The sequence below is a fragment of the Diplotaxodon limnothrissa genome, linkage group LG12, assembly GCF_057381915.1.
Source record: "Diplotaxodon limnothrissa isolate DT_005_m linkage group LG12, D_limnothrissa_male_GT1.1, whole genome shotgun sequence".
NCBI lineage: Eukaryota > Metazoa > Chordata > Actinopteri > Cichliformes > Cichlidae > Diplotaxodon > Diplotaxodon limnothrissa.
In genome coordinates this window covers 27,031,547-27,319,904 of record NC_140607.1, presented here as the reverse complement: position 1 = coordinate 27,319,904, position 288,358 = coordinate 27,031,547, and the positions used below count along the sequence as shown (strand labels likewise).

At 40.6% G+C, this 288,358-nt stretch overlaps 13 protein-coding genes across 17 annotated transcripts; 9 read left to right on the top strand and 4 right to left on the bottom strand.

Moving 5' to 3' along the window:
• Positions 1–2,246: 2,246 nt before the first annotated feature.
• Positions 2,247–6,403, top strand: LOC146621459 (sesquipedalian-1-like). Its single transcript, XM_085368463.1, has 3 exons — positions 2,247–2,302; positions 2,762–2,873; positions 5,223–6,403. The coding sequence occupies exon 3, from the start codon at positions 5,255–5,257 to the stop codon at positions 6,149–6,151; it is 897 nt and encodes a 298-aa protein (XP_085224589.1). The 5' UTR covers positions 2,247–2,302; positions 2,762–2,873; positions 5,223–5,254; the 3' UTR covers positions 6,152–6,403.
• Positions 6,404–16,757: 10,354 nt separating this feature from the next.
• Positions 16,758–89,148, top strand: sh2b3 (SH2B adaptor protein 3). 3 transcript variants are annotated; one of them, XM_085367409.1, is made up of 8 exons: positions 16,758–17,031; positions 36,513–37,646; positions 74,433–74,534; positions 75,489–75,577; positions 82,712–82,809; positions 83,299–83,513; positions 83,748–83,925; positions 84,213–89,148. In XM_085367409.1, the coding sequence occupies exons 2-8, from the start codon at positions 36,540–36,542 to the stop codon at positions 84,593–84,595; spliced, it is 2,172 nt and encodes a 723-aa protein (XP_085223535.1). In that variant the 5' UTR covers positions 16,758–17,031; positions 36,513–36,539; the 3' UTR covers positions 84,596–89,148. The 3 variants fall into 3 exon arrangements, with proteins under 3 accessions (XP_085223535.1, XP_085223537.1, XP_085223536.1); XM_085367411.1 differs by having other exon boundaries at positions 16,758–17,035; XM_085367410.1 differs by lacking the exon at positions 16,758–17,031 and adding an exon at positions 33,130–33,187.
• A 5,519-nt stretch (positions 89,149–94,667) lies between these two features.
• atxn2 (ataxin 2) lies at positions 94,668–115,134 on the bottom strand. 2 transcript variants are annotated; one of them, XM_085367407.1, is made up of 26 exons: positions 114,622–115,134; positions 112,858–112,888; positions 112,406–112,465; positions 111,964–112,035; positions 111,207–111,357; positions 110,353–110,367; positions 108,470–108,594; positions 108,226–108,317; positions 107,857–108,045; positions 106,960–107,132; positions 106,379–106,627; positions 105,194–105,382; positions 104,714–104,893; positions 104,454–104,558; positions 104,195–104,265; positions 103,703–104,067; positions 103,398–103,461; positions 103,135–103,281; positions 102,474–102,491; positions 101,770–101,836; positions 100,667–100,860; positions 99,298–99,424; positions 99,035–99,223; positions 98,702–98,919; positions 96,765–96,942; positions 94,668–95,441 (listed from the first exon to the last, which is right to left on the bottom strand). In XM_085367407.1, exons 1-26 carry the CDS (start codon positions 114,732–114,734, stop codon positions 95,413–95,415), a joined length of 3,411 nt encoding a protein of 1,136 aa, XP_085223533.1. In that variant the 5' UTR covers positions 114,735–115,134; the 3' UTR covers positions 94,668–95,412. The 2 variants fall into 2 exon arrangements, with proteins under 2 accessions (XP_085223533.1, XP_085223534.1); XM_085367408.1 differs by lacking the exon at positions 94,668–95,441 and adding an exon at positions 96,580–96,689.
• Positions 115,135–119,303: 4,169 nt separating this feature from the next.
• mapkapk5 (MAPK activated protein kinase 5) lies at positions 119,304–133,205 on the top strand. The gene is made up of 14 exons (XM_085367406.1): positions 119,304–120,228; positions 122,013–122,086; positions 127,419–127,494; positions 128,259–128,356; positions 128,471–128,579; positions 128,791–128,880; positions 129,336–129,431; positions 129,546–129,626; positions 129,719–129,906; positions 130,724–130,844; positions 130,987–131,117; positions 131,279–131,394; positions 132,677–132,781; positions 133,071–133,205. The coding sequence occupies exons 1-14, from the start codon at positions 120,193–120,195 to the stop codon at positions 133,163–133,165; spliced, it is 1,416 nt and encodes a 471-aa protein (XP_085223532.1). The 5' UTR covers positions 119,304–120,192; the 3' UTR covers positions 133,166–133,205.
• A 5,651-nt stretch (positions 133,206–138,856) lies between these two features.
• ostf1 (osteoclast stimulating factor 1) lies at positions 138,857–150,575 on the bottom strand. The gene is made up of 10 exons (XM_085368462.1): positions 150,437–150,575; positions 146,947–146,993; positions 143,803–143,853; positions 143,456–143,519; positions 143,258–143,311; positions 142,909–143,016; positions 142,596–142,645; positions 142,248–142,326; positions 141,496–141,594; positions 138,857–138,977 (listed from the first exon to the last, which is right to left on the bottom strand). The coding sequence occupies exons 1-10, from the start codon at positions 150,468–150,470 to the stop codon at positions 138,919–138,921; spliced, it is 645 nt and encodes a 214-aa protein (XP_085224588.1). The 5' UTR covers positions 150,471–150,575; the 3' UTR covers positions 138,857–138,918.
• A 531-nt stretch (positions 150,576–151,106) lies between these two features.
• nmrk1 (nicotinamide riboside kinase 1) lies at positions 151,107–159,393 on the top strand. Its single transcript, XM_085368461.1, has 8 exons — positions 151,107–151,180; positions 156,739–156,829; positions 156,910–156,958; positions 157,774–157,942; positions 158,300–158,371; positions 158,499–158,605; positions 158,736–158,819; positions 159,168–159,393. The coding sequence occupies exons 1-8, from the start codon at positions 151,152–151,154 to the stop codon at positions 159,176–159,178; spliced, it is 612 nt and encodes a 203-aa protein (XP_085224587.1). The 5' UTR covers positions 151,107–151,151; the 3' UTR covers positions 159,179–159,393.
• Positions 159,394–173,863: 14,470 nt separating this feature from the next.
• On the top strand, positions 173,864–183,159 carry LOC146621453 (gamma-glutamyl hydrolase). Its single transcript, XM_085368460.1, has 9 exons — positions 173,864–174,461; positions 174,604–174,718; positions 175,108–175,158; positions 175,248–175,332; positions 175,783–175,921; positions 179,711–179,817; positions 180,195–180,288; positions 180,377–180,514; positions 182,835–183,159. The coding sequence occupies exons 1-9, from the start codon at positions 174,344–174,346 to the stop codon at positions 182,951–182,953; spliced, it is 966 nt and encodes a 321-aa protein (XP_085224586.1). The 5' UTR covers positions 173,864–174,343; the 3' UTR covers positions 182,954–183,159.
• Positions 183,160–183,889: 730 nt separating this feature from the next.
• On the top strand, positions 183,890–205,125 carry rnf122 (ring finger protein 122). Its single transcript, XM_085368459.1, has 6 exons — positions 183,890–184,249; positions 190,655–190,811; positions 202,451–202,496; positions 202,586–202,627; positions 202,743–202,825; positions 204,599–205,125. Exons 1-6 carry the CDS (start codon positions 184,225–184,227, stop codon positions 204,711–204,713), a joined length of 468 nt encoding a protein of 155 aa, XP_085224585.1. The 5' UTR covers positions 183,890–184,224; the 3' UTR covers positions 204,714–205,125.
• A 5,194-nt stretch (positions 205,126–210,319) lies between these two features.
• Positions 210,320–216,697, top strand: csgalnact1b (chondroitin sulfate N-acetylgalactosaminyltransferase 1b). The gene is made up of 9 exons (XM_085368458.1): positions 210,320–210,682; positions 210,756–210,856; positions 210,960–211,138; positions 211,286–211,502; positions 211,973–212,074; positions 212,540–212,721; positions 215,574–215,668; positions 215,750–215,831; positions 216,429–216,697. Exons 1-9 carry the CDS (start codon positions 210,320–210,322, stop codon positions 216,695–216,697), a joined length of 1,590 nt encoding a protein of 529 aa, XP_085224584.1.
• Positions 216,698–220,042: 3,345 nt separating this feature from the next.
• On the top strand, positions 220,043–226,301 carry plpp1b (phospholipid phosphatase 1b). Its single transcript, XM_085368457.1, has 6 exons — positions 220,043–220,245; positions 222,586–222,737; positions 222,838–223,118; positions 225,149–225,206; positions 225,300–225,476; positions 225,564–226,301. The coding sequence occupies exons 1-6, from the start codon at positions 220,188–220,190 to the stop codon at positions 225,687–225,689; spliced, it is 852 nt and encodes a 283-aa protein (XP_085224583.1). The 5' UTR covers positions 220,043–220,187; the 3' UTR covers positions 225,690–226,301.
• A 5,666-nt stretch (positions 226,302–231,967) lies between these two features.
• Positions 231,968–236,299, bottom strand: LOC146621449 (ATP synthase F(1) complex subunit alpha, mitochondrial-like). Its single transcript, XM_085368456.1, has 11 exons — positions 236,149–236,299; positions 235,609–235,684; positions 234,968–235,137; positions 234,615–234,788; positions 234,037–234,203; positions 233,631–233,931; positions 233,299–233,523; positions 233,107–233,214; positions 232,846–232,990; positions 232,610–232,760; positions 231,968–232,527 (listed from the first exon to the last, which is right to left on the bottom strand). Exons 1-11 carry the CDS (start codon positions 236,206–236,208, stop codon positions 232,449–232,451), a joined length of 1,656 nt encoding a protein of 551 aa, XP_085224582.1. The 5' UTR covers positions 236,209–236,299; the 3' UTR covers positions 231,968–232,448.
• A 1,487-nt stretch (positions 236,300–237,786) lies between these two features.
• ark2cb (arkadia (RNF111) C-terminal like ring finger ubiquitin ligase 2Cb) lies at positions 237,787–249,522 on the top strand. Of its 2 annotated transcripts, none has more exons than XM_085367405.1 (8): positions 237,787–237,963; positions 241,597–241,927; positions 242,099–242,227; positions 242,912–243,041; positions 243,225–243,329; positions 243,666–243,761; positions 245,299–245,402; positions 247,338–249,522. In XM_085367405.1, the coding sequence occupies exons 1-8, from the start codon at positions 237,903–237,905 to the stop codon at positions 247,453–247,455; spliced, it is 1,074 nt and encodes a 357-aa protein (XP_085223531.1). In that variant the 5' UTR covers positions 237,787–237,902; the 3' UTR covers positions 247,456–249,522. The 2 variants fall into 2 exon arrangements, with proteins under 2 accessions (XP_085223531.1, XP_085223530.1); XM_085367404.1 differs by having other exon boundaries at positions 242,096–242,227.
• Positions 249,523–254,861: 5,339 nt separating this feature from the next.
• On the bottom strand, positions 254,862–287,645 carry loxhd1b (lipoxygenase homology PLAT domains 1b). The gene is given in 45 exon segments (XM_085368546.1): positions 254,862–255,342; positions 255,419–255,574; positions 255,812–255,944; positions 256,079–256,249; positions 257,982–258,167; positions 258,524–258,701; positions 261,996–262,113; positions 262,627–262,754; positions 262,853–263,038; positions 263,239–263,447; positions 264,804–264,930; positions 265,031–265,240; positions 265,322–265,476; positions 265,965–266,127; positions 266,907–267,023; positions 267,108–267,289; positions 269,177–269,341; positions 269,438–269,566; positions 269,661–269,765; positions 269,867–270,012; positions 270,174–270,307; positions 272,590–272,741; positions 273,792–274,110; positions 274,225–274,385; positions 275,328–275,520; positions 276,224–276,420; positions 276,499–276,575; positions 276,871–277,031; positions 277,156–277,310; positions 277,409–277,544; positions 277,764–277,850; positions 277,954–278,114; positions 278,790–278,925; positions 279,010–279,150; positions 280,377–280,486; positions 280,805–280,928; positions 282,703–282,851; positions 282,977–283,075; positions 283,215–283,399; positions 283,491–283,571; positions 283,818–283,829; positions 283,998–284,112; positions 285,674–285,912; positions 285,914–286,001; positions 287,558–287,645. Coding segments are annotated over 45 exon segments (6,945 nt in total).
• Between the last annotated feature and the right edge of the window lie 713 nt (positions 287,646–288,358).

Sequence of the window (288,358 nt, the reverse complement as noted above, 5' to 3'; positions counted from 1 at the left end):
ATTGAAGATTAGTGTGATGAGATAGCAGGCTGGCAGTGCTAAAGGCCATCAGCTGTCTCCCGAAGATATTCAGAATATCGTATTCATTAGAATAATTCAGATGAATTCATGGTGGCTTGTCATGGTCATACAAAAACAGACCGCAGCCAGCAGCTCAGTGCCATAAAAGTGACAGGGTTACAGGAACGGGGCAGCGGTGGCCTAGAGGACAGAGGGGAACATCATAAGTTCAAATGCATGAACTGGAAAGCTCTGCTAAGAATGTGCATGAGAAAAAGATATCTTTAACTCTGCCTTTTGGAGTGCCCTCAAGCAGGGCTCTCCATGAAAGGACTGCAACAGAGCTGGGCAGCTGTTTGCAGCCCAAGTGAATGGGAATCAGGCCGTGACAATAAAAAACTACTTGCATTTAATCCCGGGGTGCCTTATGTTGTAATTATAGTAAATGTGCAAATTTTCACAAAGCAGAACAAACTAAAGATGCTCGTGGTGCTATGACACTATAATGAATGTGTTACTGATATATAACAAAGCTATGATTATTTAGTTACAATATTAAAAATTTAGGAACCAATAGCCCTACTGATTGGAGAATGTTAAATATATTTTGAATCCTGAGGCAGTAATTACCATAATATGTGATTATTTTACTTGAAATATGATTAGCAAAATATGTTATTCAGACACTTGTTAAAGTATATTAGATTTACAGAGAAAGAGTGAAAACACAAGAAGTGAGGCTGGTGTTTGTATTTTCCATTTAGTCCACGTCAGACCACATCAAGAGACCAGATAATGTCTAGAGTAAAAACAGCTACTCTTAGGACCACATGAATCCCGAAAAGCTACTGACTGTTTAAAACAATGTTTCAGATTAATGCAATACCATGCAAAAGTCTTAAGTCACCAATTTCTTTATGTTTTGCAGTGAAAATGGGAAACACTTGCAGTGATTAATTAAAATATGTGCAAGCATACATGAAAATCCAGTAAATAAGGGAGAAAAAAAAACCCTACAAATTTCAACAAGCTTGAAAATTGACGTCTAATATGATCAATTTTGCTGTGCATCATAGCCTGAACTCGGTTAGAAAGGCTTTCTTGTTATTTCTTCAGGAATAGTTAACCAGGTTTCTTAAAGGAGTCTTTTGGATGTTGGGTGTCTTTTGTCCGTCAAGATCACTGCATCAATATTACTGAAGCAAATTTGGATTCATCACTCCACAAGTCCTGTTGCCATTGCTTTTCAGTCCAGTTCTTGTGAAATGTGGCATACCTCAGCCTTTTCTCCCTGCTTAAGAAAGGGTTCATGTCAGCCATCCTTCCACTGAGACCATTTCCAAACATTAGCTGGATCATCTGAAGGGATCTCTCAGGATCCTGTTGCTAGATTTTTTTCTTAAGGATATCACTTATAGAGAGTTTTTTTAGGCCTGTCAGATCATCTTTTGTTCTCCGTTCGTCCAATTTCCTCCATTTTTTAAGGCCACACTGCACAAAGTGCTGAGGTATTCCAAGTTTCAGGCTAATAGATTTTTGGGAATCACGTTGTTAGTACCAAATACTATTTGAAGCCTTTCAAACTGTGTTATTGTTGGTATTTCAGGTAGATATAATTAATGAAATGGGAACAAATTGTATCTTTTTACAACAGGCTGCTGGTAACAAAGTGCCTAAAGAGATACATTTTAAAACCGGTTCTTTGCCAAGTTGTTTGTGATGTAGACACAACACTGGTTAATTCCTTGAGTTAGGTGCCTTTTTCATGCTTGAATGATTCATAGCTCAGTGTTAAGTTGCCCAATAAACAAAAATAATGTCTATGAAAATGGTCAGGCATAAAGACATAAAGAGGAACTTTGAAAGACCTTAGGAAATCCAGGTGAATTATTGTTCAATACATTTTCTTTTTAAATACAAACTCTATTTAAACCCTAAATATAAAGGAATGACAGGTGACTCGAGACTTTTGCACAGACCTGTATATTCAGCAATGCTCCATCCGTGCAGGTGGAGAAGACAGCAGCCACCTTTCCAAGGGCACAGACAGACGCGCCTGTTTTATATTACTGCTTATCCGGATGACGGCTGTTTCACGAGAGCTAAAGTGAAGTGATCACCCCGCCCTGTCAAGCTGGCAGGGTTAGGCACAACGCGCGCTCTGTTAGTGTGTCACGTGACCGGGGGAAAAGAAGAAAAAAGAAAGAGGCGAGGAAGAGAGAAAGGGAAAAGCAAAAAAAGAAAAAAAAAACTGTGGGACTATCGGCTTGGAAGAAGAGGGAGGTTTTCTGTTTACGCGCAGGTAATGAATACTAACACTTAGCTGGTTATTATAATATTGTCCTAACTTGTGAGAGTCCACCTCTAGCAGCTCGTCTGCAGTCTGCCGGCTGGATAGACGTTGGATGCATGTTTGTTTCCACGAAAGAGGCTAAAGGCGTGAAGCTAGTTGGCACTGAGAGATGTGCCTTCAAGCACGCTCGTTCGTGTTGCTCTCGCTGTGTTACTGAAGGCCAGCACGAATTCCTGTAAAGTGCTGATGTGTCAAATGCTTGTGACCAGTCAGCCCTCCTTGATGGTGAATCACTCGCTCCAAAAAAAGCACGAAGCGGTGGAAAAAACTTGCGGCTAATAATCCTCTTAACGTCTAAAACGAGCGAGGACGCTGAACTGGCCGCTTCCTCTTGGATTCTGTCGTTTATGCGGCTTCCTGAGTGTAAAATAAACGTGAAATAAAACTCGTTACTTTGGTCTTTTTTAGTATTTAGTCGAGAAGGGCGAAGAAGTCAGAAGAAGTGGGAGACTGTTCAGTTAAGAGCTCCAGATGTGATGGGAGGACGGACGTGGATGTCGGCTGGATATGAGACAAGCACGTAAGTGAGGGATGGGTTTTGTTTGGACGGTCAGTAAGCAAGACATGTTTTTATTTTCTTTTTAGTCTAATTTCAGCTGTTTTAAACTCTTACTTATACTTTTTCCTTACTTGCATATTAATTTTTCAGGAGTAGATTTAAGAAGTTAAGAATCTGTGTTACAAACACTTTTGTTATTCCTTTCTTTTTTTAAATGGTCTGGAGCATTGGCTGTCGAGGCTTTCCGAATGTCTCTCAAAGTTTTTCTTTGGCTCTTTTTCACTCATTTTCAGGGAAGTCTTTTACTTGTTTGTTAGGTCACTTAACACTAACCTATGAGTCATTAAAGCATAAAAAAGGCACCTGACTCAAAGGATGAACCAGGGTTCTGTCTACAACTTGTCTGACAACTTGGCAAAGAACCAATTTTAAATTGTGTCGTCAGGAAATTTGTTACTAGCAGGCTGTTGCAAAGACACCTAATTTGTTCCCATTTCCTCATATGAATCTGTGAAAAATGCCAAAGATAACAGTCTGAAAGGCACACAAATGACATGCTTGCACCAAAGGTTGATTCCAAAAGAGCTAGTAGCTGAAAGCATGGTATACAGTGTGTCCCTAAAGCACATGAGGAAACTGGACAAGAGGAGGAAAAAAGAAGAAGAGGCAGGTTTAAAAAAAAAAAAAAAAAAACTACGGCAGATGAACAGTATCTAAAAATGATGAACAGTGCTCCAAAGAAACAGAAAAGAAATCTGACACAAGATCTGAGGGATGCATCTGGCTCTTTAGTTGATCCATCTATTCTTCCATGAAGCCTTATCAGAAATGGCCTCAGTGGAAGAATGGCAGTCAATAAGCCATTTTTTTAAGGAAGGGAAACACAAAAGGCAAAGGAATGCCAAATTACAGAAGAACTGAAAATCAGTGGAAACGGGTCTGATGGAAGCAATTATTAGTGATTACTGAAACAATGATCTTAACAAAGAACACAACAAAAGGCAGCCAACATCCAGAGAGGAGCTCTGAATGTCTTCGACACTGTATAAGCTGTATTTCCTGTCATGTTTGCATGTTTCAGTAAATCACTGCAACTGTTTACCATTGTCCTTGCAAAATATATATAGACATGTGGGGTGACTAGAGACCTTTGGAAAGTACTTATATCTCAGTTAACTATTTAACTATAAACTAAGTTTATTATAGTTTTAATGAACTATAATAAACTTAGTGCATACTCAATGAACCTGAAGCTTTTTAATTGGTTTCTCCTGTTTTTATTCTGATGTTGGGAAGAAAATAAGAAACATGAGTTATAGCATGTGCAAAGGTGAATTTGTCTGATGGGGTATTGATGCCCATTTTGGGAAAACTATCGACGTGGGGTTTCCCCTGTATCCTAAGGCAGTACACATCTAGTTTAAATCTTAAAAAGGAAAAGAAAAGAAAAAACATTTGTAGAATTTCAAGGACTAGAAAATGAAGGAATCTCGAGCACTCGGAGGAGCCTTGCTTGACCATCAAGGAGCTACAGAGAATACACCAACGTGGACATCCTGCTCCACCACCTTCCTACGCTCCACTGTCTTCCTTTTTCCAGCCCGATCTTCCACCACATCTTCCTCAATGACTTCCACTGCCTCCCAGACAAGTTTCCCTTCCAGCTTACTCTCATGGTCCTCAGATAATAGCTTCATTACCAAAAAGCGAAAGCTATAATACAAACAAGCTATTAACTACCATCAAAATAATAAAGTGCCTTACTTCTGTTTCCTAACAAGAGTAAAATTGGATTAGCAGGAGGTAATCTGAGCCCCAGTTTACAGTTGAACATGTGATTAAACAGCATGTAACGCACTAATCTGTCCATGCTGTGCAAGTTAGACCTTCAATTTGTCTTGCACCTGCAGGGGGTTGCAGTATTTATGTGTGCTACAGCGCTCTGTTGGTGTTATGACAGGCAAAACAAAGTAAATGGACAGTGTTTACATTGGCAGGATGTCTCAGCGGGGAGAAGAAGAACAGGAATAGGTTGAAGTCCACTTTGCAAGCATGTGCCCTTTCTAAAGTTCCCAAGAGTGCAAAATTCAGTCACTCGTTTTTAACTCCTGCCCCACGGCTCTGACCTTTTCTGAAAGGAGAAATGCAAATAGACTGTTATTGAAGAACTTATTATAACTACTTTACAGTGTCAGTGAACCACAATTTAGTATGGTACTGTGATAAAGTTTTTTTTTTTCTTTCAGCAAACATAGATAAGCACAAGTTAAAGTTGGCAGGAAGTACACTGTGCAGGTTCTTGTTGTACCTTTTGAGTATGAGCTGATAAATTTAACCTTGTGATGACCTCTGACTTTGTAATATTCTTAGGTAAATAAATCTGAAACGGAGGAGGGGAGAAGATGAAGCTGAACGAGCGCAGCATGGCGCACTACGCCACCTGTGATTCACCACCAGACAAGACGGGCTTCCTGTTCAAAAAGGGGGAGCGCAACACTGCTTATCACCGCCGTTGGTTTGTCCTGAAGGGTAACATGCTCTTCTACTTCGAAGAGCGCGACAGCCGAGAGCCCATTGGCGTCATCGTTCTTGAAGGATGCACCGTGGAGCTGTGTGAGTCGACCGAGGAGTTCGCCTTTGCCATCAAGTTTGATTGCGCCAAAGCTCGTGTGTACAAGATGGCTGCTGAGAACCAAGCAGCCATGGAGTCCTGGGTGAAAGCGCTGTCAAGGGCCAGCTTTGACTACATGAGGCTGGTGGTGAAAGAGCTGGAGAGGCAGCTGGAGGAGATCCAGGAGGCTGCCGGAGGCAGCTTTGTTGGGGCTGGAGTTGGAAACCTGCAGGGCAGGCCCAAGTCCTCAAAGCGAAACCATATGGGACGGTCCAGGTCTGGAGCATCTTCTTCTTCATCTTCCTCGTCCTCCATATCATCGTCATCATCAAGTGTCCCTCCCATGTCAGCCTCCTTCTCTGCCCAGAAGAACCAACAGGATGAGCTGCAGCTCATCTCTGGGCCCTCCAAGGAGAATGGTGTTGCATGGAGTAAACCACCAGCTGCCTTGGCTAACGGCTTTGTGGAGGGAGCTTCATCCTGTGCGGTATGGGAAAGCTCCGGGGACCCTGCAAATGTCACTGGATACGGAGCTGATGGAGCGAGGGCTCCGCCTGTGCCTCCCCGGAGAAAAGGTGCTTCTCTGGAAAGCCCCGTATGCCCTGGAACCGGCTGCTTCTCCAAACTCCATGACTGGTACGGCAAAGAGGTGGAGGAACTGAGAGTGCAGTGGCTTCAGAGCCAGTAAGCTTACTGAGGTAGATCGCCTCTTTTTCCACAGTATATCATTCCTTCCTGATCATTCTGCAGTGCTTCACCTATCTGAACCCAACAATAGAGTGAAGTGACTGAATGGAGACTTAACTGCAGTCTTAACTAATGGCAAATGAAAGAAAAAAAGCATTTGAGATTATTTTAAAATCCTGTCAGAGGGGAAAAACTGCCATAAATGTTAACACTATCCTTTGTATAAGCCAAAAAACATAAAATATGCTCTTTGTCCACAAACCGAGTTATATTTGCCAATTGCAATTTTAAAATCATAATTCTTGTATTACAATCATCAGTTTTTCAAAAATGATGCAATGAGTTTAGCCTTGATTGATCCTTTATTAGATACAAATAAAATAATGCAGCTTTATATTTGCTGTGACCTTTTTCCCTTAATAAGAACCATGACGTTTCTCATTCCTTCCTTATCATTCTGCAGAGATTGTACATGCAAATTACTTTGCTAATCATGTGGACATTGCAAAAAACAACAGGTAACTGATAAGGTCACAACAGGAAAGTCTTTTTATAAGGAAAAGGAAAAGCATGAGGTGATTTCTGTTGTGTAATAACAATCTGGAGACGTTGCACAAGACAAATCCACAGAGTTTGAAGTTGTTATGTCACATTAACCACGCTATAGTGCAAAGACAATTCTGCAGCTTTATGATTGAAGTCCCAGTTTTGTGCTGTCCAGCTTTCACCCCTTTTGGTGATGCAACTTTTCAAAGCTGCTGGACTGTTTTTGAATCGTGTTCAACCTAATGACTTGGGGTCCAGGACAGTTTTCATATTTCAAGTTATATATTCAGGATTTTCTGTTTTGGTCAAACTCCCGTAACGCTGAGATAATTCACTATAGTAAGGTGCAGGTGTATGTACTGTGTATGGCCATCGCCAGTATTTTTATTGATCTGGGTGACCTGGCCCTTCAAATCTTTAAATAACGAGGGTGAGAAGTGCCACAGTCTACTTGAGGTCCAATATTACCTCAGATATTTCGTTGTCATTCTTGAAACAGGCAAAATTCCTCTAACCACAACAATATAAGGCACAAAAAATGTGTTTTCATTTCATTACTAGGCTACTTATTTCCATATTATGCACTAATGATTAAAGAGGTCATGTCCTCTATAGTAGTTGGGATCAATGCATATAACTTTGATACAGTAATCACTTCTGCAGATATTGACTGACTCTGTCTGCTTCAAACTTCCTTTTACTGAAAGCTTTTATGAATGTCTTTAATATTCTGTTCATTTCCACATTTTTATGCTTTCTGTTTAATTTGTTTCTGCGAAGCACTTTGTATCTTTGTTTAAAAAAGTGCTGCATAAATAAACTTTATTATACATATTACAGTTTCTCTGAATTTCTTTAGGATATTTTTGTCTAAACATTTAACCGTTTTCACCTAATTAGACATAATTTGTAAATGTGAGTCAGTCTGTTTTCGCACACAGTTGCACATTTTGTTTGCTTGTGCGTGTCAGCCATTTTGCTAGGCACGCTCTTTAACATAAGTATCTGATCAGTCAATTGCATGGCAGCAACTCAAAGCATTTAGTCACGTAGACATGGTCAAGGCAACCTCATGAAGTTCAAACTGAGCATGGTTGATCTGGGATTTCCCCCACACTATCTTTAGGGTTTAAAGAGGCTGGTGAGAAAAAGGATGCGTCCAGTGAGCAGCAGGTCTTTGGGCAGAAATTCCTTGCTCATTTCAGAGTTCACAGGAGAATGGGAAGGCAACAGGAATTCAATAAACCACTTTTTACATCCAAGGTACCCAGAAAAGAATATCTGAATGCAGAACACATCTAACCCTAAAGCAGATGGGTTACAGCAGCAGAAGACCATGCCGAGTGCCACTCCTGACAACTAAGAATAGGTGATAACTAACTATGATAGCTGTAATAACTATCAGACTAATTCACCTAAGTTGGAAAATTAAAAAATTAATTTCTAGTGCAACATTCAGATCATGGTCAAAATTAAGCACTGATCAGCCTGATTAGCACATCAGGCTGATGAGTAATGGTGTGGGACATATTTGCTTAGGCCAAGCAAAGCAAATATGAGGATCATTTACATCCCACAGCCTATCTGAGTATTGTTGCCGACCATTCCTTGATGATCAAATCTTCTGAGGGCTCCTTCCAGCAGGATATCACGCCAGTTGGTAAAGCTTTAATCATCTCAAACTAGTTTTTGATCACAACAAGTTGTTCACTGTACAGTCACCAGATCCCAGTCCAGTAGAGTTCCTTGTGATGTGGTGGAGCGGGACACTTGTGTCATGGATGTGCCACCAAAAAATCTGCAGCAATTGTGTGGTTGACAGAATTAACAATGCTATACTGAATTTTTTCATTTGAGGAGATCGACTAATAGAAGCCTAGTACAGCAGCAGCCTTTATTGCTGCTCCTCCTGCTGCTTGTTTTCAGCAGAACCCAAGCTAATTGTATTATATTGTAATTACCAGGAAGAAAAGCAAAACTTGAGTCTCATCTCTACAGTTATAACTCATATCATTGCTTTTCTGTACCCCTGTTTATAGCTTGTCTTTCTCACTCATATCTTTCCCAAGGCCTCTGAAAATATCCATCAGTAATTCTCCCTGTTTTAGACCTTTATGTTCACTGCCTGATTATCAAAGTTGACCAAATGTTATTCATTATGTTCAGATTTATGCCTAATGAGCAAAATTAAAATAATATAAAAGTATTCAAGCGAGTTTGAACCTGTTTAAATCCTCCATCCTCCACAGCCTGTCCAATATCCTCCAGGTTACAGAAACTATATGAAGGTCACTCACCTTCATATGGTTCATATGATTCGCTCATATTCTAACAATATTGTTGTCTATGTTTAATTCTGCACAGATTTTTTTTCGTAGATGGAACAAACGGTTTTAAGGAATTTTATTAACAGCCCTTTGGGGTACGAGGTGTTGATTTGCAAAGCGGTTTACATGCAGGTCAGGTAGCAGGCCCCCTTAGCACAGTTCTGCTCATCGGAAATAATCCTAAAAGCAGCCAGAGGCAGCAAACTAAAGTCAACCCCTTTTAACATTTTGGGAGAATCTGAATTACAGTCTGGTGAATCGTAGACAGGTCTGTGTGAGTCAGCACTGGCGCTGAAATATGGAAATAGTCTCATGATCAGATCTCATGTGTGCAGAAAAAGGGGCCCATTTAACCTGTTTTTTAAACAATCATCGGAAAGGGTTTTGAGGGATCTTCTCTATATTTTGTGTATTTTCTGTGGCAGTGTGAGAGCTGAGACATGAAGGTCAAAGCAGCAGAATCACTACACTTTCGGTACCATCACTGCTTTCTCGCCTGTGCCTGTAGCATTGTGACCTGGTCGCTGAAGCTGCTTTCCTTCCTTTCGAGACTCCAAAACCTTTACTCATTTTCACCAGGAGTTTTGTCAAAACTTCAATTAAGAAGCACTGAACTTTTCCAGGTAAGTCGCCACCTTTATTTCCCCCCACAGGCGTGCTTTGCTTCCCGTGTAGAACTTTTGTGCATTGTGGGTGAATTACAATTCACAGTTCAGCACCTGAAGCTTTAATAGGAATTCTGTCTACTGCTCCACCTTTAGTGGCATGACTTTTACAAAAATGCAGGCAAGTAGAGCAGACTAAAGCAAACCACATTGTGATTTTCAACTGGACTCTCTTACCTTCATCTCTCCTGTTCCACTCTGCTTGCACAGCTTCATCTTTTGGCAGTCTCACCTGGCTGTGTCAAAACTTCTTCCTTTGAGCTGCCTGTGAGCATGTCAAATGCATAAAAAGACTCCATTCAAAACCTTACTTGAATAAAATTATGTAAATGTCACCGGCAACATGTATTTAAAATATCATCAATACTCTATCACCACTCTGCAGCACAAAAATATCTTACCTGTCAGTCTTTCGGTGCTTTAATCTATAGAAATGTACCGTATTCTGTACAAAATATGTATTATTTCCCTTTGAGGTATAATTCAGAGGAAGTATAGCCTAAATTCACACAAAATGGGAAAACTAAAGTATTTGTACTCCAGTCACAAGCTTGTATTTTACTGCCTCGCTGTGCATATTACTGCAGATCTGCAGAGTGCCTTATGTCTTGATTATCAGAACAGAAACCATATAAATATGAGAGCTAAAAAGCACAGCAGAATTAAAATGCTCAGGTATGATGTGGCATAGTTAACTATAAGTTATGTACAGGTAATTGATAAACTCATAAACATAAGGTAGAGTAATAAACAAACTGATCACTGGACTTCAGAGTTCCCTCTCTTAATTAATCTGAATGTTCTGTGTGAAGTCCTTCCAGACTTCTGCTCATGAATATCATTAATGCATGCCACCCATCCACATCCCCCATGCAACTGCCACCTGAGAGAACGTTGTTATGATACATGAAGAGATGTGTTTTGCTGCGATCTGGTGTCTGTCTCAAACTTTAACTGGTCAAGAAACTACTTACTTTGCTTGTTGTGACTGCACACTCAGTGAGGTGCAGCTAGCCTTGGGCTCAATGCCTTATTTGCAGAGCTTCTGCGACACGTTAGTCTTGCAGGGTTGCAAGTGTTGCTTACTGCCTGCTCTATTTACCTGCACCTCCTGACCTATTAGTGCCTTCATGAACTGAATACTACCATGTAAGTAGTAAGACATTTAGGACGACAGTGGATTAGATGATTATTTTTACTGTTTGTCTCTTTTTTTCTCTTCCAGAAATGGAGAAGCACATTTTATATAACTGTATGTCTGGTGTCTGATGCGCTCAGTTTCTCACTTGCAAAAGGATTAAGAAATTCTTTAATGGTGCATGTTTGACATTTTCAATACAGAAGAGAGACGTCTCTTTCGTTGGGTTGCCATTAGCTCTGCAGCACATAAAAAAGACACACACAGAAACACACACACATGCATTTTTCTTGAAGTTCATTTCACTTTTCTCCTAATTTAGTTTCGAGGGCGAGCTTCTTGTTTCAGTGTTTTTTAGTTGTATTTGAATATGCATGTATATCATATCAAGACATTAAGGGAAATGCACCTGACTATTATCTTTTCTAGTTTTTGAAATTTTAATTGCAAAGGTTTTACACCTAGTTTGGTTTTTAGTTTTTATTGCCACTTCCTAGCTTTTATATCAGTCTTGGTACAGTATGAGTCTGAATGCATACAGTCATATTAAATAGCTATACAGACACAGACTGCACACATCTCTCCTGCATCTTTGTGAGCTCTTCTGCTCACTAGAGGAGATCTAAACAGTAACACATAAACACATATTCACACTTTGTCTCACCAGCTGCATTTCTAAATTGCAGTGAAATTAAATCATTCTTTAAAGATCTATTTCTGCTTTTCAGAGAATAGATGTGTGAGGTTCTTCAAAACCTGCAAACTGCCAGAGCATTTCCCGGTGGCCTGAAGGTCATTTTCGGCCTGCAGCGAACCGTCAGTGAACATGCATTGAACTTGAGCAGCAAAGTCACAGCAAACACAAGAGAGCTGACGGACCTCTCAGGCGTGACTCTGCAGGGTTCATGGTGAGCACCGAAAAGGGGAAGTGCATGTGGGCTTGCTCTTTCTTTCTGTAAAGCCTTTACATGCTTCTAGTGGAGTCAATCGGCATAATGCTGACTCCTCTAGAAGAAACATGGAGCACAGAAGGAGAGATTGGAAAAGAGGGAATGAAAAACATGAGCATGAAAACGCATAGTTAGCCTTTTTTTGTACTCTTGTAGCTCATGCTCAATTTCAGTACGTTCAAGGTTGCATTGTAGATTTATTGCATGACGTATGAAAACTTTTCTGTGTCTGTCCTTGTGGCAGCAGAGCTGATTCTGCTGTCTGTGCAGTGATGCAGAGGGCCTTCAGTATTGCCCATGATGGATAACAGTTTGTTTAACTTCAAGTGTTTTCCCACTTTGCAGGAAATCCCAGAGTAAGACTCACTAATTACTTTATTGAGTCTGCTCCAATGCTGCTCCCAGAGCACAACATACCGTTCTCACCACGGCAGACTGGTAGAAAATCTCTAGATAAGGGGAACTCACACAAAAATGTGTGTGGTGCTCTTGGTTTATATAAATATTTATTATTAAACTTTGGATGTTAAAACTGAGAGACTTTTCAAATTTAAAATTGCTGACACGGAAATTCTAGCATATCCAGTCATGGAGCTGTTCACATTATGTGTGCGTTGTGTTATATTCACAATTACATTATTACACTTGCAGCCATTAGCATATATCTACAACCACAATAGCTGACTTTTGCTCTTTTTTTTGGTTTCTTAATTTTGTCATGAAGTCTCATCTCCATTCAAATCACTTTTTGGTTACACGGTTCAGTTCCGTTAGTTTTCATTAGTGCATAACACCATTATCACTGATACATGAATGACTTGCGCAGAAAAGGGGTAGGAGTGATACAGTGTGATTTTATGTTTGTTTGTTTGTTTGTTTGTTTTTCAAATTGCAAAATGTAATATTGAGACAGCTTTCATTTTTAGCACGTATCATTAAAAGTCTAGTTGGATGGGTACATTTTTTCACAACTCCAAAAGTTTGTTACTGTAATCGCAGACTGAAGGAATATGTGACTGTGCCAAATTAACACTGTCATGCAGTCTGATGCCTCGACTCTGCTGGCTGGGTTCTCTGCGGGTGCTTTGGCTTCCTCCTTCAGTACAAAGGCATGTTAGATTAAATTGTGATTCTGAAATGTCAGTAAGTGTGGCTACGTCTGAATCGATGGACTAGTGACCTGTCCAAGGTATATCCTGCCTTTGCTCAGTGACAGAAGGGATAGACTCGAGGAAATGTAAGTTTATTGTGTAAATATCCAGTGATTTTTAACCGATTTCCCTTTATGATACCGTAAAAAAGACGTTTTCTATAAACAGGCACACGCTCCTCATGCACTGCAGGCCGTCTGCCATTAGATGTCGCTGTTTAACAATTTTAGATATGTATTTCACAAATAGCTTCAAACTTTATACTCATACCTGGCAATATAATTTAACGTTTTTACCATCAAACAAGAAATAAACAACGGATTTCGGGTCTCTAGAGAAGTAAAAAGCAAAAACAAAACAGAAAAACACAACAATCCATTGTAGGTCAAGATAAAATATGTCTTCGTTTGTTTTTATTTCCCCTGTCTTATGTGTTAGAGAGAAAGAGAAAATATTAACGTCACATTTAAGTGATCTCCTTACTTTAAAGTATAGCATAGTACAGATCTACTGAGTTAAAGCCACAGCAAACAACATTACACACCTGAACATCTGTTTTGTTAATTTTTTTTTTTTTTAAATGATCTGCATCCATAAATAAAGTACCAAAATAAAGGTGCAATAACTAAAAGACTTCACCTAAGAAACTAGACACCTTTTGCAGTAACCTGCCCAGGATGGTATTCAATAGGAGCTACTTCCTCCCTGATAATTTCAACATAAAAGTACACTCTTAAAGCTAAACACTGGTGACTCAGAAAGTGTTTTTTCATCTATGTATATCACACTTCTGTCATAAAATCTGTCCTTATGACAGTTTTAGAAGATTATTAAAGGATACATTTACAGCTGTGGATACATCTCATTGAGTGAAATCAGCTGAGACACAATACAGTGTTTGTGTGCATAAAAATGGGTCAGTGGTGGCAAACATATAAGCATGTTTGCACAGGAAATAGGTTGCTGACACTGCTGGGCCAGAGTGATTATAGACCGCCCAGCTGTCCCAAACATCCTGTGTTTGTTGTGAGCTCATTTAACTTCATATTTTTTGTGAATACAGGATGACAATAAATTAAATGACATGCGTGTTTTCAGGCAGATTGTGCCTTGTTTCAATATTTGGTGCATATTCCTAAATAGGTTCATATTTGATTGTATCATGTCGAGCACAGTGCCAGTGAAAAGTGGCTGTAAGTAATTTAGTTGGTGTGCACTGAGCTGTACAATTAAGAGACTGATTTCATGCTGTTTTATGCTTGTCTTGCGCCACATGCATGTCACAGGAAAATATCTGACAGCTGCAGTTTGCAAATAGAATTAGATGAGCACATTCAGTTACTGTATTTTTAATAAATTCTGCATTTAAACAGAGCATTTGCTAAATGCAGTCAGCTGTTTAATACTTGCCACGTGTATAATTAATAATAACACGATCTAAGGTGACGATAAATAATTACTATAATGTGAACAGGGGCCATGTTGCATGCAAAGTGAGGATATTGATAGCAAAAAGACAACTGAAAACTAAAAGTAGGCGTGATAGAATTTCAGTTGACTCAAATAAAAATGAAACCTTGACTCTGAAAACCAATAAAAACAAAGTAAAGCACTCTCATAAAACACACTAACAATAAATAAATACATAAATCAAACAGGAAATGTCCCAAGTTTTCATCTGTGTAATTTTGGTCAAATTTGTCAACAAGCCCCACATTTCTTCATGATTTCATGTTAACTGCCATCACAATGTGACGTTTGTTTTGTAATAGTCTACTTACTAGAAACAGCCAACATATTATAAGAATTAAAAAGACTGAATCTGAAACTAATGAAAAATGAAGTAAAAGTGAACTGTGGAAACAAACTGAAAGGAAAATATAAAGGAAAGTTCATTAGAAATACAAAACAGAAGAAAAAAGTAAGGTGTGGTTTATGTTGATTTCATGTATCACTATTTCATCACAGAGGGTCCTGTTCTCATCTTGTACTAGAGATCTTAAACAGCACTGTATGGGGTTTATTTGCAAGACTCCACAAAGATCGCCTGGTTATCTCTGCTCTTTGCCTGAATTTAAACATAGGACTTTAAATGTCAGCTCACAGGACATTGTTACCTTGGCTGTACCTTTTACCCACAGCAAACTATGGAAGAACTACATTTGAATACTTTCCTGCACACAGATGGAACAAGCTAAAAAAAAAAAAAAAAAACTATGAAGTTATCTGATTCCATTGGAGCATTTTAAAATGTTATATTTGTGTATCTGCAACTACTCTTGTACTTTTTCTTTTTCCTTCTGTCTTCTCATTTACAACAAGTCCCTTTAGGGTTGCTTTGGCAACCCCTAAAGGGACCTCTTGTACATAGCTTTTTTCATTTCTGAGCGTGTATACTGTGTCATTGTGACTTTGTGCTCTTAAACTGTATGCCCTTTGTTGAAAAGAAGATCTCAATCTCAATGGCCATCTATTTGAATAAAACAATTTAATTCTACTCTTTCTTTTGGCTGCTTCCTTTAGGGGTCACCACAGTGGATGGTCTGGCTCCAGCTGACCCTATCCATAGGATTCACACCATCTGCACTGTTCTCCTTCACTACATCCATGAGCCTCCTCTGTGAGCAACATCTTTTGTCCAGTATATCCAGTCTCTCTCTTCTACACAAGTCCAGACCATCTCACTAACTTTGTCCTAAAACCGCTCAAGCCGTCCCTCTGATGTACTCATTTCTAATCCCGTCTAACTTGGCCACTCCCAACAAACATGTAAACATCTTCCACTCTGCCCCCTCCAGCTCAGCCTCCTGTCTTTTTGTTTGTGCCACCATCTCTAAACCATAGATCATAGCAGGTCTCACCAACATCCTGTAAACCTTCCCTTTCACTCTTGCTGTAATTATCTCAAATCACATCCGACACTCGTCTCTGGGCCTGCACTCTCTTCTTCACTTCTCTTGTGCACTGTCCGTTGCTTTCGATGGTTGACCCCAGGTATTTAAAGTCATGCACCTTCACTACCTCTACTCCTTGCAGCTTTACAGTACACACACGCGTATTCTGTCTCATTTGCACTGACTCTCCATTTGCCCTTTTGGTTGGACATTTCCCGTGTGCCTGCGTGGGCCTCCTCCTCTACTCCACCTTCCTCTCACAGTCCAAAGACATGCATTATAGACTTATTGGTCATTCTAATTTCGCCATGTAAGGCAGAAAAGGTGACTTGTAAATGTACGGTTAAAAAATTGTTTTTACAGAGCAGTAAGACAAGAAAAGTACATTACATTTCACTTTGAATTTTTATTTTCATTTAGGTTTAATTTCAGTTCCTTTCCTGTGTGGATCTGCTCATTTCAGTTTAGTTTTTATTGTTGGAAAATGTTCTGTTTCAGTTCAGTTTTTATTAGTTTCAGTGTTACTTTTGGTGTTTATTTTTTAATTGGGGTGGCATTTGTCAGTCTATTACAATGCAAACACTTCTCATCATGTAGACATTGCAGTCTCAATGAACATGAAAAAAGCAAACGCTAAAACTAAGCACATTACCTTGGTGGTTTTTATTCTAATGAGCTTTGTAAGCATACAGTTTGTTTGTCTTTATAAAAGAAACTCATTTTTAATTCTTATTTAATTTAAGTAAAATATTTTCCACGCAATATTTTACTTTTGTTTTAGTCTACTGTAATAACGGTGTTACAATTCGGATATTGCCTCCTTAAGATAGAAAGTCTTATTTTGAAAATACAAATGCGGAAGTAAGTTTAATCGCGAAAGCTCACTGGACCGCCACACTTTTTTTTTCTTTTTTTTTTTGACGGAAACGAGGGCTAACCATTTTTTTCCGCGGCAAGTTCGTGGCTGAAAGTTTTCTTCCTCTCTCTTTTTTCCCCCCTTTTGCGGAGGACCAGTCGCATGCAGTCACAATGAGGGAGAAAGCGAAGGACTTTTTATCGCACGGCTTCTCCTCCGGTGTCCACTTCACGTTGCTCTTCACTGACGTCGTTTAGACTTACTTTAATGCACAACACATTTCCGTTATGCGAAGTCCAACTTGTTGGTTAGTCGTCGTGCTGCGGTGGGTGCCCATCCGAGATAACGGAGAACGTGAGTATGTTGTGGCAGTAACTTTCACCCCCCCCTCCCTCTCCCACACTCTCTTCTTAGCATTGCTAAACTTTTCTTTCTTTCTTTCTTTTTCTTTCTTTATTAAATGTAGCCGCTTGGCGACTAATCCCAAAATATGCAGCAGCCATGTGAACATTTTTTCTTCAAGGTCGGAAAAAAGAAATGTAAAAAACCAAAACGTGGTTGTGTATAGTTTAAAGGGTCTGCAGGAGTAGCTTCCCGAGTTGGTTGCATGCAGGCGGTGCTGGCGCAGATTTTCCTTTAATTTTTTTCCCTTTTGCCCCTAAAGTGTTTTTTTTTCTTTTAACTAGAAATTAACTTGGTCCTGTCAAACCACAGAACAGCTTCTTCTGTCTCAGCGAGCACAGCTGTCACAATATACACACATGGAAATGTGCAGTTGGCAAGTTTGTAACTAACTCGAGTGAATTTATGTCACTCAAAAAATTGTTTAAGGCTTTGGCGCAAATTTACTCAGCAGTGGTCGCCATGGTGATGACGCAATACTAATCCCACTGACCCTTGATTTTAGGGATTCGTGTCAGGTATTTAAATACAGAGACAGGCACTGATAAAGTACGCTTTTAAAAAATACCGTGTTAAAAACGTGCATCTGAAATTTAGTTTGCGCCTATTCATGACTGCTGGATGGAGATTAGAAACTAGTGGGGAGAAGCCACTTGGTTTGAGAGTCCAGTGCTGTGTGAGTGTGTGTCTGTGTGTGTGAGAGAGAGTAAATCAAAGTACTCATTTTGGTGTGTGTGTGTGTTGGAAGGAATTCAGGTCTATTTCTGGCTCATGGCTGTTTGTGTGTGTGTGTGTGTGTGTGTGTGTGTGTGTGTGTGTGTGTGTGTGTCTTTGTTTGCACCGATTCCAGCTTTTAGAGCTTTGAAATGAAGGTACTTTTGGGAAGGTGAAGGCGTGTTGTGCCTTTAGTTGTGATGGTTCAGTTCAAGGTGTGTGAATGTGGAGTGCTTTATGTGGCAACGTTGGTCTGTGTGTGTACTACAGGAGCATGATCCTTCAAAGTAAAAGCTTCACTAGCTGTGGTGGTTGCTGAAATCCTCTGACCAAAAAATGTGTAGTAAAGAGCAGATGGAAAACTACATTCTAAGATGCTTTTTGGAAAATATTGGGGTTATGGTTCAGATGAAAACAAAAAACACCAGAGGCTGCTAAACATGTTAATACCAATGTATTAACACTCAATTGGGGTTTGTTTTGTTGTGATATAACTTGGGGAGTACCACATCAAGGCTTAAATGCATTTTTTATTTAAAACATTTTCATGACCACCAGATATGTTTTGCCATCCTTAATCGCCATCAAATGGGTAAAATAGCATAAAGACATGCTGACTTCAGTAAAATTAGAAGGCCCATTACATGCACCACTGTTTGGGTCACAATATAATTACAACATTATATTGGAGGTAATAATGAGCTGTCATTCACGTTAACATTTTCTTTGCATAATTCTGCCTCTTCTACATTTTTCGGTGGTTACGTTATTTTACTTTTGCCCGTGTGTGATCTGTGTGATATTAACAGGTGCTGAAGCTTACCTGCAGGGTACATATTTACCTTGTGAGGTCTGCATACTTTGACGACTGAGTCATTTCGATGCAACAGTCACACCTTGAGCCACAGAGGCAAAAAATATCCCTCTTGGGTGGTAAAGTAACACGGCTTTGTATATAGTTTCTTTGGCTGATAATTTTAACTCTGTCGAGCCAACCTGACGTGGTTTATGCCAGACAGGCCTGCAAAGCCAGGAGAATATTTAACGGTGCATTGGGTTAAGGGAGCGCTATTCAGTCACCATAACTTACAGTGTGGGATAAAGAGCGATGGTGAGCGATGTAGGTGCAGCCATGGCTACGTCTTCTGTGCAGAAATTAATGAATTAGAAAGGCGAAAGAGAGACAGCAAGGACTTTAGTTCCTGCTTCCAGCATGAAGAGAATGTAATGTAGGCCATACCAGCTGGAAAACAGTGAACCATATCAGACACAAACTAAAATGACCGAACTGATTGCATCAGAAGGTGAAACTGTATTGAGTCATGAAATATTCCTTTTTTTGTAGTTTAACCACAAGTTAACTCTTTTGTCTGTTGTGATAGTATCTTTTGTTTGAAAATACATCCTAAAAAATTCTTCAGTCTTGGTCGTCATTGTTATAAGCTGGTGAAAACCCTCCACAGACTAAAGCCTATCTGTAATCTTTTTACAGGTTTGCAGCACTTCCAGATTCCTGTTTGGCTTGTGTAGTCTCAAGTGAAACTGTTATTTCTCAGAAAAAAACCCTTTTACTTCCCCACAGATTTTCTTGATTTCTGATGCATGGATGCATTGGTTCTGTCTTCACTTCTCTTTTGCTCTTTGTGGTATGGCTAAAGTGGGGGTGTCACACTTATAGGCCACATGCAACCCAATTTGATCTCAAGTGGGCTATGCCCGTAAAACCGTATCAATGCAAAGGAAGAAAGGTAAGAAAAAACTGAATATACAATTACAAGTATATTCTAACAGAGACATGCCATTAAAAATGAGCTCGAGTTGAACATTATGCCTGACCTTTGGCATTCATGTAGTGCATTTGCTCTCATTGCAATTTACTAATCAGAGTGGAGCTATAGAAGGAACAAAACCTTCACATGTGGTGTTGTTGTAACTAAACAGCATTAGTGTTTTATGACTTTTATTAATCCGACAGCCTGGTTAGATCTTAAAATCCTTTTGGCTTTCTGTACATTTTCATTCCTGTGCGATCCAGGATTAGCAGTGCATTTTGTTTTCAGTTTTCACACTTTGCAAAGCCATGCAGTGGCTCCTGGTGGTGCATGTTTAACACCCGTGGACTAAAGAGGCGGTGTGGTGTACGCACGTAAGCATTCAAACATAAAAATAAATAATAAACCTGAATTCTGTGGCTCATCCTAGCAATTCTGCCATCATTTTTTCACCACCAGAGTATCTTGGAGTCTCTCTAGAGAGGAGCATGACTCTTTTCAGCATGATTATAACAAGATTTTTTCCAACTTGATATGATTACTTGGTTGGGGATTTTATGCAATACAGCACATTAATATCCTGGAAGCTGTGAAAGAAAGGAGTGCAGCTTAATCGTGATCATTTTTACTTTTTTTGTTTTTTGAACCAGTTGTGCATCCAGAAACAAGTGAGAGGAGTGAACTCTGAAGCTTTGGCTATCAGATGCGGATCAGACACTGTCATGGTTCGATGTCTTGAACTGAGATGTTATCAGAGTCAGCTTTTCCGCTTCCCCCAGGGGTTCTAAGAAATCCACTGATGAGACCACGAGAGAGGTCTGACCCACAGTGGCCTCAGTGGGGAAGAGGGAGGAGGCGGCAAAAGAGAGAGGAGAGCCATGGGAGATAATTTGGCAGGGAGCTGGGAGTTGACTGAGAAATAAAGAAGAAACAAATTAGGACCAAAAAAAGGGGAAGGAAAGAAGGCTATTTTATGGTCATAACAGACTTTCTACAATAACCCGGACATTATTGAGCTGTTGGTGTGTGTTTATGTGATATGACTTGCACAGCTTTTGGCATCTGAGTCCTAAAATTTTAGCTTTAACTGTGGATTCTCACCACAGACACACACAAACATATACATATAAGGCGTTCACTAGGGTTAAGTACTTGCCTGTGTGTGAACACGTTTGTGCAAGTGTTAGAGAGGGGATACGCATGCGTGCCTGTGTTTTTTCCAAAACAGCAATAATTAGAGAGTGTGTGTGTGGGTGTGTGTTTTACTCCAATGCACCCTTGTTCTTGTTGTTGGAAGAATGTTGATTATAGTCTTGATTTAGCTGCAGCAGCATAAGGATCTCACTTAAAAGCATGTGTGCGCTTGCAGGCTCGGCATTTGCTGGACATTGATGGATATGTGTGTGTGGGTGGTTGCACACAGTGAAGGTGTATGATGGGGTCAAGAGTTTGTTTTGTTTTCAAGTTGTCCAAAGAAACACTGCCCGTCATGACAAGTTTTTCCAGATTCCTTGGCTGCGTGGTGCAGAGCTGGAGTTGTTCGCTGCATTTAAACTGTGCTATTCTTTTGTTGTTGTTTAATTTTTTTACAAAAATGCTAAGTACTTCATGGTTGTAGTATTGCAAATGTGAGAATTTTCTGCCCTTGCATGTCAGACAGAGCTGTGTTTTTCTATTTAGCAGAAATACGAGTCGTGTCTCAGCTGAAGTGAAAGTAGGATTACATTTCTCACACAAAATGTCCAGTTTGCAGCAAGTCCCATCACAAGCACATAATTTGCTATCAGTGCAGAAAAACAGGATTCTTGGGAAATGTCTTTGTGCCAAAAAGAGGCACTTTGTAAGGCCTAACACAGAAACTCTGTTCGCTCCTTATAAGCCCCAACGTAGAAAGGTTTAGACTAGCCTTCCGGGAAGTCAGATGCCTGCAGATGATTCACTGCTGATCTGAGTGAATGATGGAGTCAATTATGTCTCAGCCAAATCCCGACAACAACTCAACACAGTGATGGAGTATTGCACCTCTTAAATATTGGCAAAGTGAATCAGAACAATCATGTGACTCATTCATAAAGTGCTTGTGGATTTCAGACAGACATGTATGTGGAGTTTTGAGTCGTGAATGTGTGAATCGACTGAATTGTTTTGATTTGACTCAGTTTTAGTGGTGAGTAGCTGAGTCAAGGATTGTGTCATCAACTTTTCTGAAACTAAGCTTTTGATCCCTTACCTTCCAGTAAGAAGTTGAGGTCGAGCTTTCGGTGACAGTCGAGCTGAGAAGCTGTTTTTAAATTCAACAGTGAACTGATTTTTGTGTTTAACGGTAAAAAAAAAACACTCTCATTTGTTCTTGGCCAACAATTTCTAAGCTAATTAGACCAAAATTTGAATATCTCTTGATAATGTGGGGATATTTTGTACCCAAAAGGTCAGAGGTAAAGTTTTGGCTCGGTTTTCGACCTGTGTGAGTAGGGGCTCAGTTCTTCAGTGATCTGTTTGGATTGCAGGCAGCCATTTTTGTTGTGAGTGAGTCTGGCCACTGGTCTTTGTAATTATTCATACATCTGTTTATTTATTGATTGGCAGTTTTGGTTCTCTATTGGAGCTGAGTGTCAAAAGTAATATCCATATGAATGTCAGCAGAACATTGCTTTGTAACAAGATGATCAACCCACCTGTCAGTGTTTTTTGATATTGTGACTCATTTGTGTAGCTTTAGGGAAAATAATAATTAAATATTAAAAGTCAGGAGTGTATCATTTATCCTGTGATGACGCAGAAATGCAACAGATTTGTGACACATCAGTGGTGGATATTCTCTTGTTCCCTTCTATGTTTGCATTAGTCTGCATCACAGAGCTGGAGAAATCAAGAGGGGATAAAAACAGTGGTCAAGACTTGTCTTTTGTACTGGGTACACTGTTTCTTGCTATACACTACATATGGGCAAATTGCTATTACTTAAGGGGGGGGGGGGGGGGGGGGGCTCAGGCCTCTGCATTCCGACAACAATAACACAATGCTGCTATTCTTAAGACACAGAAATAAAGTCCAGCCACTTTCTGCCTATTTCCTGTGGTGGGAACTGAGACAGGGAGGCAGGTTGGGAAAGTAGGAAAAGCAAAGGCTGGGTCTATGATGATAAGAAGGAATTCAGACTGTGTGCAGGAGTAATCCACGTTGAGCACTGGAAAACAAAACTGGGGTTTTAGCTTAAATGAAACAGTTAATATGATGATATTATGTATCCTGACTAATACACATCCTTCCAGCTGTCCGACATCCTACCAATGACTAATACAAAACATCTTTACACAATCTGCAGTCTGTCATTATCCTGACCCTGGCATGTGAAGGAAATACTAAACTATAGGGCTCGTGTAGCAACAGGCAAAAGAAAAAAGAGAGAGGCAAGTTATGACTTTGCTTTGATTGTGTGGATTTGACATGTGAGGAGGGAATGAAGTCAGCAGCAAATGACAGGCATCACAGACAGTACAGGCCTCAAAGCTGACAAAACACAACACACAATGAGGTCTGTGTTACAGGCAAACACTTCATTACAATCAGGTCCGGTAAAGGTCTGATTTGGTGTAACAATTCTCAGAAACAGCGGTTTTAGATTACAGCTTTAGGTTTTGTTAGTTTTTTTCTTTCAAAAGAAGACTGATAAAAATTATTTTTGCCAGAGGCCTGATCATGTGATTTCTGATTGGGTCACAGATAAAAACTAAACTCCTCATTTGCGACTAGTATGATTAAAGCAGGCTCCACACGGGCAGACGTTTGACTGATTTTGGTCTCGGTTTCACAACTGTTACACCCCCTGCTTTCACTCCACATCTAACGCGGAGATTTTTTTTTTACAAGATATTTCCTTCTGATTCTCCTGGAGCATCAGTGTGAGGTATTTTAGCTTTTGGAAGACTGATCAGTTTATTCTAGGCCCCATCACCATTTCTTGTGGCCTCTAGTAAGTACATTTAAACCACTTGAAAGCCACAGTGGGTATGTTATCTGTTCAGCACTGTAGTGGTATTTGAAAAATTCATATCGCGCTTGACATTATAAAGAGTATATCAGTACAGCCGACGTACTGGCCAACACTGAAGCACGTGGAATTGGGTTTACATTTAGTGCTATTTAATCGTTCCTATTTTTTCAGCATTTTTGAGTCTTTATAAGGACATAAATTTAAAACACACCGATAAAGAAATCTTCAGGTCTGAAGAAACACGTTTTCAGAATTTCAAGCCAAAATCAAATTTTTGAGCATAAATTTAAGCATCTGTCTGTTGAGATATAAAAGATGAGATATAAAAACTGCACCAATTTGATGATGATGATACAAAATAAAAGAAACAAGCACTGGCAATCCTGGATGTTTGACCTTATTTCTGATAATTCAATGAAGGAAACCTGAAAAAGTGCATTTTTGGGAAACTTGAAGGACTTCTATCACCATGTGGGATAGATGGCTGGTCAACATATTTTCTAATATAGGAATATTTTAACACTTTCAATCTTATGGCATGGCAAGTCCAGATTTGCAGATCTTTGTAGTGTGATTTCAGTCTCAGTTTCAGTACTGTTACACCCCTGCTCTTACTCCGTAGCTTCTTTGTGAGTAATATGGCTACATCCGAATTGTTTTCCTTTGACATGTGTTAGACAAAAGGTTTCCTGCTCATTCTCACAGAGCAACAAGTTAGTGTTTGGAACAGGGATTACAGAGCCAAAGCTTATCCATGTCTTTGTGATATCCAGATTAAACTTGTATAACAACACCACTGGGCTCTGGCTGTGCCTAGTAGTTGCAATCGCCGCCTCCCCTCGTGTTATACCTTTGAATCAGCTGATGCTTTCCTCGGGCTATGGGAAGTTAAGCCCAAAGTTATCTCATGTTTCAGTGCTACTTCCTCCTTTACAATATGTTCTTCAATTATGTAAGCTGTGTGCGTCTCGCTTTCTGCTCTATGTATTATCAAAGCTCTTTCACATCTCACTTCACACAAACAGGAACAGTAAGCCTCAGCCAATCCCAACCCTGCGACTGTATGTCTTTTTCATGTCGGCCTCTGCTTTTATGCACCTGATCAATCGGCCTCAACGCAGCTCGTTGCGGGTAGCTGATGTCAGGCCGTGCCACTTTGGCGTGATGCAGAGCAGCTTGTTGCATTCAAGTATAAAACATGAAGTGAAAGGAATGGAAAAAAGGTCACATGGTGTCGGTTTGTGTTAACTGGTATGTTGCCTATCAGTACAGCAGGCAGTTGTGCTTGTCAAAACAATATTGAATGGTGGCTGTATTAGAGCGAATTCCTGGACCCTTTTCTCTTGAAAACAGACTTGGATAGTAGTGGTATGTGGATTTTTATTCATGTCGGCTTTTTTGTTTTTTATGGATGTTGTTGATCAAACTTGGTGGGACATTTATTAACTTTATGTACACTTACAGCCATGAAGCAGACTCTTCACAGGCATGGCGATATTTTTTCTTAGTTTACCGATCAAACTAGAGAAGTTATGAAAGTATAAATTTGCTAGTTCGTATCGTAGACTGTACATAAAAGATCAGAATCAGAATACTTTATTGATCCCTAAGGGAAATTATTTTTTGTTACAGTGCTCCATTATAAACAAACATTAACAAAGACTGGATGGAGGCAGCCACTGAAGCAGTACCTATTAATTTCTTGATTCCTCGTTTTAAAGTATTTAGTTTAGGTTATTGGTTACTGCCAGTTTGTCTTGTCACTAACTTAACAGCTAACAGTAGAAAACTTGGTTAGTTGTATCTAAAATCTGAAAGTACTAAAAAAAAGATAAAATTGAACTTTCACTCAGTGGTGCCCACATGTTCTAAAAAAATTAACTTAATATGCTCAAAAAGGCATGGTTGAGAGGATTTGAATGAAGACTAATTAGTAGACAGCTACTGGTTATAATGGTCTCTGTTGGTATACTTGTCAATCAAGGCAGTCAAAATCTAAATGGTTTTATTCATCCACTCTACAGTTATTAAAGAGAAATAAGCTATAGAGACCAAAGCAGTTTCTGTATCAGGCTGCTAACGTGATTGCTGCTGCTTAAAATGGGATTGTAATGACCGTTTATTCTCGCCGTTCTCACTCTCCCATCTATAGCAACAGTGTTAAAACATAGCAAAAATAAGTAATCATAATACTAAGATCGCTAGTGACGACGTGTCTCAGTGGAGTGATGGCAAAAAAACAATTAGCGATTTCACATCTTTTCAGTTTCATATTGTGACTCGGTTTATTTTTATCTCAGAAGCCGATAAAAGCCGACCCATTTCCTCCCATTAATATCATGTTGATAAGAGCTAAAATTACCAGCTGTTCTTCAGCGGGAACATTTTGTAGCTAATTTGGCTTTTTGTGTGCTCTCGTATATCTGACCAAATGATCATGTCACAAGCTTTCGGTGCTGAATTATGATCTGACTTACAGTTTTTCTCTCAACAGTTTTAGCTTAGCTGATGTGATCATATGATTTTTTGTGTGCATGTGGATAAAAAAAAACCCATGCAACTCTAAGCTGAAGGTCCAGTGCATAAATCTGCACCTCCAAGGTGCATCGTGCAGGCTATGATGAACCTTAGCTGTGTCACAAATGATCTCGGTTTTGCTTTGTTCTTGTGGAGAGAGGATGCTTGAATTGCACTTAATTATATATTTATTTAATGACACTGTCTGCGCCATTTCTCTGAAAAGAAGATCATATGCCAAATTAGCATCAGCCACTTTCGCATATCATCCACCCTCTTAGTCTAAGTTAGAAATATCCTATAGCTGAAATCACAACTTAGCTGTTGTTTTTAAACTTCTTTAAAACTTGTAGGGTTGTGCAGGAGTTTGTAATGGCTTAGAAGTAAATGAGTTTAGTGGGATGCTTTTTATACATCATATATTTCATACTCTTTAGGTTATCTGAGGAGCTGTTTTGGGGAATTATAATTATTAAAATACATTATGTAGTGGCGAAGAGACGAAAACGTGCGTAAGCATGCCTAGTTATTTTTTGATAGTTATTTTTGGTTATTCTCCTTCTCAGGAGTTGGCTCACAACCGATCATTAACAGATGGTTATAAGCTAACATTATGCTGGCTAATGTTAGGCTTAGGTGTCCTAAAAATGACACTTTCCCTTTGATAAATAGATTGATTATATGATAGTTTATTCGCTAAGTGTCCAAGTCCAATGACCTTAGCTCCATTCCAAATAGGGCTGGGTGTCGTCACTGATTTCTAGAATTGATTCAATTCCGATTAACAAGGTCCCGAATCGATTCGATCCACGATTCGATTCAGTTCGATTTGATTTGAATCGGGGAAATTTTGCCTCAGACAGTCAGAAATATTATAATTCTGATCACGTATCAGTACATTTCCATATTTTTATATCTATAAAAAGAAAGCTGACACTTGCGAGACTTTATCAAAGGTCTAAGCATCACAGCAGATGCCTTTGTGTCAAAGTAACTGAGGATAAAACACAGAAAAACATGAAGGCGATTTTCCAGGCCTGGGCTTTTATAAAAAATATTCTGCAGTACATCAAAAACAGAAGGAAACCGTTAATCAGCATATGAACATTACCTGATGCTGTTGAAGCATGAAGCAGAGCAAACTTACAGAGGGTTTATCAGAGACACAGCTAAGCGTTTTCAGTCAATATTGTTTGGAGAGAGATCAAACCTGCAGCTTCAGAATCAGCGCAAAAACGACATAAACACAAAGCGCGCACCCGCCGAAACATCAGAATCAGCGAGCTGTCGGGTTTCGGCCCCGACCGTGTCCGTGCCATTGGGTGAGAAAGGCGACATTTCGCTGATTCTGATCTGTCGGCGGGTCAGCGCTTTGTGTTTGCATCTTTGTGAAGAATCCGTGTACCTGCTCTCATTTACTGTTTTAGCTGTTTGGTGGTTGTTGAAATTTTGTGAGGTTTAACCTGAGATTCTGGCGTTTCGGGCAAAATAAATTTATATAAAAAAATTGATTCAGGATTTTAATGAATCGATATCACGTTATCCAAGCTAGAATCGATTTTAATCGATAAATCAATAATCAAAACTCACCCCTAATTCCAAAGACTGGTGTTGCTAATAGCGGCAAAAACAGGATCAATAACAAAACAGGATACAGTTGATGGCAGTCTGCAATCTACTGACATCTAGTGGTGAGATTTTACACACTGTACCTTTAAATTTAACATATTAGGTCATTATTAAGTAATCAGTGTAGTGTATGTATCAGAGTAGATAAATCGAACATTTATAAAATAATTTAGAGGTTATTCTAAAATATCATGATGTGTATTGTGTACTGCGATTTAGCCTTAAAATACGAAAGCAGAAAAGTTCCCAGAACCACTTGTTTTTTTTTTTTCACTTGCAGCTTTCACCACAAATGTGTATTCATCATGCTCACAGTTAAATATTTTAAGTAACACTTGTACTTGATATTCTGGTTCTCTCCTCACGTAAGGCAGCACGTTGGTGTGCATGTGAGTGTACATGCACGGCGTCTTTGCATGTGTGCACTGTTTGCTGCTTGCCAGGGCAGGGCTTCCTGTTGCTGTGATTGCTGCCCAGGCAGAGCAGAGCAGTGATCCTTTGGTCTCCTTTCCTCTTGTGCTCTGCCACCTGGACCTTCATCCACAAACCTGGCGCCGTCTCCTCTCCTCTCAGCTTTCTCCTGCTTGTTATTCTCACTTCCTGCCTGGCCTCTCATTATCCGCCCATCTGTCTTTCTCTCTGTCCTTGTGACTGTTGTTCCTCCTCCTCTTCCTTTTCTCACTGCTTTATTGCCTTCTCCCCCCTCTTACAATCACTTACTGTGCCCCTGCTTTATAAGTTTATCCGTATCTCTGATTCATTCAATGATTCAGGGAGTGAAAATTCAGAGGTAATAAAATCTGTTTTTGACCCGAGTTCCTTGGATGCACATGTTGCTGTGTTGTTTTTTTTATTTTTTGGCTTTAGGTTTTTGTGTGTGTGATTTATATAAATTTTCCACTGCAGTTTTTACAGGAAACGCCGAGTGTTTGATGTCTCTGTGAGCCTCTATGCCATGCATATTAATTGAGTCATAAGCAATAGATTGGATCCGGCTGATGTCGGTAATAAGGCTCGGGCTATATAAAGGTCGGACGGATGTGGTTCGCTGTAAATTGCATTTTACTTAATGAGCGTGACAGTTAGGACTGCATCCTATTTTTTGCAATAATGTACAACTAATCAGCACATAGAGGTGTACATGTACACACATTCCCAGACCAGTTGCTCACACATCTGTATGTTTGTGTGTTTTAGAGCAAGAGCAAACAGTTTAGCTCATCGCCCAACAATCTGATATCTATTCATGTTTAAGTGTGTCTGAAAAAACATGGAGGTAGTGTCTGTGATGTCATGTCTGGAGGGTCTGGCGGGAGTGCAGTGTTGGAGCTGATGTGTAGCAGTCAAGTAGTAACTAATGTTTATTGCGCCTGTGGTTGCATCTTCTTCCTGTCTTTGTGCAAAAAGGAGTTCAATTCCACTTCTGCTGTCGTTAGTTTCTCATATTTATCTTTTTATTCTTATAGTTTACAATTTCTTCACAGCTTGCTCTTTAGGGAAAGTTCGCTTGATTTCCACTGTGAATTCAGTGAATTTGGAATTTTTTATAAACATTTTTTATTTTAAAATGATTTGCTGATTAGTAGAGCTATAATCATAGAGTTGGCTAGTTGATTATTTAGGCGATATTGTTTACATGACTATAGGTTTTGACAAGCCCCGGCCACACATGCCTAATGACTGGTGATCCCCTGAAAACCACAGGTCACTCTGGAAAATGTGTATTCCTCAGTTGAATGGCAAGTGATTGCTGGTGATTGCTGCCTGTGTGGTACTGCAAGGCAAGGCAAGGCAAGGCAAGTTTATTTGTATAGCACAATTCAACAACAAGGTGATTCAAAGTGCTTTACAGAGACATTAGAAACAAAAACAAATAAAAAGCACTGCGCTGAAAACCTGCTTGAAACCAAGCTGCTTGCCAGCAGATTGTTGTGGGTGTCCATAGTTTGCATGGAAGATGCTGACTTGTTTGCGAACATGTTTGCCAAGTGATGTTAAAACTGTGAGGAGTGTGATGTAAATTGAGAACAAGACCGGTTGCCTTCAAAATCAAACTTGGATCAAGTTGGCATCATGCAAACTATGGGCGACTGTAGAAATCTGCAGCCAAAACTATCACATTGAGGTTTTTGGTATAGCATCCTCTTTGTGACCAGTTTCACCTAGAAACAGCCACCTGTTGGGGAATACATATATTTCCTTTAGTGACTGGAGGTTGCTGACCCCTTACTTTCATAAGGAGAAAAGTGCAACACCAATAGCCTTCCTGGACCAGTTTAATGGTAGTTTAGTAGCTGGAAAAGAAGACTACATTATGAAAAATGCTATGCTTTGAAACATCCAAATGTAATCTCCATAAATCTGCAAAGTCTTGTCTATTTTTCCTGAGTCTGGTGTGCTTTTTCCAGTTGTTTACAGTGGCAAAAACAGCTGTAGCAACATAACAAGGTGCTAGTCATCTTTTCCACGCTGTGCACCTCTTCCTAGCTTAACCAGCTGTCCAGTAACAGTGGAAAGACGGTCGAGCAACACACTGACCGAATGTCACAACAAGTGTGGAACAGCAATGAAGGACAAGTTAATGCTGCTGCTCTCTGAGTATTTATGCCTGCACCTGTTCAGTAACCAGTGTCAGAGCTGCTGAGGCTGTGCCTTTTTGGTACTATCAAGGACTGAGCTGAGTATTGTCAGGAGTGCTGAGTACTTTTAGCATGAAAAAACCCAACAACTCCGAGATGTACAGAATCTGCTGAAATTAAATTGATACTGTTTCAGAGAACTCATTGGCATATAGTCATCTTGTCGTTGTTAGGATCTTCCAATACTGTCATTTTTCAGTATGCAAGGTCTGATAATTTTACATTGGCAAACTTGAGTTAAACCACTTAAAACTCCAAGCCATTAAGTAAATTTTAAAAACATAAATTAGATAATTGAGCTATTTGACGTTTACCAACATCAAATGTTTTACATTTAAGCTAAAATTATTTTAATTATGCTTTTTTTGCCATGTGACTCCGGTGACAAAACATTTCAGCTTCGGTTGGCAGCGGGACTCAAAAATTCTCCCTTATACAAACTCACAGGAGCCTCGAGATCAGTTTATTGGTTAAGTAAACTTGTTTTTAAAACCCTTTAAAATCTTATTTTACGAGGTAGTTTAGCACTTGTCAGACTTGTAACATTTTCCCACCCAGTCTGCATTTCGGTTATGCATCCAGCATCTAGTGGCCATTAGAGGTGCTGCAGCGCTCTCGAACCAGACCCCTACTTCCTAATTTGAATGCATGACCTGAAAACTCAGGTCACTTCAACACTTTCATGGATGTGTGTGTCCGTTGCATCAAACGAGCTGTTCCCTAATGGGGACAACAGGGTAACTCAGTGGTGTGTGAGAGCTGATACCAGGCCTGTGAGATATAAATAGCAGTCTACATCCACCAGCAGCATAGATTATTATCTATGAGTTGTAGTGTTATATAAGCCGCGGTCTTGGGAGATTTTATTTTCTTGGTTTTGCTCCAAAAAAAGCTTTTTCTTTTCTTTTTGAGAGGAGCCATGTGGTGTTAATGTTTGTGCAAACAAAAAAATATTGAGCAAAAGATCATGTTGTCTCTGTTCCCTGCAGACCACATCCAGGACGCTGTTTACTGTAAATCATACTGCTAGCACTTCCATTTAGTGGGAATAAAATGCCGCAATATAACACATGAATTTCCCCAGTAAGTCCTGAGTCATGAGGTTACTCACGCTAACAAGATCGATTCATGTCTGTGTTTCACACATCCTGTTTCCTTCCGTCTTGATTAAAATCAGACTCTTTTATGTCCACTTCTGGAGCGTGTACATCATGAGTATTAGGGATAGATGAGAGCTGTGTGACTCATTGTGGTGTCTTGCAACCTGACCTGGTGTGTGGTTAACTTTATAGGACAAGGTCAGGATACAGTTTTTATATTCACTGACCAACTACAAGCTAATTTAGATAATAGATAATTACTGCCTAAGTTATTGTGGAGGTGATTCAAGATGGCTGCTGAGTGGTTAGGCTTGCTTCTAGAAGGACTTTGCCTCATGTCACATGCTCAGAAGAGATTGTTTTATATTTGTCTAAATGTCAGCAAGTGTGACTAGCTGCTGCGTTTTGACACTTGTTTGACATTTTGCATTTGTCCATTAAAGACTTGTGTGGTATGCGTCACTACCTGTTTGCTCTTTTAAACAGCAGTGGTTGACTTGCTGCATCAGTAGTTTCACAGTAGCATTTGTTTGGTTAGATCATTTTTCTCTTTTTTTCTTCTTGCCAAAAAAATCTGACGTTGATCTCGACACAGTGCAGCAGTTCCTCAGGTTGTTTTGTGGTGTCGATGGGGGAGAAAAAAGCGGTGCCAAATTTCTGTAAAGCCCACGAGAGAGACGAAGAAAGCAATCAGTGTGCCATCGCGAGCGTGCGTGTGCTTCGCAGAAGAAGAATGCGGGCATTGTAGGGGAGGAGAAGGAGCTTGAGGGAGTGATGAGTAAGGTGAGGAAGGAAAAAAGGCAGGAGTGCACAAATGTTTTCCAGTTGCAATTTCGTGTGTTTGGATTGGCTTTTTTTTCTGCCGTCTCCTGCCGAATGCTGTCTAGGAAAGCAATAATACAATAACAAAACACTGAGCTGAGGTTAGAGGTCCCGGATAAGAACAGAGAAAGGAGACACAAACACTGTGTTAGCCTTTTTGTTTCCCCTCACAGTTTGAATATGGCTCTTCGTCAAGGTAAAAAGTCAAGGAAGTTTGAGTCCAAACACATCTGGAGATCCTCAGAGGACAGAGAGGATGAAAAGAAAGGGAAAACCCTGGGAACGGAGGCGGCCAAGACCCCAATGGATACGGCGAGAGGAAGTGTGTGTCTGTGTTTTTGTGTGCATGTGTGTGTGTATGTTCTCTAGGCAGTGCTGAGTCATCGCTGGGCTGGCCAGGCAGATAGAACCAAGCTTCTGGGAGGCCAGCTGAAGGGGCAAAGTGAGGCATGCACTGAGCATGCTCTGAAAAAGTACAGGAAGGGGATTAGTTGTTGTGATAGGACACATCCAGGAACTTTAGTGACGCAATATTTCACGATGCCAACTTTTCACTGCCTCATTGACGTACGTGTCCCCTTGATATGTTTGATGGTGCTAATGAAAAAACGGCACGCTTATTTTAAGATGTGACCTCACGACTTTTACAAGTCTTCATCTCAGAAGGTTGTCGCTCAGGACACAGAGAGAAATTAGATAACAAGACGCGTTGCTCCATGTTTTGGCCCGACCACAGCGCGACCCCCCCATCCCCCCACCCCCTGTTTCTTGTGGTTGTCTGTGATCTGTTGGACCACAGTCTGTGACAACCCCCCCCACCAGACACAGAGACACAACAGCCCACACGCACCCATATGCAAAAGCACTCTCACACTTCCTGTATGCCGATTAGACTCTTCTCTGCAGCACTGGAGGAAGATGGTATGTACTGTAGGCACATGTTGAAGTTAGAAGGTTAAACTCCTGTTCATGATACTGCAGTTTACGTCTTATAGTCTAACTGTTCATCTGTTGCTCAACACTTTATTATGGAAAGACATGCAGGGCAGAAAAAGAAGCAGCTTATATATAATGCATGTTGACTTCTTTGCTAAAGGCACCTTGAGGTGTTGCTTTTGGTTTGTGTTATGGTGAATATTCTACCTGTGTTCACCGCTTTACTGTGCAGCACATAAGAAGAAATCTGACTAGTTGTTGTATGCTAGTTACAGTCTGTTAGTTACACCATGTGTCTGCAGTGTTTACACATGCAAAGTGGCAGTTTTAAGATGAAGCTTAAATTCACCTCTGTATGTATGTCTGTGTATGTGACTGTATTTCTTCCAGTGGTGGGTTTGAGTGTCTTATATCCAAGCACAAACTTCCAGTTATAAAATTAAGCCAATGTAGAAGTGCCAAGAACTGCAGATGGCAACTAATGGCTATTTGAAGTAGGTGCCAAAAGTGAATCAGTCACCATAGACTCTCGTGGTAAAATGCCCACATTTAGTTAGTGCAGAAATGAAACATTTTGACAGTTTAGCACAAAAATCAGTTATGGTCTCTACAGATGTTTTCCCCCCTTCAGAAGTTTCTTTTTTCCTGTTTCCTGGCTAAATCGTATTAAGACTTAAAGTTCGGCATCATTGTGGGCGTCTTCTGTCCATTCGATGGAGTCAGGAAACATTCTGTTTTAGTTAACACCTTGCTAAGTAAGCTTGCACCAGCACCAGGTGATAATGCCACAGCTCTGCCTTCTTGTTCCAATATGGCCACGTCTGGATCGAAACAAAAACTTAAGATGAACACGCACAAAGTACCAAAATGGGTGCTCCAAAAGTCCACACAGCTGATATCACAGTAGCTACATCCTTTTTTTTTTTTAAATATCCTATCTATGGCTCTTCCTGTCTGCTTCAGAATTTAATATGTCAGCGTTTTAGGACTAAAAAGACTCTAAATGTCCAGTCATATTTGTCTTCTTTCATTTCCAGAAGACCCAAATCTGCTTCTTTATTCTACCAAAAATGGGACTCTTTCATTGCCGTCATTGGCTGTCTCTAAACGTCACTTGAATCTTGCTATATCTGAACAGAAGTCGTGTCCAGTTATTCCAGCTACCAGTCATGCCTGGGCTACTCACTTCCAAGTCAACACACTTTTATGTCATCCTTATGCTACATGCCCAAAAATGTGTTCTCCCTGATCCCCTATGCCTATTTGTTTAGTATACTCAAGGTCAAAAAGGGATAAACACACACACACACACACACACACACACACACACACACACACACACACACACACACACAGCAAATGGGCGTTTAAAAAGAAAGAAAAGAGAAGGGCTTGTTGAATACTTAGGAATACATCCTTCCTTTATTCTGATGAACTGTGTGGTTAAAGCTGTTAACCACGGAGTTCTTTTAAATTACAACAGTACTAGTTTTTTAACGGTGGTGGACAGGTTGAAACACGTGTGCACTGTACAGAGAAGCTGCGTGTTAACTTCTTCGTGCACCAAATGATGCAGTACCTACAGTTGATAATGTAGTTGTGGGCCCTGATGAGTAAAATGGTAGATGGCTTTTGATAGTTTCAATTTAGTGATTATTATAAGAAAAGCCACAAGTTTAAACAGAGAAAGCCCTGTGGGATTAGACTAATCAGCAAACACTGAAGCACTGTGCATTAACAGAAGCAAGGAAGTGAAACAGTGCACGCAAAAAAAAGTAGCAGAGCCCTACTGTAGGAGGCCAAGCCTTCCAAGGCAACCCGAACACATCAAGTTCAGTGCAGTATATTACCACATGTCACATCTTTACTGTCTCACTCATAAAATGAGGTTGCGTGTGTGAATGTTTAAGGTTGGATGATTAATCAGTTTAAAATTTTAAGATTTTGCCACATTCATTAAGTCCAAACTCAGTCGGTGTTTACTTCAGTTTGAGCAAAGATTATGAAAAGCGCGGCTTTGGTCAACAAGAGCTGTCCAACAGAAGCTAAAAACTTTTAAAATCTTTCAGGAGGTTTATTAGATGTTGTCTGCAGCTGTTTTTCTCTCCATATCTTTGAGAGTCTCTCACTAAACCTGGTTTCGGCAGCATATGACTGAAATGCCCTTTGGTTGACTGCTACGACTTTCTGTCTATTAAGTCAGCTTCTGCCTGGGCCCCTTGTTGCCCCCCCCACCCACACCTGCAGATGTTGTGGTGGAGGCTAGCCGGCAGAAGTGGTTACCCTTGCGAGACAGGTTATAGGGTCAAAAACGCTCATTAATATGCGCCTCGCTCTCTACCGGATGAGCCTGTCCCCCTCCACCAACGCCACTGATTTATTTATTTTTCGTGTTAATTGTACTTAAAGAAATCCCCTTTAAGTATAATAAATAAATAAATAAACACTTTTGTTTTCACTACACTTATGATGTTTGTTAAGTTAATGAATAATCATGTTGTTTGTGTATCGTGTTTTAAAACGTGAGTGATACACTGGGGGGGAAAAAACGGAAGGACCATTAAAATAGGTCACGTGTAAGTACACAAACACACGGATGAAAATACAGGCTGATTGAGAGATTTTCTAACCGTACTTCCTCAGTCAGGGCCTCATTCACCTTCTGTCTGACTGACTAATTACTGTTTCCATTCATAAAATACTTGAGTTGCCATCATCCATATCAGTGGAGGTTAGAACGCAGTTTCTCCTTTCTCTCTGCTCGCCTCTGCTGTAGGAAACAATTTCCTGAAATTTACTTAAAATGTGTACACTCGCTGCGTTTTCTCCCATTAACTGAATGGTAACCGATTGTCCTTTGAAAAGGTCTCTGGTGGAAGCACATCATGGCTTGGGGTGATTTCTTTAAAAGCTTATTTACAGACTTCCGGATTTGGCTGAAAGAGAAATGTGTGACTTCTGAGTTTTCAGGGTTCTAGGATACTCTGGTTGATTGCCAGAGATTTTTTGCAGGCCCATGTAATCCAATTTGTGCGGTTACAGATCAAGCTCAGATGAAATCAGAGTTTTGAATGTTCTTTCTTAGTGTTTGAACTGTTTTTAAACTTTGAAGCAATTCAAAATGTGCTGTAACTGTTGTGCCATTTCCCATGTTTAGTGCTGCATGTCTTGCACAACCCTCCACATTATCCTGATCTAATTGCATTCCTATATCTTGCTCTCGTTATTTGCTCCTCTGGCTTTTTTCGTTCTTTTCTTCCATGCTTCATCCATTCATTTCTCTTACCCGCCTTCTTTTTCTGTTCCGCAGTGATTCTCATCCACTCTGGTTACTGCAATGAATGGTAACACTATCCATCCAGCCAACACCACAACAGCAGCAGGCCAAGGTGTGGCAGTTGCCCAAAAAGGCTGGACGGAATTCTGCGAGCTGCATGCCATCGCCGCAGCCCAGGAGCTGGCCCGGCACTACCGGAGTTTTGCAAGAGAGCGACCACACCATGATGTGCTTCCACCAGAGACCTTTTCAAAGCAATTTACTGACCTCTTCCAGCAACACTTCTGCTGCGAGGTCGACAAAGACGGCACGCCACTGGGTCAGAACACAAGCTCTGCCGCCTCCGGTAGCGCTCCCTCATCGTCTCCAGTGGTCCTTCGTCCTCAGCCTGTAATCACTCGAGTGCGGACTTTGCCTCGGGTGCAGGACTATCGGGAGACTGGCAGACCAAATGGAGGAGCTGCTCCACTGACTGCGTCACCGAAAGTGGAGCCGGTGGTGTTGAGCCGGGAGCAGGAGCTGCCACTGAGATGCGCTGCGGGAAACTCCTTTTCAGGATCTCGCACAATTGGCAGCGGGACACTGGTGATTCATAGCCATAGCAACGAGGAGATCTCTGGCATAGATCATCGCCAGGTATCTGAACGGTACTCTTCTGACTCTTTAACCTCGAACCCTGAAAACTCAGAAGTCACACATTTCTCTTTCAGCCAAATCCGGAAGTCTGTAAATAAGCTTTTAAAGAAATCACCCCAAGCCAGTCCGCGCTCATCCCGGGACCTTACCCCTAGGAACCCCACCACCACCAACAGTAATCTTCCAAATAATGGTGACAGAGTGGGTGCAGTTTCCTCCATCAGCGAAGAGGTGTCATCCTCTTCTTCCCACTCCTCCGAAGCCACACCCACAGCTGCTTCACACCGTCCTGGAATGAAGGAGCTGATCATGGCTCCTTTCAATAGGTTTCGTAGTAAAAGGCAGAGGCGATCCGAGGCGAGCGGCTGCTGTAAAGAGGGCCAGTTGAGGTACTTTCTGGTGGACGAAACTGTTTCAGACTCACAGCCCCGCTGGCAGCGTTGCCACCTGCTGGTCAGGAGGATCAGAGACATTCAAGGAGGAAGAGGAGCAGGGGAAAGTTACCAGTTAGAGCTCTATGATCCTCCAAAGGTAAAAACACAAGCTTTGGCACACTTTATATTCATCGTACACGCGATTCACTAAACTCTAACAGCTCAGCTGTGGTTTCACATGATAATATGTGGGCATTTCTTTGAAAACAGTTCACAGCAGGTGAAAAGTATTCATTTTTATTTTTAAATAGCTTTCTGTACAAAATTTGACTCCTGGGGTTTCTATCTGAAACAGCTTCATGACTTTTGCTTACAAAGAGAAAGATAGAGAAAGATTTGTCTTGACATCCTTATCAGTGGACTGGTGTTTCATGTAGGTTTAGCTGATCTCACAATCGTTTACCGTGGTCTTTCTTTATCTGCCACATTGCAGAGAAATCATACAGATTAAATCATTAATGCTGCTATGTGTAAGTATTTTATTTTGAAAGCTCCACTACTGGTAACCAGCTAGCCCCGGCCTAGCCCCATCTCACGTGTACACAACTACTCATGTGATCACGAGTTAAACTAAATATGCGAAAGAAGTATCATTTATATCATGAATTGTAAAACGCTTGCATGATCTTCTGGCCTGATTGCTCGCCTCTAGTTGCATGCATGAAGTGTAAGAATGGTACCGATGGCACTATTCTCAATTTTTTCAAGTTTATTTAGTCAGGCTAGTATGAATATCTTTATCTGCCTTTATTATAATTTGGAAAAGACAAAAGAGTATGAGTTGTTAGTAAAATAATTCTTTAGTTGCGCACTTTTTATAGTGTTCTTTTGGTCTCTATTGGACATAAAAGTCATCAAAGTGTGTGAGGAGTGTTTAAGTCAAGAGGTTACAGAAATACTGTTTAGCTTGTCAGGCAACTAAATATATAAAATTATGCCATGATGTTGCAAATTAAAGGAGATTGCAAATCATTTACTTTCTTTCTCGGAACACCAGACTAGAGTTTTTTTGCCTGAAAAGTCACGGTGTAACCCCTCCTGTCACCTCATATCCTCCTATATTCAAACAAATAGAATTTAGCTATGCTAGTCTGCAGCTTTTGTTAACTGTGTATGGAAAGAGACTAGTCATGCACTACAAGTGCATCCTCAGTACTTTATAGATTTGAGCGAGAAAGAAAGAAAACAAAAAATGTATTTTCAGAAATGTTGAAGAAGTCAATTCAAAATATTGTCTACTGATCTACACACATCACGATTTATCTTCTTGATGCTTAGTTTGATTGCAACAAGCAGATGTTCATGAAAACCACTGATCGTTTTCTGTTGCTGCTGTTCTCAGTACAGGAGAGCTTTGCAGAGTTTCACTGGATTGTGTCTGCCGCTTTTGCAGATGTGCATGTGTTGTTTTTTTGTTTTTTTTAAAATAACCTCTTCTCAGAACTGCTCACACTGTGACATGTTACAGCTGACAGGTTTGTCATCTTGTGTTTCATATCTATGCATGGTAGGTCACTAGATCTGTTTGTGTCAATAGGATGGAAACCCACATTTGCCTTTAAAGGGCTGGGTAAAGTTTGCCAAGCAGTGTCACATACTCTTAAGTTAACGCACACACAAAAACAAGCGCACACACATTAAGGCACAAAGTCATTTCCTGTTTCCAGCTGTTTAGTTGCAGGGGTTTCCCCCCCTCCTTCAAATCATCTCTTTTCTCTGCCTGTGTTTGTTTTTGTTTGCATAAATGGTATTTTTACTGCCTCTAAGAAGCTCCTTTTAGTGAATAGTTTGCCACATGACAAAACAAGACGAAAACTGTGATGACATTTAGCTTTGCCTCAAAAAAAAAACGTCTTGTCTTACTGGCGGTTTGCATTTCACCTTTACTTCTGGTGATTCAGTGGCATCTAGAGGGAGTGTTTTGATGATAAACACAAAGCTTTTTTGTTAACCAAACTGAAAACACAAACTGAAAAGATATTAGTCATATACTCACAGCTTAGTTTAAAGGAGGGCATGAGCTTCAGGTTCACTCATGCTTTCCATGCACAATAGGGTCATCACAGTTCATAGATGATTTGTTTCACACTGGTACCCTTTAAAGATTATCCTAACTGGTTTACCCTTTAACCTAGTTAAAGAAGTGGAAATTAAGTTGCTAGTCATATGAGATAGATTTAATCAGTCCGTACTTCATTGACTATTGTTACTTATCCCTTTATTAATATACAAACATATACAGGGCATTTCTATAGCTCAGAAATATAGCTCAATATTTTCTCGCTGTGACATTTTCACTCGATTACATCAACAAATCTGCAACATTCATGTCTTCTTTTAATCCTTGGTGAGTAGATACACCTCCCACACTGTTTCCTGTTTGCTTGGGGTTTTCTGCAGCCAGTCACAACTTTTCTCCTTACACGAAGCAACCATGACATTAAAGCCGATGATCTAACATTAGTTAACTTACCCAAATGCCAGTAAAACAGCTCTGACCCTGTCAGGGTTGTGCAATGACCTGATACCTGCAGGGTTGGATTGAGCTTGTTCACAATAATCCCACAGATGGTTGGTCAGATTGGAGTCTGGGGTCTGAACAGTTTTGGTTTGAATATAGTAGAGAGTTTTAGTAAATAATTAAAAATAATGCTTATATAGCTTCAAAAATTATTTACGTTTTATCAAAGTACAGTTCAGATTAACTGTTAGGTCTATGACATCACTAACCGAACTGTAGCTGCAGCAAGTGGCAGGTAGATGTAAACAAGCAAGGTGGAAACTTAGATGGATAACAACCCTCAAACCAGCAGTACTTTGAACTGTATGCGATCCATATGTTGGCTGCAACAGAGTAAACTGGCATATAACCACTGAAGAGGAGTAGTAGGTAGCCATGTTCAGCACATGCATGTTCATGTTAACCTGCAAGTAAAGAAAGAAGAAGGCTGCTGCTAGCACTGCAAACATTAGTGCCTCACATAGCAAACTAATCTGATAATGTGCGTGAAAGTGACACATGTCAACAAGCTTTCTGACTTTTGGATTAGTCAACTATTATTATTTATTAGTAGTAGTATTTCTTCCCATTTTATCAACCAGTAAATAAGTTGCCAGTATTATCCCTTCTGTATTGTACAGTGTATTTCCAGGGGTGTTGGTCTGCCACGATGTGTAGGTGGGTGGTGATGGATGATAGGACTAAGATGATTAGTTTTATTCACTAAAGTTGTCAGTGGTTTAAATGCAATGCCTGACTGGTGTATTACTTCTTAATTAACACTTGTTAATGCCAAGTGGCAATTGTAACTTGGAAACATGACATCAGTTGTTGCTGTAAGCTCTTCGCAGCACAGCAGGATGTATTTCTTTCTTTCTTTTTCTCTTTCTCTTTTTCTCTCTCTCCTCGCATGCTTAGCTCCCCCCACAAGGCCTCATGGCATTAAACCCTGCAATATTTCCAGATGGGGCCAGCTGTGAGGCTGCATGTAGTTGCACACTTAGCCCCTAAACCAGTGATCAGAGCAGGTCGAATGCTGTCCTGGGCCCTGCCATCTATAAGGTGGCAGGGCCCAGTAAGCAGAGTTTAGTCTCTTTAGGGTGTGTGCAAGTGTGCATTCAGACACACATAAAGGTCCATGAGAGAGACATTGCATGCATGTGCATGTGTCTGAAGGCGTATGTGTGTCTGTAGAGTTTTATATTTAGCAGCCCTCGAGTCCTCAGCCGCTTACAGCCCTAACCATGTGTGTGAGGTAATTCAGTTGATTTCAGAGCCAAAGTCGTGCATGTGTGCACGTGCTTGCGTGTTTATTTAGAATGGGAAGACATTGGCAGGATTTGCCTGGCTGTTTGCAATTTTGCTTTAATGCACTGGTGCTCTGAATACGCTCTCTCTTAATGTGTGTGTGTGCGTGCGTGCGTGTGTGTGTGTGTGTGTGTGTGTGTGCATGTGTGATCTTGGAAGGCAGATAGATAAGGGCCTGAGAATGACCTTAAAAGGAAGGAGAGCTGTGGACTAGCATTCTCACATTTAATGTACACATGAAAAACTTGTGCATTAATTGCCGTAACAGTTATTTAAACACACCAAGCTGGAATGCGTTGAGGTTGCTATTAGTACAGTTTCCCTATTCTGAATGAAAATTGGGGTTTTTCACATCTGTAGGCAATGTGTCAGTGTGTGAGCATGCACGCCTGCACACATCACACATATCTTAGCTGCACAGAACATAATAATCCTTGAGCAAAGTACGCATGCATTTTTATTTATATCTTTATGTGTGAGAAACAGAAGTAATATCAGTGAGCTCATTTAGCACAAAGGCGCAAGCTGCATGGAAACTGATAATGAGTTTGCGTGAGAAAGCAGCAGGCAACAGCACAGTTGTCAGTTGCTTAGTATTAGCCTGAAAAGGCAATAAACCAGTAAGATGATACCCCGTAAGATTTTATGCAACACATTAGGTTGTCTGTGAGTATTGTTGTTTTAGTAGGTTGACTTTAAAAGCAAAAACATGCTAAAGGCAACAGTCAGCTAGGTTACTTCTGGGAAAGATGCAGTCACTTTTCAGCCAAGTCCTAACAAATGTCTGTTTTGTCCTATAATTATATTTAAAACTGAGGGCAGTTTCACTTCTGCATAATCTGAAGTGTTAGCCCATATTTAGGCCTGAAATAGATTTTAAGCATGCAGCTGCTATAGGTACTGTGTGGAAGATTAAAGCCTCGATTACACCGTGAGTACTCCATCCGTGTCCGTGTCTGCAGCATGGAGTATAATCAAGGAAAAGTGAGATCCCAGAAGTGCAGTTTTAAGGAACTGATCTGTGAATGCAGTTTATCTGATGGCAACACAATAAAGAACATTTTGTATCACATCATTTTATATCTCTGTACAGCTGTGGGAGTTTCCTCGGTGATTGCAAAGTGAATATATTATACTGTTTTAATATTCTACAGAAAAATAATGTCAAATATTGGTCATAAATTGCACACATTTATAGTAGAGTTGAAACACTTTACTGGGTTTCATATTAAAATTGATGAGTAACATAGAATGTGCATTTTTAGTGTTTAAAAAAAGGGCAACAAGAGAGATAATATATCTCTATATCTTTATCCTTCCATCATCAGCAGCTTGTCAAAATTAATAACTTGGTTTCATGTTTAAAGTATATCACAGCATCTGATCTCCTTCTTCAGATGGTTATCATACTGTGAAAATGTTATAACCTGTCATCCTCTAACCTAACAGTGCACTAAAATTACGATAGCATTCTAGTTAAGGAACTTAACGCAACTTTCTGTTGCTGCTTTCTCCTGCTTAGTTTGCTTGCTTTGGTCAAATTAGTAGCAATAGAATAATTGCTTTCATTTTTTAGGCTTGCAAGCTGCTGCTTGCTGAACCACCACTGTCTGTGTGAACTATGTGAGTCACTGATGTCTCATCTAATGTGCACTCAAGTCCTGCCCAGTGTGTACTGGGATAGACTCCAGCACCCCCGCAATGTTAGTTGGATGAACTGCAGTTCTTCAAATGGCCACTTGAGGCATGCTCCAAAAAGCAAGATGTCCAACCATCGATTATTAACTGCCTTGAACAAATAACAATTCTGGTTTCTGTGGATGGCTTCCCCCTTTCTAAAGACCTCTATAGGGTTGAATTTTTATGTGTGACTCGTCCAACATGAGACCGGAATAGGGGGCGTGGCTACTTGGAATCCTAGGTGTGCAAACAAATTACTAACAGAGTGGCTTGAAAAGGCAGAGTTAAAATGACACCATAGTGGCTACGTCCAATTTTTACACTGCTGCCAATTTAGAGTCAGTTAGCCTATTAGCCTTGTCTTAGGTCCATAGGAATAAGTCAAGTCTTTTATTTGTGAGGGTACACATAGCTGTGAAATTTTCTATAGTGTAAAAAAACAAAGTTAAGACAATGTAACCCTTGATATATTGCAGAAGTGAAAATTGTTATGTCAGCTGAAAAGAGAAGCAGTCTCCAAATTCTCATTTCGCCTCGGTATTCAACGCTGGAACTTCATGTTACAAGTTAATTTAAATTATTTATTGTGATGAAGTGTTTTATTGTGAGGTTTTGTGTGTATGTTTGACATAATTCGTTTAGCTTTTCTTTGCTTTGATTGTTTCTGTACCGCTAAGGCTGTTTATTCAATAGCGATTCCTACTTTTCCTTTTATCTGATGTTCAGTAGTCAAGGTTACAGACAAGGTTTGTGTCTTGCCAGGAAAATCGTGGCTCTGTCTTCCAGAGAGAGTTCCCACAGACTGCTACAGTCTGATATGTTTCCTCAGACCTCCTGTAGACTTCATCTTAATCATACGCCTCTCATCTCATCCCATCTCATCTCAGCTGCGCATATGTGCGTGCTTGTCCATTCGCATGTGTTTGTTCCAGCTCTTCTAATCTTTCCCACATGCTCTTGTTTCATGCTTGTGTGTACACGTGCATGCATGATGTATATTGTTGATTTTCGAGCAGGTCCTTCGCTGTCTTAGTGTGTTTGTATATTCGCACACATACTTTTATGTGTGTGAGCATGTATCGTACAAGCTTCTTTTTTGCCTCCCATTTAATATGTCATGCTTTATCATGAAGCTGCAGCAAAAAGTCTGAAGTAGAACTTTCAAAAATGGATCTTCTGAGTCAAACATGGATTTTTTCCACAACGATCAACAGAATCAAATGCTTTCTTATATGCATTAGATGCTGTTTTCTTTGAGTGAACATTCACTGCTTTTTTTCCCTCTGCACTTTCTTACTGACAGTAAGGGAGGAGTTTGCAGCATCAGTGGAAAATAGTTTTCAAAGAGACTCTGGTGTCCATCTGTTCTGTGTTACTTGTTGTAATTCAGTCTCTCATATGGCAACATGCAGCGTTAATTTGGCTTGGCTCGTTGCATACCACAACTAAAGCCCTAAACACATGGGCCCCAGTCAGCTGTCCGAGAAACAGAATGAAACCAGGCGAGAGAGACGCAGGAAACACAACAGGAGGAGACATGAGAAAGACAGACTGACGGTTAGGCTGAAATCAAAAAAATATCAGAATTTATCAAAGTTAATTTTCCCTCGTGAAAAGTCTTCTCTAGTTTTGCCCATTTTATCCATATCGAATCATTTAAAAATGCATGTTTTCTCACATTGAGACATGCATATTTTTAAAAGTTTGCCTCTGTGGTTTCTGCTGCTAAGCCGGCACAATCAAAGTGAATCAAATTTTATTTGTGCTGTTCCAAGCTTTTGCAAATGGCATTTCAAAGGCTCAACATCAGTGCGTTTTTCCATAAATAATGTCCTACTTCGTGAGGATCACATGCACAGTGCTGAGGCTTTACTGGAACTACAATATTTCTCTGCTACAAACCCTTTTTTTATGTTTCTAGTATGCGGATGACATCGGATGACTACTTGTTTACACTAATTTAGAAACAAAGTCGATTTCAGCTTTCTCAGAAAATGCAAACCAGACTTAAGAGCATCAGTAAAGAAATAGATTGATTACATGATCTAGAAAAATCTTTAGGTTTTATGTATTCTAGTAAACTGAATAAGTTTGGGTTTGGGAGTTTGGGCAAAAAAAGACTGCCTGTAAGACAATACCCAGCTGATTGTATAACAATAATGTTTTTCCATTGTCTGGCCAAACATTTAGTCAGTCGATTCTCAAATCAAATAGCAGATTAATCAATAATGGAAATATTACCCTAGCAAAGTGAAATGCAATATGTCTTTTCTTCCAAGAGAAGCACAATGATCAGTCTGTCACCATTCACAACAGTATTTAGAACAGCAGAGATTGTCTCTCTTCAGAAATAGTTTCCTTCTTACTCAGAACTGTCTTCATATCTCACCCACAAAGTTGTATCTTTTCTGCTTTCCAGGGATCGAGTTTCATGAAATCTTCAAATGATGCCTTCAAGTAACTGAGTCATGTAATATGTGTGGGTGCGCTTGCATTTTTGACTATTCACCAAAGGTGCGCTTACCACATGTATTTAGGTGCAAACTTTCAGGTAACGAATCCATTTGGTGGATCGAGACAGATGAAACAGACTCGAGACTAAACGTTCATGTTCGTGTTTGTGACGTTAAAGGCAACAAGGTTTGAAGAGGACAAAGGTTCTTCTCACATGCCTCAACTCGTCCTCGCTTCCTCTAATTTTACATCATCTGATCTCATCCAGCCCACAGGGATCTGAGGGATGTTTTGAAAGAAAGAAATTAGGATAGTTAGAGCTCTGCAAAGACCTTAAACATCTAGCCAGTTGGCTTTGAGCATGTGTGGTTGGTTGGAATAATAAATGTTTTGAAATGTAATGGCCGCCCATAGTGACTGTGAAGTGAAGGAAAAACTGTTTTGCTGGATGAGTTTTTTGATGTCTTTCTTTTCTTTAATAAGAGTTGTATGTGGCGCTACTGTCGATTTGATTGGAGGGTTATATAGAGATTAGAGCAGGATTTTTAAAATGGCTTAAAGTCAAAGTGGGGGGAAAAAAGATAGTCATAAGTTTTCGGCTTACATTACATTCTGTCTGTGACCATTCGGGTAGATGATTGATGGCTGGCCTTTGTGCGGGTGAGAGTGTGAAAGACAGCAAACCCACACATTCTCAGGTTACTAAGTGAATAATGCCATGAAGTTGTGGTCAAAGGTTTATATACCCACATCATGGGCATGAATGTCGTGGTAATTTTTGGGCTCTTAATGATTTATCCCCATCCAAAGTTGTGTTTCTTAATGTTTACAGGCCTCCCAAATACTGCACAGACTTTTTTAATGACCTCAGTGAACTGCTGTCTGTGATCTGTGTTGATTTTGACTGTGTAATTATTGCTGGGGATTTTAACATTCATGTGGACAACCCTCAGGACAAAGGGACTAAAGACCTGAGTAACACTCTGGGCAACTTTGGGCTGACTCAGCATGTAACAGAGGCCACACATAATAGAGGACACACTCTTGACCTACTGATCTCCAAAGGCCTGAGCATTTCAAAGGTTACTGTGTCTGATGTGGGCCTGTCTGATCATTACTGTGTTTTCTTTGAAAGTAAAATCTCAGCCCACACAAATATATCAACAACAGTGATCACAAAACGGTGTATAACTGAACACAGTAGTGCAATTTTTAACCAGGTCTTCCCATTAACACCTGACCTGCCCAGAGGGTCAGTCAATGAGCTCGTCAATAGCTTCAATGCTAACATGTTAAATGTAATGGACACTATTGCTCCCATTAAGGTGAAGGTTATCTCTGGAAGGAAAAAGTCTCCATGGAGAAACTCCACACTGGTGAAAAATGAAAAAAGAGAGTGTAGGAAAGCTGAGCGCAGATGGAGAAAAACAAACCTCCAGGTTCATTATGACATTTATAAAGAGAAACTTCACAATTATAATTTACAACTGAGGAATGCAAGGAGGTCCTACTTCTCTGACATCATCACTAAAAACAGCCATAATGCTCGGGTCTTATTTTCTACAGTTGACAGGCTAACAAACCCTCCTGTGTCAGTGGCAGCTGAACTTCATTCGACCATGGCCTGCAATGACTTTGCCAAATTCTTCACTGAAAAAATCCAAAAAATTAGACAAGCAATTGGTACATCAACAGCAGATCCAGGATATGTACTGTGTCCACCAAAAAACTGTTTAAACACCATGAAACAGTTTCAACCTATTAACAGCAAAGACCTGAAGGACATCTTAGGTCAACTGAACTCCTCCTCCTGCTGTTTAGATGTCCTGCCAACAAGTTTTTTCAAAAAGGTCTCAAAGAGTTTAGAGTCAGACCTGTTACAGATCGTCAACTTTTCTTTATTATCAGGTGTGTTTCCAGAATCACTAAAAACTGCTGTAATCAAACCTATACTGAAAAAGGACAATCTTGACAAGACACAAATGAACAACTACAGGCCGATCTCAAATCTCCCGTTTTTAAGTAAGATCATTGAAAAAGCAGTTTCTCAACAGCTCAGTTACTTCTTAAAACAGAATAATTGCTACGATGCCTTCCAGTCAGGTTTTAGACAGAACCACAGCACTGAAACCGCTCTGACCAAAGTGTTTAATGACATATGTCTGAATACAGACAGTGGAAAAATGTCAGTCCTAGTTTTACTGGATCTCAGTGCAGCATTTGATACAGTTGACCACAACATATTACTCAAACGACTGGAGAACTGGACAGGTCTTTCAGGAACTGTACTAAACTGGTTCAAAACATACGTAGAAAACAGGAAATACTTTGTATCAATAGGTAACTTCACATCTGAGCAGACAAGTATCACATGTGGAGTTCCCCAAGGTTCCATCTTGGGACCCCTTCTGTTTAACATCTACATGCTCCCACTGGCACAGATTATAAACAACAACAAAATAAACTATCACAGCTATGCAGATGACACACAAATATATATCACAATGTCACCAGGAGACCGAGGCCCTGTACAGGCTCTTGGTAAATGCATTGAGGAAATCAATGACTGGTTGTGCCACAATTTTCTCCAGCTAAACAAAAACAAAACTGAGGTAATAGTCTTTGGCGCCAAAGAAAAACGATTACAGGTCACCAGAGAACTTCAATCTATACATCTAAAAACCACAAACCAGGCGAGAAATTTGGGTGTAGTGATGGATGCAGACCTAAACTTAGAAAAACACATTAAGACAATAACAAAGTCAGCTTACTATCACCTCAAGAATATATCAAGGATAAAAGATCTGATGTCTCAACAGGACCTGGAAAAACTAGTCCATGCATTCATCTTTAGTAGGCTTGATTACTGTAACAGCATCTTTACAGGTCTACCTAAAAAAATCAGTCAGACAACTACAGCTCATTCAGAACTCTGCTGCTCGAGTCCTCACTAAGACCAAAAAAGTGGACCACATCAGTCCAGCTCTGAGGTCCTTACACTGGCTGCCTGTCCGTCAGAGGATAGACTTTAAAGTTCTGATGCTGGCCTATAAAGCTCTGAATGGTTTAGGACCAAAATACATCAATGACCTCCTGACCCAGTATGAACCATCCAGATCCCTCAGGTCATCTGGATCCGGTCTTTTATCAGTTCCCAGAGTCAGAACCAGACACGTAGAAGCTGCATTCAGCTTTTATGCTCCTTATATCTGGAACAAACTCCCAGAAAGCCTCAGATCAGCTGAAACACTCAGTTTATTTAAATCCAGGTTGAAGACTCACCTGTTCTCAGCTGCATTTGAATAAAGCACCAAATCCACACTTTAAGCTTAAATTTCAAAACTTACATTTAACTACTGATTTTATCTACTGTTCTGATTTTATCTGTTTTGATTTTATATACTGTTGTTTGTTTGTTTGTTTGTTAATTAGTTAGTTAGTTTATTTGCTTGTTTTAATCAATTTTAAATCATGCTTTTTATTTGTTCTTGTTTCTAATGTCTCTGTAAAGCACTTTGAATCACCTTGTTGTTGAATTGTGCTATACAAATAAACTTGCCTTGCCTTGCCTTATGCGATCTATTCTTTTTTGCTTGGACAGCATCAATAACAGCTCTAAAAAACAAACATTGGGTGCACAAGTTTGAAATTATTTTACTAAAAGGAGGATGCCACTATAGCTCAATTGAGTGCACTGGAGACTTCTAAACCAAAGGCTAGAATCTGTATTGCTGGCTAAACGATTGGTGCCATTCCCCACATTGTCTCCCTACTTATCCGTGCACTGTCATGTCAAACAAAGGCTAAAATGTCCAACTGTTAATATTTAAAAAAAAATGTATAAAATAAAGTAGAGTTGAAAAAAATACCCAGGTAGCCTGCCCAAAAGTTATTTGTGATGGAAAACTGGATTTCTATTGCTTTTTTCCCTCTGGCAGTATTCAAAGATTCTTTATTTTGATTGATTTGCTGCAGTTGTATTTACTTTCGATGTCCCATTTTTTTGCTGGCTTTCTTGTTTGATCTTTGCCAGTCTCTAACACTACATTTTGTGTTTTGTGTAACAGTTTTCCATTGTTCATGTACCAAGCCAGCAGCCAACACTCCAACAAAATCCAACTTCATGAAGTTTTCAACTTTCATTAATTACTGAAACTGCTTTAGAGGCGAGTCAGTTGATTTTCGTGTTGAATTTGAGTCATATGTTTATTTTTTTAATCATTTGTATTCAAACGGGAAGAAAGTAAATGTTAAAATATCCGCCCAAAGCACAGCTCTACATAATTCAACAGGCTAAAGCCTGCACAAGGGCTGAATACTTCTACTTCAGCTCTTGCTGACCAAATGAAGTCTTGCTGGTTATCCCTACCTAAAAACAAACATTTCACAAAGCACCTGGACTTAACATCAGATGCATTAAAAGCAGCTGACAGAGGCTGGAAGCTTCAGCAAGTTATGTGGATCGGTTATTATATGACATCACCTGGAAGTCCTGTGTGGAGCTTATTGAAATCAGTTTCTTGTGGAGTTTCAAAGAGTTGGATTTAAAGGTTTGCTGGCAAGGTGAGGTGCTGAATTATGGCTGAGTTCACTAGTGTTGAAAGTAAAGTCATGGGAAAGTGCAGTGAAGTGCTTGGACAAAACTAGTCACAAAATTGCCTCTGTATGTTGTCACAGTGGGAGCCGAAGTGGCAGTGCTATGAAGTGATACAGCAGGAGCATGAATTAGTGAGCATAATAAGCACGAAAGATTTCAAGTACATAGCCTGGTGATTAGAAAGTGAAAAGTGAGCACGGGGCGCTTGCTACTGTCAGTGTTAGTCATTCTTTACCAGAATGTCTCATTAGGCCATTTTCTCTGTGTGGTTAAACATAAGAGCTCCATTTGCCGGTGCTGGATTTCAGACAATTCCCCGTCCAGAGTCTTTTTTTAAATATATAATTTTAGATTTTGCGTCTTAATTAAAAAGTCTTCACAGACCAGTCTTGCATGAAAGTAGGCTTGAGGGATTAAGACTGAGTAGAAAACCAGTGTTCAGTAAGAACTGGCAGTAATGACTCCTGTCAGGAGCACATGAGGACTCATAGAAATCTTGCCAAGTACAAGCCCACAAATTTCCAAGAAAAGCACTTGGTGTTGATATATCTCAAGGCTTCAAAGGAGTAAAACCTCTCATAGGTTCTAGACTACAGACAATAGATCACTGGCAAATGTTCCTCTTCTTCAACTTGCCTCAACCGATCTAGATATGGGCAGAAAAAACAAAGGCACTTTTTAACCTTTAATTCTTTTTCCTCTGCATTGATGTCCTGTGATATGAATTATGTACAGATTTGTGATGGAAACACTCTTTAAGTTTATGTACCGGATCCATCTCAGTTGACGTGTTTATATGAACCTGTCTACCCACGCACTTCACAGCAGGAAGGAACAGCTGATCCTGTTTCCAGGGATGGCCATGACTTTCAAATATATTAGTCATTAAATTATGAAAACAAAAATGGGATCGCTTATGCAAGTATTTTTCATTTTAAATTAGCAACTTTTCATCTTCTGCCAATGCTTTGGATGATGTAAGGCGTTTCTTCTGCCAGAAAGTGGCAGTAATGCACTTACACGCTGTTTGAAAACCAATATTAAACAACCAAAATAGAGGACGGATGTGTTACTACCTACCAGGCGGCAGGTAAAGCAAGTGTGCTGCAGTGAGATTAGTACAAACAGAAGAAAGAAACAGCTCAAAAAGCCCTTAAGGGAAAAAAATTAACGAAATCGAGGCGCAGTGTACACAGCTGCAAGCAAAATTAGCACGTTTCACATCATTTTACTGCTATTTGTGGAAGAATAGTCAAATAGTTCCTGACTACTAACAATCAAATAGCATCTTTGCTTTAATTTCATATTTCTTGTACAGATGGATTACATATTAATGGGAATCCTGAACCCTTGCGAGGAGATGCTGGCATAGTTTAAGGAAGGCTAAATCAATACAGAGTTGTTCTGAAATATTTCTAGAAAGCCCTCGTTCAAAGGGCCAAAGAGTCACTGAATGGTTTGAGTACTGTGTGCATGACAATTGTGCTATGACCTTTGTAGTCCGCTTTGAGAGATTAGGCCTGTATTCTGACACTGCCTTCCACCTTCATCACCAAACCACCAAATGAGGGAATAGCTTACAAACATCGCTCCATCAGACTTTAGACTAGAAGAATCTCCGGCCCATAACTTTATTATGGTCATTTCTCCTTTAATTTGTCATTCAGCTTTAGTTATATGGAACGAGCACCGGCTATGTTTTCATTCGAGCGTTGCACTTTCAATAACATTTTAAGAAAATCTCCTGAAAACAATGCAGATGAATGTTTCCATCCACTGTTATGAGGAGTTGGTTTGTTAAACAGCTGGCTGCACTAATTCTCCAGCTGCCTGCCATTAAATTACAACAAGATGATATAATTAACAGGGAAATAGTTTAAGCCCACAAGCCATGGCAAACAATATGAACTCCTTCACCAAACTTTTGCATTAGTGTTTGTTTTGCATATTGATTTAAGGAGCATTGTGATGGCCTCATCTGTCCACACAGATCAGATGTTTCCATCTGCAGCTCGTTTTCATGTATTCAGTGCAGAACAGCCTTCAGTGAACATCTGAGTTATGTTTCAGTGTTTCCATAACTTTGTCATTAACAGTATCCGTAGGAGAGGATGAATGGAAACCCAGAAAAATAACTATGTAAGACCTGCGCAGAAAAATAGCCAGGAACTATTAGGAAATTTGCCTAATTATTCAGACAGGTTTCAAGAAAAAAAGGCAAAAATATGCCTCCTAAAACCACAAAACCAAACACATTTGTGCCTTTGGATGCTTGTCAAATAATAACCACATAATTTTCTGTAATTTTTTCCCACTATTCCTTGGTCTTTGGTAGAGGTCACCCATTACCATGAAGCCATTAAGCTGCAATCTAGAAAGTCCAGCTTGAGTCTAACAGACTTGTCTACCATCTGACTTGTGCAATGCATTTTACTAATGCATAGCAGTTATTCCTCCACATAGTTTTGCAGCATTTTTAAAAAGCCCAGAGTGAATATCTGCAATTAGAAAAGAAGCCAGCTAAGCAGCACAGACACTGGACTGACTCCTTTGAGGAGGATGTAGGCAAGTAGAAGTTGTAAAAGATCTCATGGCAGGTCAAGATTTTACTTCCAATAAGTTTTCCGGCATAACGGAATTCGCTTTCACCGGGAACTCTTGTTTCTCCTGTCAGCGTAAAATATGCAGCCTGTCAGGGGGATTCTTAATCTCACGAGTTATATTTCCTGGTTGAATAAAAGTTAACCTCACGAGCAGCTTGTAGGTTGTACCTGCAAAGAAAACAATCAGCGCTACCTTTCATAGCCTGCTCACTCTGTGACTGGAAAGGTTTAATAGTAAAATGATGCCATTTTAAATACTTGAATTAATCTTCTTTTTTTTTTATTGAGGCTTAAAAAGTTGCTTTTTAATACCTAAAAGAACACTGTAAAGCAGAAGCAGCTGAGCTGAGATATGGTGAAAACAAGAAAAAGTTCATGGCAGCAGGCAGCTTGTCACATCATTTTTATTTCTTTTTTCTTTTTTTTTGTTTGCATTAAGTCTAAAGGAGCCCAACATATTTCTCATGCAGAGTGGAAAAGTTCTCTCTCTCCTCTCTCACAGTGCTGAAAATGCACGTGTTTGCCTGTGTGTATTTCAGTGTGACAAAAATGTAGAGAAACATCTAAAGGAAGTAGAGTGGTTAGAGTCATGTGGTCAAGATGTTTGTCAGATCTCTTGCTGTGTCTTTCTAGTTCTGTCTTCTTCTGCACAAGGTCCTCTCATGCTGCGTTTATATGTCTTTGCTTGCGTCAAAGAAAACTGCATATGTGTGACTCATGAAATGGCTACTATTTATTTGTTCATGCATTTTAAATGTGTTTTCCCCCCCTCGTGTTGTAAGCTCTTTGTTGGCCTCTGTTTTGTGTGTGTGTGTGTGCAACCTACAACCACAGTGCCAGCGCACATGACCTTGCTGAGTGGCGTGTGGAAAGCCCCCAAGCTGTGCAGCACCCTCACCCATCAGTTTTTTTTTGGCCTTTATTCATCTTCTTCATCAGATCCCATGCAGACCTGAACACACTTTCACACCTGCACACTTTCACAATCACCTGCAAAGGCTATTGTATTACCAAGAACAATTATGTCACGGTTTGAGTAAGCAAAATCGCAGCGATATTAGGCATGTGCATTTATCGAAGGTGGTTTGTTGTCACGGAAACGAACTGCATAGCAGTCGACAGAGGATGAAGTTCGTGTATAGTTGTTTTGCAAAATCAACTGGAAATGTTTAATGCAGCATGAGCATGAGCTGCAGACTAAGCACTGGCAGAAAGGGTTGCACAAAGACAAGGCTGACCCCTTTTGTTTGGCCTTCCTCCACCCAAAATCATAATGCTGAACTCCTCAGACAGGAATTCAAAGGTCACATATTGCATGCTCTGTGATTTCCTTTAATTTTCTTTAGTGCAGTGCACTCAGCAGAGCACATCCCTCAACCGACACCATGTTTGTGTACTGCTTTAGCCGTGGCAATGCTATGCTCTAACCTGTACCCCCTACTTTTATAGTGCTGGGATTTTTCTACATCTTTACATAAAGGCACAATTGGAGCAGGTTTTTCCATGGTTGCCCTTTTCTTTTCTTTTTTTAGATCCACACAGTTGAAATGATTATGCAAAACTTTATTAAAATTTAGTTCAGCAAATATTGGAAACCATTATGTGTGAAAAATAAATATTATGACCTTAAAGAAGGACTTTCTTAGTCACAGGACTCTTTTGCATTATTTTTAGCTCAATGTATGCAATGATTTGGGGAATTAATCTGTTTCTGTCTGCTATATTTATTTTGCACTTTTCTAATAATACCAGTTTTTGATCATTCACTTATCTGATTCCCACAAGGTCATTGTGAGAATCTGACATTTGCTAATTGTTCAGGTTGGCTGTGCTCTAAAATTGTTTCTCATTTACAAATTTTCTCAAGGCTGCAGACAAACTTCCTGTTCTTTATATGTGGCTATTGAGGGCTTTTTGTTAGTTTTTCTCTTTCAGTGTGAAAATCTTATCATTTTCCATATTTGGTTTTACTGTAGAACACTTTTGTGCAAACTCTGCAAAAAAAAAAATTGCACACACATTTTTTTTTCTTCCAGCACCTTCAGACATGTAAAGCAGTGGTTCACAGATGGACCAGATGTGCCTTGGTGGTATTATGGCAATAATAGATTATTACTGCATTATATTAGATTACTGAATCAGTATATTGCATGCACCCATTTGCCTTTTAGGAATTATAAGATGCATCACGGGCCTCTGATTGGTAAATAAGGGAGATCATGAATCACTTTATTTTGTGTAGCCAAACACCAATGCAGACACTCACCACTAGGGCTGTGCGATATGACGATATATACCGGATGACAAAATTAAAACGTCTATCGTTTCATATTATACAGCATCTTTTGTTTCGTGGTGTCGCAAAATACCCTGTTTATGGCAATATTTTTTCATCTTTTGGATGGTAACCACGTGGATGCAGACACAGAGAATACCAGTGAGGATGAGGCAGAACAAGGTAGCTCCAAACAGGAGGACCAGTCAAAAAAAATCAAGGACCTTGTTCCTAAACGAGGGTCTACCTCTGTAGCATGGACATGGTTTGGCTATGAAAAGTCTGACATGGACTAGGAACCTTTTTTTTTTTTTTTTTTTTTTAAACGGACCAGGAAACTGCGCTATGCAAATTATGCCGCAAACCGGTCCCCACCACAGACTCAAACACGTCAAACCTCCTCTATCACCTACACAAGAATCGCGTGAAAGTATGGAGAGAGTTTACGGATGAGAAGCAAAAAAGAACTGTCAGGTGTTCAAAATGAACCTTAGACTCAAATGTTAGAACAGGCAGCATGCCATGTTATAAATGCTCAAAAAAATAAAATAAAATAAAAATCGCGGCCGTTACAACTTATATCTAAAAATATATAGTTTCATGCATCGGTCAAAACACTCGACCCCAGTGCACAACACCCAGCTGAATACGCTTCACACACGTTGAGTTGCCCGAGATTCACAGAATTTACAGAAAATGCACTATTTTGTGATATATGTGTTAGACATGAGATTTTGTGTGTATATATATATACAGTGGGGCAAAAAAGTATTTAGTCAGCCACCGATTGTGCAAGTTCCCCCACTTAAAATGATGACAGAGGTCAGTAATTTGCACCAGAGGTACACTTCAACTGTGAGAGACAGAATGTGAAAAAAAAATCCATGAATTCACATGGTAGGATTTGTAAAGAATTTATTCGTAAATCAGGGTGGAAAATAAGTATTTGGTCACCTCAAACAAGGAAAATCTCTGGCTCTCACAGACCTGTAACGTCTTCTGTAAGAAGCTTTTCTGTCCCCCACTCGTTACCTGTATGAATGGCACCTGTTTGAACTCATCATCTGTATAAAAGACACCTGTCCACAGCCTCAAACAGTCAGACTCCAAACTCCGGCATGGCCAAGACCAAAGAGCTTTCGAAGGACACCAGGAAAAGTATTGTAGACCTGAACCAGACTGGGAAGAGTGAATCTACAATAGGCAAGCAGCTTGGTGTGAAAAAATCAACTGTGGGAGCAATCATCAGAAAATGGAAGACATACAAGACCACTGATAATCTCCCTCGATCTGGGGCTCCACGCAAGATCTCATCCCGTGGGGTCAAAATGATCATGAGAACGGTGAGCAAAGATCCCAGAACCACACGGGGGGACCTGGTGAATGACCTGCAGAGAGCTGGGACCAAAGTAACAAAGGTCACCATCAGTAACACACTACAACGGCAGGGAATCAAATCCCGCAGTGCCAGACGTGTTCCGCTGCTGAAGCCAGTGCATGTCCAGGCCCGTCTGAAGTTTGCCAGAGAGCACATGGATGATACAGCAGAGGATTGGGAGAATGTCATGTGGTCAGATGAAACCAAAGTAGAACTTTTTGGTATAAACTCAACTCGTCGTGTTTGGAGGAAGAAGAATACTGAGTTGCATCCCAAGAACACCATACCTACTGTGAAGCATGGGGGTGGAAAGATCATGCTATGGGGCTGTTTTTCTGCCAAGGGGACAGGACGACTGATCCGTGTTAAGGACAGAATGAATGGGGCCGTGTATCGTGAGATTTTGAGCCAAAACCTCCTTCCATCAGTGAGAACTTTGAAGATGAAACGAGGCTGGGTCTTCCAACATGACAATGATCCAAAACACACCGCCCGGGCAACAAAGGAGTGGCTCCGTAAGAAGCATTTGAAAGTCCTGGAGTGGCCTAGCCAGTCTCCAGACCTCAACCCCATAGAAAATCTGTGGCGGGAGTTGAAAGTCCGTGTTGCTCGGCGACAGCCCCAAAACATCACTGCTCTCGAGAAGATCTGCATGGAGGAATGGGCCAAAATACCAGCTACTGTGTGTGCAAACCTGGTAAAGACCTATAGTAAACGTTTGACCTCTGTTATTGCCAACAAAGGTTATGTTACAAAGTATTGAGTTGTATTTTTGTTATTGACCAAATACTTATTTTCCACCCTGATTTACAAATAAATTCTTTACAAATCCTACCATGTGGATTCATGGATTTTTTTTTTCACATTCTGTCTCTCACAGTTGAAGTGTACCTCTGGTGCAAATTACTGACCTCTGTCATCATTTTAGGTGGGGGAACTTGCACAATTGGTGGCTGACTAAATACTTTTTTGCCCCACTGTACATATTGACCAGGAATGTGAACGAGAGTCGTACTAACTTAAACATGGTGCGATTCTCGTTAAAGAGGCTCTGTGAAACTAATCATTATTCTGAGAAAAACGTGGCCTGTTTCAAAAGACGAACTGAATCTGAATGATAAGCAACAAGTTTTTTGGATTGTGTAATATAGCAAAGAGGTGAGGTATATGTCAGATATACAAAGTTGCAACAGTACTGGAAAAAAAGGCTGCAAATTAGCTGCTACTGCTACTGACATGTATTATTGTACTTTAGAAATTGTTGCAAACCACTGCGCTAAACAACATCTTTGTCACTTCTACCTAAAGGAGCTTGAAGGCATGTGGGACTTTAATATAACTCGAATGTATTTTTCTCAGTTTTCCGAGGCTTGTCCAATTCCCTGATTAAACAATTTCATTAATAAGATTTATTTCCAAGTGTTATTTACTAACAAATTGTGGTATGTTTTCTAAGTATTCACATAGTAGAAAAAAAAGTCCGTAAAAATTGTTCAAACAGTACTAAAAATGTTTCTATATCTGCATCTTTTCTGTGCAGTCTACAAACACATTCAGGGCACGTGTATTGGCACTACGTTATTAAATATTAATTGAGAAACTAATCTGCAGACTAATGACTTTTTGTCTCCTTCTCATTACAGTTTTTCCGTGAAGCATTAAATAGGAGTAACAAGTCCATGCGTACTTTACCCTCTCCTCATCACACTTTTCTCTCTCCACTCGGCTTATCCTGAGGCACATCTCCAACCCTGCAGATCTCCCTCCTCCCGATTCTTTCTGGACTACACTTCCCACTAGAGAGCCAAACACAACTAACATTTATTCATTATCTACCCCTCTGAATTTCACCTCAGAAAGTCTGGGACTCTTTTTTTCTTTTTTAAATCTTGTTGCAAACTGATATGATTTGTTAAATGAGCTGTAGCTTATAAACATTTAGAGCTTTCTCTGGTCCCAGCAAGACAGGAGTGATTAGTGCGGCTTGTGTCTGGGTCAAAGTTAAAGTTGAGTTTAATATGTTATTTTAGGATTTGCACACAGTTTTAAAACAGAAAACAAAAATGCACAGCAGAAAGGGAGTGAAGAAAAATGTGCTTCATGCTGGAGAGGATTACACTTTTCTCCACACATATGAACAGTTACTGGACCCAACACACCCTTAACTGACCATCACAAGTACACACACACACACACCCATAACTGACACAAGTACACATGTGGGTTAGTAGATCCTACACAAACAAGCAATTGTCCATTCAGTGCTGCATGAATTTGGTGCCTTTTTGTTGGTTTTTTTACAAATTTGTGCTCAGCCAGTAAAAAGCATAAACAGCATCGCGCTGCAAATAACGACACAACTACATGCATAGTTTATGGGTTAAGACTAAGAGCTGTGGGCCAGCTTTTCATTGTTATTTCATAGTCTGTTAGATTTCCAAAATGATACATCTCTTAACTTCTTTACTGAGAAAAGCGTGTCATGCAGGTGTGAAAATATTTTTGCAAGATTTTGCTCATTGATGCAAAACTGAATCAGTTAAAGTACTTGGAAACTCAGCTGCAGCAAAGCCCATGTAAGCGTGCGCAGTTTCACGTTCAGCTCACCACTACACCCAATCACATAATCTATTTTCTGCTTCTCAGTAAGCAGATTTCACCATCGGAGCAAAGTCTCCAAAAAGGTGCTGCTTGGGAAAATTCATCTTGAATGGATTATTTTGTATTTATATTGTATAAAGAGATTTAAGTTTTACGCGATAAAGAGATTTAAGTTGGTCCCACTGGAACAGCGGTTAGGGCAATGACCTGGTAACAACTATTCACAGACATTTGTCTTTCCATTGAGAGTCTGGAAAAATATATTTCTATAGTTTATAGTTATTTTAAATACAGTTTTTGGGGGGCAAAAGGAAGATTAGTGGTTCAGTTTCCAGCTCTTCCACTCTTTGTGTCTAAGCGAACCCCAAACTTCGCTTGAGTGAGTCTGAGTGATGGATAAAAGCTCTTATCGCCTGTAGAATAAAGTGCTGTGTAAATCTGTGTGTATGTGTGTTTGGGTGAGTGTGGCTTTTAGTGTGAAAGCACTTGAAGTGGTTAAAAAAAGAAACAAAACAAAAGCGGTATATAAATATTGATCAATTTGCCATTTACCATAGTGACAGTAAAGAAATGGCTTTAAATAAGAAAAGGGACTCAGATTGGGATTTCTGTGACCCTGCTATATATCCCAGATTATAAGCAAGCCGTTCACACAAGTTTACACTGTAGGTTTTAGTGGAAAACCTGCAGAGATGATATTTATTCAGCTTAGCTTCACTTCATATTTTTTTCCATGATTATCCGTCAGTAGCTGCCCTGTGTTTAAGAACCACTCGTCGGCCCACTGAGACACCCCGAAAGTGGTGTCACTGCCATGCATTTCTATTTAGGGTCATGAAGCCACTTTTGCCCTTTGGTTATCAATGCTGTGCAGGTCAGTTCATGGTGCTTCAAGCTTAAAAAAGGATGATTAATTTCCAAAGCAAGATGTATTTCCAAAAACTTCTGTGCCGCAAAGTATTTCATAGACCTCTCTGTCAGATGTTATTATTGGGAGTTTGTCTTTGGTCGAAAACAGTGCACGTTTTCGGTAGAAGAAAGATCCAATGAAAACTCTCAGTGGGTCTGAGGATTATCTTGAGTAACTGATACGTGATTTCTGTTTCAGTTGAGGTTTTAAAAAGTTGTGTTTTTTGTCAGAAGCACAAGAAAATGAAATGCCATATCCCTCCGCTGTGTTTCAGCGATGACAGAAGTCTCACTGGTGAATATCTCACATTTAAAGTGCTGCTGAGGGGTTTAAAAAATGGAGAAATCGGGAAAATGCTTCTCTGTGATTTGCATAAACACTGGCAGAATAAAGGCACATTATACAGCTATGCATGACCTATAACTGACAAACAGTTACTCAGAAGTGTTGACTTGTTTATATCATGTTATAGTATATTCTCGTGGCTCAAAGGCTTTAGGTTTTTTAAGCCTGTGTGTAAAAATGCATGTTGATGAGTTATGTTGTAACTCTCTGACTTTTCAAGCTCGCTGTCACAGGAGTCGTGTTTTCACAAACTCAGAAAGATGTTGCTCCTTTCTTCTTTTTTTCTGCTCTGTCAGACTTACTAATTGGTCTTTACTCGTGTGCAAAACCGCAGCTAATTCATTTACGAGGAACTGCACTAGGTTCTGTGAATCTTTAGTGCGCTGTCTTAACTTCTTCATATTTGCTTATATATCAGTATTTCTGAGAACTAAGCAAGGAGGGCAGCGCACAGTGAAGTGACACATTTATTCATTACAGAAGGCTACGTCTCTGACAGCTTCTGACAGGTTTCCAAGAACACAGTCATCACATCAGTGTTGGTAACCCCACAAGTAGTGCTAAGTGTGTGTGCGTTTCCCACATCCTCCATGATGCCACAGATAGAGCTGATAGTGAATGTGATCAGCTCTAGTGATCTCCTGCTGCATGAACTCCACCTATATGCACAGCTAGTCTGCGCAGAGGTGACTGTACCAAGTTATTCTCAGTGACGTGAATGTTTTTAAAGTAAACTAAACTTCAATGTCTGTAGTGATGATTAATTTTAAAGTTGCATTTTTAGCACAGCTGCTTTAAAAAAGGTTGCACAAATCTCAAAATGCTACTGCTGCCAGAGTTAAGTTCAAACATGATTCAGTTTGCATGAATGTTTTATTTTGTGATTACAGCTGCTCTCCGGCTATGTAATCCTCAGCAGGGACCTAAAGTTCTTATCGTGTTTTGGATCTGTTTTCTTTGCAAGCTAAAAGAGACCTCGTCAAAGAAAAAAGCTGGAGTTAGCTGGGGTTTAGAAAGTCTATTTCTGTCCCACCAGCTATGGAGGGCAAACTCAGGAGTGTTTATCTGCATGACACACGCAACAGGTGCTAGAATCAAGCAGCAGAGTGGAAAAACAATGCCAGCTGCAGCTGTATGTGTTCATAAAGTCGTTAAAAAGGGAACAATTTTTTCTGTACAAACATACCAGGAATTTGTGTACGGTAGCCAAGATTCAGGCGGCGCAGTAAGCTATTCATCTTAGATTATAAACACAATCCTGTAACATAAAATGTCCACTAAAAAACATGCAGACAGGCACAAAGAGGAAGATTAAAGCTGGCCATTTTCTGTAGCTAATATCAACAGACCAAAGCCAGAGTTAGTCTGTCTGCCCCAGTCTGCACAAAAGCATTTCTCATATGAAGTATTTGTGTTGTCATTAAATGTCAACCATGCAAATGAACACATGACATCTGTGTAGCTTCCTGAAATTACTAAAATAAACATTGCTTGCATGTAGTTGACATTTCTAGTAGAGCTGGGCGATATGAGATTTTTTCATATCACGATATGTTTTTTTCATTTCAGGCGATAACGATATCTATCACGATATAAGCCAAATAACTATATTTGTAAGATTTAAATGTGCCGTTGCTCACAAGTAAAATGTGAAATAATCAGCAGCTTGTTTTTATTTAAATATTTATTTCCCATAATAAGTTCAACAGGGTAGATGTACTTAAGGAACATGAGACTTTTTCAGATAAATAAAGGCAAATATTGCAAACTACACAAAAGGCAGCCGCTAAAGCGTTTAAGTTTCAAAATAGAACAAACGAAACAGACTAAATTGTCAATTCCACTTAGAAACAAAATATTAATTCTAAAAATAAATCTTAGTTTGTTTTACAGAAGAACAGACAAAACTGACTAACTTTTGTCAATATCAAATAAACTGAGAACTAAAAGGAAATTCTCAATCTCTCCTTGTTGTATAGCTTAGCTTTTCAAACAGTTTTAACAGTTACTTTAGTCTGACAAAAGCCGAATGACGAATTAGCGCTTCCAGTCAGAGACTGAGGCTACGTCCACACGTACACGGGTATTTTTGAAAACGGAGATTTTCCGTTTTCGTTTTAAAAAATAATCCCGTCCACACATAAAGGCAGAAATGAAGGAAAACGCTGCTATGAACATGCCAAAGCAGCAGGTGGCGCTAGATTCCTAACCGTGCCGAAATGTTGGCCAATCAGAAGTCTAGAAGCCTCGGTGGGAAAAAGTAAACAAAGCTGCGGCATAGAAGCAGAACCGAGTCGTATGTGTGGAGGGACAGTAACTGTGTGTATATGTAAGCATTTAAACACTGCAGAGAGTAGAATTAACAGTATTGTAGAAATTCATTTCACCGAAACAATAACGTGGCGCACAGTGTGACGCATGCACCAGTTTATTGTATTTCCAGACTTGCTTTCGGCACAATTTACAGTGCACGCTACTCTGTTTTTTGTCAGACTTGAAATAGCCGAAATACCTTCACACCACGGAACTTCTATGGCTCTTCCGTTCGACAATCTCTCCGGCATTGGAACCATCATCTGTTTTCTCTTCGGTCACGCTCGGTTGATTTTTCTAGTCGGCACACTCATTTCCTCCATTACCCGCTGGCTCCATTACCCGCTGGCTGCTTCCCAAACAAACACACGTGCGGCTTGGCACTTGTGCTGTACGTAACAAGTCACGCGGACGTGACGCTGCGGCTGTGATTGGTTCGGCTCTGCGCTACTTAATTTGGATTGGCTGACCTTTTTTTTTTTTTTTTTGAGGACAAGAGCGGCGAAGTCTATCGCGATAGCTTAATTTCTCTATCGAGTAAAAGTTATATCGCGATACATATCGTTATCGTTCTATCGCCCAGCTCTAATTTCTAGTTATATCACAGACGTGCACATCTTTTCTCTCGTAGTTTAAAGCTAACATAGTAGTTTTGTACTGTTTTCTTAAAGAAGGCCTGGATGCAGACGCTCAGTAGGTAGTGCAGGTAGTCTCTCTTTAAGCCAGCTTTCTGCTGATTGGCTGACCCTCGCAAACAGAAGATTGAGTAGTAGCTGGGCGGGGCTTCTATGCCCACGGAGATAACTGTATCAGGGATACTCCCTGTCCCATCTGGCTCACAGGGGTTACTTTTATATAGGTTGACCTCATTCTCTGAAACGTGGGTCATTATAAACATTAACTTTAATATGTCAGAACATTAGGAACAGCAAAATCATTTCTTTTTAATGTAAAAAAATCACAACCAATTAGGTTTGGAAAGTTAGTTTGGATTTGTTTCGAATGCTTTTTATGGAAAAATATAATATCATTAGAAGGAAACTTGGCTGGTGTAGTTTCTTGGTATATTTTGGAACAATAACATTCTGTTGCACAGAAGAATGGATCAGGTTTTGGATATAGGTCTCTGCTTGTTTAGTAAGATTATTTTACTGCGCTGTGTGAGTCCTTTTAAATGGAATATCAAAGACAAGAAAAGCACAAAACAAATCGTCAGTGATCCCGATGTCAAACCGGGGGAAGTACAGGCCGATGTGTTGGTTACTGTGATTGAGGTCATGACCTCCCATGCTTGAAGAGGGTCTGATGGGTCGTGCTCTAACCATTTAAGCTGTGTGTGTGTGTGTGTGTGTGTGTGTGTGTGTGTGTGTGTGTGTGTGTGTGTGTGTGTGTGTGTGTAGGATAACTGTGCACATACAGTTTGCAGAATCTCTCCAGAGACCAGTTTGGTAACCCTGCAGAGTCTAAAGTCAGTGCAGCACACACACACACAATGCATGCACCCCAGACAGCGTTGGCTACGGTGACCCTCGGAGGGATAGAGGAATGTTGAGTGTCAGTCAGTTGCTGTGCCGACGGCCTTGAGAAAGGGACCCTGGGAAGATTGTTTTGGACTCCAAACATCCTGTGTGTCACCCGTGTGTGTGGGTGTGTGCGCACAGACTGTAGATCTGTTTGTGTGGGTGAGAGGTTGCATGGTTGCATCTGCTGTCGTGTCTCTGTTTGTTTGTGCGCTACTTTCACCAACTGTTTACACCTGCTGCCATGTGTGTAAACCAAGGTGAAAGAAGAGTCATTACAATGTCTGAAAATTACTTTGTGTTTGATTTTTTTTTTTTTTTTAAAGAAAAGTTATTTTAATAGTAATTTATGATAGTATGGTGAAAATAATTCTTTTGGTACTTTAATGATGATATAAAAGTTAAAAAAGCAGCTCACACGTTATTAAAGCATCTGTGTTTGTACAAATATGACCTGTAGGATTTGGATTAAATATGTAAAATAACCTATTTTAAAAAGTAATGCAAAAAGTACAAATATAATGAAAAATATAATAAAGGAGAGATTTTCAACTGTGGGGTTGCTGTAGCTCAGGGTAGAGCAGCTTATCTACTGATTGGAAGGTAGGCTCCCCCTAGTCTGCATCCCAAACATCCTTGGGCCAGATATTAACCCCAAGTTGCTCTCTGATGCATCCATCGGTATGAATGTGTGTGAATGGTAGTTAGTAAGCACTTAAAAGCATAGAAGACAGTGCTTGTGTGATTGGGGGAATGTGGCATGTTGTATACGGCGCTTTGAGTACTCCGGAAGAGTAGAAAAGTACTATATAAGAATCAGTCCATTTACCATTTAACTGCTAAAGATGCTGAGTAAGAACTGAAAAAATACTTATCTTCAATCAAAAATCGTTCCAAAAGACTTTCATTACAGTCCATTGATATTTGGGTTTTATGGGGGGGGGGGGGGGGGGGGCTGATGTAACCTATACATGGCAGTTATTACAAACTCAAGTTCATTTTTAGGAATTTGCAGCCCAGGATGTAGGCTGTATTGTCACTGCTGCATATCAGTGTTTCATATTTGTCATATCTGTGTGACTGCGTATGTTTGAAGTTGAAACATAGTAGTGAAAGTTGACTCAAAGTGAAAATTTGTGGTGTTGTATTATTACTGGCACTGATCACCATCAGCTTAATATTTCATAGTTGACATTCTCGTCCCAGAAAAACTGTATTATGAAAGGATTTACTTTAAATTGTCCTGCCATAATTACTTTGATTATCAGATAAACTGTAATTTATTTAGTTAAAAAATCAAAATGATGGATAAAACATGACTCAGAGAATGTCTTTAAACAGTCATATTCAATTTACGGTAATAAAAAGCGCCCCCCAAAAAACAATCCTGCTGCTGGACTTGATTAAATTTGACATTTTGGTTCAATAAAAGTCATAATCTCGTATGTTCTTTCATCACCATCTGGATTTTAAACAGAAACGTATAACTTTTAGCCAAGTGTCGTTCATGTGGGGATGTCAAAGCTTCAAAAGACAGTTTTGGTGGGTTTAATCCGTAAATAATGTCTAATATATTTCAATAAAAGATAAATGATAACAGTAACGAGCCCGAACAAGCTGACACTGACAAAGTGTCACTGATAATGTTGAACGTTGTGAAATAAGATGATTTCCGGCCTCATTAAAAAGGGAAGTTTAATTCTGAGCTAAATTAGAATTAAGCTCAGATAGCATCACAGAGGCGTGTGATTGGTCCCAAATTCGATCACCACCATGACAGTAGCGCATGCAGCTTTGCGAGCACTCAGCAGCATGTAGCCGCCCTTTAACACGGGCCAGAGGATCCACGCAACCAGTCCGGTATCAGTGTATATATGTTGTGTTTTACTGGTAAAACTTGAGCTTCTTTCTCTTGACTGTTTAAACCACCCACAATCAGATTGGATGCATCAATAATTTACAGAAAGTTGTCCTAAATAATTGCTAAAACAGTGAAAGTGGCAGTGTGCTGCAGCCTTGCGTTCTTCCGCAGTTGCAGGGTGAGGAACAGGCCATAGCCTCAAGGTCTGCTGGCAAAACAATGCAGCGAGCTGTCGAGACAAAGAGGAGCAGTAATTTAAGACATAAATGAAAAGCTTTCCCGTGGGCGCTATTGTATATTTACGCTTTCAATGTACTCAGTCTCTAGGGTTACTTGCGTCTGGATGTGGAGGAGGTCGATGCCAGGCAGTAGTTGGTACAAGCATAGATTTTGTGTGTTGATTTCTCTCTAGTAATCAATCAAGCTGTGTAGTTGCTCGCAGACCTCACAGACGGGGTTTGAAGTTTTTGTCTGGGAGGGGGAGAAAACAGCAGAAGTGAGAATGTGCTGCTGTGACTCACATTTAAAGCCCCGGTCGTGGACAATGCTAAACCGACATTTTTAATGCTTTTTATTTGGTGCAAAACGAATTCAAACATATCAGGGACAGTAAATACAGTGGGGCAAAAAAGTATTTAGTCAGCCACCGATTGTGCAAGTTCCCCCACCTAAAATGATGACAGAGGTCAGTAATTTGCACCAGAGGTACACTTCAACTGTGAGAGACAGAATGTGAAAAAAAAAAATCCATGAATTCACATGGTAGGATTTGTAAAGAATGTATTCGTAAATCAGGGTGGAAAATAAGTATTTGGTCAATAACAAAAATACAACTCAATACTTTGTAACATAACCTTTGTTGGCAATAACAGAGGTCAAACGTTTACTATAGGTCTTTACCAGGTTTGCACACACAGTAGCTGGTATTTTGGCCCATTCCTCCATGCAGATCTTCTCGAGAGCAGTGATGTTTTGGGGCTGTCGCCGAGCAACACGGACTTTCAACTCCCGCCACAGATTTTCTATGGGGTTGAGGTCTGGAGACTGGCTAGGCCACTCCAGGACTTTCAAATGCTTCTTACGGAGCCACTCCTTTGTTGCCCGGGCGGTGTGTTTTGGATCATTGTCATGTTGGAAGACCCAGCCTCGTTTCATCTTCAAAGTTCTCACTGATGGAAGGAGGTTTTGGCTCAAAATCTCACGATACATGGCCCCATTCATTCTGTCCTTAACACGGATCAGTCGTCCTGTCCCCTTGGCAGAAAAACAGCCCCATAGCATGATCTTTCCACCCCCATGCTTCACAGTAGGTATGGTGTTCTTGGGATGCAACTCAGTATTCTTCTTCCTCCAAACACGACGAGTTGAGTTTATACCAAAAAGTTCTACTTTGGTTTCATCTGACCACATGACATTCTCCCAATCCTCTGCTGTATCATCCATGTGCTCTCTGGCAAACTTCAGACGGGCCTGGACATGCACTGGCTTCAGCAGCGGAACACGTCTGGCACTGCGGGATTTGATTCCCTGCCGCTGTAGTGTGTTACTGATGGTGACCTTTGTTACTTTGGTCCCAGCTCTCTGCAGGTCATTCACCAGGTCCCCCCGTGTGGTTCTGGGATCTTTGCTCACCGTTCTCATGATCATTTTGACCCCACGGGATGAGATCTTGCGTGGAGCCCCAGATCGAGGGAGATTATCAGTGGTCTTGTATGTCTTCCATTTTCTGATGATTGCTCCCACAGTTGATTTTTTCACACCAAGCTGCTTGCCTATTGTAGATTCACTCTTCCCAGTCTAGTGCAGGTCTACAATACTTTTCCTGGTGTCCTTCGAAAGCTCTTTGGTCTTGGCCATGGCGGAGTTTGGAGTCTGACTGTTTGAGGCTGTGGACAGGTGTCTTTTATACAGATGATGAGTTCAAACAGGTGCCATTCATACAGGTAACGAGTGGGGGACAGAAAAGCTTCTTACAGAAGACGTTACAGGTCTGTGAGAGCCAGAGATTTTCCTTGTTTGAGGTGACCAAATACTTATTTTCCACCCTGATTTACGAATAAATTCTTTACAAATCCTACCATGTGAATTCATGGATTTTTTTTTTCACATTCTGTCTCTCACAGTTGAAGTGTACCTCTGGTGCAAATTACTGACCTCTGTCATCATTTTAAGTGGGGGAACTTGCACAATTGGTGGCTGACTAAATACTTTTTTGCCCCACTGTAGCTGTTACTGCATTCTCTGTTAATTATTATAACATCTAAAGCACTTCTGGATGGATGCAAACTGCATTTCGTTGCCCTGTACCTGTGCATGTGCAATGACAATAAAGTTGAATTCTATTCTATTCTATTCTATTCTATGTCACGAATCAACAGGCCTCTGCACAAAGTTGTGCAAAAGGACCCCACTCCTCTCGCATCACACTGTAGTGCTGCTTGTGTTTTTAGGTGTTTTGCATCACTTCGACATCACTTTGCATGTCTTTATGGACATTGCACTTTAAAAAAAAAAAATTTTCCATCATCAGACAGTAGTTTCAGAACAGAGCATTGTCAGGGCTACATAGCTTCAGGGGCTGTTTCCTACTTGTACTCACACCAATGTTAAGTCGACATAGTAACCAGCTGGCAGTGTGCTGAGCAGCAGCTACAAAAGAGCACTATGTGTGGGTTTTTTTGTTGTTGTTGGGGTTTTTTAATGGTATCATATAGAGCAGCGGTGTTAAACATAAGGCTCGGGGGCCAGAATCGGCCCCACTGGACTGCTCTGGAAAAAAGGAGTGCATAGATTTTAGTTTTAACTATATTTTCATAACTTTTACAATTTCTCTATTGATAAAGATTCCTAATTACACCAAAGCAATTAAGCAATTGATAAACAGTTAAATGATAACTGTTCAACATTTACTGTATTAATTTGTGGGGTTTTTTACTGTGGGTTTACAGGACAGTCTGGCCAACTTTACACAGTTATAATTTTTTTTGATGGTCCGGCCCCTTTGATCATAATAGTCAGTACTTTGTTTTAATGCTGTTGTTGCACATGTGGTTAATAAAGCCAGGCCCATTTTTAGACCTAATTCTTGCTAACATGGCTGTTGCTTATGGGGGTATTTTTAAAAATCCTGAGGACACAAGTTCATATATTTACGTCTACATCAGTCATTGTACATGTAGGTCAGTTGTGCTAGACATAGGCAGTACCTGTCTGAACATAGGTACCACCAAAAAAACCAAAACTTGCTTCTGTGATGCTGGTTCCTGCAGTGTAAAGATACAAAACATGGTAGTCTTGTTTAAAAAATTATAGGAACAATAAAAACGTTTTTATGGGTAGAAAGCTGCTATTTTTAGTCCGTTTGTATCCCTTACATGATCATTGTGCATCTTTTTGGGCAGGCTAATGTTTCCTCATCTTCTCAACACTAATGTGTTCCATAAGTTACAAAATGAAGATAATTTTATATTCATAGAGAACTGAAACTAGAGTTTGAGACCATAAACTCATGAGGAAAGTATTTAAAAAGGCCACAAATCGATACTTTATGTTGTGAACTTCTTTTTTTGTTTCTTCGATCCTGCTGGAAGTTAGAAAGATCGCAGTGTTGAATCTCTTCCTCATAGCATCTGTGGCTGTGGTTGTCTTTTATATACGGTTTATGACACTAACAAGACTGCTGTGTTCTTTCCTTTGACTCTGCCGAGGGAGGGGCGGGGGTCGCCACGGGTGAGCAGAAAGAAAAAGAGACCTAGACCTCTGCACTTCTTTGAGAGCTTTAAAACATTAACACTCACGCAGTTCGTAAATGCTCTGACTGTTTTCCCACATTACTCACCGGTTCTGTTGGAGATGGGTCCAGATTTAAAAATGAAAGAAAAACAGCAAAGACTGCGCCTTGTGTGTGTGTGTGTGTGTGTGTGTGTGTGTGCGCGTGTGCGTGCGTACACTCTCCAGGGAGTATTACAGGCTGCAGCAGTTTGCAGTAATAGGAAATGCGCTGTGAGCTTGAACTTGCTCCCTCGATGAAGTTGATTCACAGAAATCAGGCCTGTTACGTTGTTGCTCAACCAGTCAGACATCTGCTGAATGTTTTTTCTTCTTCTGTTTTTTTCCCCTCCACAGACACACATGGTTCCTCAAAGATGCTCCTAGTCAGGCTCTCATTCATATTCACACAATAAATTCTTCTCAATGAGTCACTCTCTGCGCGAATGTTCACCAACACACACACCCAGAGTGAGAGTGACTGATAGCATTAGTTGCACATCCGGTGCAGTTTTAACTTGCATTTGTAAATTAGTCTGCAGCTGCAGTCAATCTGCCTGTTGCTTTCTTGATTAACTGCATGCCGTGTTAAATGATAAAAAAACAACAACAACGTACAAATGTCTCTCTTCTTCTTTTTTGGGGCTGCAGATGCTCAGACTCTAGTGCAAAGCTCAAATATAATCTCTTTAGATCATTTTAAGTAGAAAGAAGCTGACAAAATGATAAAGAGATATTTTATTCTTCCTTTGATGAGCTGATGATATTCGAGCCACCGATTTATCACGCATCCCTGCTTTGGCACGATGCATGAGGTGGCGTAAAAGAGGCTGAGGTTGAGTCAAACAGAAAAACAAACAGAAATGTGGCACATAGATCAGATTTCAGATAGATCAAAGAAGGGGTATCGGAGGGGTCACATGTAGGTACGCACTCCCAGATAATCATCACCTGAATCCTCTGAGCTTTACAGTAAGTTTCACCTCATTGCTTGGCTGCCCAGGCTCAAGCTTTACTGTTGTGGTTCATTATCGAGGTGAGCTCTACAAATCCCCCTGCTCAGTGCTCAGCACCGAGACAGTCAGCGACTCACCGATCCACACTGAAGTATTTAGCAGATATTTCCCTCGGGAGTTGGTAGAGACCAAAAGCAGAGCTAAGACAGAGTGAATATTGAATTCAGCAAGACTTGAAATGAGCCATGATGTTGGCTCTGTGGCTGCCAGATGTGTTGGTAGCAACTGACCTATAAGGTGATGTTTAAAACTTGTGTTCACTGCCCCCAAGTGGCCAAAGAAAAGCAGGATTATTCAGTGCACAGTTTTGTCACTTCTTATTTCTAAATTAATAATCCATTTTTTAAACTTTGATTAATATTAGCTTTCAAACTCAGCTTCCAATTTGTTATCAGACAACATGATTATTTTCATACGAATCTTGTAAAAAAAACACCATTTTTTTGCATTGTTGTTTTTCTCTTAGACTGTATATTTATGTCATCTTTCTGGCTTTATCTCAATCTTTCTACAGGGGAAATTATTAGAAAGCCTGAAACTTGTAACGCTGATGTAAATTTCTGTGAACATACTCGACTGAAATACAGCTGCGGCAGCAATTTGGTGCGAGCTCCCTTTAATCGGTTCCTCTTGCACTGACTCAGGTTCTCTAAATGAGTCACATCCTTGACCTGTCTGCGTCATTGTGCTTTTTAGTGATAATATTAGACACTGTGGTTGAAACTCATAGCATTAAGGGTTGTGAGGGAGAAAGGTAACTATTCTTTTGATGATTGCGCTCCTGTGTTGTTTTATGCGTGTGCAAAAGATTAACATATGCATTCCTCGGGCTCATGCACTGTCACATGCGCTCAAACTCATGCGGTGCACAAAGCAGTGGAATTTGTCCTCCCTGCACTTTCTTTTGCCCTCCGTTCCTCCCTCTTACCCACCCACCCGATGCCGTGTCTTTTACTGTCTTGTCTGTTTCCTTTCGCTGCTTCTGCTCTCTCACGGTGCTGATTTAGTTAGCTTCCATTATTGTGCAAGTCTGTTTAATTACACAGTTTCACTTCGCGGGCAATTTGATGCTCTTCGTCTGGCTGATGATGTGCTTTTCACAGGAACTGAACAGATCATGTGAAGAAATGCTTCACAGCATGGACTACACCGGAGTTCACTTAGTTGTGACGCATTTATTAAGGCACTTGCAGCACTAACTGCTGCACTTCGGAGATCCACTTCGTCTTGCAGTTCGACAGCATGGCTGACAAAGAAAACAAGCAGATACAAATCACCATTTCTGGTCAAAACGTTAAGACAAAAAGCTGAATTTAATGCACAGATGCAGACAGTCATGCAGTCTGGAAACCCACAGGCTAACTTCTCGCATTGGCTATGAACACAGATTAATTTGATAAAGATAAATTGATGTCAGTGCTTTTGAGATTACATTTCTGCGTGTGCACTATTTACCTTCATGCAACCAATGCTCCCTTAAATATGTTTGCTTAGTATTTAAATGCACTGGCATTTATATAGCAGTATTTACCACTCAAAGCACCTGCAAGCCACATTTAGCCATTCAGTGCTTTCTTTTGTACACTTCACACACCTTATCTAGTTCTCATACCTGAAAAATTTGGAATCATCAGTAAAGCCAACATGTATGTCTTCTGAGCCGAAGGCCGAAGGAGAACATGCAAACTCCACACAGAAATATAACTTGGATCGTTGCAGAAATCTTGTCCCTTACATGAGACAGATTCAACAATTTAGGATTTGCGTTTTGAAACGTTTGTCAAACACAGCTGGGTGTGACAGATGTTAGCTTGGACTGAGGGGAGTTTGCGGGCCACACTTTTTAATAATTGTCAGATAAATCGATAAGGTAAAGAGTCACGAGTTGTCACTATAGCTTGTGATTACGTTCACTCTTAAATTTTGCTCTTTATCTCCAATTTTGGATTATTGTGAAAATAATCAGAAGTTCAATCCAGAACTTTGCTTTTCTCATATTCTGTTCTGTATGACCAAGTTTGCACTCGCACACATGCAGTAACAGAAACTAGTGATGAGAGCCGTGTTCTTCTTCATGACGCCTGACTACTAAATGTCAAGGTTTGACAGGATTTGACATTTCCAGTTGTCAAACATGAAAATACTGTATGCAGCTGACACGCTGTAGTTTTTAAACTTTTCATAGTAGCTGCTGATGTTCTTGTCTACATGTGTTTCTCTCAGTTGTCACTCAGCCTTCGTTTCAGCAGTGACTTCTGTCCCAGACATGCCGCGGGCACTTTACACATGGCTGACTGAGTCATTCGTCCATGCATGTGTGTTTGTTTATGCCGTTGGCTCTGTTACCACTCGTTTGGATGTAGGGGTTCGGAGGCTCTTCAGAGCTGTTTTAGTGGATTTTTTGTGTGTGTATCTGTTCAGCATTCTTTAAAAATAAATTTTTTCCCCCAAAAATGTGTCTTCGTGGATTGTTTTAAAAAATAAAAACTAAAGCGAGGTCCAGTGCAAACTGCTCCAGGTAAAGTATGTCACAAGTCAGCAACAGCTGTGTGGAGTCATATGAAAGCAGCCTGGGATGGAGTATTTTTGCTTTCAAGATCCTTTCGCATCATCATCCTTTTGTCCAGCTGGCTTCAGGTTCACCTGACTGGGAGGGGATTTTGAGAAGTTTAAAATATGTGTATTTTTTAATAATAATAATAATAATACATTTTATTTGAGGGCGCCTTTCAGAAACCCAAGGTCACCTTACAAAAAACACAATTAATAAAAGGAACAGTAGTCATAAAATACATAAAATAAGTTACAATTTTAGTATATTGAAGCCTGGATCCTTTCTGGTTTTGTTGGTGGTTAATAAACTCGCAGTGTCATAAGTTCATGCTGAGGGCCTCGGGTCAAACAGCCACCAGAAAGCCCCTCATATCTCATTTAGGTTTCTTCAAACACAGCCAGCCTTCAAGCCCCGCTGCGGGAGCTTGCGTCACGCTCGTTTGTGTCCCGTGGTATTTTTAGCCTAATTGGTCAACATTAAAATAAATCTACAGAGGTGATCGCACAAGTGCAAACTGCCTCTAATCAAAATAGAAAAAGGCCCCAGTGCACAAACGAGTCCTTACTTGGCAGCCTTCTTAAATGTTACCCATGACAGCCAGATTGAGCTGAGTAGTACACAGTGTTGCATGACATCCTTTTTTGGGGGGCAATTTCCTGTTTGGAACAGTCTCTACTTCTCAGAAAAGGAAAACCAAATGAGTAACAAATCTACACAGACCATGAAAGTTTGACCACTGCACGCTTTAAGCTAAGTTAAAGAAGACGTTTGCGTGGAAAAAATGTTTCCATTTTGTTTAAAAGACGATGGGCTGATTGTGTTTTTCTTATAATACTTGAGTGTTGAAATGTGATGTATGTCACCGACACATCATCTGCTATGCAAAAACAATGGAGGTAAAAGGATTTTCTTTGAAAAACCAGGCTTCCTCGTACACTACCTGCAGCAACCCTGACCTGTTTCTTTCAAAGAATTTGGCACATGCTCATATCTGATGACTCATTTTGCACTTTTGATACTTGCACAAGCCCATTTAAAAATGTGTTAAAGATTATCAGGCCAGCTTATGAGGAAGGTTGACGGCGTGCATACAATTGTGAAACCCTTTTTTTTTTCTCCGTTTCTTTCCCTTTTATGTGTTCATCAGAGGAATTACTCTCATGTATCAGACGCTAATTATGTACTCACTGTGTGTTTCAGGCCTCCAGTCCCAAGCTGACGACTCACTGCTCAGATATCCAAGAGGTCCGGCGTTGCAACCGGCTGGAGATGCCTGACAACTTTAACACGTTTGTTCTAAAGGTTTGTACACGATTACAGCTAAATGGAAAAATGATGCTTCCTAAGAGAAGCTGTAGTTTGGGACTCTGACCGCTGAGTTGTTTATATCCACATTGCTTAGATCTTCACCGTTCAGCCAGAACAGGATAAACACTGTCATTTCAAAACTCACAAAGTGGACTGACAAAGTAGACGTTGCTGGTTTGAAGTGAAACGATATTCCACCATAAAGTCTCTTTTTTTTACCCACCAGCTGCTCAGCTCTCCATCAAACATAAACCCACTCAAACAGACAGCGGTGTTGCTGCACTCCAGCCGTTTTTTTTTATTTTATCTGCAGCGATATTTGAATGGCATTTTGTTTGTTTATCGAGCACATTCGTGCACAGCAGAGGATTACAGCCTTTGTTCACAGCGAAGAAGCAAACTACAAAGTTTTCACAGCCACAGGAGCGAGTATTTGATAGCGGTTTTGCACATCAGTGGTGAAAAGTGTTAACTTTCACTGTTGTCTTCTTTTTTAGTAAATTTAACAAAAAGCTCTCATGCCTTTGTTTTTTATTTCAAAAGTTCTGCTTCACCCAGAGGCTCTTGATATTGATAGTATCTCTCCTTACCAAGGAAATGCTTTCCTGTAGCAGGTGCAGGCAGCTTTTCTTTGTTTTTAATTGGAGCACAGTAAGCACACCTTCCCTCGAGCTATTTGCCTTTTTAACAGTAAACCTTTTGAAATTTAACAGAACATTTTGTTATGAGGGTTTTTTTTCTTCTTTGTACTTATTAAATTGCGGTGGTTACATTAGTATGCAGTGTTTTATTGCCCTGTGCTTTCCTTCCTGTTACACTATTAATTCTGTTGTAGTGAAAATAAACGAAAAAGCTCTAAGTAAGTGCAGAGGTTCAGGGCATTTTATGCATTTGCATCATGTCCATTTTGTGTAGCCTGTTTTTTTTTAAGCATCTTTATCTCTGCAGGTTAATCGAGGTAGCCTGATATTTGAGACGGACAACGAGCAGCAGGTCAGCTCCTGGACCACAGAGCTAAAAGAGTGCATCAGCAGCAGGTGAGAGATGTGTAAACACAAAACAAGGACAGATGTTTGTGTGATCTGCCTTACACGTGTCTCATTTCTTTACCCGTTCTTTGTTTTTATGAGTGTAAATTGACTGAAGATCGAATCAAAAACTAAATATCACACAAGAGACTCAAAGTATATTCAGTCAAGCTCTGTAACGTCACAGAGGAGTAGCGACAGGTCTGCAACCCCCTGGTAACCTAGAGAAAACTTTGTTTATGGTTTAAAGTGTAGAAGATTACATTTATCAATCACATTAGTTATATAGTGCAGAACGAGCATTTTTATTCTCAGCTTGCTGTGGGTACTTCCTTGCTGTACTTTCACTTCTGAGTGGAAAGTGGAGACACACTGACGTGCCAGCTTTGGCCAATCTCAGCTTTGTTGACTGATATCAGTACATTGGTAGTGTTAGGTAGCATTTTTAAAATGATATTTTTAAAAAGTCAAAAAATCTTACCTGCCAAATTGTTATTTTAAACACGAGCGTCAGCCCAGAAATTCACATCGCGAGAGGAAATATTTAACACTTGGCTGTTTTTAGTGTTTGTGGGTGTGTTGGATGTTTACTTGTCCTGAGGTATGTGTTTGCAAAAGGAAGTGAGAATAAATGTTGATGTATGTGCATATGTAGACAAACAGGTGTGTGTGTGTGCGGCCTCGAGCGTATTTATCTTTTCTTGAACTGCACAGTTTGTATTCGCTCTGGTTTGTCCGTACAGCTTTGTGCTGGTTTCAACTTTACTGCATTTGAAGTATTCCTCCTAACTGATCAGTCAACAGCACCATTAGTCAACTTAGTGCTCGCTGCACACCTTTGAGAGGTAACGTATGATGTTTAGAGGGAACGTGTAGCAGTAAATGTAGCTTTTCAAAGGTTAAAGTAGGAGACGGCTTTAAGAGCCCTGAAGGCCCTGTTATTAAGATCTTTCATGTGGTGCTTCATTTCCTATCAATTCTCTACTTTGCACGGAAAGAATGAAGAAATCTCTTTGAATTTTAAAGAAATGGGAAAAGTAAGAAGAGTAGAAGTCATGCAAGAAGACAGAATTATCAGTCATCTTCTAAAAGGAGATGCAGACCGCACTGTTGAAGCTACTTCTGTTAAGCAGTAATCAGTGCAAACTGTACTCACAGGAATACCCAATCCTGGAATAAAACTTAGTGGTACACAGGTTTTCTGTTTCTTGTTATAAAGACAATCTCTGTCTATTTGTGTGTGTCAGTGTGCGTTTCTCTGAAAGGAAGTGTGGGGGAGGTCTGAGAATCTCGGGGCATTTCTCGTTTCTGCAGATATCTGGAAGTGCACACACTCTAAAAACAAACAAACAATGAACTTAGAAAAAGAACTGCCGTTAAATTTGAATAAATGTCTTAAAGTAAGTACATGTTAGATTCTTCAAGGCTTTGTTTAGAGCCGCAGCTGGCCTGCATGTTGCATTAATTGAATGGAAGCAGCCCACAAATGCGTTGGAGCTGGAAGATGTTCAGATGAAAGAAGGGCTGTTCAGAAACAATCATATGATTCTGGATCAACTTTTGCTGCAGTGTTGCGTTAAAAATAAAATAAAGGACGTACAGAAATAACAGTCCAGTGTTGTAAAATCAAGTGTGTAATACTTTGCATCTGATAATCCTTTGAATGCATTATCTGGACCTTTGAAAACAGCTTGTTTTTGTCTAAATTCTCACTAATATCATCTAAAAGCTGGTTTAGTGTTTGTAACTTCACCAAGCAACACTTGGATCATCGTGACTCTGCAGTGCTGTTCAGACACGCCTCAAATGTAAATATTAATTTTTACAATTACACTTGAGCTTTACTTTCACGGTCCAGATACCAAATCTAACAAAGCATTGTTTCTTATGTGAAGCAGAGTCATTCTTAATCCTTTTAACAGCATCCATACTTTTCCTATCAGTACAACTCACAATGTCTACTGTGGAAAAGGCTTGTTGTCCAAAAGTCCGTGGTTTTATTTGTGCGATTCATCATGCAGAGACTACAGAGGACCTCAAAAGGCACACAACACTTGGTGAGACATCAGGGAAGCAGTGTGAGGGAAATAAACTCGCATTTTTCTTCAGATGTGGTAGGTGTAGCGTGCTTTAAGTGTGCTGAGGGCTAAATTTTATTCCTTGAAGATTTGCTGACTGTGTGAAATGATGTCCATACTCAGGGAAAAAATGATTGTCACAAAGATAGAAGAACAAGAATGGACACACACACATACACAGTGAGAAGTAAAGTCTTCCTGTTATTCATTGCTCTGCAAACTCAAGTCAGCATTTAAGCAGGATTTTACTCCAACTTCCTTCTTTAACCTTCCCGTTCTCATCTGTCGGGAAGCGGCACACACAAGCGGCCCAGATATACCACTTGTGTGTGCGTGTATGAGAGAGAGAGCGAGCAGTGAAACAGAAGAAATGTAAGTTCAGATCTCAACTGGACTCACTTCCCGTCTGTGGCTTTGTTTGCCTTCAGCCTGCAGACTCACCTCACCAGCACATCCTTGTGAGGACCCTCAGTAGTGTAATGCATTTCCTAGCCTGCTGGTAAGCAGATAGAAGTCTGTAGGCAATGTTTGGCCTTCTGTCAAAAATATTAGGCCCCACTTTTTCATTATTTTATTTTGTAAAAAGCTCAACTTTCAGTTTTTATACTGTGCGTCTAACTGTTTGCATAATGTCCCAGAAATTCAACAGTAGTTGCAAATGTAGAAGTTGGTTGCCTGATATTGTGCAACTCTTTAACCAGTTTGTGTAGTACACTATGTCTTGACGCGTACTCAAATACATCTGCTGATTCGGAGTGTTAAACATTAAAGCTGCAGACAGCTTACAGTTTTTAGATTATGTCATCTTGGCTGTTGAGCTGTGATATGCAAACTGCATTGAAGTCGTTCTGGGGGTCCATTCTAACAACATGGAGCCACGCCAGTGACATTTTTGATATGTTGTAGATTAGTTTGAAGCTGACACAGTGTCTAAGCTCGCAACTCAGTGTTACGTTCAAGTCCACAGCTGCAAAGTCCTGAAGGGCTTTCAATGTAGCGCTTCACTTTATAAAAGCCCCACCAGTGAAATGGGGAGACCGCAGCTTACATATTGAGGTTTGATGACGATGCAGGTCAAGTGAATAAGGTCGCAGTCACACACTCCTAGAGATCGATCTATGAACATCTGCCAACCACTGCTTGTTAGGGAAAAATGAGTATTTCCCAACCAGTTGCGAGTTGCTGTTGCAGGTTCACCTTCAAATTAAGAGCTGCACCTTTTGGTGGCTCCAGTGCTGATTGCACAACTTTTACTTTGAAGGAGAACCTTCTCATTTTTGTTATGCATTGCACTTTTTCAAGTTCTACTACAGCTGACTTAGTACTTAGTGAATTTTTGCGGGCAAACATGAAAAGCTACAGACAGCCACGGCAATCCGCCAGCAGCCAAAGCAGACACTAGAGCCAGAAACCTCCAGGAAACACTGCCAACCAGTCGGGGAATACACATTTTTCCATAGCAATATGTGATTATATCGCATCCATTATGACAAACAGCTGTTTGGTTACAAGAGAAATCTCAAAAAACAAATGACAATTTGCAAAACAATTTGCATCTCAGTCACAAATATAGAGTAATATTATAGAAGTATAGTATTAAATTAGCTATTTTTAATAGCTAGCAAGTAAAGGCTAAGACTCTTCTTTTGGGTCGAAAATTGGTCGACGCATCGGGCAGTGGACGACCCGAGGGCTTTTCTCCACTGTCGTCATTAAGGGTTGCCGATCATCATCTTCGCCCTGATTCAGTCGATACTGAGATTCACTTGCTGTTTCCGTAGCAATTGGAGTTTTTACAGGGTGGGGTTGCTAGCCCCATGCCCAACCCTCCTCCTTTCTCATCCGGGCTTGGGACTGGCAATGGCAGAGACTATTGGCCCAGCTTCTATATGAATTTGACTCGTACCGTATGGACATCTTGGGCATCTCAGAAATGCGATGGGCAGGAAGTGGGAAGATGGTTAGTGATGGAAAGATGGTGCTCTACTCTGGCCATGCCCAAGACCATGCACGTGGCGTGGGCTTCATCCTCTCGCGACGTGCAACAACATCATTGCTGGCCTGGAAGCCCATTTCAGACCGCCTAACCTTAGCTCGTTTCCAAGCTAGGCATGTGAAAGTCACAATTCTTCAAGTATATGCTCCAACAGAAGAGGCTGACGATACTGACAAGGATGGGTTCTATGCGATGCTCCAGGATGCCATTGACAACTCCCCGCGTCATGATTTGCTGATCGTGGGCGGAGATTTCAACGCGCAAATAAGCAGTAACCGGGATGGCCTGGAATCGACTATCGGCCCGTTTGGAATCGCAGCAATGACAAATGAAAACGGTAGGCGGCTGATCTCGTTCTGTGCGGCAAACCTGCTGACCATCAAGAACACCTTCTTCGGCCACAAGCGGATACACAAGGCGACGTGGAAGGCCCCCGGTGGCAGATATACAAGCGAGATCGACTACATCTGCATATCATCCCGCTGGGCATCCACCATTAGCGATGTTAGAGTGTGGCGTGGAGCCGACATTGACTCGGATCACTGCCTGCTAATTGCCAAATGTAAACTTCACCTGAAGCGCCTCCAACCACGACTGCAGCGGCCAAGTCCTTTTAACATTCAACGCCTAAAAGATGCAAATACGGCAGCAGAATTTCAACTCGAATTGAGAAACCGCTTCCAGCTCCTTGCTGCGGAAGGAAATAACAACAAAAATCCAGATACACCCTGGGATGAGCTAAAAGAGGCTGTGGTCGGTGCAGCAGAATCGAAGATTGGTCGCCGACGGGGCGGCTTTAAGGAGCGCTGGATCTCCGACCGTTCATGGGAACTTATAGATCAACGTCGCTTGGCAAAGTCAGTTCGGGACCAGGTGGCCTTTGACCCACATGCTTCTGCAGACCAGCGTGAGAGGGCCATGGCCACCTACCAAGACCTTGCCCGACAGGTCAAACGCAGCTGCCGGCGTGACAGGCGTGAATGGATCGAAGCTAAAGGCATCGAAGCCCAAGAAGCAGCCGATCGGAACGACACCCGAACCTTATATCGCATTGTACGAGATCTAACTGGGGCTCGTGGTGGCCGCGGTGTTCCAATCCGAGACAAAAATGGACGTGTCCTCCTTACTGCAGCTGAACAAGAACAACGATGGGTCGAACACTTCCGCGATACTCTGAACCAACCTGAGCCACCCCAACGGTTCGAGGCCGAAGACCTGGCACCTTCCATGGATCTTCTTCCTGTCGATATCGGACAAATCAGCATCACTGAAGTCAAGACAGCGATCCGACTCCTCAAGAGTGGAAAGGCCGCAGGCCTGGACGAAATCCTCGCCGAAATGCTGAAGAATGGTGGACCCCATCTTGAAGCCGCCCTTACAAGACTCCTAAACGCCTGCTGGTCAACATCACATGTACCCGATGATTGGACAAAAGGCACCATTATCAAACTTCCAAAAAAAGGTGATTTGGGTGACTGTAACAACTGGCGGGGCATCACGTTGCTGTCGGTACCCGGGAAAGTGTTTTGCCTCGCTCTTTTGAATCGGCTACGACACGCTGTGAACGAACGATTGCGAGAAGAGCAGGCTGGGTTTCGGAGTGGCCGGTCATGCGTCGAGCAAATCTTCACCCTCCGCATGATCATTGAACAAACATTGGAATACCAAAAGAAGATTTCTATTAATTTCATTGACTTCGAGAAGGCTTTTGACAGCGTCCACCGGCCGACTCTATGGGCTATCCTACGCCACTATGGAGTCCCTCAGCAGTTTATAGATGCCTTTCGTTGTCTCTACTCCAACTCCCGTTGCTGCGTCCGGACGGATGACGGCTGCACAGCCTTCTTCAAGATCAATACTGGCGTCCGACAAGGATGCGTGCTATCCCCTTTCCTCTTCCTGTTGGTAATTGACTTCATCATGCGACGATCAGTTGACCAAGCTGACATCGGTGTGCCCTGGCACGAAGCGCGTAATCTCACTGACTTGGACTTCGCAGATGACATCGCCCTGCTGGGCTCGACTCAGGAAGACCTCCAAAAGTTGACCGCGGCCCTGCAGAGGGAGGCAACGAAAGTTGGATTAAGAATCAGCGCCAAAAAAACCAAGGTACTCCGAGTTGGCTATGCACGTGCCCGCATTCCTGTCATGATCAACCAACAACGTGCTGAAGAGGTGGAGAATTTTACATATCTTGGCAGCATCATCTCGAATGACGGGGTCTCTGATCGGGATGTCGACGCCAGAGTAGGGAAGGCAGTTGGTGTCCTGCGACGTCTCCAACCTATTTGGAACTCGACCTCCCTGAATGTAAGGGTCAAGATCAGACTACTGAACTCTATAGTCTTCCCTACTGCACTTTACGCTAGTGAAACCTGGCGCTCAACAAGTGCAATTATTCAACACCTGAACGTGCTTCAACAACGTGGCTTGCGGCGAATCCTGAGAATTTCCTACCGGGACCGAATAACAAATGAGGAGGTCCTACAAAGAGCAGGCACCCGCCCATTAGCCGATGTTGTTGCAGAAAGGCGCTTTCGCTTTGCGGGACATATTTTACGCCTACCCCCTCATCGCCCAGCTAAGATTGCCATGACATGGCGTCCACGCACTGGCAAGCGAAAGCAAGGCCGACCAAAGACCACATGGCGTCGAACATTTATGGACGATCTGAGAACTGTCGACATTGCCTGGGACGAAGCTGAAGCAGTCGCTGCTGACCGACATCGATGGAGATCACTAGCTGCCCGATGCGCCGCTCGGCGTAGGAGGAACTAAGTCTAAGTCTAAAGGCTAAGACTACCAAAGAGGGTTCAAATAATCCCTTTTGTGACAAGTAAATAAATCAAAGACCAGACTAAATTCTCACAAAGACATCTATGCAGTAACAATGAAGCGTCTTAGCAGCTTTTCATCACCGTGGTTATGTACACCCAGGGCTGAATCCGTGCTATTGGAACTGTGGTCCAACCTAAATGTGACTAAGGCGTGGTGAAATAATCCCAAGCAAAGTCTACAGACAGAATAACATTCGTGTGTGTATAATCTGAGTCTGCTCTTGTCTTTCAGGTCAGTCAGCGTGGATCTGGAGCCCCTCCCTTCCCCGCCTGACACTTCTGCCCCAGCCAATCACAGAGGGAGCTCAGAGCCAGAAAGTCAGAGTCAGCGTGAGTACTGGGATGAGGGGACGTTACCTCGGCGACACATCCTCTGATAATCAGAGTGTTGCTGTGTATTTCAGTTCAAAACTGTTATTTTTTTATTTCTGAGGTTTTGTTTTATCCTGTTCGTTCACACGTGGGTACCCAGAGATAAAGTAACTACACGAGAGGAAGTGCAAACATTTAGTTTATTTCTGTTTTGCTCTCCTTTAGCTCTGCTTTTAGTCTCTACAACAACATACTCCTGTTCGTCTGCTATAAGCACTCCTCTGTCTTTAACTGGGTGGTCACTGGGTTTCTGGTGTGTTTTTAGAGCTTATTTGCTCTCTTCAGCAGCTCAAAGATAAAAACAGACAAGCAGGTTGGCTGAACACAGAACCAGTGTTTCACAGTGAACACGGAACCATTACAGTTTACACAGTATTGATTATTTCAGCCAGTTTTGCACATTCGGACAGAAACAAACACATTCGCCGTCTTTGATCATCCCTACAGCTCCTGTCACCTTCACCCTGCCAGAGCAGGTAATCCAGAAGACAGATCACTTCCTGTTCTCCTACCCCTGGTTCCACGGACCCATCTCTCGCGTCAAGGCGGCCCACCTGGTTCAGAGCTCCGGGCCAGAGGGACACGGGGTGTTTCTGGTCCGACAGAGTGAGACACGCAGGGGCGACTACGTCCTCACCTTCAACTACCAGGGAAAAGCAAAGGTACGGATCAGTATGTGGGTACAGTTGTGGTTGCAGTTGAGGATTGTCTTTTGAAACCCAAGTTGTTTTGTTTTTTTCCATCTGGAAACGTGAAAATTGTGCAGACACAGGAAGCATTACACAAGCATAGATAAACAAGTGTGCACACTGAGCACTGTGGTTAGGAAAAGAATTCACTTCAGCCAACGTGAAACGTCTGTTTCCTCATCTTTTTTCCCTCTTTCCTCTCTGCAGCACCTGCGCCTCTCTTTGACAGAATGGGGTCAGTGCAGGGTGCAGCACCTGCGCTTCCCATCTGTTATGGACATGCTCAGTCATTTCAGACTCTTCCCTATCCCACTGGAGTGTGGAGCCGCCGGTGCTGTCACTCTGTCCCGCTTCGTAGTGGCGGGTTCCACCCCGCCTTCACAGGGTGAGACTCGTGGATTTGGACCTCATTCAAATAATAATGTGTACCAACGGTGTTATCGCTGAATTAGTAGTGTGATGCACACACGTTTAAAGGCAGTACACCCGTACTTATACAAATTAAAGGAGCAGCTTCTCCAGTAGTTTGTGGTTGTGCTCCACTGCAGTTTGTAGTACCTCCGCGAATCAGTGCACATCTGAAATTCAGACTGAATAAAGAGGTTTTTAGTTTTTATATAATCAACTTCTACAGCTCATGTTTGCTGATTTATTTCCTCTTGTTTCCCTCAGGTCAGCTCTCAGGCGCTTTCCTCGTCCCGTTCTCCCTCCATCGCTGGAGCTCTGAGCCCAGCTTGGCTCACTGCAGCCTGGCTCGCAGCTCCAGCCAGCCCCCTTCCTCCTGCTCCACCAACACCACGGCCAGCACCAGCTTTTCCACTTCCAGCTCCTTTTCCCAGTCTGGAATCCATTCTTTTACCCGCACCGGCATGGTCCCCGAGCCCACGCTGTCAGCCCCGCCTCCACTCCGTCGGAGCGAGTCGGTAGGAAGGAGGAACCTGCTACGCCACCCCAGCACCCACGCTCCCATCATCCCTCAGCGGGACTCAGACTATGAGCTGGAACCTGACCGCGGTCGCAAGCGGGCAATAGACAACCAGTACATGTTGCTCTGACCCCGCTGAGTCAAACACCTGCAACACCTCTGAACGACAGCAGACACCTGTGAAGCTGACACACTCAGACACACACAAACACACTTGTGTTTGCTTGTCGCTCCCCTCCCACAGGTATATAACCTGATTGCAGCAGACTCATGAACTTGAGTGAAGAAGTCTTTGTCTGATGAATGCATACCACTGTGTATGTGGAAACACACACAAACACTCACTTTGTGCGTGTGTGTGTTTACCAGTGTCAGACCCTCACATCCTCCACCCAGACTGTCCACAGTGAATGTATTTTCGGAGCTTTATAACAGTGCTGATTATTAATGTTGAGGTTCTCTGTGAGAGTGGGAGAGTCAAATGACTATTGACCTAAAGCCCAGGCAGAAAATAGTTTTCTATATTTCTATTCTGGTCATTTTTATAGAGGTGCACTTGTTTTCATTTCTTTGGCACTTAACCAGAACTGATGGGAAGGCACTCCCTGCAAAATTGGTTAATTTAAAATATTTAAAAGACATTTACTCTCCACACAAAGTTTCCAGTGTGGAGCAAACTCTCACCTTTCTTTCTTTTTTTGTACACAGACAAAGAGCGCTCATTTTAGAGCATTATTACATTAGATATTCTCCCACTTGTGCTTTATTATGTATTGAAGTATATCTTCAGTGCACTTTGAAAGCAATGTGTATTTTTTCTATGCACAGATACTTTTGTAGAAAAATAATAATGATTTTTATTTTTTTTTACAGTCAAAAAGGGGAAACTTTTGTTACATTTTGCTAAAAATGGATTGAGCACCGCTTCCACTCCTTCAAACTTACAGAGAAGAACGGATTCAGAATCAGATTTTCATCACCGCTCTTTAATTTTTACCCTAAATCTAAGTTTGAGTTGTGCATCTGGATGTGACCGTTTATGCGAGAATAAAGCAAGTGTGTGGTGTTATGTTGAATTTTGATCACCTAAGGCAGTTATACTCAACTTATGGGTAGGTCAGGGTCACTTTGAGTGTCAGCTGGAATATCTGCCCTTTCAGATTTACTAAATAAAAAGGACAGACGAGGTTCCGGCTCTTTAATTGTACCCAAAGCAGCTGCAGCTACAATCCAGCTGCTGAATGCCTTAAAAGATATTATTTACTTGTAATATAGTCAAGTATTTTAAAAATAAACTATTTTACAAGAGAGTAAATTATTACTTATAATTATAATTACTTATATAACAACAAAGCACCACAGAAATCATTTCTGCCACAAAATCAGAGAAGCTGGAGTGATAAAGTAACAAGAGAATTTTAATATGTCGCCATCCTGCAGCCGTGAACGGTGGGTTTAGATGGTCTGTGGATATTATTACAAGCACTTTTTAAGAGTTTGAAGTTTCAACTGAATGAACGACAGAAAATTGTACTTCTGCTCTGGTTTATATGCTATAAGATGTGACGTGTAAACGTTTTCCTCCATTGTCACAGGTTTACAGGTCGCAGGCATTTAAGAGCTCATAAAACAACCTTTAACAGCAATAACTCTGAGTGATTGTTTGCTGGATCAGTTTCTCTCACAGTTGAGGAGCAGTTTTTATCCCACTCTTCTTTTGTGGCCATTCATTGTGCACACCTCCCATATGGAAAAGATATATATAAATCTTATAAAGGTTGTATCTGTCTTGTGTGAAACTTGTATGAAAAGCATACAAGAGTGAAAACAGATATAAGATCCCTTGAAAAATTATATAATGATAATGATATAATGATACTTACTAAAACAATATATGAAAGAAATAAGAAAGTGGCCACTTTCATGAGTAAATCATATACGTTTTTACTATCTCTTTTCCATATGGGCTCTGTTCAGGACCCACTGCAGTATTTCAGGCTGCTGTGGTTGGGATCGTCGACCTGTTGCACGATCCAGTTTCAGTCAAGCTTTAGCCTTCACACAGTGGCCTTACATTTGGCTCTAGAATACTTTGGTATAGAAAGGAGTTCCCGGTCGACTCAGTCGATGCTTGAACGTTGGCGTGACAGCTTTGTGCAGGCGTGCTGTGTTTGGCTTTCATCAAATGTGGCACTGACTGTGGCATCTTTTGATCCACAAGTCTTGTGGTTTGCTCAGATGCTCCTTTGCAAACCTAATCTGTGTGCTGACATGTTCCCTTTAGAGAGAAGAGGTTGTCTCCTTCCAAACAATTCATACTTGTTCTGTCATGGACTTTAACATTAAGAAATGTTAAAGGTGCTATGGAGGTGCTCACACTTGCAGACGATCAGTTAAGTGTGTTTAATTTGCTTCTTACTTTCTTAATTACTATGGAAACAATAAGGGTCTTCTTAGTTTTTCTGCATAGAGTAATGTGTGATTTAAGCGGTCTCTTTATGTTTTTTCAGCAATACCTTCACTGCATTTTACTGATTTTGTGGCATGAAACGATTTACCAAAATAAGACTTGGCACTCCAATGTGAATTTTGCACTTGTATGTCAAAAAAAACAAAGACATAAACTTGAATGGCTTCACTTCAAAGAGCACAACAGGGGGGGAACTTTATGTGCAGACCAAAACAAAGTAGTTATTGAGTCAAAGTCGGGCATTTAACACAAGTCTGATTGATTTATCCTTCACGTTGTCTGGAGTCTCAACCTTTTTCCAATCAGTTTTGCTGTTAATCCAGCATTAAACCCTTAATGCTCCGGAAAAACTGAGGTGGCTCAGTTAATATTAACATGTGCTTTCCTGATTTGGGGGAGGAGCGTCATGTTCTTATCTGTATTTTTTACACTCACAGCATTAATTTTTTTTTTTTCGTATTTTCTGTGTGACTTCACCACAGCAGCTAAAAACCAAGGAATGGCTGTGAAGTTAATGTCTTTTTTTTTACACTATATGTTATTTGTAATAGAATTTGTATGTTTATATCATAGAAGAAGTTTGGTTTCAATCAGCAAAGCTTTGAAAGTGTCACGAGATGTTAGACACCAGTGATCGGACGCTGTTCCTCTGTCCTCCAGCTTCATGTTTTTGTGCACTTAAACTGGATTTAATCGATAACATAAGGTGCCTTGTGAGTTTGTCATCATAGCTTTTGTAAGGTTTATCCCACCAGTTGAAAGTGCACTGACTATGCCAGGTGTCAACTCAGGTGTAAATTTTATTGCTGTGAGTGGACTTAAAAAAAAAAATCTCATTCCACCACATTGAGTTTCTTCAAAGGGCATCTAAACAGCTGATTTTTACCCCAGACTTTATGGTGTTCTCGTTTTTCACACGCCAAACATGAAATGTCATGTTTCCTGTAATTTTTACTTTATTTTTATTTTAATAATTGAAGCTTCAGTGCCACTAGCAGCAGGATTTCTTGGAGAATGGTGTTGTAGGACTTGTCTGTCTTCTAACCTTGCTTTAACACTAACTTTAGCAGATGATTTTAGGTTTACTTGCAGTAAATCTGTGCTTAATATATGGTTTAGATATGATTCTGTTTGTCTCGCTGTCCTCTTAATTATTGCAGTTTGCTGGAGAGGTTTCTTTCCTTTTTTTTAAATAAGAGAAAAAGAAAAATGCAACTTGACTCCCTCCTTGTCACGATCAGAGCGAGATCGTCGTCATTACTCCTCTAATAACAAGTCAGCTTTGTCTACCAAAGGAATATTTGTTACAATGGTTGTGTAGTTCTCTTTAATGTAATCATCATGATAAAGACTGACATCTTTCAAGGGGAACAAAAACAAGAATGTTTTTGGCAAAAGTACGGTTGGCCTTCCTAACTTTTATGTTGCTCAAAGTCAAAACAAATCACCTTCTCCATCAACACCTCTGTTTCTCTTCTGCTAAACGAAAGCAACGGTAACAGTAACTATTTTTAAAAATATACCAGTCCCCTCTCTTTGCTGATTTCCCTTTAAGGGAGAATGACTGTGCCTTTTGCCAGAAAGCTGCTGTTGCTTTTCCCCTTTTTAATTGTTGTTGTTGTTGTTGTTTTTCCTCTCCAGAGCTCAGGGTGTGATTGTGTAGTGCAATATCTGAGAGATGCCCCGTGCTTCACACCTTCATGTTTGTAGCTAGGGAGCGATCAGAAGCTTGGATGGATGGCTTTCGGTGTTTTCACCTGGTCATAGATTGAAGTAAAAAATAGCCAATGACTGCCCAAGATCCTGGGAAAACATGCTATGTTAGAAAAAATAAACAGGGCTACCGCATATTTCTGTTGCTTCATGGCTGATATTTGCAGGAATCGAGATAATGCAAGAGAAAATCCCCATGTACCTCAGGGGTCTTTTAATCTTTAACATCTACTCCAGAAATGCCCCCACTCACCCCCCCCAAATCCATGTTTTATTTTTTTAATGTCCAGTAGATGAATGTCATGTGTTCTCAATACTGTTCATCCCGTTTTGTTTTGTTTTTTTAACTCAGCACTGTAAACATTCCAGTTTAACCCATCATCCCTTCTACAGTCAACGAAAACCACCTTTGAAAATCTGTCATTGTGTTTGCATCCCTTTCAGCATCTAAATTATATTAAATATATATCAACTGTATATTTGACCCATTTTTTAAAATAAACCCAACCAAAAAAAAAAAAAAAATGGTGTGGTTAGTTTGTGTATCTGATGTTTGTCTTTGTTCATCACAAAGAACAAAGTTGGCAAATGCGACATGGTGGCATTTCTGTTTTACAGCTGTAAGATACAGAGATTACAGTGACTACACTTACCTGACACTTTGTTGGGTACATCTGTTCACATGGCAACAAATCAGAATCAGAAAGGGGTTTATTGCCAAATGTTGAGCAGGTTTACAACATTAGGAAATTGCTGCGGTGCTTCAGTGCAAACATAGTGTCATAAATAGCACTTAAATAGTGTCATAAATAGCACTTAAATAGACATGAAAAAATAAAAGTAGGGATAAGAATTAAAAGTGCTACGTAGAAAGATATGTGCATGAGCTATACATGAGATATATACATGAGAATAAGAATTAAGAGTGCTACGTAGGAAGATATATACATGAGTGCAGGTGGTGATCAGTGCCAAACATGGAATGATGCAGTGACACAGCGTAGGGTCATGTGTTAGTGGCGGGTACAGTCATATGGTTATTGTTCATGTGTCCAACAGCAGAAGGGAAGAAACTGTTCTTGTGGCGAGAGGTTCTGGTGCGAATGGACCGGAGCCTCCTGCCTGAGGGGAGCAGGTCAAACAGACTGTGTCCAGGGTGAGAAGGGTCAGCTGAGATCCGAGCTGCACGCCACAATGTCCTGGAGGTGTACAGGTCCTGCAGAGATGGGAGTCTGCAGCCAACCACCTTCTCAGCAGAGCGCACAACACGCTGCAGTCTCTGTTTGTCCCTGATAGTGGCTCCAGCGTACCACACGGTGATGGAGGAGGTGAGGATGGACTCGATGATTGCAGTGTAGAACTGCATCATCATCCGTGTTGGCAGGTTGAATTTCTTCAGCTGCCTCAGGAAGTACATCCTCTGCTGGGCTTTCTTGATGACGGAGGTGATGGTGGGCTCCCACTTCAGGTCCTGGGTGATGGTGGTACCCAGGAAGCGGAATGAGTCCACAGAGGTGATGGGGGTGTCAGTCAGGATGATGGGGGGGAGTGGGGCTGTGTGCTTCCTGAAGTCCACAATAATCTCCACTGTCTTCTGGGCATTCAGCACCAGGTTGTTGTGGCTGCACCAGGACACCAGACGTTCAACCTCCCTCCTGTAGGCAGACTCATCCCCGTCAGAGATGAGCCCAATAACGGTGGTGTCATCTGCAAACTTGATTAGCTTGACAGACTGGTGGGTGGAGGTGCAGCAGTTGGTGTACAGGGAGAAGAGCAGAGGAGAAAGAACACAGCCCTGAGGGGAGCCGGTGCTGATGGTCTGGGAGTCCGAGACATTCTTTCCCAGCCTCACATGCTGCTTCCTGTCCGTCAGGAAGTCAGTGATCCACCGGCAGATGGGATCAGGCACATTCATCTGGGAAAGCTTGTCTCGGAGATGGTCTGGAAGGATGGTGTTGAAGGCAGAGCTGAAGTCCACAAACAGGATCCTGGCGTAGGTTCCTGGGGAGTCCAGATGCTGCAGGATGAAGTGTAGGGCCATGTTGATGGCGTCGTCTACAGACCTGTTGGCTCTATATGCAAACTGCAGGGGGTCCAGGAGGGGGGCCGTGAGGGTCCTGAGATGGGAGAGAACTAGGCGCTCTAAAGACTTCATGACCACAGATGTCAGAGCCACGGGTCTGTAGTCATTTAGTCCAGTGATCCTAGGTTTCTTGGGGACAGGGATTATGGTAGAGGACTTGAAGCAGGCAGGCACATGACATGCCTGCAGTGAGGAGTTGAAGATGCCAGAAAACACTGGGGCCAGCTCGTTTGCACAGTGTCTGAGGGTGGCAGGAGACACACCGTCTGGGCCGGGAGCTTTCCGAGCATTCAGACTCTTAAACTGCTTCCTCACATCTGCTTCATGAATATGAAGAGTTGTGGTGGGAGGAGGTGGTGTGAAATCCTCTTTTGTGTGGGGTGAGGAGGGGGGTGTTGTAGGTGAACAGTTTGAAGGTGGTGATGGCTCTATGGAGGGGGGAGAGGTGGGGGAATTAGTGTCCAAAGTGCCTCTATTGTTGGGGGCGTTGGAGGTGTGAAGACTGCCTGATGGCTCGTCAAAACGGCAGTAGAAGTCGTTAAGGGTGTTGGCCAAGAGCAAGTCATCAGTGGAGTGGGGGGTTTTAGGCTTGTAGTTTGTAATATTCCTAAAACCTTTCCACACAGAGGCCGAGTCATTCTCTGAGATCTGCTGCTGCATCTTCTCAGAGTGCTGATGTTTAGCAATGTCCACTTCTTTAGTGAACCTGTACTTGGCCTCTCTGTAGCAGTCCCTGTCTCCGCTTCTGAACGCCTTTCTCTTTTCCAGCCACAGCTTTTTGAGTTTAGGAGTAAACCAGGGTTTGTCATTGTTATAACTCACCCTGGTGCGTGATGGCACAATGCTGTCCTCACAGAAGTGGATATAGGAGGTGACAGTGTCCGTAAACTCGTCCAAGCTGTTAGAAGCAGCCTTCATTGTGTCCCAGTCTGTAGACTCCAAACACGTGCGAAGCTCCTCCACAGCCTCGTTGCTCCACAGTTTTTTAGTCCTCACGACAGGTTTGGAGAGCTTCAGCCTCTGTCTGTACGCGGGGATTAGGTGGATCATGACGTGGTCAGAAAGTCCGAGTGAAGCGCGGGGCACCGCGCGATAGGCCCCGCTGATCGTGCTGTAACAGTGGTCTAATGTCCTCTCCTCTCTGGTCGGGCATTTAATATACTGCTTGTATTTGGGAAGCTCATGGCTCAGATTGGCTTTGTTAAAGTCCCCAAGAGCAATGATGAGAGAGTCCGGGAATGTCCGCTCCATGTGCAGTATCTGCTCCGCGAGTGCGCACTGAGCTGCCTGCGCATCTGCGTCTGGCGGGATGTAAACAGCGGCCAGGATGAATGAAGAAAACTCCCGCGGAGAATAACAACCAAGTGCATTTAGACATGGTCAAGATGACCTGTTCAAACGCCAAATGAAAATCAAAAGAAAGGTGATTCTTAGTGCAGCAGATAACTTAAGATTACAAGGAAATGGTTCACAGAGATGGATGCCCAAAGTTGGTACATACATTCTTTTATAATCACTTTCTTGATAAAACTCAAGATGGTAGTCATTTTCATGATGGTTATTGACAAAGGCAAAAAAGTATATTTTGTTAGATAAGTAGATCTGAGTTTTCTGTGATCTACTTTAGCCCAGTAATTTATAAAACACTTTTTGATAGCTCCGACCTTGCACTGTAAACTCCACCCCCTGAGATTTTTTCAGTGTTTTTGGACACATGCAAACCCACATGGATACATTATGGGTTATTCACAATAAACAGGATTAAATTATTATTTATTTTTTTTACATTAAACAAAGAAAAACCCAATATTATAAAAAAGCAGTTTAACACTTGCACTTATGTATTTTCCTTGCTCAAAATCAAATCCAGTCATTTTATTGCTAAGATTGCACTCAAAGAGTGAAATGGACAACTTTTTCCATTTACTATTCAATGCACAGTACAGTGGAAAACTCTTGAGTCATCACTCATTTGATTCACTTATTTACTTGAATAGATGAAAAATAGTAATGAAAATGCAGTTCGACACCCATTTTCAAAGCAAATACAAATGAGGGGTGGCTCAGGACTTTTGCACAGTACTGTACCCTACTACTGGAATGCCATGTAAAGACCTGAAGCTTTGTAAATCTAACGTCCACTTGCCATGCTGTGTTATCAGCGTTCTTGAGACTGAATAAATACAGTTAGCGTTCAGAGATACAGTGGCTTGCAAAAGTATTCGGCCCCCTTGAACTTTTCCACATGTTGTCACATTACAGCCACAAACATGAATCAATCTTATTGGAATTCCACATGAAAGGCCAATACAAAGTGGTGTACACGTGAGAAGTGGAACAAAAATCATATATGATTCCAAACATTTTTTACACATAAATAACTGAAAAATTGGGGGGGAAATTGGGGTCTGCGTAATTATTCAGCCCCCTGAGTCAATACTTTGACCTTTTGTTGCAATTACAGCTGCCAGTCTTTTAGGGTATGTCTCTACCAGCTTTGCACATCTAGAGACTGAAATCCTTGCCCATTCTTCTTTGCAAAACAGCTCCAGCTCAGTCAGATTAGATGGACAGCGTTTGTGAACAGCAGTTTTCAGATCTTGCCACAGATTCTTGATTGGATTTCGATCTGGACTTTGACGGGGCCATTCTAACACATGGATATGTTTTGTTTTAAACTACTCCCTTGTTGCCCTGGCTTTATGTTTAGGGTCGTTGTCCTGCTGGAAGGTGAACCTCCGCCCCAGTCTCAAGTCTTTTGCAGACTCCAAGAGGTTTTCTTCCAAGATTACCCTGTATTTGGCTCCATCCATCTTCCCATCAACTCTGACCAGCTTCCCTGTCCCTGCTGAAGAGAAGCACCCCCACAGCATGATGCTGCCACCACCATATTTGACAGTGGGGATGGTGTGTTCAGAGTGATGTGCAGTGTTAGTTTTTTGCCACACATAGCGTTTTGCATTTTGGCCAAAAAGTTCCATTTTGGTCTCATCTGACCAGAGCACCTTCTTCCACATGTTTGCTGTGTCCCCCACATGGCTTGTGGCAAACTGCAAACAGGACTTCTTATGGTTTTCTGTTAACAATGGCTTTCTTCTTGCCACTCTTCCATAAAGGCCAACTTTGTGCAGTGCATGACTAACAGCTGTCCTATGAACAGATTCCCCCACCTGAGCTGTAGATCTCTGCAGCTCGTCCAGAGTCACCATGGGCCTCTTGGCTGCATTTCTGATCAGCGCCCTCCTTGTTCGGCCTGTGAGTTTAGGTGGACGGCCTTGTCTCGGTAGGTTTACAGTTGTGCCATACTCCTTCCATTTCTGAATGATCGCTTGAACAGTGCTCCGTGGGATGTTCAAGGCGTGGGAAATCTTTTTGTAGCCTAAGCCTGCTTTAAATTTCTCAACTTTATCCCTGACCTGTCTGGTGTGTTCTTTGGACTTCATGGTGTTGTTTCTCCCAATATTCTCTTAAGACAACCTCTGAGGCCGTCACAGAGCAGCTGTATTTATACTGACATTAGATTACACACAGGTGCACTCTATTTAGTCATTAGCACTCATCAGGCAATGTCTATGGACAACTGACTGCACTCAGACCAAAGGGGGCTGAATAATTACGCACACCGCACTTTGCAGTAAAAAAAAAAAAAAAAAAAAAAGTTTGGAATCATGTATGATTTTCGTTCCACTTCTCACGTGTGCACCACTTTGTGTTGGTCTTTCACGTGGAATTCCAATAAAATTGATTCATGTTTGTGGCTGTAATGTGACAAAATGTGGGAAAGTTCAAGGGGGCCGAATACTTTTGCAAGCCACTGTAAAAAGCTAGAACACAAGAGTGCACGTTCACAGTAACGACACACCAACAGTACAAGCAAACCACAAGAAGCAGTTCAGTTTTTAAAACTTTTTTATTGTTTTTAAATTTTTTTGCTCATTTTTTAAATTATTTATATTATCTACAAAGTAAAAGTTTTAACTTAAAAGTTACATAAGGGTCGGGTGAGAAGTGGGATCTGATCACCTCAGCCGTTATAATTTCATAACACTTTCTCCTGTCCTCTCGGCTGCCAACATGAGTTTATTTCACAGAAAGTTTCTCGTCATGTTTCATTTTTAGTTTGGTTAGAAACGTGTCGTGTAGTCTGGAAATAAATGCAGCACATAGCAGCAGCAATAAACAGTAGGATTAATACTGTCTAAAGGTTGGAAGATTCTTTTCATAACAAGGTGCGGACAAAAATTACGAGTTCCAGTTGAATTTTCTTCTTCACACTCGCTGATTGTTTACTCTCTTTCACTTCTTACTTGGCAAGCTGACTTAAGTTGCAATTTGGGACCCCTGAAAGTGTGTGTAGATGTAGGTATAACTATCTGTGTTTGCAGATCTGTATGTGTATGCGTGTGTGCTTGTGTGTGGGGGGCCTGAATAGGAGCAGTCTTGTCTGTTAAAACTCTAGCTCGTTAAAACATGTCACTGCATCAACCTGTTAACATTCTCTTATTGCCTGGTCAGGGAGGGAGGGAGGAGGGAGGGAAGAGAAAAGCTGATGTGAAGCATGTCTGGTGAGGATGAGGGAAGAGAGGAGAGGGTGGGCTCTCTCATCCTCTTCATCGCCTGGTTATGAAGGCTCTGGTTGAGAAGCGCGGCGCAGAGCGGGTCCCTCAGCTCGCTGACGCATCTACAGCTGCTGCTGATGATGAGGTTGCACTGCAGGGATGACAGAAAGTTTCTTTGTAACACGTTAGACAGCTTTACAAAATACAAACTATTGTTTTAATCACACTCAAATAACAAACCAGTAATTCTCCTCCAATCATCTAAATCTGCACCTAAAGACGGAGTTTTCCCTGGTTTAACCTGAGGAGAATTAAATATCTGATAAAAAAAAAATAAAATAAGTGTGTTTCTTCTGAAATTACCATTACTCAAAATCTCACCCCGATCATGTGTCCCAAGCTGAATCTTTTTAAAGACCTATCTTTAAATAACTGATGGTTCTGCAAAGCCCACAGTATGACTCGACCATCTGCATGGCTCTTATTGTGTGTATCGAATAGAGGACAGATGTTTTCCTTACAAAACACAATCTGAAAGTCACCAGTTCACCTTCGACCAGTGTTTAAATGCAGTTAGCTCAGAGCTGGTTAGTTATTAGCCCCTCAGTGGATGCACCTTTACCACCTTTACATCTTTCAGCCTTTTATGACTCAGGGGTGAAATGTGTTTCTTGTACTGACTGGACACTTGTTACTTTGTCCCAAAGAATATGACAATATGTTAAAATCTTCTGACCAGTGACTGCTGACCTATGTGTCAGCAGTGTCCACGCACATATTTGCCTGCTGGGAATAATACAAAAATCACCTCTTTATGGTCATTTTTAACTGAATCAGATGAAAGGTGTAACATGTGCACAACTTTTATTTATTGCTTTATTTCCCAGGGGATAAATTCTCATCTGAATCAATTCCTACACAGGACAAATTTTACACGCCAAGTTTATGATTTGGGTCAAATACAGCAGCTGCCACTTCTTTCAAAGCTACCTTTTCTTGGCCTCTGTGTTCGCGGGAGTCGCCACACAGAAATCTTACTTCCTATTAAAATTCATTATTTTGAGCTGACTGTAACAAAAAAAAACAGAAAAAACAATTTGTGTCCATGAACATGACCGACTACATTGCTGTTCTCCATGGCACCGACACTTGGGTGTCCACGCCTCCCCTGCCTGCACAGGGAGTGACGACAGAACCTCAGACTTTCATGGCTGAGGGATAATAACTGTCCAAAGAATTAAAAAAATAAAATTATGTGTGATTGCCCCAGCTAACTGCCATTATATCTATTAATGACACTCACCCCCCATGCAAAAAGAATTGAAGTCTAAATATTTCAACCATTGCCATGAAGAGTACTCACTTATTGCCTCAGTTTGCACAAAGGTGTAAAGAGGAGCTAGTAATGTAAAAGAACATTAGAGAAGGAAAACAACACAGTCTCTTTATAGAGGAAGGAAAATAATAAAAATACCTTGTGGATGTGCCAGGTAGGAGAAATGTGTGGTTGAGGAAACAGGGATGGGGTTAAGGGCAGTCTGGGGCATAGGTGGCTGTGGACCAGCTGGAGGACCCTGGGTAGCCATGAGCATCATTGGGGGATGGGTGGGTGCCGGGTGGTGGGATGGCACAATACCAGACTGCATATGGGCCTGGGAGCGAGAGAAAGAGCACAAGTGTGAGTGAGTGCGCCAGAGTGAGAACAAAAGTGTGACAGTGAGAGATCAACAGAAGGACAAAAGCCAGACTGGGTAAAACGATGAATCAGATGAGTTTCAGTGACACAGCGTTTCACGGCTCCGCCTGTCTGTTACCGACAGGAGCAGCAGCTCTGAACAGACACCGCATGATTCTGAATGTTTTTTTCCTGTCTTCTTCAGCAGCCTGTTTACATAAAGGTGGGGCTCAGAGACAAACGCACATACAGCATGTGACTTCAGCTAAGACAATAACACGAGGTTACAGTTTACTTTTCAAGTTTGACTTGGAAACGGCAACGTTTGTTTTCCATGTGCAATGAAAACTTCCTGTAAAATGAAACGGTGCGAGTACTTTAACACCTGTAGAACAAACAGAAAATAAAAGAGCACTTTCACTGTGGTCGACCCTTCACACATAAAAGTCTCCTTAACGTACAAGGAAGGAAGAGCCAGGATAACAGAGGACAGGACAATAGCACAATGATTACCTTGAAAGTCTTGCTTTTAAGGCTTATACATGCCCAGACAAAATCTGAAACGGATCCACCACTAGAAGAAAAAGTTTAGCTTCCTTTAGCCAAACACAAGGTTTATAATATCTCTACTGTACTGAGACAGGGGTATGAAATCCTGCCAATCACAATCCTAGGGCTTTGGAAAGCTGCTCCACTCGAGTAGCATCATACAATTTACAGTTAAAAATATCCATATCTCATATTTGGCCTTGGTGGAGGCCCTCAGTAGAGACAGATTGATGTATCTCAATGGCAATATTAGCTAATTGGCAGTCTATTGGTATCTGTATTTATAATGGTCAATAGATGAAGTAAAGTTGATGTGTGAAACACTCTTCAGCCAGACAGATTGCAGAGTGGCCTCTGGTGTACAATTCTGAGCAGAGCACAAACAGGTAAATAACTACACATAATGTAACAATGCTAAGGAAACCCATTTGTTTCATGTATCTAGGGGGAACCCCCCCCCAAAAAAAACCCCAAAACTGTCAGCTATTAGTCATCCTCCCTCTGAAGCAATCTGCTTTATCTCCTTAACCAGTTTCCTTCTGATTGGCTGCCCCTCATAAACAGATTATTTGAACAACAGCTGCTCTAAGCCAGAGCTGCATGTCTGAAATGATCATATTAAGGCCATCCACTCTCACTGACTTCATACATATGAGAGTAGAAAAGACTGAAACTGATCACTTAGTAACTTAAGTCGTGCACAAACACTGAAGTCATCATTTGAAACTTTGGGCAGGTTTATTGTGAGCCTTCTCTGTGATCAACTCTATAGCCTATATATGACACGCAACAAGGGAACTCTCAATAGGTCTATTTAAAGAATTCCTTCATAGACTCAATGGGGCCAAACTGCTATGGGTATCCAAGAATATCTCTGAATTCCGTGGTTAGGTTGTCTTCTTATCAGGAAATAATGTTTCTTTTCCTCTGTACCCCACAGCGTACCGTGAGAATGACAGCGCTACATCCCAACTTGATCATACTGCCAACAAAATGTCTACCTCATTTAAAGGGATTAATAAAAGCCAAATATGACCCATTCATAAACTCAAACACCTACTGGAATGGATCCCAGACCTTTCTCACACCCACAGTTAAGTCCAGCACAGGAAACACTGCCAATCTGATTGCCTGGCTTGAGCCACTGTGGTCGCTGTTGAGCACGTTCACAGCAGGCTGTGACCTACCTGCTGCACGTGCGCCATGTGGTTGGGGTTGTAGCCATGCTGGACCTGCTGTGGGTGGATATACACAGCCTGCTGAGCAGAAGGGAAAGATGCCTGTGGGGACTGAGGGTTTGGCCCTGGGGTCATCGAAGGTGGCGTGGGTGCCAAGGCCGAATACATCTGCTGCTGTGGAGGCTGGTTAGCCAGGTGGAGGGCCTGGGCTGCTGCTGCTGCTGCTGCTGCTGCAACAAAAATCATAAACACATGTATACATTACCATAATGCTCCACTTGAAAAAAATCCAGCTCCATGGGGGGAGGGGGTAATTACTACCGCCAACCTTAGGGCACTCACCTGCTGCTGCCTGTGGGTGCTGTGGGTGCTGGACTGGGCTGGCAGCTGGATGGCTAGGAGGGCCTCCATGTTGTGGTCCACCCTGCTGTGCCTGGCCTGTAGGCGTGGCAGAGGGCTGAGGGTGCTGCGGGTGAGGGTGCAAGGTGGCACTAGGGTGGGGGTACTGCTGAGGCATTGGCCCTGGAGACACTGAAACAGCAGTCGGCGTTAGTAATAGTGAAAAGCATTAAAAATCACACCCCGTGCATTGGCCGCACACGTACCATACATGGTGTGTGTCTGCTCTGGGTACTGTGTAGTAGAGGAAGAGACGAGACTGGGCTGGCCATGCGTGGGAGGCGCCATCATCCTGGCACTGCCCTGCATCACTGGACTGAACACATGCTGTGCCTGAAAGAGGCAAAAAGGAAGCCAAAAAACTGAGGAAAGCCTCTATCAACTCCTGCCGTCACAGTTTTGGTAACTGAGTGCCAATTTAGAGAGCCAACATTTGTTCAGAGGCTGCACATGAAATATGGACATAAACACTTTTTTGTGCTTCTGATGCATCTGTTCAGAGAAAGGAAGCTTATTTCTTTCTTGGTTTATACTTTTTTGTAATCATTAGTTAGCCGACTTGCATTTCTTAACACCAGCTCAATTTGTAAGCGCTGTGATGAAACTGAAAGAGAAAAAAAAATGGCTTCTATGGTCTCACTCTGTGGTTCTGGCATATCACATGAACTGTGGTCTGATAAAATCTACAGTAATGCATTCTATGTTCATAGGTTGCATAAAACATTCTCACAAGCTTTCATTTAAAGAGCCTGTGTGTGAGATCATGTTTGTCTGTCTCATCCCAAAGCTGGCCATCTTCACTCAATTTAATTGGCACTGACGATCAAAGTGACATAAGGTTCATTATTTTTGGGGCATCAATGATTATGTGCGTACGATGTGTGTTCGATATGTCCTGAAAAATGCTTCCTTAAAGAATTATGTATTTAAGAGGCCAAATCCTTTCATGACTGTGTTAAAGAAAAATGCAACATTCATGAGGTTTAACTTATTTTCTTACATTTATTTACCTATTTTACATTTCACAACTTAACAGTCATTGTGGTATTGGCATCAAGCCTCAGATATCTTTTTGTCAATACCATCTACTATTCATTAGTAATCAACATAAAAAAATATAAATGTGTGCTTTGAGTAGGCTCTGCTCCAAAAAGTGCTTGAGCCTAGCTGTTTGTATTACTGAGGATTTTCCAGGATTTTTTAAGTCACTGCAGTAAAAGCTGCAGTTTTTCCAATGACAGCCTGTAGCAAACAGGTAGTAACTCTTCAGGTATAAGAAGCAGGAGTACACTTTGAGCTCAATAAATCAGAGGTGATAAAAAAACAAAAACAAAAAAACTGGCATGACATTGGCACCCCATCAAACTGCTAAAGATCACCAGCATCTGTCAGCCAAATCACCGACAAGTGAACAGCTGCGGGAGATAAAAACTGCCAGTTCTAATTGATGGTACCAGAGAAACTTTAATGGTTACATACGAGTCTTAATAGACGAGCCTGTTCAATCTATCCTTCCTCAATGAGCTGCTAAAGGCTGTATAGTTGTGATACTGCTGGTGCCAGAGTAAATCATACCTGTGACTGGTAGTGAGGCATCTGCTGGACGAGCTGCTGACTGGTGAACTGCTGTGGGCTGCAGGTGAAGTACTGCGCTGAGTAAGCCGGGCTCGGTGCTACAATCGGTGGCCCTGCTGCTGTGGCTGGGTGCATCATGGTGGGTGTGCCTGGCGGATGGTGCTGGTCTGACCTCTGCTGGGGCATGTTGGGTACTAGAGATTTATGTTAAGAGATGGGCAAGATGGAGAATAAGTTCAACATCCCATATCACACATATATATACCAACTCTAGAGGCTTTGGTGAGAGAGAAGGGTCATTGGCTATGAAAGACACTAGTAAAGTCTATATGTGAGGGGGAGAAGAAAAAAAACACAAGCAACTGATCATATTATGAGCCATATTTAAACTTACTGAAAGATAATAAAGATTGGCCAGATCAGAAATTAAAAACAAAATCCTGAAGCCTCTCTCTTGTAAAAGCAAACTACAAAAATACTTGCACAACAGCATTTCTGTACTTGCGTAATAATTGCAGGTCGGTAAGCGTGTGTGGTAAAACAACATATACAGCATCAGTGGTTTTTGGTGTCCCGCGTACTGAGAAGAATATACAACATTCTTTAAATGATTGTATAGCGATTGCTGTTGTTGCACGTTTGATTTTGTGTGGGCAAAGCAGCTCAATCCCCCACATGAATAATCAACGTAATTAATCAACCAATCCATCACACTTCATGTAAGACTGGGGAATTATTTTCAGCTTTCATTATTCTCAGCTCCTCATCATGATATTGAGTGACTGGTAATATTTCAGATTGCAGGCTCCTGCGTGGTGTGCTTCTGCAGGAAGCCCTCTCTTTGTTTTTTACCCCATTAGGAATTTATTTACTCCACCAACAAGACATTTTAATTCAACCGTTTTGTAAAAAAATGCCACAACAATGCCACATTGTAAACAATGTTTGGGCTGACTCTGAAAACAAGCTTATTATCACATACTGTCCAAATAGCTGGTTAAAAATATTTATGTATTCACATGGTTTGTAAATATTGTTCACCAATTTGAAAAAAAGATTATGTGGGAGGGAAATGAGAGAAAGAAAGCGGTGGTTATTCTCACCTTTACCTGGTCTGTAGGGTTTAGATTGGCTCACTGTCATAGGCATCTGAACCTGGTACATGGGAGACTGGAGAGAGGTGAGGAACGAGGAAAGGTAGGGAAAAACAAAAAATAAAAAACATGTTTATACTCAATTTTCTGTGAGATTTCCAACAAGATTATAAAACAGACAGTCTGAGGATAAACATGGGTGCATCTATGCTCATTTGTCTGGGAACCTTAATAACAATCTGGCTGCAGATAAACTTTTCATCTTCTTTTTGTCTAACACAAACAGCTTACTAGAATGTAAGAGCTTGTGGGAGTCATCGCTTACCTGGGGCCACATGCACTTTCTACACCTGACTATCACGAGCCAAAAAGGTGTTTTTACAGCATTCATAATACTGTTTTTTCAGTTCCTGAACTCATTAACATTGTCCACCATGCATTTGTGTTACAAACACCCCTTCAGCAAAAACAAGCTAGCTTAAACTCATTTTAGCTTGCAGCCATTTGTTTGGAAAACAGATGGAACAAAGGGAAATGAGCACAGTTTTAAGTCCATCTGAAGAATTGCAATAAGAAGTTGGCAAACCAACATCTGATGATATTAATTCAACAAGCAAGCAAAACATCCCAGTACTTATTGGGCTTAAAAAATAAAATAAAAATAATACAAAAAAAAGTTTTTAAAAATAGAAATCTTAGAAAAATTCACAAACCTTCCATATTATGCTTTTCTAATGGAGCGAGAGAGAGAGAGGGGAGGAGGAGGGGGAGAAAAGGGAAGAAGAACCACTTTTTAGTTGTTATCGTTTGCACGTGTCTGATGTTGGATCACCAAGTTTTTCTTAAAGCAACATAAGAAATGTATTGATCACAGCTACATATATGCAACATCAAAATTATATCTATACTAAACTTCTAAAAAAAGCTTTGACTAAACATTTCTAAGCTTGTTATGCAAATAATCACCTAAACATTTCTCAGTTCATTCTGTAAGAAAACCATGTAACTAACACCTTCTCAAAAGAAGACAGGGAACAACATGTCATGGGGAGGGGGACCTTTTTCCCCCCTAATGCTTCTTCTGCTACATGGAGGGAAAAAGTTTACAATGAAACAAATGACAACAAATGTGAGCTTTGTCCTTAAAAACATAAAATACACTGAGAAAATAATGATGGCAGGCATGAATCAAAGAAAAGGAAAGAAAATTACCACGTGAGGACAAACATAGACATGTTAGTCACTGTTGTTAGGGGTTGGTCTGAATGAACCCTGCATTTCATACCATCACAGTGTGATGCTCTGGGTGATTTGCACTGAATAAAAATGAATATCTCCATAATGTACATTTCAGTATGCAGGTGTGTATCTCACCTGAACTCCAGGGCTGACTGGCGTCAGCGGATACATCTGGGGGAAACAGACTGTCTGGCCATAAACAGTTGGAGGTTGCTGGACCACGATGGAGGGGCTGGGCTGGCCTTGAGGCCGGGGAGGCGTTGGGGTGTTGGCTGGTTTGGGCTGAGGGAAAATACAAAGAAAAACAAAAGCATATAGAGACATAAATAAATTAAATACCAGACCTAGTTTTTGGTTTCCAAATGTTTTAAGCTTGGCAGAAGTGGGTTATAACTTACCTGTGTATTAAACCTGGGTTTGAACTCATTAGCATTTGGGTTCAGGGTTGATTTTCTCACTTGACTGCAGAGAGAGAACAAATAGAGAAAAGGAATGAAAAGGAAGAATTTGTTTCTGAAGCTACTTAAACTTCATTAAATTGTGTTTCTTTAAATTAATAAATATTTATCATTAAATAATTTGTTGTTGGTTTTGGACAGTAATAAATCCCTACTGTGCATTATAGTAAACTGACTACAGACCACACAAAATGCAATAAAGTCATTTTTGGTTTTCTCGTGGAATGGGTCTCCTGTCCACTCACTCCTGCACTGCTTCTTTTTTCTCCTCCTTCTCTTCATGCTTGGGTCCGCTGAACGTTGAGGTGGCCGTCGTCTGAACTCCCTGTGACGTCACATCAAGCCCTGGCCTCTTCTGGTCAGTAGCAGAGGGAGACTGAGACATTGCAGCGGGGCTGCCAGGCTTACTGGTGCTTGTGGTGGTAGTCGGTGGAGCATGGGTACCACTAGGTGTGCCAGCAGCAATTACTACAACACCATCTTCAGTGGCCTCCCTCCCCACTGTGGAGGCTTTGTCCAGGGGAAGATCTTTAGGTTTGTCTGCAGGGTCTCTAGCAGACTTGGTCATCACTGGTTCACAGGGAGGGTCTGGGTTGGAACTAGACTGCAACTGGCAGAGGGACAGAGGAAAGATGAGTGGAAGAGGGGCACAACCTCTGCTAAAGCCTCACAAACATGAGATGAGATCAGTCATATCTTAGCAATTTGTATGTCATATAAATTCAAGATATACTTACCCTAAAATCTACACTAAATTTCTTTAAATTATCTATTTGTTTTCTGTGGTCTGATGGTATAGAAGGCGGTCCTGCAAAGTGAATGGAGAGAAATAAATGCAGATTCTGGAAATATCAATTTTTAAGACATTGTTACATTACGACTACTAAAGAAAGGAACAGATGAGAAACCCTCGTACTCATGTTTAAAATTGTATTGCTTCTCAACATTCTGAGGTTAAAAAGAACAAGTTAATGCAAATTTCTAGTGTTTACCAACCTTTACAAACTTGTCTTGTAAAACTAGGTGAACTTTCCAAAGGCTTGATGTTCTCCTTGTTTGTAGGAGATGTTTGTCTAGTCTCCTGGGCACGACATTCTTTTGCTAAACATACAAAAAAAGAACGTTTACTTACTCCCATCAAAATGATTTAATGATAGCTTTTTCTGATTGTAGCACTTATTTATTCATTATAAAAACCAACAGACGTGTTTTCATATCACTATTCATACTCAGTCCTTTGTTAAACTTCAGCTTACCATCTCCTGATGAAGAAGTGACTATGCTGGGGGCAGGGCTAGCTGCAGTAGGAGAGGAAGCTGATGTTGGAGTAGTAACAGTTTCCACAGGAGCTGTACCTGTCTGAGGTGATGGGAGGGAAGAGGAGCCAGCTGAAGCTCCACCCATACTATTCTGTCGGGGGGAGCGAGGTCTGTGAGCTGAGAAGGGGAGAAGAATTTGGTGTTCACAACACATTCAGGTTAAATAACAAACAATAACAGGTGCTTTGAAATATGCCCTCCAGTGGCATTAAACTAAAATCTCTGCAAAGGGAGAAAAATACTGGACTAGTAGGTTCACCATTGGGATGCATTTAAAAATCCTATGTTGCCTTGTTCTCAAGTTACATTGCATTCACAAGCTTTGGTGTCCACACTACCTGCCCACCCAGCAGGGTGACAATATCCCATCAGCCTTTTATGGCTGAGGGGTACAAACTATTCAGATTAATAGTCTACCTCCGCTAACCACTGAGGACCATGTCCCTCCAGAGGAAGAGCTGCTCCTGGTTTGTGGAGTCACTATGGACTCTCCAGGGGGATTATGGGAAATTAAGTCCACTCCTTGGGGTACTCCACTGGTCCGACAGGGTGGCACTCTGTGAGCACGAGGCGTCCGCTGAGATTTTGGAGACATCCTTGGTGGACCTAGAGATGTATAAAGACAGAGGCAAATGGATAGAAGCTGGTAAACACACAGTGACAGCAAAGTGAACATGTGTTTCCTAGCATCCCTCTGTTAATTGTTTTTTGTTTTTTAACTCACCAGTGCCTCACAAAAACTTTCAAAAACTCAAGTCTACATGCTGATAAATATCACACCAAACAGTAAGGTTATTTGTTGCATGCATGCTAGTGGAGAAATTACAGATGATCCTGTAAAGTGATCAAACACCACATCACAACCAAGCAAAGTGAGAGATGAGAAATGGGAAAGCAAAGGCCAAAAAGTGAGATGAACAGTGGCCTACAGTAACAGCATATTAAAAAAATAATGAGAGGCCAAACACTAGTTAACAATTTTTCTATTCAAGTAAAAATAATTGACGTCAAGAGATTAAGCCTCACTACCAGTTTTTTGGGGGCTTTTTTTGGAGGAACTCTGGAAATTGACGGATCACATTTCTGGTCAACAGTTCGTATCCCAATGGAGTGGAATACAGAGAAGACTTTTAAAAACCGCATGTGAAACTTAACTGGTATTACAACCACTTATCAAATTTGTCAATTCAAATATCTCTGAGCATCTTTCTCATGCCTCAAACATCAAGCTTTTTTTTTTTTTTTTAAATTAGAATATCATCGTGCACCTTCTTTTGAATGATCTACCAGAGAAGTTGATAAATTGGTGCCTTAAGTGTTACCACACCCAAAGCATGGCACACATTGGTGCACCCACATGCCAAGGTGAAACTGCCTGATGTACTGACAGAGAATCAGAGTTTTTCAAATCTGATCCCAACTCAGTCTGACCAAGCAATTTCTCCTATTTCTGCTGTTCCACACTAGACCTGGGCAAACTTATTTTTCAAATAAAACTGATCGCCATCAACTTTGAAATATTTCACATTTCTTTGTGACTTAAATCCCTCCACCTTCAACTCGTGTTTTTTGCCCAGGTCTACTCCACAGAGATGTGGGTACCTTCTGAAGACATGCGTTTGGCCAGAGCGGAGGCTGGCGATGTGGGCCCATGGTGGGAAAGGGAGGATGAAGAGGAGGGATAAGAGAGGTGGGATGAATGAGAGGAAGGTCTGGAAGGTCGAGAGGGGGGCCTGGAAGGTGGCCTGGTGGGCGTGGTTGCCCGATGAGGCAGGGAGGAGGGACCGGACTGGTAACGAGAAGGGGGACGGGAGGAAGGAGATGGACAGGGTGAGGGCCAATGGGATGAACCTAAAAGAGGCAAGGACAAATGATCAAGGATGACACAAGCTATAGTGCAGGGGAAACAAAGGTATAGTGGGGACAGAAAGAAGAGAGAAATTTAATTTAAAAAAAAAAAAAATGACAAGGGATGGGGAAACAGGAAAAAAATTGCTTAAATAAAAATAAACTAACAAGATAACACAAGAATAACCCAAACACTTTGCCACTGCAAAAGAACTTATTTCGAGTCGTGGTTTGATCACAACAGTGACTCACTCATCCACTCCTTTACTCTCACAAAGACTGTGTTTGATTTGCAGCAAGTAACAGCAGATTTGTAGGTGACATATTAAATATACCTCCATTAACCACCCTCTGGTCAGATCCAGAACTGGGACTGTAGTCGTGGGGTCCTGGTCGAGGAGTGGGGGGTCCAGCTGAGCTCTGACCAAGACGAGGTGAATTCTGACGCCCTGGCCCCCATGACATTGCCTCCCTGTTTCTCTGACCAGGAGGAATGTACTTGTTCTCTCTACAAACATACAAACAGACTTAACTCAGCTAAACATATACACAAGGCAATAATAAAGATGAGCAATTAATTCTATACTTTATTCCATTCCAGTAAGTGGTCATTAGCTAAAATGAGCTTATTTTTTAATTTTAATTACCAGTTATAGGAAGTATTTGTTATAGGAACATTTGCTGTCTACTTGTCTAGTAGGCTTAAATATTCCTCCCAAAGAACAGGAAAAGGGGCAATAGAGTTCTACATGCAGCACAAGAAGCATTAGAAAAAAACCGACAGAAAACAAACTCCAACATGATTTTTTTTTTTTAAAAAGGCACTAACAGCAGTAGTAGTAGGCCCTGTTCAAAATTTTTAACACTCAGTTTAGAAGTTCTTTGTGTATTATGACTTTGTGTTCTTCACTGCCAGTGCAAAGCCAAATGAGCAAGAGAAGCATAAACTAAAGCAACAGTTTTATTTCAGTGCCCCCTGGTGACAGCACACAGCTACAACACAGATGATTGTATGCAAAGCTCAGCAGTATCCTTTTCCAGCTCCTCTTAAATTCTTATAACAATAAATTGTGAATAATGCGAGTTCTAACAACTCCACAGAATGCATCAAGAGGCAATAAAAATTGAAAATCGTTCAAATATGTTTACGAACACAATTACATTTACATAATTGCAAAGTGTATTCACAGAAACACGTAGTATTTTTGTAAAAACTCATATCCTGGCACCACCTGCCAAGTGTGTGAGTCTCCCTTTCCCCTCGCACAACAGCAGTGAATTTCTCCTCGTCAGTCCGTTCATCATTCTCCAGAGCAACGCGGGCCTTGTACGTGGCACTAGCCTCGATCTCCTCTGCCAGCTGGGCAGCACGCGCCTCCCTCTTCAAGAACTCTTCTGAGTTGTCCCTCTCTAAAGGTACCCTGGGAAATAAATTCAGGTTAGACAAGGAGTAACATGGGACAGCATGGTTCTAAGTCTTTAATTTTATAATAAAACCAGATTAAAGAGTGAACGTTTGTTTACTGTCAGAGATTCAAAATTAAACATATCTAGTATGACAAGTATACAAACAAATACATGGAGAACATGAAGAAGCTTACGTATATGTGGACAGGCTGCTGTCATATGTGGACAAGACTCCATATTTCTCCTCATTGTACTTGAACATGTCATTGGGATCCCACCCATTAGACTGATGTGAAAACAGTAGCAGAGACAGAATTTGACAATCAGCATGTGAACAAATTTAAATGCTCTGGATCACATGAAACAAACTCTTTGTTTCGGTTGAATATATAGCAAGTTTAGCACCAGCCTGTTTCTGGTGTCTGATACTTTTCTCACCACATCAGTATCCAGAGACTCGAGGCTATCAGAGTTGTGGGTCTCTCCTCCATCCCAGGGCTCAAGATCTTTTTCTTTATGCTCGCCATTGATCCGGCCAGTCACTGCTGCATCTGTGAAGTTGTCTGAAACATGAAGAAAAGAATGTATATATTTATGTACTGCATGATACCACACACACGCATGCACGCACGCAGGCTCCACACTCACTGCTTAGAAAACAAAGTGCTCATCATGCTTCAAGAGCCTCTGAGAGAGTTCTTACAGCAAACGTCTATATGGAGAGTTTGACGGTTCAGAAAGACACACCGAGTTACATCCAAACACAGGTTCAACAGGATTTTTTGGGGGGGGGGGTTCCTTTCCAAAAAAAAAAAAAAAAAAAAGCAATTTTCTTGAGCTGGCATTGGTGAGTCTGGAAGTGTGGGCAAGACTTGTGAATAAAGGGAGAGTCCTGAATCACTGTCAGAGTATGTAGCATAATGTCTCTAGGTGCTACAGTATTTTCAGATGGCTCACTTTTATCAGAAATTTAATCCAGCTACGAGCAGTGTCTACAATGCTTGACTTGTTTCAGGATGTTCATTATTTTTATGTAAATGTATGGAATACATTGACTCAACAAAGTCATAAACAGACAGATCTGCTCAAAGAAAACCCCCAATTATAACTGAATTGAAATTCTAATCTCATGTTAGCCCAAGTCTGCTCTCACATTTGCAGATCTGGCACCAGTGAACTATGTGCTCAAAGCATACCAGCCACCTGGAGTTGCTTATCTCACACATCATAACTCATTTCACAATACAAAAGGCATTTAAGCGTTTCAGGCACAGAGCAAGTTCAGAAACATTAGACTGACACCATACGGGCAGTTGGGCCAATAGACCTGGTTTATATTTCCAGTGTTTGCTGGCATGCTTTGTGCACACTGTCCACCAAAGGAATTATACAAAGTAAGAAAAATTTTAAAATCAAATGTGAGAATAGTGAGAGGTAAGCAAACATGCATTTAGACTGCAGTTAATTACATGACCTCAAAGCATTTCAGTGCCAAACAAAATTAAACTTCTCCTAATAACCTTTTAAAAACAATGCTCAGAAAACAAATGATGTAAGAGAGCCCAATATGACTTTTGAATCAGTTGCTTTCAATGGAATCACATTAATGTTGCTGATAATCTACCATTTAAGTGTGACATGACTCGAGCAAGGCCAAGAAAGGTTTAAAAAACAAACAAACTGATGTTTACGAAAAATCCTATAAAAGATAAACTAAACAAAAGCAATAAACATTACCTTCTTCTTATACAAGTCACTGCTTCATCATTGCCACTTCTTGTTGTTTATTTCCCCCCATCCTATTTTCTCTGGTTTTCACAATTTCTGTGATTTTTTATTTTATTTTAATACAAAGCACTTTGTAACCTTATTAACACAAATAGAGTTTTTATTAGTATAAAAGAAATTACCCAAATGTATCCCATAGGCTGTATCAAAAGTTAAAACTGGATAATATTTAAAGACTCCAAAAATCAGCTTGAATGATTTTGAGGGAATAATTCTTCCACCGAAAGCAACATGCAGTCTGAAGACGCAGTTAAAAATATAAAGCAACACTGATCAGCAATACATATCTCATTTTTAGTTTTTGGGTGTATGAGAGCAGTGATCCTAAAACTTTGAGAATCATACTGGAATCAAAATGCAGTAACAATACATACAGCAAATAAAAAAAAAAAAAATAGATCATCATGCCCAAATGTTCATAAACGTTACATTTCTAATTTAATATCTAATTTAACAGGTCTAACATAAGAGCACAGTACATATTTTTAAGAGCATACAAAGATGTGCAAAAGGAGAAAACAGCCATAGATTACCTGTGTCTGAGGAGACTAGACCATTGGAAAGGAGAGACACACAGATGACAGATAGTCAGAAGAATGACTGACAGATAAAATGACTGGCAATCACACCAACAGTTAAATTCATACCAGACATATTTATGATATGGTTCACCTAGATATAAGTTGTAAAGGTACTCAATTCTAACAATCTGAGCTTGGGTCAAGCCATGTCTAGTGCACTCCTCACATCCCATGATTTCAACTGATCACTTATTGAGCATTTCTTTAAAAAAAATAAAGGGGCAAGCAGACAAACATGGGTACTTTTGACATTTTATCTTTCTGTGTAAATTTCACTCACTTCACAAGTTGTTAAAGTGAAGTGGCATCATTGTAGTGCCATAGTTTCAAATCATGAAGCAAAACCCCTCACACCTTCATGCCTGTATATTTTCAGACAACAAAACTCTCCTGCAGAGTCAATTATCGTCCAAAGCAGAATCATATGGGTGTACATGAATTACATGAAGCAGGCTCCTTCAGCCTTTATTGAGTGTCCTTGTTGCACTAGAGCAACCTTTGGACCAATCGATAGATCAAATTAGACTTCAATGACTGGCCACTCTGAGCAGACACACAAGACTTAACTCACAGAAAAGCCTCTGCAACATCAAGATAGAGAAGACTGAGAAGGGTAATACATTGTATGTATGCAAAGATGGGAATTCACTGACATACGTTTATATTTTCGTATGTGTAAATGGACAGTGTGACAAACTCACCCAGTTAACATTGTCCATAGGTTTTCAATATGCGCATGATAACATCTCCAGTTTCAATAACTAAAAAAAAATCTTTGCCAAAAAATAAAAATATGACCACACTACCTTTCCTGGCGAAATTTAGATCCACATCTTTAAAGTTCACAACTACGACATCAGAAGCCTTGAAAATGATGCTCTCTACAATATCTTCTTTCCTGGGCCCTGTGCTCGGTTCTGTACTCTTTCGGTGGGCTGCATCCAACACCAGGTCACACTGAGGGAGAAAAATATCATTTGAAACACAGAGGGCAAAAAAAAAAAAAAAAAAAAACTATCTGCAAAAGACACAAGAAACTATGGACACAGGAGACTGGGACAATGCACTCTTTCATGCCCATCACACTCCACAGTAGCTAGAGACACAAAACAGCTATAAACAATCTCAAGAACAACCCTAAAACTAAAACATACTGAGAAATCTCAAGAGATCTGTTTTAAGCATCACAAGAAAGATATGTGGTGTATGGTTATGAATTAAAGATCTGGAAAATTGTAGCAGGCTTCCTTTAACTATTAGTCAAATAAATCACTCATCACTCTTATCAATTAAACTACTTTGTGTAATCCTGGCATCAGCAGAAAACCTCAAATTTACTTATGATTATTACTTTTGGGAAATAATTCAGCCTAAAAGGGAAGGTAAATGCTCAAATATCAGAAAAAGCAATGCCGGTCTAAACCACCTTAGGGGTGAAACTAGTACCAAGTGTTAGCAAGACTCCATCACATTTAACCCTAATCATATTCAGCTAGTGAGAAAGTAACAGATTTCCCTCCATATTGGCACAATAAAGAATACCACATTATGCATGAGCCTTACCTCTGGGCCATAGGTCTTAAATACTCCCTCATAGATGGCTCCATTTTTCACTTTAAGCTCACACTTGGTCCCCTACAATTAAAGAGGCTTGTCGTTATATACGGTATGTGCCTTTCAGTACAAATTTTAACTTACATGTTCAAAAATATAAGTTCAGAAACCCATTTTTCTGCAAGGCAAACCATTGATTGATCAATCACTCGTTTCCTTTTATGCAACCAGCTATCTCTACAACAGGCTTTGTTTAATGCTGTATAAACAATTTGAAGAAACAGCATGTGGTAAAACAGACTGCAGTAAATAATGTTCTTACTAACTCACTTAGAGTAAGCATGATTCACATGGCTACTTCATCCAAGGAATTTTGCAACTATGCATATTCTTATAATCATTACACACAGAAAAAAAAAAAAGGAACAAGGTAGGCACACAGTAAACGTACCACCACTGAAGTCAAGACATGGACCATCCTCATATTTGCATATACACCATTGAAAATGACCTAAAGAAAAGATACAATTAATTTTGATGCTCCCATTTTGAGCACAAAAAAGATGCCAAATAATGTCTCATCACTGTGGAATACCAATACACTTGTTCCATTCTTAATGCAATTAAAAAGGCGATATCTGGATTTATGCTTTCTCTGGCATTAAAATGCTTTAAAAAGAGGAAACCAAGAAAAAGAAGTGTTAAAGCATTGTGAGGGTTTTTCCTGCATAAGATAAATTCTGGTGCCCACCAATGACATGCCTCAAGAGGAAAAAAACACCATCACTATGTTCAAAAATCTGTATTTTTTTATTTTATTTTATTTTTTAAGTTTTTTAAAATACTCAAGCTTGAAGGTAATTTTGTTTCTCAAATGTATATGAAAAATAACAGGTTACTCACTGCTGCTGGACCTTTGCCACTGTGTCTCCCCCTGAGGGACAGAAAAAAAAAAAATCGCATTTTGATTAAATTGTTGTCAAACTCACCATCAACTGTAAAAAATAAAATAAATAAAGACTTGACTTAGCACATGCTCTGATATGTGCAACTCACTAAGAGAAATCATAAGAGGCAGTGATTAAGATGATACAGAAGTGCACTTGAAGTTAATCAATACAAGCTATATAATTTGCTTTAACCTTAACCTCATTTCTAAAATATACTTTCACAGCATACTGCAAGTATCTGCATATTACAATCACTTGTAGCAAACTACAGAGAACCAGGTTTAAGAATACATGAGGGTCTTATAATGATGCTTTACTGAGATTATGACTGAAGAGGACATGTGAAATGTTTGCAGCTGCAGACATGAAAATGAAATCACTTTGGTTTTATCAAGTATAAGATTTATTACCATCACTATCGATTTCAGCTGTGGAGACATCACCACAACCATCAACACAGCCCTCTTACTTGATCAATTGTTTAAATTGTGGACATTGACTTCATATTTAAGATCGACAGAATTGCTCTTGCAGATCACATTTCCAATGTGCAATGTAAATTCTGAAATTTCCCCAGTGTCTCCAAAACATTATGCTTATAATAATGATGTTTGTGATGCAATCTAGCCAAACACTCAGCCGCTAAGAGTTTTCCCAGGCATGTCCTAAAATGCACCTTGTTCAGCAGCTGGCACATAACCAACCATTCAACGTAAGCAATGGCCACTAACCCCTATATTATATCCGTTGCAGTAAATCAGCCCTAAGCTTTCTAAAACACACTTAGCCATGCCATTTTGAGCTGTAATGTGCAGGTTTTGTGAGCATGGTTATAAACTGGACCAATATTCATTTATAGCATCTTCACGATGAATCCTACGCAGTGAAAGGGGAGTGCTGTCCTAGTGACCGGTGAACAGCAGCCTGACCACCAAAAATCACAGCATGCATGCTGTTCATGCACTGACAGTGTGCTTTATCTTCATCTTGGGACGACGTGTAGAGAGAAAGTCATGCCTCAAGGACACTATTTCTCACGAACAGCAATGGCAACGTCAAGGTTGAAAGCCAGTCGGTCTGTAATACCCCCGTTTCCACACCCGCCCCTTTCTTCTGAGCGCCCACACGCTTTATATCCATTTCCTGGCAACCCCGTTGCAGCAATGTTGCGGTAACGTACCAAGCTACATGGCAGCCAAAAGACAACAAATGCCGTTGCGTGTCCCCCATTAGCCAACGGTTACAAAACTGAAATGCAAGCATAGGCTGGCAATTGGCTAATTAACGCTAGCTGACTTGGCTTCAAGCTTAGAGTAAACTGATACCAGCAACTTGGCAAGCAGCGTCACTAGTACTACACTCATGTGAGGAAAGATAAATGTCCACCCGAACATGTATTTATGGAAAATCAACCTCGTGGTGGCATGTTTGATTTAACGTGCCAGAGAAGATAATGTCACGTCGAAAGTTGCAACAGCACTGGACCAAGCAGACAGGCAGGCCTCGCTAGCTGAACTGCACAACTGGCTGACCAACACGTCGCAAGGCCCGCACAACGTTCACAAACACGCACTAGTTTTGGACCACTTAACGGCAATGTCATCTCTTACAACCGCTACCGTTTGGCAGTGACTATGGCCAAATATCGAAAACGTGTCAAACCAACCCTCCTTGCTGTGTTTTTGCTTCGCTATGTTAACGTTCTAATTTCACATACCTGCCCAGATTCTGTCTTCCCCCGCCGCTTCCTCCGGCACCGGAGGCGGCGGCGGCACCGGCGGTGCTACCACCGCCGGGCTTGCTGCGATTTCCACCGGCCTTCATTGACATGGTGATCCCATAAAAGACAGCGTCTTTAACAGACCAGTTTCACGCCGCAATTTCTTGACGATGAGACGGTGTGCGGTACCTCACTAACGTTGGGCAATCCGAAGACCTAGCTTAGCCAGCAGGCTAAAGTCAACGTGCCTGTTCAGGAGGATGCTTTGCTAAGCAGCTAGCCTGGCTAACAGTTGCTAGCTAAATTAGCGACCTGTACAATTCCTATTAAAACTGAAAAAAAATATATTTAAAAAAAGACAACACGCTCTAGTAACTTTTCCGAAATGAACATGTGTGTTACACCTCTTGTCAATTTGTTATATAATTATTATCTCAAAATCGGGTTTGCAGCTATCTCGGATTCTTTCCGTTGCTAACAGCGAAAAGACCAAAACAGCCTGAAAGGGGGACAAAAACAGCGGAGGGATATGAGAGGCGTGACGGCTCGCAACAATTCACTCTATATTTTTATACGCTGTGTTATTTGAAAACTATTGATCTTGTAAACAGATGAACATGACCATCTTTAACGTAAAAACCCAATGCAGACATTTGTGTTAAAAGAGACACAGTTACATCATGGCACTATTTTCAGGAAGTCCATGAATTTTCAATTACTATGTAGTGTCATCCACGTGAGCCGGCGAACTCACTACTAACATACACACAAACACACACACACGGCGCGTGTGGGCATAGTGATGGCTAGTATCCACTGAAGCATGAAGGTTTCCAATTAGCAGGATTGGAGGGTCACTTTGAGATAGTCCCATTTTTCGTTAATAACTGGTGTAACTTCCACAATCTTGATATGACAAGACAGCTGTACAAAGAGGATTCCAGTCTAGTAAACTAAACTAAAACAAAGTAAGGATAAAAAAAAGTTTCATCAAATAAAAAACAAAGTAAAATAAAATAAATAAATGGACCTAGAAAACTAACTAGTAGGGCTAAGGGGTGTGTCACAACTCTGTTGCTTGTGAAGCTCGCACACAAGAATTTCACTCGCATGTGCTGTGACAATAAAAGTGATTTGATTTGATTTGAGAAGAGGGGCTTTGGGTGGCACCAATCCCCCTAAGATCTTATGTAACAAGTCTAAATACTTTTTCCCACTTTGCAAAACATTTATACAGTGCGTGATTGTGCTTAAATTCTTGTGCAGCATCACTTTATACAAAACAAATCTGCAATAGGAACCAGGGCTGCACATGAGCCTGAAAATTGTCTTTTCTTGCCCATTTCTATACCTTTAAAATTTTATTTTATTTCATTTTCCCACAATGTCAAATATGGTAGAGACAATGTTGTTGCATGGCCAGGTATGGGCTGCCAGTGGAACTGAGTCAGACAAATAGTGCAAGACTGACTGGAATGTAAATGGATAATGACCCAAAGCTTACTGCAAAGGCAACCTAAAAGTTTCTCACGGCAAGAAATGTGATATTCTTCAGTGGCCAAGTTGGTCACCTGATTTCAATCTAACAGAGCATGCTTTTCACTTACTCAAGGGCAGAGCGACACAAACAAGGAGCAACTGGAGGTGGCTGCACTAATGTTTTTCATTTAAAATTTCCACAGTCAAATATTAAATATATTATTGAGAAAAGTTCAAAGGTTTGACCTGTTGGTCTAACATAATGAGTCACTGCATGAAGAAATATCAGGACTTTCTGTTCTATAATAATCAAAATATATTACTTCACAATTTATATGGAACTGAAACATATGTAAAGACCAACAATAAGAGATAAACATAGTCCTTTAAGTAGGTATTGATGGATACATTTGCCACTTTAATGTTGTAGCATGTGGATTAAATGAGATTCATAAATATTTATGTCATGTAAATTATTCAAATGGTATTAATATTGAAGCTATTATTGAAGATGTTATCCTGAACAAAGTGTATGCCTATCAAGTGCTATTTAGTGCTATTTTTCTGTTGTCTTCCTCTTTTGGATTTATTATGGTTGGCAAACATCTTTCAGCTGCATTACTACAATCTGAGCTGGACTGTGGCCCAAAGGTCTGCCATCTAACCATTCTCAAAAAAAGAAAAAGGGAGAATTGCAATGACCAGTATGACCTTTCCTTAATCTTGTCATAACACTTTAGTCTTTCCCATTTTGTCCTCCACAATGTGCGCCCAACTGATGGTTTAGTTAAAACAAGCAAATAAATAAAAACCCCACCCCAAAGCCCTGCTGTGATTACTTTGTTCCATATATTCTTCTTCATCTACCCGACACAGCAAAGAACCCACAGACAAACACATTTGGTGAATTGTAAATAGAATGATTCAGTGCTGCGCAATACTCTGATGCTGTACTTGCTCTGGGATGGATTCTCTGGTATGATGTTTCTTATTTTGACTGGACAAGTTATAATCTTACAAGATAACTTGTGCACACTAAATAAAAGCCCATAAGTGCCTAACACCATCAAATGCATGTGATGGTGATAACTCCACTTATCAAGTTTTATTTTCACCTTGGGTGGTCATAAAATAAAATTCCTTCTTCTCTTGTGCATAACTTGAGCACTAACAAAAGGACTGTATAGTAGTATATGTGGTGCAGCAAGAAATTTCCACCTATTTACGTGCTTGAGCAGCACAGATTTCACTGTATGACATTCTGAGGTGAGAAGAAAACATAATTAGCTGGGTTTTCTGACACTGTTACATATAGCGTTGTAGTAAATTATATATACAATGTGATGTGTCGACACATAACAGCCATCTTAGCAAAGAACCAATTTTAAATTATACCTTTGGGGACTTTGTTATTAGCAGCCTTTCACAAAAATGCATAATTTGTCCCCATTTCTTTTGTTGAATCTCCGAAAAATGCCAAAGAAGGTGATTACCAAAGACAGATAAGCTGGAAATGTGGCAAATCTCAGTATGGTGTGCATATTGAGGAAACTGGACAGGGGAAGGACAACAGAAAAAGCAACCAGCTTAAAGAACTGTTTGCAGCTGATGAACAGTATCTGAAAATCATGTCCTTGAGAAATATGGGGGGAAATGCAGCAAAGATCTGACACAGAACACCTGAGATTTATCTGGTCCTTCAGAGATGCATTTGGTCTGCTGAGCCCTCACCAGAAATGGTCTCAGTTAAAGGGTGCCTGTCAAGAAGAGAAACAGGGAGAAAGGACTCATGTATCAAGAACTAGATGTAAACTAAGTGGCAACAGGTCTGATGGAATGATTAGTGTAAATTTGACATTTTTGGTTCAAATTGTCACGAATATGTACAGAGGAGGTCAGGAGAAAGGTACAACAGTGAGTATCTACAGCCATCTGTAAAACACGCTTGAGGCTCTGTTATGGTTTGAGACTGCATTTCCGCATTTCAGTGATGTTTGGGATCTTATGGAAATTCATGGAATTATGAATCCAGAAAAGTACCACAGTGATCCCAAACACATTTCCAATGCAGTTAAAGCATTGATGGATCCTCAGGTGTCAATATTATTGAAGCAGTGAGGGATCATCTTGAAAAAGAACAGAACAAAAGGCAGCCAACATCCAAAGAAGAGCTTTGACTGTGTTTCAAGAAGCCCGAAGAACTATTCTTGAAGACTACTTAAAGAAATTACAATAAAGTTTGTGTAAAGTTTGTGTCAGGCTGTGTTAAAGAATAAAGACAATCATACCAAATGCTCCCTCCCCCAAATCATTTATTGTTACATTTATTGTTATTTATTACAATTGTTTAGTGAATTGTATTATCCTGCCCCAAAATGAGTCGTTGGTGGGTGAGTACCCGTGCCATGAACAGAAGAGTCTGTTATCTCATTTGACAGTATCTATTTTTCTTGGTATTTCCGATTATTTGATAAAGTCTATATTATGTTAAAGTACATCAAATCTAATTAAATAAATAAAAATTTGAAAGCGAAGGAGAGTTTTTTTCACACTTGGATTTAGCTAAAGCTCATTGGGTGTGCAGGTAATATCTCTGTATAAGAAACATTTTTAACGAAGTCGTGGAAGTCTTATTTTTAGGGGTTACCTGATGGAATACTGCCACCTGGGGGGATAGTTTTTTTTTGGAAGGTAGGTGTCTAACAAATCATCTTAATTAATTAATTTTAGCACATTCTGATATTAATTAAAGTGTGATGGTTGATTTTTTGTTTGCTTGTTTTTTGCTGGCATTTAACTTTTTAAATATAATAAAATTTCCTATAATGTGTAGATTTTTAAGTTGAGCTTAACTATATTTCCGCCAGGGGTAGTTCTGCAGTAGTTCAACTTCTTCCACTGTTAAGTAATCGGTAGTTTGCAATGCTGCTTATGGGACTTGAGTCCGCATTGAAAACTAGGTCCTTATAAGGACCCATTACAGTGTATCCAGTTCAAACGTATTTGATTGTAAAAAATAATTTGCTGTTTCAAAAATACAAAAAACAAATACATGTATTATACGCCGAAAATTACGTGGTGTGTGATAGATTAAAACGTGTAGCCTAACATATTGTTCGAATTTATTAATGTTGTCAATAATTTTGATCAGGCTTTCTGTTCGGACAGGCGTTATGTGTATTCCTCTGGCAAGACCCCTATGGGATTAGCAAAACAGTCCAGAGATGCGGATATCTTTTGGCCACCGCTGAATGCAGTCTCCGATAACTCCTGTCATCTGCTATGTGTTGTTGCTGTTCCATACGCGTTCTGATAGTTATCACGGTCTGCTGAGAATTTTAACATCCCTGGCTTTGACTGGAGCAGGAAAACCGACGCGACTCGGTTAGCTCGTTACCTAGCGTGTCAGAAGGCTCGACGACATAATAGATTGTCCTGCTGCTGAGAACGCGGTGTGCTCTTCTTGTCAGATCAACCCAGGTGTCACCCAGTGTACTATCGCTAATTTTCAGAGAGTATCTTCGTTCCGCCGTATCGTTCACTGTTGTCTTTGTTATGTAATCGACTGCTTTCACCGTGAAATGTAGCAGCATACAGCAGCTTGGCCAGTCTTCAGTGTCTCCGCAGCGTTAGCAGAGCACTGCTCTCACTGCGCTGGCTAAAAATACCACTGTAAGGCCCCCCTGCTCGCTGCGCCTCCAAAAGTGCTGGACTTGTCCCTGTTGGACTTCTCTTTTCTGGTCACCTTGCTCGCAGTTTGCCACTCTACATGGTCACTACAGTGAATTTGAGACGACTGGTAGAGCGAGTCGGGCCCCGAGGTTGTGAGCCGAGCTGGTCTGATCTAACGTTAAATCGTACCAGCTGCTGGGCTTCAGTTTTCCAAAGGAACGGCACTCGGCTTTGGTTGCTCTGTAGCCGAGTATCATTTTGCCCCGATGGCCTTTTCCTGTTATAACTAGTAGTATAGAAAGCCTTGGTGAAGCCCGGGGTACTTTATAAAGGTCAGACAAGACACAAACGCTTCGTTTCCACTGTGTTCAGTCTGAGTTTGGGGAGGCAGACTTCATCTGTCCGGAGCACAAAACCATGTCGGAGGATAACAATGCAGACAAATTCATCAAGGTAACCTAAAATGACACTTCTTCTGCTTGGTTACTGGTCCACTCAAGTGATGGAAATATTATCTTTTTAAAGCTGTTGCTCAATGCATGCTACATGAAGAGCGCAGTTTTATCTTGTTTCATGAGACAGTCATAAACTCATATTTATTGACAGCAGATGAGTTTTATGTGTGATTTGCATGGCAGAAATGTTGAACATGTTTTAAAAAACATAATATTCATTTCTTAGTTTAAACCCATTTAACAATGGTCATGATCATTAACCAGCCTTACTTCCCTGCAAACTGGATCTGGGGTTTGTTCCTGGCTGGCTCCCCTCAGTGTGTCATTGCCTGGCATCTATGTCAACAGTAAAATGTGATCTGGAGTTGCCCTGGCCCCTGCTTTCATGGTTGGGCAAGAGGTACTCTAGAACTGGAGCACACGTTCGCTGAGTAGCTTTTTGCTTAACCCCGACTCTGTTTTATCAATTTCCTGGCTCATTAAATCAAATGCTGGGAAATAATCTTGCATGTTTCCTTGCTCCAGAAAAAAAAAGTATTAAAGCATTACAAATCTGCGTAGTTTTTGATCACTCGTCCTTCAAGTTGTGTGATTAAAGAACCCTGGACTCCCTCTTAAAGTGATGAGATCTGTTGACTTTGTTAGGTTGTGGGATTTTGCTGACATCATTTGGGTCCCCTTAGAATGAAAAGTCACTGCAAATCAATAGAGTTGTTCTGTTGACTGCGTTTATCTCTTAGTGAAACCATATGGAGGGGTGTTTTTCCAGAATGACAGTGCTTCTGTCTTTTGGTTCAGTGAGTCACCAGTGATTCACTAAACCTCACATTCATCAAACATAGGGTTTGATGAGTGTGAACATCATGTGAATCATATGCTATGGCTTTCACAATCAGCAAGTCTAGTCCCAATTAAACAGCTATGGGAGATTTTGGCCGAATACTCCACCTCGACCAAATAAGAGGATATCTTTTTTTGGATTACTTTAATAGTGTCTTGACACGAAATCGCACTTTCCTGGTTGTCAAGCTGTAGTAAAACATTGTCAAGTGTTGCAACAGTTATATTTTAATCAGCCAATGTTCACATGTCCCAGAAAATTATGTTATAAGGAAAAGGGACTAATGCCAAAAATTTCTGGCCTCAAGTTTGGGGGTTTGTCAAAGAGAACTTGATTTGTTTTATTTTGATTTTTTTAGTTGATTACTGAACTTGTGTGGGTGAACTTGTCTTTAAATAATTTATTTTGGCACCAGTAGTAGCAGCATGATTTTCCAGGTGCATTTGTGTTATAGCAGCCAAGCTGTCTTTTTTCTAAATCTTTTTTCTGTCAAGGAATGGTACTATTGTGAAACTAGAGCCCATAGATGTATAGCTATTACACCACCCAGTGTTAACACAGTAGGGTTAATGTGTTTCTTTCCATTTAGTATAATGTAACTAGTATCTGCAGTAGTCTTTTGAATATATGTTATGAATATAACATACAGTATGTATTATAATAAACATCATATTCTGTGTACTGGTATAATCACTGCCTGTGTATTGGCATTGATCAAATGTTTGGGGGGGGGTTTAGTTTTTTTATACAGTATTTTCTTTTCTTTCTCGTGAGCTAATGATCATAAAGCATGACATACCCCGTGCTGACTGTTGTGAAAGGCACAGATGATTCATAAACTTAAGCCTAGGTCTTTTTTTAACATTCCTGTCTACCACGGTGGTCTGCCTTTTCTTCAATGTTCTGATATACTATATGGTATTATTTTGTCTTTTTAACAGGAGACATCTATTTTGGACGAGTACAACATAAACTGGACACAGAAACTGGGAGCTGGCATCAGTGGCCCTGTCAGGTAAGTCTTTTTAAAAAGACTTTTCTTTATTCTTGACATTTTATCTTTTCTGCTGCAGTCTGTTGGTGCCAAAATGTGGAACGGGATTATTTTTCTTGAACTATGGCCAGTGTGAGGAGTATTACACCACCAGGAAACATTATCATGATATCTGTTTGTGATTGAGAAATCACCTTTTACCTGTGCTTCTGACGTCTATGGAAATGAGTTATTGTCATTTATTAGTGCTACAGAATCCCACAGGGAGAACTCTTAACACTTCTGGGTTAAACACAACTGTGAGAACGCAGTCAGCGTTAACTGAGGTTACAGTGTAGTTTTGTTTATCCTGAAAATAGATTATTGTGATTCAGAGTATTTTTAAGTAAAGTGATTTGATTGAAGAGGGTGGCAGAGATTGTTGTGTCCCCATGCAGTGCATGATTAAATCTATGTATACATCTGAGTCTCTGAATACACCGCAGAGTCGATGTCAGAGCTGATTTAGATTTATTTGTTAGCTGAGCTATTGACTAGACAAACACGTCTGTATGCATTTCTAGCGGTTCTCTTGCATTAAATTTGCTGTTGCACAGCCTGACCATATCCTTGGCACGTTAACACATTAAAAATTATAAAAGGACCAGGTGCTTGTCACTTGCTTTAACTGACTGGACCTACTACTCGTGTGTAAGAACATTGCAGCTGGGAGCTTAAAATGTTTGGCACAGGCACGATTTCTGTTGTTTTTGGAGGTGGCTCAGTTGGCACAAGCACAGTCTATGTAATTGCAGCATGGTGGACTTGAATCCCACCCAATGCACGTATCCCTCAAAATCTCAGTGGAAGTCAGTTAAACTGGACTCATTATGTTTTCATTTTGTTATGTTCATGTACACCATATAATAATGGATTGGATTTATATAGCGCTTTTCAAGGCACCCAAAGCGCTTTACAATGCCACTATTCATTCACTCTCACATTCACACACTGGTGGAGGCAAGCTACGGTTGTAGCCACAGCTGCCCTGGGGCAGACTGACAGAAGCGAGGCTGCCATAGCGCGCCATCGGCCCCTCTGGCCCACACCAGACTGTTACTGTTACCATATGAGAAAAAGTATTAGGCTACCTAAACATTACACCTAAAGGCGATTTTCTGACATCATATTCTATTAATATGAGGCATTGATATGAAGTTGGTCCCCATTTGTGGCTATAATAGCTTCCACAATTTTGGAAAGGATTCCTGCAAGATTTTGGGATGTGTCTGTGGGAATTTTTCACCCCACTCGTTTAAAAGAGCATTTATCAGATCAGACACTGAAGAATCCTTTGGTTACTGGTGTAACCCCAGTTCTCTGAAAACCAAGTGAGGTATCTCACTATGGGGAATGACCTCTGAATGACCATTCAGGCTCCACTACCACAACGTCAGAGCAATGACTTCAAGGACATGGGGTTTCCTGACCCCCTTTGTAACAGTCTCTAGCCCCCCACGAGAACCTGGAGTTCTTCAACTCCTAAGAGAAGCATGGAGAAGACGAGGAGGAGGATGTTATCATGGATATCATCAGAGATGATAATAATGAGAATGAGGATGATGCTATGCTGCCCTGGCATCTTGACCTGACAGCTCCATTGGCAGGGAAGCTAAGCCCTCTCCATCTCTCCTGCGAAGTCACTCTAAGTGAGATATGCAAGCATACGTCAATCAAGCTGTCCATTAGCTGGTCTATAGCTTCTAGTTTATCCCAAAGGTGTCAGGGCAGACAAGTTCTTTCATAGCAGAGTCAAACATTAAAACTCGAAAAATGGAACTAAGAGGCCCAGGTAGACCCCAGAAAAAATAGTCCCATAGCATTATTCTTCTTCCACCAAACTTAACACCTGGCATAGTGCAGTCAGGTCAGTAATGTTCTCCTGGCATTCTCCAAACCTAGACTTGTCCAGAGTCCAGTAGTGGTGTGCTTTACACCACTCCATCCAACACTTGGCATTGTGCCATAATGAGGTAAGTATGTGTGCAAGTAACCTCAGTTACTCAGTTCAGTTTCAGATGTTTTTGTCTCTACTCTTGCTTCTTTATGGCGTCAATGATAATATGGTCGTTTCAGGCATGCAGCTCTGGCTGTGAGCACAGCAGCTCCACACAGCTGCTCTGGAAGACAATCTGTTAGCAAGAGGCAGCCAGTCCAAAAGAAAGTTCCTTTAACAGGACGGTGGCCCTAAGCAGAGTTTGGGAGTTTAGCATTTGTGCCCATTTGTGCAGGTTCTTTTGGCATTGCAGAATGAAAGTTTAAAAATGCGTAGACATGCTGTAAAATACACAGCAGCGTGTGGGCATGGTAGGTTTCTTTCAAGCCTGTTGCACAAGCCTGTTGCGCCCATATTGATGGGAACAGTTGAGAGGGACAAGAAACATGAAGTGCGAGAAGCGAGTGGAATACAACAAATGGTCAGACTCGCTGGGATTCAGTTCACAGACTCACTGTTAAAAGCATTACTACCCATGTGTTGTGTAAACTAACAGCTTAAAATCGTAATCCTCTTGAAGAAAGTGAGTTTATTTCCAATTCCTTGGCTTTGTTGGGTTTAGTCTAGCGGTGGATACACAAGGGATCAATTATAAAACATAGCAGTTTGCTTAAGTCGTCCATTTCCCTTCTATATTCCTCTAATTGTCTTCACACTGTAAAATGGGGAGTAATCGATCACAGGAAAGCTTATACCGCATATGAATAAGTAGCAATCACTGTTATAAATGACTCCTTTTAATATTAAAAATTAGTAAACGCTGCATTGCCCTGCTTCACTGGGATATCTGTTCACAGGAATGACTTTTAGATTCATTCTGTTTCTGCTGAACTTTACAGAGAGGCAGCAGCTCTGCCAGCAGATTTAAGTCTGTTTATGCTATACGCAGTCTTTTTAGTGCAGGTCTGTCTTGCTGATTCTAGTTAGATGCCAGTGGTAATATATCAGTGTCTGCCACTGACTTCTTCTGCTCATTCTGCACTTTGAGGCTATCATTAGTCTGGATCAAGCGAGAGCAATCTGTTATTACCCAATGTGTATATTTTTGGCCTTGAGTGATGAGAATACAGTGAAATTGACTCATCAGGCCACCATGTAAACATGCTGGTATGATTCATGCTATTTTTTTTGAGCAACTTTTACTCACCTCGTGTTTTATATTTCTAACTCGGTTTTTTGCTCGGAACTCTTATTACTTCCTTCTTACCTGCCTCCGTCTGCTAGCACATTCATGTCTTTTACTGTATCCCCCACCACCGGACTAATTCTGTCATTCATTTGGGAAGGTATTGGTTTCTAGTGAAGTGAACTTTGGCCAGAGCTGAATGTTTCTCCCAGTAATACTTTAATAGTGTAATCTGAGTTCAAAGTAAGTGTTTAAAGTGAATATTTGAGCCCCTGTAGATTAGAGGAGAGGGAAAGGGAGTTATTAGATTCTTCCAAAAATGAATTATGTATCTGCACGTTTCATATTTAATGAGTGTGCAGTTCAAAATGTGGATTGAGGAAACCCATTTCCAGGAGTTATTTACTTCATTTTATCCTTGTGACGATGAAAAATATGCATCCACAGATGACTTTTCCTTTGGTTTACTCTACATACAAAGATGCAGAGCAGATTCACCATTCCCACAACAAACTTTGATATTTACAAAATAAAGTAAATCCAGCTAGTCAGCTGATGTCTTCTCTGTGCTTCTGTTTGGCCTTATTTAATTCAACATCAGATCATATCCAGGCGGTATGTAGGAGTGTAATAGTCTAAAACACCACGTTAGCACACAGAAACTACCTTTACAACTTTAAAGTCTTTTAAATAAAATAAGAGCGCCTATGCAAATATAAATTCAAGCTTTACAGATAAAGTATTTACACATCCACAGATTATAAATATAAGTCCTAAAGTGATTAGTCTATTAACAGAAGAATATTTATTTTAAATAACATGCAAATAATTAGTTGTCTGCAGACAAAATATATATCTGAAACTAGGTCTGTGCAATATGACCAAAATCTCATATTCCGATATCAGAATTCTATCGTCCCGATACCGATATAAATCACAAAAATGTAACATTTTCTGTAAATTCTGTGGATCTCGGGCAGCTCGACTTGCGGAAAGTGTTTCCAGCTGCGCGTCATGTAGCTGGAGTCCAGTGTTTTAACAGATGCATGAAACTATACATTTCTAGACATAAGTTGTAACGGCCGCCGTTTTCTTTGTATTTATTACACGGCGTGCTGCGGGGAAAAGCCTGTTCTAACGTTTGAGTCTAAGGTTTATTTTTTAGCACCTGGCGGCTCTTTTTTTACTTCTTATCCGTAAATAATCTGCTCTTTCACGTGATTCAGTTTATTTTGTAAAGTCTCAACAGGATCTTGAGCTTTATTGTGAAAGGTTTATGTGGAACATAAACAAGCGGACACGCGATGGTTTTAACGTCGTTGTTGCTAACGACAGCCACTACAGTGACCATCAAAATAATGAAAAAGTATTACCGTAAACAGTTTATTTTGCGACACCAAGGAACAAATGATAGCGTAAAATGAAACATAGACGTTTTTATATCGTCATCCGATATATATCGTTATATGAACAGCCCTATCTGAAACTGTAGATACTGTTGAATTATGTTTTTTATCTACTTTAAAGCTTTTTGTAAGGGTGAAATGGCATCTCAAGTTAAAAGAAAAAGAAGTGTCCAGACATTGTCAGCCTACACATTGTCCCTCATTGATATCAGCTGTTTTGTTTAAGTAAAGGACACTGGACACTGTCTGGCATTTTATTTGTTGTGGATTTGGGGAATGCAGTTTTATCTGACTGGACTTGATTGTAATCTTGTTTCTTAATCAGATAGGTAGATGGGAATGCTGTAAAATGCTTGGATGGTTGTTTTATGTGACATAGTGGTTTAATGATTTCACCTGTGACCTCATGTAGAGGAGCTGGTTGCAGGTATAAGAGAGACGCCTTTTAATGATTTAGTGTGTTTATCAGGATGTTGTGAAAAGCTGGCAAGGCTTAAATCGTTTTCAGGTGAAACTGTAAATAATTAAGCCAATTTGCTATAAAGTTATGTCAATAACGTGTTAAAGAGTTTGCACAGTTTTTAGGTTTTAATCTGAATATATTAGATCACGTAATACAGATGAGTGACAAGCAGAGCAACTGATTGTTAATAGAAACACCAGAAAATTAGAAAAGTCCTGTGAGTTTAGATATATTTAATTCCTGATTGTTAGCACAGGCACACATCTGACACATCTATCATGGTGCGTGGGGTGTTTGTCGATACTTGTTTTCTTTTTTTGCAGAGTTTGTGTGAAGAAGTCAACTCAGGAACGCCTGGCCCTGAAGATCCTTATTGATCGCCCCAAGGCCAGAAATGAGGTTAGAGGAAACACTGTCATGGCTGTGATTAATACCTGCTGTTTGTTGTCTGGGGCTGTGTCAGCATGCTTTGTTCTGCCTGCCTGTTATCAGTCTGTATTAATTCCGGTTTTGTTTGTTTTTTCTTCCTTGCTTCTCTTGTACTTCAGCCTGTTTGTATGAGCGCCTTTGTCTGCAACGCTGTCTCCCTGCAGTGAACAGTTTGTCTTAGCAGCCTCTCCGTGTCATTAGCAGCCCCGTGTTTTGATCAAGCAGCTTATGCAGCAGTTAAGCAGTGCAGTCAAAACAAGCTACACAGACTTGGTGTTGGCGTACTGTCTTTGTCTGTCTTGCAATCTGCTTTTTTCTGAGTCTGACACTGTATAATTTCCGATGGTCTAATTATTTAGAAGAATTCTTGGTATTTGCAGCTGCTTAATTTGCATTTACATTTGCAGAATTTGTCAATTTTTGGCATTCATTGGTAACGAATGTGCATTAGTTGACTCATCTGCTTAATAAAACCAGTAAAGCAGTGGAAACGTGTAATAAAATGATTTCTGTGTCAGCTTTGATGTAGTTTAAACATTTGAATACTAATAGATGTCATTGATCTCACATTAAATTTCTCTTTTTGCCTGGGAAGTGCTGACACTGCACATCAGAGTGACTGTACTGATGATATGATGCTATTCTCTGTTGCAATGACTTTAACCTGGCTTAAACATGGAGAATTTAAACTTAAGAGAGTTACTCTAAATTCACTTTGCTTGTTTTCTCTCCAGGTGCGTCTCCATATGATGTGTGCCAACCACCCAAACATAGTGCAAATCCTGGAAGTTTATGCCAACAGTGTTCAATTCCCCCATGAATCCAGCCCAAGGTGAGGCGCTCAGTCTGTTTTTGTAGGATTCAGTGAATCTCTTGTCATAAAAGAAAGAATTTAACATATCTCCATCTCCTGGTTTTCACGGTTTCCTCCAATCGTTCTTCACAGAGCGAGGCTCCTGATTGTTATGGAAATGATGGAGGGTGGCGAGCTGTTCCACAGAATCAGTCAGCACAGGCACTTTACTGAAAAGATGGCCAGTCAGGTCACCAAACAGGTAGGTGAACAGACCTAACTGTGGTCCACCTTTATCTTGTGTTTTATGACATCGTCTGTCTTTTCCTTTAAAGCTGCAGTAACATGTCACACAGCCTCGCCTTGTCATTACTACCTGCTGTTTGGATTAAGTGGCACACACCAGTTCAACCCTAGGCTGTTTTTAATAAATCTATAGATGGTGTCTCAGTTTTATGTCTCCCTCCCTGTAGATCAGCCAAGCGTTGGAGCATTGTCACTCTCTAAATATTGCACATCGTGACCTGAAGCCAGAGAACCTTCTCTTCAAAGATAACTCTCTGGTAAGCTCCTGATGCTGCATTGTTGCACACACAGATGTAAATACTGCAGTTTTGAAGTAACGTTAAAGCTGCCACCGCCAATTACTTTTAGCTAATTAATTATTTATACAAAATACAGAATGAAATGCAAAAGAGTAGAAGCTTTGCTAGACTTTTCAACACAGTGGATCAAAGGGTTTTTTTGGGGGGTTTTTTTTTCTCAGACTATATCTAGCAGAGTTTGGCAAAGATAATGTAGAATTAGAAAATCTGCAGTGGCTGTGACAGACTTGGAAATCAATTCTGCTCTGGCAGCAATTTCAGTAATGTCCCAAAGGTGTTCCAGCTAAGAAATCCCATCAAGTGAAACTCCGTGAAGCCCCAGAGAAAATATCTTACATGAAGTTGCTAATAAAAAGTTTTTATGCTCAAAACATATTCGTATCTCTCATTCGGTGATTCTGTCTGTTCTGCAGGATGCACCTGTGAAGCTGTGTGACTTTGGCTTTGCCAAAATCGACCAAGGAGACTTGATGACCCCTCAGTTTACTCCTTACTACGTAGCACCTCAGGTTAAAAAAAAAAAAAGATGCACTTGCTTTCTCATTCCACTGACGGCTGACACATCATTAACGACTGAATGCATCATATCTTAATGATGTATTCTGGCCCTGTTTTCTGTACAGGTACTTGAGGCTCAAAGAAGGCACCAGAAGGAAAAGTCTGGAATTATACCTACCTCACCCACTCCTTACACCTATAACAAGGCAAGACTCATATCTGGGATTCCTGCTGCAGGTGCGTCAGGCCTGGTTCACTGGTGAATTATTTTTTTAAAAGGTTTCTTTTCTGTCTACAGAGCTGTGACTTGTGGTCTCTCGGTGTGATTATCTACGTAATGCTGTGTGGCTACCCTCCGTTCTACTCCAAGCATCACAGTCGCACCATCCCAAAGGACATGAGGAAGAAGATTATGACCGGCAGCTTTGACTTTCCCGAAGACGAGTGGAGCCAGATCTCTGAGATGGCCAAGGACATTGTACGCAAGTAAGTCTTCTTCCTATTTCTATTCTTTGTCTACCTACAGGATTTTTTTCTATAACCTAATAGATTATCACACGTCCTTCATTATGAAACGATTTCAGACCTCAGTCACCTTTTTCTTAAATATTAAGTTTGTATGTATCAGAGTTCAGATGAGCAGCTCCAACATGAGAAATAAATGGAAAATCGGGGTGCCACTTTAGCTCTCTGAGGGCACAGGGCTGGGTTTGTCTTCATATGATCTTATTTCCAGTTTCTCTATTCTCCTATCACAATAAAAACTAAAAAAAAGCCTTCAAATGATCTAAAATAAATAAATGACCAAAATAAAATTAGATTAAAATAGTCATTCACGCCAATAACACTCTGCACAAGTTTTGCTTTTTGCCATGAAAACTCTTTTAAATGTCCTTCATTGTCCTTTGTGACCTTTTCTTTATAATTGAAGAAAACTGAAGAATCACATGACCCCCATCAAGCCCCCCCCCCCCCCCCCCTTTTTTTTTTTTGTGAGTAGGCACAGAGCCTAATAACAACGAGACTTTGCAATCCCTACTGTCGTAACCATTATCTCTGATTTATGGTTTAGGTTTGTCAATCCAGTTGATGCAAAGAATACCTGACTTTGTCCAGCATATTTTGTAGTACACCCCTCAGCAGACTCATTAACTCTCCTGTCATCTTGTTTACCCCATATTGCCTTCCTTTTCTCCTCTGTCTTCCTTGTGTTTATTCGTCCCATCCCTCTGTTAGTCTCACTCATTCACTCTTTTTCTGACCCACATGTATTTTCTGTTGCCTCTTTGTTTCCTCCCTGCAGGCTGCTGAAGGTGAAGCCAGAGGAGAGGCTGACAATCGAGGGAGTCTTGGCTCATCCTTGGCTTAACTGCACCGAGGCTCTTGACAACGTGCTGCCCTCGGCACAGATGATGATGGATAAGGTGAGTGCATTGCGTCAGTGATCTGACTGGCAGAGGAAACTGCTAAATGAGTATTCTTAATTATTATAATATAACAGACGTATAGCCCTCCTTAGGCAGAAATTTAGATACCAGCTTTGACTGTCCTCTTTCTGCTTCCCAGGCGGTAGTTGCAGGGATTCAGCAGGCCCACGCAGAGCAGCTGGCCAACATGAGAATTCAGGATCTGAATGTCAGCCTGAAGCCCCTAAACTCTGTCAACAACCCAATCCTCAGGAAGCGGAAACTTCTAGGGTATAGTTGCTGTTTTGTTTTTTTTTCCTTTGTGTGTGTGTGTGTATCCAAAGTTTTTTTTATTTATTTGGAAGTCCTTGTATTTAAAAAAAAAAAAAAAAAAAAAGAAAAAGAAAAAAAAAAGATCTGCTCTGAAATATGTTTTTCTGTCCATGTTGCAGCCCAAAGCCCAGTGACAGTTTCTTCATTCACGACCCAGAAAACGGAGGGGAAGACTCCAACGTAGCACTGGAAAAATTACGAGATGTCATTGCACAGTGTATACTACCACAAGCTGGTCAGTAAACCCACGCCGGTATACAACTAGCATTTTAATGAAGAAGTATGAAAAGTTGTGTTGGCTTGTTGAGTTTGGTGTCTGTTTTTCACTTCAATTCAACTAAGAAGCATTTTGGCAGTCTGTGATGAAAAGTAAACATAAGAACTGCCAAAGTACAGAGGAACAGATGATCAGCTAAGCTTTTTTTTTTTTTTCCAAACCTTTAATTGGTTGTAACGTAACTTGAAAATGCAGAGAAACTCACTGATTTTTGAACATTTATGACTAATAATTGCTGGAATTCTAATCAGGCTGTATAAGGTTATAGACACTCACTGACCACTTTATTAGGTACACCTTTCTAGTATTTTGTTGGACCTTGTTTTTTCCTCCAGAACTGCTTTAATTCTTCATTAATTCTTCAGCAAGGTGCTGGAAACATTCCTCAGAGATTTTGGTGCATTTTGACATGATGGCATCAAAGAGTTGCTGCAGATTTGGCATGATGGATGTGCAGGCAGCAATCTCTTGTTCCACCTCAAAGGTGCTTTATTGGACTGAGATCTGGAGACTGTGCAGGTCCTCTGAGTATAAAGAACTCATTGTCATGTTTAAGAAATCAGTTGGGGCTTTGTGACATTAAGCTGCTGGAAGCAGCCATTGGAAGATGGGTACACTGTAGCCATAAAATCATGGATATCATGAGCAGTAACACTGCCGTAGGCTGTGTTAAACTGATGCTCACTTGGTATTAAGGGAGCTAAAGTGTGCCAATAAAATATCCCCCACATCTTTACATTGTTCAATTTTGGTGAGCCTGTGTGACTTACAGCCTCTGTTTTCTGTTCTCAGCTGATGTGATTGGCTCCAGGTTTGGTTTTCTGCTGATGTAGCTCAACTGCTTCAACATTTGACATGTTGTGTATTCAGAGATGCTCTTCTGCATACCTTGGTTGTAACGAGTGGTTATTTGAATTACCGTTGCCTTCCTGTCAGCTCAAAGCTGTCCGTCTAGCATCAACAAGGCATTTTTTAGTCTCTGTAAACGCCAGAGATGTTAGTGTGCGAAATCACTTTCCTTCCCTGTGACTAATTTTTTTGCTTCCATGTGATTGGCTGATTAGATATTTGCATTAAGGAGGAGTTGAATAGGTGTACCTAACAAAGTGGCCATGGATAGTGTACATTAAAGTCTATATGGAGTCTGCTTGTGATTTTTTTTCTGTTGACAATGTTGCACATCTCTCAGAGAGGGAAAAAAACAACTTCTGAAGTTAAAAAAATAATAATTTTTGTGCAGGAGAGAACGAGGATGAGAAGCTGAATGAAGTGATGTATGATGCCTGGAGGTTCAACAGAGACTGTAAGCTGCTGAGGGATGGCCTGCAGGGGCTCAGTTGGGACGGTCAGTGTTGCTTGCTCTCTCTAAAGTCATCCATGTTTTTTTTCATTCACTTTTCAGGTGTGAGCTTATGTGTGGTGAATGAATAGCTTATTGCAAAGATCAGAAAAGACTGTATAAACAATATCGCTGCACCCCTAATTATTCAAATTGACAAAAATCTACAGAAACCAGATTAATTGTCGCTGTTATTATAAGATTAGGGGGAAAAGACTAAGCATGGCTCTCATTTAGAAGTGTAATTTTATTGTTACCAGTTACCAGATCCTTAACCAGCAGATTTTCATTGCAGGACGAGCCTTCTCCGATAAAGTCGACCGCTTGAAGTTGGCTGAAATAGTGAAACAGGCCATCGAAGAGAAGACAAATCTCCAAGAATCTCATTAGCAGCTGCTGTCTTTCTATCTTCTTTTTATATTGTTTGTTATTACCCTTTTTAACTCATATCTGTAAAAAAGCTTTTTTATGTATAAATTTTTTTTCTTTTCGTAAATTTACTTGCAAGATTTATTGTCAAACTGTTGCAAGAGCTATTGTACAGCTGTAGATATATTTCAAAGATGACTCATTGGTACTATAAAAATTTTTTTTTATGGATACTTGCAAAGAACGTGGGGAGAAAAAAACCAACAACTATATTTTCATTTTTGCAAAAAAAAAAGAAAAAAAAAAGCAAGACCAAAAAAATGACAATCTGTGAAAGAAATTATTTTCTGGGAGGAAATTTTTATTAGCTGTTTGTCCAGCTTATTCAAGATGTCATGTGTTTTATCCCAGTTATTTCATTTTATTCTATTTTATGTTATTTTATTTTAACCTTGCTAAGGAATGTATTTATTTAAACAAAATTCCATTATTTTATACCTTACTCGTAGGTTGGGGTCCGAAAGTTGACAGAAGCACTCTACAATGTGATTTTGTTCTTCCACACACCTTTAAAATCTCACGCTAGAGAGAAATGGTCTGAAGCTTTGGGTTTTCCGTCGTCTCGTGCGTCTTTCCCTCGACCTTTGTTGTTTAGAGGTTGGGGAGAAGCAGAAATGCGGGTAAAAGAAGGCATCATAAATCAGAAAAATGGAGGCAGATTTGCTCATTTTTTTTCACAGTACCTCTCTTCCAACTAAATTTATTAGTTATTAAATTGTTTGAGCCAAAAAAATAAAATCTGAATACCTTTTTTATGAGCTTTAGTTAAGACGTTCTCAGACTTTTTCAAAGCCCCCCAAAAATCCCCCTCCCCTTTCAAAAACATTAATAAAAGTAACAGTGTGTTTTTCTGATTTCTGATGGTTTGGATGAGAGTCCACTGTTTTATTTCAAGTTGTTTATCTGTGAAACTGACACAATCTCTGCTGCTTTCACGTCACAGTTGTATCTGCTGGAATTTAGACCTGCATAGTTAATATTTGAACTCTTTCCTAGCAGGAGTGGTTGTTACTTGAGCTCAAAGAAACACACACACAAAAGAAACCCCCCTGGTGATTTTGGTCCAGTGTGGTCTTAGACCAGAGCAGATCAGGGGGGAAGGACTGGATTTCAGTGTTGTAACTTGATGTTCAACTGAATGTGCAATAGGGGCTATAATGTGATCATGCCCCCCCCCCATGCATGTACATACTGAGACCGTACTTATCTAATGTGTCAGTATTACTGTTTATCAGAGGCCTTCCATGTTTCATGTCATTTCATTTCAGAGGTTTGAATACCCAGAAATGTCCCCACATCCTCACCCTTAAGGTGTGATTAATGTCATATTGTTAGTTGACTGGTCAGAGTGAAATCTTCACTACACTGTTTGACTCTTGTGGTCTACTCATATCTAACAATAATATCCTTTAAAAGAGGCGTTTGGAGAAAGGGTTCCTCTTAAGGTGTTTGAATGAGGCCACACTGAGTTTGCTGAACAGCTGGAAATGTTTATTTTGTGTTTTGGAAAACCTCGTCTGTCCTGAGATAATTCTTTGATGAAGTCTTTTACAGAACTTTTTCTGTGAACATAAATTCTTGTCAAGATTACTGCATTAACTATGTGATCTTCATTAAAAAGAAGTGTTTCTTCTGAGTAATTTGCAAACACTGGTGCAATATATCATCACTGTCATCTCTGCTCTCTGACTTTTTCTCCCCTTTTTTGGGGGGACATGGTCAGATTTTAAACTCATTGCATTATCATAAAAAAAGCATAGTTTCAGCCTAAATGTCTGCTTTTCTTAATATTTATTTCTTTGGAGGCAGGAGATGGCAATCATGTTGAAAGCTGATATTTTTCACACTGTTTAAAACTGATACGAACAAAAAAGTGCAAGTCTTCCTTTTTATGTCTGTATTCAAATTTAGGTGGCGTCGACAATTGGGTGGGATCATTTTCACTTTCTTTCAGTTCCCCTTAAAGCTTAATGATAACCACAGCTTGTGTTTAAAAAGGCCTTATTCAAGTTTCACACTCAAATGTGCCTTGTTTGAAAGGGCGGCATCTCCATCCTTTACTTAGTTGGAAATAATTGACAGGAATTAGAAGCTTCTGGCTGTAATTTGCTGGGTTTTTTTTATATGAAAATATGAAGGTTATGGATTTGACAACACAAATTAAAGTAGCACCATATTAGCAGAAAAAAAGTGTCCTTTGGAAAAAGATTTTTTTTTTTCTTCTAATACCTGAAAGATTAGATTAGTTTGTAAAATGCTCCACTGGGTATGTTTACACAGCAACAAGTTCTGCCCACAGATGCCTCTAAAAGTAAAAAAATAGGTCTCGAATCTGATGTGTTTTTGAAAAAAAAAAAAAAAAGTTTAAGAACCTAGTTTCCCCTTCACACAGGGTGCTTTATGTGTTGTAGAGTCTACAATGTAGACCATTTATGTAACCAATGGGCTCAACTGGTCGCCTGTAACGGCCTGAACCGCAGTCTGACAGAAACGTCACGGAAAATGAGGAAATGTGGTTTTTGCATTTTCAGAACAAGGGTATCAGACTCATCTTTGCTCATAAGTGACTTACAGCTCAAGTGGGCCGCCTGCATCGCTGAAGCTTCTGACTAATTGTTCCCCTTTCTTTTTGTGAAGAGCAGTTTCAGTACATTCAGGTTATTGCTAATGATCTATTTATAAAACTGATGATGCGCAAACTGAAACATCTTTAAGAAAAATGGTTGTTTTTCCACATTCAGACTAATGATGATTCAGATGGACAATAACACTTTCATCATTGTTTATTCAGAACGTTTTGCTTACCGGTGCAAAAGAAAATGACAACCTAAAATTAATGTCTTCTTTGCAAATTTCACACTTGGAAAAGTTATGCAACAAGCCTGATTGGATCCTTTGGCAGGCTGGTTCTGGCCTGTGGACCATAAGTTTGACACCCTTGCTTTAAAAAGAGAGATGAAAAGTGTGTTTTAGTAAGTCTTACAAGTACTGCTACTTTAAATCCTGCAGAATTTCTAGAGCTTCTTGAAAAGAGTGGACATGATTTGGGTTTTTTTTTTTATTTGACTGTGTGAACCTGTGTAATTAATTTATAAATATATACATATATGTATGCCTCTGTGTGTGGTTCACTATGAAGAACCTTCTTTGTATCTCTGGAGGTCAATCAGAGCTTCTTTAATGGCTTCCACAGATAATGTGGAATCCACAGATAGCATCATTTGTATCTTTTGCTACCTGACAGTGAGCCGTGTATTTATTACCAGTTTTTTACTGTGAAGTCAAGGCATGCATCTTTATATTGATAGTTCTAGGAGTGAAGCGCAGTCCTGCTGAGACACCATTTACATGCTGTTTGCTGCTCGGTGTTACTAAACATCCTGCTGGGTAGATTTTTTTCAAAGAGACTACATTCTTTTACCACTCAGCTGCAGAAATATTTTATTAAATATTAGGTAAAATCTAGTTTTCATCTGCTCTTCCTTGTCTGCTGAATGAAGATAAATTAGTTTCATAATTTTATATAAGGAAAAAGGACAACATTTCTTTAAAAAAAAAAGCAAAAACGTTGTCCCAGCAAAGAATAATCAAGTCCTAAAAGAATACAAAAAAGAACCAACTCATTCAAAAAAAGAAGAATTTTCTTTTTCAGCTCTTGATTAAATAAAAGCAGTTGCTTCCCTTTCTTCTGCTGTATAGGAAACATGTTCAGTAACTGTTTGGTTTATTTATTTATTTTTGCATTTGGCATTGAATGGATGTAGAAAAACAAAGTTCTTACTATATCAGGAGGAAACTGAGGAAGAACACGATGTCCTGGTTCTGCTCTACCTGTCCTATTAGTTTCTCTGGTCCTGCAGTCATGTAGCATGAATCCCTCATCAAAGACTTGCTGTATTTTTGGGTTCTTGTATTTTTTGCCTTTGTGGAATGTCATCAACATGCCGACTTTGTAATAAAGGAAATCTTTAACTTTTATGAATTTATTTATGTTGGTCTGAGGAAACTTTTTGGAACATGTTCTTTATTGGATTATTATAATTATTAGAGTTTACAACCTTATTACATGTTTTCACATGTGCATTTAGTAATGAGAGGAATTTGTTTGGATGAGAGGCTATGAGTAGTTAATTACACTCACTGCTCACTTTGAGTATGCCTTAGTACCGTACATAGTTGGACACCCTTTTGCCTTCTGAGTTGCCCTAATTCATCATGTGGTTCATAAGTTGCCAGAAACATCCCTCGGAGATTTTGGTCCATTTTCAGATGATGATATCGTACAGCTGGTGCCGCAAATCCATAACGTGAATCTCCCGTTCCACTACATACTGTGTTGAGCAACCATCAGAAGACAGGTACACATAACGTTCAACAATTTATTAATAATAATACTTAGGCTGTAGTGTTTAAATGATGCTCAGTTGGTCATAGGCTAATAAATTATCCCCCACACTTTTCCGAACTGCATGATTGAGCCACATTCAAAGTTTCTTCCCCGTTGTGATGCTCAGTGTGAATGCAGACCGTGTCTACATGCAGAGTTGCTGCCGTGTGACTGAAGGATTTGATACCTGTGTTAAAGCTGAACAAGTGTACCCAATAAAGTGGTCAGTAAGTACATAATCCCACTGCACTGCTTCTGTCAAGGCACATTTCTCTATTTTCTTTCAAAAATATCCATTCAGTGTACATTATAAGTTAAAAAAAAAAATCTTTATTTGAGATTGAAGAAAGAGCAGACAGAAATCCTGAACAGTCCTCTTAAGAAATTCATAACCTCTGAAGACAAACATGTTCACACTGAAGAAGAGAAAAACAACCGCAAACACTCGCACGAATTTACATTTAAGGCACTTTTCCCCCTCAATCTGTTGGAAAGCAGCAATAAAACCAGAAATATGCTCACAAGATGGAAATCAAAAGCTTGAAAGAGTTCAGAGTAATGTTTAGTTTACATGAGGAATATTATTTTTAATTACAGTGAGCTGAAAGCAGGCTCTTAACAGCGGTGGAAATGTTATAAAAACACAAGCAGTATAGAGTTCAACAAGTGAGTTTACTGCTAGATGAGATGCTTACACATACTCCGGCCACATTAAGCCCATTTATGCACATCGGTTGCATGCATAATTTAAGTGTTGAGAATATATGTGGGGAAATCTATTAGGGGGGAAATGTTGGAGCTAAATACATGTTTAATAGTCTTCCTAATGTACATAAAGGTTTGTAGTTGTGGTAATGTGTTTCCAATTCCTTCTGCTCATGTTTGTAGTTCAGCAATTTAAGTGGAGCTTGAAAAACTTAAGTAGAAACACACCAGATCAATGTTTAATCTGCATTGGCACTTTAATAGGTTAAACATAAGCTGTATGTTTGGAATGTGTTTCTAAGAGTTTTGGTCCCTTTTCTGCTACTACATATACTCTGCCCTTCAGCCCACAATCGATCCTCCAAGACAAATCCCCCACGTGTGGAAATCCACTCGGGGTAGAAAAAGCAGGCCAACTGTAAAACACACTAATTCAAAGCTCAGAGACTCGCACTGAAGTGAGGCTGAGGGCAGAGGAGTGAGGTGTTTGAACAAAATAACTGAACTAAAATGAAGTTACAGTTACACAGCAATTCCACTTTAGGTCCTGTAATAAGACTCTGCAAGGATCACGAGCCCCAAACCCAATGGAAGACAGAGGTAATGGTTTAATGGGGCCAGCTCAGTCAGAGTCCTCATCGTCCAAATACTCTTCAGCATTGCTGTGTATGCGGGTGGTTTCTGCAACACAGGAAATGGATAGTTAATGACAAACATACTGCACTATTTTTACATATTATGTGTAACTGCATCATCTCTGTACACTTCATGTCTTTCCTCAACTGACGAATGGGGGGGGGGGGGGGGAAATAATAATAATATTTTTTATATATATATATATATATATATATATATATATATATTAATATTAGGGGTGCAACGATACACAAAATTCACGGTTCGGTTCGGTACTTTGGTGTCACGGTTCGATATTTTTTCGATACAAAAAAATGTTCATGCCTTTTTAATATTTCATTTATTAAAATTATAAATATATATTTTAACTCAAAAGTACAGTTTTTAAATTTAACCCTAACCCTTGTGCGCGTTTTTTATTTTGACAGCGAATGCGCACCTGCGGACCACTTATGTGCAGCCCTGGTTATTTAGCTCGTCATATTGCAGCCACAGAAATTCTTTTGTCCATGAAACCATAAAGCTGCACTTTCTTTTTGCCTTATAGTCTCATTTGTCATAACTTCTCCGTTTTGTGGTAAGCTTTTCTTTGGCTGTCACTTCTTCACCCTGACCTGTCTTATTTGGCTCAGCAGAACTAAAATATATATACTGCTACTTTTACACACGACTCACATAAGCTCAGCGATTCTCTGCGCGATCAACCTCTCACATGTTTAAGCTTGCTGCGGGAGATTTCACTTGTCATGTTTGCATAGTAAGCTAACGATTAATAAGACGATGTCAGAGGAATTGGTGCACAAATTATCATCACTCACAGATCAGTGCTGTCATTGCAAAGTGAAAGCAAAAAAACAAGCGCAAATTCAAACGCGATTTCAATATGTCACATATTGACAGTGGCTCACCGATGCCAATGACATAATTACCCAGCTACATTTCTGAAAGAATGCAAAAGCATTGACATATATTTTTCCTACAATAGCCCGACGGGCAGGGCAGAGAGATTTTTGTAGCCCGACTGGAAAGATCGCTAGCTCCGGGACGTCGGGCTAGCGATTTTGCAAGCCCTGTATCTGATTGAGGAATCACTCATCTTTGGAAAAGAGAGTTTATTACAGAGAAATGTCTCTTTCCAAAATAAAAGCTATACTATCCGCTTCTTCTGGGCTATATTCTCAGCAGCATAAGGAGAATCACGTGCTAACAGCTGTCTAAATGACTTGGCTAAAGTTAGTAGCATGCTTGTTGTTTTTGTCTTTGCACTAGGATGATGTCGGCGTAAATGTGCAGTCATATTCGTTGTGTTCCCACTAGTGCTTTCAGGTTAATCTCGTTGAAATGACCTTAACGCCACAACACGGCAAATCTCCGTTAACGAGCTACCGCCGATCGCCCTGTGCATGGGGCTAGACGGCCAACAAGTTAACGAGCTAACTGCGCTAACACACTAGTTCACACCAATGTAATTAAGCATTGCATGGCACATCCAACATACTGTTTTACTTTAGTCCATGACTCGCTTACCTTCAGGGTCATACGTCACATGAAAACCAAAATAATTCCAAACGCCAGATCTGAATGAGGGTGGGGGAGGTCCATCTTGCAAGGAGAGCTTAACTTCTGTCTCGCTAGCTTGCCCTGCGCTCTTCCTCCTGACTATGCTGTCTGTGTTGAGCGCTCAGTGGATCTGCGCTCGACAGTGCAGCCTAGGCGGAGTAGTCGAACGCAGATTCACTGAGCGCTCAACACAGACAGCATCGTCAGAAGGAAAGTTGATAAAATAAATTACAAATGTTGTATTGTTCGATACATATGCGTACCGAACCGAAAGCACTGTATCGAACGGTTCAATATCGATACGAATATCGTTGCACCCCTAATAAATAAATATATATATATATATATAAATAAAAAAACACCCAGCACGCCCCTGCGGGCGGTTTATCCTTCAAGCTCGGGTCCTCTACCAGAGGCCTGGGAGCTTGAGGGTCCTGCGCAGTATCTTAGCTGTTCCCAGGACTGCGCTCTTCTGGACAGAGATCTCCGATGTTTTTCCCGGGATCTGCTGGAGCCACTCGCCTAGCTTGGGAGTCACCGCACCTAGTGCTCCGATTACCACGGGGACCACCGTTACCTTCACCCTCCACATCCTCTCGAGCTCTTCTCTGAGCCCTTGGTATTTCTCCAGCTTCTCGTGTTCCTTCTTCCTGATATTGCTGTCATTGGGAACCGCTACATCGATCACTACGGCCGTCTTCTTCTGTTTGTCTACCACCACTATGTCCGGTTGGTTAGCCACCACCATTTTGTCCGTCTGTATCTGTATATATATATATATTATATAATATAATATATAAATAATATATATATAATATATAATATATATATATATAGTTCAGTTCAGTTTTCCTGTGATCAGCTCAGTAACTACAACAAGTGACTCTTGTGGTAGGTGCTGAACTTACACTAACTGAGCAGAGAGAGTTTCTGGGACTGTGTGAATGTGAGATTGTGTGAGGGTAATGCTGTGTGGCTGCTCCGTAACAGCAGCTTTACTTACGGCCTCCCTGCCTCCTTTTGATAAGTGACGCACACTGGGCATTCGTGGCCATGTCCACAGCCAACTTGTTCTCATTATTCCTGATGTCTATTCTCGCATCTGAAACAAACATAAGTAACATAAATTTTCACCTGACATCCAGACTGGTCTGCAGCTAGAATTTTTCTTTTAACTTGAAAGCCTATCTTGCCACCCACCTTTGCTTGGATTAAAAAGACGTTATTTGTTATACAAACTGAAGAATTATGAGTATGAGTAATCCAGAGCCTCGGGGTAGATTTAACAGGAAATGCAGGCTTTTTCTTCAATAATACCCTCAAGTGGCAAGATCTACTTTTTTTTTTTTTTTTTTTTTTTAAATCAGCCCAACAGGATGTGTAATTTTAGTTATGTTTCTATAATGTCAGTACTTTGACGGCAGTTTCCTTGTCTTAAACTACCTATGTATATTTTAATGTCTGGCAGCATTTTTTTTCTTTACGTGTAATTTGTACATAGTACATACAACAGCCAATGAAAACTGATAAAGATGAAACCTGTTTTCATGAAAAACTTTGTTTTAATGTGTGGATCACAGTCACTTATTGTCTACTCAAACTGAAGCCACACGCTCCCATCTCAGAGTTTCATAAAATATTTCAGGAGATTTCTTTCCGTCCATCCCTGCAGAGTTTCTAGCAAAACAGCAAAGATGACCCTGCTGACCAATGTATTCTTTTAAACACAAAAAAGCAACATGGATGGATACTCACTCTTGTTAAGCAGCATTTCCACTATGTCAGAGTAACCCTTCCAGGAGGCAGCGTGCAGTGGGGTATCTCCGAGTTTATTCTGAAACACAAAACATGATTGTTACTGGCAAACACCCTGACAAGGATCTACTTTCACCCAAACCACACAAGGTTTATGAAATCATGACATCATCACACTGAACTTTTTGTTGATCAATTTTTTGTCCACAACAGTTTCTTCTCTGTTTTTCCTAGCATGATAAACTGGGTGTTGAATAACATCAGTTTCCTTACACACGTTAAACTGTTGACACTCCTTCCAAATCTTCTGAATTCTGATTTCTGAATGTGACTTTAAACCTGCCTCACCTGCTGGTTGAGCTCCACATTGGGCTGGGTGAGCAAAAGCTCCACCACATCTGGTACAGAAATACAAGAGAAGAGATTTCATGTTAAATGTTACCTAACAGTAATGGAGAAACAATGGAGGGCAAAGAACAAGTTCCTATTTTCTTGTACTTAACTTTTCATTGGAAACAGAGCTCCCTGTGTGTGTGTGTGTGTGTGTGTGTGTGTGTGTGTGTGTGTGCGTGCGCGCGCGTCTGTCAACATTTAAGATTTCTGAAATGTAATAAGTAGCTGATCCATAATCTCTGACATCAAAAAACTACTTTACTCTTACCTTTATGTCCCCCATGGCATCCCCAGTAGAGGGCAGTGTTTCCAGCCTTATCCAGCCCGTTTATTCCAACTTTATTGTCCAAACATTCTCTCAGCCAGCTCAGATTGCCTGTTTAAATAACCAGTATGTACGCAACGAACACAGAGAGTCAAATGGAGAACTTTACTAATAATGTAAACAGTGGTACAGGTTTTCAGCAGGAACAGAAACACTGTCATAACAGTCACACAGACAGACAAAAGAGAACTGTCTTAGGATTAAAAAAAACCCTCCTGTATCTAAATGCAGCCACACCTCAACCAAGAATTAAGAGCAACAAATAAAGACTAGTAGAAATATTGCCATCTACCTCGTTTGGCTGCCTCATGCATCGGATTGTCGATAGACTCTGCCTGCTCAGCCACTGAAAAACAAAACAAGGGCATCAGTGCATTATGGAAAATTAACTTAAGGGACAGAACTATCGTTTTTGTACGAGCTACACCGCATAGTACTGTACTCATTAATATATCTGCTATTTAACTGTGAAATTGAGATGTGTACTCACCATAGTTACTTGGAATTAATCCTGTTCTTCCTCTACATGTCCCTTTCCACCAGTTAGTGTCACTCTGAGTAATAGAGAAGTATTTGTTAAGAAAGAAAAGACCAAAATAAACTAATAACTAAATGAAGCAATAAATTAATCTGCTTCAATACAACACTGAAGTGGGGGGAGGTGCAAAAATGGAAAAATAATAACACAAAAGGAAGGCAAAAAATGCAGAGAAAGCAAGATTATGATTCCACAGAAAGAGGAAGAAAAACCTAAGTTAAATTAAAACTCGATGGGAAACAAAACCGTGGAATAAAAGATGGCTGTTACATGATGTAGCTTCTAGGGTTTCCACTTACTGTGTCAGAGATGTACAAGATGTCTCCTTCTTCGAAATATAACTCATCTGGCTAGAAAATAAAAAGACACTGTTACAAGTTGATAACCGGTGTGTGAATGTGTGTGTGAATGGGTGAATGACTGAATGTAGTGTGAAGCCTTTGGGGTTCTTAGGGACTAAGTAAAGCTCTATACAAGTACAGGCCATTTATAACCATCAGTGACCCAGGATGTGGCATTCACACTTTTCTGACCTCAACACTAATGTCAGATTTGTGTTGTATTTTAAGCAGCCTCCCCCTTTTTTTCTGCAACCAAATCTAGACCAACACATGAAAAACATGAAAGCAACTGGTAACTCAGTTTGCAATTCGGTGGTTTAGACGACTTCTGCCAAAGTGTTTCCCATGTATAGCGCTTACTTGGAGGAAAGGTTTGGTATCTCAATGCTAGGAGTGCAACGATATTCGTATCGATATTGAACCGTTCGATAAAGTGCTTTCGGTTCGGTACGCATATGTATCGAACAATACAACATTTGTAATTTATTTTATCAACTTTCCTTCTGACGATGCTGTCTGTGTTGAGCGCTCAGTGAATCTGCGTTCGACTACTCCGCCTAGGGTCGACAGTGCAGCCTAGGCGGAGTAGTCGAACGCAGATTCACTGAGCGCTCAACACAGACAGCATCGTCAGAAGGAAGAGCGCAGGGCAAGCTAGCGAGACAGAAGTTAAGCTCCCCTTACAACATGGACCTCCCCCACCCTCATTCAGATCTGGCGTTTGGAATTATTTTGGTTTTCATGTGACGTATGACCCTGAAGGTAAGCGAGTCATGGACTAAAGTAAAACAGTATGTTGGATGTGCCATGCAATGCTCAATTACATGGGTGGGAACTAGTGTGTTAGCGCAGTTAGCTCGTTAACGTGTTGGCCGTCTAGCCCCATGCACGGGGCGATCGGCGGTAGCTCGTTAACGGAGATTTGCCGTGTTGTGGCGTTAAGGTCATTTCAACGAGATTAACCTGAAAGCACTAGTGGGAACACAACGAATATGACTGCACATTTACGCCGACATCATCCTAGTGCAAAGACAAAAACAACAAGCATGCTACTAACTTTAGCCGAGTCATTTAGACAGCTGTTAGCACATGATTCTCCTTATGCTGCTGAGAATATAGCCCAGAAGAAGCGGATAGTATAGCTTTTATTTTGGAAAGAGACATTTCTCTGTAATAAACTCTTTTCCAAAGATGAGTGATTCCTCAATCAGATACAGGGCTCGCAATATCGCTAGCCCAACGTCCCGGGGCTAGCGATTTTTTCCAGTCGGGCTATTGTAGGAAGGAAAAATATATGTCAATGCTTTTGCATTCTTTCGGAAATGTAGCTGGGTAATTATGTCATTGGCATCGGTGAGCCACTGTCAATATGTGACATATTGAAATCGCGTTTGAATTTGCGCTTGTTTTTTTGCTTTCACTTTGCAATCGCGCGAACTGTGTATAGAGAGCGACAGCACTGATCTGTGAGTGATGATAATTTGCGCACCAATTCCTCTGACATCGTCTTATTAATTGTTAGCTTACTATGCAAACATGACAAGTGAAATCTCCCGCAGCTTAAACATGTGAGAGGTTGATCGCGCAGAGAATCGCTGAGCTTATGTGAGTGCGTGTGTAAAAGCAGCAGGATTTATATTTGACTACGATGACCTGGATGACTGAGAACCTTCACAGACAGATATATATTTTAGTTCTGCTGAGCCAAATAAGACAGGTCAGGGTGAAGAAGTGACAGCCAAAGAAAAGCTTACCACAAAACGGAGAAGTTATGACAAATCAGACTATAAGGCAAAAAGAAAGTGCAGCTTTATGGTTTCATGGACAAAAGAATTTCTGTGGCTGCAATATGACGAGCTAAATAACCAGGGCTGCACATAAGTGGTCCACAGGTGCGCATTCGCTGTCAAAATAAAAAACACGCACAAGGGTTAGGGTTAAATTTAAAAACTGTACTTTTGAGTTAAAATATATATTTATAATTTTAATAAATGACAAATTAAAAAGGCATGAACATTTTTTTTGTATCGAAAAAATATCGAACCGTGACACCAAAGTATCGAACCGAACCGTGAATTTTGTGTATCGTTGCACCCCTACTCAATGCATGTGCAATCATTCATTTAAGGAAATCCCAAAGAGCTGATTCAGTTCTGTTCGTGTGGACGTAGCTATGCCCACATGAACAGAATTACCTTTTATAGTATGTTTAGTAGGTTATTAATTTTTTCTTAGTAAGTCTGAAAAAAATGACACCTTCTGATGCTAATTTACCAGAGAGTCATTCCTTCACTCTTACTTTGAAAGTTCAGTCATTGCTAACAAGCTGGCCCCACCCTTCCCGAATTTAGCTTCACGTACTTGCTACCTTCCTGTCTAGGTTACCATTGTGGTGATGCTCGATATCAGTTAACCACTTCCCCAGTGAGATCTTATCACAGAGATTGATACAATCCACCTACATCATCATGAATTACAGCTTGAAACAGCAGTCCTTCTGCTCAAGACACCTGCTCTGAGCTGCAGGAAGCGTGCAGAGTGGTGGGATGGTACTCCCTACTGAAATGTGACTGGCCCTTCCTGATGCCCACCCACCAGAGCCACTGGTTTGAAGTACTGTTAATATTGTTTTGGCCGACAGCCTAGACAGGACCAGTGGAGGAGTGTATTGATATATTAGTATAAATAAAATCTTCTAATATTTAAGTATAATTAAGATTTTATGATCAAATATTCCGATTTTGGGACTTTGTTTTGATTCCCCTGCCTTGTCATCATCACCATCTTCTAGCTGCCTCTTACGAACTAACTGGAAACTACTCTTAACCCTACACCACAGCCTTCCACACCATTCAAAGTCATTGCAGGCTGCGTTTACTCAAAGTGTAGTTACACTTCCTGGGAGGTGCATATCAGGTTATGGCATAGGGTTAAAAGGATTCTCTGGTTATGTCGTATATTTCCAGCTGAAACACAGTTCAGGCATTACCCCATCCCTAGCATCCTAACCTTGTGAGAAACGCTAAGATTAATTGATGATCAGAATAAAGTTATGAAAGTAAAAAGAAAAAGAATTAATCTCAACAAAGAAAAAACTCTTACTGTCCGTGGGTCGAAGGTGAACAAAGCTCTGAAAACCTTGACTTGGCCTAGTGAAGACAAAAACAGACTAGATGTTAGACACAATATGTGTGCGCACTCTGTGACAAACAAAAGTGAGGTGAAACCACTCCTGGTTAAGCCCCGCAGAACACCCAGCTAGTTTCAGTCCAGTGAGTATACAGGTGAGTGCGTGCAGAAGGCAGCTTCTAATGTGGTAAACTACTCTCTTTTCTCAAGTGCACAAATCAAAGGTGAGACGTTATCTATTATGTAAACAAAAAGACATTTCAACACGTACAACAGGCACAAAAAACAGCATCAACAGTGTGAGTGGTTGTTGTGTGTAGCTGCACTCGGGGCCACTGGTAGCTCAAACTTGAGGTTGAGCTCTGCTGCTGAGTTGCTACTATGCTGTGGCTTTAGTCAACTGCTAAACTACATCAAAAGCTTGAACAGCCATGGTCAAGCTTTCAAAACGTATTTAAATACTTGATATAAACATTTTATATTTCAACTAACTGCCCGTTTCTGGGCATTAACGTAAGGTTACATATAGTCTGCTGTGTTGTTTACAACATAGACACAAAGTTTACTAAACAGACTACTGAGCTGGTTACACTCAGCCCTCAAATAGCGACCCTGTTTTGGTTAACAAAACCAGGATAAATATGCTCTCCTGCAAAGTTAAAGAATTTCCTGTGATTTGCATCGACTGGTAGATAAGCGTAATTTGGACTTCCTTTTAAAATTTTGACACACCCATTTTTTGTTTTAAATTGGAGACAGATGTTAATAATATGCTTTTAATAATAAACCCAGTGAAAAAAATATGCGTCCGCCCCACTATTGGTGCATATCTGATATCTTCAATCATGCCTTTATTTGGTTATTTTATCAATCCTTTCAGCTTTAACTTGAAAGATTATCACAGTGTCAACTGTCTAACAGTTATATGTTAAAGGTGTTCACCACAACTAAACACAAGGTGACTGATTCACTGTCTTATGTTTAAATGCAAAGGCCAGTTAGAGTCCATCGTTCCTGATCTCTTTACTTCACAGGCCTAACCGCTGGACTCTGTAAATCCCCTCTGCCTGTGCTGTTACTCAGGATTTCTGTTTAGTGAACACACTGCCTCGGTGTCTCAGATTGATGGGGGCTGAGCTGCCGCACAAGTCCAGCTCTGTTCAAACACAGTAAGCACGTCTGCTTTGCAGACCCATACTGAGGGCCTGTGCTGGCTCAATTAAATTCTTGCTACATTTTAAACCCTGGGCACACAATAAGATAAAAAGAAATCTAATGAATAAACAAAGAAGAAAATTTGTGCCTTAACATGAGCAAAGCAATGACAGTATATGTTTCATCTATTACTGTGTGAGCTTTTTAATGAATTCCAGTTATGTGTTTTTTTTGTACATTTTACTTTATTGCAGCAGCTCTTCTGAAAAAGCATGTCTGGTCATGGTGGTTATGTGATCCCTCAGTCATGTTCAGTGCTCAGTTTAACAACGTAATCTAAACTTCTAATCTGCTAAACCAGAGTTTGCACAGGGCTGCCTCTGTTAAACTGCACATACCTTAAAAACAGAATCATAACCTTCTTGTAAAAATGTGGCTAAGTGGGTGCAAAAAACAACCAACCAAAAAAACCAAAGAAAACATGCTAGCTCTTGTTCAAGCTGAACGCATACCTCGGGGTGCTATTTGGTCACACATGGCTACAAACACTTGCCAATGTTTTTTTTTTTTTTCCTCCAAAGCCAATTCATGCACAGACACTGAGCACATCCACCGAGCACATCCACCAAAGGGAAAGTTACAGAAAACCAATCCTGAATCTGGATAAAATAGCTTTAGCAGGATGGATCGTTTACTCCTGCACGAGCCCCACCGGCCTGCCACCTGTCACTGACAGGCGATCTCACCTACAGCCAGGTGAGGCATTGTGACTGATTCGTCAAGGACTGTGAGGAGCGCAAAAGATTGTGTTTCATGCGGGTAAAGAGATGCGCCTGTGTTTGCTGTGTCAGCATGTTTGTAGACATAAACACCTTTAACTTCACACACGAGGAAGGTTATTTTATGCTTCTCTCCCCATCTGTGAGATGGAGATTTTTTTTTCTCCCAAACATCTGCATTTACCTGCGTCCACATTTAATTCATAAGATGAGAATAGTGTACTAGGTGCAATTAGCCAACACTACTGCAGAAACCATTGGCTAGAACAGGGGTGCCCAATCCCGGTCCTCGAGAGCTACCGTCCTGCAGCTTTTAGATGCATCCTTGTTCCCACACACCCGAATCAAATGAATGGCTTGTTATCAGGCCTTTGCCAAACATGATGGCATGCTGAAGAGGTAATCAAACCATTTGATTCAGCTGTGTTGGAGTACGGATGCATCTAAAAGCTGCAGGATAGTAGCTCTCGAGGACTGGGATTGGGCAGCCCTGGGCTAGAAGATGTAAAGAAATTGACTTTTTCCTTTAGAAAGCTTTGATTTGACATTGTGGACATTTAAATGTTTTTCTGTACATCCCAAAGTTTTACAAATCATAGAAACATTAATAGTCACCCAATTTCAATATGGGTAGACCAGCGCAGTAGAGTGCAGCATGGGCACGAACGAAATGCTCAAAAATGATTACAACAATAAATCAAAAGTTGTTTTTTATCACATTAAAGTACAATTTTCTGCCTCCCTCTCATCACGCTGCCTTAAAATTTCATCACAGGTGCACATATGCTGTACTTACAACCATGATCGATGAAATTTTACACTTTATTTAGTAAATAGAAATTCAAAAAACACTTGCCACAGCATTACAAGTTTATTGAGGGAGAAGTCAGTTTCACTTTTAGCCTCAAACATATGCACCAGGAGATCTGTGTAATTGCTTTGAACAAAGGATACCTATTAAGCTGAATATCGCCTCTCCTTCCTACACAGGCTGCTTGTGTACACCTGTTGCACTGACACAGTGCGTAGGTAAATGCAAACGCTATGACGTGCTCTAACGTTGGTAAGTAAGGTTTGGGAAGAGGTTACCAGAATAATCCGAGCAAGGAGGAAGTAGAGCTGATGTCACTGACCACGCAGACTTATCACCTATTCACCCAAAGCCACTGACTCGCGGTGCTCTCTTTGCATGAGTGATGGAAATAGGGAAGTGACAGAGGCCTGCTGGTAAGAGCTGGATGGCCCCGTCAGTGTATTGAATGGCCAGAAAGCGCTTTCAATAACTCCAACGCGGTCCTGGCAGGGCTAGCGATAAAGCGACACGGCTTCCAATTAAAGTTTAAGACCTGTCTTTCTATTAGCCAAACAAGGTTTCACAGACAAACAACAGAAATCAACCGAGCCCGTGGAGGAGTGTTGAGCGCCCGCCCATTAACTGTTTAACGCCAACAAGGTGCGTTGTCCTCGTATAAACACGTCACAAGTTTAGGTTAAGTTTAAACAACATGTCCTCGTAGTTTTGGTCTTACCTGGCTTGGCTGGTTTGGGAGGAGGCTTCGACATTTGTGAGGCTGGCGGATAAAGCGAAAAGAAACGCGCTGTGCTGTTTCAGTCACAATCGTCGCAAGACTGTCGAGTTCTCTGCTGTTAGCACGCTCAATGAGGAAGTTCGGCTCAGTACGCGGAAAAGTTATTCAGCGCATGCGCCAACCTGTGGCTCGCTCAATCGATTGCCTTTTGGATGTAATGCAGCGTTTTTTTTTCCAAGTTTTCAACATTTCACAACAAACAAATTATAGATTATATTATAGATTATAATGATAGACTATATATTAAGTATAAATATATTTACATTTTCTTAAAATTCATTTTTGTTTTTTTATTGTTATTTCATAACTGTACATGTTTAGATTTAAGTTGTAACACTTTGAAACATTTTTTTTTGCAAATAAATATTTGAGTACGAACATATCAGTATAAAATGTTATAAATGATTAAAGAAGAGAAAACAACATGAATAAAAAACAAAACAAATGTTTTTTTCCCTCAATGGGCAGGTCGTGAGTGACGTGAAGGCTCCAACGGCAAATCGTAAGCGTCCAGAATAGCACGTGGGAGGACTGTTGCGTTCGCAGGACTAGCTACCAGCGTGGTGTATACATTTGCACGTGACTTCTTAATTACGTTAGTATTACAAGTTCTATAAATCGGTAGCTTTGCAGCGAACAGACGCAGACAAGTGGAATGAAGACACTAATTGTAGGAATTGGTGGGTAAGTGATTAAACACACTAATAATTTTGAACCTTTTGCAAAACACCAATTTTACAGCCTACTTCTTTTTAGGTCATTTTGGGACATTTGAGGATATTTTCCATGCTCGAGTTTTATTTATTTATTTTAATTTTTAATGTGAAATCCTTTTTGGTAATTGCTCATATGAGTAGAAAGTACAGGCAGATAAGAAAGGCAACAAAATATATTAGTTTATTAAATGTTAAATTACTCACCAGTGCTGTTTAGCATGCATGTATCACAGAGTAGCAGAGGGCACACGTGTTAGTAAGCCACTGCATATGGCAGTGATGTCAAAACACTGATAAGAGTTGTTTACTCTTTAGACATGTGAGCCCCAATCTCCTTGGGTTTTTTACTTAAATATAACTTAAATACAACAGATAATTGCATTGATTCTCCTAGTATTAATCTAATGTTATGTGTTTAATGATGATCAATGCAAACCTTGTCTGCAAATGCTTATTTTAAATATTCCAAAAAAAGGTTTGCGAACCATGCTTTGAATATCTGCCTCCACAGTAGAAGGTGCAGTTTTAAGATAACCCTTCCTCAGAAAATGGTACATAGGCTGATGGAAGGATGAAAGAAGGGGCACTGAACTTTGCACTGCCTATTTATTACCAACAGCATGCAGGAATTCTTTACTTATCTGCATTTTAAAGTTTTCTAGTTAAACCTCAGACCACACCCAAAACTGCGGATGGGTGTAGTTTGATATGGGGCAAATGCTGGCTGTACCCCTAACTACATCTATTTTTAGGCTGATATACAAATAGCTGAGAGTGTTATAAAAACATGTCAACTGGTACTATTTTAACAACTTTTTTCAAAATAAAAAAAAAGTTCCTTAAAGAATTTAAACCATTTATTTTGCATTTGACAACACATTTTGCAGATAAATAGCCTGTATTTATATAGTGCTTTACTAGTCCCTAAGGACCCCAAAGCACTTTACACAACCAGTCATCCACCCATTCACACAAAAAATAAACAGAACCAGCTAGGGCCTAACTGATGCTGATAGCACCATAATAATCAGTTATTCATTTTTAATTTTACAATAAATAAAAATAATGAGCAACATTTGCAATGAGGATACCTTAACCCTTTAAAGTCTGTACCATGAAATAATTGCTAGATAATTAAAAATGTATTGTGCAATTTTTCTGACGTCTGCTACAGCAGACGGTGTAGAGTGAAGAGAGTGTGGGCCCAAAAGCACACAATGGAGACGGAGCGAGGAGTTGAACAAAAAGTGAACCTTTTCGTGGGGGCTGAACAAAACTACAAACAAAAGGCAGGAAGGGAAGTAACAAAACCTAAACTGGGAAAGCTAACCAATACATGAAAACAAGGAACCTGGAAACACAGAGGGAGAAAAGACAAACCAGTGACAGACAGTGGAAGACAGAGGACTAAATACACAAAAGAGTAACGAGGGAATGAGGACCAGGAGGAAAATACAGCTGGGACTAATCACACCCAAGAGACCGGGAGGAAGCAAAACAGAATACACTAACACAAGATGAGGAACTATCAAAATAAAACAGGAAACATGAGACACAGACAGAGACTCGATGCTGGAACTGGGGAAGAACAGAAATGAGAACATAATTTGACGAGATGTGACACCTGGAACACATGAGGAGGCTCAGTAACAAAAGCCTAAGAACTAGAAGTCACAAATATACAACCAGAAACTAACCCAGGACCATGGCATTTATTTAGGTTTCTTGAGGGGGGAAAATCAGAATGATGTTGATGTAGAAGTCTCAAAAACTCACAAAAAACTTATGTATGAAATATAGTACACTAGGCACTAAGGGGTTAAATTTGTTTTTTTAAATATTTGTGACCATGATATATATTGATTGGTGCATATTACAACTAGGAGTGATGGGAGTTACTGCTAGTTGGACATGGCTGCCCTTTCCTTATCCTGGTTCTCCTGGAGGTTGCTTCCTGTTAAAAGGGAGTTTTTCCTTCCCGCTGTCTCCAAGTGCTTCCTCGTCTGATTGTTTTCCTCTTTATTATTGCCAGTAGTTAATGCAATGCGGTATTAAGTAACGCGTTACAGTAACTACGTTATTATTGTGGTAACGAGCACGGTAACTAGTTTCTATGCCAAGATCAGGAATGCGTTAATCGTCACTGGGATTTAGATAGAGTCGTTATTCGTTACTTTGTGTGGTGGCTATGGCGGAGCTTCCACAGATTCAGTAACATTAGCAAGTGGTGGAGGCCAGCAGGTGGATGAGGGAAAGGGGAGGCAGGAGAAGAGACCCGAGGTGGCCACCGGCCCGAGTGTCAGGTGAACTGAACTTCAGGTAAGAAGTTATGACCTGCAGTCTATCTGGGTCAGATATAAGCCAAGTTTAGGTGGAGTTTATTTTCGTTGTGCTGACTTTTTCGTACTGCGTGCTAGCTAGCATGACGGAGTTTCTACAGCTGGGTGGGTGCTATGATGTTACTGATACTGAACTTTATTTTATTCATAAGGTTAGTTAGTAGAGTTGCCAACCGTCCAGTAAAAAACGGAATCGTCCGGTATTCAGAGAAAATATTACACGTTTTGTATTGAGCTGAACAGGAACACAGTTTGTCCCGTACTTCAGCTAGAATGAAAAAGACACAAAGCTGGAGTTATTCTGTGTCTTTGCTGCGCAGCTGCTTCTTCTTCTCTCATTCTCTCCCCCGCCCTCTCCTGTTGCTACTTCAATCATGAAACTGATCAATGATCAGCTGATCGTCTTTTCTCTCTTGTTTGTTAATCGCTCACTTTGCGCCCGAAAGCAGAAACCAGCGGACGCGGTCGCACTAAACAACAGCAGCACGTTTAAGCTTGATCACCTGTTGTTAGAATTTATTTAATATTACTTTCTAGTATCAGCTGATGTTTGCTGGAGCCATAGCTGTAAAGCTGCTGGTCATGATATCGGTTTGGATATGTGGTGAGAGGGAAACGTGAAGATGAAACCAGGAGATGTCCTTACTGAATCATCATAGCTGAACAGGTGATGGAGAAACAGGTTTACCTTTTAGGTGACATGAATGAGTTGAAGGGAAGTTATGAACTGTTTCTGAGAGACAAATAGCACCAGGATCCTTTGTAGCCGACAGCTGGTAACTGTGCAGGGGCGGATCTAGCAAAGTTTTTGCCAGGGGGCCAGGTAGGGCATTAACAGGGAGAGGGGGGCACAAAGAAATACTTTTCTTTCTTATTCTCATTTAAAATATCTAGCGTTTATTTAATAATTATCAGAGTCTTACAACAAACGATTGATAGATTGATGCATATATACCATCAGAACAGTGTACATCACTGTCACAACAGCGTTTTGTTTTTGTTTTTTTCATTTAAAGGGTTTATGATTTTTCCTATAATGGTGGGCTAGTCAAAATGCCCAGGGCCAATTTTTTGTCTCAGTCCAGCCCTGTATGCAGTCTGGTGTTACCTACAGCTTCCTATTCGGAAGGCAGAATTTCTGAGTTCTGAGTACAATCGAAAGCAACACGATTGCAGTTTTCCTGTTGGATGTAAAAAGCGCATGTGATGCTGTGACGTAGGGCTAGAATCATGGTGGAAGTCGACGATAGTCCAGGCCTGGGATTTCTCTCCTGGAAATATGCACATTATTTTTTCCTTTCTGTTGATAGGTGGCACACTGCACTTGTGGCAGGATAGTGCTAACATGTAAGCAAGCTAGAAGACTGGCATCCTTGCCGGGTATCCAAGTTAGGGAAGCAACACATTAACAAGAGAATTCTGAGTAAAGCCAAAGTTACTTACCTTAGTAACTAGTTACTTTGAAAGTAACGAGTAACTTGAGATAACTGAGTTACTTTTTATAGAAGTAACTAGTAATTTACTAATTTAAAGTAACTTACCCAACACTGATTATTGCAGAGTCTTTACCTTACAATATAAATCGACTTGAGGCGACTGTTGTTATGATTTGACTATGACTATGGACAAAAACCTGCTGCCAAAGGAGTGGGCAGGTCTTGAAATGAACTTTGAGGCAAGCCTGTGAAGCAACTATCAATGAAAGAGTGGGATGCTGTTCACTGGCATGACCTGGCAGTAAATACATTACAGCGTTACCGCCAGAAAGTTGATTCTGTTCATCTGGATGTAGCATTTTAACTTTTGCTAAAACGCTACGTTATGTCCAGAGGAACAGAATCAGATTTCTGGGATTTCGTCACATGGAGCGTGCATCAGGACATTACAAGCTTTCTGCCCTTTTCTGTTTCTTTCTGTGTGGTTAAAGGTAATTTAATTAAAAGAGGCCCAAAATATGAAAAATGTCATGAGGAAATTTACACCTTAAATCATAAAATAAAGCAAGAGTTGACCTATATCGAATCAAATAAACAACACTTTAAAATAAGGCTATGAAGCACAGTTACTGTAGTTTTGTCAGCATTTATGATGTGACTCTCCCATTTCACCGTGACACATAGGTACTCTATTAGATTCAGATCCAGGGACTCTGGTGGCCACTACCAGCCTGAACAGTTCATGTTGTTTTCACCAAATTCTGACCGTACCGTCTGAATATTGCAACAGAAATTGAGACTCATCAGACCCAGCAACATTTTTGCAAACTTCTGTTGTCCAATTTTGGTGAGATTGTGTGAATTGTAGCTGATGTAGCCGATGTTGGTGACACCTGTTGTGGTCTTCTGCAGCTCTAAAACCCAGAAATCCCAGTAGATTAGCAGTTTTTGAACAACCTGGCTCAACAACCATGCCACATTAAAAAAAACTTAAATCATCTTTTTCCCCCAATCAAGGTTTAATTTCAGGTCATCTTCATCATGTCTACATGCATAAATGCAATGAGTTGCTGCCATGTGCCTCTGTCAGTGCGCCCCAGGCCAGCTGTGGCTACATTGTAGCTTGCCATCACCAGTGTGTGAATGTGTGTGTGAATGGGTGAATGACTGAATGTAGTGTAAAGCGCTTTGGGGTCCTTAGGGACTAAGTAAAGCGCTATACAAATACAGGCCATTTACCATTTACCATATGATCGGCCGATTAGATATTCACAAGCAGTTAAGGAGGTGTACCTAATAAAGTGACCAGTGAGTGTATATACACACAAGGCTGATTAGACAAAGGTGAAACTAGAAAGAGGGCAGGAAAACTGTCATATGTGATGACATGGTGCAGGTGGAAAAAAAGATAGGAAAGGCAAATAAAACAGGAAGTGGAAAAGAAATTAAGAGACAAAACAAAGGGAGAGACAAAAAGGAGCATCAGAATAATTAAAAAACGTATTCAGTTATTTATTCATGAACATATGGATGGCAAGAAACCTCTTTGTCAGTTGCAGTAATTTCGATAATGGAAGGAAACACTGGCTGAGCAGGACATTTTACAGATAAACATTTCTGTATTGACTGTAATTTCAGAGAGTTTAGTTAAATGAAAGAGGCAAACATTAAAAAAAATATCAAGGCTATTTTTGTAGATTTACTGTTAAAAGTACATGTTCATTAGTTAATGTATGTTCTTTTTCCTTTAGGATGACCAATGGAGGAAAAACTACACTTGCCTCAAGTCTGCAAGAGCAAATACCCAACAGCTGCATCATTGCACAGGATTCATATTTTAAGGTAGACTGTGAGGCTGTGTTCAAGGCATACTGCTACTTTTCCAGCCTTGGTGCAAGCACCACATATGCTTCTTTCTTCAGGATGACTCTGAGGTGCCGATGGACAGCAATGGGTTCAAGCAATATGACAGTAAGGACAATTTGCTTTACACCGTATTACAACATATTAGATAAGACTTATCTAGGACAGATTATTGGAAAAACCTGTGGTGATAAAAGCTAGAAATAGGTTGTTTTTTCTCATAGACCTCTATGCAATTAGACTTCTTTGTGCAGCAAGAAAAACCGCCCCCTACTGGTCAGTAGAAAGGTTGCAGGTTTTATGGCATTTGTCCTTCAGCTTCACATTTCAGACTTGATGGCTACATTCATCTTTGATATCCAGACTTATGATCACTACAGAATTTGTAGTTCATCTGTCCATCTAAAAATATGACCTGTGGTATTTTTTTTTAATACACGAGTTCCCAAGTTTTAGCAAACTGGAGAAGTTTTTAAAGTCTGAAAATGTTAATATGCACCACTATTAGGGTCAATAACTGTGAAAAATAGTGTAAGGACATTAAGAAATCCTTTACATGTTTTAAAATTGCATAAAAATGTATGTAAAATATAGAAACGTGGTTGGTTGACTACAATAACATTTCTAAGCATTTTTAAAAAGAAATACAGGGTATTGTAATGTATTGTAATGTGGGGTATCACTGATTTTCTTCTCCATTCATTGCAATCAAATTAAAATTAAATGGTAAAAATGTTTCACAGAACTCAAGGTGACACCTTAAAAATCACTTTTTGTCAATCAACAGTCTGAAAGATATAAAAAAGCCACAATGGCAGAAAATAAAGGAGAAGTATCCAAACAATGGATGTAATATTCATTCAGTTATTAAATTTTTTTCATTTAAAATGTGAAAGAAAGTCATGCTCACTGGTCTATTTAAGTCCTCGAGGCTCTGCACATGCAGATGATGATGAGGGACGTTGACTCCTGGCGAAGAGATCCCGAGTCGTTCCTCAGACAGCAAGGCCTGGAGACCCAGCTTATAGAACCATCAGTCGATAACCAGGTGTTCGTGCTCATAGTGGAAGGCTTCCTCATTTTCAACTACAGGTACACAAATGAGGATTAAATAAAAGGACATCATGTGTGTTTCAGTTATAAATTTAGCAAATGAAAGCTTAAGATTTACAGGACTTTATATTTTGGAAAGTAACTAAATACTTTGTTTATAATACTGGAATTTGCTGTTCATGTCAGTTTTTATGAAATTCTTTTTTTTAAATCACTTGGGGCAATTATTGAGCCTTACGTTAAATGTTAGGCAAAGATACAGCACTGATTAATGTGTTATTGTTTCTAGAAAAAACTGACAGATATAAATAGAAATAATAATTTATACTGAAGAATTTGTGAATTGTGTTTATCTGATGGAGATTTCTACTGGTTTATTATGTTTTACCCTTCCAGGCCTCTGGATGAACTGTTTGACAAAAAATATTTCATGGAAATACCTTATGATGCCTGCAAGAGGAGACGAAGGTATTTATTTAATTATCGAGTATTTATATGAAGTTTTTGACATTTTTTGTGCGCTTTTATTCTGTTGTATCGCTTAATGCAAAAAAAAGAAAGTAACTGTGTCTACCTTCTTTGCTGTCTTCAACAGTTTAAGAGTGTACACACCTCCTGATCCTCCTGGCTACTTCGACGGATACGTGTGGCCAATGTACCTGAAAAACCGAGAAGAGATCGAGAGCGACACATCAGAATTTGGTAAAAATGCATGTGTGATGATTAGAACAAATGATTATTAAACAAAACAAAACAAACAAACTGCACTATCACTGAATGATAAAATAAATGACACTGATGTGGGGTTTTTAATGTGGCATTTTCCCCCCAGTATTTCTGGATGGTTTGAAGCCAAAAGAAGAGCTGCTGGCAGCTGTGTGTAAAGATCTTTGTCAGGAAATACAAAGACTCAGAGGTAAGTCTGTCTGCTTGATATTGTTTTGCTATTTTGTTTGAAATATATTATCTACTTTAAAACTAGATTACTACGTTTTATGTATACAATAAGAAAATCATCTGATCACAAAAATCTGTGTCAGGTATGCATGATTGTTCCTTATTCTGAAAAACAAGTTTTCCAGACTTTTGTAGTTAAATAATTTTAGTTTTAAATCATTTCTAAGATTAAGAATCATATGAAGTGCTTTCTGTATAAGCCAGCAAAAACACGAGGACCTAACTGTGCCAATTCATAATTTGAATAATAAATAAATATTTATTATTTGAGTTTAAGTTTGTACCATTTTGTCTATTTTCTTTTCAGAGAAAAACTGAATTGACCAGCGTATTATTTATTTGCCATTTGAAGATGAAGATCACTGCTCCCATGGATGTTAGGACCACTCTCAATTAGACTAATGTGTGACTGAAAGGACCAAATTTAGCTGTGTGAATATCCTGGAATAAAAGAGCTGTAGCATCTGAAGTTATCTGCCTGGAGACTGAAGCAAATGTCTTTACCATAAATGTACAGTATTTTGAAAAGACAAACACTGTGGGACATATAAATGTGATGTTTGAGGACTTGCAGTTTACTAATCCAATAATCGTATCGGTATGTGTAAGCTTAAGTTTGGTTTTAACTCCATTTTCTTACTCGATCCCTGCATCCTGTGAGGAAATTTTTAAAGTTTGTTTTTTTCTAATATGTTCTGTAGAATAAATTGTTAAGTGTACATCCATTAAAACAGCTTAACAGAAACACTAAACGTTATCTGATGTCTGTGTATCATTTATCATAATTCGTTGTTATCTGACGACTGAACTGAATATACTGGAGACAGATTAATCTTCCTCTTGTGTAGGGGTCAGCACAGACTTGTTTTTAGGTTTTAAAAACATAAAACGGCCTTTTAAAAATTGTATTTAAATTTAGATTTTGCTCTGCTAAAGGCAGAGGACACAAAACAGAAATATGGATGAGCCGGTTTCTGAAGAGGACAATGATATGAGGTCTTATGAGGCGGTCATGGGGACTGAAGCTGCTCTTCCTGTAACACACAAATTCAAAAGCGGTACCATCTTTTGGAGTCCAGTACCTTGTGGCTTATATGGCAGGGCAACTGCTACAAATGTCATCAAAATGACCCCTGGGATTGCAAGGTTTTCTGTGACAAGAATAAGTGACACCAAAACATGTTTTGATCTGGTTATGCCAATGTCACTAAAGAGAGTTGTCATTGGTGTGACAAATCTTGAAAAAAATGTCTATGGTGACATTTGGAATGACACTGATGAGGAATACCTGGACTATCTGTTGATGGGATACATTAACAGGGAGAAATATTTTCCAGGCAACAACGTCCCTTCAGACCTTTTGAATGATATGAAGAGTCTTCAGATCTGACAACAGATACTAGAGCAAAATCTGACAAGCTTGCTTCCATCAGGGGTGACTCGTTGACATGACTACCAAGCAACACAATATCATGTTTCACAATTTCTTTGAGGAAAGTATTGCCTTACATATATACCTTACATTTAGTAACAGTAAGATAACTTGATAAGCTTTTATTCTTTAGAAACAAAAATCTCTTGATGTTCAGTTTACCTTTTTTTGGGGGGGGGTTCAGTTTTTATTTACATTTTATAGCATCCTGATTTTGTCATGGTTTACTTCTATTTATTTATTTTTTATTATTTGTTAACCTCTGTTCTTAGCCTCAGGTGGAATAGCTTGGCTAGCACCTTCCCTCTGATCCGCCCCTGGGTGGAGCCTTCTGGCTCATGTTGTCGTTCCCCCAGCTGTTTTCTATGGCGTAATCAAGAGCTTGGCTGTTGGGTGCCACAGTTCTCAGATTGTCCTGACATGGTGACCGTCAGGCCTCCTTGGTTTTGAGTAATTTCCTGCACTTACCTTGTGTAACCTGTATTTTCTGCTCCTCCTCTAGCTGCCAGGAAACCTTTGAACTCCAAGTCAAACACTCCTGTGGACTGTGAGCACCTCCAGGCAGTTTTTCTTATTTACTACCTGCTAGTGATGGCCAAATGAAGCTTTCCGAAGCACTGAAGCTTGTATTGAAAAACGGTTCATTACTCGAAGCTTTTCAACACAGTCCTCTCCGGTGACATCTGGTGGTGAAAATTTTGAAGAGCAGCTTGAATCTGCAAAATAAAACGGACTGCTCAATTATCACTGCTCACTCAAGAGTGGAGTTCTCTCTGATATTGGGCCACCGTTCCGTTGCTTTGAACATGTAATTGGTTTTGTTTTCTCGATTGGGGGGCTGAAAAAAATGTAATGCGTATTTGCGTAATACATTTTGATCAATAAACTTTCCCTATTTAAACATGCACTATGGTGTGGCCTTTCTTTGCTCATAACTCCTTGATGTTGGTAAATACAATAAGTGAGCAATATATATAATATACATATGAGAATGCACAGCACATTATGGAGTATGCCCCTGCTGTGAAGTCCTGCCTCCATCTACTTGTCGTTTAATCACTGGACAGCTGGACAGGTTCATACAAAATATTAGATGAGGCCAATTGTCCTATACATATTTTTGACCTAGGGGTGGGATTGATTGTGAACTGGAAAGGGAAAATGCTTAGGGAGCTGAGTACGGCTGCATCGTCACTGATTTGTAGAATCATTTTTGATTCGATACAGGATCCGATTCAATTTGATTGGAATCTGGAAAGTTTTGCCTCAGTCAGAAATATTACAATTCTGATCATTTAACAGTATATATCCATAATTTCGTATCTATTAAAAGAAAGCTGACACATGTGAGACTTAATTAGAGATGTAAACAGAGAGTTATGAAACCTGCAGCTGCAGAAGCCAGCGGGAAAAAAAAGAGGCAAACACAGCGCGGACCCGACGACGCACCAAAATCTGACTCTGACGCGTCGGGTCCGCGCTCTGTGTTCACGTTTGTATGCAGAATCCGTAAACCTGCTCCCAGTTACTGTTTTAGCTGTATGGTGTTTGACGACATGTTGTGAGGTTTAACCTGAGATGCTGGCGTTTCAGGCATAATAACGTTAATTTACAAATCGACACGGGATTTTAATGAATCAATATCACTTTATTCAATTTAGCATGGATTGTAATCAGAAAAGCGATAATCAAAACCCACCCCTAATCAAGAACTTGCAAAGTAAAAACATGCTCTATGTCAGGTAGCCCTTTTGTTATTTACATTTAAAGAGGATTAGTGTTACTGTGCGCTGGCTGAGTCTGTTTCTTTTCTTAGAAATAGTTTCTCCTGCCCTGGAGAAAATCCACTTGCATGGAACAGAAGAGGCTGTGGAGTGCAGGAACTACACTGCAAGCTGGTAGATATGCAGGTATTCCTGGGTCCTGCAGACTATCACCTAAAAACAATAAACAAAATGATTTTCTAAACTGTAGCAATGTAATGTACGTATAGTGTCAAATACATTGTTGTAGTCTTCATTAGCTTTAATTCACATGGAAGTGTTCCTAAAGTCATATGCTGTAATGATATTTCCATTATGAAAACATGATTTTGGACATTTCAAGTTTTTCACTTCGGCAGATAAAATGAATTGAGCAAAATCAACTCAAAATATTCCCACACGCCAGAATGTCCTCTCTTCCTCGCTGGCTCCATATCTGTCAGTGGAATGATCACCTCTTCGCTCTCTGTCACCATCAACACACTCCACGAATCCCGTGGATGATTCACTTCCTTATATCCGTTTGAATCAGGTACCGAAGCAGTTACGTGCGTAATGAAGCTTCGGACGTCACTGGTCACGTGACTTTTGCCAAACGAAGCAAGCCTCGACACAGTGCTTCTGAACCAGTGTGTTGTTTTTTTCGACACACGCTCCGGAGCGTCAGCTTCAAGCGGGCCATCACTACTACCTGCAAGTGGAATGACTTACAAGGTCTCCGCCTGCGTCCTTTTGACCAAGTACTCCTTTTGAACTCCCCCATGCCATCTTTTTATGTTAGACTTTTACAATCAATTACAAATACAGCAATACTCATTCCTACTTACCTGGTACTCCACTAATAGTCACTCTCCTGTCTGACAGAGCTCCCAGTAGCATGGCTGTTAACTCAGTTAAGCAACTAGTCACTTACAAGAACCTGCTTTTCCGTTTTCTAATGAAGACATGCAAACATCTGCTTGACTCTGCTCACGGAGTCCAGTTTATACCAAACTATGCCTTTTTTGGAGTTGTTGTACTTTTGCCCATTTGGAAGAAAGCTCGGGATGCAAACAATCCTCCATGAGTGGAAAGGCTGGAGTGCTCAAATGGTGCACAGTTGTTTTGGTGACTCAAATCCTTCCTAGTGATTCAGGTTAGTCCTTTAACATATGAAAGTAAAGCATTAAGTGACATTTTACATAAACATTATGTATGGCATTTAAATGCATGTTAAGCTTCGGTGGTTACAATAACATCTTGTTGTTGCATAACGTGTGTTTGCCTAAACCGAATGTTGAATTTTTCCATTTACACAAGCAGCCTTCATGTCAGTGTTTCCTTATGCCCGCAAGAATTTGGGCGGGCTGTATTAGAAACCCTTGGAGCACCAATTGCTTTTTTTTTTTTTTTTTACCCTCTTCCTAAACACTGCGGTAAAGTGAGCCGTCATTTGTGAGCCGCGGTCAAGCCAGCCGCCTCCTATCCGCCGCATACATTTCCTTGCGCTTTTACACCAGTCTTTACGGTAGCGCCTTTTCGCTTTATATCCTGATTGAAAGCCTAGACTCGCGCACACATGCACGCGCGTGAACAGTCACACGCACGCGCGCACACAAATTACAATGGAACAGCCCAATACAGCCATCGTGACAGTCTGGTTGCATATTCAAAAATTCATTAAAAATCATTCTTAAAAGTTGATGCCAAGCTTTCAACACAATCCTCTTCTCGGACACCTACTTTACCTCTGGGCCAGTTTTTACCCAGATTTACTGTAATATTACTCAGAAATCACAGTAAACTCATATTCAGTGCAATACAGTCAATGCACTAAATTATGTTTATTTCAAAAATTCATTAAAAGTCATCCTGAATAGTTGAGGTCCAACTTTCAACACATCCCTCCTCTGGGACACCTACTGTACCTGTGTGCCAATTTTCATCCAGATTTACTGTAGAATTCCTCAGAAATTAAAGGGTACTTGTATTCAATGCAATACAGTCAATACAATAGAATTATGTCAATTTTCAGAAATTCATTAAAAATCATCCTGAGTAGTTGATGTCCAACTTTCAACACATCCCCCCTCTGGGACACCTACTGTACCTGTGTGCCAAGTTTCATCCAGATTTACTGTAGAATTCCTCAGAAATTAATGGAAACATTTATTCAATCTAATACAGCCAATGCACTACAATTGTGTCAATTTTCAAAAATTCATTAAAAATCATCCTGAGTAGTTGATGTACAACTTTCAACACATCCCTCCTCTGGGACACCTACTGTACCTGTGTGCCAGGTTTCAGCCAGATTTACTGTAGAATTCCTCAGAAATTAAAGGAAACTTATATTCAATTCAATACAGTCAATACAATAGAATTATGTCAATTTTCAGAAATTCATTAAAAATCATCCTGAGTAGTTGATGTACAACTTTCAACACATCCCTCCTCTGGGACACCTACTGTACCTGTGTGCCAATTTTCATCCAGATTTACTGTAGAATTCCTCAGAAATTAAAGGAAACTTATATTCAATTCAATACAGTCAATACAATAGAATTATGTCAATTTTCAAAAATTCATTAAAAATCATCCTGAGTAGTTGATGTACAACTTTCAACACATCCCCCCTCTGGGACACCTACTGTACCTGTGTGCCAGGTTTCAGCCAGATTTACTGTAGAATTCCTCAGAAATTAAAGGGTACTTGTATCCAATGCAGTCGGCCAATACAGTAGAATTATGTCAATTTTCAGAAATTCATTAAAAATCATCCTGAGTAGTTGATGTCCAACTTTCAACACATCCCCCCTCTGGGACACCTACTGTACCTGTGTGCCAAGTTTCATCCAGATTTACTGTAGAACTCCTCAGAAATTAATGGAAACATTTATTCAATTCAATACAGTCAATACACTACAATTATGGAAATTTCAAAAATTCATTAAAAATCACCCATAATAGTTGAGGTCCAACTTTCAACACTTTCTTACTCTGGGCGTCCTACCGTACCTCTGGGCCAAGTTACATCTCAATTCACTGTAATCTTTATCAAAAATTGAAAGAACAATTCTATGTAAATGCTGGCTGTGTGTCCTTTCAAAGTGACACTAAATAACAGAACTCAGGCACATCAGGGAATAATCCAAAAGGCGGATTTATTAAACAAAAACAACATACAAAATATCTCTAACCCATACTACATAACCTAAAAAGAAACAAAGGGACACTTAGAAGCACAAGAAAACAATACTGAAAGGGCAAGAGACACAGCCCAAACATAATCCACAACTAAAACGCCAAAAGAACAAGTCATCCCACATAGCAGACGGGTCTTGCCTGGATCTGGTGTCAAGCCGGCACTGCTGGCTGACTTCTGGCATGGTAAGATGGCACTGTTTATGTGATGGCATGCCACATTTGGCCTGATTGGGTGAATGTGACATGTTGTATAGAGCACTTTGAGTAATATGGGTGAGTAAAAAAGTGCTGTATAAGAATCAGTCCATTCACTGTCTGAACAGAGTTTCGTCATGTTACTTTTGCACTATTATGTTCCAGCACATGTTGTTATTACATGGCTTACATGGCTAAGGTACACATTAGGCTGACATCTGGGGCCAGAGCTGAAACTGTTCTGGGCCAGCACAGGGCCAGCAGTGTGTCTGCAACTGGCCTTGTGCTGGCTCATGTGTGGGCCACCTCTGGTAAACCAGATCTGGGCCACCATAGGGCCGTCATTCTTTGCGGTACGCAGGCCATGTGTAAGCACATTGTGTGGGACAGATCCAGGCCATACCAATTTTGCTATGTGGGAGGAATTATGTAAAAATAGAAACATCATAAAAATGAAAATGAACATAAAGTAAAATGTACTGAAAAGAACATCAGTATGGCCATCATTATTTGCTTGGAAAGTCTAAAGTTCTATGGCTTTGAACAGCCAGAGAACGCAATGCCCAGCTTAGAATGACTAAAAGTAACTTCTTTTAACATTCTGTCATTCTGCTTCTATATAAAAAATCCACTAAAAATAGTCATTTGAAAAAAAATATTCGCCACTTTTCATCAGTTTGGGTTCCTCTGTTTATAGCAATTTTTAGAAAAGAACCCAATACCTTTGTCACTATACAGTTGTACAGTGAGATACAGAGCATCTCCTACTCATTGCAAACATGCTGGGAGGGTGGCTCTATCCGCCTTAGTGCAGCTGCTGTACCATACTGTGATGCAGTAAGTTAGTAGGCTCTCAATGGGCGAGTGGTGGAAGGGTGAGCTGTAGTCCACAAAGAGCATTCTGGCGTAGCTCTGCCGCTGTTCTAGGTGACTCAGCACCGAGTGGAGGGTGATGGCATCTTCTGTGAATCTGTTTGCACGGTATGCAAACTGGTGGGGGTCGAATTCTGGGGGGAGGTAATCCTTGGTGTGCTGAAGGACTAGTCTCTCAAAGCATTTCATGATTACCGGTGTGAGGGCCACAGGGCAATAATAGTTCAGGCTGGTGATGGGAGACTTCTTTGGTACTGGGATGATTGTGGCTGATTTTAGACAGGATGGGATGGCTGCTTCATCCAGTGAGAGGTTGAAGCTTCTGGTGGAGATGAGGGTGAGCTGGTGGGCACATGCTCTTAGCACTTTACCACGTATTCCGTCTGGACCGGCCGCCTTCCTGGGGTTCACTGCTAGGAACACACATCTGACATCGTGCTCCGTTACAGTGAGTGGAGCGGTGCAGGAACCAGGTGAGGATGAGGATGGGAGCAGGGCTGAGGCAGATGAATGCTGCTGTTGTGGTGTTTCAAAGCGGGCGAAGAAGCTGTTTATGTCCTCTGCTAGCTGCACACTCAGGTTTTCTGTTTTCACAGTTCTGCCTCTGTGGTTTATGATGTCTATTATTCCATGCCATGTGTTGTTGCTGGACAGGTGGGACCCCTTTTCAGGTCAGCTCGAGCAGACCTGTACAGAGCTCTGTCAACAGACCTACAGGGAGTGCAGAATTATTAGGCAAGTTGTATTTTTGAGGAATAATTTTATTATTGAACAACAACCATGTTCTCAATGAACCCAAAAGACTCATTAATATCAAAGCTGAATGTTTTTGGAAGTAGTTTTTTTTTTTTTTTTTTTTTTTTAGTTATTTTAGGGGGATATCGGTGTGTGCAGGTGACTATTACTGTGCATAATTATTAGGCAACTTCACAAAAAACAAATATATACCCATTTCAATTATCTATTTTTACCAGTGAAACCAATATAACATCTCCACATTCACAAATATACATCTCAGAATCAGAATCAGAATCAGAATCGTGTTTATTGGCCAAGTACAGTGGGGCAAAAAAGTATTTAGTCAGCCACCGATTGTGCAAGTTCCCCCACCTAAAATGATGACAGAGGTCAGTAATTTGCACCAGAGGTACACTTCAACTGTGAGAGACAGAATGTGAAAAAAAAATCCATGAATCCACATGGTAGGATTTGTAAAGAATTTATTCGTAAATCAGGGTGGAAAATAAGTATTTGGTCAATAACAAAAACACAACTCAATACTTTGTAACATAACCTTTGTTGGCAATAACAGAGGTCAAACGTTTACTATAGGTCTTTACCAGGTTTGCACACACAGTAGCTGGTATTTTGGCCCATTCCTCCATGCAGATCTTCTCGAGAGCAGTGATGTTTTGGGGCTGTCGCCGAGCAACACGGACTTTCAACTCCCGCCACAGATTTTCTATGGGGTTGAGGTCTGGAGACTGGCTAGGCCACTCCAGGACTTTCAAATGCTTCTTACGGAGCCACTCCTTTGTTGCCCGGGCGGTGTGTTTTGGATCATTGTCATGTTGGAAGACCCAGCCTCGTTTCATCTTCAAAGTTCTCACTGATGGAAGGAGGTTTTGGCTCAAAATCTCACGATACATGGCCCCATTCATTCTGTCCTTAACACGGATCAGTCACCCTGTCCCCTTGGCAGAAAAACAGCCCCATAGCATGATGTTTCCACCCCCATGCTTCACAGTAGGTATGGTGTTCTTGGGATGCAACTCAGTATTCTTCTTCCTCCAAACACGACGAGTTGAGTTTATACCAAAAAGTTCTACTTTGGTTTCATCTGACCACATGACATTCTCCCAATCCTCTGCTGTATCATCCATGTGCTCTCTGGCAAACTTCAGACGGGCCTGGACATGCACTGGCTTCAGCAGCGGAACACGTCTGGCACTGCGGGATTTGATTCCCTGCCGTTGTAGTGTGTTACTGATGGTGACCTTTGTTACTTTGGTCCCAGCTCTCTGCAGGTCATTCACCAGGTCCCCCCGTGTGGTTCTGGGATCTTTGCTCACCGTTCTCATGATCATTTTGACCCCACGGGATGAGATCTTGCGTGGAGCCCCAGATCGTGGGAGATTATCAGTGGTCTTGTATGTCTTCCATTTTCTGATGATTGCTCCCACAGTTGATTTTTTCACACCAAGTTGCTTGCCTATTGTAGATTCACTCTTCCCAGTCTGGTGCAGGTCTACAATACTTTTCCTGGTGTCCTTCGAAAGCTCTTTGGTCTTGGCCATGGCGGAGTTTGGAGTCTGACTGTTTGAGGCTGTGGACAGGTGTCTTTTATACAGATGATGAGTTCAAACAGGTGCCATTCATACAGGTAACGAGTGGGGGACAGAAAAGCTTCTTACAGAAGACGTTACAGGTCTGTGAGAGCCAGAGATTTTCCTTGTTTGAGGTGACCAAATACTTATTTTCCACCCTGATTTACAAATAAATTCTTTACAAATCCTACCATGTGAATTCATGGATTTTTTTTTCACATTCTGTCTCTCACAGTTGAAGTGTACCTCTGGTGCAAATTACTGACCTCTGTCATCATTTTAAGTGGGGGAACTTGCACAATCGGTGGCTGACTAAATACTTTTTTGCCCCACTGTATATGTGCAGACACATACAGGGAATTTGGTTCCGGTAGATGGTGGCTCTCAAGCACAGCAATGTAAATCTCACACACACACACACACACACACACACACACACACACACACACACACACACACAAGTGTCTATATATACACATTACACATACATACACAAAGCTATGTAAACCAACTATAAATAACGAATCTAACCTTATATACATAAAATACAGAAATGAATGAGGTGGAATGAATACTACAAAATGTACATAAGGTGCAGTTGCAGTCTGGCAGTGGGAGCAGTGTGACAGGTCAACTGTTAAGAAGGGAGATGGCGAGGGGAAAGAAACTGTTCCTGTGTCGGGTGGTCCTGGTCTGCAGGCTTCTGTACCGTCTGCCAGAGGGCAGCAGATCAAAAAGTCTGTGTGCAGGGTGTGAGGGGTCTGCGATGATTTTCCCTGCCCGTTTCCTGGTTCTTGAGAGGTACAGATCCTGGATGGAGGGCAGGGGGGGTGCTGATGATCCTTTCTGCTGCCCGTACAGTCCGCTGCAGTCTGCTCCTGTCCTGTTTAGTGGCTGCTCCATACCAGACTGTGATGGAGGAGCACAGGACAGACTCAATGACCAGTGTAGAACTGGATCAGCAGCTCCTGTGGGAGACTGTACTTCCACAGTTGTCTCAGGAAGTACATCCTCTGCTGGGTCTTTTTGAGGATGGAGTTGATGTTGGTCTCCCACTTCAGGTCCTGGGAGATGGTTGTACCCAGGAACTTGAAGATCTTCACAGTCGACACAGGGCTGTCTGATATGGTGAGGGGGAGCAGAGTTGAGGGATGTCTCCTGAAGTCCACTGTCATCTCTACAGTCTTAAGAGTGTTCAGCTCCAGATTGTGCTGACTGCACCAGAGTACCAGCCGCTCAACTTCCTGCCGGTATGCAGACTCATCACCATCTTGAATGAGGCCAATGACAGTGGTGTCATCTGCAAACTTTAGGAGTTTGACAGCAGAGTTATTGGAGGTGCAGTCGTTAGTGTAGAGGGAGAACAGTAGTGGTGAGAGGACACATCCTTGAGGGCACCAATACTGAGGGACCGGGTTTCAGAGGTGATCTCCCCCAGCCTCACTTGTTGCTTTCTGTCTGTCAGGAAGCTGGTGATCCACTGACAGGTAGCTGGTGACACGCTGAGCTGGGAGAGTTTGGAGGAAAGAAGTTCAGGCACAATGGTGTTAAAAGCCGAACTAAAGTCCACAAACAGGACCCTGGCATAAGTTCCCGGGCAGTCAAGGTGTTGCAGGATGTAATGCAGCCCCGTGTTCACTGCATCATCCACTGACCTGTTTGCCCGGTAGGCAAACTGCAGAGGGTCCAGCTGGTGGCCTGTAATGTCTTTCAGATGGGCTAACACCAGTCGTTCGAAGGATTTCATGACCACAGACGTCAAGGCGACAGGTCTGTAGTCATCCAGTCCTGTGATGGTGGGTTTCTTGGGAACAGGGATGATGGTGGAGCGTTTGAAGCAGGAGGGAACTTCACACAGCTCCAGGGATCTGTTGAAGATGCGAGTAAAGATGGGAGCCAGCTGTTCAGCACAGGTTTTGAGAAAGGAGGGTGAGACGCCATCTGGTCCGGGGGCTTTCCTGGGCTTCTGTTTCTGGAATAGTCGGCTCACATCCTGAGTGTGTATTCTTAGTTTCAGGGAGGAGGAAAGGGGGGTGAGAGGTGTGGTGGAGGTCGTTGAGTCTGGGTTGGAGAGGGTGGTGGTGGTCGTTGAGTCTGGATTGGGGAGGGTGGGGGTGGTCGTTGAGTCTTGATTGGGGAGGGGCAGGGTGAAGGGGGGAGAGGTGGAAGGTGTGTTGGGGGTCAATGTCTGAAGCAATGTCCCTGGGGAGGGGAGGGTGGGGCGTGGGAGTCTGTCCGTCTCAAACCTGCAATAGAAAGTGTTTAACTCGTTGGCCAGGTCTTTGTTTGCTTCAATAGTGGGTGGGGGGCGTCTGTAGCTGGTGATTTCCTGCAGGCCCCTCCACACTGATGCAGGGTCGTTGGCTGAGAGCCGTTCTTCCAGCTTCTGGGAGTAGATCCTTTTAGCTGCTTTGATCTCCTTGGTCAGTGTGTTCCTGGCTTGCTTGTACAGGGCCCTGTCACCACTTCTGTAGGCGTACTCCTTGGCCTTGCGAAGATGTTGGAGTTTAGGAGTGAACCATGGTTTATTGTTGTTGTATGTGCAAAAGGTCTTTGTTGGCACACACACGTCTTCACAGAAACTGATGTATGATGTCACAGTGTCCGTGAGCTCATCTAGGTTCTCAGATGCAGCTTCAAAAACAGTCCAATCAGTGGAGTCAAAACAGTCCTGCAGTTCCTGCTTTGCTGCGTTAGTCCACTTCTTCACAGTTTTGACTACAGGCTTGGCACGTTTGAGTTTTTGCCTATAAACTGGAATAAGATGGACCATGCAGTGATCAGAATGTCCCAAAGCTGCCCGGGGCACAGAGCGATAGGCATCTTTTAGAGTGGTGTAGCAGTGATCCAGTATGATGTTGTCCCTGGTGGGGCAGTCTATATGCTGTCTGTATTTAGGGAGTTCGTAGTTTAGGTTTGCTCTGTTAAAATCCCCAAGAATAATTGTAAAGGAATCCGGGAATTTCCTCTCCAGGGTAGTAATCTGGTCAGCCAGCTCGCACAGTGCGTTGTTCGCGTTGGCCTGTGGAGGGATGTAAACTCCGACCAGCATGAAGGAAGAAAACTCCCGCGGTGAATAAAAAGGTTTACAGTTGATGAGAAAACTTTCCAAGTGTGGGCTGCAGTGTTTCTGTAACACTGTGACATCAGTACACCAACCTTCATTAATGTAGAAGCAGACTCCACCACCCTTTGTTTTCCCTGAGAGCTCTGTTTCGCGGTCCGCCCGGTGAAGTTGGAAGCCCGGCAGATTTAAGACAGCGTCTGGGACTCGCTCACTGAGCCAGGTTTCAGTGAAGCAGAGGGCAGCAGAGCGTGCAAAGTCCTTGTTAGTCCGGTTTAAGAGCAGTAATTCGTCGACTTTGTTTGGAAGAGAGCGGAGATTCGCGAGGTGAATGGAGGGGAGTGCCGTGCGGAATCCTCGCCGACATTCAAAAACAAAACAACAACAAATCAGCGACCAATATAGCCACCTTTCTTTGCAAGGACACTCAAAAGCCTGCCATCCATGGATTCTGTCAGTGTTTTGATCTGTTCACCATCAACATTGCGTGCAGCAGCAACCACAGCCTCCCAGACACTGTTTAGAGAGGTGTACTGTTTTCCCTCCTTGTAAATCTCACATTTGATGATGGACCACAGGTTCTCAATGGGGTTCAGATCAGGTGAACAAGGAGGCCATGTCATTAGTTTTTCTTCTTTTATACCCTTTCTTGCCAGCCACGCTGTGGAGTACTTGGACGCGTGTGATGGAGCATTGTCCTGCATGAAAATCATGTTTTTCTTGAAGGATGCAGACTTCTTCCTGTACCACTGCTTGAAGAAGGTGTCTTCCAGAAACTGGCAGTAGGACTGGGAGTTGAGCTTGACTCCATCCTCAACCCGAAAAGGCCCCACAAGCTCATCTTTAATGATACCAGCCCAAACCAGTACTCCACCTCCACCTTGCTGGCGTCTGAGTCAGACTGGAGCTATCTGCCCTTTACCAATCCAGCCACGGGCCCATCCATCTGGCCCATCAAGACTCACTCTCATTTCATCAGTCCATAAAACCTTAGAAAAATCAGTCTTGAGATATTTCTTGGCCCAGTCTTGACGTTTCAGCTTGTGTGTCTTGTTCAGTGGTGGTCGTCTTTCAGCCTTTCTTGCACTGAACATAAGTTCCCTGCAATTTCTGAAGAATATTACAGTAAATCTGGCTGAAACTTGGCCCAGACGTACAGCAGGTTTCCCGGAGGAGGGATGTGTTGAAAGTTGTACCTCAACTACTCAGGATGATTTTTCATGAATTTTTGAAAATTGACATAATTGTAGTGTATTGGCCGACTGCATTGAATACAAGTACCCTTTAATTTCTGAGGAATTCTACAGTAAATCTGGATGAAACTTGGCACACAGGTACAGTAGGTGTCCCAGAGGGGGGATGTGTTGAAAGTTGGACATCAACTACTCAGGATGATTTTTCATGAATTTTTGAAAATTGACATAATTAAATTGTATTGGCTGACTGCATTGGATACAAGTACCCTTTAATTTCTGAGGAATTCTACAGTAAATCTGGCTGAAACCTGGCACACAGGTACAGTAGGTGTCCCAGAGGAGGGATGTGTTGAAAGTTGTACATCAACTACTCAGGATGATTTTTAATGAATTTTTGAAAATTGACATAATTGTAGTTTATTGGCCGACTGCATTGAATACAAGTACCCTTTAATTTCTGAGGAATTCTACAGTAAATCGGGCTGAAACCTGGCACACAGGTACAGTAGGTGTCCCAGAGGAGGGATGTGTTGAAAGTTGTACATCAACTACTCAGGATGATTTTTAATGAATTTCTGACATTTCCATAATTGTATTGACTGTATCGGGCCGTTACATTGTAATTTGTGCGCGCGCGTGCACGTGTGCGCGGGTATAGGCTTTCAATCGGCACATAAAGCGAAAAGGCGCTACCGTAAAGACTGGTGTAAAAGCGCAAGGAAATTTATGCGGCGGATAGGAGGCGGCTGGCTTGACCGCGGCTCACAAATGACGGCTCACTTTACCGCGGTTCCTAAACCATAAGCCATCTGTCTGCATAATTTAAGGTAGGAATGTGTGTTCATCAGTGGTTGAAGTTACAAAAAACATGTGTTACACAATCTGTGAATCAACTGTATCGGTTACAAAATCAGTTGTTTTTGCCACTTTAACATAAAGCATTAGAAAAGTTGCGACAGTCATGCATGGGGATTGTTATTGTGGTCTCTTATGAGGAACTTGTATTTAAACAACACTATTGGAAAAATACGCCTGCAACACCTTTAAACTTTTTAAACTTTAACTTTGGAACAGAAACTTGTCTGACAGCAGTTTTTATCCATGCATGAACCTGCAGCTGGCTGCTATAGTGGTCACATGTCCTCTACTATAAACCTCAGCACAAACCAATGAGGCTACGTAATTTCCAATAAACTCAATGATCAAAAATGTTGCCAAAAACTCCGCGCTGTCAGCAAAACCTTTGTTTACCTCAGCAGTCATGTTGCTTGACCGGCATGTGCGGTACAGGAGTTGTCACATGTAAATCTGGGCATTCCTCACTTCCCTGAACTGACTATATCCTGTTCTAACACGACTTATACAAGTCGGCTGCTTTCATTATCCACAGCTCTGACAGCTTTGTAAAAGAAGACTGCTCTGCTGAACTAAGCTGGTGACCAAAAACATGTTTAACACAGGTGTTTCGACCTATCTGTGCTTGTTTTTTGCCTGCTGCTTCTGCTGCAGCAGAGCTATGCCGACTAAACGCAACAACGAGGCTGTGAATGACAGATCTGTGATAGGTGAGTAAAATACACCATCAGGACTTTATATTTGGTATTTCACTCACAGAGATGCACATCTTTAGAAAGCAGAGCGAATCACTTCTGTAGCTGTGTCCCTGTTGACTGTTCAATCAGAGCTGCTGTGATTTTTGTTCCACAGGTGTTTTAACTCAGGTTGTTACAGATGAAATTATGAAACCATTTGGGAGGACTTACATACCTTCCTCTTACGTGAAATACATCGAGTCTGGGGGCAGCAGAGTGATGCCTATAAGGTGGGTTGAGTCATTTAAGAGTAAAGATGAGCTTTTAAAGAAGTCTGTTCTGTTGGCTCCAATGAAAAGGAAAGAACTGGGTGTATTTAGAGCTCATTATGCCTATTAAACCTCACTCAAAACAACAGTGTCTTTAAATCTGCATATTAAAAACAGAGAGAGGGGTTTTTTTTAGTTTTTTTTTAAGGAGACTCATTTTGAGTCATTGGAGCTTGGTGACTTTGCATCAGCGTTCAACATTAGGTGAATGTTAACTCGCCTAATGTTTACGTTGTTGCTGACATTTTGTGGAAGAAGAAGAAGTTGACCCCCCTGTGTGAGCTCACCATTGTGTAGTCTGAACAATGGAAAATAGTACAACGCTCATTGTTTTTTGTTTCCCTGCACAGATTAACTCTGACTACATCTGAATATGAGAACATTTTCATGAAGATAAACGGGTGAGCTGCTGTATATTGATTTAAATGTGTTGGCAACTGAAATTTGTGTCTAAATAGATTACATTATTTGCCATGTGATGTCGGTTCAGGTTGATTTTCATTGGGGGAAATGCAGATTTGGAGACTTCAGACTTTGCCCGGGTGGCGAAGATTTTTTACAGGCTCGCTCTGGCGGTTAGTATAGAACATCATTCTCTGTTTATTGTTTTCTGCTTCAAAGCCTGTCTCGTTTGTGCAGAAATGAACTCCTCTTAGGGGAAGATCTTGTACCTGTCCTGAAGGTTTCCAATGCTTAATAGCAAAGAAAAATAAGAGCTTCTTCTTTAACAACATTTGAACACTTACACTTGGCATTTTGAAATTCTGCTCTACAAAATTAACGTTAACTTCAATCAATTATTAATAGTTTGAGGTTAATCTTTGCACCGAGAACATTGTTTAAGATCAAGACTAGTTTGTTAATATGACGTACACTTGCCCTACATGTGCAGGACATTTAAGCTACTGTTGATTGCAAAAGGGAAAAAAAATTTAGCAACATTTTGTATGTTAGCGTAAATTTTCGTTTTGGTTTCCTGCTGTTGGTGCAGAAAAATTACATTTCCAACTTCCTGTGACTTTCAGGCTAATGATGCCGGGGACTACTTCCCTATTTGGGGCACATGCATGGGAATGCAGCTACTCACTGTGCTGGTGGCTGGTGAAAATCTCCTGACAAAAACCCCAGCTGAGAACTTAGCATTGCCCCTCAACTTAACCACAGGTTCGTGCTTGGTTGCTGTCTTTATGTGAATCTGTGTTATTTTTTTTACTCTTTGAATTAACTGGAGGAATGTGTTTTTGTATGTATGCATGCATGCAAGCAAGCTAGCTGGAACTTTTTTTTTTCTCAGTGGTTAGAAATTTTTTGCAGAAGAGTGCCTGAACAAAACAATTGGTGTCAGTAGAGGCAAGTTACAAATCTGGGGGATTTTTGGCCCCAACTTTAAATGCTCTTTCTGCATATATGTGATGTGCTCTTTGGATGAGGTTGCTGTTGTAATTCTTTGACCCCAACTTTACTCTTACCCTAAGAACCCCCTCTTGAGCCTCTGTTCTTGCCCGGATGGTGTGGAACCTTCAACGGGTCCTTCAGTATCTGAGCTGCTCTAGAGCAGCATCTCCTGGTATAGATGTCCTGAAGGGAGGGGAGAGCAGTCCTGCAGCAGCGTTCTGCTGTACGCTCTCTGAAGAGCTTTTTTGTCCTTGACACAGCTGTTCCCATACCAGTATGTGATGTTCTGTGTGAAGATGCTCTCCACAGCGCCTGCATAGAAAGTCCTGAGGATCCCTGAGAGACCCTGAACTTCCTCAGTTGTCGTAGGTGGTGCAGGCGCTGCCTAGCCTTTTAGGACTGGACCTGAATGTGGGCAGATCATGTCAGATCTGAGGAGATGTGGACACTGAGGTACTTGAAGGACTATACCGTCTCCACTGGAGCGCCGTTGATGGTAATGGGCTTGTAGTCTCTGTGCTTACTCCTTCTGAAGTCCACCACCAGCTCCTTGGTCTTGCAGACGTTCAGCTCCACTTGGTTGTTCCGGCACCACGATGCCAGATTCTTCACTTCATCCATGTAGGCCGCCTCATTGTTATTGGAGATGGCACCCAACACCACTGTGTCGTCAGCAAACTTCATAATTGTATTGGAGCCATGGGTGGCCACACAGTCTGAAGTGCAGAGGGAGTAGAGCAGTGGAGAGAGGACACAGCCCTGTAGCGCTCCTGTGTTGATGGTGATGCTGTCGGAGACGCACCTACCCACCCTCACCACCTGAGTTCTGCCAGTGAGGAAGTCCAACACCCATGCACACAGACGGCTGTTGTGTCCTAGATAGATCCCTCAGCTTTGTGAACAGTCTGCTGGGCACTATTGTGTTAAATGCTGAACTGTAATCAGCAAACAGCAGTCTCACATAGTTACCCTGTTTTTTGTCCACGTGGCTAAGGATGGTGTGCAGAACATGGGCGATGGCGTCCTCCGTGGATCTGTTGAGTCATTAGGTGAACTGGAGCGGATCTGTGGTGTTTGGGATGGAGGATGAATCAGTGCAACTGGCCAGTAGTTATTTAGGCATGAGGGCTTGTTGTTCTTGGGCACAGGGATGATGATGATGGATCTCTTGAAGCATTAAATTGTTAAATTATTAAATTGTTCTCAAAAGCTTTGTCAGTTAGAGAACAAATAAAATAATCAAACTGAGATGCATCAAAAAATATTCAAATTTATTCCCCCCAAAAGTCTATTTTTGCCTTTCTTCAGAGTGTGAGGTTAGACATATCAGCTATGATGACTTCTGAAGATCTCTGAACAGTTAAATTGCCTAGATTGTCTTATCCTAAACTGATATATCTATTCAGATGTCAAAGGAGCTTGCAAAGAAAAGCGTCTGGACTTCTTTAAGTTACTTGAAGACGTTTCACCTCTCATCCGAGAAGCTTCTTCAGTTCTGAGGTCAAATGGTGGAGAGTCCCAGATATAAACCTAGTGGGAGTAACCCCCCACAGAGGGACAAAAGGACCCCTGATGATCCTCTAATCGCCTGAGCCAAGGTGTGAAACTGGGTGTGGGTCCCAATCAGCCAGAGTTTCGGGTGCGTTTATTGTGAAACCTGGCCCCACCTTATCATGCGAATTCCTGAGGTCAGATGGCCCAGGATGTGAGTGGGCGTTAAGGCGTCAGGGAAGGGATCTCAAAACTGGATTATAGATGGCAGAGAGTTGGTGTCGTAAACCACCGCCTCTGTTCAAAGATGGTCGCTCACAGTGGACATAGATGGCTTCTTTCACTCCTCTTTCAAACCATCTATCCTCTCTGTCCAAAATGTGAACATTGGCATCCTCGAAAGAGTGTCCTTTATCCTTAAGATGCAGATGGACTGCTGAGTCTTGTCCTGTGGAGGTGGCTCTTCTGTGTTGTGCCATGCGCTTGTGAAGTGGCTGTTTGGTCTCTCCAATGTAGAAGTCTGGGCATTCCTCGCTGCACTGTACAGCATACACCACATTGTTAAGTCTGTGTTTTGGCATTTTGTCTTTCGGGTGAACCAGTTTTTGTCTGAGCGTGTTGCTGGGTCTGAAATACACTGGGATGTCGTGCTTGGAGAAAACCCTCCTGAGTTTTTCTGATACACCGGCTACATAGGGGATGACAATGTTGTTGCGTCTGTCTTTCTTATCCTCCCTCGCTGGTGTCTGATCTTCTTTTCTGTGCCTCTTTGCTGACTTTAAGAACGCCCATTTAGGATAGCCGCACGTTTTGAGTGCTTCCTTTACATGTGTGTGTGTTCCTTCTTTTTTCCTTCAGGCTTAGAGGGAACATGTTCTGCCCGGTGGTGTAGGGTCCTAATTACTCCAAGTTTGTGTTCCAGAGGGTGATGGGAGTCAAAGAGGAGGTACTGGTCCGTGTGTGTGGGCTTCCGGTAAACTTCGATGTTGAGTTTGCCGTTCTCTTCAATGTGCACAGCGCAGTCCAGGAAAGGCAAACAGTCGTCCTTTGTGTCTTCCCTGGTGAACTTGATGTTTTTATCCACAGCGTTAATGTGCGCAGTGAAGGATTCCACTTCTTGTGTCTTGATTTTGACCCAGGTGTCGTCTACATATCTGTACCAGTGGCTGGGTACTCTTCCTTTGAAAGAGCCAAGAGCCTTCCTTTCCACTTCCTCCATGTAAAGGTTGGCTACAATAGGTGACACGGGGGAGCCCATGGCACAGCCATGTTTTTGTCTGTAAAAGCCTTCGTTGTATTTGAAATATGTAGTGGTGAGGCAGAGGTCTAACAGTGTGCAAATCTGATCGGGTGTGAAGTTGGTCCTGTCCTCCAAGGAGCTGTCTTCTTGTAGTCGTTTTCTGACAGTCTCCACGGCCTCCGTGGTGGGTATGCAAGTGAAGAGAGAGACTACATCAAAGGACACCATGGTTTCATCTGGATCCAGGGTAAGTTTCTGGACCTTGTCGGTGAAGTCGGTGGAGTTCTTGATGTGGTGTGGGGTGTTCCCCACGAGAGGCGCAAGGATGGTAGCAAGGTGTTTAGCAATGTTATAAGTGGCTGAGTTTATGCTACTGACTATGGGTCTGAGTGGGACAGCTTCCTTGTGGATTTTAGGAAGTCCGTAAATGCAGGGTATGGCATCCCCTGGGTAAAGGCGGTGATATGTAAGGCGAAACTCTGGCTGATTGGGACCCACACCCAGTTTCACACCTTGGCTCAGGCGATTAGAGGATCATCAGGGGGTCCTTTTGTCCCTCTGTGGGGGGTTACTCCCACTAGGTTTATATCTGGGACTCTCCACCATTTGACCTCAGAACTGAAGAAGCTTCTCGGATGAGAGGTGAAACGTCTTCAAGTAACTTAAAGAAGTCCAGACGCTTTTCTTTGTAAGCTCCTTTGACTACGATGACCTGGATGACTGAGAACCTTCAGACATATCTATTCAGATGTTTTTTCTTCTTTTGTGTTAAATGTGTTCAATTTTATAAGTGGACTTAATCAAATACCCTTTTGTGTTGCGTGCAGAAGTGCAGTCCAGCCGGATGTTCAATACTTTCCCAGATGAGCTCATCAATGCTTTGACCCAGGAACCTCTGACTGGCAATTTTCACAACTATGGAATTACAATAAAGGTATGAGCCTTCTTCTGACCAGTGTCGCCAAACAGAAAGTTTTACTTCCTCTGTTAGGTTTTGAATAGTTATTGTTTGGAGAAATAAAATCCCAGCCAATGATCACAGTTAGGAGCGTTCGTTTCAGCAGGGGTTTAACAGATATACTTTACAGATATATCTTTTAATCTGCATTCAGAATGAATTTGTCTGCCATGAAAAGAGTTGTCGTCATTTGAGCGGACATTAAACAAAGCATTAGTAGAAATGAAGCCCAAAAGCGAATTCTTCTAATAAATCCAAACAGTTCTGAGTATTGCATACAAGAAGGAGAGTTAAAATAATAACAAATAGAGACACTTAAATGATAACTGCTAATATGACGAATGTTCTCACAGGACTTCCAGGAAAATGAGATGCTACAGAGTTTCTTCACCATCTTGTCAACAAACATCGCTAAGAACGGAGCTCACTTTGTGTCAACTTTCGAAGGTTACAAGGTTTATTTTTTTATTTGGGAAGCTGAAGGATTTCCATGCAACAGCACTGTACCAAGAGATATATTGTTTTGTTCTGACAGGTAAAAGATATCCTTTCTACGGAGTTCAGTGGCACCCGGAGGTGAATCGTTTTCAGTGGTACAGAAAGCTGAACTTCCCTCACTCCCGTCACGCTGTGCAGTTATCGTCGCTGCTAGCTGAATTTTTTGTCAATGAAGGTAACATGACAAGCATGCATTATCAAAAAACATACACTGTCACGGTCTGGCTGGCAGACCGTGGGGATGTGGGGAAGGAGGACTCCCGTGTCGTGCCCTCCAAGTGCTCTCTGCTCCCGTGTCTGCACTCCCGGTGCTCGCTGCTCCTTAAGCCTTCCACGCTCCTCCTGCGGGAAACAATAGCGGCAGCAGTCAGGACACTGAACAATGGCAGGCATACACTACACGACCAAAACCTAAACTGGGTAACTAACGTGGAGTCCCAAGCAATGATCCCGCGTCGGTGGGAGCTCCAAGACTCTCTTAAGTAGCTCCCCCGACGAGGCCTGATCAGCAGCAGGTGTGTGGCTTCGGGTGTGGCCAGTCCCCTTGCAGGGCCACACCCTCCAGGCCTGACGCCGCCTATAAACAAGTGCTCAGCCACCCACACACACACATATACACAAGCACAGAGAAGGGGAAGCAACACCAAAATACACAACAATAGCACAGGTCCATGACTGCCCAGGGGTCCCAGGACCCTGACATACACTGCTCAACAAAATTAAAGGAACACTTTTTAATCAGAGTATAGTATCAACCCAATTAAACTGGGATATTAATCTAGTCGAATAAGAAGCAGAGGGAGTTGTTAATCAGTTTTCAGTTGCATTGGTGTTACATGAACTCAACAGATGCATTCAGCTAGGGTCAATGTCACTACTGGTAGCATAAGGTGATACATGGACCCTACATAGGTTTCACAGGTAGTCCAACACCTCCAGGATAACACAGCAGCGTGTACAATGACCAAAAGGAGTTGGACAGAGCTATAGAAGGTCCTAACACATCACCAGGACTGGTATCTGCTCCTTTTTGAAACGAGGAACAGGATGAGCGCTGCTGGAGTCCTACAAAATCACTTCCAGTAGGCCACTAGTATGAATGTCTCTGACCTTTGTGGTGACCGCTATTTCCTGGTGAAACCAACTTAACTAATCAGCATCACTGATGCAAACCTTATATAAAACAGCGTGCTATCTTCTCATGAACTGCTTTCAGAACTGTGGGTATATTTATCGCCCTGTTTTGATCAGTTTCACTTGCAGACGTGAAAAAACAAAAAAAAACAACAACTTCACAGGACTCCATGCAGTGCTGTGTAAACTAGTAGCTTGCAGAACCACTTTTAGTGGCAATAGCTTAAGTAATCCTTTTGTGTGACTTTATCGGTCTGTCACGTCACTGTGGAGGAATTTGGGCCCTCTGTTCTTTACAGCAGTGCTTCAGTTCATTAAAGATTGCAGACAATTGTTTATGCACGGCTCCTTTAGGTTCCCGTGACAGGATTTCACTATGGTTGAGGTCTGGAATTTGGGCCGTTGCAACACCTTGATTCTTTCCTTTTGATTTCTTTTTTTTTAGCCATTCTGTTGCAGGTTTGCTGCTGTGCTTGGGATCGTTGTCCCAACAATTTTGGATAAAGCACGTGAAGAGTACACTATGAATTTAGACGCTTTCGATTAAATTGGCTAAGTAGAAAGGCTACACAGGCCCCACTGTGCGCTGTAACAGGAACGGGAAGTAATACTACTTACCGCAGAGCGAGCTAACACCCAGTGAGATGCAGTGATGGAGCATCACTAGTATTTGAAGTTCATGGTTAACTTGGTGACTGCAAGGCATGCAGGTCCTGTGGCTGGAAAAAGAGCACAAATAATTACCCCCCACCATTGTGCTTGGCAGCTGGTGTGAGGGGTTAGTGCTCATTTGCATTTTCTTGGTTTTCTCCAAACATCTCTACTTTGGTCTTGGCTTTCCAAAGAACTTTGTTCCAGAAATCTTGCAGTTTGTTCAGATGCATCTTTGCAAACCTAAACTGTGCTGCCATGTTCTTTTTAGGAAAAATGTCGCTTTGTCTTGGCAGCCCTTCCAAACAAGCTATATTTGTATCCATCAGTATACTCTCATGCATTGTAGCATTTAACATGGTTACTAAAGCCCGAGTATGAGATGTCTTGTTTTGGCTCTTGTTTGTTTTGTTTCTTTAAATTTCTGAGTATTGCACTTGAAGTGAATTTGCTGGGATGTCCTCTTCTGGAAAAACTATGGCACACACCTAAACGCTCCAAACTTGCAAACTGTCAAAATTTCTGCTTGTATAGAAGGGGTCTATAAAATTGTTACTTGCTGTCGATTATTTTATCAAGTGAGTTTGATTAATTGCTATTAAAGAAGTAAACATATACTTAGTTTTTCACAGGATTTTCACATGACCGCCATTAAGCTATTTTATTCTAACGTAACCTAACCACATGTATGTCTGCTCTGCTTTGTTTAGCAAGGAGAAGTTTACATCACTTTGACAGTCCTGCAGAAGAGGAATCCTCACTGATTTACAGCTACTCACCTGTCTATGTCGCAAACATCACAGCATATGAGCAGGCCTACTTCTTCTGAGCTACTCCTGCAGCTGAATGGATCTCTGCACATGTAAATGTTTATATGCTCTAGTGTCTGTAGTACGCTCGTAAAGTCTGCTGGTTTTAATCTCAGATAATCAAAAGTGCTGTTTAAACCTTTGTGCTGATTCAGAGTATATTTGTATTTCACTAAGGAAGTATTTTTGCTGGCAATTATGGCATTACCGACCCAGAACTATTACTTTAATGGCAAAAATAACACATTAATGTGGTCGTTTATCATAGTGAAGTGTGACTGTGTTTGAAATAAACATCAGGATAGATTTTAGGAGAACTAGGTCCACGTCTTTTGTACTTGGTTGTCATTTAATAAACAATTTTTTTAATGTGTGTGGCGTTTTTTTTAAATTTTAAGGCCAAGTGAAAAATATCTTCCAGTTCTACTTAATAATTAAGGATCAATTTCTTATGACCAACATGGGAATCATAAATGTGTTACCTACTTTGCTCTTCAGCATAGGAGGTAACACATTTATGATGTGTTTAATGCAAAAAACTGGCAATAAAAGCTCTCAAACATCTTCAGCGCACAGAAAAACAAATTAATTAGCCTTGCTGTTCCAGTACCTTTGGGGGGCACTGTGAATCTATTAAAGACGTGACATTTAGAGGTGTGTGAGTGTGTGTGCTTTAATATACAGGTTATTATGCCACACTGGTGATTGGCTCATGAGCTACAGTGAACCAGACCCCTTGCTGTAAAACATACATGCATCAGTAAGCTGCAGACGTTAATGAGCTACAGGAAACACACCAGCCCGTCACATCACAGCGCGGATCAACCGGCCTCGCCATTGGTCTCCCCGGACGTCAGTCTGCCGGAGAGGGGGCGGGAGCAGGGAAATCGAGCCTGTGCTCTAGTTTCTCTTCTCACACAGATGCTGCCGCTGGGTCAGTGTCATGCCGTCTTTTAATAATAACAGAGTCAAAACAGCGACAGCGAGGAGAAGCTGGGGAAACACTCACATCAGCATTTCTGCTTTTTGAGACGAGCCAACGTGGACAATGTGACATAACCCAGCTGCAACTTCCGATACAAAAAGATTAAACGCCCTTTATCCACCTTTTTATTCGTCTTTCACGACCTCTTCAGGGCTGCTATTGTCTCACTCACCTTTGACACAGCTGGCGGGCAGTCACCGGCTCTACTTGTGCACTTCATTGCGGTCATCCATCTGCGAGGAGGCCTGCGGTTTGTTGGTAAACACGAATCGGATCCCGACGGCAAGGACTCCATCTGGTGCATTGATGCACCCGTTTCAGTGGTGTAACGGTGAGGAGTCATTTTTGTTGTTGTTTTTTGTTTTGTTTTGCTAGTCTGTGACAATAATGAACAATACGTCCTATTATTTTAGTAGGATTAAAACAGAGATTTTAGAACAAGACTGACTCAGGCCAGTGCTTTCTAAATTTAGACATCCCCAGCGAGTGCAACGACAATGTGCAGGATCTTAACAAAGAGACACAAAATGAGTTGTCCTAAGCTGTGTGCTCGGTGCTTCATTTGTTCTTAAAAGTGTCTCTAATAATGCCACAGCGATGACATATAAACACCCTATAAACGGACTAAATGTTAAACACACGAAATCTAGTTTCGTTAAATAGACTAATGTAAGCAGACAGCTGCATAGTAGTGGTATTAGTGATAAGTGATTTCTTGTCCACAAGCAGCTCTATACTTCGTCCTGTCCAATAAGTCAAAGTCCACGGAAAAGAAAAGTATTAACAGCAAAAGTTAGAAGTGCTGAGTGAATACTAGAAAAATAGAGAAGGACTGTTAGAGCTGCAGTAATTAGAAGATTAATCCGCAGCAGTATTAATAAAAAAATCTTTTTTTGAAGCTGCAATGTGCACATCACCCAGTTCTAGCTTCTCAAACGTGAAGATTTGAATTATTAATTTGAAGCTTGGATGCATTATTTTTTGGCTGTAAGGCTTTTGCCACGACTGTCTGATATTTTATAGACGCAACAATCAAAGAAAATGACCAATAAAGAAAGTTATCATAAGCTGCAGCCCTATAGATTACAACATGTTATAAACGTTGTAATCTACCTAAATTAATACACTATCCACCAAAAGGGCGATTAGGCAATCAGAAATTTGGTCAGTTTTTGTATTGATTTGTAGGTTAAGAGTCTACCTGATCAATAAAAACCTTTATTTTGGCCTAAACTCACTCCAGAGAGTTACCCAAGACCAGTCATTGTGCTCTTTGTATAATGTTTTGTCTCTCTAGGTAATCTTGTTTGCTCTGACCCTATCTACAGTCTCTCACTTACACTCTTCACAGCTTCAGCTGATTATCTTCCAACAGGCCAAAAGTGTGAACAAAAGCAGTCACACTTAAACAAAAATAAAACCCTTCATTCCAGTGAAATTGTCTTTCAGTGTTTCTTTGTCATGGTGAGACTGGGTGAAGATGATGGATTGGGGTCTTTTTCCTCTGACTTTGCCTGTTTGAATGCACAACTACAGCAGCCTCCTCAGTGGACTGTTGGTGTTCAGACAAGAACAATTACTCCCTTTGTGCAGCAACTCGGCTGCCATTCATATTGGAAATAATACACACACACACACACACACACACACACACACACACACACACACACACACACACACACACACACACACACACACACACACAGTATCAAAGAGTAACATTCTGCTGGAAAAATGAAGCAGTAACAGGCAGCCGCAACTCTGTGTGTGTGTCAGTGTTTCTGTGATCGTGCCTATTCATTCTACTGTTTATATGTGACACATGTCATGCTTTCATGCATGTGATGGGGAGATTTGTGCCCCAACCTACTTTCGTCTTGAAAACAGCAGCAGCCATGCAGGCAGGCCTGAGTGATTCCCCCCTATGTGAACTGCTGAATATTTGATGGGAAGCTCAGTCTTTAGCAAAGGCAGCAGCAGCAACAGCAGCAGAAAGCAGTTTTGTTTGAACACGACATATATAGGACAAAACCCCAGCAGGCATCTCATAGGAGCTGTCAGGGAAACTGCAATAGTCGAGGTATTTTACAGCTCGATCAAATCTCAGAGGGAATTTCCTGCCTTTTTGAAGAATAACTCGAGAAGCTCTCGGATTCTCTTTGTCCTGAAATGAGAACTTTCATTAGCTAACCTTCAGCCGCTTTCTGCATCTACTACTCCATGGAAACGGCATTCCTCATAAGATTGTTGATATATAGGTCACTGGTCATGCAAGACTTCAACCAAATCAAAAAATCACTTAATATAGCTGCTCTCCCCGCATACAAAGGTGGAGGAGGGAAATGCGACGGGATGTGACATGGTGCGCACGCACAAAGGTTTGAATGCAAATGCCCTAGATTTGGATTGTGAGTCTGCTCAGGTGATTTGTGTCATCAGCAGGGCAGTGACATGAATACAGGAGCTGACATTTACACCATTCTCTCTCACTGTGTGTGTCTCTTTGTATGCTGATGATCTTTGTGAGGCAGATTGTTTGACATGTGTAAAGAGGATGAAGTAAATTCGATCGCCTTGCATCTTTCTGTGTCCTCGGTTATATTCAGGGAATGCAGCATCAGTCTGATCCATCCACCTAATTGCAGTGTAAAAAAAATAAAACTTAATTATGAAAGAGTAAACATCTGCAATTAAAAATAAAGGGTGTGCCTTCATTTCAAAATGTGAGAAACATAGTTATCTGACATTTTATGTAGTAGAAATTTCTCTGTGTCAGATCCAAATAGAGGTGTGACAATAGTGAGTTGAAATTGTGGAACAGAAAATATTAGTAATGCATGCTTTCAGCAGGACTGTTTGAATATTTGGATTTCTCCAGTGTGTTTTATTCTGGGCAACAATATGATGGAAAAGGGAACACACTGACTTGTAGAACAACCAAAATGTACCAAAAAAAAGGACTTAATGATTTATTCAACATGATCTGAAATGAGTGACCGAGGCCTTAAACTCAAGAGGAAAGTGTTTAGTCCAGTCAGAGCCCTGTTTTTCTTTGTGAAACCCTGGTTACCATAAGAAAGACACTTCAGTGTTGGTTTCACTTTTCAGACCCGAAAGTTACACCCCTTTTTTAATCTGTTTATAATTATGAATTGTATAGATGACCAAAGAGGACAATTTGTGCACAAAAACATTTGCAAGTAGTCACTTGTCATAAAACTTGTCAGAGGACTAGTGGAGCTGTCTATCACCATCTCTACCCCTTTTCTAGTCATACAGGAAGTAGAGAGTGTGAAAAAGACAAGCAAACTAAATTGTGACAAAGTGTGAAAGCCAGTGAGCAATCAGTATAATTACTTTGCATGTCTTTGTAAGGAGACATAGCACATAAAAGGCTATCACCGGCAAGAATATGGGAAAAATATTTGGTAGGTGATTGGACAAACCTGCTGTTCTATCAGCTGTTGCTAAACCAAAGTAACTTTGACCTTTTATGTCAGTTGTTTCTCGTAGAATGATGTTAGCTGTGATCGCACAGACCTCACAAAAATCAAGCTCTGTAGTGAAGGCCTACCTTTAATAACTGGTAGCGGGGGATGACAATGACAGTAGCTGTATAGCACATTTCATTACACGATGAGAGGGATACTTATTGTTGGGTATTTAGTACAATGGTTTCAAATAGAGCTTAATAGGCCCTTATTAGTTAATTGCACATGTGTTGCATGGGCACATTTGATGAAAAAAGTGTTGTATGTGAAAGATATTTTTTGAAAAGGAAGGAGCATTATTAAAAATATTGTGGATTTTATTTCATCTCTTACATTTTTAAATCTCTCAAAATCTTTGTCAAATCCTGTCAGCTGTGCTACAGTTTACAACCCTGATGCAAGTTCTCGCCAGTCAGTCACATGAATAATCATAAGGCTGGCTGGTTTTGTCCCGTTTAGACTCTTTTCAGGCATTTGTGGCTTTTTGGTTAAAAATCTGGCTCAAACCTTAGTGTATCTACCATTGATTGCTTCTGGCTGAGTGAAGTGGTGGAACTTGATTTTGCAGCCATCAACGATCCTTGATTAATAGACACGCTCTGCTTGTTCAGCACGAGTGGAACCAAGAGGCGGATAGTATTGATCCCCTGATACTGCTGTTTCCACTGTGAGGCGGGAGAGGCGTCAGATAGAAATGTCAGTCTATTACTTTGGCTGCGGGAGTAACTGGAAATATCCTCATTGATTAAAAAGTGGTGCTGGAAGAAAATAATACCCACGAAAATGAAACTGGTGAAGATCTTCATCTATTCTGTTCATCCATCTCTTCAGTAAGTTGACCCATTCGGCTTTTCTTGAATTTCTGTTAAATAAACATATTTTTATAATGGTGGATGCTTAAATTAAAAATGCTCAGCCTCTCAAAGGTTGTGCTCCTTGTGAGCCAAAATCTCAGGTTTCAGGTGCTCTAATGCTCAGTTTTTGGGTGTTTTTTATTTATTTATTTATTTAAATCCTGGCTCTATGTGATGTAAATGAGAGCTAATATCATCTGTTGGTACAGAAGCCCAGCTCTTCTATGGAATAAATATTTTGTTTGTTACAGGCAGAAAATAATAGGAAGGTGGAAGGGGCTGTACCAAGGACCAGTACTGAAATTTTACAGTCACACTGCTAACCACATGACACAGTTTGGTCAAGTTAAAAAAGCCCCAGTTATGGAAAAACATGTAGTACCTAATTGGCTGTCGAAAATGTCCTTGTGACAGCTTTTGTCACTTGCAGATATCTGCAGTTTCTCTTAGTTTGTATCAACTTGTCTGCAAACGCTTCCTGCAACCACTCACCAACCAGTCACCAACCAGTCTGGGAGTACACATTTCCCTTGGGACCTGCGGTTGGGTCACAACACCACTTAAGAAGCCTCTTAAAGGTAAATATCAATCATTTGGTCCTCTGAGGCATACATAGCTCCTCTCATAGAGTCTAGAAGTTAAAATTAAATTAAAATATGGTGCTGAAAATCTGTCTTTCCTATGATGATGGAGGGCTTGTCAGTCCAGCATGGGATTAGTAAACACAGACAAATAACACACGAACATCCACAGACAGAGCAGAGCAGACGGAGTGGGTGTTAAATTTGTTTCAGGCTAAGTTTGTTGCAGTTTGTTTTTACATTAAATTTGTTTCCATGCGTGTGCCCTGGAAGGCCAAAAGTGTCTCTGTGAAAGAGCACACGGGCTAAGTTCACTGATTAGCGCCTTGTCTCTGGGTGAATATGCTAATCAGTGAAATCAGCTGCTGCTGTGTCTGATGAAAATGAAAACCTGCAGACTCTCTCAGCTTTCTGCCTTGTTGCTGCTCTAATCTGGACATGAGAAGCCTGAGTGCGACGAGTACTGCGTGAGCTCCACTTCACTATCACTCCCTGGGTTAGCATGACCCTGATCTCACAAAGCTCCTTCTCACATGCTGACTTCTCATTACTCACTCAGATGCACAAAACACATAGTGTGCTCTCTGCGTCTCTGTTTATCTAACTTAAAAACAGCTTGTCAGTTCATGCTTGTGTGGATTTAAGGTTATTTCCTGTTTATTATTTTATTAATGTATATAAAGGTCAGACTTTAGACTGATTTAGTTATTGGGATAGCAAAACTGGATAGCACCTAATTCAAATACTGGGGGGTATTATCAGTCGATTATCGGTAGTTTATTTACACAAATTGTTCATTTTGAACTTAATGTCCTGTTTTTGAGCATAAGTCACTGTTTCCTGCTGCTTTAAGAGTCAGCTCAGAATTTTCTGTCTTTTTTTTTCTTTTTTACAGAACACAGCTATGTGCTCCGTTGCATGTTATTATTGAAAACAGCTTGTCAAGCAGAGATCTGGTTACATAGCGCTCCATTTGTGGAGATTTCACCACATCTTCCTCTGCAGCTATGCCCTGGAGTCACACTACCAGGCTTCACAATTGCTAATGAGTCCTCATTTGTTTGGGGATTTTGAATTATATGATATGCAATTACGCTGGGTGGTGCTGTTGGCGATTAACCAACTGTTTAATCCTTTAGGGTAGATGCAGATGAGCAAATAAACAGTTAAATTAACCAGTTACTTACAGCTATTTCAAACATTTCAACCAAGGAGACTACAGTGGCTTTGGTATAAAAATAATAAACACCCTGATCAAATACTGAAAACCGTGTGCGGGGTGCAGCATCAAAGTAGGAAGGATAAATAAAGCATGGCACGTTGCATAGGTTACCATCTCTTCTGATTGGTTCATGCGGCAGTATTCTTCAAAAAATGTTCAGTGCTGCATTTGTGCTATATTTGCACAAGTATCAGCAGATTATATGGACACTATTGTCAAGAACAGGAAAGGTTACAGATTCACTGATTCTTGGTGTGTGAGTCTCAGAGTCTGAAAACTGCTTGTTAACAGACAAAACATTTGTTACATATATATGAAAGTACATTAAAACCATCACATGTGCACAGTGGCAGTCTAACCCACCCGCCTGTTGCGTTTAAAGGCTCGGGATGTGGATTCTGGTTGAGGTTCACAATGCAGGTCTGAGCCTCAGAAAAGAGATGAGGTTACAGGTTGCATTCAGTTTTTGTTTTGCGGTATATTCGTGTGTGTGTGTGGGTGTTAGTGTTAGTGTTAGTGTCAGGCTTTCAGTGTTTAGCTGTTTCATGCTATATCCTTCCTGTAAATTTGCTTTTGTTGTTGTTTTAGGGTGCTTCTGTGGTCTCGGACTCGTTTACTCCAACAAGTCGTGCACCATGCCGCCCATCACCTTCCAGGACCTACCTCTCAACATCTACATGGTGATCTTCGGGACAGGCATCTTTGTCTTCATCCTGAGCCTCATCTTCTGCTGTTATTTCATTAGGTGAGAGGCAAGACCAAAGTCTTAATCCACTTCAAATTAGGGCAGAGTTTGTAGGAATTGTTTTCTCCTTGTTTCAAATTCTAGATGTGTTAACAGTTCACAGCAAAACAACATTATATAAATGATATATGACTCCTCTTGCATGTGGTGCTATTTATCTTTCAGAACTGTTTTGGTGAGAATTGCCCAGTTAGACATCTGCTTTCCCTTGATTAGAATTAAATAAGAGGAGTAAGGATAAAATTGTGAATTACTGAGTTATTGAACGGAGGTGGTGACACCAGCTATGAGCCAGGCAGCCTTCATTTGTCAGAGTGTGGCAGTGTCTCACCAAGAATTCACTGAATGGCTGTTGTGACCATAATGACCCACTCCTGATTCATACCTGGGGCGATCGTGGCTCAAGAGTTGGGAGTTTGCCTTGTAATCGGAAGGTTGCCGGTTCGAGCCCCGGCTCGGACAGTCTCGGTTGTTGTGTCCTTGGGCAAGACACTTCACCCATTGCCTACTGGTGGTGGTCAGAGGGCCCGGTGGCGCCAGTGTCCGGCAGCCTCGCCTCTGTCAGTGCGCCCCAGGGTGGCTGTGGCTACAATGTAGCTTGCCATCACCAGTGTGTGTGTGTGAATGGGTGGATGACTGGATATGTAAAGTGCTTTGGGGTTCTTAGGGACTAGTAAAGCGCTATATAAATACAGGCCATTTACCATTTTATTATATGAGGTGCATGTCAGGTTATGTAGGGTTTGAAAAGGAGTCTGAATCAGGCATAAGTTGCCCATGCAAACATTGGTAAACCTCTAAAACTTGTTGTGTATTTGTGTCTGGCTAAAGAAGTCATACGCAAAGGCTGTGTTGATGAACGTGGCGCCGTGATGTTTTTAAGTGCAAAAAGAAAATTCTTAAAAATCACTGCTCTGTACTGCGAGTAATGCATGAGTAATTCTACCTTGCTTAGGACCAGACGAGTTCTGTTTTTTGTAGGAACATGCTCAACTGGATCAAATGAAGTGCAGCATCAGGTTGGGGTTGATGTAAAATATACCTGACTACAAGAATTTAGCTCACATTTTCAGAAAATGCTTCATAGTTTAATCAGATTCATAGTAAATGGACTTGTTCTCATAAATTGCTTAATCACCCATTCATACAAGCACTTTCTCCTAACTAAGTGCTTTCTATTGCACACATTCACACTCCGATGAATTGGAGCGCAATTTGGGCTTCAGTATCTTGCCCAAGGACATGCATGCAGACCAGGGCAGCCAGAAATTGAACCGCCAACCTTCCGATTAGTACATGATCTGCTTTCCCTCCTGAAATACAGCCAAACAATGAATACAGCCAACTCTCAATTCGAGTAACATAAATTACCCCCCACAAACAAAGACTTCATATTCAGCTCTGCTCAGACAAACTCTAAGTTCTACTAATTCAGTTATACACTTATAAACATGCCAGAGGGATAATATTGACCCTATTAAGCAATAGGAAATAATGCAATGGGAAATATAAATGCCTGTAAATTATTTGTATACATTTATTTTAGTTGGAAAACAAATAAACACATAAAAGGTTCTCATGATAAATCATCAGGAAAAGTTAAGCATCTGTGATTGTAGGCATTGAATTCCAGCCTAAACCAAACTACGCCACCGAGACCAACATCGTAATCCCTAAATATCTCCACTGTAGAGACATTGTATGTGTGTGGAGGCAAGAAACACACTGTAGGAGGGACTGAGGTTAAAAAAAGAGGAACAGGGTGACCTATCCTGCTGTTGACTGTGAACTCCCTGATGAGTTGAGGATGGGAGGACGGGATGTAAGGCAACAGGAAGCCTCCCGTCACAATGTGTGAAGACAGCAGTGAGGAAAGGAGAAACTGTGTTCAGAATAAACACGGCATAACTAGTGCACAGTTGGAAAACATAAAGCCATCATACACGAAGGTCCACAGTGAACAAAAAGGAAACGTCAGCACCTGCTATAGGGATTGTGTTTCATCTTGAGCTCTCTCTGGATGACTAAGCATCTGTTTTTGGAAAATTGCTTGATGTCTCATAATGCGGTGTGCTATTGTTGGACATTTAAATGAATTTGAAATGTTGTTCAAATTTTAGTGTTATCAAAATGCCAGAGAGTTTAAGACATTTTCTGTCTGGAAGACAGGCAGGACGAATGTGCTGTTCAGGAAATAAATCACAGAAAATAACGTTAGAATAAAGACGGACGTCAGCGAGAATCTTGATTCGCATTTGTGCAGATAACATCCCGCCTCTGTTCCTCAGTCGTTTTAATTCTTATAATTAAATATAATGGAAATCTAGTGAAATAAATTTCATCACTACACACCTAAATTAATCTAAACCTAAAGTTAATTTCCTTAAGACAAAATATTGTTATCCCAAAAGGCAATTCAGCAGAGGTGGCAAAAGTACACACATTTGTCACTTAAGTGGAAGAAAAGATTGTTGTTTTATAAAATTCTCTGGTAAAAGCTGAACCACAAGTGAAAAAGTACAGGCTCTGAAATATACTCAGTGTTCTTTGAGTATTTTAAGGTGTTTGCATCCACTCTTATGTCCAAACTACGACAATGTTTTTAAAAGAGGCCAAAAAAACCCAATGAAATAACTAAAAAAATCATTGCATTTAAAAGCTGCTTTCAGCATCTCCCTTTTACACAAGGAGGTCACCACAGCAGATACCTCCGCATGTTTGACTTGGTAGATTTTCTTTTTTATATACACCACATCCTCCTTTTAACACAACCCCAATAGTGTTACTGCATCCTTCCAGAATCAAACTGGGGATCTTCTGCTTGTCAGGAAAATATGTAAACTCCTACACCACAGGAGAAGCTATTAAATGACGAAAATGTTTCTTTAAATATGTGCTCATTTGAGTTTAATGCTGGCAACATATTCCAGAAAGTTGGGAATAAGGGCGTATTTATGTCAGATTGTATCTACAAGCGTGCATCTCATTTCCTCCTCTGCTGCCTGAAAATAGTAACAAAGAAGTCCTGTTCTTTTGGTTATGTTCAAAAGGAAGCAGATTGTGTTTGATGCCTTTTTTTCATCTTAATTCTTTCTTCTTTTAAAAAGATATACACTCACCACCCCTTTATAAACGTATAAGATACACCCTTTTGCCATCAGGAATGCCTTAATTCTTTGTGGAACGTATTGAACTAGTTGCTGGAAACATTTCTCAGAGATTTTGGTCTATATTAACATGACAGCGTCACACAGTCGCTTCACATTTGTGAGCTGCACATCCATGATGTGAATCTCCTGTTTCAACACATCCTAAAGATGCTCTGTGCTTTATTTGAAGTCACCATCATTTTAAAGAAACGCGTTTGAGATGACTTGAACTTTGTCGCGTATTATCCTACTGGAAGCAGCCAGAAAGTGGGCATAGCTCAGCATTTTCTGAAATAATCAGCCCGGACCAACCGGCACTAACAACCAAAACCATGTTCAAAGTCACTGAAGTCAATTTTGATGCTCTGTTTGAGCTTCAGCAGGTTGTCTTGACCATATCCACATGGCTAAATGCCTAAAATGTGACCTAAAATGTATGCATACATTTAAAAAAAATTCTTTTTAAAAAAGAAGAACTATCTTTTAATTCTTTTAAACTTAGTGTTTGCACCAAAAATGGAAGTGATATCAAAATCAGTAGCAATAGTGATAATTATGAAAATAATAACACTAATGATAGGCGCACACACACACACACACACACACACACACACACACACACACACACACACACACACACACACACACACACACACACACACACTGTAATACTGCGGCACCACAGAACAAGAAGGAAGGTCATTATTACAAGCTGTCCTAACAATGACAAGTATAGCCGATGTTAAAAAACAACAACAACTATGCACTAATGGGTAAGAAAAAACAAAAAATAAAAAACAATCATAAAGCAGCATGAAAATGATCATTCATAAACCACCATCCTCTGAACAGATTCATTACAAACACTAATGGAAAGCGTTTGAGGCGTGCATTTTTCCTCTGCGTCTCTCGCTGATGTGCTTGCTCCCTAAAGCGAACCCTAGCTCTAAATGGACTTTGTGGCGAGATTAATCTTTCAGTTTTTGTATTCAAGATCTGGAAAAACTTTGAGCCTCAACCATTAAGATCAGCAGCTATAATGATAAATTGTAAGTGGTAAATATTTGTTTCAGTTTGGACTGACTCATGTTCACATGCTGAAGACACACTTCTTTGATTGAAAATGTTTTCTGTGACCTGGCTTCACCACTAAATTGAGCATCAACTCTGTCTGAAAAAGCTCAGATCCTTCCTGTTTCTCTTAAAGCCCTTTCTGAAGGATCGTAACCAGCGACTCACTTCCTTTGGCTCCATTAACATGCTGAAGGTACTCTTGGGTGGGAGTGTGATTGTGAATTCATTTATAGACCGGGTGATTCATAACATGAATACTGAGTGATGAAAGGCGCTCTGTGTTAGGGGGCAGGTCTCCTATTATCTCTTTCAGACAGGCTCTTTTCTTAATCCTGTGTGTCATCGTGTTTGTGATGTACAGCTGTAACATTAGATTGAGACCTAAATATCTATGCCCGCCCACCACTATTAAAACTGTTCTAATTTTTAAGATGTGGTGGTTAAAGTTTGCTAAGATTTAGCTTTCTTTAGCAAATACACGCCACTTCTTGCACAGAGTCGAGAGCTGTACCTGTAAAGTACAAGGCCGAAAAGACACAAGTGTTCCACACCAAGGGCACGCCAAAAATATCACAACTTTAATTACTTCCCCATCTGGTCTTACAGTGCAGTACAGGGTTTGTACTCAGCAGCACAGCAGCTAGTCAGAGAGATATTTTAAGATCCACGAGGATCAAGAGGGAGGTGGTAATGTGTTTTTGTCCATACAATAGAATGACTGAGGAGAGATATTAAGCTGTTAAGTGAATGGCTTTCTAAAATAAACTTTAATTTGCTGGGAGAGATCTTGGAGAAAACCCCAGAAAAACAACAAGAACAGCAACAGACAGTTAATTTGAAAACATGGAAATATAAATGGTTACTCATCTACGCCAGCCTTTTACATCCAAACTGTGCATTTAACAACAGTTTAGTCTCAAACTGAGCTTCTTAAACCTCGTCTGTCATCATTAAACTGACGTCATCTCGCTTGCATACACTCTGAAGACAGATTGAGTTTAGCAAAAATAAAAGGATGATTATATCAGAAATGCTACCGCAGCAAGAAGGGCATGCTTGAGGTCATCTACTGTGAAAACAGAGATGCAGTCAGCGGTTTTTCTAGCTGTCCTTGGTGTCAGATGATGACGCTTGCACCGGGGGATGGCGGGGTTCAGCACCACGGCTGTGCTTGCTCACATGTGGTGCAAAAGAGCCCAGATACTGGGGTAATCCAGGTTTATCACGTCTTTCAGTCGTCTCAGTCTGTCCAGGTTGATCTGTTGAGTGCCAGATGTTCAAAATAGTTGGTACTTCCTGTGCAGTAGACTTTAGGTGTAGTCAAGCAAGTTGTTGGCAGCCTCGGGGTAGTTATTTTTTAACCTCTATTGAAATGAATGGGGAGAGATCCATAACCTTTATTTCAAAGGTCTCCAGGATATAAAAAAGGTTACTTATGGAATACATGGAAATGAAAACCTCTTCAAATGGTTTCTGACTTTGCCCCAAAAATAAGAGTTAAACTTTTTTTCTCTTCTGATACGCATGCAGAAAGTTACACGATACTACTGCTTCATTAGTCGAGAGTGCTGACCTCAACCTCTCTGGCTTCACTTTACTGATAAAAAGCCATGCTAATAATGTAATGTACATTTATTTATATGCCTACTACGATAGCAAGTAGATATGCCTGCTGTGCACACGTTTCCCAGTTTGAATGTTGACTGGCAATTATTAAATTCTCCTTTCCTTTTTGAGGAATCTGCTCTCTCTCTTTCTGTCTCTCTCTCTATAGCACCTCTTTTTCCTATCAGCAGCTTGTTTTCTGGGCTTGGAAGGGTAGATGTAGGTCAGTCATGTGGTTACCATGGCTTGTCTAGCAAACGCGGTTTTTGGCCACTGTTGCTTCCATGCAGATTAGTCTTGGAAAGGATCTCAGCCCGGGGGATCTGATCTTCCCAAGAGATCATCTTTTTAAGGCACAAGATGTTGGCAGTGCTTTGTTTTTTTAAATATACCTTTTGTATGGCGTCCATGTTTGTGCCCCATCGAGCATGGCGACGACAGATTACCACAGTGTATGCACCAGTCTTGGTGCCAACTTTCGTGTATTACAAGACTGTAGTTGGAGGAGCGTGCGAAGCCAAAATGGGTGAACTTTGGTTGGAACACCATTCGTTAAGAAGGGGGAAGGAAAAGAGACTGTTTGCCTTAGGAAGCCAAAGGCAAAAAAGTATTTAGTCAGCCACCGATTGTGCAAGTTCCCCCACTTAAAATGATGACAGAGCTCAGTAATTTGCACCAGAGGTACACTTCAACTGTGAGAGACAGAATGTGAAAAAAAAATCCATGAATTCACATGGTAGGATTTGTAAAGAATTTATTCGTAAATTAGGGTGGAAAATAAGTATTTGGTCACCTCAAACAAGGAAAATCTCTGGCTCTCACAGACCTGTAACATCTTCTGTAAGAAGCTTTTCTGTCCCCCACTCGTTACCTGTATGAATGGCACCTGTTTGAACTCATCATCTGTATAAAAGACACCTGTCCACAGCCTCAAACAGTCAGACTCCAAACTCCGCCATGGCCAAGACCAAAGAGCGTTCGAAGGACACCAGGAAAAGTATTGTAGACCTGCACCAGACTGGGAAGAGTGAATCTACAATAGGCAAGCAGCTTGGTGTGAAAAAATCAACTGTGGGAGCAATCATCAGAAAATGGAAGACATACAAGACCACTGATAATCTCCCTCGATCTGGGGCTCCACGCAAGATCTCATCCCGTGGGGTCAAAATGATCATGAGAACGGTGAGCAAAGATCCCAGAACCACACGGGGGGACCTGGTGAATGACCTGCAGAGAGCTGGGACCAAAGTAACAAAGGTCACCATCAGTAACACACTACAACGGCAGGGAATCAAATCCCGCAGTGCCAGACGTGTTCCGCTGCTGAAGCCAGTGCATGTCCAGGCCCGTCTGAAGTTTGCCAGAGAGCACATGGATGATACAGCAGAGGATTGGGAGAATGTCATGTGGTCAGATGAAACCAAAGTAGAACTTTTTGGTATAAACTCAACTCGTCGTGTTTGGAGGAAGAAGAATACTGAGTTGCATCCCAAGAACACCATACCTACTGTGAAGCATGGGGGTGGAAAGATCATGCTATGGGGCTGTTTTTCTGCCAAGGGGACAGGACGACTGATCCGTGTTAAGGACAGAATGAATGGGGCCATGTATCGTGAGATTTTGAGCCAAAACCTCCTTCCATCAGTGAGAACTTTGAAGATGAAACGAGGCTGGGTCTTCCAACATGACAATGATCCAAAACACACCGCCCGGGCAACAAAGGAGTGGCTCCGTAAGAAGCATTTGAAAGTCCTGGAGTGGCCTAGCCAGTCTCCAGACCTCAACCCCATAGAAAATCTGTGGCGGGAGTTGAAAGTCCGTGTTGCTCGGCGACAGCCCCAAAACATCACTGCTCTCGAAGATCTGCATGGAGGAATGGGCCAAAATACCAGCTACTGTGTGTGCAAACCTGGTAAAGACCTATAGTAAACGTTTGACCTCTGTTATTGCCAACAAAGGTTATGTTACAAAGTATTGAGTTGTATTTTTGTTATTGACCAAATACTTATTTTCCACCCTGATTTACGAATAAATTCTTTACAAATCCTACCATGTGAATTCATGGATTTTTTTTTCACATTCTGTCTCTCACAGTTGAAGTGTACCTCTGGTGCAAATTACTGACCTCTGTCATCATTTTAGGTGGGGGAACTTGCACAATTGGTGGCTGACTAAATACTTTTTTGCCCCACTGTATTTATGTTTAGGGCATGCTGTATGGACTCTTGGCTTAGTGCAGTCTTGGAGTCATGGTGGAGCTCACAGATTTGGCAGCTTCTCATTTTTGTTTGGGCCTGTAACTGTTTTCTGTCATTGTTGCACTCCAGGTATACTTCATCTTTGAGTCCATGTCGAAGTATCTTAACATCGACCAGGAAGGACTCTAAGTTTCCTGTGATGACTCTTGGTTGGTAATACTTGCTTGGTCGGGACCTTTACAATTTTAACTTTGCTCGGATTGATGTATAAGTACTGATCCTTGTGCTACTCAGTTGCTTATGGTGGTGGTCTTTTCAGCTGTGTTAGTTTGAGTTTTATGTTCGCTGATGTTCTGCGCATAAGAGGGGCTCTTCATTTTCCCCAGGTTATACTGACAAAGGACTTTATGTCACAGAAGACGGCCTGTGCTCACTCGACCTTTTAAGACTCTCATGAGTATTTTTGGTATTTTTAGCTGGGGTTTTTTGAATGAAAGATTTGTGTCCAACTCCCTTTAATGAGGAATTCCACCTGATTGGTATGGATAGTATCTTTTTTTTATTTACGTAAAAGTCTCTGTGTAGTAGGGTTGGAATTATTGATTAAGTTGTTTCTGGCTAATCAATTTATTGCTCTGTTTAAATCATATCAGGGAATAGTGACAGAAGGTAACTGTCATGGAACAACATGGAACAAAGTGGAATGCCAAGGAAACTAGCCAATTTATACAAACTCATTTAAAAAAGTGTTCAAATATCCAGCCAGAATTATGTCAGAAGCTTGTTCATGACTAGCAATTTAATTAAATTTAACATTTAATCAAATATTAGTGGGGGTGTATGTATATATTTGAGCCTGAATGTATACTTTTGATTGATTGGAGAAAATCCGAAATAAATTAAAATTTGAAATTGAAATGATCAAAAGTCCAAAATTATCATGGCATTCATGCCTTTTTCACCACTGCTGTATCCTTAAAATCTGAATGATATTCAGTATTAAAGACTAAGCTAAGTAACTTTTAAATTTTTGTCAGTTAAAGTTTATGAAAATGTTTCTGATGCGATTATTTTAATACAACTGTAGCAGATTAGCAGATCAATTTATTAACTAAGTAATCGGCTTGGAATTAACTGTAAAAAGTATTTCAAACATATATTTCAAAGGTGTAGCAACGCGAGCATTTAACCGTGTTTTGTAACACTGTAACGGGTCTCATATTTGAGCACACAATAAAGCAGGACATGAGCATGAGAGGCTTTGACGTTTGTCGAGAGGAATTTTAAGTTTTGCAGATGTTGCTGCACAATGGTTAGAGGGAAACACAGAAATCTCTGTCATGGCGCCCCTTTCACCCACTTCACATCATTATTCGAGCATGGGAAACCTCAACAAGAAAAACGTGTATCCTCACATTGTTCACGTGGAAAAATGTTAGGAGTAACTGTTCTAAACACTACAACCAAATTTCATTAACAATGAAAAAATTGTCAGTTCTTTACTGTAAGCGCTGAATCACTGCTTAGGGGGATATCATCATAGATAAACATTTAATTTGTTCTCAGATGTTGTCGCTGCACGTACTTTCAGGCCCAATTTATGGACAGCGACAGACATTTGGTCCATGTTCGGTTGGTTCAAAAACAAGAGGCCAAAAATAACCTCTTGAATAGACACTGCTCGCCAAGTGATAAAGATCTCTCCATTGTTGGTTTCAGGGGTGGTGCGGAGTTTCAAAGAGGCAACATACTCATTAGCTTGTTTGTGCATGTGTGTGCGCATAAGTGTGTGTTAGCATTTTTGAATGTAGTTGCATGATTACTTAAGTGAGTGAGCAATGTGTCTGTGTGTAATTATCCATAAACACTGTCCAAACTTTTTTTTAATCTGAGACCAACAACCTGATGACAAGACGTCAGTTAAAAATCGAGTTTTATGTGTAAATATTCTATTTTTGGTCTACTCTATTTACTTTAATCAAGTGGTTGATACATTTTTTATTAAAGTTTATTAGTACTGGGAATATATGCGAGTATATGGCATGAACTGATGCCATACACCTCAGTATTTTTAGCATAAGCTACAATTTGAAATCCCTGTAAGACTGAAAAATACATAAACCACAGCTACAGATACAGAAACTGATTAGGAAACTACAGGCAGAACAAATAAAGAGCACAAACAGTAAGAATGCATCAAGAAGCACCCATTCATGGCTAATTGCCTTTTTAAAACTGTTTAATTAATTTAAAATGAATCAGCATTCACTTTGGGTTCTGCATGTAAGAAATCCCAATGTTGGATTCACCTTACAGTTCCTTTTGGACATTCAGTGTCTTTCTGAGCCTGAAACTCTTAAGTGGAACCACAAGGGACAATTATGCAATCTTGCTCTCATAACTGTGTGACTAACTGTGTCATTAAGGGCCCGCCTGTTATAGCTACTGACTATGACAAGAAGGTTACACAATAAGTTAAATATGAAGAGATTGCAGGAAGATCATTAAGCTATTTTCAGCATGAAATTGTCTCTAATAAGTCTAAGCATCAGTAAGCTTGCTTTTTCAACCTTGTCCTACATTGACATGCTTCTCAAAAACCATTTGCACATTGTCTATTTTTTCTGGTTGCATACAGAAAATATGAGCAGTCAATATGATACCATATATTTGTGCAGACAGTACTTCACTAGCCCTTTAAAGCCAAGCGTATTGTATTTGATACATGTGTTTTTGTGAGTTTTTGAGACTTCTACATCATCAGCGTGACCTTTTTTGGCCCTCAAAAACTGATATAAATTGCATGACACATTTTTAATGACTAAATTCCAAAAATATGGCTAATGTAGCAAATGTGATACAAATTAAAAGTCATACATGCAGATTCAAATCTGATATATTTTTTTTTTATATTTTTTTGTCTAAAAGGTACAACAAACACTCCATTATCAAAAAATTAAGGATTTCTGGCAGTTAGTTCATGGTTATATAGATATTTATAATCTTGATTATTTTTGGAGGCTTTTTGCTGTTATTTGATCTTACAGTGAAGATTAGATAGAAAAGTGGGGAAACAGACAAAGCCTCAAGTCAGAGTTGAACCCAGGCTACTAAATTTAACCTCAAGGTATGTGGTTGCTTAGTAACATCGGGGCTAAACCAGCAACCCTAGATATTTATTGAAAAAGTTAAGGATGTTAATAAAAGTCTTATGAAGAGGGAGCTTTTATCTGTTTCCTTATTTTCTGCCATATATACATCATTACAGTGAGCACATTAAGGGGTTTATCCCATCTTGGAGCTGCATGATGTCAGAGTCACACAGAGAGAGCACAGCAGCCCACCCAACTGCTTCTTAAACCTTTTGTTTGGGAGGGGGAGCCAATCAGAAGAAAATTAGGGTCCACTTTAAAGTAAACGAAGATTATTTTGATCAATGAATCGTGCAAATCTATTTAAAAATAAAAATTTGCCTCTAAAAAAGAATTTAGATTTTCTTACAGGTGTACTTTAAGACAGAAACCAAGAAATGCATGCACACTGTGGTTAAAGGAACATTCTTTAAGGAACAAATTGCCAAAGTTTATTTATGTGTTTCTCCGCTCATCCACAGCAAACTACGACACCAAGCACAGAGTGAGCGGTTTGGATACAGAGAGGTAAGACTGGTGTTGATAATTTAAGATATTTAGGCTGTTAATTTTTTAAAAAGCATTACTTTAAAAAATATCTTGTGTTATTCCTACAGGTAGTTTTAAAAGGAGATCCAAAAAAGTTGAGTCTTCATGGGGTAAGAATGAAATTTACATTTCTACCTGTTTGCGTTCAGCTTTAAGCTGTTGAAGCAGGATAATTTAATCTAACGACTGTCCTCTCCCGCTTCCTTCCGTCTGTCACTCACGCAGCAGACGTGCGCTGTGTGTCTGGAGGACTTCAAAGTGAAAGACGAGCTGGGAGTGTTGCCATGCCAACATGCTTTCCACAGGAAGTGAGTAGAGCACAGTGGAGTCTTTCTTCACACTCGCTTGCCAGTTTGCACCTGCTAGGGCTTGGTAAAGTGAAAATGGTCACGTCTGATGTGAAGTCCATTGATCAAAAGTTAAATGGAAATTTTTGGTGGAGTACTCGTCATCATTCATTCATGTCTTGGTTCCTGCTGAGGATCCCAGCATGCACATCAGACAGAGCTAGTCTGAAGACCTTGCAGAGGAGGCAAAGCTATATCCTTGTGCTTTCAGTTGTCTAAAATTGAAATGCTTCTTAATGTGAGAAGGTTTTTTTTTAATTTTTTTTTTTACTGGGTTCTGTGAGAAGAGTTTAAAAGCAAAGAGGCCTTATCAGAGGAGCAATTTGATATTCTGGGCTAGCAGCCTTGGGCTACAGTAGTTTTGGTATAAATTGCTAAACATTCTCTACTTCATGGTTTAACTACAATCAAAGGCAGCAGGACATTATTTTGGTTTCTTAAGACTCTCTTACAGAAAGATAGAACTGAAAAAGCTCTGTGAGTCAAATATTGCAAGTAAACAACCATATGTGGGTTGCTGCTATTGCCTAAAGACATTTGTGTCAAGCATTACTGAGATGACACTTGCATTAGGAGATAGATGTTGCAGAGGTGGCGCAAACAAACTTGTCTGTGTGGGGGTTTACCTCTCATATAGGACGTGGGTTTTTGTTGTTGTTGTTGTTGTTGTTGTTTGCTTGTTTGTTTGTTTTTTTACTTTTCCAGTGGTTTGTTGAGGTTTAGGCACCAAAACGGCTTTGTCAGAGTTATGTCACTTTTCTAGGTTTCAAGGATACCAAGTCCATTAGAGGGGACCCAGGATCATTAATATTCTTGAACACTTCTACACTTCATGCAAGTTTCCGAATAATCGGCTTCGGTGCAGCCTTTCATTTATTCCCCTCTCTAAAATGAGCCATAGCTCCTCCCCTTTTAATTCTTCCTTTTTCTGATTGGCTCCAACTCACAAACAGAAGGTCTGAACTGCAAACACGTGGAGCTGCTGTGCTCACAGCCAGAGCTGCATGTATCTGCCGATTTTTAGGATCATCTGAAGCCTGAGCTGTTGGCAGACAGGTATTATTTGTATATACTCTGATCCCATTATTTGAAACTCTGGTCTTGTTTAATATAAGCATCCTTCATTTATTGCACACAGTTTTAGTTGGATCAATTCAGATGGCCAAAGAGATTTCTTGGTTTTAAAACATGACTCTAGGAACAGCTTGCACAAGTGACCAGTCCAGCTGTTTTCTCAGTAAGGAGAGCTTCAGTAAGATGTAGCATACTTAAAAATCTATTACCATGACCACTGGGAAAACTGTGGGGAACCTGATTCCATCCAAAGGTAACAGAACCTTCATACCAGCACCAGCAAAGCTAAAGCACATTCTGCTTGTCCATCCCGTAAACTGTAAAACCGACACATTGGGGAGACTGTGCATACGTCTATTTTCGGTCCAACTTTCTGCAGTCTTGTCATCACTGTGAGACGACCAGCACAGGCTCCAGGAATTAACGGCCCCCAGCCTAGAAATAGTTTCTGCAAATGCTGCTTACGCATGAATGGCGGCAGCATCGCATTTTGATTGCTGGTGTAAGTGAGTTCTAAAGGGCTCTCACATACTCATGCATGGGTCATAAGCTTGCCACTCTGTGAAAAAATGACTAAGCTGTTAAACATTGAAGATTTTGTTGAAGTTAGTCCAGCTTTCTTTTTCCTCATTCCTGTCCTGTCTGTGTTCCTCTATGCAGGTGTTTGGTAAAGTGGCTGGAGGTGCGCTGCGTCTGCCCCATGTGCAACAAACCCATAGCCGGCCCGCCCGAGCCGCAGCATAGTATAGGAACTCTGCTGGATGAACTGGTATAACCTCTCAGCCTCAACCAGCCTGGTTGGGACGCCGACGCCCGGCCAAACTAGCTGGTGTGAGTTACAGACCATCAGGAAGAGGGAGACCGCTTTGCTGTTTAAACACGGCAAAGCACAAAAATGAACTGAAGGATGCTGTTGCCTAGCAACAATCTCCATGATAGCAACACAACACCTTGTGGTTGAGATTATCTTCAGCCGCCCACACATCACTCCAGCCCTCTCCTTTCACGATCCCGTTCTACATGCCTTTTCTCCACGTCCCTCACATCCTCTCTTGTTGGTTCGACTGAGGTTAACAACAGCACTGAACGGAGGGCAGTTTTTTCTCACTGAAGTGGACAAATGAGTGTTGATGAACAGCAGTGCTCGCAAGAAGATGCTGATCCCCCCTGAGTGTGTATCAATGCTGCCTGTCATGTGCTACCTGGGGTTAAATATTATCCATATTGGCTGAGTTATTTAAAACTCAAATGGGAAAAATTATTCCAGTACGTGGCACTCCATGAATTTTTTTCAGTTGACAAGTTTTGAGACAAAATTATAGTTTGTGTTTGACATTCCCAGCAGTAGCTCAAGGTCAGTTTTTAAGATGCAGTAGAAAAGAAGAACAAACTGCAGCCGAGGAGAAAAAATATCACTGTAGCAAAGAGGGCTTAATAAAACTAAGAAATACTTTTTTTATGATTAAATTGAGGTCATGCTGCTTAAAATTCAAGGAAACGGTTATTCATATTGCATTTATTCAGATGAACTCAGAACAGTGGTAGAAAAAGAGCGGGACATGAAGCTGCCCTTGCTCACATGTAGCACGCAAAAGGTGATGAATTTACTAGAAATGTTCTGAAAGGCTGAGCTGAGGCGTGGTGCCTAGGTTTAATGTGCAGAAGACCCGTTTGCTGTGAATCCTCCAGACAGTTGGCTGCTCTATATATAGAAAAAAGTCCAGGACTGCCGAACGTTTGTAAAAACAGCCTTCGAGATGCAGCTCCAGCTTTCGTCCATGTGTGGTAAACGTCTGCATCAAGTCTCTTACAAACCAGTTATTTCTGATATAACGTCTAAAATCCATACTGGTGCCAACCCCTACAGTACCACAGGCTCTAGCTGTTTTCTGTTGTTGTTGTTCAAGGGGATGTTTTATTGTCCTGTTGTGTTCTCATGTTAATATAGAAGGAACACATCCTGACGTTCACGCTAACAGTTTTGTTGAAATGTGTTGAAAGGTTTTTTATTTTTAGGTTTTGCACTTTGAATTCGGACACACACACACACACACACACACACACACACACACACACACACACACACACACACACACACACACACACACACACACACACAAGTTTCCATGCCTTTGTTCTTATAAATGTTAGACTTCGGTTTGGTTACAGCACAGCTGTGTTTTGAGGTGTGGTGAATCTTTTATAAAAGTCTGTGAAGTACCAGAGCTGGGTGATAAAGGGAGCAGCAGTGCAAGCCCTCAATGAATTCACCTGGGAAGCAACTAAATCTCACTCTCATAAACCGTGTTTTCGTGGCATTATTGCAGGTGGTTTACATTCCTCAGTCGTAAGTTATTTTTGTCTATTTTGTGATTTACAGATTCTGAAAGCAAAACACTGCCTAAATTGAGCACAAAACTCACAAAGCACATTGTCCAGATACAGCAGGCAGCTGCACTGTAATTAAAATGTGCCCTGTGCCAAAAAGAAAGAAAAGAAAACAACAAACAAACAAAAAAAGAGTTGATCATGTTTCATTTTCTGCACACGAGAAAAAGAAATGTTCACTCTGATTCTGACCACATTCCACATTTTGTAATCCAACAGATGTAAATAAGTTAAACAATAAAAAATACAGTTCTCTGGTCATGCAGGCTCTTGCTTATTTCTTGAAAATCATGGTTATGGCACCACCATCAGGTGAAATCAAGTGTATGTGATGTACATTGTTTTAAGGTTGTTTATTTACTTGTCAAACAGTTGTCAAAAGTTTTAGAGTCTTGGTGGAAACCAGACTGTTTGCACTGAATTTCAGCAGGAAAAATGTAAGATTTTCAATTAAATACACTAATTAAATACTGTTCGAGTTCCTCTTTCCAGCACTACAGCCACTATTTGTTTTTAACTTGAGAAAACTCTTGATTGTTGTTTGTTTTGTTAATACTAGACTTATATTGCAGAAACAGTTGTTGTTATAATTTATTGAGACTTTTGAGTTTAATTGTCATATAGCACAAATAACAACCAATTTATGTTTCTCACCAGCTTGCAGTGACATCTAGCCATGCAGATAGTTTTTCCTGAATCTTTTTTAGACTTTGACTCTGTCTCCGAGACTCCAAGATGTTCAAAACTCAGTACAAAGCAAATTTCAGTTAATTCTAAGCAGTATGCACTGAAGCAGGCAACATATGTTTATATGGAATGATTTGCTTGATATTCCATGAGTATGCACCCATGAGACTGCTTTACGATAAAAGACAAAAACAAAAAAAAACCCCCGAAAAAGTATGAACAAAAGTGTGTTTAACAGTTTTTTTCAAGAGTTCAAAATCCAGAAAAGTGTGACTACAGCAGGTGAAGAGGTTTTTGGATCGGGTGAATTAAAAGCAGTGAATCAGACAATGTAACAAGACTAACTAAATCCCATCTATTCTGTGCCTGAGTTTAATTTTACTTACATTACAATAATGGAAATTTCAGAAACACTATTTAAAATATTGATGAAAAAAGAGAATACTTAAATATCAAATTGAAGTAACTGCACTTAGAAAGAAAATCTATGAGCAGTAAGGAGTCTGACCTCAGGAGTTGACGGCTGAATGAAAACAAGGACCATCTGTACAGTGTCTCATTAAATGTGCAAGACCCCATCCTAATGGTGGGACCGGATGGGTACCTAGCTGCTTCCCTCACAGCAGCTTGCAGGTGGCAGAGCATCGAAGTCTGAATGGCATTCTTTACTCTGTTTGCCTTCTAAGTAGTCTTAAGGGTGGAGCGGAGCCTGGGAAGAACTGAAAGGGAATTAAGGATGAAGGCAGATGGTGTGAGATCTTGTAGGGCAAGTAGAAGTATGAAAGGTAATAAAAGGGAAAAGGCAGGAAGAGAAAAAGAGAGAAGGAGGTGCTGGAAAAAGGTGGAGACTACGAGGAAAGAGGAACGGAGAGAGGACGTCCTCAGTTCAGTTGTGAAGGCACTTCAGTCCTCTTTTTTTGATAGGGCAGGGAGATGTTTTAATGTCTCCACACATTTTTAAAGTAAAGGAGACAAGCTGTTTAGGACAATGGATGCCCTATCATAACTTCCCTTCAGCAGAAGGTGAGTGCATTTCTTTCATCTTTTTCTTTGTCTTTAATTGCAGATTTATAGTGAAAACTTTGCTTTGAGGTCACATTTCAATGTTTTAGTTATAAATGTGATGATTTATTTACTGCCGGAAAGTGGATGAAAGCTTTATGTGAAACAGATGAAAGACTTTAATAGGAGCATTAAGAGAGAGAGATTAAAGGCATGACTGTAATACTGATTTTAAATGGAAGTGAGATAGTAAACTTTTTAACTTGCAATCACTTATATTAATTATACACAGTTTCTAAAGGTCAACATATTATGATCTCATACCTACATGTATGTTAACACATAGCGCCTGGATGGACGTGCAAACATAAGTGTCTTTCATAAAATCAGCTTCTACCTGAGTTATAAAGAGCCGACTGTGCTGTGAATAAACTGACTATGGCAGCGCGCGCGCACACACACACACACACACACACACACACACACACACACACACACACACACACACACACACACACACACACACAGGGTGGAGAGAAACACAGAGAAATGCTTGTTTCTGTCACTTCCCACTTTCGGGGGTTGTGGCAGTCAGGTCAGAGTATTTCTCTTTCTGTACGTTTTACAGCAACCAAACTAAATCTAACCAGCAGTCCAACAGCAATGAAACGAGGCCACGTGCTGTGGACTAGTAACAAAAACTCGCACTGAAGATAAAAGCATCAAGGTTTTCCTTCATGATTTTATCTCAGTTTCTTTTGGTGCTTTTTCTTTTTTTTTAATTTTTTTTTTTTTATCTATCGACTTGTTTTTTGTCTACTTTATCTGCTGCTGGCACAGGTTTGTCCAGAGGTACACAATCTGCGTCCTTAGATCTGTGTTTGCTTTGATGTTTTACACGTACAGATTTTCTTTATACCTCTAACCAACTCTAGGCTAGGGGTATAAAATACATCATATTTACATAAAATACATCTTATTTTATAAGACACTTCAACCTTCAACAATCCCCTTAGACGTCAAAGGTCATTAGGAGGATTGTTTTTTCCAGCATTTTCTGATGGCAACTTTGTTTGAGGATTTGTTGCTGCATGTTTCAGGCTGCCGTTGGCCTTCGTATCCAGCTGCATTAACTTTGGTGAACTTCAGCTTATCTTAAAACTAGTATTTTCCCCTTCCCTAGCATTAGTTGTACTTTATATGGTGTTACACGTCAGTCAGCATGTTGGCCTTTGAATGTTAGTTAACTCCTAGCACTGCTTCACAGAACTGTGATTGCAGCTGTAGATGAAACTTGTACATGGCCATGTTACAGTGTTGTTTGGCCTTTTTGTGGTGCTGGCCATTAAATTAAGATGATAAGATGTTTTCATGAGTTGTAGGTGCATAAAGGTAAAAGACAGGTAATTTTATCCCATGGCTAGGTGGTTGCAAGGTAATATGATGGCATCATAACATTTCATATCGTTAAGGGCCGTCAGAGGGTTAAGATGTACTTGTGTGCCAACTTTAGCTGTTCAAGTTCTGATCAAGTAGATGGGACTAGATGAGTTAATGGCCAAAGAAGCAAACACACAGACAGATTTCTGTAGGAAGATACTGGAACCTTTGTACAACCACTAATGAAGGTTCATGTACCTCTTCTTCTTTTGACTGGCCCAATCAGAGGTCATTACAGCAGGTCATCTGCCTGTATCTAACCCCGTCTATAGCATCTTCCTCTGTCACACCAGCCATCTGCACGTCCTATTTCACTACATCTATGAAACTTTTCTGTGATCTTCCTTTTTTCCTCCGACCTGGCAGCTCCGTCTTCAACATCCTTTATCCAACATATCCCCTTTTCCTCCTCTGTACATATCCAGTCCATCTCAGCCTTGCTTCTCTAACTTCGCCTCCAAAACGCTCAACCTGAGCTGATCCTCTGATATGCTCATTTGTAATCCTGTCGATCCTGATCACTCCCAGTAAAAATCCTATCATTTTCAACTTTGCCATCTCTAGGTCTACCTCCTGTTACTCTAAATAGCCTAAGTGATTGAGAACAACAACTTAAAGTGGTATATTTTTCATTGTAGTGATTTTCAGCACTTCAAGACAAACAGATTTGTTGAAAACAAATGACCATCCAAACCACATGCCAAGATGCTATCTGAGGATATGAAAGAAGGGGACATCACAAGAAAAGCGGAGGACTAAAAGCCACATGTTTTAATTTATCTTTAGGAACAATGGGTCACTTGTCTTTTCCTAGATGCATCTTTAGCCTTAAGTGTTTAGGATTTCCTTAAAAGACAATCCACCATGTTCAAACGGTGGCTGATGGCCCTGGTGGCCCGTGTTGGCCTCATTGTGCTGACCCTCTGCTGTTGCGTGCTGCTGCTGTATCTCCTGGCCTGCAAACCTGTATCTCACGGCAGCCAGCAGTCTTTGCCATGGGCTGGAAGTGCCACCAGTAAGGAGAGGTACATGGCTTTACTGCAGGAGAGGGAAGACTCTCACAGACATTATATCAACAGCCTGACAAAGCAAATAGCCCAGCTGAAGGAAGCTCTGCAGGAGAGGACGCAGCAGCTTCAGGAGTCCCTGGATAAAGCTAAAATCAAAGGGATCCTACCTCAGGGTTTGGAGAGCCTGCACAAAACCCCAACGCAGTCTGATCTGAAGGTAGGACAAGAAAATAAATACATTTTGTGTGACATTATAGCTGTAGTAGTAAATGCTACATGATGTCCTCCAGGAGTTCTTCCGCTCCCAACTGAACCAGGCAGAGGTGAACTCAGGTGTGAAGCTGCCCAGCGAATATGCACTAATTCCTTTTGACACTTTCACCCTGCAGAGGTAAGTGGGACAGCGGCGCAGTAGGAGCCCCCCAGGAGCGCTGTGTAGCACTTAAATTTTACCTTATGTTGGCTGTTAAGTGGGGTTTTGTTTTTTCATCCAGCGTGTACCAGCTGGAAACAGGGCTGACCAGGCATCCAGCGGAGAGGCCTGTGAGAAAAGACCGCAGAGATGAGCTGATAGGGACTGTGGAAACAGCTCTGCATGTCCTGAATGGACCCAAGCATCACACTGACAACATCAGGAGAAAACACACATTCTCCCCTTCAGACTTTATCCAAGGTGAAAAAGACCTCAGGTTATTCATTCATGTTGTACACACAGATTCATACACTGCATTAATTTGTTTGCAGAGAGCTAAGAAATTGTAGGAAACTAGTGGCCCAATAAAACAGAATGCATATCATGATGCTTTCTTCTCCATCGCAGGGCTGACTCGCACAGAGCGGGACAGAGGAAGCATTTACGAGCTGACGTTTAAAGGTGACAGTCCACAGGACTTCACGCAGCTTGTACTCTTCAGGCCTTTTGGCCCCGTGATGAAAGTGAAGAGCGAAATTGTGAACACGCAAAACATCATCATCAACATCATCGTACCTCTGTCCAAGAGGGTGGACACATTCAAACAATTCATCAAAAACTTCAGGTAACATTTAGAAGTAAATTAACAAACAGGCACCCAGTAAACATACTCCACATGGGGCCACAGTGGAAAGACCCCAGTACTGCTCGGAAATGTGGTGAGGAGTTGCTCCACATTTCATGCTGGCTCCAGGGCCACAGTGGGCTTGGCCATAGAAAACCTATATAAGGGCCCCAAAGGGCAAAACTGCTGTGGGGCTTGTGTTTAGACACCAACTTGGGGTCCACGTGGAATAAGTGTGGGTTTGCCCTGGCCTCACAGCCCCACAGCTACCCACAGTGGGGAGATTTTTGCTGTACATCTGATCCCAGCACAGACATCTGGAGATACATCTGGAAACCAATAAAACTCATTGCCTCTTAGTAAGGAGACAATGCACAGATTTAAAGACGGCCCTAATTTTAAAAAAGGTCATTTTCAGCTCAGTTTCATTGAAATTTTCCCACATTTGTTCATATGTCTGTTTCATTTAGAGAGGTATGCATCCAGCAGGACGGCAGGGTTCATCTCACCGTGGTCTACTTTGGTCGAGATCAGATAGACGAGGTAAAAGCTGTGCTGGACCAGACCACTAGGTATGTACAAACCATTTCATAGTTCACTCATCATCTAATTTCTAATATCTCATCTCTAATACTGATCGCTTGCAGATTAGTCCAGAGTTGTCTATAACACTTAAATTTGCAGGAGTTGGAGATTTTTGCATCAATCAGTTATAGTGAAATTGTGACGAGACTCTACAGATCTATGACTCTCATGATAATGTGCACTTGCAAGAAAAATATTAAACTCCCGTTGTCTCTTCAGTCTTAAGAAATGTGTCTGTGCTCGGGCACGAGTGTTTAACGGCTGCAGGCAAACAAAAATAAGTCCTGTGAGGCTTCTGCACCTCCAGGGATACACACATGCTGTGGCTGTGCAGGCTATTGTGGTGTTATCATCACAGCTTGTACATATATATCCGCAGGCTGCAGAAATATTAAGACTAATCAAACATCCACGAAAGTCCTCCTGTTTTCTTTTTCCGTCTTTCCCCTCAGAGAGACTCGGTTCAGGAGCTTCACGTTGATCCAGCTGAATGAGGAGTTTTCTCGCGGCCGGGGCTTAGACGTGGGTGCCAGGGCTTGGAGGCGCAGCCAGAACATTCTGCTCTTCTTCTGTGATGTTGACATTCACTTTACAGCTGATTTCTTAACTTCCTGTCGTCTCAATGCAGAACCTGGTGAGAGTCCCGACCCCCCAAGTGGTTCCTGCAATCATGAATAAAATAGCTTAATGAGAAACTACAGCTGATGGAGCAGATAAAATCAGTTCCGTGGGTGTTATTAAATATTGTGGTTGATTAGATCTCAGGCTGAAGGTGAGCGCTTTCCTTTGAGCTGGTCTGTAAAGTCATCAACATGCAATATAAACTGTTAAACATTTTCAAGGACAGAGTAGTAAGTTCTCATATAAGGTAAACCACAGGTTCTACTTACAATGGTTACACTGATTTTTATGCAAACGGGAAGACCTGTCACCCGACAGTCACCTTGAAATGCCTCGAGGCACTTATTTAGCTCCACTTAGAAAACTGCATGTATAGAATCACAAGTCAAATCTGGTAAAAGGTTTACTGACCCAATTAATATTTAAAAATGAATTTCCCCTTGAAACTTAACACTTCTTTGACTATCTTTGTGGTTTCAAAATTGCCCCACAGTTCAGTAAGGAGAGATCCCTTTGCAGAAGTAAACATGATTTACTAAGATAGAGAAATTAATTAAAGTATTTGGTGATTAGACTTAGATGACCCATCATCTAAGAATCAGGTCTCTCACATCATCTCACAGAATCCCAGCAGTGCTAGGATTTAGCACAGGTGGTGAAAATTAAGACTGAGGCTTGAATGGAGCTCTGACTGAGGTGTCTGTGAGGTGGAGATGGGGAGGAGGTGGGTTGCATGAGAGTCTGGCGGGGATGATAGCAGTGAGCAGAGATTTAAGCCACGGAGAGTAGAGGCTGATCGACTCAAAGAAGATGAACAAGAAGATGACTGGACTGGAGTAATGAGTAATGATGTCAGTATTGAGCCTGACAGTGTGGGAAAGTGGTAGTGATCTAAAGACACAGAGACACGGGGCCTAACGCCCAGGAAAGCCAGCAGATGAGTGATTACAGATCCTCCTTATTGAACTTATGCATGAGCTTCATTTTTAGTCTTACTGGGACACTTTTTGCCACTGTTAGCAAATTTCTGTTCAACTAGGTTTTTGGGTGGTCTCCAAAAAGCTTACCTGCGCCATGTGACACTTAAATAATTTGCTCTGTTGAGCAGGTAGAAAGAATATCTTGCATTTTTGGATAGAATATAGGTAGATTATTGTGGCTGAATGCAAAAAAATAAACTGCCACTGTACTGTGTCAGCCAACAACATTAAATTCTAATTTCTATCAGTATCTTTAACACCTCGTGGTGTGTGATTATTAGCTGATGGAGACTCAGTGTCACATCTGCTCTTGCTGCTATGCAACGAGCAGCACGGTCCTGGCCTCATAAATTATGGCCCAGCTCCACTGAACAGGCATCTGCCAGAGCCAGCATGCTACAGGTGTCTGCACTGTCTGTTCTGAAAAATCACATGGGCACAGCTATCAAACAAGAAGAGGCAATAAACAGGTTAAGGTAAATAGGTTTGAAATTTTAAAAAATGGTAAATGGCCTGTATTTGTATAGCGCTTTACTAGTCCCTAAGGACCCCGAAGAGCTTTACACATTCAGTCATCCACCCATTCACACACTGGTGATGGTAAGCTACAGTACATTGTAGCCACAGCCACCCTAGGGCGCACTGATAGAGGCGAGGCTACCGGACACTGGCGCCACCGGGCCCTCTGACCACCACCAGTAGGCAACGGGTGAAGTGTCTTGCCCAAGGACACAACGACCGAGAATGTCCAAGCCGGGGCTCGAACCGGCAACCTTCCGATTACAAGGCGAACTCCCAACTCTTGAGCCACGATCACCCCATATCTAAAGTTTTTTAGATAAAAAATTTTTTTGTTCATCGATTTGGCTAATAAGGACAAGATTTACAAACGTTGACCTTTGGAGATTCATAAGCTCTGCTGGCAAAATTTCATTTTTTTTATCCACCGTGTAAGTAACAGTCAGCTTATACGGGTGTTAACTTTTAGTAAATAAATGATTGATGAATAGTCATTACTGTCATTTTGGGGGGTAACAGAACTCGTGTCTGCTTTGAGAAATATGAAACTTTTTAGATTTTGTCTCAGTCTTTGTGGCATTTCTGATATTTCTGGAAGTTTGTTAGCAGTCTCTTATTATAGCACTGAAGTGTGATTCTCTGGAAATTGTGTTCTTTCATTTCTTTGTTCAGGCTTGCTGGTTATCGCTTCCCATACCAACCACACAGTTCTATTCTTTTCACTCCAATGAAACCCTCTGTTGCTGCCAGTAAAGAAAAATCCATCTCTCCCCTCACTGCCAAAGTTTTTTTTTTTACAGCAAAAAACCGAGAGTGAGAGAGACCCACCGGTCACCAAGTGTTAAAAATAGAAAATGTGCATGCTACAGCTTGAATCATTAGGTGAAATATTAAAATCATTGTTTTATTAGTGTTTTACACTTCCTGTTTTTTGTTTGTAGAAGTGTGACATGTTTGGTGATGGATGGTAAAAGGCTGCACAATCAGATTACTAAGAAATATTCTATTCTTTGTAATATTACTATTACTACTATATTACAATTATTAAAGCAGATCACATTTCGAAAAGATTGTTATATAATTAGGATTACTTAATTATCTCTTTACAGATGGTCAGTTTTAAGATTATGAGCTGCTTCAAGAAAAACCATCTTCTTGAACTTTGTTGTGGGGGTTTATTTATTTCCATACAGAGTGCAGGAAATTCATTGTTTGAGTTCAAAGTAATATTTATATGAGCTTATTTAAATTAGATTACATACTTTTGTTATACTCTATGCTATATAAAATGCACATTAAATGACTGTAAATGTTTTAAAATAACCTGTCACAGGATTCAGTGTGTCTGTTTAAACTGTTCTTGTAGGTAAGAGAGTGTACTACCCAGTGCTCTTCAGCCAGTACAACCCATCTATCATCTACAGAAATCAGACGCTCTTGCCTTCACTTCAGCAGCAGCTGGTAGGTTAATACAACACACAAACAGCTCAGTTACAGCAAATGTCATCCAGAGGTGATTTCTGGCTGCTCCTCTTCCCTCAGGTGATAAGGAAGGAGAGTGGATTCTGGCGTGACTTTGGGTTCGGCATGACATGCCAGTACAGGTCTGATTTCATCAACATAGGTAAAGACAGATATATTAATTTCATGTGAAGGAACACAATAAAGTTAAATGTTACTGCTCAACTAAACATAAGCCTTTAAAAAAAAACCTAAAGTTCAGGGTTAACAAAACCCCTCGAATTTATTCACAAGAAACCCCTGCAAAATGTTTTTCTTTTAAATATGTTAATTGTTAATTTTTATCTTTTAGTTATTTATTTAAAAGTTAGAATTGTTTCCTTTTTACTGCCAAATGACTTTGATTTGGTAGCCTCAGGCAGTGGAGCATTACAAGATAGCAAACCAGAGATTTTTACATAGTAATATAGTAAAAATGTCAAGTTCACTTTTATAGAATGTTAGAAAAACGGGTTCAATATTTTAGGTTAGATATTTCTTATACATATAATCTGCTGAGGAGCTTAACTGCTTTTCATTTATGTTAAAATAATCAAAACTGAACTTTACCTGATTAACCAGTTAATTGACCAGTCAGCTTCAGATCTGCTTTAAATTTTGGTTGATTGGGCTGTTAAAAAACGACAGTCATGGGCAGTAGAAGTCAAATTAATAGCAACTTCTTGATTTAATCCAGCCTTGGGATTTTATCTCCTGTCAGGTGGTTTTGATCGCAGCATCAAAGGTTGGGGCCTGGAGGACGTGCACCTGTACAGGAAGTACCTTCACAGTAAGCTGATGGTGATTCGCTTTCCAACTCGCAGCCTTTTCCATTTGTGGCACGAGAAGAGCTGTGCAGATGAGCTTCCTCCAGACAAGTACAAGATGTGTATGCAGACAAAAGCCATGAGCGAAGCTTCGCACAGCCAGCTGGGGGAGCTCTTCTCCAAACAAGAGATTCAGGTTCACGCTCAGAAACAGATGAAATGAGGAACTTCATGAGAGAAGTTAGTTTATATAATAAAAACATTATAATTCACTGATAAAGAGGATGTTTTGTGATGAGATTCATGTTATGTTTTGTGTTGATAAAACTGAGACATCTTATCTGCTTGTCTCCTGTGTGTTTTTTCCTTATCTAATAAGTTTCTTTCGGCGTGGTTACTGTAAGTTTCTTCAGCAAAAGACGCGATGACAAAAAGCATCTGTTTGTTGAAAGGACATAAAGAACCTGAATCACATGTTTCATTTGAGTTTTTTAAAGCAAATATATATATATTTTAAAATTATTATTATTACCAATAAAACACTTCTATAGACTCTCTCTTAAGATTTATTTTTGGGCTTTTCAGAATTATTTGACAGTTCAGCAGTGAAGCGTAGACAGGAGAGCGCTGGGGAAGACACACAGGATATGGGTGCTGGTCAGACCCAGCCCACTCTATGGCATACAGGCACCTGCTCAACCAGTGACCTAAACTGCTGCCTAGCACAAGCTGAACTGCCAGCATTAACTGTGTCTTTGTTTGAAATATTTCATTTTTCTCCTCATCTTTTTTTTTCCTCGATTTTTTGAGTTTGGCAAACAACTTTAAGGTGCTTTGCCACTTTCTTCTGATCTTTTTTCTGATCTTTCTTACTTAACCATCTTAAAAGGAAAGAAAAAAAAAAGGAAAAACAGGGTTTGTAATTAAGAGTTTTGCTAGTTAAACAGGATTAACAGATCAAAACATTTTATTTTATCCAATGTTTTGCAAAACAGGGAAACCAAAACATGAAATATATCACAAATAGTATTAAGATAAATTATAGGCAACTTAACCTGACTGAGGGAGAAAACCCCCCAAAACAAATATGAGAATCGATGAAGTCTATGAAAGAAATTCATACTGCAGACTGCTGTCATATCCAGTTATGGCCCCATTTGATTATGGTCAGATCCAAAGGCCCTGGTGCTATAACCACTGATCTCTGTGGCCTGTTCATGAAACAGATCTGCTCTCTCTCTGGTCCTCATTTGCCACACCTTATTGCCATAGCTGAACAGCATTCTATTTTGTGTGGTTGCAGGAGTATTGCTGGTCAGTGTGAACTTCACGTGATCTTAAAAGATGAACCATGGGAAAACTGTCAGACCTGTTCTGCTCTGTTTAGCTAAACTTCCCTATTTGTTGGGGGGAAAGGTTTATAAACGTTTATAAGGGTTTTCTGCAGTTTCACTTACCTTTTTCACGACGCTCTGCATTTAATCAGTAACAATGAGAAACACCCTGTTTCAGAATGACACTGAAAAACTAGTTCATCCATTTATTACTTCTTGGCTGGACTACTGTAATTCATCATTATCAGGATGTCCTAAAACTCCCCAAAAAGCCTTCAGTTAATCCAAAATGCTGCAGTAAGAGTACTGACAGGGACTAGAAAGAGAGAGCATATTTCTCCTCTCTTCATTGGCTCCCCGTTAAATCCATGTTCAAATTTAAAATCCTTCTCATCACATACCAGATCTTGATTAATCAGGCTGCATCTTATCTTAATGACCGCATCACCCAATTAGAGCACTTTGCTCTCACACTGCAGGCTTGCTTGTGGCTCCTAGAGTATTTAAAAGTAGAGCCTGAGGCAGAGCATTCCGCTTTCAGACCCCTCTCCCATATCCCGCTTCTAGTTTGGATTCAGGAGACAGAAATCGCCTCTACTTTTAAGTTTAGGCTTAAAACTGTCCTTTTTGACAAAACTTTTATTTGGGGCTGGATCGGGTGACCCTGAATCCTCCCTTAGTTATGCTGCAATAGGTCTGGGCTGCTGGGGGATTCCCATGACGCATTGAGTGTTTCATCAGGAGTCGCCTATGCTGTCTTTTTTCCCCCGCTCCTCTCGTCATTTAACAGAACAGGTCTATTTTAACTTTGCAAAGTTCCTATTTAAGAAGCAATTTTGGTTCTGGGTCCTCCCCAACTCCTGAAAGTGAGTAAGGGAAATGAAGAGGCAAAAACTATCCCTAAAGCTCCCTGCAGTTTTCCAGGAAAACCCCAAAACACTAAACAAGGCAAACAGTACAACACTGTATGTTCGAGGAAGAAGTATTTCCCATGTTTTGATCCAACAGGAAATGTGCTTTGGTTCTCTTTCAAATGCTTGCTACACATACTCAACCCGAGGAAGCTCCCTGAAGCAGCAGGGTCACCTGCTGGTTCATGAAACCATAATCTGATCAGTTTTACTCTTCTTGGAACCACAATTTAAGAAATGAACATCATGCTGTAGTAAAGAATACTTAAAACTAAGGACCGAAACGATAAATTCACCAGGGAAATGATTTACTGAGATCGCAAATCAAGGGAGAAGTAGGGTGATTCAACTCACAGACCCTTAAACGCACAGAGGAGGAATACTTGGATAAACCCTGCTGCATCAGATCAATATGTTTGACCGATTAGGCCCACGGAAGCTCTCTCCTATTAATAGCAGTGGCGTTGAAACCTCATTACAGCTCCTGAGGGAGGAGCAGCTCTGTATCGGCCCATGACTGGCGCAGAGAGCACAGGCACGCCATAGGTCTAAGATTCCTATTACCGCTTCCACGTTGAGTGCTGCCTTCAGGCATCCTTCGGAAATTCAACAAAATGTTTCCAAGGGCAAAAAGAGATTCTAAACTCCTCATGGTGTTTTCTTAACTTAACAGGACTTTAGTCTGTTTGCGCCTGTCTGTATATTTTTACTTATTTTGATATCCTGTTAATTAAGTAAATAGCCTGTCACCAGTTGGAACTGTACAGATTTGCATTAAACAACCCTAAAACCGGTTAAACAAACTTTCATCTCTATTGGTTTTTGTTGCGATTTAAGTCTCAAGCCCCTCAAAAAACTCCTAAAAACAGGAGGGGAGGAACATTATTACAAACATTATTTATGTGCTGATTAATTATCCACTTAAATTGTCGTTAAAATAGCCGAATTCGATTATTATGTATCGGTAGGCCTGAATGGCGGATCAAGCGAAATTGCATATTTTCCCAGCTGTCAGTGAAGGCATCTTTAATCACAACTGGAGAGAGGCGCGTGTGTCACAGCGTCACCGGTAATATTTCATCGGGGGCTGGAGGGTATTATGAGCAGAAGAAATCCCTCTGAGTTATGATGGTTTGTGAGCAGCTCAAAGGGTGAGAGGTTCGTCACGTGTGTGGTGGTGTTTTTAGATTAGATTTAGCCTTTAGTTAAGTGTCTTCTTCTTCTTCTTCCTTTTTTAAAAACTCCCAGAGTATATTTTACCTCCCCGGTAGATTTAGAAGCTCTTTGGCAGTTCCAGGATAATGACCCTGGTGTGTTTTAATTTTCTGGACTGAGTAGCGAGACATGTGCAGCAGATAGACTGCATCTCGTCACTCCAAAAAGTAGCCGACGGCCGATCAGCAGCCGAGACAGTCGGGACTGTCCATTTATTCTAAAGGCAGAAACCCCCAGAGCAAGAAGGAGCAACATGTTTGAATCCACGGGAATCCCTCTCATCGCGCTGGATATCGCGTGTCTTATCCTGGGTATGTAAATCAAATTCTGTCCCAACCTGAAGACATCTTTTAAACTGTTTATTCATCGGCTACCAATATCTAACAAAAAAGTTGTTTCGTAGTATTTGTTTTTACATCAAACTGAATTTAAAGGAGTGATCTGTCAGAGAGACGTTAGATAAAGTTGATGTCAAAGCAAATCTATTCAAATGGTATGGATATATATTATGTAAATGCTCATGGGAAGGCTTGAGGTTTAGGTAACCTGGCAGGAAGATGGAAAAAGGGCGATAACGTCCCACCCTGTTTGTGTTTCCCGAGCAAAGCCGTATTTTTAGCCCACTGTTTGAAATGTAATCATAGCACAGAGCCTGGTGCACGTCTGCGAAAGGGATCCGACAGTGTTGAGGTAATCATGCAATAAAAGACAATGACTGGAGTTTTAGTGATAGCTGTAAAAGCCTTGAACCTTGTATCTGGGACACTCACTTCAGTTTGATAGTTGCCGTGTTTGATAAGGACAGATACAGGCAGACACTCAAGCCCTTCCCTGTGATTACAAGGCACTCCCGCTTCACTGCTTAGTCAGGGTCTTGTGGTTGACTGTGCAATGCTGAGTCGTACATCTCATTGCTTGTTTTGTTTTGGAGCTGGCACCAGTCAGACTGGAAAAACTGAGTCTCTGATTTTTACCCTGTTTTTAATTCTTAAACAGAACTTATAATTGAAAGAAATGTTGAAATCCATTTATTTACGTGAAATGAGTTTAATACCTGCATTTAAGGTGTACTGCTGTAAAAGTATCCATGCAAAACAGTAACAATACTGGATGCATCATTGTATAAGCAGCATTTGAATGCTGTGTTAAAAGTAGGACTGAACAACTCTGTGCACTGATTACAGATTTTTAATTTTTTTTTTTTTTTTTTACAGTTATCAAACAAACAGATGTACAGTGTTCATCTCTGAAATAACATATAGCGTATTATGGTCATACTTCGATAAGGTGCATGTGTATATATAGTCTTATATATCTAGACTACATGCAGGCCTGTGAAAAACTAACTACACCCTTGCTGCTTCCTAGGAATTAAGATGGTAAGTAGCGGCCTTGTGCTGCTAGTGAAATGCACTTGATTAATTGCTCATCAGCAAGTGTGAGCTTTAAGTGTTTATCTTTAAAAGCAGAAGTTTTGTCATTCTGCTGCTCTGGAGCAATCAGCTGTATGTAGACACATTGCTCAAGTCTTGGAGTGAAGTGGAGCTTCTGACAAATTCACCTTTATGTCAAACTGTGAAAATTCTCCCAAAATCCAAGAGCTTAGACTCTTAGACTCTCCAGGTCCAATTTAGCATGTTAAGCTCTAAAGTTCACGATGGTGGGGATGCCAGTTTAGCTGACTGGTTGAGCAGGGGACCATATGGCCAGGGGACCATATAAATCCCTGACAAAGATTAAGATGTTTGTACTAACTAACTAAAATGAAAACAAAACAGTACACTTTTAAACTGTACTGTACTTTTGAACAGATTTCAACCTGATGTCAACAAAGAAGACAGAAAATGAACAAACTAGTTAATGAACTGGTTCCTTATTTTATTGTTTGATCTGCGTAATTAAAATTTCTGCATGATTATACCTCATATGTCCTGAACAGTAAGTTCAAGTTTATTCAGGATTTCAGAACGATTTACTTTGTGCTTCAGTGACTCTATATTTGGTCATTTAGCCTAAAAGCATTAATACCAATGATTCCTCAGTCTTCATGTTTGGAAATATACCTGTTATTGCAATACTGTTTTCAGTTTAGCCAAGAGACGGTGCAGTTTTGTAATGTCTAAAGAAGCCACAGGGGAAGGGAAGGGCATAAGTCAGAGCACGTTTCATATCGTTAGCTTCATAGCATAATTGCCTAAGTCATTTGACTAAGTCAATGACTTAGGCAATTATGCTATGAAGCTAACGATATGTTATGGTGTTCTCTGTACAGATTAACATGATGGGTTCAGTGTTTAACGCTAAACATGTGACTTACGTGCCAATAAAAATTGTCTTCCTGCTGTATATTCACAGATTTGCCTGGTTACTTTTTGAAAAAATGTTTTTGCAGTAATTCAAGGCCTCAGGCAGTTAATTATGAAATAGTATGCCCCTTTTGGGAGGAGTACAAAGGGAAATCTCACAATGAAGAAGTGTTGAAAGTGTCTCTTCGAGAAGAAAGATTTTCTGTGTGATCCAGACAGATCATGTTTCCTGTGTCTGAATCATCACACTTTTTAAAGCATTGTATAGCAGCAGCATTGCAAATATTATTGACATAAGATGAGCTGAAACCTGAAATTGTTCCATTTGCTCCATTTTATTTTTAGTTGGGCTTCCATTTTTTATCCTTACCCCGAAACACAGCCCTTTCAAACGGGGTTTCTTCTGTAACGATGAGTCCATCAGGTACCCGCTCAAAGAGGACACCATATCCTACCAGCTGCTGGGAGGAGTCATGATCCCCTTCACACTGATTGTAGTAAGTCAGGAGTATTCTTCTACAACCAAAGCCTCTTATTTTGCCTTTGGTCAACATGTGTGACTATTTTTTTCCCCCCACTTTGGATCTTTTTCCTCAGATCGTATGTGGAGAGTGCCTTTCTGTTTACCTGTCACGCGTCAGGAACCAGTCTTTGGGGACCAAGTATATTTCATGTCTTTACAAAGCTGTGGGGAGCTACGTGTTTGGAGCTGCTGCCAGCCAGTCTCTGACGGACATAGCCAAATACTCCATTGGTCGTTTGAGGCCAAACTTCCTGGCTGTATGCAACCCAGTGTGGGATCGTATCAACTGCAAAGCTGGTGGATACATCGTGAACTTCACCTGCAGCAGGGATGAATTTCTGGTGGATGAAGCCAGGTAAAGATCCTGAGCACAAACCAAATGAAACCTATTTGATTTAATGTGGTGTGATTGTTGCAGTGCATTTGCCCTATAATTTTTTGTACTGTTTAGCATTTGCTGTTTACAAGTGAGATATGAAATACACCCACATTAATAATAATTACTGTGTACAACAGCCTCTCCGTGAATCGCTACCGAGGGGTTTGTGTGTCCCAGGGATCCCAGGGGCTATGTTGTCTGGGGGCTTTTGCCCCCTGGTAGGGTCTCCCATGGCAAATTGGTCCTGGGTGAGGGACCAGACAAAGAGCGATTCAGACGACCCTTATGAGAAAAACATCGAGGGAACAGTTTACCCTGCCCAGGTAAACCCTGCCCAGGAGCGGAGGCCCTGGCGGACTGAAAGGCCCGGGGAGGGTGCCCGAGGGCGAGCGTCTGGTGGCCGGAGACTTTCAGATTAAAAACAGGCAATAAGTGGGCTAAAACCAGATTGAGAGTGTGGCCACACTGTTGCGTGGGTGCAGACACACATCGAACTAAATTAAAAGAATCGGTAAGATTCAAAAAGTCTTTAACCATAGGCTTATCTGGACAGCACACATGAATATTAAAATCCCCAACAATAAGAAAGGAGTCATATATAGGGGGATCACACTCCTCAGCCTCCCCGGGAAAGTCTATGCCAGGGTGCTGGAAAGGACAGTTCGTCCGCTAGTTGAACCTCAGATACAGGAGGAACAATGCAGTTTTCGTCCTGGTCGCGGAACACTGGACCAGCTCTTTATCCTCTCAAGGGTACTTGAGGGTGCATGGGAGTTTGCCCAACCAGTCTACATGTATTTTGTGGACTTGGAGAAGGCATTCGACCGTGTCCCTCGGGGTGTCCTGTGGGAGGTGCTGCGGGAGTATGGGGTGTCTGGCCCATTGCTACGGGCCATTCGATCCCTGTACAACCGTTGCAAGAGCTTGGTTCACATTGCCGGCAATAAGTCGGACTCGTTCCCGGTGGGTGATGGGCTCCGCCAGGGCTGCCCTTTGTCACCGATTCTGTTCATAATTTTTATGGACAGGATTTCTAGGCGCAGCCAAGTAGTGGAGGGCTTTCACTTCGGTGGCCTCAGAATCTCATCTCTGCTCTTTGCGGATGATGTGGTTCTGTTGGCTTCATCGGGTGAGGGCCTCCAGCTCGCACTGGAACGGTTTGCAGCCAAGTCTGAAGCAGCGGGAATGAGGATCAGCACCTCCAAATCTGAGGCCATGGTTCTCAGCCGGAAAAGGGTGGAGTGCCCACTCCGGGTCGGGGATGAGTTCCTGCCCCAAGTGGAGGAGTTCAAGTATCTCGGGGTCTTGTTTGCGAGTGATGGGAGAAGGGAGCTGGAGATCGACAGACTGATTGGTGCTGCGGCCGCAGTAATGCAGACGCTGCACCGGTCCGTCATGGTGAAGAGGGAGCTGAGTGTAAAAGCAAAGTTCTCAATTTACCGGTCGATCTATGTCCATACCCTCACCTATGGCCACGAGCTGTATGTTGTGACCGAAAGAACGAGATCGCGGATACAAGCGGCGGAAATGAGCTTCCTCCGAAGGATGGCTGGCCTCTCCCTTAGAGATGGGGTGAGAAGCTCAGCCATCCGGGAGGGGCTCAGAGTAGAGCCGCTGCTCCTCCACATCGAAAGGAGCCAGCTGAGGTGGTTCGGGCATCTGACAAGGATGCCTCCTGTGTGAGGTGTTCCGGGCATGTCCCACCGGGAGGAGGCCCTGGGACAGACCCAGGACACGCTGGAGAGATTATCTCTCGGCTGGCCTTGGTGTTCCCCCGGATAAGATGGAGGAGGTGCCTGGGGAGAGGGAGGTCTGGGCTTCTCTGCTTAGGCTGCTGCCCCCGCGACCCGGCCCCGGATAAAGCGGAAGAAGATGGATGGATGGTGTACAACAGGACAGTTTTAGACACTGATTATGACAGAAGGACTTAAACATAAAAGGCTGATTTTTTTTTTTTTTTTTCTTTTTCTTCTTCTAAATTTCAATTTCTCGTTTATTTATTGTAGACTGTCCTTCTACTCTGGTCATTCATCCTTCTCTATGTACTGCATGCTGTTCCTTGTTGTAAGTATATATTGTCTTTAATACAAACTGATTTGTTGCTTTGTTAAAGAGGAGATACTAAAATCTTTGGTATTTGCTCTCTTGCTACTGTAGCTATACATTCAAGCCCGGCTGAGGTCACAATGGGCGAGGCTTTTGCGTCCCACCATTCAGTTTTTCCTGATTGCTACTGCAGTGTATGTGGGTCTATCTCGGGTGTCCGATTACAAACATCACTGGAGTGATGTGCTCGCTGGCCTTCTGCAGGGCGGTATAGTGGCTGTTCTAACAGTAAGTTTCATGTTATTATTCTTTTTTTAAATACAGTTCTAGTACAGTTACAATACTAGAGTACTAACTTTCTCACGTTTCCTGCAGGTTTTCTGTGTCGCAAACTTCTTTTCACAACCAGTGGAGCCAGTGGTGACACAGGAGGAAGAAGCCTCACATGCCAGTTTACAGGACAACCCTTCCAATGGGAACCACTATGGCAGCACTGAGTGAACATGAGGCCCAACAGACAATACAGTGTGGGGACCTCTATCCTTTAAATCCATGGAACTGAAGAATTTATTTTAAATTGTTGTCCGTTTTTTGTGTGCATGTCTTGAACACGTTTTGCCACCATGCAGTAGCCATTGCAACAGCCTGCAGGCTTTAGCTGCTACCTAGTGTAGCCATGAAACTTTGGTCACAGGAAGAAAATGCACTACAGAGGATGAGACTTGCATCGCAAAAGAAGCATGACTTCCTGGCGAGTTTTAGTTAAATCCAACATAATGCTGTTTATTATGCAGCCGTAAAACAAAACACAGCATGTTGAGTTTAAGTTATTTTTATGTTTTAATTTACAGTGTGAGCTTCTGGAAATGTGGTTACTCTTGCGTATTGGTTTAATGCATCATGAATGAATGGAATTCCTTTTGCCCAGAATATAAAGAGTGTCTGTGTGTGCACTGCAAGCAGGCGTTTAGCGGCCTGAAACCTGTGAATAAGAAAACCAAGACTGCCCTTAAAATAGAGTGAACTGAGAAATCTTGTGCTCATCTTATGTTTATTTTTGCCTTAGAGTTTTGCTGCTACCTGCTGTTAAGTAATTTCCCCGATATAATTTAATCTATGTAAAATACAGTTTATTGACTTTTTTTGGTTTCTTTTATAGATTGTATAAATTGCTATGTTTCTGTCCACATTTAAGCTTTTAAAAGTACCGTTTCCAATACTGGGAAGAAATGAGACAAATAATAAAGAAAATGTCATTTTGCTACTTTGAATCAAAGAAAATAAGCTAATCCTTTTATGCCTTATCTATTCAAAAATACAGAGTAGATATAATGCAAGTAACTAGTGACTTGGGAATTTATTTATTTATTTTACAAAACTAGACTAATTTGCTGCTGCAGAGTAGCTAATTTAATGTCGTGGGAAAATAAAAGGACTGAAAAAGAGGGAAGGAATAGAGTGATGATGATTTGGAAAATTTGAATCTGCACTAAAACCTAAAAGTTATTAATACAAAACACTGGCTTGGCTTGTCATTTAGTTTAGGTGACCTTTTAAACCGCAAGTATGCAAATGTAGAGGATTTTATCAAAGGATACTTGTTTTCCAAGTGATGTTATGGATATGTGGATATATATAGGGTAAGCACCAGTAAGCATGCTAACAGGCAGACTATCACTACACATTTGTCACCCGTGGTTGCAAATGACTGAGGTAAGAATGTTCTTTAGAGTTGAAATCCCATCAACCTGATTTAATTACCTGCATGCTAGCTAGTTCTTTAGCACTCAGTAATAGCAGTAGAACACACAAAAATCAGCTCAGATGTACTAAAGTTGTTTAATTTTGGTTTGTGATCCTAAATAGGGTAAATCACCTCATTTATGCACTTGCTAATAGTTAAAGAAATAGTTAAAGTATTATCTTAATCTCAATGCAAAAGCAGCTACAGTATGTTTGCATCATAAGGACATTTGTGATTCTTTGTGGTGAACTAAAAACATTTCTAAATGAAGATGAAAGCAGGAGAGGTCTCTGCTGGAAGTAAGGTCAAAGTGGACAACAAATTAAAATGTGCTTCCACCCGTCCATTAGTTATAGACTAGACTAGTAAATTATTAGTTAATTATCAAATTACACAAAAGAGTTGTGGCTAACTGGAGTTTTAACGTATTAACACACTCTGTGTGGTGGTTAACACATTTACCTTACATGCAAAAGAGACTTAGAGCCTTTTATTGTCATTGTGCAGTTTCTTGCACAGCGAAATTGGGTAGCAGGACCACAAAGGTGCAAAAGTAAGAATTAGAGAAACCAATATACAACAAGGGGAAAAAAATAAGTAAAATAAAATAAAAAGCAATGTATATGTATACATTTATGTGAGTGAAACTATATACATGGTGTATGTGTAAGAAACATTGAAACAGAAACATTGTGGGTCTGTATACAAGGGCAGTTATATAATATAATAAATAAATAAGGGTGGAGGGGCTATGGTCATTTAGGGTGGAGATGGTAGTTCTACTGGGACCAAAATATTGCACATACCAAGGATATTGCACATGAGCCAAAAATATTGCACAGAGCATGGAAAGAACTCCAGTTCAAGACCCGTTGGACACACAAACCCACCCTCAGGTGGACACGAGCTGGTGTGACTCTAATACCAGTCCCAAGCCCATGGCAGGGCTGTGTCAGGAAAGAGTTGTGACATAAAATCTGTGCCAAATCAAACATGTGGATCCATTTCCTGTGGTGCTCTGTTAGGGAAACAAGAAAGCAGCCAAAAGTAACTGAGTAGCTTTGCAGGATTCACAGTTCAAACTGATCTTTATTCCTTGCCCTGTGTTTACCCCCTGTCTAAAAGAGCCATTTTAGCATCTCTACCTTATAGACAGCTTTGTTTTCCTCACTTGCTTCCCCTCTCAAACAGAAGGTTTGAGATGCATTAGCCCCCCAGCGCAACCAAGCAGCTTAGTTATCTGAAAATATAAATTCTATGACTACAAATTATCACAAAAAGTTTAAATAAAAAAAACAAACCTGCTGCTAATGGTCCAATAAAGTAATTTGAACAAAGCTCTGTCAACTTGTTTAATCTCTAAGTGGTGGATCCAGCACACCAAAGGTCACTCACACCAAAGTTTCTCTAAAAGGATCACTGATAGTGTCTCTGGTTATATAGTAACTACCATGGAACTCTACCAGCCAGGGTTATGGAATAACCACTGCTGGTTGGAGAAGTCTATATTAGCTTTCATTTCCAAGTATGACAGAATGGGTAGATGACATAAACAAACCTACATACTAACCTGACCTCAAATCAGTCTCATAGGCTGTTAATGCAGTCTAATAACTATATTTTGTACAAAGATCAGTCTCTAACTTCCACTTAGAGACAAACTTCCTCCTTCCTGAATGTCTAAAATCACCTCACGTGCAAATGTACAGTTTCAATTCCTGTTAAAGACTCGGTAATTCCCACATAATTTTGGATATTCATAAACAGTAACATACACATGGTGGCAGTTTTGAGGAATGTGATGATATGAAAAATTCAGAGACAGCTGACTATTGTTGCTCGTTTGACTAAACTCCTAACCCCACAGAGCAAATTTGATTTAGGGGCACACTGCTCCTTTGTGCACACTGGAGACACACTTTGCTTTCTAGGTGGACTATGATTTGGTGTTTCACAGTTTTGGCATGTAGGACTGCTAAAGGATAATAAGTAGTAATAGTAGTAATACTATTATATATAGATAGTTCAAGTGTATCTGGTGATTAAAAGCTTCACATTTGACCAATTAGGTTGCCTAAAATTTATTTTAAGATGACCAGATGACCATGTTTATTTGGGACAGAACTGCATTTTTATTTTCCCAGTGCATGTGGAGGGAAAGCTTGTTATTATAATCAAATTAAGGTTAGCCTGTCTAATGCTATGCCAATCAGGGAAGTTACCAAAAAGACACAAGCTTTGCAGATTATGGTGAATATGACGGAAACTATGACACATAAAAGGATGCAGCAGTATGTAGTAATGATAAAATATGTGTGTGTCATATTCGGCTAAAACTTGCTACAATTGTTAGATATAGCTCAAAAAAGGTATGCCAAGCAATGGATGTATCCCTACTGAAACCCAAAGACTGTCACTAGAGATAGACTATTGCATGAGACCAAACTTCAGCTTCCTATTGTTCTTATTATATTTCCTTTACAATGGTAATGGAAAAGTTGCATTCAAATAAAATATACTTGTCTACCGCCCAGCATTGTTGACATGTCCCACTTTGTCTCAGACAAACACTGGATTTGTCCTACATTTAGTTTGTTGAGATCTGGTCACCCTAATCTCTCTTGTCACACTGACATCAACAATAGCGCTTATTGAAAGCATCTCCATTCACTCTCTGTCACATGTCTCACTATATCTTGCCAGGCAGTGATGCTGTTGGAGGAACAAGCGACTCAGAGCACAATGTGAAATGGCAACTTTTTAAGAGCGGTCAGTGAAAAAAAGATGATGTTATGTAAGTTAAAAAATTCAGGAGAATTTATTTATGTGGATAAGAAAAAAAACAAGCTAAGAAAAAAAAACTACAGAAAATGAAGGAATAATGAGAGCCAACGTTGTGATAAACTTTGGTTCTTGATGTGGTAACCAAAAGAGAACAAAGTTCTTAATTGCAAAAAATGTACTTTTTGTCCAATGTTGTTCCTGTTTAATAAGAAGAGACAAACAGAGAAGTGTGGAAGAGAAACACAGCCGCTCAGGAGAGGAAGAGAAAAAGGCAGCTTATCAGCAGTAGATTTGCAGTGGTATGTCAGGAAAGACATCTATGAATGAGAAATGCTATGCGGTAGTTTGTATTCACGTTAGCACTTTTTAACTTTCCGATCAGCTGCAAAATTTAACTCACTTCCAGAAATGGTGGCACGCTGTATAAAATGTAAATAAAAAACAGAATGCAATGATTTTCGAGGATCATAAACCCATATTTTATTTGCAATAGAACCTAGAAAAATGTTTAAACTGAGAAAATGTAACATTTTAAAGGAAAAATAAGGCCACTTTGAATTTGATGGCAGCAACATGTCTCAAAAAAGTTGCGACAGGACTGTGTTTACCCTTCATAGCATCACCTCTTCTTTTAACAACAGTCCAGAAATGTCTGGAAACTTAGAAGACCAGCTGCTGGACTTTTGGGAGAGGAAAGCTGTCCCATTCCTGTGTGACACAGGATTCTAGCTGCTCAACAGTCCTGGGTTCTTTGTCATATTTTTGTTTCATGCTGCATCACATGTTGTCAACTGATAACATACTGGGACTGCAGGCAGACCAGTTTAGCCTGTTAAGCCTGCCTACAGTTCTACAGTGAAGCCCTGCTGCTAGAGTATGCAGTTTAGCATTGTCTTGGTAAAAGATGCAAATAAAACAACATCATCTGGATGGGTCCATATATTGCTCTACCTGTACATAGTTTTCAGCATCGATTGGGGAAAGCACTAATTGTGTGGGACAGTGCTGAGAGTTGTCCATATCTAACTTAACAATTAAAACGGCATATCTTACTGAATTGTTTTTTAACACATAAATAGGGATATCTGGTCACTCTGATACCATCAGAGATGCAGGTTTTTTGGAAAGTTGATAAGCTGGATGGTGACTCGTTGCTTCAGTTTAGATGTGGCGTCCATGTTTTCCAAAATGAATTTTATTTTATTTTTTTCCACCTGATCAGTTTTCCAGTTTGCCTCAGTCCATTTTAAATAGGCTTTGGCCCAGAAAAAATGGTGGTGTTCTGGATGTTCAAATATGGGTACTTCTTTGTACAGAAGACCTTTAACCTGCATTTGTGGATGGCATGGAGAACTGTGTTCACAGACACTGAGTTCTTGAAGGATTCCTGAGCCCATGCAGTGATTTCCATGACAGAATCATGGCTTTTTAATGCAGTTCTGTCTGAGCACCTGAAGGTCACAGACATCCAACACTGATTTTTGAACTTGTCCATTGCCTACATAGATTTCTCCATATTCTCAGAGCCCTTTGATGATATTAAATGATGTAATTGTAAATGATGAGATAGTAAAAGTCTTCACTCTTCCTCTCTAAGATGCTTTTTTTTAAAATACCCAATAATACTGGGTATTACACTAGGTAGTACTGACCTGCTAACAGTTAACCTAATTAGCTGTGAAATGTTCCTTCTACTTCACTTACTTTTTCAGCCTTGTGTCCCAACTTTCTTCAGATGTGTTAGTAATGTGTTAGTTTAAACACTAGTTTCATATTTTACAGTGAATAAAATTTGGTTTATGAGATACACGAATCATTGCATTTGTTTTAATTTACATCATAAACAGTGATCTTGTAATTTCTAACAATTCTTTTGTACTCCAGGTCAACAATGCCAACAGCTAAGATCTAGTGGTAAACCACCTCTTAGCCTCATTAGCAGCAGTATTTAAGATTTTATGGCCACCTGCTGGACATGAAGAGAAACCTATGTAGATTTACCACTTTTCATTTCTCCCACTGACATAGCTTGTTAAGAAAAAGCATAGCTAGAAGGCACTGCCTTTTGTGAGGAACTTTCATTTCAAAGAATAAGTCAATACACAATGAAACATTTTGTTGTTGCAGCTCCTTTAAGTAGTCATTTGTTGAGATTTAAAAACTGCATAAATACACGTTGAGCTGTAAAAATGCAGTATTGATTTAAGCCAGGCAGACAAACATTGTCTCTTCAATCTCTCAACATAAGACAGTACTCAGGGATCTGATTCATGACAGCGTCACTGAATTTATTTAAGCATTTTCCCCCTACAGTTGAGAAACTGGGCTTACATTTCCCTCCAAGTTCTGAAACCAGCAGAGAAAATCATTTAAGTCAATCTATACTCATTTATCAGCCCCTTTTAATATGATGCTCCTATTAAGAACGACTTACAGTAAACAGCATTCATGAATTCATTATGTGCAGTATCACCCTCTCCATTTCGATATATTTAAATAGATCTATTCAAAACATGTTTGCTTTTGTTCTCGTCAAACTGAAAACTGTTTAGAGGGAACCAACTTGAACTCCAAACTGACCAAACAATCAGAAGAGTTTTACACCACCGCAGGGTTGTAAAATTTTATTTGGACAAATCTGTACATGGAGGTTTTGGCCTTCAGTGTGTTCACATATATAAGCAGAATGGGGACACAGACAGTTAGCTCACTGAAGATCAATCGAAGTGCTATTACTCAAAACTGGACAGGAAGTTCAGTACAATCTGCTTCAGTTTAGCATCTGATGCTTCTGAGATCTTGCCATCAGCCCTGAAACGAAAAACGGATGAGATCAGATTGAACAATTTTGGTTTTTAAAGGCTCAAACATACAGATTTGTTTTTCTTCTTACTTGATGTTGGAAAGCAGGTCCTGGTGCTGGCTCAAAATGTGTTGCAAGAAAGCCTTCTCGAATTTTGTGATCTTGCTCGGCTCCATCTTGTCCAGGTGACCCCTGACACCAGCATAGATGACTGCTACCTGCTCCTCAATGGCCATGGGAGCTGGAAGAACCATTAAAGACAGTTAGTTGCACTGTACAATACCCTGAGGATTTCTAGAGAAATAAAAATAATAATAGTAACTCACAGTACTGGCCCTGCTTCAGCAGTTCAGTGAGTCTGACACCCCTGTTAAGGAGCTGCTGGGTGGCAGCATCCAAGTCAGAGCCGAACTGGGCGAAGGCAGCCACCTCACGGTACTGGGCCAACTCCAGCTTCATGGTACCAGCCACCTATAAAGTTAGGAAAATATGAAATGAGAGAGAACCTAAGATTTTAGCCCTGCGGCTGAATTATATGCAATTCTTATTCTTGAATACATTTAAAAAGGAGGTCAGCCAGATGTTACCTGCTTCATGGCTCTAGTCTGGGCAGCAGAGCCTACTCTGGACACAGACAGACCCACATTGATAGCTGGGCGGATACCCTTGTAGAACAGCTCAGTCTCCAGGAAGATCTAAAGGGGGGGGGGGGGACGACATGGAGAAGTCAGAGGTACATGAACAGATAAACATCAGCTCCGAACACTTTTCAAACAAACCTGTCCGTCTGTGATGGAAATGACGTTGGTGGGGATGTAGGCGGACACGTCACCGGCCTGAGTCTCAATGACAGGCAGGGCGGTGAGGGAGCCACCACCGAAATTGTCGTTCATCTTGGCAGCTCTCTCCAGCAGACGGGAGTGCAGGTAGAACACGTCACCTGGGTAGGCCTCACGACCAGGGGGACGGCGGAGCAGCAGGGACATCTGACGGTAGGCAACAGCCTGTGGGAGAAAGAAAATTATTCAATTTGAGAATAATAGTGACATTTGCACAACATGCTAAACTTTAGTGATGAATAAAGTTTGCAGATTCATCTGCAAATCCTCACCTGTTTGGACAGATCATCATAGATGATCAGGGCATGCTTGCCGTTGTCTCTGAAGTACTCTCCCATGGAGCAGCCAGAGTATGGAGCCAGGTACTGCAGCGGAGCAGCATCAGAGGCAGTGGCAGAGACCACGATTGTGTACTTCATGGCATCGGCATCAGTCAGCCTCTTCACCAGCTGAGCCACAGTAGACCTCTTCTGTCCAATGGCAACATAGATGCAGTACAGCTTCTTCTTCTCATCAGTTCCGTCATTGAAGCGTTTCTGGTTGATGATTGTGTCGATGGCAATGGCAGTTTTGCTGGAATGTGGAATATTGAACTTAAAAAAAATATTCCACTCATCTACAGCTCTCCTATCAAGACCAAACCACTGTTAAAACCCATCTGTGAATTTTGATAATTACCCAGTCTGTCTGTCACCAATGATCAGCTCACGCTGGCCTCTGCCAATGGGCACCAGACTGTCCACAGCCTTGATTCCAGTCTGCATGGGCTCCCTCACAGAGATACGGGGGATGATACCTGGGGCCTTCAGACCCACACGCCTACGGACCTTGGAGCCCAAAGGACCCTGAGAGAGTGAGAGAGAATGTCAATTTAAGGCAAACTTCAACATCAAAATGGTTGCAAGTACTATAATGGTGGGAAATAAAAGTCATGTTGCGATGACTGCCATTTAATTACTGAACTAGTCATGAATAGGTAGAAAAACAAAAAGAACCAAACAAACAAAAAACCCCCCCCCCCAAAAAAAAAAAAACAGGCAAGATTTCGTCACTGGTCCAAATAACTCGTGGATGCTTACTAATGAGAGACAAGGTCATTTATGAAAACTTAAACTGGCAATTTTGCTGATTAATAGGTAATCTAGCTGCTCTACAAGATAATGTCTGGTGATGAGTTCTTTAAAAAGGCCCTAGTTAATCAACTTGAATGTCACAATCCAAAACAAAAAATTATTTTTTAAAGGTTTTTAAATTACCTTCCCATCGATGGCATTTCCCAGAGCATCCACTACACGGCCAAGCAGCTCCTCTCCCACAGGAACATCCACAATGGCACCGGTCCTCTTCACGATGTCGCCCTCCTTGATCAGCTTGTCATTACCGAACACCACAACACCAACGTTGTCAGGCTCCAAGTTCAGAGACATGCCCTGGAGGATAATAAATATGGTTTCTTGAAAAAACATAACATCACTGAATTGAAACTGTTAGCATTTTTTAGTTTCACAATTTTGTTCAACAAGACAAACCCACGGTGCGCTCCTCTTTAACCATTTTTATATATAAAAGATATGCAGGTTGGAGAGAAACCTTGTGCCTTTGGACTTACTTTCAGGCCAGAGGAAAATTCCACCATCTCTTCTGCCTGGACATTCCTCAGTCCATACACTCTGGCAATACCGTCACCAATAGACAGCACACGCCCTGTCTCCTCCAGGTCTGCAGAGGTGTCAGCTCCCAGGATCTTCTCCTCCAGGATGGAGGACACCTCGGCTGTGCCTGTGAAAGACAAAATGTCAAAAAATAAATACAACTGGATGTTAAAATGACTGGAAAAGCTTTCCCCAATAATCTATTGAAACACTTAGAAGTAGAGGAACAGTTGAGAAACAGTTGTGAAACCTTCATGGTTTTATGCTGCAAAAAGGATTAATTTTGTTACCTCAATGTGCTTTTACCAAAAAAACAAACAAACAAAAAAACAAACAAAAACAAAACAAAACCAAAGAATGAAAATATGCATGGTTTAAATTTCTAAATGACATAATTAGAATGAAGAGTTATGTGGGTCTCAAACACCAAACACTGATGATGCCTTTTCTAAGATAAGGTGTTCTTAGACGTACACACAGGGATTACACAGCAGTTTCACCGGCATAGCAGACCCAATTATTTTAATAAGTCGCCTTTATGAGATGCCCTGCATTGTACAGGATGAAGTTTCTGGTCTGTTGTTTTTGACTTTCTCACCTGTCTTCTGCAGCCATGGTCTGTGTGTGTGGAGGTGGTTGACCCCAACGCAGGCGGCCGGAATAGTCTTTGACACCTGGATTCAATAACAAGCACTTAATTAAAAGTTGAGCGCAAATGAAAGTTAAGAGACATTTAAATAAGGATTACAACTGCGCTTCTTGCAGTGAGGCAAATGTAAGTTTGTGCAGCGGAGAGGAGTTGCGCTGTCAGGCTTTCTGACCTTCAAAGCGTGGCTGAATGAGCTGTTAGCTGACAGCTAGCATTAGCTTGAGTGCTACATTTAGTGCTACAGGACGAAATCAGTCACTTCACAAGGGCAACATAAAAAAAAAACACGATTAAACATCCAATTTCAAGACTTTTAGCATCGATTATTAACTAGGACTTATTAGAAGGGTATTCGTAAGCCGGTGACAGGTTAGCTAGCGGCCTGCGGCATTAACGTTACCCTTCACGCCCATAAATGCTCGCACGGATATTAAATAAACTTACTGCAATATTCTTAATAAATGCAACTTGCTTGGTTAAAGTACTTACGAATCCAGCCCTTCTAGGCAGGGTTCTGGCCAAAGCTGCTGCAACTCTAACGGATAGCATTTTCTCGGGTTGCTAATGACCTGTCCTCAACTGTTAGCAGCTCCGACCTGCCTGTGAGTGAATGTAATGGCTGAATGAACTCTTCTTCTATTAATGCGACTCTGGTCCTGGTTCCCACTTTAATACTCATCGGTGCCCCCTACTGACGCGGAAATTATACGTTACACAAAATAAAAACGTTATTTTGTGCAAACCAACTTAACTTAAATGAAAATGGCAAAAAGAAAAAAAAAAGATGTACAACTGTGGGTGCTTTGCACCAACTGTGCCAACATAAAATATAAATAGTAGACAGCAGGAATAAATAGTAAACAGGAGAAATATAAACAAGTAAGAGGGACGTATAAAAAACAAGAGAAATATAAAGCATAACAGCAAGGCACAACTAACAAAACAGACTGGGATTTGGTACATTGCTGTTCTGAATTTAGTGCATTTATATGCATATATATTTTCGATGCATGTGAAGATAATCCTCTCTTTTAATTTAATGCCTTTAAACAACCAGTCAAAAGCAGTTCCCAGTATAATAGTAGATAATGCTTTACTTTAGTTGATCTTTGGTTCTACCACATCCCAAAAGTGTTCTAGTGGAGTTAGATCTGGTGAATGTGGAGACCATTTGAGTACAATGAAAGCTCCTGTTGATAACAGCCATCAGAAGAACTTCTATTCTCCAAGTTTGGTTCTAAAAGAGGTTATGTGAGTTACTGTTGCCTTCCTATAATCTCAAAGCAGCCAGAACATAGTCCCCTGGCCTCTAAAATCAACAAGGCATCCCATAACGTCTGCAGTTTGTAAAATGCTCATACCAACTCATCTGGTACCAGCAACCACGCCGCTTTCACAGTCACTTATATTCGCTTTCTCCCCCATTCTGATGCTCTATTTGAACTTCAGCAGGTCAGTGCCTTGAGCTGGTGCCATGTGATTGGCTGATTATTTACATTAACAGGGAACTAAACAAAACCAAACAAATCGGCCAGTGAGTATATTGAAGTGCACGCGATAACATTCTTATACGTACTTATTTATCTTATCTATTAACTTGCTTTTCCGAGTTGAGGGTACCTTAGTGTGATTTTTTTTTTTTTTTGCTAACAGGGAAATCATATTTTTGATTATTTCCTACTCTCTGCGAATGCTTAAGAAAAGAGCAATTGCGTTGAATCATGGGAAATGTAGGCCTTAGCGCATCTAGCCAGGACATCTTTGCCTCTAATGCGTTTATTTTTATATGTATATTCTACCATTTCTTTCAAATGGGTTTCCAGTGAGTCTGCTAATGTTGCGGACATACATTAACAACAGTGGTCCTTAAGTGAAGATTTCATTATTTAAAGTCAAGACTACAAGTTACTTCAATGTGCCGTTTGCGTTTTTAAGCCTGTTAATGTGTTTACATTGTTTCTATAAAGATTAACTTTGCAAGGTCGGATAGGTTAACCCAGAGATAGCTGCAGCTTTGGCATGTAGCGCTGCAACATCGCCCTCTTTTGCTCCGTAGAACAAATGACATGTCTGCTTTTGTCAACGACAACCAGGCGAGTCAGACAGTCATTTGGTTTGGTTCGCCTGTAGTGTTTAGCCAAGCCAGCCAGCAACAACCAGCCGCCTGAATGTAGATCCGCATGGGCTACTACCACTGTATATCTCCAAATAACCCAGCGGAATCATAAAATAAGGATCCCAGGATGGTGTTAGTGCATGTCGGATATCTGGTTCTTCCTGTATTCGGCTCAGTAAGAAACAGAGGTACGGTATTAATATTCATATCGATCCAAAACATGTGCCCTGTTTATCTTAATATTCACTGCAGCTGTTGGGCTAGCTAGCTCGAGCTCCGCCGTTGGGTTAGCTCCCGTTAGCTAGCATGAAATTAATGGTCAAATTGCTTGCCGACGCGATAACGCTTTATATTCGCATCCGTCGCAGATTAATATAAGGCACCGAATTATAAGGTTTGCTAGGTGCAAATACAGCGAATTAAAAATTAACTTCGTTGCTACAGATAAGCTAACTGGCTTCTTGGGCTCAGACTATTTCTTGAAACATTTCTCACAAAGGCTTGCACATGCACGCGACATGCGGCCAAAATGCCTCATGTAAAAAAAAAAGAAAAAGAAACACATTCCTACATAAAAAGACGTCTTTATTAACGCGCGGTGCATTTTTATTTGTGAGGTTTTAAGAAAAATATTCAACGTTTCCTCGAAACTACCGTGTTTGTGCTGTAAAGAAAAATACCGCAAAATAGACGTAGCCTGTCCAGCCAGTCAGCTTATCTGTGCACGGATGATGTCATTTGAAGATCATCTGCTTCTGCTAACGCTCGCCGTTTTTTCCACCGTGATTCCAGTAGTTATTACAATTATTACCCCTCTCAATTGGCCAGTGTGCTAATCGATAAGTGGCCAGTCGACCGGGAGCCTTTAATTCCGGGCTATCAGTGTATCCGTCGCCCTTTTCTCTCATTTGCTAATTGGCAATTCAGCAGCTGTTTGTTTGAAGCTGCCGAATTGCAAAAAGAAAAAGAATCGAGTGTGGGGTATCAGTTAAACAATGATAAAGCTACAGTGCAACATTAATTTCACAACAGTGGCATCAGTGATTTTCATTGTGCTTTTATTTCTGTTCTTATTTCCCTGTTTCATAGTATGGAGGCTGGCTCTACATTCTGCATTTATCAGATCTTTGTCGTCCCCCCCCATTGTGTAGCTAATGATCATCTGCTGCTGTGTGGTGTGGCGTGGCCTCTGCCTGTTCTCTGCATTTAGCTGTATTGTGAATCCCTTCTTCATTTCCTCTTTCCATCAGAAGACGACATTGGTATTAAAAAAAGCACCCCCCCCTTTCCCAAGATGTACTCAGCCATAGACTTTCCATGTTAAACAGACTAAAACAATATCTAACACCTAGGACAGAGCACCTTTTTTTTGGTCTTTTTTTCTGTCAAATTGCTGTAGCACTGAGTAAACATTTTTAGCTCTTTTCTAGATCAGTTGAATGTCATTGTGTACCTCCCATCCAGTCTTGATAGACAACATGCTGTAAATTCCTGTAAAGTGGATACATTTTGCATGATCTCAAATACTGCACTGCATTGTTGAACACCAGAATTTGGCTCATCTTTTTCTTCTCTTCACACAAGGTGCAATGTACATGATTAAAGTGACCTGCGATTGAAAAAACAACAACAAATAAATAAATTAAAGCATGCAAATTGGGACCACGCGCATGCCATTTTTTACTGTTAAAAACGTAACATTTAAATCAGTGGCGATGTCACTTGAAATGACTGAAGGTACACTGCACCTCCACACAACAACCTGCCATAACTGTCTCCATTTTTTTTGTGTAATCCTTTTGTTCCCTTTTTGCAAATTTCAAGCTTTGAATCACACTGAATTGTCAGGGCCTGTTTTGCCCTTTTACAGGCATCTGAAACTCTAAACGTTTAAGTAGGAAAACATGCTCACTGGTGGTTCATCACTTCTCAATTTACCCCACTAACATAAGACCAAAATGCTATCCATTTCACAGGGATGCCTATTTTTCCTGCACTGCTAAAGAGATCCTCTATTAGTAATAACGTCTTTATTGTTTGGTTGTGGTTTCTCTTTACCTTTTGTTCTGGTAATAGTACTTTCAATGCATGGTCACATTTATGATTCATAATTTTTTGTTTATGTTTTTTCTACATTTGACTAGTGAAAAATCCAATGTAATCTTTCTGTAGAAAAGATGTACCCTGCTGTACTGAAATCATGTGCTGTAGCCAACACGTCTGCTCATTGGATGCCGCTTTTGTTCTTTTTAACCCTATATGGAGCATGGTGGGCCTTGCCTTCAGTGTATGTTGTTTATTTTTGTTGCATGGAGTTATACTATTATTACAAACAAACAAGAAAGAAAACACAAATTCCACAAATACTAATATTTTTCAATAAAGAATATAGTGTTTTTCCTAACCTTCAGTGTGCTTCTTGCTGATTTCCATTTATTGTCCTCCCTCTCCCTTGTCCCCTATCTGCTCCCCCCCTCCTTCCCCTCCCTCCACCCCTGTCCCCACCAACCCACCTACCCACCTCCTCTCCTGCTGTGACAAAGATAGACGATTTCCACGCTTACTTCATCGCAGGGCCCTGAATGAGTCTATCTGCTGTCATTCATGGTGATCGTTCTCACTGAGACGCTTGAAAACGCAGTGTGCTACTTGCAGTCTAGACTCTGAGCCTTTGACCCACGGCAGCAAGGTCATATCTTGTTTGCTCGGCTACGCTGACAAACTGTCAAGCTGAAATGCGAAATCTGGAAAGCTACACTGCTTGTCTTTCCTGTATTTAAAATTCAAACTGCAATTTTCAAGCGTGCTCCGAGTAAATGCAATGTAGACTTTGCCTTTTTCTTCATAAATTATTATTTATTTATTTTTTTGGAGAAATCAAGTGTTTACGAGCAAAGTAGTCTTGTCTTTTGCACTTCTATAAGAAACTGTTTAAAAGTCAGACATGGCAGAGCATAACTGTGGTTCCCTCTGGCAGAGATCCCCTCCCCCCAAAATCTGATCAAAGCTAAATTTAATTATTCTCAGTCCCACTATGATACAAAAAGGTCTCCTTAAGCTTAACCAGGGTATTAAAACCATATTGCAACACAGCACAAGCTAGCCTATGTCTTTATTTTCCACTCCTTGTCAAGTCTCGACAGCAGTCTGTTCGCTGCAGTTGCCAAATAGCTGTGGTTGGAGAGAGTTAAAAAAAGCATTCAAGCTATTTCCTGTCAACTCCTGAATGTTCATATGGGAGAAGAATAGCAGAGCTTTACTGGAAGTGTATAACACAGAGAGACAGCTGATTTCAGTAGAGCACATTTATAATGTGAATTTAATGTCTAGTTTAATTTTTTTATATGGAACAGGTTGTTCTTTACAGTTGTGTAGATAGAGACTTGGCAGAGAAACAGTTTAATGTATTTCTTACAGGCAGTGAGGTAATAATGGTTTACTTCTGAGTGCACTGACCTGCTGTCAGCTGCAGAATTTACAAGAACTGAGCTACGTCGGTATCTGTATAGGGGTACGGTTCTTCTGTTCTGATCCAGTTCCTTTGTCTGTGAAGACGAGGAGTCGATCCAGGGGCTGGAAATGCATTTAAAGAAATGAACGCTTGCGCTTTGTGTGGAGCACCAAAAATGGTTTTCATTCTCATGGTACTTGTGGTAACCATCATTTTCCCACCCCCACAGAAGTATTTTTCACCCTAGGTAAGAGGTAGGGCTTCATTAACATGCTATATCTCACACACAGTGACACCACATTTCACCTACTATTAATTCCATCTAATTTCCCCCCTCAGGTACCTGACAACTTCTCCTTATACTCCACAGGATCCCATTTCAACCGGCAACAGCAACAACAGCAGCAGCAGCACAGCCATGCTACCTCTTGCCGGCACTTCCAGTTAGGTCCTCAGGCCCCGCTGCCCATGGACTTCCCCATGCCCCACCCAGGGCAGCCACAGTCAGGCATTAACCCCCACCTGGCCCCGCCCAGCCACCAACACGGCCCTCCGCTCCACTCGCCCCTCAACCCTTTGCCCGCTCCCCAGTTCCAGGACATCCCTGCCCCTCCCTTCCTACCTCAGGCATTACACCAGCAATACCTCCTCCAGCAGCAGATCCTCGAGGCCCAGCACCGACACATCCTGCCACCCTCCAGGTATCCACACAGCTTTATGGTACAAAAAAAAAAATAGAGAGGAAAAGGCAAAATATTTAGTTTAAGCACCTCGTTGGTAACTACTGGAGTTGTGCAGTGACATTTTAAATTTAAATGATAAACTCTTATTTTCCAGGATGTTTTCAAATGCTTAGTTATTTGTCTTAGTAGACGGACCCCAGAGAGAGTTCCTCACCAACCCCACAGGCTGCGACCCGGCTATGAGTTTGCTCCCCCCCTCCATGTCCCTCCGCAGCCTGTGGTTCAGCAGCCCCGCTACCTGGCTGAGGGCACAGACTGGTAAGCAGTGCATCTCTCTCAACGACACATGCAGCGCCACAGATGCAAAAAGCTATTTTTTTTAGAGGAAACATCAACAGACACCTTATTTCGTAATGTGAAAGCATTTTTTACCAGCTCATCTTTAGACCATTTAAGATAAATGTCAGTTACAGACACATTTTAGATTTGAATGAATGAGTTCAAGATGAAGAGTTGAAAGCAAATAAATTGCTGTTGTAGCACTCTTGTCAATGGGAGTCTTGAGTGAAATCACAGAGTACAAATTATAAAGACCAAAAAAACAAAAAACAAACACAAAATAATGACCCAAAAAATCAAGAAGTTCCCAAACTTCTTCTTAATGTATTTATTTAAGTAGCTCATCGCTTAATTTTAGCTATGTGTGCTACAGCCATTTGTCCACTTACCTTCTGCTGGTCCATGTGTATTGATTACTTTTATAATATCAACTCTCACACATTTGCTTGCATGATAACCAATTTTCATGTAATCAAATTTGCTGTATCTGACCTGGTATGGGGATATATATATTTTTTAAAAATCATATTACAATCTCACCGTTTAAAAGATTTACCCATTGAGCAGCTACAGAAGTACACAAGTCTGCTGTTATCGAAGCTCAGTGTTCCAGAGACCTCGCAGTGTTCCACTGGCTGATTTGTTTTTTCCGTTTCTGTCCAGGGATCTAAGTGTGGATGCTGGGCTTCCCCCCCACCAGTATCACATCCACCCGCTGCCGCAGCACTATCAGCACTACTTGACCTCTCCTAGGATGCACCACTTCCCTAGAAACAATGCCTCAACGCAAGTGGTGAGCTCCCCTCTGCCTCCATACGATCAATCATGTTCATCTCGATGAACTCACGGCGACTCTTCTCCTGGTTTCTGAGATTAATCTCAACACCCAGCAACCGGGGATGACCCGTGTCCCTATTGTTCTTTCTGATTTCTGCTGCAAAGCTGACGCTAGCTTCTTTTATCTGTCATCTCCTAGGTTGTCCATGAGATCAGAAACTACCCATATCCCCAGTTGCACTTGCTGGCTCTGCAGAGTCTCAACCCCTCCCGCCACGCATCTGCAGTTAGAGAGAGCTATGAGGTTTGTGCGCCTATTTCCTCGCTCTCCTCAGCAGACGCACCAGTCTACACTAATTTATCATTGTTTTCTCTGTGACCAATCTCTGGATAGGCTTGAGTGGTAGCTGATTTTCTTATTTCCAATTACCCAGGGCTCCAGATGCTTTAAATGGTCCAGCTGCCTTTAATCTCATGTCATTTGTTTTCATTTCAAGCAAGGTGTCCTGTTCCTTAAGGCACCGATTTGATTACATTACACACTTTAATATCTTTTTATTGTGCATATTTATTTCTGTTATTTTAGTGGCAAAATACAGAAAGGTCCTTCCTTTAAAGGCAACTGGGATTTTTTTCATAGGAGCTTCTGCAGCTGGAGGACAGACTGGGCAGCGTAAACCGTGGAGCGGTCCAAACCACCATTGAGAGATTCACTTTCCCCCACAAGTACAAAAAGGTAGGGCTGGAGACTCTTTAGCTCCTTGCTGGATTAAATATACCTTTTTGATGTGGTACGGTAAAGGGGAAGAACTGAAGATGCGAAAGAAAGGGATAGCGAAAGGCAGCAGCAGGTTGAAAGGATCAAAGAGCAAAGACGAGAGTGGAATGAAGGTCACGTCTGTCACTGTAGTTCAAAGGTCAAACTAATTTCCGTTGCCAGATTAGTGAGACAGGGCTGCAGTGTTCACAGTTCAAGGCGCTGGATGACTCATCTAGCTGTCTGCAGATATGTACGTGGAATGAATTTAAAGAAACGTCTATGCCAAATATGACCCAAATACTCAGAATGCAAGATTATTTGGTACATTTTGAGTGAGCAGGAGTAATTGAGTCATTTCCATCTTGATGTCTATTTTTTTCTGGGAAGTGTTAAGGTTCAAAATTGAGGAAGGAGAGTACAAACCACCCTTGGTCCAGAAGCTCTTGGTCAAACAATGATTTTTAATGAATACACACGTGTGGGAAGACAACTCTGTACGCAGACAGCAATTGATCTTCGACTTACTAAAGCACAAACAATTATTTTATAACATCAGGGCTTGATTTACTGACGCCCCTTCATGCGTCACAGACAGGATATATACATACGTCAATATCAAAACAACCATGACTTTTAACACAGAAGATCATCTTCTATTTTCATGGCCGATTCCTCTGGTCAACCTTTCAGTTCCTCTTTCTTGCCGAGAAGACAAGGACGGTTCCTCTTTTACCGAGACACTTTCGCCGTTACAATCCAGACATGACTAATCTCTCTCTCCTCTAAATAAATCTAACTCATGTGTGTGTGTCACGACCTCACATGCTCTTTCTCAATTCACCTGTTGCACTTCTGACCTTTCACTAGACCAGAGGCTCACTGAGACTATGTGTATGTCTTCTACTAAATAAATGTTTTAACCAAGAACCTCTACTAAAACCTTAATATGAAATGACCTGATATATAAGTGTTTTGTAAGCATGTATTGCAATTCCTTCTATGTTCTAGTTTTCCCTCAGCATGTATCACCTGAACAGTCACGTCAGTGAAGCTTAAGACCTTTAAAGAACCTGAACATCAACTCAAATAAGCACAGATATGCAATGTGTACAAAATAGCCATAACTGCACCTGAAATACAAAGTTAACATCATCATAAACATCTTAAGGCCATCTTAAAGCTATCTGTTACATTGTTAAAGCAATGATCGTCTTAGCCTGCTGCTCAAAATAACTTCCTGCTTTCACTTCTGCAAACTCTCTGCAACTTCCTGTCAGCCTGCCACTTAGTCTTTCTGAAAGACACACACTGTTCAACCTCTGAATGCAATATCCATGCTGCAGATTATATTTATTATTTAACAATAGCAGTAAAATAATTTCCCTGCTCCACAGAAGTATAATTCAAAGACTTTTTTTTATTCTGCCTGAGCTGACTCAGAGACCCCTGTGGCATAAACACTGCACACTTCAGTAATTAAAGTGTGTTTGCTCTTGTGTGGTTTTCTGTGCAGAGAATACCACAGGACCTGAAGATGTGTCTGGATGATGAGGAGCTTGACACCGATGAAAAATGCACCATATGTCTGTCGATGCTGGAGGATGGCGAGGATGTCAGGTACTGCTTTTTCTTTGGTTGGTTATGCAGATGTTGATGTAGGCTGCGCATAAAAGCGCTTTTTTTCCTAGAAGGATGTATTTGTTTCTCACATCCTGAAATAGTATCGCATTATCAGTCTGTTTGTCATTCAGTGAATGTACCACTGTGGTTCAGTTAGATGATTAGTGCCTGTAACAGCAGGTTGAGGTTGATTTGTGGATTTGGATGCATTGCATTGAATTTCAATTTACACATTCATGTCCCCCTCAGGAGGAATCTGAATTACTTTGCTCATCTCCTAACTAAACTTAAATGTGTCCCTTAACTTGGGTTCATGACTATATTAATACCTACAAAACTAATTGCATTACCCTCACAGACAACTGGGTTTAGTTACCCCTCTAAAAAACAATTTCTCCCAAAGCCTGTCAGGGTAAATGCTTTTCAGGATGATTAGTCCTCAGAGGTTAATTTACTAATTTATCCTTAACCACATTTCTTTCCCATAAACTGGATATAAAGACACAGGATCTAAGCATTTCTAAACCCTAAACTGGTTCTGCCACCTAAGTTAAAAAGCTTCATGTCTTAAAATCCCATCACTGGATTTCTCCCAGCACCTCATCTTAAAAACCCTCCCCGCGGGCAGCATTAGCTTCTCGCAAAATCTTTTGATGTGTGTCCGGTGTTGTGATGTGTTCAGAAGTGACAGAGCATATTATTTTACCCACTGAATAGGCGGAAAAGAGGCAAGAATAAACAGAATCTTCTGCATTTAAGGGAGGGATATGGTAGTAGACTTTAATTCTATTCAAATAAAGCGTACACCCAACATCTCAGCTTGATTGTGTTACGTTTGCTCTGGTTTATGTTGAAAATCCTCCATTATTTATGACACAAGCAAATCTTGGCACGTGTGGTCCTAAAATACATATCGGGTGATTTGATATGAGGGAACACCTACAGTAAATATATCATTATTGTACCTCAAACACAGAATTCCTCCTTATGACGTACAACGTTCATTTTAAGCTTATTCCCCCCACATATGAAAGTCAAATGTGAGCTGCTTTCAGATGTCAAACGTGAATCATAGTCCAATGGCTGGATTTATTCTGGATACAAATGGATTCCTGGGTATGACAGACCACGCATGTGGAAGCCTTAAAGACCGTGAAGTTTGTGTAACAAAGCAGAGCAACAACAGTTGTTTTATCCAGCTGTTAGTTGAGCTGAAGGATGAAGCTTGTTGTCACTTCTGGGTTCACATCAAGCAGGAAACCACCTTTAAATGTTTAATATTAAATATTATTCAACCTAAGAGTGTAAAAAAAGGTGTAAAGAAAAAAAAATCATACAAATGTCCATTTATAGTTTTGTTTTTGTTATTTGAGAAAATGGTGTGCTTGTATTGTCAAAAAGCTTTAGTTACTTTCACTCATTGGTGAAGAAAAACAGCAAATTCTCACCTTGACGAAGCAGCAGCTCTGTGTTTTTTGGTATTTTTTCTTTAACAATTAGTGAAATATCAAATTTAACTTTAACAGCTGTTGTAGACAGATGAAAAAAAAACAACTTCATTCAGCTGCATAAGTAAATGCATTAGAAAACATTAGGAAATTCAGATTTTGTATGTAAATAATCTTGCAGTGTAATCACTTACTTTAAAAGCAAGTAATTGGCACACTGTGAAAAAACTTTCACTGCAATTGCTCTTTAACATCTTCTCAAGACGTGCTGATTATGTTGTGGTTGTAAAATAGAAAGCAGTGGTGTGCAATCAACATTTCTGTGAATGTTCTTTTTTCCAGGAAAAATGACTTTTGTCTAGATTTGGTGATCAATCAGCCACTTATACCGTAAACCTCTGGGATTATTACACAGCTTGACATTTTGGAAGGACGCTTTTACGCTTGTTTTAAATTCCTGACCTTGTCTCTCCTGTCTCCTCAGGAGATTACCCTGCATGCATCTCTTCCACCAGGCGTGTGTGGACCAGTGGTTGGCCACCAGCAGGAAATGCCCCATCTGCAGAGTGGACATTGAGACTCAGCTGACCCCCGACAGTTGATAGCTCCTGTTGACTTCTGCAGCTATGGATCTTGGTCTTGTTAATTTTCCATTGCCCTCCCTCCAGGGGGAGAGGCTCTGCCAAACACCCCTCTTCCCCTCTGCATCACTCAACGAGCCTGCCTTCTGAGACAGCTGTGACAGAGGGATCAACAAAGCACACTCACCTACAACGCAACGAGGGACGGGGGGGTTGATGCACAGATAGGCGCCTGGACTGAGGTTCGGTTTAATGGACTTGGCTGGATGTTAAAGGTAGGAGTGGACGTGTATGGACAGATGTGCTGAGGCTTCACACAGTTCTGTCAGATTGTGTACATTTCTCCATACAGCCGCCAAGAGAAAGGGTACTCTGACGACCAACCTCCCCAGCTCAGTGTGGTGTATCAAGGCCATTTCTCTGCCACTATAACCAAACCCTTTGCCCCATCCCTCTCCCCAGGCCTGTGAAAAATCCTTGAAGCTGCACTCTGCCCAAGCCCTCAGCACATCTGTACAGAACATTATCAAATGATTAGCATGAGGTTGTTTGGTGTGAACTCTTGTAGCTGAACGCTTGTGGTGTAATGGAGTATAGTACTGAATAAGTATTTACAGAGTAACAGTGTTGTGTAGCAAGCAAAAGCCTTTTGAGAAATATGTTTGTGAAAAATAAAACCTACAGAGAGGGTGAATACAGCTCTAACAGTAAGAATATTCAGTGTGTTTAATCGTAGGCAACCAGAGAAAGAGCTAGTCATGTAAAAAGGCCAAAAATCCCTCTTTCTTGTCTAACATGGTTTTGGATTTACAGTTAGTAGATGCCATCAGAGTTGATGCTAAAAACGCTAACTGCAGGCATGGCTTCCAGTGATCTGTGTAGTGTCGTAGTCGGGCCTCTATAATCTAGAGCAGAGGCCTCTGATGTGCATGCTGTATGGCAGGCTTGGGCTGTGTCGTTAATATTGTGGAGCAGTAGAAACAGGGACTGTGTCTGTGCATGTGAACCGTATATTATGACTCTGATGATCCCACTCATTCATAGAGGAGGACAAGAATGCACCTGATACCCCCTTCCCCACTCCTTCCCCCGCACCCTTCCCCACTCATCCCGAGTAGACCAAAGTTGCCGTTAGACACTGATCACCGACCAGCTAAGCATTGCGCTCCTAACAGGACTCAAAGAGCTGCCGGTGGATCCGTGTCTAACAGCAACTCCTCTCTGTGGCCTCGCTCATGGTCATGGTCACGCTCGTGATCATGAGAGGCCGGCATGGGCTTGAGGATGCAGTGCCTGAGTCTTGCCATCAGAGTACCTGACATTTGTATTACCTATCACCAGAACCTTATTGCCTATCGAACAAGCACACGTGATTTCTATATCCAGTGAATGGCCTCTGTTGTGTATCGGCTCCTTTCATTTCAATCTGAGTTGCTCCCACTGTTTGATTTAAAAACAAAAAAAGAAGAAAAAAAAGACTGTTTCTGGTGTTACAGGGACAATACAAACTAGTTTGCCTGTGATATGTGCTAGAATGTGTATGACTGTCCCCACCCCCTCTCCCCCCATGGTCGTAGTGTATGGTATTGCTAGAACAACTGTGATACGTTCAGTGATAGAAGCTGTTTTTCTATATCATGCATGAACCATGTTGGCGTAGTTCACTTGAAGGAGGGTGAAAGGGAGAAAAAGCCATCCATTTGAAAAATACCAAACAATTGTTCTTAACATTAATTTTGTTTTAATTGTCTTTTTTTCCCTGCCATTTCGTTCTTTCTTTTTTATTACCTGTACACTTTTCTTTCTTCCTTCTTTTTCTTTTTGTTTTGCTCACATGCCAATCTGGACATGGTACTAATATGCCGAGTCCTTGTCCACTTTAACCATAGTGAAGAAAAAGCTGCAATGCTGCAAAAACATATTTATTGTTGTTCTAATGTAGCTTGTGTTTTGTAAATGCACTATAATATGGAGTTGCCTGATTTTTTTTTCTTTTTTTGTTTTGGTGGTGTGGGTTCTTCTTGTCCTAGAGTTTGTGTTCCAGTTCAGTTAAATATTTTCATGCTTCCTTGTGTATTATTGGAGGGTAACTTGACTGTTTGTGTTGCGTTTGTTTTTTTCGTTTGTTTTTTTTTTTTCCTTTCTTTTCGTATGAAACCTCCATCCAAAAAACTACAGATGGATGAAAATGGAGGTTTGCTAGTTCACATAGAATGCTGTGATTAAAGATGCCTTAAGTATTTAACAATCATTATTTATTACTAACTGTAGCTAGCTAGCTATCGTGGTGGAATATTTAATGTCTCTATCTCATAACTTTGCAATTTAATCAATATATTTATTTAAAATAACACAAAATATTAAAAAAAGAATACCTCATTATGCATTGGTCGGTGGGGATGCTTTTGCATGCCGTCTGTGTTTTCTTTTTTCGGAGGCGAGATAAAAAAAAAAAGAAACTTGTTGAAAAATCGACTGGGGTTGTTTCCCCCGACACATTTTTTCTAGCCAGCATGGTGCTGTTGATCTGGATTACATTCCATTCATATCATCTCTCGATTTTTCTTTTTTAATAAATGTTTTACTTTCTAGACATCATCCCTGCTTTGATGCAAAGCAGATGTCAGGGTGCAGCCCTTTTTTTTTTTTGTTTTTTGTCTTAGCTCGCTTCTGTTGTCATAATCAGTCACATTTATTTTCGTTTTTCCACGTTTTAAGTTGACCACAATATAAATCATATCTGGGTCTCAATTTAGTGCTTCTCTTTACGACCCACATTACAAGCTGTATTATTTGTTGCTGGCAGTTGCTTTGTGTGGGATTATGGAACGTATATCTAACATGCTAACTTGAGCCATTGATCTTATTGAGCAAACTTCTGGTGTACTGTGGTTATACAATATAGATGTTTTACACCTGGGTATAATAAGCTAACTACGTTTTCGGTGTGCATTTCTTATTAATACTCTACTAATCCTGCAAATTATTATAACATATATTGGATTGGAATGAAGCTGGCTGGTCTTACTATTATGATTTCATTTCGTGCTCTCACTGGCCTTACCCCGTGCCCTCCACAGTGTACCCCATAACTCCAGAGCGAACTGGACAGTAGCCATAGTATTAACTCAAGCTGATGAACCGGAATGAACAGTAGAACTTAAAGCACAAGCTTTTTAATGCATGTCCTTCTCAGGTTTTCCTATGTGTATGTGGGAGTAGCTCTGTAGATGTGTTTAATATGATGCTGTACCTTCTTGAATATTTCAGATGTTTCTTTGCTGCTGAAAAAATGTTGATTATTAACCTGCCAGTGAAAAAGGGAAGTGGCCATCTTTGTACAACACACTGCTGTTTTGCTGTAACCGCGCAATGTTTTATGATCTTGAGTATTTTATAGAAAAGTAGAAGTATGTATCAATAATATGAAAGCAATAGCTAAATCATAATGAAGAATAACATGATCAGTGAATATTGTGGAAAATCTTTAGATTCACTCTGGGTGGATTTTGTACTGTATTTATTACTAATGATGATGCAAAAAGTTGCATAGCTTAACCCAAACTGTTCTGTCTCTTTTTTATTTATTGTCTTGTATATGATCTTTTTGTATGTGTTTTTCAAATAAACTGCCTAAAATGCTGAGAACTAATCTGATCCGTGTGTCATTTGGAGTCATTTTAATTTAGAAAAAACATTTCATTTATGGAACTGTAAGCTATCTGAATTACACGTGTTGGACAACATATCACAGACAGATCTGTAACAGCATACAGTGGGTCCACACATTTTGGAAAACGGCACAATCTTTCCAAACTTGCCTCTGTACACCACTGTATTGGATTTTAAATTAAGCAATCAAGAAGTTATTAAACAGTGGAAGGTCTAGAATCAGGAATGCAGAGGAGAGGGAGTATCTGAAACAGGCTCTGTGTGGTGTGTGAGGTCTGGCTTGACAAAGGAGGATGCTAGGGATAGGGTGAGATGGAGGCAGACGAGCTGCTATGGCGACCCCCAAAGGGAGCAGCTAAAAGAAAAAGAAAAATCAGGACGATATTAAAGTGGAGGTTTTTTTTAGTTGACAAATATATTGCCCACTTGTTAAAGTATCTTCACTAATAAGACAAGCATGACCGATAAAGTCATGCCTTGGCTAGGTGTCCGTCATCTGTCCATCCACAGCTGACAAGATTCACTAATCCTCCTGGAGTATTGGTCAGATTTGATCACCTAGTGGATTTTCATCCATATTGTGCTCACGGTCAAGCTCGAGGTCACATTTATTGTTCTCACTGGATTTTCATCCTGATTAGTTTGTGCAATATAGCCACAATGACAAGGAAGCCTACTATATCGCTTTCTTTCTGTATTTCACGGATTACAATACCTTGTAAATTGTTATAGACAATAGTCACAGTAAGCCAGATGAGCTACTTATGACAATGAAGTTCTGTTTTTTGTATTTCTTATGCAATCCAAGATTACCTGAAATCTGAAAATCATAGATAATGTCCATGTGGTGATACACTTATTTAAAAATAACAATCAACATATAAAGAAATAACTGGGACACTGTAAAATGTTACTCTAATGATCACATTATGCGTGTGATTATGTGTATGTGTAGGTCTTTATCTAATAATAATAATGGATTGCATTTAGCGCTTTTCAAGGCACCCAAAGCGCTTTACAATTCCATTATTCATTCACTCTCAAATTCACACACTGGTGTAGGCAGCTACAGTTGTGGCCACAGCTGCCCTGCGGCAGACTGACAGAAGCGAGGCTGCCATATCACACCATCTGCCCCTCTGGCCAACACCAGTAGGCGGTAGGTGAAGTGTCTTGCCCAAGGACACAACGACCAGGACAGAGAGCCCGGAGAGAACCGGTGACCTTCCGGTTACAGATGCGCTTCCCAACCCCCAGCGCCATGGTCACCCCTACTACTCCTACTCCTACTACTCCTCAACAGGTGGGCCAATCCAAACAAGACTGCACAAACATGGAATCTGTATGTTAAAAAAAGTTTTGTAATATTTATTATAAATTATGAATACATTGTTTTGAATTTGGTTTATATTATGTTTATTTCATCATCCCCCTACAAATGTTATATGTTCTCCTTTTGTCTTTGTTTCACGTGTCACGTTCAGTGTATCTCGTCCATACTTAACGGTCAACAAAATTTGATCTGTGATGTAATGAAGCATCACTGTGTATTAGTTCTGGTGGATTATGCAACGTGATATCCCGAAGCAGTGCCACTGTGCACTATTTCTAAGAGTGCAGCGCAGGCGCTGTTTCAGGTCGTCTCCTGATTTGGCATCCCGAAAGAGATACTGACTGACTGGTAGGTACTGGTCTGTTTGGACCAGCATCCACTACCTTCAGACTGCTTCTCTGGTGACTCTGGTGAAGGAGACAGATGAGTTAGGACCAGAGATGCCAAATTCCACCATTCCATCCTCCATTCATTGTGATAACCATCTCACACAGGCCCAGAGAGCGGATGTTGCTGCATTGCAACAGCATTTTGCAGATGTGTTCTCCCTCCTGCCCAGCCATACCAATCTCATAGAGCACCATTTTGAAATATGCCCAGGCGTGATGGTGCGTTCATGGCCCTGCAGGTTTCCTAAACATAAAAGGCTAATTGTTCAGAGGGAAATGGCTGAAATGCTAAAGCTTGGAGTTCACTAGCTGGGACCACATCCTCGTTAATGATGGGCGATGAGGGATGAGGAAGTGTGAACTGGTGCTGCGGTTTGGGGAAGGCCTCGAAGGGGACTGGCGAAGGCTCTCGAGGAGGAGAAGGGAGGGGAAAATTTGGGGGGGGGGCATGGGGCATGAAAATGAGAACAGCAGGTATTGGAGAGGGGGGCTTTTATAGCCTGAGGCGTGAAGGAAGAGTGGTCCTGCTCCTGAAATTCAGATGATATCTCTACTAATAGAAGAGTCATACAGTGGGTGGTATAGCCCCGTGGTCCTTGTGGTGAAGAAAGATAGGTCTATACAGTTCTGCATTGACTACCGCAAGGTGAATGAGGTGTCACAGTTTGATGCCTACCCCATGTCCCGGGTTGACGAGTTCCTGAACTGGTTAGGCATTGCTCAGTTTTTCACAACTCTGGATTTAACCAAGGGCTACTGGCAGATTCCCAGGAAAAAGCATCCTTGTGTACTCCTTACAGGTTGTACCAATTTGTCACACTTCCTTCTTTGGAGCTCCAGCCATTTTCCAACTCCTCATGGACTGGGTGCTGCATCCGCATATGCTGCCGCCTACCCGGATGTCACTGTGGCTGGCATCATCCACAGTGACACCTGGGCGGAGCATGTGCAGTGGGTGGCCACGGTCCTGGAGTCCCTGAGGCACGTGTGGCTCACGGCCAGAAGAAGTGTACGGTTGGACGGAGGGAGGTACAGTATTTGGGGTACCGCTTGGGAGGCGGGCCGGTGCGCCCTCAGGTGTAAAAAACAGCAGCCATTGCATGCTTGCTACAGCACAGTTGAAAAGGAGTGCTTGGTAATCTGCTGGGTGGTTGACTCTCTTCATTTTTACCTCCTGAGCTGCCCTTTCATCCTCTGTTCGGATCACGCTCCGCTACAGTGGCTCCATCACATGCAGGATGCCAACGCCCGAATCACCTGTTGGTGTCTGACCTTACAGCCTTTTAAGTTACAGGTGATCCATAGACTGGGGGCGCAGATGGTCGTGAAGTAAAATGTCTTGGTCGAAACATCTGATATATTCTCTATGTTCTGTTGTGAATGAAATATGGGTTCATGAGATTTGGAAATGATTGCATTCGTTTTTTTATTTACATGTTAAACAGCATTCCGCGTTTTTTTTTTGAGTTGTCTTTGTTTTTGCTGCTACGATTGGCTATTCGCCTTCCCTGATCCCTGTGTAATACTACCCATCATTCTACAAAAGGGTTTTTAAATTTATGCATAATGAATATTTTAACCCCTGTTGGAGTGCAATGCCCATATATTATGCTTAAGCAAATGAATTTATTTTTGCTGAACTGTTTTCCAGCTTTGCCTTTATCCCTCAAGTGATTGGCATTGGTATGAAACCTTTCAGTGAGACGTGAGGAAAAGTAAAATGAAGGTAAATATTTGTTGTGGTGAGCTGGGTAATATTCAGTTCTGTTTATTTGTGCGAGATGGAAGCAAATGGCTTTTTCTGAAGAGTGACAGCCTAAACAGTTGGCACAAACTTAAAAAAAACAAAAAAACAAACAAAAACAAAAAACTGGCTTTATCCTGAAAAAGTTGAAATGCATTTATATTCAGATGGATTAACTCTAACTTTTCCGTGCAATGTTTCTCTTACAATTGGTAAAAACCCCCAACAAAACAAATGAGTCAAACAGGAAAAAGCAAATGCTCACCCACTCTTTCTTTCTAGCATTATTCTAATATCTGGGATTGAGCACTCGCTGAATTTGTCCATCAGCTTTAGCAGTGTGCAACCACTTTCCACAGTGGAAGATTGTTGTGACTGAATTGGCTGTGTTGGTCACCTCAATACACTCTAAATACCACCCACTGTTGGGTCTAGTGCCGTCGTGCTCCACTTTGACCCTCAGCAATTCCCCAAGGTCCAGCATCTCCAGAACGAAGCGGTCTGTCCGCCCTCGCTCGAAAACGTTGCGAAACTTCTGCCGTAGGTGACGCTTGCCTGAGTCACCATTGACGCCATACATGGTGATAAAAACATTTGCGTCTGTGCCGGCCGCTTTGACGTCCCCGGTGATGACGATGATTTCATACTTGACAGGGACCAGGTTGCGGACTTTGCTTGCAAAGCTCTCGATGGATTTATAGCACTCGAATGTCTGGAACTGGTCTTTTTTGGCTGCCAGGGGAATTTGTGCATCACAGTGGAAGAAATACCTAACCACAAGAGGATGCATTGATTCAGCACCATCAGTTTTATATAACATAATGCATGTTGTGAGAGTCTACTCACTTGTTTCCCAGCTCCTTTTCTGTCACCACCACCTCCATAACATGCCAGAAAGCCTCATTCTTCACCTTCTTGCCGTCTTTTGTGATGTGGCCAACGCAGATGCTAGCGATTTCCCCCACGTGCTTCGACGAGAACTCAAACGTGTCAGTGGCACCGCTGTGGAAGGGTGCAAGAGAAGTGTGTGTAGGGTTTTGATTTTAAACTGTTAAATTTTGTGGTCTGCCTGAGAGGTTCTGTTTCACCTCATGGGATTATCTCTCCTGAGAGTAAAGAGAAAATGAAGCTACAAGATAAAAGGGGGTAGAAAAAAATGTGTAAAAGAGGGCGATTATGTAAGACCACATTAGAGGGTTTTACCATGAGTCATGAACCCTGGACTCTCTGAAGACCTACCTTAAGAACTTCTTTTTCTTATTCTCCAGAACAAACTCCTTGGAACGGGCTTTCCTTCCTTCCAGCAGGATCCAGACATTTTCCGTTGTGGAGGCGTCATCTGCGTTAGCAGTTGTTGTGGCAATTTCATATTCTGTGGCCATGCACAGAGACACAAATTGCTGCATTATTTTACAAGTGACAAATGGTTGTAATTTACTGCAAGTGATTCATCTCAGATAATTACACAACCCATGATTATGCCTACAGACTCTCAGGATTACTAACTTGTTTTGTCACTGAGGTCTACAAAATCATTGTTGGCACAAGCCAGTTCCCTCATAATCTGCCCGTCATCTTCGTTTTTTGCCAACCAGCGGTCACAGGGGAACCTGAAGGTGTTGTCCAGGGCCTCATCTTTCACGTCAAGGTACTCCAGGTGCCATCCAGGAGCAGGGCCTGTTTACAGTAAGAGCAACAGTCAATGGTGAATTTATTCCATCTGTGCACAAATGTTATCTCAACCACTGATCTAAATTTTCCTGTTCCATTGTTTAACAAAAAAAAGGTAAAGTATATATAGTATAAAGTTTCTTGAGATGACTACTATTGTGAACAGGTACTTTATAAATCAAATAGATTTGAAGTAAACAAGCTAACATTAACACTGTGCTGTACATCCACTCTTGCAGTATCTAAGCAAGATTCTGTTATTCCATCTTCCAAGTATCCTTGTAAGACATTTTGTCAGCTTTTTTAGTCAAAAAGTTGAAAATAAAAAAAAGTACTTTGCTTCAATTCATTGCTTATACACAGCTCTTTTAAGGCCCTGCTGTGGCATTTCAATTGGGTTGATATACAGTGGCTTGCAAAAGTATTCGGCCCCCTTGAACTTTCCCACATTTTGTCACATTACAGCCACAAACATGAATCAATTTTATTGGAATTCCACGTGAAAGACCGATATAAAGTGGTGTACACGTGAGAAGTGGAATGAAAATCATACATGATTCCAAACATTTTTTACAAATAAATAACTGCAAAGTGGGGTGTGCGTAATTATTCAGCCCCCTGAGTCAATACTTTGTAGAACCACCTTTTGCTGGAATTACAGCTGCCAGTCTGGGGTATGTCTCTACCAGCTTTGCACATGTAGAGATTCTACAAAACAGCTCCAGCTCAGTCAGATTAGATGGACAGCGTTTGTGAACAGCAGTTTTCAGATCTTGCCACAGATTCTTGATTGGATTTCGATCTGGACTTTGACTGGGCCGTTCTAACACATGGATATGTTTTGTTTTTAAACCATTCCATTGTTGCCCTGGCTTTATGTTCAGGGTCGTTGTCCTGCTGGAAGGTGAACCTCCGCCCCAGTCTCAAGTCTTTTGCAGACTCCAAGAGGTTTTCTTCCAAGATTGTCCTGTTTTGGCTCCATCCATCTTCCCATCAACTCTGACCAGCTTCCCTGTCCCTGCTGAAGAGAAGCACCCCCAGAGCCTGATGCTGCCACCACCATATTTGACAGTGGGGATGGTGTGTTCAGAGTGATGTGCAGTGTTAGTTTTTTGCCACACATAGCATTTTGCATTTTGGCCACAAAGTTCCATTTTGGTCTCATCTGACCAGAGCACCTTCTTCCACATGTTTGCTGTGTCCCCCACATGGCTTGTGGCAAACTGCAAATGGGACTTCTTATGGTTTTCTGTTAACAATGGCTTTCTTCTTGCCACTCTTCCATAAAGGCCAACTGTGTGCAGTGCATGACTAACAGCTGTCCTATGAACAGATTTTCCCACCTGAGCTGTAGATCTCTGCAGCTCGTCCAGAGTCACCATGGGCCTCTTGGCTGCATTTCTGATCAGCGCTCTCCTTGTTCGGCCTGTGAGTTTAGGTGGACGGCCTTGTCTCGGTAGGTTTACAGTTGTGCCATACTTCTTCCATTTCTGAATGATCGCTTGAACAGTGCTCCGTGGGATGTTCAAGGCTTGCGAAATCTTTTTGAGCCTGCTTTAAATTTCTCAATAACCTTAACCCTGACCTGTCTGGTGTGTTCTTTGGACTTCATGGTGTTGTTGCTCCCAGTATTCTCTTAGAAAACCTCTGAGGCCGTCACAGATTACTCCAAACTGCTAAAACTTTCCTTCCTTTCTTATGTGCTTACTTATGACTGTAGTTCTCCTTGTCTCCTTACCTTTGTTGTCATGCCACACTCTGACTTTTGACAGTTCGCCCAGACTGAGCATGTCAGGAAATCTGAACACGTCCTTCATTTTTCGCTCAAACTTGTTTCTGTTGGTGCTCTCTTTCAGAGGCAGCGTCCCTGTGTCTCCATACTCCCCAAACACAATCAGAAACACGTTGGCATCAGTGCCAGCACCTAGAATATTGCAAAGATCAGAGAACAGAACTCCAATAAACTTTAACTTATGAGAAAATCTATTAGTAGTTGTAAACATGCTTGTTAAAGTTAAGCACGCAGTGTCTTATTTAACACTTAAAAATATGTAAAATACTCATAGAAGTTCAACAAACGTAAAATTTGGGGAAGAAATTTGTGCAGTTAAAGAGGGCTCTGGGATGATTAGAAAAAACCCCCAACTTTGAATATTGATATTTATTTATTTATTTTTTTAAACTTTATTCCAAGCAGACAAATTAAGTTAAAATTGACTGATACAGTTTCTTTAACCTGGTCAACTTTCTAAATATATGTGGAAACATTCTGTGACCCACCTGCAACGTCACTAGTCTGGACTTGGATGATGTAAGTTGTTTTTTCTACCATCTCCTCGTCATCCACCATAGCCGCCAGCTCACACACCTTTGTCCTCTTGGGCCCTTTGGTCTTGGACAGCCAGTTCTCGTAGGTGAACAGGTACTCTTCCTCTGTGGTCAGGTTTCTCATCAGGATCTAACATTTTAAATCAGACGATGACCTCACAATTCGCATTAAACAAATGTCCACATGTGAAATCTACTATTTAGCTGCAGCAGAGGAGGAGGAAATTGACTGTGATTTTGGAATAAATGCATTAATGTATATTTGTGGCTTGAAAAATGTTAAACAATCCACAAATACACTAAAGTTAACCTAGCATTCATCTGTTTCCACTGCAAAAGAATCTGATTAATTAACGGTATTTGCGAAGGCTGAAAAAAGAAATTGCTTCATTATTAAATTAGCAAATTAAAAGATTGTGGTTTAAAAATCACAAGAGTTATTGTTTTAATTACAGCTTAGAGACAGCGCCATCCACTGCAATGATATACCAAACATGCAAGTGAAATTTACTAACTTGTGAAAACTGTTCAGTGTTCCACCTCATTTCATTACCTGAATAGGAACATTTATATAATTTCACAAATACTGTACAATCATTACTTACTTCATTAGGTACATCTGTTCAACCGGTTAATAATGCAAATATTTAATTAGTAAGTCAGACAGCTGCAGCTCAATGCCTTTAAGTGTGTAGACATAGTCCAGATGACCTCCTAAAGTTAAAACTGAACATCAGAATGTGGAAGAAAAGTTATTTAAGTAACTGACCGTGGCATGGTTGTTGGTGCCAGATGGGCTGGTCTGAGTATTTCAGAAACTGTTGATTTTCCCACATAACCATCTTTAGGGTTTATAGTAGTGATGTGCGATACCACTGATTTCCTTTCCGATCCGATACCAATTAATATTCAGGGTGGTATCGACGATACTGATCCGATACCGATAGTTTGATCTCAAGTTATAGCATCATAATGATTACAGGACATCAGATTTCTTGTTCTCATCACTTAATAATGCAGATGAGTTCATCATATAGAAATAGAAAAACTGAAGTTGTGCGCTATTTGAACACCTTGCCTGCCTGCATCACTAAAGGACTCCGTGAGAGTCTCGCCCTAGCAGCACCTGTCCCTCTCCTCCTCTTCAGTTCGCTTCAACATACGCTCGTCATATTCTGTGATATGATTTGCTCTGAGGTGTTTGACAAGGTTAGTGATGTTGCCACAACCATACATGCCAACCCTCCAGATGTTTCCAGGAGAATCCTGAATTTCAGTGCCCCTTCCAAAAATCTCCTGGAGCCACCATTCTCCCGAATTTCTCCCGATTTTCCACCCGGACATCAAAATTGAAAAACCATGTCGCAGAATTCATAGCGCGGCGCGGCCCAGCCTATTCCAGTTTCCAGATACTTAGTTTTAATATTACTCTTATTTCTCTTTCTGGGTCGCAAAAAAACTTTTAACATATTTTCAGGTGAGAATGTAGCTGTGTAAACTTCAAATATCTGAGCCAACCGACACATCGTCTTCAAACCCCCGCGGTCGTTAAACATGATATATAAGTCACTTTGATAACTTAAAAATGTTATTGTTTGGCTTTTTCAGTGTTTTATTTGTTCGCGAGTAAATCGGTTTGGCTGAGAATAAAGTTATTAGATTAGATTAAATTAAATTTAACTTTATTAATCCCTCGAGAGGGTTCCTTTTTCACACAGCTGAATAAACGTCAAACAGAAAACTGTTTAAACAGAAGTGTGAGACGGTCGAGAGTTTAAGTCAGCGCCCTGTTATATTTTAGATAGCAAGGAGCAGAGTCTCAGGTGGAAGCAGCCTCTGAATTTGGACACCCCCGCTGTTTCCGGGCCGGCCAATAATAACGGTGACATTTAACGTATTTTATCCGATAAATAAACACTGTAAACTTTATTTATCAACCCCCCAACAGCCTTTTTGAATGTCTCCCTAATTCTGAGGTCTCAAGGTTGGCAAGTATGGCCACAACACCTCACTTTTTGCCACATGTATCGCAAACCACGTCTTGGCTGTTTGTGGATGTAAAATACGTCCGCAAATTACTCCAATTACGCTCAGCCATTGTTGTGAGTGCACACGCCAGCGGCTGCGAGACATTTATACAGCCGTATTTCGCACATGACTATGAAAGGCGGAAGAGGAAGTAGTGCCTTTGAATGTAGACAATCCGAATGTTATAGTTTCTTTCCACTGTGTTGCTGTTAATGATAAACTACAAATTTACTCTAAACTACTAAAATATCGATATTTTAATGTGAGAATCGATTCTAGAACATAAATGATTGGTATCGGAGGAATCGATATTTCAGGATCGATCTGCACATCACTAGTTTATAGAGGACGGACAGAAAAAGATAAAATATCCAGTGATCTGATTGTTCTCTGTGCAGTGAAAATGCCTTTTGATGCCAGAGAAAGACTGCATTGAGCTGATAGGGAGCCAACAGTGACTCAAAAAAACCACACCTTGCAACCAAGGTATGCAGAAAAACATCTCTGAAAGCACAAAATATCAAATGCTGCAGCAGATCACACTGAGTGCCACTCCTGTTTGCTAAGAGCAGGAACCTGAGGCTACAATACACATGGGATCAACAGAACAGAAGATTGGAAAAATGTTGTCTGGTCTGATGAGTTCTTGATTTCTGCTGCAACATTCAGATAGTAGTGTCTGAATTTGTTGCAAACAACATGAAAACATGGATCCATCCTGCTTGCATCAACAGTTCAGGCTGCTAGTGGTGGTTTAATGATGTGGGGGATATTTTCTTGGCATGCTTTGGGCCCCTTAGTACCAACTGAGCATTATTGAAATGCCACAGCCTACCTGAGAATTGATGCTGATCATTTCCATCCCTTTATGGCCACGGTGTACCCATCTTCTGATGGTTGCTTTCAAAAGGATGACACACCATATCACAAAGCTCAAGTAATCTCAAACTGATTGCTTGAATATGAAAATGAGCTCACTGTTCTCAAATGGCCTCTACAGTCACCAGATCTCAATCAAGCAGAGCACCTTTGGGATTTGGCTCAACGGGGGATTTGTATCATGGTTGTGGGGCCAACAAATCTGCAGCAAGTGTTTGACGGTATCATGTCAGTAATGGGTAAAATCTCAGAGGAATGTATACACCACCTTGTTGAACCTATGCCATGAAGAATTAAGCCAGTTCTGAATGTAAAAGGGGATCTAGCAAACTGTACCTTATAAAGTAGCACATGAGTGTAACACGTAATATTTATGATAAACTGATGTGAAAGTTTTGTGCTACCTCAAAATGTGCATCTGCTTTCCGGTAATTGCAAATTATTTCTTATCATTCCTTCTTTCTTACATTTTGTATTCTAATACCAGACGTGTTGCATCAGACTCTCTTTGCATTACCCTGTCAAGAAACCAGTCTGGGCGGCTTCCGGTGCCATCTATTCGAATTCTGATCTTCTTCAAAGGAGCGATGTCATCTATCTCCAAGGTAAATGTGTCTTCTTGCCCTCTTTCAAACCTGAATGAACCAATATATATGGATTAAGCTGCATTTAAAGACATGACTGTGCTAATTAAATAGTTTAACCTTTCTGAAGATACATTTAATTGCATTTTAACTTTCATGCCTTTGTAGCTGTACACAGCAGCTGGTTAGATTATCTTAGGTTAAACGGCATAAACAGTGAAACAGCCTGTCCAATTTTGTCCATAGGCAACAGCACAGATTAACATAAAACACTGTGTTTATTCAGAAACATGTGGTGCTTATGGCATTTATATGGCAGACTCTTTGTTATTACGATCTTAGTGCCAATAAAGGAAATCACTGCTTTGATCCAAAATACCACACAATAAGTGACATTTCTTTATAATTAGGTCACATTAATGAGATGCAACACATATATTATTGAACTTTAAAGGTGCTGATGAGCTCATTTTGTTTGTTTAAACTCAGGCATCTCACATTTCCAGTATTTGCACTGAAAGTATCAACTGTTTCTTTACTGATAAGTAATCACTGTGAACTGACCTATCCTCATTTTTGGGCAGAAGCATTTCCTCTGTGCTCCCATTGGCTCCGAACACGGTCAGGAAAATGTTGGTATCAGTTCCTGCATACTGAATGTCACCTGTGGCAACCGTGACTGAATAAACAACCTAAAAAAATACAGTACACAGAGATACAGATACAGTTTTTATGTAACACATTAACTGAATGTTTTCCAACACTTCATATTTTAGGTGCGGTGACTCACTTTGCGGATAATGTTGATCGTGCTGGAGTCCAGCACATTGATCAGTCTGGCAGTCAGACCATCTCCCCTGTCTTTAGCCAGCCAGCACTTACATGGAAAGATGTACTTGATACCTTTGGTTGGCACGGCAACCGACAGCTCATCCACCAACCAGCAGCTCTCTGGTGTGACACCATTATGGCCAAGCTGAGAGGGAAGAGAAGGGAGAGGAGATGGAGAGGGAATTTGTATATCACTTGATTTTTGTTTGATCTAGGCACATCTAGAATTAATTATTGCTGAGCTAGAATGGTTTTATTAAAATTTTAATAGCAGTGCATCTGAAGAGACAGCAGAGAGGAGACAGTTTCACAGATTTAGCTACAGAAAGAGTCCCAGATTCTCACTTCCACCCTCTTGATCTCTCCCACGTCAGTTCCATAGCACACAAAGTGCTCCATGGAGCCAGCTGTGAAGGATTTCTTTCCCTCTGGCAGGTCCAGCCACAGCCGGTCTGTCTCGACGTCATTGGGACCAATGATGATGACATAAACCCTCGCTGTGGTGCTGGCATCTTGTTCGATCGCCGTGGACAGGGTGAAGTGATAAGGGATGACTGGGTGAGAGAGAAAAACTGCTTTGAGATTTTTTTCCACATATAAAATTCAGTCTGATGTCTCAGCCACTTCAGAGACCATTCCTACTTCTTTAATATTAGTACTATCATCTAGCTCCAGGCTGAGTGTGACCTTTTGATCTTTTTCAAATATGGATGGAGACAATATTAAAGTTTATCTTAAAGGAGTAGTTTGACATTTTGGGAAAGGTGTATTCTTACAGAAAGTCAGATTAAGGTGGAAGATTGTTAGCACTCTTTTAAAACTGTAGCCAGCAGCCATTTACCTTAGCATAGCACGAAGACTTATAGTCAGGAAATAATCCTTCATCACTATACACTGTAAAAGCATACAGCTGTTCTTCTTAGACGAAACATGTTGTGTTAATTAATGAGCCTTTAAGGTGTTTGTAGATGCTTTTCTTTTATTAAGGCTACATCAGTGTTATTCTAGTGCTTTAGCACACACATACTATCATGTGCAGCCAAAGAAAGAGAGCAGAGGGATGCTTGTTTTGTGTCTTGTATCATACAGAAGAACAGAAACAGCAACGTTTCAGATCAGAGATTTATTTTGCCTGAGGTAGAGCAGTTCCACTACTAATCAGAAGGTCAGTTGTTCAATCCCTCCTCCTCCTTCATTCTGCACGTTGAAGTGTCCTTGGGCAAGATACTGACCCTCAAATCCGCCTCCCCGTGCATCCTTCAAAAAGTGTGTTCGTGTGTGTGTTTGAAAGTCCTTAGAGGCAGAAAATATAGCTCAAATGTGTGTGTGAATGTGGGTTGTAATAATCAGTTGCTTTGAGTGCTCACTTAGACTAGAAAAGCACTACATAAGTACCAGTTCATTTAGCATCCCTGGTAGAGAGGTACAAAGAGGATTATAGAGGATGAGGTTACAAAAGGTGTCTGAGCCAAGCTATCTTTTTTGTCTTTTTTTCTCATTTTTTGAAGCAATTGTAGGTCTGCGTACTACAATTTTGTGGATGTCTCTGCTTTCCTTTCCACACTAAAAAAAGTCAGAACTGCATTGGCAGGACTTCCAGAAGTCTCAGTTTTAGGAGTGCTGTGGTGAGTGAGTTCAGGCACAAGGCGTAACTTTGGTAAGTTAAACACTTTAAAATGAAAGCCACCAAGCACAAATTTCTTTAATGTTGGTTAATTTGGTGTAAATATTAGGGTGAACTATGACCTGATTGATATTACCTATATTTATCAAATTTCTATAAGTTTGCATTGATTCTTCCTGTTGATATTGTGGTTATTTATCATGTTGAATTTCAGTATTTTTTCCTGATATTTGTGTCCACTTCCAGAAACGTCATTTCACAAAGAGACACAATGAATAGACCTTACTTGGACCCTCTTCAACCACTACTGCCTTTTTCTTCTTTTTCTTCTTGTTGGCATTCTTGTCCAGTCCCAGTTTGGCCTGAGCAATCATTTTGGAATATGGATCAGAGCTTCTTTCACCCTCATACCCCTGAAACAGGCACAAAATAAACACAGCTATCAATTTTCTTTTCTGGAATAACTCTGACATACAAAGAAGAAAATAATAAAACACTGTCTTTAAACACAACCTTGACGTAGAAGGTCCTGTCTATTCGTTTGTCCTCTTTCTTCGTTGATAGCCAGCGCTCACACAGGAACATGTATACCTCTTCTGTTTCCACATCCAGCACCTCCACCTGGTCCAGGTACCAATCAGCCCCAATCATAGAGTTGTTATGACGAACACGAATCTTAAACACCTGCCCCAAATCCACGGCCTCAATATTGAACTTATCCACCTAAAAGGCAAAAGGAATTGAACAGATTTAGATTTATTTTTGTGCAACATCACATAACGATTCGCACTTCTCCTCTAATACCTCTCCTCTCTCAAACTTGTTCTTGTTATTCTCAGATTTGGCGAGTTTCCGCTCTCCTGTGTCTCCCAAATCTCCATAAATGGTGAGGAAAACGTTGGCATCGGTCCCTGCTCCGTACATATCGCCTGTCCGCACAGACACCGTGTATGTGTGAGCTGTGAGGGAGGAAAAATTTTGAAGTCGGTAAATGCAGACCTTGTTTGCTAATAGATTTTTTTTCCCAACTGTGTTGTTTCCAGTCTCACAGCGTGTCTATTTATACAGCAAAATGTCTCAAAAAAATTTGTACAACATGCAAAGGGTTGGTGTGACAGAAGGGGATGCTTTGGATAGTGCGAGATCGGCTGTGGTAACCCCTAAAGAGAGCAGCTGAAAGAAGGAGAATGTCTCAAAATTGGACTTTAAACCGTTCTCCCCACTAACCCTTTCAAAACTGAGTTCAGCTTTGAAAAAGTGCATGCTAGAAGAGCATATTAGGATGCTGAAAAGCAAAATCTACCAAGGCTTATATTGCTCCATGCTAGTTCAACATCTTCACCATGCAACAGCTGAAATACAAATAAGCACCTCTAATGTTTCCTTAGACAGAGCACTTGAAAGCAAGTGTAGTTACATTCCACCGGTGACATAACTTTCAACCTACTTTCCAAAGCATCTTCCACCTCAGTTTCAGTCGTTTTCAGTGTCCCATCCCTGAGGAGTTTCTGTGTGATGATGTCTGAGGGGACAAGCTCCCTCACCGTCTCACCATCATCTTCAGACTTAGCTAGCCAGCGCTCGCAAGGGAATATAGTCGTCTCAGAACCCTGCCATTAAACACACACAACTCTTCAGTCTGGCACCAGCTATGTTTCTCTAGCTGAGACTCAATGAACTGTGTGAGCCAGAAGATGTTAAATTATTAATTTGTTAATAATTTAATGAGGCCACAGACAAGAAATCTCTTAACGATGCACTTACAGTGCATTGCCTAAAGTATTCACTCATCTGCGTTCAAAGGCATATGAACTTGAGTGACATCCCATTCTTAATCCATAGGGTTGAACATGATGTTGCAGCTATAATAGCTTCAACTCTTCTGGGAAGGCTTTCCACAAGGTTTAAGAGTGTTTTTATGAGAATATTTGACTACTCTTCCAGAAGAGCGTTTGTGATGTTGGATGAGAAGGGTGCTGTCAGGACTCTGTACAGGACAATCAAATTCTTTCACACCAGACTCGCTCATCCATGTTTTTATGAACCTTATGTGCCTCGGTATGTGCTCTGTGATTTTATGTGACCTACCACTTTGTGGCTGAGCTGCTGTCATTCCTCAATCGCTTCCACTTAATAATAATAATAACAACAGTAAAAGTTTAATGTGGAATCCTTAGTAGTGCTTGACTTCACAGAGCTCCTGAGAGCAACCCATTGTGTCACAAATGTTTGTAGAAGCAGTGTGCATGCCTAGGTGTTTGATTTTATACACACACCTGTGGCCATGGAAGTAACTGGAACACCTTAGCCATGATTTGGATGAGTGAGTGAATAGTTTTGGCAATATAATGCCGCTATTATGGTGTCATCTCATGTGGCTTTTGCTTACCTTTCCTTTCCTGAGCTGTCGCCTGATCTCCACTCTGTCAAGATGCCATCCAGGATTGGTGCCGCTGTTGTCATGTCCTATCCTGATTTTCTCTATAACATCACCAATGTCCTCCAGCTGTTTAAAGACAACTTATCATTCGCAAACCGGCCGCCACTTTTTGAAAAGCTCTATCAGTGAGTAGCCACACATTACACTTACCTCCACAATAAACATGTCTTCAGCTCCCCTCTCAAAGCACAAGCGTCGCTCTCTCTTGTTGACACACAGGTGCTTCTGCTGAGTGCACACCCCCTTATGGCCATACAAGACTATAAACACGTCAGCATCTGTTCCCGCTCCAAATACATCGGTGGTGTATATCTTTATCTCATAAGGCACAACTGAAAAAAATGGAAAAGCTTTTTTGTTGACAGGTAAGGTGGAAGAACCCTTTTTGAGCCGTACACACACTGGTCCCATCATCGTTTACACTTCGGTTTATCAGGTGTCAGGTACAGCTGACCACTTGTGTTCAGATTTCCTTTCCTTCTTTTTAACCAAGAGTCAGCAAAGAAAACAACTATTTTAAGACTTGTAAAACACAAAAGCTGCATGAAAAAGAGAAAACAAGGTGTTACAATCTTGTTGTGGATGTATTAGACGCACTACAAAAAAATGTCAGTGCGTCAAAGACTGAAACTGCTTTGGCGGTTTCACCATTTATTGATGAGCAAACACTATCATGGTTAACTCATATTGATGACGTAGGAGTGGGTATATTTCAACTTAATATTCAAAAGCTTGCGTTTTGAATTTCAGAGGCCACAATTAAACGTGTATAATAGTCTTTGTTTCTATCCCACCTTGATTACTTGTCTGTTATTTGGTTTTAGTGCTTCAGAAGTAAGACCCTTGCTCAAAACAGAGCTACCCCTTTTGCTCTTCACTGAAGGACAGTGTGGGTGGGAAACATGCCAGGCTGTCATGGATGAAGGTGGAGGACAGGCTGGCATATAATCTAGTCTTTTATATAAGAAACATTTGCATTTTAGGAAAGGCTATATTAGTATTCACAGCTAACGTTTACAGTTATGATACCAGACGTGCTTTTATGCCTTACAGAAAACATATCAGACTAAACTATCTAACTGTAATAACTGTCCATCATTCTTACTACAAGCATTGATAAGCAATTAAAAGCAAGAAGTTTAGGAAGAAAGTCGTGCAGTATATGTAGTTATTTATCTGTGGAGAGGGATCACAGTTGTGCTAGCTGATAGCATAACTGCTGGCTTAAAATGTGTTTATTGTCACTGATGACATTTTTCTGTTTTAGTGTTAACTTGTTGTTGAAACTCAAAGGAATCATTTGATCTTTTAATACATTTGCTGTCCTAAATAGTTAACATCTAACTGGTAAGATACTGAATGAAAATACAAAGTAATGTGTAGAAATTATATCTATAGATAATTGCTACTATAATATCCTGAAATTGGTTGAACTTTTAGAGCCTGCTTTATAAAAATGCCCTTATATTGAAGGGCATTAAATTATCGTCATTGATTAAATAATAACAGTCTTTGAGCCCGCTTTATAAACTGCAATATTATTTATTTACTTTCTTGTTGTTTGTATAAACTAACTGACATGAATGGATCATAATGCATAAGTTGAGTTTGCATACATATTGATAAAAAACAAACTATACTCTATAAGTCAATATTTCGGGCTGTTGTCTCAAACTTTATCTCAAAATTTGGATTTATTAACTCAAACTAATGAGAAAATAACTTTATCAAGGGGAGGCTGGAGCCTATCCCAGCTGTCATAGGGCGAGAGGCAGGGTACACCCTGAACAGGTCGCCAGTCTAACACACAGACACAGACAACCATTTGCACTCAAATAACTTAAATTCTGAGTAATTTTGTCTAAAGTTTGAGTGAGTAAGTCATAATCTTTTTTTGGAAAATAACCTGAAATTTCGACTTAGCTCTGCCAATCGAAAATGTTTTTTTCAAGGGCAGAAACAAGCCTTCATTGGAGGAATGATAATAAAAAGACAGGACACCACTGCAGCTTTATAACATTCATTACAGGTTGGAGTTAATGGTCTGACAAGCACCATTCTTCAGGCAGACTGCTTTAAAATACATTTTACTGCTAATGCTTCCGCTCTTTTATCAGAGTGAAATTTTGCATAAAGCACTTTTAGAGGACGATTTCTCAATAAGCCTACTCTACGTTTACTAATGGATTTGAGTGCTTATATCACTGCTGTTCACTCACATGGTGTGTAGAATTCAGTCTGTAAGTCAGCAGGATAGAGATCCCTCACAGTTGCACCATCATCCTCCCCTTTATCCAGCCAACGGCCACATGGGAAGCGCATCCTCTGACCCTGTGAAGGGGCATCAATGTCGATCCAGTCCAAGAACCAACCAGATGAACCCCCTGATTCAGAAAAAAAAAGTTTATTTTTTTTGTACAGTGCAGTGCTTATGTATATGACTGCTTTGTTTGTTTTTGGACAGTACGTTCTTTCCCCACCTGAGTTGTTGTGCCCGATTCGAACTTTTACCAGGTCGCCCAGATCCACGGCCTCCACAGTGAACTCATTGATCATCCCCTGTTCAAACTTATTCTTGTAGTTTTTACAAGCCTTTAGATTGATGATCCCTGTGGGTGACATGCAGATTTTTTTTAAAATTCTGATATTTAGCCAGTAACAGGGATGCCACCATAATGCAGGGATGATGCTGAATTATCGCACCTGTGTCATCATTTTCACCAAAGAGGATGGCGAAGACGTTGGAATCAGTTCCAGCATACTTCTTTTCTCCAGTTTTTATCTTAAGAGTATATGTAGTAGACATAGCTGCAGGATAAATTTATCATATAAGTACATGAAACTTGTCATATTGGTCTTCCACTAATCTTATCCCACTGAGGCGTAAACAAGCTTTGAAGCTTCATTACATTTCTGCTCCAGGCCCAGAGTACCACTCGTGCCCTCATCATCATCATCCTTCCTCATGAAGGCCTCATCCACGGGAACCAGCTCTCTCGCTATCTGCCCGTCGTCTTCATCAACTGCAAGCCAGCGGTTACAAGGGAAGTAGTATCTACAGAAGAAACACCTCTGTTCAACACTCCAAGATATAATCTTGTTAATTTACTCTCCTAATCACACAAAATCTTTAATCCTTGTTTGCTGTAGGATTTTTCTGGAATCCAGCTGAATAACTAAGCAAAACCCACATGGCTGTATGTTTGTGGCACCTACGTTGTATCCTCTTTTGTGTCCACTATTTCAACACGATCCAGGTACCAAGAGGAGTAAGACTCAGAGTTGTCATGACGGATTCGTAGCTTCTTCAAAGGGCCCAAATCAACGGCTGTCACGATGAAAACATCCTCCTGCAAAATGCAGCAACTAGATGTTTTACAAATCACTTTTAATTTAACTGTTTTTATTTGATAGTCCAAAGTGATACCAGAGCAGAAATGAATCGGGACTCACAAGAGTGTTAACTGATAGAAGAGAAGTTGGTTTGAAACAGTACTGAAATATATGAAAGCTTTGAAACTTTACAAGGGAAAGACAGAAAAGGCACAAATATATGAAAATGGAATGCAATCCATCCAGAGTTGCTACAGTATATCTGACCACATCACAAATATATTATTAGAAGAAGCATGTAAGCAAAAACAAGGTAATATGAAAACTCCCTGTTTCTGCGATGCTGTGTAAAATGTAGAGAAGAACAAAATGCAAAATCCCATATTTACCTAAAAATAAGTCAAAGACAACTTAAAAAAAACTTTAGTTGAATTTGATATGTATATTATAATGTTCCCAAAGTCTTGAAAGTAGGCAGGGTAGTTCAACAAACAGACTCTTTTACTTTTGTTTTTACAATTGAGTCATGTTGTTCACGTCACAGAGGTACCTATATGTGGTTTGACATTGTCCTGAGAAATCATCATCTGTATGGCTGCATATGATTTGGAATCATCTGGTGGGATTCATATGTTTCTCCATAACTTGTATGTGCTCTTCAGCCTTAACAGTGCCTACCATGTGCAAGTTACTCATGCTTTTAGAATGCACACTAATATTAAGTCATACAGTTCCTCACATTTTTAGAGAGGAGGAAGTGATGGGCATGTTTTCCATCATTTTTATCATTTTTAATTAAATACACTAAGTGATTTGCAAGTCAATTCATTTTTTTCACCTTTCCTATTATGTTAAAAAAGGAGAAGACGGCTGGTCATACTCCACAGAAAACAGTTAAATGAATATGTGAGCTGCAGTTAAATTTCTTCATGGTAATGTGACAAAGATGGCACCATTCGTTTGTTCCCTTCTCCCTTCCACTTGCCACTCCTGGATTTATTTCTGTCTTCCCGAATCATCTGAAAACAGTTGATGTTAGTGACGGGATCTTGAATTATTCTTGAAGATGTGTTTCTGTGACACTCAGTATAATACACACATGAAGGGCCCCTCATTTCTCACAAAAGCTGTTAGCCTCTCTGTGGTCCAGCCATCTCACAGGCATGACAGTGTCTGTTTTCTGGGCCTGTTTCTTTTCCCTTGTAGCTTCCTTCTACTTCCACATCCCCTGCTTGTTATCCTCTGATTTCTGCAGGGATGTCTGTTGTTGTTATTCCGGTCGTCATGCAACTGCAGCACGTTTAATAAAAATGGTAATAAGGGGTCGAGAAAACAGAGCAGGTCTCCCAAGCAACATGTCCGGTGATGGCATAGCTCAAGAAAAAAAAGGTACTAGCAATAAACGAAACAAACCAAGTGTGACAAGAAAAAGTAAAAGAAAGCAAAAAAGGAAGGAAGAAAAGGACAGAGAGAAAGAGAGGTGGGGTTGTTGAGGAAATATTCAGTTTATTTCACTGTTAAGGCACTCACTCATGAGTAAAATATAGTATTTTTTTTTTTTTACATTGTATCACATAAAAGTATTTATTTATTTATTTATTTTTTAAAAAAGAAGAACAATTCCTTTACAGAACTGAGGGTGACACTGTTTATTCAGGAGCTTTAATTGGTCATAAATAAACTCTCTTTCTTAAATTTTGTTATTATATATATGCCTCTTAAAGTATCTTTAATGAAAAAAACGATTTTAAACAGAACTAAACAGAGAAAAGGTGTAGATGTCTGTCAGCCACAGACCAAACATTCCCACTCACCGAATGGACTTTTTACTTGTGTCTTAGAAACAGACCCATTTTCCACTGAAGTGAGCTCTATGTTCTTACAGGGCCAGCTGTGATAATTAATTAACAGGTGTGGATAAAGTATGGAGTAAAAGTAGGACGGGTTCAATGACGCAGAGGACTCCTGTGAGTCCAAGCCGGCTTGCCTGCAGGAGTGTTTGTAACCCTACCAGAATATGCTCCCACCCACACCTCAGTGGAAGACTCATGTTGCGCGAACATGGTTGAATCTTTGACTAACTGCTGGTTAATTTTCAGCATGACACATTTTTGAACAAATGTATAAAGGTGTTCAGCTGTGATGAAAGCTACTAAGATATTTTTTTTAAGAATATCAATTCGTAGAACTTGCCACAATAGAGCATAATCACAAATATAATCAAGCGACATCTTTAAATCTAAATCATCATTTTTATAATCATACAAATTTAGAAGTGATTGTGTATTTCCTTTATTACCTGCCCTCCCTCAATTTTATTGATGTTGTCAGAATTCTTCAGGCAGCGCTCTCCAGTGTCTCCGTTCTCTCCATAAATATTAATGTAGACATTGGCGTCGGTCCCGGCTCCCATCATGTCACCAGTGAAGACACACACTTCGTAGGTGTTGACTGTCAGACAAAACAAGGGTTCAATTACTAACACCTTGTTAACCTGTCATACATGCCCTCCAAGTAAATGTGTGAACCAATTATGGCTAAAACACAACACTGAAGACACAATGAAGATGTCGTAAATAAAAATACATTTCAGTTCTTTATTGCTTATTAGCTGTAGCTAATTGAAATTTCTTAAATGACTAAAAATGGGATAAGGTGGTACTGGGAAGTCTTGTTCAAAAAGATAAATGCAGACAGGTGGGTGCTCACTGGAAAACTGATAGAAAATACATCTGCTTTAAGCCTATGTCTTAAATTAATTAACTATGTGAGGAGAAGGGATGCATATGGGAAGAAGAGGTGCTCTTTGAATAAAACAGACCTTTTCTTCTCTCTAACTTTAAAGACATGATGTTAAATCTTTTAGTTTTGGTTGACTTAATAATATTATTACGTGCAATGTAATCATGAATTTCATCCAGCACTGGTATGCTTCCTTTGCTCTGAATGCATTATTCATGTGAAAAGGCATTTGAATTCAGTGCAGATGGTAGATTACCTCCATGACTAGATTTCCACATAGGGAGGTAACTAAGGATTGCACACAGTCAGTGAGACTGCAAAAAGTCATTAATAATATAAAAAAAATTATAATGAAAATCTCACGCATTGAAACTTTAATATGCTCCAAACTCAGAGAAGTGTTTAAAGAACATATGCAATTTCTAAAAATGCATTTTATGCTGTTGCATTTTTGATATAATTTAAAGAGAGGGTTCATGGACCAGCGAACAAAGCTGTGTTTGCCTGACTCTATCCGTGCATGAATAGCAGCTCCATTTTGTTGCAGGTGGTATATTTGAAAGAGTGATTTTGGTGCATTTTTATTGTGGAGTATGCACGGAGAAAAGGGTTTTGTTTTGTACTATGTTGCAAATCCATGGCCACTGAACTACCGGGAATTACTATTATGATGATTATTACTATCACATATATCATCATCATCATGAACTGTGTTAAATAAAACAGTTAAAACTTTCATTTAGCTTGTTCATTTAGTACCTTCCATCTCTTCTGCATCTTCAGGCAGCAGCTCCACCACCAGCTCGCCGTCCTCCTCTCCCCCAGCCAACCAGCGTGAACAGGGAAAATGATATGTCAGCACCACTTCTTGCATCTCCTCGCCACCCTCCTCATCCTCATCTTCCTCTTTCTTCTTTTTCTTCTTCTTTTTCTTGTCCTCCTTTTTCTTCTCCTTGGGCACCAAGGCCATGATGAGATGTTTCACGTCCACTGTCTCCAGGAACCAGCCAGATCCAATGCCGGCGCCATTGTGACCGATGCGTATCTTAAAGATCTTTCCGACATCTTTGGCCTCTATCTGTCAAACAATTGAAAAGTTTTGATTCAACATTTGGACACTTAATTCTGCATTCATGTTAAATTGTTGCAATAGAGTTGGAGTTTTGGAAATCATAAAATCCAGATTTGAAACCTTAAATATTTCGGTGGTATTCCGTTCAAAGTTGTTGGATCTGCTTTCCAGTGTGATAACCTCCGTCTTCCCCTTGTCCCCGTAGATTTGGATGACGACTACAGCATTTGTGCCAGCAAACACCACATCTCCGGTCACGACTGTTATCTCATAGTTTATTACTAGAAAATGTAGATCGATGAATGTGAAAGTGAACAGAAGTATTTTTCATGCAGCAATGGTGTTAACACATACACATATACTTAACTCATATATTTAAAACGCCTTACATAATAATTCAGTTCAGTGTAATTGTTTTTAAATAGTGGAAATTCACAATAACTTTTATCTCAAGGTACTTTATATTGCAGGCCCCAAACCCTACAGTCTAAAAAATATTTTAGACTGTAGGGTTTGCTCACTGGTGCAGGAGGTTTGCTCACTGGTGCATCTTTATTTATAAGGCCCTGCTTGGACAAATGCCCACCTACATTTGCGATCTGCTCACACGGAGAAGTACTGTTTCTTACAGCCTGCGTTCAAGCGATCTTTTATTGCTCAATGTTCCATTTGCCAGAACTGAACTGGGAAAGAGGGCTTTTACTTATGCTGCCCCTTTCACATGGAACATGATGCAAAAAGACTGGAAGATAGCAGATCTTATTTCATTAAATGCTTTTAAGTCCAGATTGAGAGAGCCAGAGAAAAATGTTTTTAAAATGTAATTGTTATTTATAATATGTATGTAACTTTGTAATTTCAACGTGTTGTCGCCTCTTGGCCAGGACTCCCTTGCAAAAGAGGTTTTTAATCTCAATGGGACTTTTCCTGGTTAAATAAAGGTTAATAATAATAATAATTTTAAAATAACCCAACAAAGAGACAACCCCCTATGAGCTTGCACTTGGTGATGGTGGGAAGGAAAAACTCCCTTTGAACAGGAAGAAACTTCCAGTAGAACCAGCCTCAGGGAGGGGCAGCTATTTGCTGGGACTGGTTGAAAGAAAAGACTCCATTATTAACCTTGGTAGGTGAAGGTGACTCCCTATTTGACTTTTGACTTACTCACTCATTTAAATACTGTTTATTAGTGTTTTTCTTCCTGTGCTTAATGTGTTGCCTACATTGTTCTACATCCAGGATCTCGCTTGGGTAGAGCTCCACCGTTGTTTTGCCATCGGCCTCATCTTCGTCCAGCCAGCGGTGGCTGGGGAACATGTAATTCTTTCCATGGACTGGAACCAAAATTTGAACACTGTCCAAGAACCAGCCCGCACGCATGCCTTTGTTAGTGTGGCCAATCAACAGACGGTTGATCTGGAAGAATAAATAAATGACACCAATTACATTTTAGACGTTTCACGCAGAAATTCTGAAAGTTCACAGGAAAAAACAAAACAATAGAATCTGTGTTATGTGTTTTTTCCATTTTACTTTAGCAAATATCCTCTCATATTTGGAGCAAATTGAATAAAAAATCATAATAATACTGACAATTATTGTTGCTAAGCCACTGTCCACAAACAGACACTACAAACATTGTTTCTATGATGTGTTTGTAACAGTAACTAAGCAACAGTAATTAGCAGTAAGGGTACAAATGCATTTAGACTACAGTTAAGATCTTTTTTTATTAGAATACGGATAGTATTATCCTATAATAAAATAGAATGAATCACAAAAGGCTATGTGTCTTTCATAAGTGAGAATAGGTCTTTAGTAAAGCTTTTCATAATACTGCAGTAGTGTGTAAAAGTCTCCAGCCACCTCTTATTTATAATCTTTATAATTTGCAAGGAAATTTGGAAAATAGGTGCAGAGATTTATTGAAAAATGTGCAAACCTACATGAAAATATGTGCTTAAAACACAGTCTGTACAATTGAAACAAGGGAATCACCTTTTGGTGCATAAAAAATTACAAAAAAAAGTCAATTTTCATGGAAACAAAATATAAAGAATTGAAGGGGAAGACTTATGCATAGTACTTTACATTGGCATCAACATCAAATGACAAAAACCTGTCCAATGTCAAAGGTTTCCACTGTGAAGATGTCAACGCGGCCTGTTTCAAAGTAGTTCCCCAGGTCGTTGGCAGAGACCACCAGCATCATCTTACTGGTGTCACCTTTCTCTCCATAGAGCTTCACAAACACATCAGAGTCAGAGCTACCTCCGGGGATGTCACCTGTCTTCACAGCGATGTGATAGTTGGTATCTGACACACACAGAGAACAAATATAAGCATGACAATAAAATTCAAACGTTACTGAAATGTCAGATTCCTTTAACTTACTGTAAAGACGCTGTCCTTCTGCAAACGGAACTAATTCTCTGACAATCTGTCCATCATCCTCGTTGCGGGCCAGCCATCTGCATGCCACATTCAGTAAACAAACTATTATCTCATCCATCACACACACACACACACACAGTTTAACAACTATTATGTATATACAAAACATGTTTTTAGGAACATGTAATCATCCAATCATTCATTCATGTGCCAGCACTGCAGCAAATAAAATCTTCAGGATCAGGATCTTTAGTTTATGTGCACATCAAAATAAAGAAATGAGGCAGGCTGTCTTTAAAGATGTGTTCCTAACAAAGTGACTAGTTAGTGTCGATTTTATTTCCCCGCAACAACTGTGACTGATGAGAGCACCTGTTACAGGGGAACTCCACGGCATTTGCCTCAGCTTGTCCTTCCTCTCTTACAATCACTTTGTCAAGAAACCAGGCAGAGCCTCCACCTTTGCCATCATGTCCAATTCTCACCCTGCGGATCTGCCCAATGGCCACCGCCTCAATTAGAAACTCATCCAACTAGAAAAACACACAATAAGATTGGATGAAGATCAGTCATGTAACTTTTAAATGAAAAAACAAAACGAAGTGAAGCTTTCTTCGTGAGCTCTATGTTTAACAGTGCAGTGCCAAATATACATACACTTCCTTTCTCAAACTTGTTGACGTTGTTTTTGCAGTTGATCAGGTCCCTATCTCCGGTGTCCCCTTGGTCTCCAATTAGATTTAGAAAAACAGATGCATCTGTGCCGCTACCACCGACCGTCCCCGTGCAGACAGTTACTCTGTATTTAATCACTGCAGAGCACAATAACATAATTCATCGTCACTTACATTCTTCTTCTTGTTTAGCTAATAAGATTTGGATTGTTCATGGTGAATGTGGATATACACACAGGGCAGAGGCTCAGCAATAAGCTCTCCGGTGGCGGGAAGCTCTCTCACAACCTCATTATCATCTTCATTACTATCCAGCCACCGCTCACAAGGAAATGTATACTTCTCCTTCGTTAATGTTTTCATTAATGTTGCCTGAATGAATAAAGATGATATTGATTTTTGATTGTATCAGTTGGAGCTGAGGATGCTGATTTCTTTATATTAGCACCATTCTTGTGTTTGCTAGGCTAGAATGTCTAAAAACTGGCTGTTTGAGATTTTAGGATTTTTATGAAATCACTAGCAGAAATAGGTATGGAAATGTCACAGCTGAGATAATTTATCCGATTACTAGATTTGAGAAATTCTCACCTTGCTTAGATGCCATCCTCCAAAAGGATTCCTCTTATCATGCCAGATACGGAGTTTGGTCAGTTTTCCCAAATCAGGAAGTTCAACCTGTGATTTTAAGTCAAGGTAAAAGTAGTTTATTACTGTGTGCAGCCTCAATATCTGATGTGCTGATACTAATGTGCGTAGCACTGAATTGTAGGATACTTACCATAAATCTGTCAACTTGTCCTTGTTCAAAATTGTCTGTTTTGTTGTCCAGCCTGATCTCGTCTGACTTGGCCTTTTCTCCGTACACCTGGAATGAGATATCAGCATCGGTTCCTGCGCTGGGCAGGTCCGACGTCCAGATCCACAGCGACCAGGGATGCTCTGAGGAAAAGTGAACTCAAATCATCATCTTAAATTAGGACTGCCATAGCTTTTCATACCTCAGAAACTAATGGTGTCCCACTTTCATCATCATAATTTGTTTGTCACTGTGACTAAGAGCTCATCCATTCTCCCTGATTGCTTTGGCAGAGTGAAATAAAGTATGCTTTACACATTTGAGGGCAGTAGGAACACGAAGTCTCTGGAAGGATTTTTTGACAAGAGCTTAAAGATGTCAGGGGAGCAGCAGAAAATGCATTTTTGCTCATTAAAAATCTTCTCAGGACGGAAACTACCATTTTGAGGTGATTGCAGCAGACAGCTCCCAACTGTGATTTTTTGTGATTGTGAATGGGCATGAAGCCGGGCAGTGAAGGAATGCCCACTTTACAAATTTATGTCGAAATAATAAACTTCTGCTGTTTATGTTTGTCAACCAGAAGAAAACTAAGATAATACATAACAAATGCAATCAGCGGTTACATGTCTTCAAAATAGATATTGGACTTAATTTCACTGGCAATTTCACACAAAGCAGAATAAAGACAGGCTGCCTACTGCATCAGTATGCAAATTTGTGTTAGTTCATTTACTGAGTGGTTCAGGAAATAAACGTGGAAATGACAGCATTAGCTGCCACCGCTGACTAGCCGTAATTACTGACATTCAGCTCACTTTTCTGTCTCTTCTGCCTGAGTGAGACCATCTCGTGGAGCTCTCGCTCTATCAGCCCATCTCCCTCCTTTTCATCCAGCCATTTACTGCATGGGAAAGTCTGCTCTATTCCGGTGAATGGGCAGTAAACCACAACCTGCAAAGAACGCAAGTTCTGTTAAACTATTTAATTGAAAATGAACACATTTTAATGCATTTAAGGGTGCTTGTGGAAATGTACCTTCTCGCAGTACCACCCAGTACTAAGCCCTCTGTTGTCGTGTCCAATGGTGACTCTGCTCAGGGGACTGAGGAGTGCAGCAAGCTCGACATTAAAGATGTCTGTTAAGTCCCGTTCAAACTTTCCTCCTTCCAAAAAGACCTTGATTAAGCACAACAGGGAAAAGTTTAAGTCTGGTTTGTCCACAAAGAAAGGAAGAAATACTCCTATATATTTGTTTAATATGTGCATTGACGGACTAATCCTGGTCAAAAATGACTCCATGATTCCTCACAAGGTTCCTGGAGGCCAAGGTAATGTCATCCAGAGTTGGTATCTGGTTAGATACCATATTTCCAAGATTTAAATAAATATACATAAAATGGTCACACTGATTACACAAAAAGTACATTTATTACAAAAATACATAAAAATGAAAGTGATGAACTTTCAACATTAAGAGGCAACCTTGGTAAACTGGCAAACGTGACCAAAAAAAGTTCTTTAAATCCTACAATGCCAAAGAATTTATAGAATAAATAAAATGTGCTGCCTGGGAGGAAAAAGGGGTTTGCTCTCTGTATGGCTGTGGCAGCTATAGAGAGTAAAATCAACCATAGTGGATTCATCTGTAATTAATTCGTGCTTAGGTGGGGATGGTTTGAGTGACAAAAGAAGAGTGAAAGCGGTGAGGCAGCACCTCAGCTAATTGGAGCCACTTGACTGGACCAGTCTCTCAACTCAAGTCTTCAAAATGATCCCTCTTTTATATCTACTTTAGATTCAGGTAGTCGCAAAAAATGGGACTAAATCAGAATAAAAAGTGCCCTGCATTAGACCAGAAAATCATTGAGTTAAAGAAAAACACCTGCAGAGACCCACTGAAGTTAAGGCCACTTTTAACAACTCTGTTTTCAAATGAATCAAGTTTAAGGCAAAAGTTTAATAAGGAAGATCTGCATTGACTCATCTGCCTAGATTCTTGGGTGTTTGGGCTGCTAGTCTATTCTGTCAAACTCAGTTCTGTCATCATCACTCTGGTCCAATTATATTCTTGCCCGCCTTCTGCGAGTCAGTCGGCCTCTGTTCTGTGCTTTAAACCTCAGCGCTCTTATGTCATTCTGTTTTTCAGACTCCACCTTCAATTCATCCTGGCCCGACAGAGATCCTTATCAAGTCTCCACAGGTCCTGTCCTACTTCCTACCACAGTTGGACTCTGCTCTGAGATCTGGCTTCATTGGTGTCTAATTGCCAAAAACTTTATTTATTTCAATAAATCATGCTCAGTTCCTTAAAACGATCTCTCCTCCTGGAAATGAAAATAATGATTCCTGCAACACTTATTAGTAAAATGCTTTCTGTCCTGTGTCTTGTATTTCCTCTTTACCTTCCCACTGTTCTTCAAGCCTTTCGTGCCGTGCATCACAATGTGGATTTTGGAGTTGGTCCCGGCACCCCGGATGTTTCCTGTCACAATCTGGACATTGTACACAATACCTGATGGATACAGTTACATGTTAGCTTATCACAGGTAGTGCCAGTGGGTCGCCATGGTTCACAGCACCCGTACTCCCAAGGATATGAGCAGGACCAGATAACCCAGATCTAAACAATAGTAGTCTGATCCAAGAAGTAATGCTTACACAGCTTTCTGGCAGGGTTAGTCTGCAGTTATTCATTAATAGTTAATAATTAATTAAAACTGAGGGAAACTATTTTGTAAGACAGCTCCGAATTGTCAACTATCCTTGAAGCTGCCATCGTGTAAACCAGTTGAATTTTCTCAGGCTTAAAAACCAATTTTCCAAATTTCACCTGTGGGCTGACTCCCTCCAACCAAAACATCCCTCTGGATCTTCCCATCATCCTCATCGATGGCAAACCAGCGGCTGATGGGGAATTCATACACTAGTTTGTTTCCAAGATCATCTACTATCACCTGTAGAAAAAAACTGCAATATTCAGTACAACTGGTCACACCAGAAACTACAAATATCAAAAAACCTAAATAAAATGAGATAGTGGTGCTTCATCTTCTCATGTGCTTGCTCGGTACAGGTCACATTAGTGCAATGCTATGATCAGTCTTACAGAGAAAGTTGCAGTAGAAGGATGAAATGAGGCAGAGCAGTCCGAGTTTCAAATTACAGTTTCTTAATTAAAGGCTGGAAAGCTGACTGAGCACATTTGTCTGCTGCTGAGGTGAAACATGCAAGATTGTCATTCAGTATCCACTTAGTGGCTGTTCCTTTCCTAGAGTGCTGAATGTGATGTTGACTGTTTTATTCAAATGTGTTTTGCATGCGCAGGTTTCCTTTTTAGCATCCATTTTGTCTTTATGCTCTAGGCAAGAACTTAATCTAGGAGGACTGGACTGCTCTTTTTATGGCACCAGTGTTTTTGTTGTGTGTGCAACTTGCACCGCAATCCTTAGACATGTGTTTTTATATGATATATATATAGATATTTGTATCAGCTTTACGTATTTCTTCCCCTAAGCTTTAGGGGATTAGTCTTGGTTAGTCTTGGGGGCATGGTGCACAATTAGTATTACTTCACCTGTATTCTCACTAGCTATTCCTCCCTTTTATGTTGTAGACTAAAAATCATTATTAGCTTTTATTAAGTAAGCATGCTCATATGTATCAGCGTATATTTGTCATTTGTCAATATATTGGTAATATAACAGCTGATAAATGTACATTTATGAAGCAAAGAAGAATACCACAAACACAACAACCAGCTAATCTGACCAGAATTGAACTTGAACTTTTTGGAACAATAAAAAAAAAGATGACTTTTAACTGCACTGTCATATTATTTTAGTAAGGACTCATAATTAACTTCACATAACAAATGTTATGGAAATATGTTTGTGTTTCATGTGTCTTAAAATGTTTTTGATAAAATAGATAAATCACCAAATATCGGTATCGGTCTTAAAACATCCGCAGTTATTTTATATGTGCTCGCTATCTTAGATTTGATTATGAATGTATTTTTGTATTTTCTGATAAACTGTAATAAAATGTCCATTTTTTTATTTAACACTGAATTATTGTATATTGCTTATAGAGGTTTCAGTAGCAATGACAAAAACAAAGCTAGCCTCAAATAAATGCTCAGAATCTTTTAGTCCAGAATTTATCTCAGTGTAATAAGTAATTTAGTGGCTGCACAAAACGCATTTGAAATGCAAATAGAATATGACTCAGTAACATTGTCACTACTGATCTTTGGTGTCAGCCTGTGCTGCAGTAACCAACAAATCTACCGACTCGTCTGTCTGTTTGCTGTAAGGCAATCTCTTAATGGGGCATGGTGTCCCTTTACACAGCAGGTAGAATGAAGACATGCGTGTTTCGCGTGTCTGTTTGAATGAACTCATCTCTCACTGTATGTGTTGGAGGTGCAGGGACGCTGGTCTCGGATGAGACGGCCGACAGGAAACAAGGAGATCGCATGTCTTAAGTACGACTGCAGAAGCAGGGCAGCGGCACAGCAAGACTCTTTTGTTTCAAGATAATGTACAGTAAAATCCTTAATGTATTATATAACAAATGAAAGTCATTTTTCATTAACAATGCAAACTGACAAAGGGGCATATCTTTTGACCATTAGAATCATGTCAACATCATTTTATTTTACAGACTCATAGGGGAACAGTCTTGTAAACAATACCTGTCCTGTCTGTTTATGTGCCTGTTTCTTACCTTCTCCACAAACCATCCTGCTGAGGAGCCTTTGTTATTATGTCCAATGGTGATCTTTCTAATTTTGCCCAAGTTCGGTGCCTCGATGGTGAATTTGTCCTCTGTGCCCTTTTCAAAGTTATTTTTGTCGTTGTCAAGTCGCCTCTCCCCTAAAATAGAATCAATGAATAAATAAATAAATTATAGCAAACATATTATAGTTTCATTTATTCATTATAGTTTCATTAAAGTGCTTCTTTCAAACTTAAGTGACCAGATATGCTGCACGTGTTACCTGTATCTCCAAACTCCCCAAAGATGTTAATAAAGACATCTGCATCTGTGCCACTTCCTTTTACATCTGCAGTGAAAACACTCACAACAAATTTATTATCTGGAAAATTAAGAAAAAGTACAAAAAAGTCACAATTTTTGCAGAGTTTAAAGACAAACCTGATATATAAACTTCTTAAAAGCATGTCAGCTGCTAATGCCAACCAGATACTTAGAGGGTTTTATCTATGCATACATACATTTGGGTATGTCCATGGGGTCTATGCTGCCCAGCAGGTCTCTGATGTAAAGGCCATCTCCCTCTACCTTACTGAGCCAGTTATTACAAGCAAAATAGAACCTCAGATGAGGTCGAATCACATCCGTTACCACGACTCTGTCCAAGAACCAGCTGGGATTAAGGCCAGTGTTGTCATGCTCAATCCTGGAGAAACAGAAACATGTGGATAAATTACATGTTCCTGGTCAAAAAAAAATGGTTAAGGGTGTTAAAAAATATCTCATGTCTAACAAACCGTATCTTTTTCAAGGATCCAACATTGTGAGTTCTAATTCTGAACACATCTGTTTTGGCCCTTTCGAATGCTGTGCAACTCCTGAAATACCAAAAAAGGTTAAAATTCAGAAGTCACCTGAACGTCATCCTCTTTTGACACATCATACTATTCACTAAAAAATAAATACAAACTAATCAGAAGTAAAAATGTAAATCTAGGAGAATAATTACCAAAGTCATGCAAACTTTGAAAAAACCATGCAGTAAATGGTGCCACCAATAACCACAGCACAATCTGATGGCTAAGCTGTCACAGCAATTTTTTAACACAACAATAAATACATACTTCTTTTCTGTGCTGTGAAAGAGGAGGAAAGACATCGTTTTAGTTCATATAGAAAATAAATACTGAAATGACATAGGGTTTATTTTGAACTGGAGGCTCTTAGAGTAATCACTCTTTGCTGTTTATACGCTTGCAGACAAGCTTACATCTAAACTCCACTAATCTTTAAAGGTGACTTACTTGCTAGCCAGGTGGACTTTGGGTGTGATGCCATAATCTCCAAAAAGAGTAATAAACACATTGGCATCAGTGCCTGCTCCTCTCTCATCACCAGTGATGGCAACCACCTCGTACACTACAGGGTTCAAAAAGAAGAGAACAATAAAACCAAGTAAAGTGTGAAGATGCATTAAGGTATTGTGGTAAACATAAATACATACATACTAGGTGACAGTGTGCATTTGTGTTTTAGTACTTCTGGCCTTCTGAAACTTATCGTAAGCTTAATTTATTCAAACCCACACAGATGTTCCCAGTTATGTTTTCAGATAAGACAATAGGTTGCCAAATTTAATGCACTAATTCAAAAGTTTCTCACAGATACTTTGAAGCTTAAATATTTTATATAGGATAGTCACTGTATCCAATTAGATGATTATGAAGCAATAAGTATTGCTTTGAACTGGTCAAAAAGAAATATCATACTGGGCAAGTAAGCCAAGAATAATACTAGTGGCCACATGTCTGACCGTTTGCTATGAATTGTTAAGATGTGTCCTTTTTTTTGGACTATATGAGGCATGGAGTTATCCACTGTGACACACTATCCAAGATAAAACATACAAATCTTATGATTATTGCTTATTTTTCTCTCAAAATTGTCCATCATTTTGGTTGGTTATCATTGGAACCAGGTATAATGAAGATCTATTCAAGTGATGTGTTTATCTGATGAAGTTGAAGGTGTTTTAAATCTAGATTTCCATTTCTTATGTTTACTAATAGAATTGTTGGGGAGGGCTTGAGCTAATCCTTAGACAAAAAGGGGTACGGAACGAGCAGGTTACTCTACGTTCTCACATCCACACCTTCAGCCAGTTCAGGATCACCAATTAACCCAACAAGCATGTCTTTGAACTGTGGGAGGAAACAGGAGCACCCAGAGGACAGGCACAACTAAGAGCTGCTATCATGACATGTAACTGGTTAACCTGAGTTTTACTTAGATTATGAAAAAATATTTAATGATGAAACAACACACAAGTCGAATACATGACAAGATTTAAGCTTAATTGTTCTTCAAATGACTTTTGATTCCACTCCACTACATCTAAATTAAATTGCTAAAATGAAACAAATCTCAAATATATATCTTTATATTTCTTACTTCTTGAAACAATAAGATTTATTTATATAATTAAATACTTTAAAGATAAACCTAAAATCCATCCATCCATTTTCTTTCACTTCTTTTGCTTGAATGTGAGTGTGAATAGCCGTCTAAACACTCAAATAAAGTGCTAACATTTAAAGTTTACAATATTGTGGTGCATTTCATTGTGTTTCTTTGTTTTTGTAAGATGATGTTTCTTTTTGTTAAGTTCAGTGTGACTTTGCTTTGGGTTGTTGTGGACTGGGATGGACGTGAAACCACCCCACGTAAAGATTAACGACATTATGTTCACTACGCCACTATGTCCATCCGCCTCATGAACATTAAACTAAGGCAGCGACACTGCTAGAGACAGTGAGACTCCTGAAACTGCAAAGATCCACCTGTCCTCTGGGTGTCGAATAACTTTCCTGAAGCAGAACTGACATTATATTGTCCTTGATTCTCCTGAATATACATATTTTACACCTGCTGCTCCCTCATCTTGAATTCTGCATTTTACAAGAGATGAAAAAAAGTTTACCTTTCTTTTTGTGATACTCATCCTCGTAGTTCTCCACTTTTTCCGGCTCGTAGGTACGAAGCTCTTTCTCATAGATTTCAACATAATTTTCAATCTTCTTCTTCTTGCCTTTTGTCTTCTTGGTGTCTTCATCACTGTCTCCCTTTACTGAACCTTTCTTCTTCTTGTCTTTCTTTTTCTTTTTCCCTTCCTCTTCTTCAGGGTCCTCCTCTTTCTTGGATTTTTTGTCCTTTGATCCCATCTTTGACTGAAGACTTCTTCTTTGTGGTTTCAATCACATCAGGAAACTTTTCTCCTCTCGTGCTACCCTTGGTTCTGCTGTCATTAACTTCATTATTGTTGCTGGATACTCTTTTGTCTTCTTAACCTGATTTTCCTTTTTTTTCTAGATGCTCCTCATATCAGACCCTGATTAGTCAGAATTACATCCTGCTTCATCCTTGTCCTTCTTCTTCAGTCTCCTTTGACTCACTCATCTACTCATCTGGTGAAAAACCTGTTAGGTTTCCTCCACTGCTCTCTGACTTCTTTTTTCTTTTTTGTAGACATCTTAATTTATTTAATACCTTGTAACCGTAGCCAATTCCTGTGGCTGAAACTTGATTAAACTGACCCGTGACAGCACAGGAATGACCCACTGCTAGGACAAGTCTGACTCAGAGTTTACACAGTTTCTTAGTAGGTGGCTGGGGATTATCCTCTTTATTCATGACCTCATGAGAAATGATGAAGTAACCTGAGCAGAGCATAGGGCAGGTTCCCTCCCAGAATGGAGACCTGCTAGAAAAGTCCCTACAGATCAATGGCAGCAAGTAAATAAATGAAATGACTGATACATGTTAAATATGCGTCAGGTCACTAACCCTGTGAGTATTACATGACTGGTATTATATTACAGCCTGTTATTAAAATATAAACAACATTTTATGGTTATGTGTTATTCAACAGTAAAACAGATGTTGACTGTTCTATTCAAATGTGTTTCGCATGTGCAGGTTTCTTTTTTAGCATCCAGATTCTGTTTTCTCTTTATGCTCTAAAACAGTAAAACAAAATATGAACAGAGTATTTTTAATTAATTTTTTTAATTAATTTTTAATTAAGGATTTTTTGTTCTATTATATTATCAACTAACTGCTGAACATTACACAAATTATTGAGTTTGTTAGACAATCATAATTTTTTGTACAAACCTTAAAATAACAGGCTTAATCAGTTGTTTTTAGCTAATGTTGGTTTCTCTAATATGTGCAAGTTATTGATATATTTGACATGCAAACATCCTAAACATCAAACATCCTAAACTTTTAAATATCCTGCCAAATTCGGACTTCATATAATCGAGTGGAAAGTAATTCTTTCTCTCTAAAGTGTAATGTATTAGAAGTAACATGTAGTAATAGAAACGTCCTAAGCTAATGTAGGCCATTTAAAAAAAATAAAAGTTTTAAATTGATATTAAAAACAGATACTGCAATGGGAAAAAAAACTGTTTTGTACGTGTAGTTCTAATTGCAACCAGCAGAGGGAGATATTTACGTTTGGATCAGCGTTCAAAGTGTGCTTTTTGTGTTTGCACCCACTCAGCAGAGGATGACCATTGCTTTTGTCATCCAGACTGACTTATCAAAAGGAGCTTATCCCAGCTGGTTTTAATAAATGAAGTTAAAATCACAATGTGCTTCAAACTGCTTGTAATAAGTAAAACAATATCTGTAATGAAAATTTAGTTTTAAACAAACTGGAAAAAGAATCTGTTCACTGCAACATAAGCAGTTAAAAAAAAAAAAGCTTCATCCTGTATTCATTTTCTGTCTGGGCAAATGTTTTTTCTCCATTTTCAGCAATGTTTCCTTTGGCTGTACAGCAAACATATTCCCTTACACGATGGGCTCAGCCACAATGAAAGCTCTTCCTCTTCCATGTCCTCATCTTCCTCCTTCTGTTTCCCCCCGCCTTCTTCCCCCAACATCTCATTCTCTTGATGCAGTTCTGATTCTTTTCAAAATAGTTAAACTCACTCGAAGTACCTAAATGTTAATGTTTGCATCTGTGAAACAGGCACATTAGCGTTTCATTGCAGCAGTTACGTTGTAACTTACGATCACAGCCTTATTTAAATGGTTTCACATTCTGTGATTTGGGCCACTGAACGTGTCTAATTTTACAGCTAATGTTCAATTTGCTCACCTAATTTTCCTCATTAGTTGATGACTATGCAATCACAGCTTACACACACAAAAAATAACAGTTAAACTGTTTCTGCAGATGTATGTTGTCACTTCAGTGGCTAGACTATAACATTAGTTTGTTGAGACAGCTGTTTATTGACTGAATAAACACCAGTAAAATAAACAAAATGCATGTTAAAAGAGAAGAGAGATAATTGAGACCCACTCCCTCGCTGTGTAGTCTCTCAGTTGGAAAGCTGTTGGGTAAGGAGGCTGTTTATAAGATCCATATCAGTGAAGGATCCAGGAAAAGGAGTTCACGATGACAGTCCTGACAACCTTAACAAGCTCACGGCACGAAATCACTACAGATTTCTTTCGAATTCATTGAGAGAGGAAGAAGTTTACGCTACAGAGGAGCAGATCAGCTGTCATCTGTGTCCACAGGGGCCAAATACTGGACATCAAACTCAGCATTTATCTGAAATGTCTTTGAACATAGATTCAAAGAGTT

Excerpts from the sequence above, each read along its gene's own strand:
- LOC146621453 (XM_085368460.1), top strand. The coding sequence starts at position 174,344 with ATGTTTAACACAGGTGTTTCGACCTATCTGTGCTTGTTTTTTGCCTGC. Across the intron at positions 180,289-180,376 it reads CTTTGTGTCAACTTTCGAAG|GTAAAAGATATCCTTTCTAC; the intron begins GTTACAAGGTTT and ends TTGTTCTGACAG. Across the intron at positions 180,515-182,834 it reads TGAATTTTTTGTCAATGAAG|CAAGGAGAAGTTTACATCAC; the intron begins GTAACATGACAA and ends TGCTTTGTTTAG.
- csgalnact1b (XM_085368458.1), top strand. The coding sequence starts at position 210,320 with ATGTTCAAACGGTGGCTGATGGCCCTGGTGGCCCGTGTTGGCCTCATT. Across the intron at positions 211,139-211,285 it reads CCCTTCAGACTTTATCCAAG|GGCTGACTCGCACAGAGCGG; the intron begins GTGAAAAAGACC and ends TCTCCATCGCAG. Across the intron at positions 212,722-215,573 it reads TCGTCTCAATGCAGAACCTG|GTAAGAGAGTGTACTACCCA; the intron begins GTGAGAGTCCCG and ends CTGTTCTTGTAG.
- LOC146621459 (XM_085368463.1), top strand. The coding sequence starts at position 5,255 with ATGAAGCTGAACGAGCGCAGCATGGCGCACTACGCCACCTGTGATTCA.
- nmrk1 (XM_085368461.1), top strand. The coding sequence starts at position 151,152 with ATGAAGACACTAATTGTAGGAATTGGTGG. Across the intron at positions 156,959-157,773 it reads TGGGTTCAAGCAATATGACA|TCCTCGAGGCTCTGCACATG; the intron begins GTAAGGACAATT and ends GGTCTATTTAAG. Across the intron at positions 158,372-158,498 it reads GCCTGCAAGAGGAGACGAAG|TTTAAGAGTGTACACACCTC; the intron begins GTATTTATTTAA and ends TGTCTTCAACAG.
- rnf122 (XM_085368459.1), top strand. The coding sequence starts at position 184,225 with ATGCACCCGTTTCAGTGGTGTAACG. Across the intron at positions 202,628-202,742 it reads AAAAGTTGAGTCTTCATGGG|CAGACGTGCGCTGTGTGTCT; the intron begins GTAAGAATGAAA and ends TCACTCACGCAG. Across the intron at positions 202,826-204,598 it reads CAACATGCTTTCCACAGGAA|GTGTTTGGTAAAGTGGCTGG; the intron begins GTGAGTAGAGCA and ends TCCTCTATGCAG.
- LOC146621449 (XM_085368456.1), bottom strand. The coding sequence starts at position 236,208 with ATGCTATCCGTTAGAGTTGCAGCAGCTTTGGCCAGAACCCTGCCTAGA. Across the intron at positions 232,991-233,106 it reads AGACTAGAGCCATGAAGCAG|GTGGCTGGTACCATGAAGCT; the intron begins GTAACATCTGGC and ends CTAACTTTATAG. Across the intron at positions 232,761-232,845 it reads GCTGAAGCAGGGCCAGTACT|CTCCCATGGCCATTGAGGAG; the intron begins GTGAGTTACTAT and ends TGGTTCTTCCAG.
- plpp1b (XM_085368457.1), top strand. The coding sequence starts at position 220,188 with ATGTTTGAATCCACGGGAATCCCTCTCATCGCGCTGGATATCGCGTGT. Across the intron at positions 225,207-225,299 it reads ACTGCATGCTGTTCCTTGTT|CTATACATTCAAGCCCGGCT; the intron begins GTAAGTATATAT and ends TTGCTACTGTAG. Across the intron at positions 225,477-225,563 it reads GTATAGTGGCTGTTCTAACA|GTTTTCTGTGTCGCAAACTT; the intron begins GTAAGTTTCATG and ends CGTTTCCTGCAG.
- sh2b3 (XM_085367409.1), top strand. The coding sequence starts at position 36,540 with ATGAATGGTAACACTATCCATCCAGCCAACACCACAACAGCAGCAGGC. Across the intron at positions 37,647-74,432 it reads AGCTCTATGATCCTCCAAAG|GCCTCCAGTCCCAAGCTGAC; the intron begins GTAAAAACACAA and ends TGTGTGTTTCAG. Across the intron at positions 75,578-82,711 it reads AAAGAGTGCATCAGCAGCAG|GTCAGTCAGCGTGGATCTGG; the intron begins GTGAGAGATGTG and ends CTTGTCTTTCAG.
- ostf1 (XM_085368462.1), bottom strand. The coding sequence starts at position 150,470 with ATGTCGAAGCCTCCTCCCAAACCAGCCAAGCCAG. Across the intron at positions 143,854-146,946 it reads TCACCTTCGACCCACGGACA|CCAGATGAGTTATATTTCGA; the intron begins GTAAGAGTTTTT and ends TTTATTTTCTAG. Across the intron at positions 143,017-143,257 it reads GCATGAGGCAGCCAAACGAG|GCAATCTGAGCTGGCTGAGA; the intron begins GTAGATGGCAAT and ends TTATTTAAACAG.
- mapkapk5 (XM_085367406.1), top strand. The coding sequence starts at position 120,193 with ATGTCGGAGGATAACAATGCAGACAAATTCATCAAG. Across the intron at positions 128,357-128,470 it reads CCCCATGAATCCAGCCCAAG|AGCGAGGCTCCTGATTGTTA; the intron begins GTGAGGCGCTCA and ends CGTTCTTCACAG. Across the intron at positions 129,627-129,718 it reads CTCCTTACACCTATAACAAG|AGCTGTGACTTGTGGTCTCT; the intron begins GCAAGACTCATA and ends TTCTGTCTACAG.
- atxn2 (XM_085367408.1), bottom strand. The coding sequence starts at position 114,734 with ATGTCAATGAAGGCCGGTGGAAATCGCAGCAAGCCCGGCGGTGGTAGC. Across the intron at positions 104,894-105,193 it reads GTCCTCAGTGGTTAGCGGAG|CTCACAGACCTCGCTCCCCC; the intron begins GTAGACTATTAA and ends TCCCCTTCTCAG. Across the intron at positions 96,943-98,701 it reads ACATGGCGCACGTGCAGCAG|GCCCATATGCAGTCTGGTAT; the intron begins GTAGGTCACAGC and ends TCTCGCTCCCAG.
- ark2cb (XM_085367404.1), top strand. The coding sequence starts at position 237,903 with ATGGTGTTAGTGCATGTCGGATATCTGGTTCTTCCTGTATTCGGCTCA. Across the intron at positions 243,042-243,224 it reads ACAATGCCTCAACGCAAGTG|GTTGTCCATGAGATCAGAAA; the intron begins GTGAGCTCCCCT and ends GTCATCTCCTAG. Across the intron at positions 245,403-247,337 it reads GAGGATGGCGAGGATGTCAG|GAGATTACCCTGCATGCATC; the intron begins GTACTGCTTTTT and ends CTGTCTCCTCAG.